The sequence below is a fragment of the Agelaius phoeniceus genome, chromosome 12 (assembly GCF_051311805.1).
Source record: "Agelaius phoeniceus isolate bAgePho1 chromosome 12, bAgePho1.hap1, whole genome shotgun sequence".
NCBI lineage: Eukaryota > Metazoa > Chordata > Aves > Passeriformes > Icteridae > Agelaius > Agelaius phoeniceus.
Genome location: NC_135276.1, coordinates 4,691,054 through 4,979,411, shown reverse-complemented (window position 1 = coordinate 4,979,411; position 288,358 = coordinate 4,691,054). Strand labels below are relative to the sequence as shown.

The following is a 288,358-nucleotide window of genomic DNA, read 5'->3' as shown; positions in this document are numbered from 1 at the left end:
ATGGGAAGTTCGCCCAAAGTTTGTGTATTTCAACAGCCATTCTGAAATTTGCCACAATGAGAGATCCCATTTTTGGGAAGACACAATGAATTTGTCTTGGGGGAATGAGGTAATGTCAAACCTGAAAGAGAGATTTACAACAACCAAACAAAATAAAAAAAAAAAAAAAAATAAAAAGAAAAAGAAACAAAAAGTGACCTCTCCCCAAAGCACACAACCAGCCCCAAATGGCACAGTAAATATTCCCCAAAAGACCCAAACACACAGCAGAAACACATGAACTCTTTGCCTCATGCACAAAGTTCATAATTACCACCCTGAGGGTTTTAGACATTCTGACAATATTGCACTGACCACCCTCAGAACCCAGTCTGCCCTGCCCAACAGAGAAAAGACAAAGCTGACATGAAAGACAGCCCTGTAGCCACTAATATTTTTTTTTCCATTGATTTCAATTTTTACTTGGTCTTTCCTCTTCATCACCTGTATCTCAACAGGCAATTCTGACATTGTTAATATTGTACTGAATAATATGTTGACCATGGAGACAAAGAAAAATACATATTCAAGAGGCACCAAACCTGCATGAAAGAACTGGTTGCAATGTTCTTTGAATGTTATTTTAGTGCTTACAGGGCATTACATGATGTTTAAGTAGCTGACTCAGTTTTTCTGCAAATTGGAGCATTAATATTTTTCAAGATAACAATTCAACCAGAAAGGAAGTGAATTTTCTCTACATGTGACATCTATATTCCTGTACTATATGGTAGTAACATAGGAAAATAAGGTTTCTTCATTCTGAGTTATGTCTTGAAAGTTGCATGCCTTACATATTGTATTGCTTTACATTCAGCTAAAACCACTCAGCATGAGAAAAAAAAAGACAGAGATTTTAATGTTATTTAGGATGAAAAAAAGTAAAATAAAATCCTAACCATGCACTGAAATGAAAGAATCAACCTTATTCTTGAAACCCATCTTTTTAGCACTTTCTCTGTATTACCCTGGCACGAGGAACAGATGAGCACTGCTAAAACAAAGTTAGGACCAGTGTCAATAAGGAGCAGAAATGAGATATCATGGCAAATGAACTGGATTATCTCCATGACTGAAGATAAAGGGTATGAAAGCCATAAGTATAAAAGCCAAGAGGATTCAGCTAACTAAGAAAAATCCTAGGCTGCACCAAAGATCTCATCAATCAGAAATGGCTGTGGAGAAAAGGGAGATGGATGCATTAGAAACCATCCCTGCAAAACACCCTTATTGCTGCAAACCATGTTTGCACGAGTCAAACACAAAGCTATAATGCTAAAAGCAAGTTATATGCACCAGAGGTATTGGAATCAATCCTATGGAAAAGTGCACTGCCAGAACATCATTTCAAATAGAAAGGGGCACACAGAAGGTGACCTGGCTTTGTTCCTGCCTCAGCAGAGATGTGAAATGTGAATGACCTGTGAGAGGTGTGCACACGTGGTGCCACTGCTCTGCCACACACAGACCATGTTTTATAGGCATGGTGGTTTTGGAGACTCCTTTTCCTGTTGTTGTATTGCTAGGACAGCCAATAAAACAGCTGAGCAGGCAGAGCTCAGCCTCTTGGAGCTATTTCCTGCTAGAGGCTCACATCTCCTGTTTGTGTCCCTTCTCTTGGGCCAGCCCCAGCACAGAGAGACCCCCCTGGCAGTGCCAGCTGAGGCTGTGGGTCCCCAGATCTCCCCTGGCAGTGCCAGCTGAGGCTGTGGGTCCCCAAATCTCCCCTGGCAGTGCAGGTGAGGCTGTGGGTCCCCAAGGGTCCCCTGGCAGTGCCAGGTGAGGCTGTGGGTCCCCAAAGCTCCGTGGGAACATCTGCAGAGGATGCTGTAAAACTCTGAGGTGTTACCAGCAAAGCCTTGATAAGTTATAGGAGAGAGATGAAGAAAGGGATTGAGCTAATTAAAGGATTGAAAAACTGTTTTCCTTAAAGAGCAAGGCAAATTAGGGCTCATGGATTTAAGATGGAAATCAACAGTTTTCTACAATCAGAGCTATCAGCATCTGGAACACCTTTAGGAACAATTTCAGATGAGAAACTGTCTTCTTAAATTTAAGAAAGGAATATTTCATTGTTGTACATCACTGGTGGCACCAGACCTAAAGATCATTTCAGATGCAAGGCTGGCACAGCTGGCATTGCTCACCTGCACAGGAGAAGCTTTGGCTGAGCTCAGGGTGGCCTTGCAGGGCCTGAAGGAGCCCCAGGAAGGATGGAGAGGTGTTGTCCTCTTATTGCAAATCTTCCATACCTTCTGGGTGATTTCTCATGGGCATCTCCTCACAGCACAGCCAACTAACTCCAGCTCTCCTCTCACCCAGCTCACCCACTCTTTTATAGCACTCATCCTTATTGGACACAGCTGGGGCCTATTCAGGGCAGAGCTGCTCCTAATCTTTGGTGATTGGTACAGCTGCAACTCCTGAGGGGTGAGATTGCCTTCTGCACTATCTTGATTTTCTTACATTCCATCCCTCCACAGAGAGAGACAATTGCCAAGGGCTGGAGGGACAGGAGCCAGGGAATGGCTGCCAGTGCCAGAGGGCAGGGCTGGGTGGGATCTTGGCAATGAGGAATTGTTCCCTGGCAGGGTGGGCAGGCCCTGGCACAGGGTGCCCAGAGCAGCTGGGGCTGCCCCTGCATCCCTGGCAGTGCCCAAGGCCAGGCTGGACACTGGGGCTGGGAGCAGCCTGGGACAGTGGAAGGTGTCCCTGCCATGGCTGGGGTGGCACTGGGTGGGTTTAAAGGGCCCCTCAACCCAAACCATTCCATGATTCAGTGATTGCTTCAAATCTGATAATCCCACCTCTCAAATCCAGTTCCTTCCATACAGAATTTCAACATGTTCTTCATTCCCTTAGCAACACACATTCAGGAAGTTCACTAGAAAATCATTATGTCAAAACTTTTTGTGTTCTAATGTGAAAGAAGAACATAGCAGCAAACATATAATCATTATATTGTCTGCAGAAGGTGGGTCAAAATCACCTGCAGCCCTGAGCTAGTTAATTATGAAGGACAATTTATATTGGAAGCACCTTTCATGCCTAGCCAGACACCATAGATTTATTAGCAGCTGATATGTACTTCACACAATTAAAAAGACACAAACAGGTCCTACCTTTATACTTAGGAACTATTAGGATGTTGTTACAACAGCTGCTGCAAATTAATCCACTGTAATCCTTCTACACTTTGCCATTAGTTACACAACAAAATCAGAGCCTCTTGAAAACAAAAAAAAAGTGTGAAATGGTTCTAATCACATACTTAACTTATGAAAAATGAGAGTATTCCATTTGCCACCATCCAAAGCTCCTAGAAAATTAAAAGATAAATTACTCTGAACCAGTTTACTTTTCATTACAAGATATCCATCTAGTGAGACCTTACCCTAAATTAAGATAATTAAGGTATGATACCTTAACATTCCTATGGCCAGGGAATTTGTTTTCTCTCTTCACCTTATATATCAAGAATTTATCCTCAAGTGAAAAAAGAAAAAAATCATAAACTCCAGAAGAGTAGTAGATTACATGGAAAAATCACAGTAAAATACTCAAGCACTATTTCATTTAATACTTAAACTTGGAGAGCCTTTTAATATGCATTTTCATTGCTATCCTCTTCATGAAATCTGACTGGGAAGACAGAAGTGTGGAAGGAATCAGGGAGGATTTAGGAATACTGAAAACCAAGAAAAAATACAAAGAAGAAAACCTGTTTGGAACATTTCAAAATTACATGTCACCAATGACATTCTGCTGTGAAATGATGGCATCCTAATGTCTTCATCTAAGGGACCTTGATTTGAAATATTTATATAACACATGAAACAGGACTCTTGGTAACAATGAGAACTGTCAAGTACTGAAAATAGTGAGCATTGCCATGCAATTTCTTCCTGTCAAGCTTAAACCCTTTCTTTCAGAGCTGGGGAGGAGGTATCAGCTCTCATGCTGAGTTCTTTATTCTTCCTTCCCAGGAGTGCCTCCCACACCATCACTCTGGTCACACGGTGTGCCAAGTCCCATCCCTACCCCAGTCCCTCTCACTCATTGGCAAGCACACTAAACCCAGATATTCTTCCTACCCCAGCACAGTGGGGACATTTCTTCTCTAGGAAAGCTTTATCTGCACGGTCTCTTTAGAGGGGGACCCCAAACTTTAAAAAATGAGTGCTAAATCCTTGCCATCCACTCTGCTCAGAAGTCTCCATCCGTGTGGGCTTGGTGCAGCTCTTTTGGCTTTTCAGAACAGAAGGGGATTGGAACATTTTTTTAACATAAACAAAGCACAATTCAGGGGAGCAGTAGCATGTTAGTAAAGACCAAGCAGAATTTGTGTCATCCACTTTTTCCCCCTTCCTCATCAACAGAAACCAGGAAATAGATCATTCTCAATATTTCTGTGCCCCATTGGAGTGCCAAGAGGTACATCTGAACTCAGCCCAAAGCATCCTCCTCAAAAAATGCAATGGAAAAGAGATTTCTGTGAAAGTGCCCACATTGTCAGAAGACCAATGTTTTGCCTTATTAGAACATCTTTTCTTCAACTATCAAAAGAGAAAATGGAAATTTCTTTCTCAACACAAAGAATTTGTGATGTGGGCTGCAATTTCAACCGGACTTGCAGTGCCCAATGATTCCCCCTGTCTACAGCAAATATCCCTGGACAGCCGTGTCTCAAAACATCTGCAGGGTGACTTCTCAATTTTCATTTGACATTAATCTTGCCAGAGGGGAGTGTGTGCGTGTTGTGTGCTTCTTTGTTGATGGGTTTTCCCCATTCACAGAGAAAAAAATCTGTAGCATTCTTTGTAATTTAACAAAAAATTATAAATATCCTAAATTAGAAGAACTGATTTTTCAGTCCTAGGGTTGCAACTTAAAATCAGGGATTAACCAAAACTCACCAGATGCACTGTTCCTCTCATAAGTAACTCATATGTGTATATATATACTTTTATATAGCTATAAAAGATATGTGTGTGTGTAGGTATAGAAATATATCCAGACATATATATTCTTAGCAGTGCCATGTTAACATCCAGATCTCAGGGGTCTTTTCCATCCTAAATGATTCTATGATATAGAATATATTTGCATCATTTAGTGGCAAAGACTACATAACAAAAGGGAAAAAACTTATCTGCTTTTATGAGTGAGTACATTCAGCTGAAACTAAAAACCACATAACTTTTATTCATGGTTTCTTATTTTTTAATGATTCATAAAAGAGAGCAAATGCTTGAGCAGTAATTAGTATTGAGGAGCCATCAGAATCAGTTGTTACAGGACTGAGATTGTCAAAGCCAGCAGTCAATCTCCTAATATTTTCCACTTGGCCAACAAAAAAACTGTGTCAAATATATAAATCAAATAAAAAAAATAAGAACATTGAAGCCCAAAAGTACAGCTACCAGCTTTTCCAGAATAATTTAATTAAGATGGTACAACTGAAGCTGGGTGCATATGCTGAACACCCCAGCACATAGCAGGAAGCACAGCCAAATAAAATAGAAACAGAAGTACATCTACTGTTTTCATTTAGAAAATCATACCACAGTCCCCACTTCCCAAGTACTTCTCTTGTTAATTAATACAACATTTCAATCAGCTCAGGCCCCTTGGAACATGATGGGAGTGGACACAGAACAAGAAATAAAAGTCAAAGTCCTGCTATAACTGAAAACTTTGGCAAGACTCTTAAAAATTGAATCTGAATGTTGGAAGTAAAATCAAGAAGCCCCAACATGCTCCAGTCTTTTTGAGATGGAAAGCAAAGAAAAGAGTAATCTTGAATATTAAACTACCTTCAAGTGAGCAATAGCTCCTTTTAGTAGATACTATCACTGTTATTAACAATTTCTGTTTTGAACTGGTGTAAAAAACCACTTCAGCTTGTGGTAAACATTATTGGAAAAAATCTGCACCATTTCAGAGAGGAATAAAGTCCAAGTACATAGATATCTATATAACAATGTTTCATAAAGCCTTTTTATTTGTTCCATTAATATCCACTCTGCTACTTTTATCCAAGAAAGATAAAAATATTTAATGATATTGACTATCACTGTTCTAGGCCATATTAATAAAAACAAATCAGTAGAGGGATGCTTCATTACACAGTATTCATTATAACTGCTGTACAGAGGGAGAGAACCATCCAGAAACTGTGATAAGGTTGCCCAGCAGCACCAGGTGTGTGTAACTCCAGGCAATTCAACTCCAGCACATTGTGAGGACACAAAGAAGTCAAATAACTTATTTAAAGTAGCTGCAGAGATTGCAAGCCCAAAACATCCCCTTCACAGAAATGTTGTAAACCCTTTTATGGTCCCTGCCCTAGAAGATCAGATGACACAGATATGCCTAAGTAAAAATGCTTGAATTGACACCTGGTGCTGTTTGAGCAATGTACAGATTGCTAAAAACAACTGTAAGTGACAGAAACAAAACAAACAAGAGGCACAGATAAGACCTAATCATATTTATTATCAAGAGACAGGCTTCAGACACCAATCACACAAACTGGATTCCTTCCAAGCAGTGCCTGAGAAAGCTTAAAAAACCCCCAAAACAACCAAAACCTAAATGATCAAACTAAGACATAAAGGATCATTTGGTCTCATTTGTGTAGCCTGCAGTTCACAAGAACAACAAGTAAAGATCATGTTTCAAACCTTAGGTCATTTCCAATTGCACACAACTTGCAGGGCTCCATCCAATTGCTTAGAAAAAAAATAAACCTAGTTAGATAAAAACCTCACATCTTGTTATACATGTCAACAGCCATGAGTCCACTTTGGTCAACAGTAAATGTGGACCAACAAAGAATTAACACAGTTAGAGTCACTGAATAAATGTAAAAATCCATCTTGCCCTGTGAGAACTGCGCAATAAATGTTACATTTTTTCATCAGTTCTGGGTACTTTGTTGTGGTTCATGTGATGACTTTTGTCAAAAAGTCAAACTAGACAAAATATTAATTTGAGTAGATATGTCTAATTAAGCAAGTTCACATCTTAAGAATTTTTTGATTGCTAGAGGAATGGCAAACTAAAATCTGCACCCTTTAAAATGTGTTTTATACTGAGCTTAATCTTCTTGCACTCTCTTTTTCCTTTCCAATTTAATTTCAACATTGAGACATGCAATGATTTGGTTACAAACATGACTGGCTGCCTTTATGATATTATATGAATTGTCATAAAGAATGCTTTCTAGTTGAATTAACGTGACAGGTATGTAACAGATTCTGTAAAAATAAAGTCACAATATGCCATAATATTTCACAATGCTCTAAAACTGACAAGCAGTTCCCTAATTACTGCTTACACAGAAATTCTAAACACCATTTTCCTCTGTTTACTTTGCTAAGCAATCTATTATTTCCGTGCATGCTATGCTGCAAATGCAATCGCAGTTAAAAAGAAAAAATGTGATAGATTTATCTTTCATACTTATCAGAAAAATGTCAAGACCTGACATGGTAAATTAAACATCTGGTTACACAAGGAAAACTCTGGATTTATAAACAGCACTAAGTTTACACAGAAGTATTTGGTTTTATTTCCCTATTTTATTCTTATTGGCTAAAAATATTTAGCCAATGCCTGCAGTGCTGCTTCAATTCCTAGAAGATTTTTACTCTTGCTGCTTATGCAGATCATGGCTCTACACTGCAAAGTGAAAGGAACTCTTTTGTAAAAACCCTTTTTGAGACCAAACAGTCCCTTTGTCTTCCCAAGGCACTGTTTTCATTACAAGGGGAAAGAATCTCCTCTCCAAGGAAATCTTGAAGGAGATTGAATTGATGCAGAGGTCTTTGTACTTAGGGCACCAGATATTTCAATAGAAATTCAATAGAATAGAATTGTTCAACAGAAAATATCCATTTACTCAAATTAAAACAGTTATTGATTTATTTCTATGACTAAAATATCTCTATTGAATGTGAAATTTCTGATAAATTCCTGACATTAGGAGCACAAAACAAGCTATAGGCCAAAAGCTGGGGCTGGGGCTGTGAAGCAGGGATTCTGACCCCTCATGGCTTGCTAAATTCCTTGAAAAAAAGGAAACAAGTAGGACCCTTTCTCAAGGCCCTTGCTAACCAGAGATCCTTATCCTAAAGTACTTCCAAGGACCCCAGTCCTGCAGGAACACAGTGCATTACTCCACCCTTGGGTGCACTGATTCATCACAGCCTATTGTGTGTTTTTAAGCTAAACAAGCCCACACAAAAGTAGAAACAGCAGCTTATGTTCAGCCTGTGATTTGCATATTGAAATTCAGTGTTTAAACATGTCTTAATCTGCATGCTGTGCTCCATCTCTTGAAGTGGCTATTATAGAAGTTATTTGTCTCTGAGAAAGTGTTAGATGCCAAACTAAGCAACATGTCTGGAACACAGCAATCATTTTACCCAGCCTCCTCAAGTGCTTTGCCATCCTTGGAGCCATTCTTCCAGCTTTCCACAGCTTTGCTTCAGTCTGCAGTTCTGCTAAGGACTGTCCTCACCATTAATCCAAATTCCAGTTCTCTGCACAATATTATCACAAACACAATATTTGCTCTTAAAACTCAATTGCAAGAAATAGATAAATCCCCCACTAGAGATGGATAAATACCATATGGGCTTCGGTGAGCTCCTAGGATCATAACTTTATGAATAAACAGCTCTTTTCAGTAACTGCACAGCCTGTTTCTTTCCATGCCTTAAACCAAATGAACATTAGCATGGTTTTTCTATTCCTTAAGAATATGGATTTATTTGTTTCCATTAAAAAAAATATTTCCAACTTCAAGTTGGTCACAGTGCCAACAATCACCTTAATGCAAACAGCTGAGCCTCAAGACAGATCTGGGAAATGTGTCTCAAATAATCAGTTTATAAGTGTTTTAAGACAACAAGGATTGTTGAAATGCTTCTTCTGAATATTTTCGATAGGTATTAAAATAGTTTTAATATAATAAAAAACCTGCTTATTTTTCTGAAATGAAACACCAAGGGCTGAGAAAACCACCCCAAAACATGAGTGAGACAGTGTTCAGAGAGTTTTTAAGAGAACAGCTGCAACATTTCCATTCAAAGCAAAAACAACTTCAATGAAAAAAATATAACTTTTACTTCAGTCTACATTTTTTAAGAACTTTTCAATCTTTACCTTGAAACACAAAGAACTCCCACTGAACAGGTCTCCTTTCCAAAAATGTGCAATTTAGAGTTAAGCTAACTGCTACTTACTGTAGCAGTTATACCACTCTGTTAAAATCAGTGGTGACTGGTGAAGTTGGTAATCATGTTTGCACTTCAAACCACAGAACAAACTTCATGTTTTTGTTTAATTCAAGCAGTTTCTTTTAGTGCACTCATGAGCAGACACCAAACTCGTAAATGTTTGATTCTGTGAAACAAATAACAGCAAAATAAGCCTGACCACAAATTTAATTAGGATGGTGAAATGGCTCCAAAGGAAGCACAGTGGTCTGCTGTGAGAAACCACAGACCAGGGGAATCCACAGGAGAATTTAACTCAGTGCAAATCACCCAGCTGAAAAGGGCAAAGCTGAGGATGTCTTCAAGGAATGCACAGCTAACAGCTACAGAAAGTTGATGGTTCATTTTTCAAGTGAATATGAGTATGTTTAACTGCTGCATAAAGAAAAAAAAAATATATGATCCAGCTGCAGTTTTATGGTTCTTCTCCAAGGCAGGATGGTACATTTGTGGAATCCAATGAAAATGGTTTGTTTTCCTTTGCCTACAGAAAGAACGTGGTTGGTTTGCTTGTCTGATGTTTGGTGGTTTCTGTAGTTTTCTTTTTCCTTCCTTCCCTACTCCCTCTCTTCTAAGTGGAGAGGTCAAATTTAGCTGGATGTTTTATTGGAACTCATAGGGCTTGGCTCAAACACCAACCAACCGCTGGCTCTCGCTCATTACTGAAATGGCTCATTATTCACTCAGTCTGATTCTATTCAAATCCTGGGAAGTTAATATTCCACTTTACAGTTTATCACCTGCTATCAGAGCTCTGGTGCCTCTTTAAAGCTCCCAGGGTCTCCTTCAGTCCTAGGGGACAATGCAGCACCTCCTCTCTCACTTCCTCTGTGCTGCCTTTAATTCTCAATACACAGAAATACAACTCACCTCTGCAATCACAGCTCTCTATACCTGTTTGCCTCAACCCTCCTGTTTATGATGAGGTGAGCAACATAAAATGTTAGCTTATAAAACAAATCCAGTCAAAGAGTCAGGTCTGTGACAGACAAGAAGGGGCTTTACTGACTTGTAGTGTCAGTCACACATGCTGAGTGTAAAATATTTCACAGAAAACGGCTAAAAGTTCTTTTACATGGTAGTTATCCTTGTTCTGGGTTTTCTGACAAGTAACTAAATTTCACCTTACCAGTATTATTTTAATAATCTGTGCTGTTGTTCTTTTGCACAATATATTTCTCAAATTCCCTCTGCATTATCTGTAGGAAGGTGAACACACACAGTGTTCCTACAAAAACCTTTGCTGAGATCTCTACTGTCCCCAAAGCTTTAGTGCCTCCAATGTTACTCTGGTAAGTAAGTGTGCACTTGTTTCCTTGGAACACCATTCCCAACCACATCCCAGGATAGCACAGCATAACCCTCTCCATCAAGGAAAAGCTAGGGCCCCTGTCAGGGAGCTTTTCTTTAGGGCACTGAAGCATATTTTCTCCACCAAACCTGTCAAATCGTGTTCTTTATACTCCAGCTTGTCCCAAGAATGGCAATCTGAAGGGGTGGAATGCAAAAAATGTGGTGGTTTGGCTAAAAAAATAGACACATTTTAACATGCCATCTAAAAAGGGCATACCTGATTTCTTCTCTACAGGAATGATGGTTTGTAAAATTGCTACAAATGTGATTTATTAGACAAATTATAGGCCTGTGTTTAGCATTATACTTCTTTTAGAGTGTGTTATCATTTAGACAGTTTTTTACATAACACATCCTGTCTTACCTCAAAATTAACATTATTAATTCTCAGAATCCAATGGCAAACAAGGGCAAGAAGTCCTAAACGTATCTAGAAATTCATACTTCAACAGAAATTTACATAAGAAAGATTTAATATTTGACATGCATATTTATATTACTTCTTTTTTATTTAAAATATAGATTGAAATGCCAGAACATTACACAATAAAATGGGAAGTACAGCTTGGGGAGTAAAATGCAGTCATGATGTGGCATTTTCCTGTGTGACAAGTACGTGTGGAGGCTGCTTTGTGTCAAGTCAACATACCTTGGAAAAACATGGGCAACTGTTGCAAAGCTCTCATTTTGTTTGTTTTTGCAAAGAATATTGCCATCACTTATTTCTGATACACCAAACTGTGAAAATAAATTCACTAAGCTGACTAAGAAGTCTCGTTTAAAAGGTCAAGATTTTGTCTTTTATCAACACTTGAGAAATGGAGATACCACTCATGATGGGATGAGTAACTCTGTGAAGAAAACACGTAATTTCTGCCTGCAGCTTTTTAAATAAATATGGAACACCTTCCCAAAAGCAATATCAAGCTCCTGCTCTGATTGCAGCATCCAGTGAGATACAGACTGCCACATTTCTATGTCCCTTGTTCCAAGTCCCATATGACAAGCCTAAACCCACCATGCATTAATGCACCCACTTCCTACCAACAGGTCATTTAGAGCACCTGCAGAGACACAGCACAAGAAAATTATTAAAACTTTTTAACTTTTTTATTAAAACTTTCTTCTTCAAGGAGAAACTACTGCATCTAAACTACCCTTCATATGCTACAAGATGCTAATTGGCATTTAGGTAATGCACTAATAAACCTAAATGCTCTAATTACACTAACAGCAGCAGAGTACTGTGTGGATGTCAGACACAACCACAGAATCACAGAAACTGGGTGGGAAAGGATTTCAAGAAGCTGTGTTTTTTCATTTTCTGTGCTTTAAAAATACCCAAGTAGATTTCTGAGCTGCTTTGCAATTGTTTCAGATCTATATGGGGTGGAAAAGCAATCCATGCTCCTATGGAACAGCGCTAATAAAGTGACCATTCTACACATTTCCTATCTAATACATAAAACTATTGTTTTGTCTGTTCCATATGTAAAATTTACCTCATGTCAGAGAGCCAATGACATTGGAAAATCCCTCCCAGCCCATGGAGTCCCAGCTGTGCCCGATGCCCACCTTGTCCCCAGCCCAGAGCCCTGAGTGCCACCTCCAGCCCTTGCTGGGACACCTGCAGGGATGGGCACTGCCAAGCTCCCTGGGCAGCCCCTGCCAAGGCCTGAGCAGCCTTTCCATGGGGAAATTCCTGCTGGTGCCCAGCCTGAGCCCAGCCTGAGGCCGTTCCCTCTGCTCCTGTCCCTGTCCCTGGGAGCACAGCCCGACCCCCCGGCTGTCCCCTCCTGGCAGGGAGTTGTGCAGAGCCACAAGGGCCCCCCTGAGCCTCCTTTGCTCCAGGCTCAGCCCCTGCCCAGCTCCCTCAGCCCCTTCCCCAGCTCTGTTGCCCAATCCTAAATACAGGTAATAAAATAGATTCAGATGTGCAGCCACATCCCAGACTTTTCCACTCTGGAAAAAGAGTTTGGAGCTCACTTCTAAGTTTGTTTGTGCACTGTATGTTGCTTATACTGTCCTGCCCAACTCAACTCAGCAGACCTGACTGGAATTCCCATGAACAGGAATCTCTTCAGCAGTTAATTAAGCAACTTGTATCTCTCTGAGAGGACCACTGTGATTTCAGTTCTCTCATTCTTTCTTTGGTCCCTGTTTTGTTGGTCAAAAGAAAAGATCATTACACACTGCTCAAGGGTGCTCCCCCTTTGCATCTTCAGATGCAAATGAAGACTTCAAATAGTGCAAACACATCTATTAAACATGAACAAAGGTAGCAAGACTCTGAGAGAAGGTGGCCTTTCATTAATATTAGATTAATGAAAAACCATGTTTCCCACTTACTGCTGTCATAATTTACAGCAATTCCACATGGGAAATTAACTTCACAGACCCTTTTTAACCCCTTATTTTTTAACAAGTGAAAGCAATTTAAAGTGAAAGAACAAACCCCTCATTTTGGTATACCTAGGACATTGATTGGCACATACAGACAAACAATGAACTGAATCATTGGGCTGTATTGGATTTCCTTTTGAAATGCAATATGAGTAAGACTCACTATTTTTGCCTACTTATTCTTTATTGCTGTTGGGCAGTGGATGCAACAGAGTATGAATGGCAGAACCAGCAGCTGTGATTCTACCACATGCTGGAAGAACAAAAAAAAACCCAAAAAAACAACCAAAAACCACCTCCAGCTGTGTTTTTAAACGTATCATTTCTTCCAAATGATCACAGGCCATGCATTTCTTTGACTTAGGTGAGAGCCAGGGCTCTCAGCCAGCTTGAGGCAGCTTTTACTAGCAACATGTAAGAATTAGGAGCTGTCAAAAAATATCATTAGAGCTTTTTAGTGCTTATTTTCCTTCAATAAGTCACTCCAAATTAGAATCTAACGCTTGCTTTCTTTGATGGCTTCTGGTTTTCTGGAGGTGAAAGAATACTAGCCACAAATGAAAAAATCCAACTTGGTTTGTCGTTAATTTTTAATTTGTTTTGAAACATTTTCTACATTTCTTCCTAGGATTCACAATTAATTTTAGAGACAGTACAGCACATATCTGTTCATAGCAGAGAGATGGAAATCTCAATGTCAGATCCCAGAAGTGAGGTTGCCACTGTTCTGGAAGCACCACTGCCTACATGGTGAAGGCCATTCCTGAAGTCCACAATGAAAAAAGCTCTCTGGCTGCTCAGGAATAATATATTAAACAAAAAGTTTGTTTCTAAAATTAGGTAAAGATTTATTCTTTTATTTGTTAATCACACACCACACCCTCAAAAAAAAAAAAAATCAAAGTTACTACTGGTTTGGCATTACTGATTAGGTACAATCTGAATTTAGACCAATATCTAAGCATGAGTGCACTTTATATCTATGTTTCTGACACAGCAAATGCTTTCACTTTATGATATGCACAAATCTGCCTGCATTGAGAACACACTTCTACTCACCCAGGGACCACAAAGCATCCCAGAGATGTGAAGTCAGCAGCACCACTCTGTATGGGGCCCCTGCTTTGGGTATTTATTATCCACCATGCCCTCCACATCCAGACCCCACATGGCCACACCTGCCCCTAGTTTCTGCCACACTAAATTCAGGAGGCAAAGGAAGGAGGATCTGCTCTACTACTCCATGTACCAGGAAAAAAGTGAAGCATCTGCCCCTCCTGGCTCTCATGTGCAAAGTCTGCAACAACACATGGGAGGAAACCCACAGAAACAAACTGAGTGCATGTTTGTTACTGCTCCTAAATTTAGGGATAAAGCTGATTCCTAACAAAGAGCATTTTCATTTGCATGTCTCCAGGCACATGTGCTGCTGCTCAGAAAGGCTGAATTTGTGACACACCCTATTTTATCATACATTCAAGCAGGGTTTTTTTCCAATCTGGTAATTTTCCAGTGCCTCCAGTAAATCTGTAACAAAATGATAAGTTTTGAGCACTGCATGATTACTTGCACAATAAGATGATTCTGTCTTCTTGCTTCTTACCTGTCTTATTTTCATTTATTGTGTTCTCAAAGAATACTGATCACGACAGATTGGAGAACACTATTTCCAGAAAGCACTCTGCAAAGTATATAAGGATAGCAAGCTCTTGGTTTCCCTGGTTACCTTGAATTTACATGGCACTGAATTAAGAACAAAAACCTGTTAGTCAGAATCCTTATTGGTTCCATCTAGAAAGAGATTTTTAGACAATGTTAACCCCTGCATATTTCAGGCTGACTAAAACAAGACACAAAGCAGCAGTAAATTCGTAAATATGATAACTAGAAACTGAATTAAGAAAAAATCATCAGCCATGCTCAGGGAGCTCTGGAGCTGATGTTAGGGTCAGATACCCAAGGCAGGAATGCACATGTTATATTCATGGCTTTAGAATGACCCAAGGTTCCCAGCTCCTGCATGCTCTAGAGGCAGAATTCCCACAAGATTGCCAAATGACTTCCAGACCTGGCTAGTTTTCACCTATCACAGTCCAGCATGCAGGATTAAACATAAAACACAGCACTTTTACAAAAGCTTACTATTTTTGGAGTGCCAGATTAGGTTACAGCCTTTTGTGTGAGAATTGGCATACACATCTCTAAGTACACATGGAAGGTGTTCTCTGCCTTTCACCAAATCCAGCATCAAGGCTTTGGTATTTACAGAGAGCACCACCCCTCTCTGCTCTGCAGATTTCACCAGATCTGTGTACAATGCAACCCACTGGAGCCAGGAAAAGCCACAGCACAACTGCTTCAGTATTTCCTGATTGAAAACAAGCCTTGACACCAGCACTTGTTTTATCATCAGCAGTGACATCACACCAAGCAGCAACAATTCTCTGTTTCTGCAGCTTTCACTGGTGCAATGTCATCAGCTCTTATCTGGTAATCATTAAATATTATTAATGTCTTAATTAATTTATTAATGTCTTTGTCTCCATCATTGCCTCTCTTATTTCAGTGTTGATACAACAGGAAGAACACAGGAGCATCCCAGCAGCTCAGGAAGTAGAGCTGAATACAACATGGAATACAGCTAACAAAAGAGGAGGGGTGTAAGGGAGGGTGGAACACAAAACTGGGAAGGGTAAAAAAATTTTCAACCTTTCAGAAAGGACAAAAGCAAGATTAACAAAAGTATAAAGGAAAATCTGTGTTCTCAGTGATTAAAGATATGTAAGGATGAGAACATAAATCAGCTCTCTACTGAAGTCTATAGAATGCAGTAGCAATTTTGGCTACTGAGACTTTAGTTTCCACAAAAAAATAAAAATCCTCAGCATTCCTAACTTACAAAAAAGTTCATATTCCCTTTCACTTAAAGTATTTAAGCATAATTTCATTTTATTATAAATGAAACCCAAAAGGAAGAAATACAATATTACTGCATGAACAATTCAGTCTTTAGCAGAAATTTTTTAACAACCTGGAATCCCACAAGTAAAAGGTTGGAGCACTGGTACTTAGTAATAACACACACTCTCAGTTATGCTAGAAAGAAACAAAAGTAAAATTCAGTAGATTTTCTACTAAAATCTAGTTAAAGTAAAATAGATTTTCATTTCAGGTTGGATGGGGCTTGTAGCAACCTGCTCTAGTGGAAGGCGTCCCTGCCCCTGGCAGGGCTTGGGATGAGCTTTAAAGTCTCTCCCACCCCAGCCTACCCCATGATTCTGTGTTTCTCCAAAATTAGGAAAACAAAAGAAAATGGCTGCATGCACACACACAAAAAGCTGTTGATGCTCTGATTTCTTCTGTCACCAGAAACAAAATTACTCAAGTGCAAGGAGCCACTGGCAATGCACTCCTTGCTCTGCTTCTTACTGCAGGAAAGTGGATCTCAAAGAGGGGGAGTCCAAGTCTCAGGTGCACCCAAGTACAAACCAACAACCACATCTACAGGGTAAGAAACCCCCCACAAAAACACAGAACAAATGTGTAACATTACAGCTGAAATCTGCTGTACACCAGGGCCCAGCACATATTGCTGTGCCACCTGAAGCTTCCTGAAATACCTGCAAAAGGAAAGAAGCTGTTCTAGGATGCCAAATCTCTCTCTCTTAAGAGAGATTTCCCAGGATGTGGCATGCAAACCACCAGGGAAAAAAAACAGAGAGCTGCGATTCTGCTTTACTGCCTGAGGCAGTAAATAAAAATAAAGGCATTTCACACACTGATATCCTTCCCTAGGCAAAGAAATCTCTCAAATTTTAGAAGTGTTTCATTACCAGGCTCATCTAAAAAAAGTCTGCAACAACTAAAGCCAAAGCACAGAGCTGCTGCACAGGTTAGGAAAAAAACAAAAATTTCTTGGGATATTATGCCTTGAATCTCTGCTAACATTGAGTTGCAACTGGATAATCTCCTGGCACTGAGAAGCTCTGGAATAGATTCCTGCTCTGGAAGACAGTGATGGAGCTCTCCTGACCAGGATCTCCAGTGATCTGTACAACAAAAGCCTCTCAAAAACCCTTTTAGCAACAGATTTAATGCAGGAGCACAGACAGATTGTCATCATCTGTGTTCTGCTGCTCAGCTGGCCATTTTATACAACTTTCTAATGAAAATTTAATTTTGCATTGTTTACCATGTTACTGTTTTCCCTTTAAACTTGCCTTGCATTTCTTCAAGAAGCTGACAGTAAGCTAAAAACCTGCACAGAGGCACCTCAGGCTGGAACCACACTCTCCACTCCTGAGATAAGGGCAAACAAAAAGATCTGGAGATTTTCAGACTAGGAAGTTAATACCCATGAAGCTGCAAAAGCAGGTAAGGAAGGTGCTATTGCCAACCATCAAGTAAAAAAGTTGGAAAGGGCAAAGAAGGAAAACACAATCTAGTGTTTCAAGAAAAAAATATTATCAAAAGAATCTGGCCCTTAAACCAAATCATGCATGGTCTGCCAGATCTTTTCCATTTATTCTTATGTTCCCTTTTCAAAAGGTTTGCTTTGTTGCTTTAATGAACTTTACTGCTCTGACACTATCCCAGGATGGGAAAACAGAGATGTTTCAATTAGCTAGATAATTGAGCTTCTTGACTGCTGCAGAAGTCAATATAGGATCTATAAATTGGATTTCTTGCTGGATAGGATATAATGAATCATGGAATATAATGTTTGCAACAAGTTATGAGGAAGGATGAGTGGGTTTAGTTCATCTTTGAACCAAAACATTTCAAGTTTAAGCCTTCTCTCTGACTAATTCTCAACTAAGACTTCAAATGAGGTTTCCCAGCCTTGCCAGGTGTGTCAGGCTGTACCACATCCTGGCATAATTGATCTCTGAGGCTCAAGCAATTCCACTTTGAATAACATTGATGTGTTATTAGTCAGGAATTGACTATATTAACAGCCAAGAAACCAAAGGCTGTGAGCCACTCATGCCAGGTTCAGCACAAACCTCACCAGGCTGTGTCAGGAGAACATTGCAGAGCAGGCACAAAGCACCTCACACCAACAGAAACCACCTCTGCCAGGGGACAGGGCACAGCTCAGCTGCTTCTGACAGAAACAACCCAGATCTTGCGTTTTGAACTGCCAATACTCGTGAACTTGCTCAATGTCTGTCCTAGTGATAGTAAAAGATGTTAAAATCACAAAATTCCAGGAGCTACAAAGAAAGTTAGGCTTAGTGGGCCCTGGGAAATGTTAGACCTTTTATTTGCTAGAGCATGTGAAACTGCACCTGTGAAGTCAGTATATGATAAATGATATGGTTGTTAGATGTGATTAGATATAATTATTGTTTAAAGAATCATGAGAAACTATGTTAGGGTTTGAGGGGGATCACGAGAAACCCACGCTTGGATGAAATTAATGTACACAATAGAACAATGTAAGTTAAATAATTAATATGTAAGTGATATAACCATAGAATATAGAACAAGTTCATCCCAAACCCACGGTGGGTCAGATTTGGGTCTGTACCCCTGACACCCAGAGCTCTTCAATAAAAGCCTCTGCATGTAACCATTCTGTGATTATGTGTTCCTGAACATGAACACTAGGAGCAATAAAACAATCCTACAAGAGACCCCTTCTCTTTTATTGTAAAAACAATGGTTCAACCTTCTCCTCCCTCCTCTTGCCATCCCCTTTAGCCCACAACTCTTTCACTTTGGGGTTATGCAGGCCATCAATTCTCAAAAAATGCTGAAAACACAAAAACCAAATTTTCAGACATGTGAACTAAATTTTAATAGCTAACAGTATTCCTTCATTGCATTTGAGTAACCTAGAGTTACATGACATTATACAACACTAAGCTTGCTCAACACTTGAACTTAAAAACTGATCAAAAGTCTTTAGGTATTTAATCATTATTTAACAAATATTTGCAACAAATTAATTACCCAGTTTAGTAGCTCATAGTTTTTAGATATGTGGTTAAATGCTAATTAAATGGTTAAATTAATTATCCTCAGAAATCTAATCTTACAATAGAAATGTGGTCAGGTACCTACCAGCTTTCTAGTTGGAATTAATTACATGCCAAGTAGATTTATCTTTATGTATTCTACCACAATAGGCACACGTTCAACCAACAATCAAATGAAGTTTCTTTGACATTACTCTTAATTAAATACATTTAATAACAGTAGAACAACAGCCTTGCAGATTCTTTTGTCACTGTTACTTTTGTTTCTGACACATTAACCCAGTTTTTACACTGAAAAGGGGCTGGGATTAGCACCAAAAAAATTATGCAAAAGATTTAACTTGTATACCAGAACATAATACTTCAGAAAATCCATTGTGAGAACCTCAGACTGCAGCTTTCAGTGTGCCCCTCTCTTTTAACATCCCCCTGTTCATCTCACCCCCCTCCACCTCTCTGCCTCCTCAAAATGCACCTCATTTCATGGGCAGGACAAATGGCACAGGCTCACCTCGATTTTACCTGGCTCCAAACTTGTATCCTCACAGGACAACCGATATCAATAAAGATACATGGTTGATATTTTGAATTTCTGTCCCCCTTCATAGGATATTTTAGATGATTTTCATGTGGCTTTGCATAGCATTTAATTCATTTGTTTATTTTTTTTTTTTTAATTTTACTTACAGGAAGTGTAAAGAATCAACAATTCACACCTACTTGTCCTTCTCATATCAATGTTTGTAGATGCATCTTTCATGTCTTGTCTCCAGGCCCCACCAAGTGCCTTTCACTCATCAGAAAAGAAAATGAAGGGGTAAAATACATTTATGACAACAGCCCTTCTCCACATCCCCTTGGCTAATTAGAATTAGTTCAGTAAATTCATTGACAGTTTTGTCCTGATAGTTAAAAAGAAAAAAGGAAGATGAGAATAGCAGAGTAAAACCGTGAACTTTCAGCAGCAAGTTAAAAAAGCATTTTAAATCTTATAAAATTAACCAGTGCACAACTTAACACCTACAACCAGAAAAAAGCATTCCAGGCTGTCTGGATGATTCCCTCAAAAACTGTCAGGAATTGCAGTAAAGAACTTAGTAAAAATGCCAACAAACCCCTAATGAATTGATCATGTTTTCTCTCTTTATTTTTTGGTATAACAAAGTTTGCTCCTGGGAGAGTCACCATTCGCCACCCCAAATGAGATTTCTTTACAGGTACACACCAGCACTACCTCAATTCAGTTAAGGGGAAGAAGAATTAAAATATTTAAGTCTGCTCACAGTGATGGCAAATTTTATAAGCTTAATCTGTATGTTACTGCAATTAACAGCAGCTTCACCATTAAATTCCACAAAAAGCAGTATTTGAGCATCTCTCTAGCCAGCTAGAAAAACAAGGACTTTGCTCAAGCACCATGTCCAAACTTAATGAAATGATCTTGCAGGAATGCAGATCCTGAGTTCCACAGGGTCCCAGGAGCCAGAGACCTTTCAGACCTTCAAGGGCATAAATGCAGCATCACATTTCCACTGGCACTACTCTGATAGAGGCAAAGAGACAGAGGAGCTCTCTCCTAAAGTCACTTCTAGGCCCCCTGGTCTTTGAACAGGAACCTCTTCCAGCTCCTACTGCTGGGGCTTCTCTTTCACCTTGTTACAAACACCAGGCACCAGAAAGACAATGCTACCTAGGATTTGCTTCAAATTTACAGAAATCTGAATTTATACAACTGTGACCAAGAAGACACTCTGAGCCAGCAGCCTAATCACCCAATTAGAGTAGCACAAATATGATCATTCCATTAACAGGTTTTACATTTCACCTACAAAACACCGATAACCAACACGCTGCTGCAAGGTGAAGAGCTGAAGTGGAATTATGTACCTAAAAGCCTTGATGCAGCAAAGGTTGGGCATTTTTCAGCTTATCCAACAGCACCTGGTTGCAGCTGAGCTGCTCTGTGGCCCAGAGCTCTGCAGGGGTTAAAGCCACTTGCTCATCCCAGTGGCCAAAGTGTCCAAAGACTGAGCAGCTGCTCAGAGAAAAGGGAAAAGAAAGCAAAACCCATCAGTGGAGGAGAATGAAGGTTTTCCAACCTGTCTCTCAGCATCTTATTTCAGTTATCCCATGGAAAAACAAACAAGATCAGGTCAGCATAAACAACTTTTCTGTGCTTTTTCTATTTTCTCCTAAACCTGCTCGTGGCATTGTCATGGTCCAGCATTGTACCAGTCTCGGTCAAGATTCCAGAGTTTCCTCCTTTCCCATGTGCAAGGCTCAGGAATGTTCATGTCCTTTTCATTTCAAATGCAGCATTATTGTTTTCCCCCCATTTGAAACAGACGTTTTATCTGAAAATCTTAAAGAAGCCTGAAAAAAAAGACAGCTCCCAGCAATAAAAATCCATGAGATTTAGATCCCAGGTGCAGGTTAAGGCCTTTCACCCCCTGCTCATAAACAGATGATAAATGTTATCACATAACTGAGTCTTGAAGCAGCTTTGTAAGAAGTTGAGGCTTTATGCAAATGCCTGCAGACTAAAGGGTCTGGATCTAGCATGATCAGAACAGCAAATTATGCTTTTGTGCCACTGCAGTTGCCTGCAAGTGTGTCACCACCAAATTCAGAAAGTGTATATTCCAGTAGGAGGCTTTCCCAGAGGTATGATTTCTCAAAGGTTAATATGCAATTAAAGCAGCAAATTTATTATACTGGATGGAATTTCTAAAAAGCAAACACACAATCTGTGTTCAAATTACTTTGGAATGGATATTTCTATTAAAACTCCAGTAAAGTCTGTTCAATAAATCACAGCATTTGTAATTAGTTATTTCAATGAAGCATGCTTGGCATATCAAATATTCATGAACTGATGATACGAGGCAGAAATCTATGAAATACAAGATATAATAGAGTTCCTATGTGATTAATCCACCATTGTTTTAGCAACAATAGGATTCTACATAATCTGTTCCACTTTATGTAATGTATGTTTTAACAGTTTAATAAGGAGCTTTAACAAGCTGGACATCCATTCAATGCAGGGTTTGAGTGCTCAGTGAACAGATAATCTGCTTAAATGTGCCCTCACTAACCAATGTTCATCCATAGATCATGGAATGGCTCAGGCTGGAAGAAACCTAGTTCCAATATTGTAAGGTTTCTTTTATAACCAACTGACAAATTTTGAAATACAAAGACAACCAACACATTATTTTCCTGTAAAAGTAAGTAAAATGTATGAAAGTCTCTACGATACATAATTAAGTATTGTCATTCCCAGGCTACTTTTACATATAGCTGAATACCAAATAAAATCAGTGCTAAAATGAACAGAATGCTTGCAGTTCTGAGCATCCTGAGTTTGTAAATCAATCTATAGCTAAAATCTTTTAAGCCAACTGGTGAAAGAAAGAACTCTAGGAGGAAAAAAAAAAGATCTTTGGCTTCCTGGGCATCTCTCAGGCAGCCACTGTAGAAGTAACAGACAGAAGCAGCCTCCTGGCTGCCACTTTTGGATTTCAGCCTTCACAGACACTTTCCAAGACTTTATAAAAGAACCCAAGCTATATTTTTCAGTATTGTCAGAGTCGAACCTAAAGTGATAAACCTAGTACAATTTCCCTTTGAAGACTTCTGCAATCTTCAAACAGAACAAAATAAATAAGAAATTAATTGGTAGCACATACAGAACCTTCTAGATGCTTAAGGAGTGCCACATACATTAGATAGCTTTGAAATACTTTGGTCATCTGTGGCCATATAGAAACTGAAAATCTTTCCCCATGTGCCCCTATCAATTATTCAATGATGGATTAAAGATGTCTGTGGCATCAGACCCTCTCAGTGCTGTGATCCAGGTTAAGTTTGCCTCCAGTTTCATCATAGAGATTGAGGGAAGACAGGAAAAGTGAATGAGAGGAGACAAAAGATAACATCAACTGGGTGATTCCAAAAATCAGGTCTGAGAACAGCAGGAATTTCATTCAAATAACATCAAGATGAAGAGAGTCAATACCAGCTTCTGCTCTGCCCAGGAAATACCATTTACAAGCCCCATGGAAGGCTTTGCTCTTCTCCTCCCCTCCTGCAGATTAAAAAAGTATCTCCAGGTTTTTATCTGGGAATAAAGTTCCCCAATCTTAATATCTTGGTTTTTCTGTGAAATTGCTTGATAGCAATAAGAGGAGAACATCAGCACTTTGCAATGACAGCAGTCAGGCACAAAGTAAATATTTCCATTTCCTCTGCTGTCCTACCCCCTGGTTCCACACTCTCTGAAGAACAGAGAGCTTTATCAACATATCACTATATTACCATTTTTACTATTTAATCATAATCATGGTTGGTTCCCATTGACTACTGGAAATTTTCCAGAGTAGATGAATTTGTTGAGTTTGTAGAATCTAAATTTTGATGGAGGTGATGGGTTTCCACCCATATAAACAGAACTATTTTTCACATGCACACTACTCATCATCACAAGTGAGCTGCTTCACGTGAGCATGAACAAAGATTCTGTGCAAACTCTTGCCTGGTCTCTTAGTTTAGAATCAACCCAGCTCCAGAATGCTGGAGAAAACTCCTGCTGTAGTTCCCAGGAACAATTTTGCAAATATTTTCTGGGACCTGTTTGAGGGAATTCCCACTAAAAGCCTCCAAGAAGCTGGAACTCACTACTGGGAAGTACTCACACTACTATATTTGTAAGTAGGCAACTTTAACTGAATAATTCTAATTTATTTTTAAAAGCAGAGTGACACCTCTAGTCTACAGTGGGCCCTTCCTACTTTTTCACATGCTTCCCACTCATCAAGTGGAATAGTTAAAGTAAAATTTGGAAGAGCAAGGCAGTTCATCCTTATGTAACTCTTGTGCTCCAGAGATGTTTGCTTTGATGAACAACTTAAACCAGCACAGTGTAAGGTTTTAAGGATTAAGCACGGAAGAAAATAAGATCAAAATGCACAATCTGCCAAGTTTAAGTGGAACCAACCGCAATCTCTGCACACAAAATAATTCAAGTTACATGAGTTGTTTTTATTAATTAGTGACTAGGGTCAATTATTGATTAAGGTTCCAGTTTGAATACTGTTTTCACCTTAGACAAGAAAAAATATAACCAGAAGGAGAACACCTCTTCTTATCTGTTCTGATACAGTAACTTATTTTATACAGCAAGTCAGTACTGAAAGTATCAATAATTTTTATAAAACAAACCTTCTACCTAAGTATTGCTGTTTGTGCTTATTAAAAGCATCACCATCCCTTGAGCTCAGTCATTTATTTAACTACAACTGCTAGGAAAAAATACCAAAAAAAAACCACCCAAACCAAAAACCCCACATATCTAAACCCAGCAACATTAAAACTAGAAGATGGAAAAAAAAAAATCAATGTTTTGAAATAAAGTGAAATAAAATCCACATCACTTTTGCCTGCTTATGGAGAGGCCCTTAGCTCTGTTCCCAGCACTGAGCACAATCAGTTTGCAATGTCACAATGTTCCAACAAAAAGGTTCATGTGAGCACCTTGTGAAAGGAATCACCACAGTGCATGCACAGGAGCTAAAGGAAACCTTCCATTCTTTGATTTTATGTATAATATTTGTCTTGATTAAAAATTTAATCACAAATCAATCCCTGAGCTTCAACCAGACTGAAAAACGACTGGCAAATGCCACAGGTCAACACTATCCTTGGTGAATATTTGGTTATGGTGAATTTGTTACTTGCAAGCAGTTGGGATATACCTAAATTACTGGAAATATTGAGATTCTTCTCAGAAGTCAAACACACTAAACCATAATTAGGAGGGGGATTCCTCCCCCTCTCATGGCACTCATTAATGCTCAGGTTGTGACTAAAATAAAAATGTATGTGGATTCTCCCTGTTGTCTAATTCGTACAACAGATCCTTCTGGTGACAATGGTGAAGTACACAGGTATTTATTAACCTAAGCATTACTCCATGGCTCTGTGCTGTGCTTAATACTATAAATATCTTTACAACCTGATTCCCACCTTACCGCTCCCAATTTCCCCAGATCCTTCCTCATAAGGTCAATTTTCAACTTCTGCTAACAATTCCTAGTAAAAATCTTTAAGTCTTGATTTTTGCCTGAAAGTCTCACTCTTTGTATTCTTCAAATCACCTCAGCACTTGAAAAAAAAAAAAAACAAAAAACCACAAACATCTCTTGAGTTACATCTCTTTCCTGTAGCAAGACTATTTAGTTCCCCATGTTATTTTACACAGGGCATCACTCCTTTGCTGTCCCTGAATCCCTCTGAAGAGGAGCTCAGCTGTGTGGCAGTCCTTGTTAGTTAGTGTCACCATGAATAATGCAGTTCAGTGTTTGAGAGCACATTTTTAACAGCTGCCTGTGTCCCAGCATTGCCATTTACTGCTGGCCACAAAGCTTCCCCTCCTTGGGAGAGCTTTGCTGTTTGCCTTTTCCAGCCTTAACACTGCCTGACAACGTGAGAAACACTGAGCTGCTTGCTATGGATTTATAAAGCCAATTTCTGCCTATGGAGACTAACTTGTTTTTATTATAGGTAGCATAACTGACTGTTCTTCATCACCAGCAGAAGCATTTACCTGGCTCAAAGTGAGTAGTGCTTTTAGTGCCATACAAGTACTTTAGTGCACAGTGATGCTCTTGGACAGTAAATGTGACATCTTCCCTCTGCCTGGCTTCTGGGGAAATTGATTGTGCTGCCCTGTGTCAAACCACACATTCAAAGGGGCAATATCTAAATACATTTTAATGACTGTACTCTCACCTGCTCACTTGGTCACTATAAATATTCCCAAATAATTTCTCTCTGAAGAAATGGGCCTCCTAGCATTTACTTCAACACACTATTCATGGTAACTTTCCCAGCCCTGAGCCAGTACCCAGTTTTGAGGCACTTACAAAACATTTCACACAATGTGAAAGGAAATTCCATGCACAGCACTTGGTCCCTGTTCAGTTCTACTTGCAGATCCATCAGAGGAAGACTTCATGACAAAACCACTGCAAGAGCAGCTTCAAGTTTTGAAAATATTGAGGTTTTTAACCCTCTTTTTAAAACCCAGTATTTAATCTGTTCAAGTATCGTAATCCAAGTTACTTACTGCCATCAAATTGGTTTTCTGAGTCATCTTTGCTCATGTTACTTCATGACTAGGGAAGACACCATCCCCCTGTGCCACTGGGGAGGCACCTCAAGATCCTTGAGGGTCCCTTCCAACACAGAATATTCTGTGATTCTGGGTGTTGGGTCCAGTTCTGGGCCTGTCATGGCCACCAGAGCCCTGCAGGGGCTGGAGCGTGTCCAGGGCAGGGAACGGAGCTGGGGAAGGGGCTGGAGCCCCAGCAGGGGCTGAGGGAGCTGGGCAGGGGCTGAGCCTGGAGCAAAGGAGGCTCAGGGGGGCCCTTGTGGCTCTGCACAACTCCCTGCCAGGAGGGGACAGCCGGGGGGTCGGGCTGTGCTCCCAGGGACAGGGACAGGAGCAGAGGGAACGGCCTCAGGCTGGGCTCAGGCTGGGCACCAGCAGGAATTTCCCCATGGAAAGGCTGCTCAGGCCTTGGCAGGGGCTGCCCAGGGAGCTTGGCAGTGCCCATCCCTGCAGGTGTCCCAGCAAGGGCTGGAGGTGGCACTCAGGGCTCTGGGCTGGGGACAAGGTGGGCATCGGGCACAGCTGGGGCTCCGTGGTCTCAGGGAGCTTTCCCAACCTTGATGATTTCATGAGTCTGTGATTCTATGAAGGGATGATTCAAAACAGATTTTATCTCCAAATATATCATACACAAATATTACAAAGGTCAAACTTCACATGAAAGAAATTTATGATTATTCTTTAAGATTGAAATAATCATATGTAAAGACAGCATTACATGAACTGCCCTTGGGTTTAACATCTTCAGTGAAAAGTTAAACTGGACCTCTCTATTAGGAAAGGATTATTGGTTCAAATTTCCTCATCCTTGAAGAGAATTCAAAAGTCTTTATAGATATATTACTGCTTATGTAAATACAAACACCTTCATGTTAACATGTAGAGATACATTCTGATTAACATTATTGACAGACCAATGGAAGAGGAAAAATAATCAGATTTTATAGGCTGACTTCTTCCCTCTAATACCTGGCCTTTCTGGCTGAGATGCCAGACTCATGACCATACTGCTTAATTCTTTTTCAGTTAAAGATGATGCAGAGTTGTGAGAAAAGCTGTGCCTCCAATGAGGCCTGGCCTTGTACACATCTAGTAAAAATGATATTTCTGTGTTTAAGTTTCTCAAAAGGCAGATCTTTGCCTCGGAAATGCAACTCTCAGTCAGTGACTTTGCTGGCAGAAGGTGAAATAAGATGCAGCTTGTGCTGCACTTAACGCAACAAAATGGCACAATACAAACCTGATGTACATAATAGATTGTAACATATATCAAATTACACATGCACAGGTAAATTTTTCAAAAGGGTGACCTTCTATAATTTCTTATGCAGTCTTGAGCAGTGTTAAAAATACATTTAACATTTGAAATTCTGATGGTCCAGTTCTAAAGCTGCTGACTCAATGTCTGAAAATGTAATAGCAAGTAGGTTCTTAACTTGATGCATGATTTACTGAACCTTTATGATTTATATGAATTATTAATCCTTTGCTACTTAGATGAACCAGTACAAAATTTCTCATAGATTTGAGAAATTATTATTACTTATATTTAGCCTACTGTTGTACTTCTTAATTCAACCATCATGTTTCATCAAAACTTCTCAAAGCTCCTCTATGATTCTAAAAGTCCTTGCCAGGGAGGAGGGGGCAAAACAATAAAGGCATCATTGAGTTTGTTTAGCAGATGCATGGACTATAACCCACTTTAATAAGGATTAACTATCCCAAATAGATGGCCAAACTCTGTAAAGCACAGCTCTGTGACCCTTGCTCAGCTTTGAAGCCTAAGACTGCTGCTGAACCAGCCCAAAGAAAACACATAAAATAAAGAGTTAGGAGATTTTTACAGCAGTAAGGAACAAATAACAAAATCTCTGGAGTCGGTAGTGGTTAAGAGAAAAACACAGACATGAAGAGATGTAAAATGAGTCGGAAAGTGGCAGTTCAGAAAGATCAAGAATCCTCACACTCCAGCAAGCAGCACAGGCTGTCACCTTTCCATCTGAGCGGTGACTCCCTGCCCAGCAGTGACTCAGCGGCCACTCCATCAAGGAGGTGAGACAAGACTTGGCCTGTGTTAGTTCCAGCCACTTGCTTTCTGTATTAGCAAATAAACAGCTCTTCCCTGTGCCATCAAAATCTTATCTGCTATTCATTATGGCCATTACTCACTATTCCTTGGCTTTTTTTGCCCCAAGCTAACAAAATTGAACTGATAATTCTTGGAGTTCCTACCTGACATTACCAGCACCTGGTGCTTTGTTATTCCCAAGGGTTCCCAGTGCCTCCCAAATTTCATCACCTAGTTCTTCACAAACAGCTCAGCTGTCTAGAAAATAGCTCCCTACTTATTTCACCACTAAGACTCACTACACAACCACCTCAAACATTCTATAATTATGCTTTATTTGGGAATCTCAGCTCGTTTATTCTGTCCTACACCCCCCATCTCCCCCTCACCTGTTCCCCAAGGGTTCAATCTCATCATCAATTACCACCCCAGTATTTTATACTCCTCTCAAAGAGAAGCTTTACTAACACCATTTACATTTGTAAGGTATACTTATCTAGCACTGCACAGAAATTAAACAGGAGGTCAATGTACTAAAGGTCCTTAGATTTCTGCACAGAATAACCAGCATGGATTCTATTTGATGCATCTGACCCTTGTTCACTACAGAGCAGCAATTTCCTGGTGGTCCAGTGAAACAACAGAATTGCTACCCAAGGAAACCCTCATCACCTGGGGAGAGTGTGATGTGCAATAGAAAAGGTTAGGGTGTGTTTTTTCAGGTTGGTTTTATAACTTAGGAATGTGGGGTGTTAACTTGTTGTTGTGTTTGTTTTTTTAAAGGGGGCCCAATAATCTCCAGGGGAGCATGGCTGGAGAGAGCTCTGAGCAACCTGGTCCATGGCAGGGGACTGGAATGAGATGGCCTGTGAGGTCCCTTCCAGCCCAACCATTCTATGATTCTCTGTAAAATTCCATTCTAAAATGAAATTAATAATCTTTTCAAAGAGGAAGAACATGGAAGAACACACAAATTTAACACAAACTTAAAATGTATAGCTTAAGCACAAACTGTAGTGCTGACACACAGTCCAAGCAGGAGCAAAGATGCTCTGGCCCATCCATTTTATACCTTCTGAACTTCTTTCCCCTGCAAGGACATTATGCATTCCCCGGTCACTTGTGTCACAAGGGTCTTTGGCAGCAATTTAAAACCCTGTTAATTCTGAATTTTCTTGCTCAGTACTTCTCCCTCATTTACTTCAGCCTGACTTTGATGAAAGATTTCTTCACAATACCCAGTTCTAATGCCATGAGAATGCTCCATTTCACAGGGGCTCCAGGAGCATTCATGCTTCACTACATTTTTACCAAATACCCCACAGGTGGCACCAATGCTATCTGAGACCTTGAAAAGGCCTTCCCACTTCAGGAAAAAGTTCAAGCATGTGCAAATGTAAAGATGAATATCCCTGCTTTTCATGGTCCCCAAAAACACCCTTCCATTGTACTTCTAACATCCTTCCTTTCCTTTATTAAACCACACAAATTTTTATTTTTGTTCTTCATGCAACTTTCAAGCCACTCTTTGTTATTTACACTTCAAGGTATTCTCACAGTCCCCCTGTGGTTCCCACTGGCATCTCTCTCAATGTTCTGCCATGAGCTATCAGCCAGCTCTGTAACCTGAACAGGCTAAGGCCTCCTTGCTGATGGACATTCCTATCAATAATTTAAATTCCTTACAGGTATCCATAACTGGGCATCTTCAGCAGTTTCTTTATTGTGCCATGGCTCCTTCTCACCCCCAGGCTCAACAGTTGGGGGGCTCTGTCACAATCTTATCTCCCTGTATTAATTTAATAAAGCTGCAGGGCACTGATCAACAGGGCAATGAGTCCATTTCATTGGACTGCTATTAACATCATTTCCTGTTAAGCAATTCCCAAACATTTTTTCCTTCCTATTGACTCAGATACAGATGAAAACCAAAAACAACAAAGTTCCTGGACAGAAGGCTGCATTTGGCTTACAGCAATCTAGAGACACTTGTATGAAGTGGTATCATTTTCCTCTGCTTAAACAGTTTCCACTGTATTTGGACAATCCCAAATCCTTCAGGCCAGTTGGAAATTGGCTTGAGAGGCAGCTTGGCCCATCAGCATATGGCAACGTGCAAGCCCTGCCCAGAAGCTGAAGCTCTACCAGCCCAAGCTCTTATTTTTTGCAGCAAACTGGATGTGAGCTGCAATTCCAACTCCCTCCAGCCTTCCACCAAATCTGCTCATTTGAGGCTGCCATTGCCCCTGGATACATGGGACACCCCAGCCAGACACGAGGCAGTGGTGTTAAGGAGATTCCCCTGTTCAGCCTTCCAGGGGCCACTCTGGCAGAACAGATCCATGTGGTCCTGGAGGTCCCTTCCACCCCAAACCTATTCCATAATTATATGAGACCTCCCTCTGTTGTTTTCAGCTCTCCACAAAACAACCTTCTACAGCTGTTCTGTCCCTCACTGGAGGACAGGAGGCTTTTCTCCAACAGTCAAAATGGGACCAGGAGCATAAGTTGGTTTTTGTTTAAGCCTGTTTTACAGCAAAGTATAAACATATTGCAAAGCTTAACTTCTGCTCCCCTGCTCCCTGGGACTTGGGCTTCCTTTGTGAGATGTTTCCTTTCCTGAAAAGACAAAACACTCTCGTACTTCAGCCTGGTGATTTGTATTATCATCTGCTATTTATAAACCTGATTTTAGTTCTCTAAATAATTCTGAAATTTTAATAAAAGAGGTACCCTGAAACAAAAATATAATGAAGGCAAACAAGCAAGGAAAGGATAATTGGATTTTTCTCAGGCTATGCTAATCTGTAGACTATAAATGCTGTGTGGTTACACTTGAATACTGTTAATTTGCATGTAGCTGGGAGCACTGGCATGAACCACCAACATATTAGATCTCAACACCTGACACTGGATGCTCTTTCAGACATCAAGCATTTCATCCTGGAATTAGTTGATTAAGCATATTTAGACACACAAACCTACATTTCTTTTCTCTAACTATAAATCAGAGGAGATTTTTTAAAGACCGTATTAGGCATAATCGAGTGTGCAAGTATTTGATCCAATGCTTCTAGCAAGCAGGAGCTAAGTACAAGCTATGGATGCAGAGGCTGTTTATGCCTTGCTGGGCAGAAACAATCATTCAAACATTGGTATTCAGACAGGAAAGAGCTTGTCAAGTTCAAAATGCTAATCACTGCTCGTGAGAAATGCAGTGGCTCCCAGCTGTAGGGAGAGCAACACGTAGCTGGCAGCAGCTGCAGCACGTTGTTCCCCCTATCCAGGGATGGAATTCCAGGTCACTAAGTGTGTCCTGGAAAATTTACAGGGCAAGAAACAACAATGCTTGCATTGAAGATCAAAATAAAATGAAAAATTCATATTAGAAGGTTTGTAATCCTTAAATCAGAACACCTTTTCAATCAGCAAAGCAAAATGTGTACTCTGGGGTTCTCAATAATGCTTCTTTGAACAAAGAGTTTGCTCATTGAATCCAGAGTAAGTCATAAGTGTTATTCAATTATATTAACATAATTAACTACTTAAATCACATATACATAAATTCTCATGTCTGTTTTCCATAACAGTAACACTTCCGTAAAAATAAAAACAAAAAAAAAAACTTGAAACCAAAAGAAAACCCAATCTACAACATTTTTTTTTAATTGCTGAATATTTTTTTTCTTGCTTATGTATTTAATAAAAACCCCAAGTTTTGGGACTAGCTGAGTAAGAAATATGATAAAAGGACAAGCCTGGACACAGCCCCTGTTCCAGATTTAGTCTGCAATCAGATATATGTGTAAGGATCCTTGCATCAACCCCACTGTGTTTAATCAATTTTGCATCTTTTTCCCCTAATCCTGGCAGCCCACTAGAAAATACTCACAATGCTAGGGTAATGGAATAAGTCTTAAAAAGCCAAAACCAAACAAACCATCAAACCTTTATGAGATATGCCCAATAAAACATTGAACTCAATACCCAGCCTCACATGCAGCTAGCCAGACCTGCCAAAGACAGAACCTCCAGCAGCCTTTCCTTCTCTGAGGAGCTCAGCAGTGAGAGCTGCCAGGGTTCTCCTCATTCTCCAAGCTGTCCTGGACTATCAAGCAAATTATATTCTATTTACCATCTGTATGGCAAGTGTCTTCTGTTCAGTGGGCAGTTTTCCTTATCTCTTCCACACCCACTCCTCCCTCTGGGGAGACACCTGCTGATAACAGCTACTGAATGTCCCTGCATGGATGATAAGAACTACAGCATCCCACTGGGAGATGGGAGCCCAGAGGGAGGAGCCAAGCATTCCTACCTGGATATAATCTGGAGATTCTGGAACACCAGCACAGCTTCTGCACTGGATTCCCCAGAGGAAGAGCAGCTGCCTCTTCTTTCACTGGCTCTTCAGAGGAAGAATCCATCCTTCTGTACAGGATCCCTGCTCCAGCAGAGCCACCCCTGGCACTGCAGGAGGGCTGAGCCATAATTCCAATGGTTCTGCTGCCAGCACCCTGAACCACAGGGCGTCAGGCTGGGTTCTGACTCTGGCAGTCTTGTTTTAGTTTACTGCATTGTTTATCTTTTAATTTTCTTCCCTAATAAAGAACTATTATTCCTGCTCCCATATTTTCTGCCTGAGAGCCCCTTAATTTAAAATTCATAGCAATTCAGAGGAGTGGGGAGAGTTTACATTTTCCATTTCAGGGGAGGCTCCTGCCTTCCTTAGCAGACTCCTGTCTTTCACCCAAGACACAAGCCCAGGGAAGAGCCTGTCCTTGCTTGGAAACACCTGACCACCAAGTGCATCCCAAACACACAATCCTGCATTGAGAAACAGCTTAAAAACCCAACCAAGCAAATAACTATATTGACCTAAAAGTGCTGTCTGCAAACTGCAGCTAAAGGGACCAGCATGACAAAAGAACTGTATAGGAAGGTTTCTCCCAGACCAAGCTCTGGTTTACTCTCAGGGATACAAGAGCAATGCTTAGTTTGATCCCAACATCTCAGGCACACAACTGTTGTCTTCACTCTGGACATTCTTGATCTTCACATTCAGTCTTCTTAATATTTGAGTATTTTGATCTACTTTTGTCTTCCTGTGTTATCCTTTTCCCTTGTGGTACATCTGACACTGTGTCCATCAAACTACAATCCCTTGCTCTGATGACTCAGCTCACTGAGGTTTCCATGATCCTTAAGTGAATTAGGAATAACACCAGGTATAACAAAAATGCTTCCAACATCCCATGGTCTGTATTGCTTCATATTTTGGGAGCTTCTATAACACTCTGTAGTTATGGCAATAATTGTTTTACATGGAAACTACTGATAGTTACAACAGAAAGCAAACATTTGTACTCCTCCAAGATGCAAACACCACTGCCATCAGAAAAACCTAACAGGCAGAGACACAGGACTTTGGAGACCAAAGTTCCATTTCAGGCTCTGGGTAACACCTCAGTGACATTGATATGTCACTCCACTCACATTTCTTACTAGTCTTTGTCAAATGTGGATAAACACAGCACTTTTAGGTCTAATTAAAAGCCTAGGGACAAAAGCTGGTTTTTGCTATTAATAGCACAGAAACCAGTATCAGCCTCTACCCAACTGCTGCTAAAACCCCAAACCAAAGCAATTGCTGCTAACAATTCAGTTCTTGTATTTCTAGACAGCCATTATCATTACATAATTAAAGTAACCAGGATCACATTTGCTGACTCATTCTACTGCCATTTTATCCTTACATGCTTTCCTGCCTACATTTTTCTTTTCCTTTTTTCCCCCCTCCTCACATTTGAAATATTCAATGTAGAAGCTTTATGTATGCAAACAGCTTAATTTCCAGAAACACTCAGTTCCTCTACCTGGCTGTTTAATATCAAGGACTGTTGCTTAAAATAAAGTAAAAGATGGCTTTAAGATGCCTTGTTATGCCAGCTGACAGATTTTATAACAGGAGGAAATGATGGGACTGAGATGAAGCAGCCTGGAGGTTCAGGCTGTTTATAATTCTTTGACATAACTCTTCAGGTACAGATATAAATAAAAACTGTACATCAGGGCCTCAAGAATTCAACTTTGTATCTGGAGAAGCACCTGATATGCAAGTCCCAGTGAACTCTGAGCAGTAACACTCAAAAGCTCTCCTCTGTCCCATTACTGCACACTTGGTGTATGAGCACCAGCTTATGCACCAAGTTCCACCAATCCCTTAAAATTTCTTTGCAAGGATGAAGTGTTTAAGGGGAAATCTGTGTACAAAAGCCTCTAAATATCAGGCTTTCCAGCTCATTAAAACCTGAACAGCATTATATTGCTATGAATTCTATCCATTATATTTGCCTGCATAAAAGTTTTCAATAGCAAATAATAATTTTGAATATGTTTCCAAACTCCTGTTGCAGAGGAAAATCCTATTTTTGCACATATCATAAGAAATTTCACTAAAACAGTTCACTATATGAGTTCATCAGTAAACCCTCATTAGTGTTTTGTATTTACCCCAGTGAGTTTCACTGGGGTAAATTTGCCCTTCAATTTCCTGAGCATTGTGGTTTTGGATCCCTGAGGGTAACAAATCATGACATCCCTAGGAAAGTCCAAATAATGCTATTACACACAAAATACATGTCCAGTATACGTGATTGAAATCAAGACCTTTCTAATGCAACTTCTGAGGTAAATACAAAGTATATTTTCAAAATCAGTGTTGCATTTTATTGGCTACTGCACATAAAATTCAAAGACTAAACCCAGCATGAAATTCTGGCAACAAGCAATTTTTTGAATAATCAGATCCTGAGCACCTTTCTGAGGTGCCTCAAGAGTAATAATTTACAGCAAAATTGCTGTGTCAACTGCTACAAAATTTTTAACTTGTCCTGTGAAGGTGAAATCAGTTGTTCTGCACCTCCTGTTTACCCACAGTTCCATCCATTTTGTTCTTAAGTTAACACAGTTATCCCACTGGTTTAGAGCAGTGAAACACTTCTGACAAAGCCACTTCTCAATTCTAACAAATATGCTTTAAACTAGACTTAAATGCAACTTCTGGCACAGGGTACAGCTTCAGACTCTGTGAGCCACCAGTGTCCAAACTCAGTTTTCCCAAATGCCAGAGCATTAAGAGATAATGAGCACAGGCAGCTCCTGCACTCAGGCCCTGCTCTGAATCAATGGTTTAAAGAAATTCAAAGAGCTAAAAGTTTAGCTAGGTTTAGTTAGGGGGGACAGAAACAATTAAGAGTATAGCAACAAGAGCAGAAATAATAAGGGATAGTTAATAATTAGTGGACAGAATAGTTAAGGCTAAGATATAAAATATATGTCTAAATATATAAAAAAATAAAAATATAAAAAAAAATATATTTGTCTTTACTGTGTTTAAAGAAGCAGGATAGGATGTGGATCTAATTGTGAAAAAGAAGAGGCCCATGCACCTGAGGCCTGAAGTTTGAGCTATGGCCAAGGGCTCCCAAGCCTGCCAAGAAGGCAAAAGCAAAGGGACACTGTGAGCTCAGAAGATGACTGAGCCATTTCAAACACACAGACCCATTTCAGAACCCACACCCCCGTCTGAAGTGACAGACTGGGCAGGCCTGGAGGACATTTTAATATGCAGCAGGTAGGCGGGGTTAGTAATGAATATGTATTAGGCATTTGGGAATTATATGAACATGTAAGACCTTTTTAGAGCAGTAAAGAGTTGGAGCCTGTGATTCTTTGCACATGCCTTTGGAAATTCCTCTGCTTGTGTCCAGTGCTGTAGTAAACATTCCACTTTTCACCTTTAACGAGTTAAGAGTCCTCTGTCCCTGCTTGGGCTCTGGTGCCATCACTGGGCCTGCTGTGCCCTCCCTGCACACAGAAACACCCGGGGCTGAGGGCCCCTCTCTCCGGATCCACAGCTGCCCTCTGCCCTGCAGGGCAACTGTGAAAAACACCAAACACTTGGTTTAAAATTTTAAAAGTTTCATAATAATAAAATGGTTCTAAAAATAGTAATATAATTAGAGTAATAATAATTTGGACAATTTGGATTAGGACAATATGAGACAATAGAAACAAAGAGTTACAGACAGTCCTGGTACCTTTTCTGGGTAAAACAAGCCTGAAAAAGGACCCAAGTTAACAGAGGATTAACCCTTAAAAACAACAGCTTGTTGCATACTAATACACCTCATCCATGATGCAGAAATTCCATTTAAACACAGGATTCTGTCTGGGCAGTGTCAGCTTCTTCCTCTTAATCCTAACAGCATCTACAGGGCTGAGCAAGGCGGGAAGGAATTAATTTCTTCTGATAGAACAATAAATTCTTTTTCTCTGAAAGATTTGGGTGTCCTGTAGCTGCTATCTTGCTGTGAGTCCGTTCTTTAAAAAAGTATCCTACACAGCATAGTTTCTATTTTAACATTTTGTTATAACCTAAAACTATATTTAACATACTGCTTAAGAAAATTAATACAGCATCACTTCCTAACATAACACATATAACATTCATTTTAATACTTGCAAAAATCCAATCATAAAATACACATTTTTTACAGCCACTGAACCCAAATGTAAGGAATAACACATCATATACAACCATTGCCTTGAAATTATAAAGGAGATTCTTCCCTTCACACCAGCTACTCGTGCCTAGAGCAAGGAAAGACAGCACTCAGAGGACAGGAAAACCTTCAGATGGCCAACACAATCCTTCTTTCCCTCAAATATTTTGGTGCTGAGACACCATTAACGTGGTAGTTATGGCTTTGTAAGCACTCAGAGTGTCCTTTATGTAGGATTGACTCACTTAATGCAAATTCTCCTCCAAAACATCACAAGGAGACAGGACCCTGCTCTGCAGAGCTGCATTAGATCAGCACAGAGGGGTGAACTGAAAGCAATCACATCCTTTGTAGGAAAAGACTTGGGTCCCATCTATTTGCCAGAATTAAACCCCACCTTCTGAAAGTTTTCCCTATACACAAAGTATCTGTAAGTGTATGGAAAAACTAAGGGGAAGTCTATCATCAGCCAGTGACCTCAACACAAATACACCTTTTCAGCTCACCCACAGAAAAGCACTTCAAGGAGGAAAGATGTATCTAAACAAAACAAAGGCAATGGTCGCAATTTTCAGAATTTGGGAATTTACAGCTTAAACAGACTTGTAACAAAGGCAAACACCATTTGCCTTTGTTGCAGGGTTACAAACTCAAGGAAAACTAAACACTTTTCTGCAGATAAAGTGCCACTAGATAGGAGAAATCACGTTTTCTATTATTCACACATTCATATCAACAGGTGATTAAAGTGCAGATGTTAAAAAAAAAAGGGGGAAAAGGTACATAACTTCCAACAAAATAGAAAAATGGCCAAATACTTAAGTGCAGACTTAACTTCACAAAAAAAAAAAAAAAAAAGGAAAAAGAAAAAAAGAGAAAAAAAGCCCAAGGTAGCAAACTGCAAAACTATTGAAGAACAGGGTGGGCAGGCCCTGGCACAGGGTGCCCAGAGCAGCTGGGGCTGCCCCTGCATCCCTGGCAGTGCCCAAGGCCAGGCTGGACACTGGGGCTGGAGCAGCCTGGGACAGTGGAAGGGGTCCCTGCCCACCCTGCCAGGGAACAATTCCTCATTGCCAAGATCCCACCCAGCCCTGCCCTCTGGCACTGGCAGCCATTCCCTGGCTCCTGTCCCTCCAGCCCTTGGCCATTGTCTCTCTCCATCTTTCCTGCAGCTCCTTCAGGCCCTGCAAGGCCACCCTGAGCTCAGCCCAAGCTTCTCCTGTGCAGGTGAGCAATGCCAGCTGTGCCAGCCTTTCCTCCCAGCAGAGCTGCTCCATCCCTCTGCCCATCCTGGAGCCTCCTCTGGGCTCTCTGAGCAGCTCCAGGTCCCTCCTGTGCTGGCCCATGGTGTGTCCCTATCTAGGGGACTCTGACAGCAGAGAGCACAAATATTTGGGTAAGATTTGAATTAAGTGACCCTACAAAGCCATTCAGGGCTATTCAGGGTTTGTGTGTGTGCACATATAACCAGAGTTGGTGTCAGCACAGCCACACTGAGGAGCCCATTGCACTGTCCAGGATTTTTAGCCCAAGCTCCCTTAGTGCCTTTCAGATTGCCAACAGCTTGAGGTAAATGCAGCTTGAAGGACAGTGAAACTGGTCCTTAGGTGAGTAGATTTACTGTGCTTACTCATCTTAGCTACAAGGACCTGATCCAAAGCTACAGGACAGTGAATTATCACCTTGAAGTATTTTACACCCAAAATATGAAAGGAAGCTATCCTACAAAACCTCAACTGAAGATACAATTTCAACATTTTTCTACTCTGTAATCCAGGTTTGCTTGTTATCAACACAGACACAGCTGTTTAACCTGCTTGGATGCAACTCCAGAGGAAGCCAGTTGGATGCACCTGTCAACAACACCCCAAAATATTCCTTAATTCAGAAAATACAGCATTCTGTACCACTGTCCCATTTACATCCCAGCATCACATATCCTGCAGTCACTGTTAAGTCTCCTCTTTATCAGAAACTCTGCCATTTGCCTCTGAGGCTTAAGCCATAGATTTAAACTCATGAGAATTACAAATATACCCATCAGATGAGGGGAGCTTTCTGAAAACCCATCTTTATTTGCAGTTCCTCACCTCTTAAAAGAGACAGGACTCTGCAAGAGAGTGGCTCTTACAGGGCAGGAATGTTCTGCACAGCTTCTGATTCTCCAGCAGAAAAATGAGGTTCCTGCATATAAAGAACTGCTGACAGTGTTTGGGGTTGTGACACACTTGCTGCTCCATGGCAGAAAAAGCAATAATTTTTTTTTTACAAATTAAAGTAAATAAAGATGACCGTAAAACATGTCCCACTGAAATATTGAACATGACTGAGTTCCTTCTGCAGTGCAATGATTTAAACTTATTAGCAATAAAACATAGGTGCATATTATAGTTCAGTATTAACTGCATTTTTATGCATTTGCAAGCACATATATTTAAAGAGAAGACAAACAGGGATACTGGACTAAATTCATGATTTTCCAACATGGCACATTTCTTCTCCTGCCTGAATACAGCAGGAATTAACTTATCCATTAATTTACATCTCATAAACATCATACTTTAAATTAGCAAATAATTTACAAGACACCTTCTGCAGATAGACAAACACTAGAGCAAAAATAATAAAATGGTCATATTTTGCATATTATGCCTCAGTATAGTATGTATACTATGCTCCAAGTCTGTATTTTTTTCCCTTATCTTTTTTTGTCTCCTATTTTTACCAAAACTTTTTCCTATTGCATGGAAAAAGAGTTTTTAACATATACAGATACACACACAGGTTTTTATATATATGTATATACACACACATATGTATGTGGGTGCATACATATACACAAACACAGGAAAATTTATTTCCTTTTCTCTTGAGAAAATGAGTAGAGTTTTTATATTTTTCCAACTGGCACTGGAGGGGAAAGCATAAAAAGAAAAATAGCTGGCAGAAGATCTGATAGATCCATGCCAAGCATGGCTTTGAGCAGGATGAACTCCATGTGCTTCTCACCTTATGACAACATTTATACCTCATTTTTTCAATAAGCTTTATTTTGTTCCCACCAGTCCACCTCAAAGCCACATTTGTTCCCCTGTTTGAAGAAACCCCTGCAGTAAAGGGAGTGTTTGAAAGGTGTGGGGAGGATCAGTGAGTGCATTGCTACTTGTTCCTGCTAGACTATGCCAATGTTATGGAACGCTGAATACATTCACTGTGACAAGTGATCTAACACAGCCCAGGCTCTGGGGAATCAGCATTCTGCCCATCTGTCCAGAGCAGAGAGTAGACTCTGTGCAGTATTTCATTCTCCATGTGTTGGGCTGAGCATGCTGGGGCTGGGTGCCTCTCCCATGGCACAGGGAAACAGCCCCAGACTGCTGGGAGAGGGGAAAAACCCAGCACAGGAACCAGCGGCAAAGCTGCAAGCATGGCACAGCATTCCCTGCAAGCATGGCACAGCTTCTGCCAGACAGCATTCCCTGCCAGCATGGCACAGCATTCCCTGCCAGACAGCATTCCCTGCAAGCATGGCACAGCATTCCCTGCCAGACAGCATTCCCTGCCAGCATGGCACAGCATTCCCTGCCAGGCAGCATTCCCTGCAAGCATGGCACAGCCCCTGCCAGACAGCATTCCCTGCAAGCATGGCACAGCTTCTGCCAGACAGCATTCCCTGCAAGCATGGCACAGCATTCCCTGCAAGCATGGCACAGCTTCTGCCAGACAGCATTCCCTGCCAGCATGGCACAGCATTCCCTGCCAGACAGCATTCCCTGCAAGCATGGCACAGCATTCCCTGCCAGACTGCATTCCCTGCAAGCATGGCACAGCATTCCCTGCAAGCATGGCACAGCATTCCCTGCCAGACAGCATTCCCTGCCAGCATGGCACAGCATTCCCTGCCAGACTGCATTCCCTGCAAGCATGGCACAGCATTCCCTGCAAGCATGGCACAGCATTCCCTGCAAGCATGGCACAGCATTCCCTGCCAGACAGCATTCCCTGCAAGCATGGCACAGCATTCCCTGCCAGCATGGCACAGCATTCCCTGCCAGCATGGCACAGCATTCCCTGCCAGACAGCATTCCCTGCAAGCATGGCACAGCATTCCCTGGCAGCATTCCCTGCAAGCATGGCACAGCATTCCCTGCCAGACAGCATTCCCTGCAAGCATGGCACAGCATTCCCTGCCAGCATGGCACAGCTCCTGCCAGACAGCATTCCCTGCCAGCATGGCACAGCCCCTGCCAGACAGCATTCCCTGCAAGCATGGCACAGGTCCTGGCAGGCAGCATTCCCTGCAAGCGTGGCACAGCTCCTGGCAGACAGCATTCCCTGAAAGCATGGCACAGCATTCCCTGCAAGCATTCCCTGCCAGCATGGCACAGCATTCCCTGCCAGACAGCATTCCCTGAAGCATGGCACAGCCCCTGCCAGCATTCCCTGCCAGGGAGGCTCAGCACACTGCCTGCTGCAAGTGAGGAAACCCAGGAGGAGCTGAGGGAAACGTTTCAGTGCAATTGCTTTACTGGTTTGGAAACCAAAACCAACCAAACACTGAGAAGTAGCTTTTTCGTTGCAATTAATATTTACAGATTTGTAATATGTTTCTGTGATAACTCAATTCAACCTGAGTCAAAGCTGCAGGAAATGAATTTGTAGAGAAATTTTCAAGTTTGATAGAAGGTTTATATAGTATGTATTTGTATATAAATTTTGAGATAAGGAATGCCATGTTTATTTCTTGTTGACATATTTAGGCCCCTCCCTCTTTTTTTTTTTTTAACCCAGCCCATTTAACCAATAATTGTCTAACTAACCAAAAACCTCATTTTTTACTTGCACTGGCTTCCCCTGGTTACATCAGGGAAACCATCAGGAAGGCAAAACTCCTTCCAGAAAACATCTGAACACCAATTCCAAACAAATAGTTAAACGAGAGCAGGTACTGCGAGCCAGGTTAAACCTTGACAGGATAATTAGCAGAACACACAAGAGCATTCTTGAGATAAGAAATCAAAAAATCAAGATTCCCTACAAGGAGCTATTGTATGCCTTGCACTTAACACATGTAACCTCAGAGTCACCACACACATTAATATTCAAACACTGGGGCTTGGAAAATATCTGAGGTCTCCAACATCCTGCAGCCTCCCTGGGGACCTGTCCCCTTGGTACTGAGGTTATGAACATTCTGCTGGGAGAACAAAGCAGGGTTCTTCTGCTCATTCCCTTTCCAAGGGACAAAAATACACACAGGCAGATCTGTAACCCTTGGAAAATTGTCTAGCTCCTCTACCAACTAATTGAACTTTCTCCCAGTCTCAAACATTACCCAGTAGCAAGGAAACTGATAGATTCATGGGCATTGTTGTGTTCATCTCTACTTTGAAAAAAAGTTTTCATACTTCTAAGCAAGAGGAAAAAATATTAATATTACTTCCCCAAACACAGGCCCATTAGTATTTTATTGTGAAGATAAATACTGAATCCTCCAACAGTCCAAAAGTGCTTCAAGTAATTCAATTTTGAAGAAGATCTTAATAATATATGCAGTAGCATTTTACCCATAGCAGCAGGAATATTGATCTGGCACCATTACGGTTTGCAGCATTTTTAAAACCCCTTATCTCTGTGCACATTACCTCTCACTGGCAGCAAGGGCATCACATTTGCTGTTAACTTCTGGCAGACATCAACACAAAAAGGTGATTCCACCTGCTGGAGTGTCTGCCTGGCTGCCTGATAATGTCAATCAATAAGCAAAATCACTTTCTCACAGTTCTCATAAAACAAGATGTCTGCCACACACGCGAACCCAGAAGCTGAATTTCTGTACTTAAAATATTAATGAGCCTTAAAATACTCACTCTTACATTTGCTAACACGTACCTCATAAATATCAGCAGATGCTTTAGAAAGCATCAAAAGGAGTGGATCAGTGTAACAGGGGCTGGATAACACCAGAACAGATTTAAAACACTGGCGGGCAGCGTGTACAGCAGGTCAGCACAGACACCACTGAATCATAAAAGAAAGACCTGTCAGCTTTCAGATAAAGCTGGCACTTGATGATGATAAATTATTTACCAAGTGCTCTTGCTGAACCATTAGGAAAATCCTTTCTTTTCCCTCCACCATCCATTCAAGTCAAGAGTACACCACATGCCCATTTTAAAACTGCACAGAGTGAAAGAAAGCACAATTTTAGAGCAACAACAATGGGAGTGAGTGTGAGGATATCAGCTAGGAACTACCCTTTGTTACAAACCTGAAAGTGTTTGGGTTTTCATCAGCAATGTCAAAATTGCCCAGAATAATGCACCCTGTGAAAGTGTACCATTAGCTTGGCAAGGAGACTGGGTTGGTGAAAAAATATCTAAAAGGCATTTATTAAAAAAAAAAAAAAATAAAGGCATTGCAGCACCTCTGGTATCAATGGTTTTCCTCTGATTCTTAGGATTTCCTAGGAATGGCAGAAGGAAAACAGTTCTGCCTTAGGCCCAGGCAAAATTATTCCATCCTAATAACCATCTAATCATTATTTCTTTTTTATACCATGGCATTTTATGCCCTGACACCTATCCTATAAGGAAGAGTCTCCTGCCACCCTTGCAGCTTGCTGTGAGGTCTGAGCTGTGCATGCAATTACCTACAGGTTTCAAAGCCCCCAAGAAATTCAGCTGCACTCAGTTTGCCTGGGTGTAGAGCTGAAACCCAGGCAATTCAACTGTGAAACAACTTCTTTCTAGGTTCACAACACATCTCCAGCAGCAGCCACGGGCCCCAGAGGATTCTGGACACGCTAAATCCAATCCCCTTATCTCAAGTGGGTATTAACAGAAATACTTAATCAGAAAGTTAGATAGGATTTGCAAAAAATATAGGAGATTATTTTGAAAGTGAATTAGTAATTTGTTACACATCAAAGGCATAAAAAAAAAACCCTACAAAAAAAAAAAACCCTAACACACCTCAAAAACACAGCAGCAAACTTTCAATCTACTGTGGGATTAGATGTACTCTGAGCCACTAAACCCTGAAATATCTTGAAAGCAGAGAGTTATATAACATACACTCAGTACATTGATACTGTAGGAATCCCCTGCATTGTTTCCACCTGCTCATATAATTGTTTATTTACCATTGGGTGCTGAGAAATCAAGAATCTTCAAATGTCCAAAAACCCGCAATACCCTTAATTTTCCAACAGAACTCAGAATTTAAAATAACTCAGTGATTCCATACATAGAATTTAAAATAACTCAGTGATTCCATAGATCCTGTGTTTAGCTTCCTAAACACTCCAATCTTAGATTAAACCAGGCAAGCCTTCAGTTTCACCAACCAGCTTTCCTATAAACCCCAAAAACATGCAAATGAAAAAAAGAGAAAAAACCAAAACATCCCCAAACAAACAAAATCAAACAAACAAAACCCCAAGCAAATAAAACTCAAACAAACCCCAAACCAAAACCACAGAGACATCATCAGCTGATCCCATGAGTCACTGAACCTATGGAAATTTACACCAATATAAGATTTTTCTCTGAAAAACTGCGTTCCTATAGTATCTATATACAGGTTGTTGTCTGGACTCTAAACTATGCACATTATTTACACTCTGTTTTTAGTAAATAATCCAGCTGAGTCGAAAAAAAATACAGCTTAAGGTGTAAATTCTAGTTATTAAAATCATATTACCCCCATTTACTCTGGGCTGTGAAGCCATGTAAGGAAGAGAGAAAGGTTTAAATATGTACTTGTTGACAGAGTCTAGGTAATTTGCCACAATAAATAACAATGCTCAGGATTCCTGTATAGGATAAGCTAAAGCAAGGCTTGAGATGACTTAAATCCCTTGAAAATAGACTTCCTAAAATAAACATGCATGTCCATCAACCTATTGTTAACAACCTACTCAAAAGGGGCAAAATTTGAAAGCTGATTTTGCCTATTTAGCAAGTTCCAGACAGGACTTTTGTTCCCACAAGTTTTCAGCACACTAAGGTTCTACCTAGGGCATAATGACCCCAGAAGAGACTTTCAGATCCTTGTCAAGGGCCTGATGTGGTTTGGAATGCCAGAATGCACAGAAAAAAATCATTTTTCACCTCATGCCCACCAAGACTTGGCAGTACCACGTAACAGTGATAATCTTGCCCAAAATAGATATTTTTTAAAATAGTAGAATTACTGATCATCTGTCAGTAAAGTGCCTGACTCTGCTGCAGGTACACCCTGGCAAAGATGGCCCAGGCAAATGCATCAGCTCCTACTGCAGCACTCACCCAAGCAATACAAGGTTTTCAAAGGAAATTAAAAAAAAAAATAAAGGCAAAAACCCCCACAAGGACTGTTTTTAAACCTCAGTCATAACCAAGTTCTTTATTAAAGGAATATAAGTAGTATAGATATTAGATGATCTTACTTTTCATCCATTATATTAATAGGAAAAAATATGTTCTATTTCTGGTGCTCCATATAACCACAATGAAAAAAGTGTGTTCTTTCACAAATGGAATAACAGCAGCTCAGGCCTTAACAGAAAACCTGATCCAAAGTCCTCTAAATGTTGATGAGTGTTTCTGAGGGCCTCAATGGCCTTTTTGTCATGTCAGCCCATAATTAATACCACCTTCTATGAAAAAGATTTAGGCTACTAGACATGGTTAAGTACAAAAATCAAAGCTCACTTGCACCAAAGGGATTACTGCTTCCATCCCCTCCGAGGTCAAAGACATTTCCAGCTTTAACAACAAGCTACTCTGGTTATCTAGTTCATTAAATGCCTGGGAGATTTATTTTTTTTCTTAAATAATTAACATACCTGAAGTTTGATATGATTCTAGCATCTAATTTACACAGTAAGATGTTTGTGTTTGGAATTTCTGAACTGCTTCTGCGTGAGAGGCAGGCTTTGATAAGTTTTTAATTAAACTGATAATATCACTTTAAAAGCTAAAACACCTAGAGTATAAAGGACACAAGAAATAACAGATTTTATAAGGCTTAGCAGCTTTATAAAGCTTGCTTGCTTTGTGGAAGAAACTGCTTTTGTGAAAATGTGTGTTTGCCATCTGATTGCTTCTGAAGAATATTTAAAGAAGGTTAGACACCTCTGGCTTTAAGAAGTATTGTGTATTACCATTCCAATAATACAGTTCTGTTCTGTATTTTAAAGTGGGAGGGTTGTAAACCTTTCCTACTGAATCAAACAGCTCTGCATTTCATGCTCTCTGCTCTTTTCAGAGAGCGAGCTTTGCCTCTGTGTTAAATTCTATGCTGTAAAGTGACATTTCTACTTAATTACATTGTACTTGCACTTTAACTACTACAATTATTTAGAAAATATTGCTAACATCCTAAGAGGGGGCCACCTTTTAAACAGGTGAGTTCCAGCCTAGCTCACAAACACTGAAATGAGGCACTACATCATCTGTGCAATGTTTTACATGCAGCTGAAGAAGGAAGAAGAGAGCCAAGCAGCTTTCAAAGACACAAAAAACCTTTAACTGAGGATAATGTATGGCCAACATTCTGAGCTGTTGAACACCTCAGGCAAAATGACCAAATAAGCACAGAGGTTAAAAACTGGCAAAACTCAGACAGGTCAAGCTACATGGAAATCTACTAAATTGAACAAAATGATTTCCTAGATGGGAATGGATATCAGCATAAGTCAGTAAAATCCACAAGCCAAGCTTTCAGCTGCCCCACTGATAATTTTTGAGAATTCTATCAATTTTCCTTCACTGAAGACAATATAGAATGATGCCTCAGGTTTGAGCTTTTCTATTTTTCACATTCTGTGCTGCTTTAGTGTGTGGGTCTGGGCTTCATATTAGGGGATAGTGAGCTCTGTGCACAGAGCAGAGAGACAAAACAATTCCTGCTCCAGCTGGGCACCAAGGACAAATGATCCAAATCTCAGCCCAGGAGCACAAACACCGTGGGCTGGAGAGAGAAAAACAAGCAGGGTGGGAGTGCAGGGGCTAAAGCTGGGATGGGACAATGAACTGCAAGGTGCAAATGGAGCAGAACTGATCCAAGGGAGAGACCCCGGGCCCGGCCGTGCATTTTGGGGCCATTTTGGTTCATCTTGGGTGCAGCCCTGGCTGGGCTCTGGTGCTGCCCAAGGTGGATCCATTGAGGCCTTTTAATAAATCCCTGCTTTATTCTTTAGCTCTGTCCAGCCTCTGTTCTGGGTCAGCCTCTCAAGGCATCAAGAAAACCTCAGGTGATGTACAAAACAGATCCATCAAAAGGTTCCTGCTGAACATTTTGCCCAAAGCTTCCACATCCTCACCTTTTTGAGATGAAATTTCAGATTCTTATCAGATGCACTCAACGTTAGGCTGCTATTCCAACAGAACTGGTGCTTCCAAAGGCAAATATCAGAGAGCAGGAGCCACAGGGCTCAGGTCAGAGCCAGATTCCTGCTCTAAATCCAGTCCCAACTCTGCAGGGCTTAGCACACACGGTCCACTGGCACCACCATGACTTTACACAAGGACAAAGTGCAAAATTCTTTGGCAAGCCACAGCACAGAAAAGGTAAATACTCTAATTCAGCCCTTGCTTGGATGAAATACTCAAGGCAACATTCCAATGTTCTCTTAGAGCATGATTTAAACCTTGCCAGGCTTGGGGCTGATCTCACTGTGTGTTCAACAGAGGGAGAACCTGACACACAGAAGGGCCAGACCTTGCTGATTGTTGGGTACTTAACTGCAAAATCACTGGGGTTTGGTTTTGTTGTTTGCTTCTTTTTTTAATTTTCCCTTAGATCTTTCTTATTTTTATTTTATATAAATTACCACTACCATTGCATTTCAGAGGAAGTAGCCTATGACTGAACAACTGAGAATTGTACTTTATAAGTAAACAAATTCATTTGTTTTAAGCACTGTCACTACCTAAGAAGCAATAAATTAATTGATTAAAAACCATGAAATAATAATTAATAACTCGTTTGAGACATGCTTCAACACAAACATTTATATGTTCCAAAAAAATCCTTCTGCAGTACAAATGTATTCATTCTGATCTTAAACAAAAAACAGTCACAAAAACAAAAGATGAAGCCCAAACACTAAACAGTTTTACAGGAACAGATTCAGTGCAAGTTATTTCAGTCTGAGTTATACAAACTCTCATGAGGAAAAACAGTGTAACATGACTATTAACTGAAGAGTCTGAAAAACATCCTTGCACATATTTTCGTGCTCCACATCAAAACAGAAATTAAACCTTTTTTAGTTTCTTTAGAGGAACAAATGTAACAGATACCAGCTCTGGAGTCAAATCTCCTGCTGTGCACTTGAGCGTCGCGGCTGCCATCCAGCAGGGATCCTACCCATGGAATATTTTCCATAAAGCTCAGGCAAACTCAGCAATCTCTCTCCACTTATATTTAGCTTTGAAACCCCCTGTTTCTATTTCAGACTCTGAGAAGGGCTCATGTGCTCTAAAACTCATCTTACCTTCACCAGCTGGGCCAGTAAAAGTTATTGCAAACCTTGGTCTCCTCTACTTCCTTACACCTCCGTGCCAAAAGCAACCTTCCCTCCTGTACAAGCCTTCAAAATACTTGAAATACTTGAAAATGCTTCTTCTCTGGAAGAATCAGTTCTGAGTTTCACTCATCATATCATTACCAGTAAGCAGAATGTAAAATATTTGGGAGTTTTCTTTATCTAGCACAGAAATAGGGAGATTCTCAGGAATTCTGATGTGAACACCAAATAGGGATAGAGGATACACACAGGAAGCCACCCAGAGCCTTTCATGGAAGAAGAAGAAGAAAAGTCAGCTTGGTTGGAGTTTGTTTGCATTGTCCTTAGGTTGGTTTGTTTTGGTTTTTATTTTCAGAAGGCTCCTAAGGATCCAAACACCTTTTTCACGTTGCTGTGCATAAAGCTCTTTCCTAAATCATTCAGTTCTGCCAATACCCCCCAGCCACTGATGGGATACCAGGAGCAGTGCAGTCAGAGCTCTCAGCTATTTTCCTGGCTGCTTCTTTCCCTACCAGCAGTGATTTTTCAATATACAACCCCACAGAGAGCACAGCACACTCTGACAGCCAATATTTGTGTCAGACTACATATTTATAACATTCACAGAGTACAGTTCATTAGGTTCTTAGCAGCACCAAACTACAGTAAAAATTATCTTATTAATGTATATTTCAACTTAAATTTTTTAATCAGTTTTATGCATAATTAATTCTCACTGTTCAGTAAATTATTACCTGAATGATTTATTTGTAGGCAACAAAAAAAAAAAAAAATTCTGACTGTCTAATAGCTGTTTGTAAGGCTGTGGAGCTCTTTTCATCTTTCAGTGTAGAAAACATTTAGCTCATAGACAGCATCACAAATTTAAGGAAAGATATTTTAGCCTAGTTTTATACAGAAATAAGGCTTAAAATAACCCCAGCCACTTCATGTACCTCTTCCTCCCAATCACTCCTTAATCTACAGGCCACTTTCTTTCCTTTTTATTTTTCTTTTTTTTTGATGTCTATTTCAAATAAATGACAGTAATTTACATTTCAGAGAAAATAGGATAGGCTGACAAATTATTAAAACCCTTCTTAAGGGATACAAGGAAATCTACCTAAGCAAGCCCACAAGAAAGGCTTTTGTACAAAGGTGCTCATGATTCAGTATTTTGCAATTCTGCAAGACAAATTCTCCCAGTTTTTCTAGTATTGGTGTTTGCAGGCTTAACTGCAAGTGTTCCTACTTTCATTATGAGAATGAAGTAACATAAGTGCAGAGTATATTAAAAATCATGATAATTTTGATATGTAGCTGGATCTAGAGTTATAAAAATATGCACTTAGTGGCAAGTAGAGCCTGGAAAAGGACAGATGTTTACACTGTTAATACTTCAGAAGTAAGTTTTTGAGGCTGAGGATTTAGATTTCAATAAAATCCTTTTTTTTTTTTCCTTTTCTCTAATTTATTGTCCTCCTCTGGGAAATTAGGTTCACTTTCATCCTTTACAAGCTTCAGCAACAATCAGCTAATGCAAACACCTAAAGCTGGATGAAGTGACTTTATCACTGGAGCTCCAGAACCCACCCAGACCCTGTTCCACCTCCACTGACAGCCCTGGGGACACACTCAGTGACATTCAGCTGCTCACCAAGCTAATTCCAGATATGGCAATAATATTGCTCAGTCACCACTTATTTATGACAATTTAATTCCTCAGACATAAGCCTTATACAGTTTGGAGTTACCCAGGACATCAATCACTTCTCCCATGCCAGACCTGAAGGATAGCTCTGCTTGAAAAGAAAATCCTACTTTTTTCCCCTCTGAATAAAAATAAAAGGGCAGGAAAAAGCCCAAGCAAAGCTCAGAGTGAAAGAGAAGAGTTGTCCCATTCCAACCTGCAAAAATTCCAGTGATTCCTTTGCAGAAAACTCTCTAATCATTGCACTGAAATTTAATCATCTGTAAGACCAGACTTGTCAGAAATCCATTGAACAAAGTTGAAAGCAAGAACCTGCCTCCATAATCCAAGCTGTGTTAGGCCTGTGCTGAGTCCCAGAGGGGATAATTAGGTTTGCAAGTGTAATAATCCACTGTAATAGAACAGCCTTTGTTCTCACCAAGCAGGCCTTGTTCCAGTTCCCCATCTGAGAGACAGGAATTTCTGATGTCAATAATCAATTGACCCAAAGAAAACGTCCTGCACTTCAAGAACTTCAGAGGTTCTGAAATAAAGAGTTCTCCTCCCCTCCCCCTGCACCAAATCCAGCTATTTGGCAAGAATAGTCACAACTTTGAACCCCAATAATTCTAATGCATCACACAATTAATTACAGATATAAAGTACAGATCACACAACCCCTCCCTATGGAATACATAAGCAGAACCTGAAGTCACCGGATCTGCTGTAACTTTTATTCCAAATTATATGTAAATTTTAGGCTGCAGCTCTTAGCTGCAAAAATTGACCAACACATTTATAAAAATTTCTGTCTCACAGTCTCATGCCCCCTCTCTCAGACACCCTCAAACAATGAGCCTAAAAACCAGCAACTTGGATGATACAAAAGCCACTGACACAACACAACAGAAAGGACAGCAAAGCTTCCAGACCAGCTTAATCAAATATTAAAGCAACTGTGACTGCACTCTTTTTTTCACTATTAAATTAATATGAATATCTCCTTACCTCCTGCATCCATCCAGGCCCCTCCTGCTGGTTTGGAGCTGCTCATTTTAAGGCTCCCTGGGCTGCAGCTTGCTCCTGACCCTCTGCATCCACCTGGGCTGGGCCTGGCCAGGCTGGCTGGCTTTCCCTCTCTCATGAGCAGCTCCAGTGGCACTGTTCCCACCACAGCTGCAGCCCCTTGGACCTTGCCTTGCTCAGAGTGCCTCACAGCAGCTCCCTGGGCAGCTGGTTCTCCCTTCCTCCAGGAGGTTTCCATCAGCCATCGCTCCAAACCGACGGAGTCTAACACAGAGAAAAAGGCAAATTAAGCAAAACTCAAATGTTTCTGTCCAAATTGTTCATTTCACAAAAAAATACATTTTCTTGTTAAAAAAAAAAGCAGAAAAAAAAAAGCAGAATTGTACTGTTGCTTACAGCACCTTACAAAAAATCTCATGTAAGAGTGAGTCCTTAAATCTGTATGGGTTCAGCCCAGCCACTCCCTGTCTGATGGAAGACAGGAATCCATTAAACAGAACAAATCTATTTCCTCAAAGCACCCATTCTGCATCATCTGTTTGACCCCACACCCATCCCATCCCTGCAGACACAAAGCACAGGGCAGCAGAGCAAATGCCACCCTTTGGAGCATCATTGCCTCAGCAGCTCCCAGGTGGGATCAGCCACATCTCCCACGGCTGGAGCAGGGCCTGAGCCATGGCTTGGAATCACTCTTGATGGAAAACATGGCTGGAGCAGGGCCTGAGCCATGGCTTGGAATCACTCTTGATGGAAAACATGGCTGGAGCAGGGCCTGAGCCATGGTTTGGAATCACTCTTCATGGAAAACATGGCTGGAGCAGGGCCTGAGCCATGGTTTGGAATCACTCTTCATGGAAAACATGGCTGGAGCAGGGCCTGAGCCATGGTTTGGAATCCCTCTTCATGGAAAACATGGCTGGAGCAGGGCCTGAGCCATGGCTTGGAATCACTCTTCATGGAAAACATGGCAAGGCTGATGGAAATTAAACCTCTGGGCCCAGCCTGGAGAGTGGTCACCAGGAAAGGCAGCTTGGAGCAGCTCTGTCATCCTGAGGGCACCGCTGCAGAACTTCAGAGGTTCTGAAATAAAGAGCTCTCCTCCCCTCCCCCTGAACCAAATGCAGCTGTTTGGGAAGAATAGTCACAACTGGCTCTTTGAACCCCAATAATTCTAATGCATCACACAAATAATTAAACCAGGTTATTCCCAGTCCATACACACCCCTGCAAGTGGTAATATAGAGACTACCACTAACTCTGTCTCTTCCATCTCCTGGTCTTTCTAAATTTGATGAAAATCCAATCTTACTCAAGGAGCATTGCTATGATTAATTCCATACTTTGTGTACTTGGGCCTACATGAAAAAGAACCTTGTTTTGTGCTTGACTGCAACAAGGTTTAATTAATTTTTCTAATATATGTATTCCTCTCTTTCCAACCCCCTACCCCCTCAAAAAAAACCCCAAACCAAACCTAAACCCAACCAAACAAAAGAAAACAAGCCCAAAACATGAAGCGTTCCTTTCCTTCCATAAAATGCATGCTAGGGCTGAAGCACTATTAGTTTCACCTCTTAAATGTGAAAAAGGTATATACAGAGCAGTCAATATCTGGGACATGTATCTCAGAGGGAAAAAATAATAAAAAAATAGAAAAAGCAGGATTTTATCAGCAGTTGGAAGCAAACCAAAGTTCACAACTGATTCTCTAAAAAGGAATAGGCCTCACTTCCCCAGCATAAAAAATAAATATACTGGGAGTCACATAGTAGTGAAATATTTAATGCTGTTGAACTGAAACGAGAAAGATACTGCTTTAAAGTATTTCATTTTCCATAATAATTTTTCTTTTTACTCTATTTTAAAAAGAAAGAACTACTTCAATGCTTTAATAAGCAGAATATATTTTGATATAAAACAAAGAGTCTTTGTTTCAATCATTTTTTTACAAGGGCTTAAAGAATTGCAAATTTTCTTTTTAATGAGTAATAAAAAAAATAGGAGTTGCCATGGATATGAAACAACTATATATTCCTCCCTACCCCCTCCAGCTAAAACACAAGTATTTCAGATTACATTTGTAAGTGTTTTAAAATAAAAACACAGACCCAATGTACATTAACAATGTAATTGCTCTGTAAGTGATCACTAACAAGAGGCAAAAATCTTGGTTCCACCACTTGGTGATTGCTTAAACACCCCCAGAAAGCTGAGAGGCTGCCTGGAGGTGTAGTCAAGGACCATTTCCTCCAAAACCTGAACTCCAAGGGGGTCAGTTTTGGCCAAGCTCTGCATTCCTTAAATTGCCATCTGTAACACTACCTAAAATAAGAAACAATCTGTTATCCTTTGGAAGGAAGGAGGGGGCAGAAAGGACTAGAAAGCAGAGGCTGGAGGCAGTTATGAAAACCTACTTGAATATTGAAGATATTGATTTCTTTCTTTTTTTTTTTCCACTGTGACCCCTCAATCTATGGTTTCATCAGCTGACTTTGCTTTAAATTAAACTGGCAGCACAGAACTGAAAATGAAGCATTGGAAGGGGTAAAACTTTGACCCCTCAAATCTCAAATGAGGATGAAAAGCTATATGCTTGGTAGAATCAAATATGGAAATTTTGGTATGGGCAGCATTTTAATTACAAGCTTATTGTCTAGGCAGAACCTCTTAATGTGTAAAAGCCTGTTTAGACCCTAAGGTATTTATCAGCATTTTTAATTTAGAAAATAGTCACACAAATATTAACATTCCAATAGTATCTCCTAACCAAGAAAGGAGAAAAATATCCAGTCCACATGTAAGAAACACAGCACTTCCAAAGGAAAAACTGCTCTTTGTCCCTCAACACAGGTAAAACCAAGAACCACTGTGGTAGCTGCTTCATAAACCTTTTGTCCTGTCTTGTCTGCCACTCTCAACCCCAAAAGCAGAAAAACACCCAAGCTGGAAACATTTTAACTTTTATAATTGAAACTTGCTGAAGTCAAAGCCAAATAGAAATAGTTTCTTGTAGAGAACAATGCCAGAAAACTTTAGTGAGAGGTGACTATGTCTTTCCCTGAGGTAGATTTCATCCTGCTGAAAGATCCAGCAGCAACAACAAATGGCCAATTCTGTCCAAGATTTAAAGCTTTTACTTGAATCCATGAAGAAAAATAGTCCAGAGGGGGGATAAAGAGAGAAGCCAGCTGAAAATCAGCAGCTGTTAGGGTTAAATTACAGACCACTTCAGGGGATTGTAACTACTTGACCTCTAAGTGAAACTAAGAGGGATTTCCAAGGCATCAGTCCCAGTTTATATTTGCCCATTAGACACAGGCTGTGAAGGAAGGGAGGCTGCCCAGCTGCTTTTTCCTTTAGAACAGCAAGAGTGGTGGTAAAATGTTGTCATCTTATGGCAGGGATTCCATAATGTTGTCTCCTTATCACAAAAGTTCCATACCTGCTTGGTGTTTCTCGTGGGCATCTCCTCACAGCACTGACTCTTTCCTCTTCACAAAGCACCCAACTGACTCCAGTTCCCTTCTCACCCACCCACCCCACTCTTTTATAGCATCTTCTGCTCATTGCTTACAGCTGTGGCTTGTTAAAGTCAGGCCTGTTCCTAATCTCTGCTAATTGGCCCAGCTGCAACTCCTTAGGGGTAAGATTACTTTCCACACTATCTTTATTTTCTCATATTCTATCCCACTCCAGCAGAAGATCAGTACAGCATTGGGTGGAATTATGGAACTGATGAAACCTGAGGAATTTCAAGCCTCAAGTGAAAGGAATGGTTTCTGTCCCATGTGCTGGAGGTGTTCCTGGTGTTGATCAGGCAGGGGTGGCTCAGGGCTGGGGAAATGTCTTGGCTGCTCCTCCATGTGCCAAGGAGCAGAGGTAGAGAGCTGCACGGAGCTGGGTCAGCTTTCAGCCAGCCAGGACACCACATTTCTGTCACTCTTTGTGTCACACAGCTCTGGGGCTCACCCTGGCAAGGCACCTCCTGCTCGTGTCCCTGCAGGTCAGGGCCAGAGAAGGGGGCTCAGGGTAGAACCACAAAAAGGGACTCAGTTTCACAGGTAGACTTTTCCTGAAAATCAGCAGGGCTTAAGCAGTACTAATAGATAGGCAATTGTGTAGTTACAATGAAATCAACTAATTAAAGGGAAGGCAAATGGGAAATATCCACTGTTCTCTTTTGGCAGGCAACACAGAAGAAAAAATTTCCCAATGCTTATCTGTATCCCTAAGCCGTTTATATCTCTAATTCCAGACCTTTTCTCTGTCAGAGTTAAGGATTAAAATTTCTTATGAAAACAGTGTTAACAGGAGAAAAGCAAACAGGAAAGCTTGGTTTTGAGGTGGTAGTTATTTTCTGAAATTTCAGTCTGGAAAGTCTTATCCTCCCATCCTGATAAAACTTGATCTTTACAGTTCCTCAGCATTTGGTAGTTTATGGCAAAGCCAAAGTCTGAAAAGAAACTGTGAAATTGGTTACCAAATTAGAATAAATTCATTTTTTAATTGCTTTTTATGATGTTAGCCTTCTAAAACAAGTATGAAGGAGTAAATTCTGTCCCATCCTCAGGCTCAGTATCAAACTTTTACTGAACTGAGGTTACACAAGCTGTTGAGGATTACTGATGACAAAAAAATATTATCTTATCTTTTCACTATTTAGGCAGTATTTGGGACAAGTATGGTGACATTCTACTTTCACAGAAAACCAGAAATTGTTTGTCTGAACAACAGTTCCAATCTCTGGGCTATGGCTCCTACTTTACCCTCAGGGGTGGGAAGGATGAAGCCAAAGCAGAAGAGGTGAGAAACAAAAGAAGTAAAGGCATTAATTCAGTAAGTTCACTCACTTTTATGAAGTGCTGTCATTTCCATGAAAACGTGGGGGGTTTTTTGTTACACAATAAATCTGAAGTGTGATTTTTTTCATCACTTGTATGAAGGGAAAAGGGAGCGATCACTCTTTTAACCTGGAGAGTCTTTAGCAGAACAAACCAGCAGTAGGATAATAATAGGATGAAACAATAACAAGAAAAAAGTATTTCTTGAAAGCAAAAGGTATAGGGATAATGTTAAAGAAATACTGGAAATCCATTTTCTCAAGCTTTTTAAAGGTAGCCAGACAAGCCATTAGTAAAACTAATGTAAGGCATAATTCTACAGTAGCAAAAATGACTACATGACTTAATGCATCCTTTCCATTTTTCTGTCTCCCACAGTCCTTTTGATAATCTTATCATTGTGTAACCATCACAGGCAGCATCACCAGAAGTAATGGTTAGCTATTCTCAGACCACTTTTAAATTATTTACAGCAGCTCTGTTTCCATTTCTCTGACTCACTCTTTTAGACATAACAGGAAGTAGAAAACATGGAAATGGAAGAGTTATGACATTACATTTTTAGAAAAAGTAGAAAGCTAAAAATTATCCAGTCTGTTATTTCTTTTTCTCAGCAATGCAAGAAAACATTGGCATCTTTCTGAACAATCACCCAGCAAAGCACTGAAGAAAAACCCCTCCAACACCAGGACTTGCTCAACGCCAAACAGATCCAGGTTCTGTTCTGCTATTTTTGCAGGAAAAAGGAAAGATGAGACATTGCTAGGAGAGAAATAACACTCCTTTCTTTTAATTAATATGAAGGAACCTCAGTGGTCAGACTAACCCCAAAAGGACAATCTTGTTTAGTGCACCTTCGTGGGAAGAATGCTCTGAAATGTCATAAATCCTCCCACTCTCCCCTTATGCTTCAGTACTAAATTCTGGGCTTTTTTTTTTTAAGCCTACCAAAAAAGAAAAAATAATCATTTCAGCTTGTGCTTTTTAGCAGACTGATAAAGTGATTTACAAAGGTCAGTTTCATTATTCATATTTTTGGGAAGAGAAGACTGAGGAAAGAGGAGAAAAGTCTTGGCAAAGAGTTCAGGCAAAGGAATAGAATTGAGGTCTGAACACCAAAAGGTTGCACACAGCTCTCAGTGCCAGAGCTGGGCAGGTTTAAAAGAAATCAAGTCCACCACAATGCATTCAATATTCTCATTAATTTTATAGTTTTGTCTTATGATAAATATCAAATGAGTAAAGTATTTCTAGAAGATGTAAGAAAGGGAGAAGACAACAAACTTAACAAGAGATGTGTATCCTATAGTCCCTGCCTGCCACAGGAGGATTTCCTCTTCCTCTTAGAAGAGCTCCTCTGAAGGTTTTCCAAATTGGCTTCAAGGCTGGTGCCCCTTACTGAAATATAGAAAAATACAGGGAAAAATGAAGTTTCTGAAAGGATGGTCTGGCTCAAGATCTCTGTAGTAATAAACCATTAGACAGAATGTCTTACACAATCTTCCAAAAGTAATTCAAAAAGCCTTGGAAAGGAGCCAGCTGGCCTGGGAGCTGGCTGCAGCACTGCTAGCAAACGGTGCAGCTCCACCCAGACACCAGGGACAGCAGTGCTCTGTCAGCTCTTGTTTCCAGCACTGCCCTGCTCTGCAAAGGGACAGGCTGGAATGGCACCTTCCTCCTCAACAAATCTCATCCAGAGATGGACCCACTCCTGCCTAATTAGTGACAAAAGGTTATTCCTATTGCCAAAATGGTCTGGAGTTAACTGAGGGCTGCTGCTGCCAGTACACGATGGAAATATTTTGGTGGGTTCCCAATACTTATAGAGAGCTCCAGACTGCACAAGGGGTGCCATCAGCAGTTTAATTCAGCAAACAGACTCATTATCATTGGGAATAATGCTTGAAATGGGAAAAAACCCCAAACCAACATTGGTCACACTTTCTGAACACAGGCAGGGTATCTTGGTTTGGAAAGAGAGGTGTCTGCTAAGGAAGGCAGGAGTCTCTCTTGAAATGGAAAATGTAAACCCCTCCCTAAAAATTGTTAGAATTCTGAAATTAAGGGGCTCTCAGGCAAAGATATGGGAGTAGGAATGACAGTTCTTGACTAGGAAAATTAAAAATACAAATGCAAGAGTACAAACAAACCCTGCCAGAGTCAGAGCCCTGTCCCCTGTGTGTCAGGGGGTGGCACAGCCCCATCCCATGGGGGCTCAGCCCTCCTGCAGTGCCAGCTGTGGCTCTGCTGGAGCAGGGATCCTGCACAAGGGGGGAGTTTTCCTCTGCAGCTCCAGGGCTGCTGGAGATGGGCCTGGGCTCCCTCTGGCAATGCAGGGCAGCAGAAGCTGCTCCTCTGGGAATGCACTGGGCAAAGGCTGCTGGGCTGTCCCAAAGCTCAGATTGGATCCAGGCAGGAATGCTTGGCTCCTCCCCTGGGCGGAGCATCTCCCCATGGGATGATGGAATTGGATCAGCCATGCAGGGACACTCACTGGCCATGGACAGAAGATAATTAATAATTAATGTCCCATTAACAGCAGAGATCTCCTGGAGGGAGGATTGGTTGTGGGAGAGATAAAGAAAACTGCCCCATGAACAGAGGAGAACTGCCCCAGCTCTGACAGATGGGAAATAGCAGACACACTTATCTTACATTCTAGGACCAAGGGTTTGGCAGACTGGTAGCCAGATCCCCCTTCCTGAGGGGCAAACATACTCAGGAAAGACCCAGCAAGGTGAAAGAGCCATGGATCCATACATGGATTTGTGATTTACAAGCGGCCAGACATGGGAGTTCATCCCCAGGACTAATGAACAAATGTGAAATGATCACCTAAGAGGAAAGTTAAAACACCTTGAAAAGTTTAATATGTAGTAGATAATTTGGCCTTTAAGCATGACTTCAGAATTTCAGTAATTCTGTCCTTGAATCCTCCTTAAATGCTTTAAACATTCTATTTCTTAAAGTGTGCATAACCTGCTTTCCTGGAATTATCTTAAGTGATAATAAGGAATATACATTGTGATTGGGCACTCATTTTCTTAGCCACAATGCTAGTAAGTGCCTTGGAAACTAAGAAATTCAAATTCAGCAGGTGTTGTTCATCTATCTTAAAATAAACTGAGCTAAACACAATATACTACAGCTTTAAATGCTACACCATACCATATATGTATATAAATAGATATATAAAAAATGTTTTTCTTGTGGTTCATGAGTGTCAAGTATTGACTGCTCATAATAAAAAAAGTGCTATCACAGTTCATCACACAAAAGGAACTCTGAATGCAAACTTCATTGTTTCTTACAGGAACGATCTGGTGCCAATTTCAGCATGTTCACATTACTCCAAACTTTGGACTTTTTCCATTTTTCATTGTGACTGGCAAAATGAGACTGAGACCTAAAGGCCACTACCATGCTGGATTACAAAAAGAGGCTCTGGAGCACTAACAGCAGTTTCATTAAAGATGTTTTTTCTCAAATAAAGACCCCTTGATTTTTTGCACCCTCTTATACCAAGTCTCAGTATCTCTCTACTGCACAGCTTTAAAGTTTTCCTTCTGCTTAGAGCAGCCATATGGCTGAATTTTGCACTTGATTTCACGTGACGTGTCTACTGCTATTACTACAAAATTAGTCTGAAAATACCAATATTATTTCAGGAATCTAAAAGACACTGTCAACTTACCCTAAAGAGCACCAATTTTCCCAATTTTAGCCAAAGCCCAGTAAACTTCACCTTTTTCTCTCCCTCTGTTACTTGTCAGTGCCCACGACAAGAACTGCACGGTATAAAACCAAGTTATTGTCACTTAAAATCAGTGAATGTGACTAAACAGACACAATGGGTAAAGAAACTGCAACTTTTATAACTCCTTGTCAAGTGAAATCACACTTTGGAGCAGCACAGAGCGGTGTTTGAAATATCTCTAAAAATAGCTACTTCCGCTGTGTCATTTTCTCGTTGTTAAAGATTCTTTTTCCTTAATGTTTGATTTAAGGGTCTCCTTTTATGTGGTCATTTCACACTATTGCTCTTTATGATGCCCTTTTCAACCACTGTCAATTCCACAACAGGGATTGCTGCAGCTCAGCTGTTTGCAGACATTGATGTCCCTGTCAGTGCCTGTGTGGCTCCTTGCCCTGCTGGGACATGGGTTTTGTCCTCCAGCATTTGCCTTTGTACCAAAACCATGCAAAATCTGCATGTCAAAAACTCCTCCAACTGCTTGAACAACAGCCTCAGTCTGGGCTCTGAAAGTCAAGCTGTGTTCCTTCTGCTTCATAAATCATCTTTCTAATAAAAGTTCTCAAGTGAGCCCCAGCTGCAATTCTGCTGCTGACGCACGTAACAAAACACCCCAGCTTGCTGTGCCATTGGCTGGGCAGGGGAGCACAAATAAAAACCCAAAGCCACTCGAGGGATTGTGAGGGACTTGAATTGGGCACGTGGGACAGAGTGATGTCAGCAGATGATACCCAGGATCTGGCAGAAGTCTTTCATTGAGATGCAGATTCTGGAGTTGAGCATGGACTACACAGTACTATCAGTGGAGAATGTGGAATGCCTAACTCCTAAAACATTTGCACATGTTTAAAGTAATGATGATTATTTTGCTCTTTTCTGCTGAGTTGTTTTCCAAAAGCTCTCAGCTGTCTTATATTTACAGGGTGCCCTGTGGCAGGAAGGAGTGATGAATCTGACTCCATGTTCTCAGAAGGCTAATTTATTATTTTATTATACTATATTATATTAAAGAATATTATACTAAACTATACTAAAGAATACAGAAAGGATACTTACAGAAGGCTAAAAGATAATATTGAAAGCTCCTGACTCTTTCCAGCTTGGCCCTGATTGGCCAAAGAGTGAAAACAACTCCCAGCAGAATGCAATGGAACAATCACCTGTGGGTAAACAATCTCCAAACACATTCCACATGAGCACAACACAGGAGAAGCAAATGAGATAATATTGGTTTCCTTTTTCCCTGAGGCTTCTCAGCTTCCCAGGAGAAGAATCCTGGGCAAGGGGATTTTCCCAGAAAATATGATGGCCACACAGCACTCCTTAAATATAGTTCCTTCTTAAAAATAAGCTCCAGCTGTGGGGTCTAGACAATGTTCTTCTGACATGTGAGAGGGAAAAAACCCATATAAATCTAATTGTGAGTTTTGGCTGAGTAACAGTTTGTTTAATTGAATCTGGTTTAGAGCTATTCAGAATTGATCACAGAACCATTGAATCACAGAATGGCCCAGTTTGGAAAGAACCTTAAAACTCATCCAGTGCCACCCCCTGCCACAGACAGGGACACCTTCTACTGCCCAGGGTGCTCCAAGCCCTACCCCACCTGCTCTTGGACTCTGTCAGGGATCCAGGGGCAGCCACAGCTTCTAAGATGGCAATTTGTTCAATTTTCTAGTCCATGATAAATGTATCAGAAGGTAGGCACAGACTATGCCTTTCTAGAGGTGAAAATTCCATATTCTCTTAGGCTTCTTACCAGTCTAAACTCAGATTCATCTTTTCATGGATACCTAGAAAAAAAGTCATAACCTTTATATAGCCACTACCCTGACAAAAGTTCTCTCTGCAAATAACTGGGTTTACATTCCTGCTGTGCAAGAAATTAGAATAGTTTTATGTCATGTTGTATGTCCTGCAGAGCATTTTTTGTATGTTTACCATGAATTTAAGCACAGGGTCAGCGTGCAGGCCTGCTGTAGGTGGTGTTATCTGTTAGAGAGCCACCAGACCTCTCAAAAATCATTGGCTTTGATTATATTTGGGAAGTCAGTCTGGCATTGATTCAGGTCATAGAGGAAGTGAATTATCAAGGACTGGCTGACTTGACTGGACTGTGGCACAGATTAAGGCAGATCTCACAAATTGCATTTGGTTCTTATGCAAAGTGAGCACTGTAATGCTTAAATTTCAGCATCAGGGATGAGTCTCCCCTACTCCACCTGCCAAATTCTAATACACCAAATAATAAAGTGTAGGAAAGTTTGAGATGGTTTTATTTTGTTTTGTTTTTAAGTACCTGACTGCCCTCTGTTTCTTTCTGTTTCTTTTCCAGAGCCAGTGGCCTGTAAGGAGCTCAGAAGCCCTGGATGCAGCTCTCCACTTCTCTGCCTATCCATGTGCAGCCTGAAGAGAGGTCAGGACAAGCACAGTGACTTACAGAGCAGCTTTTCTTTGGACCTGTCTTGATACCAGTGTTTCTCAGTCAAAAATGAAGTCTGGAAACAAGGGGAAATGATAGGTTAGGACTAGACCATCTTTGTTGGTTTTTTTTTAAAAAGGACAGTATTGAAAAAGAATGCACAAAAGTGAGGTAAGCTCAAACAAACAACAGCACAATGATTAAGACTTCTGAAAGTAATAATTAATTTCAATTAATAATAATTAATTTGCAATTTGATTGCAAACAGAGCAATTAATAGACTTTGCATGAGCAGATTAATATTTAGGACTGACATACCTGAAAGATTAAGGCAGAAACAGCAAAACATGCAAAATGAAGGGTCTTTGTGAGAGTAACTAAAGTCCTTGTACAGAAAAATGTGTCAGTGTAAAGCACCACCATCAGACACACCAGAAATCTGCCCTCCCTGATCTTCAAGAACATTGGATGTATGATGTCACAACATATTTCTTTATAATATCACATCATGCTCCAGCTGACAGCTTATTTGAAACAATACTACTATTTTCAAAATGCAAAGATGCAAGCCTTTCCTAAAGCTATCTTCTCAGATTATTGCTTTTTAAATATATTTAATAAAAAAAAAGTTAGTTAATGGAGACTGTAAATGCACTACTGAGCTGCTCTATATTTGTGGTATTTTAAATTTGATTGAAAACAATTAGCAGATGAGAGAGATGCCTGTGAGCATTCATTAAAATGAGGCTTGTGGTTTGTGACTGTTGAATTTCACTGTGCATCTGGAGCTGTTTGTACTGGTGGCACAGTTTTCTGTCATCATAAAAAAGGGACTGTTCCCTATAAAGGTTATGCTGGCAAAAAATAAATTGTATTAAATCTTTCCAAAACTTCCCATTGAGAGAGCAGCAGCCTATTACCCACGGGGAATTTCTCTATCAGATGATGATGGCTCATGGACAATTTAATTTGTTATTTAGCAACAGCTTGTAAATCCCTCTCATATAAATAACATGCAGTTGTAAAAGCTGACTGCTAATGAGATGATTGACCCTAAAGGTCACACTGGCAGAATCCCCCATTGTTTGCTTAAGGAAATAATTTTCATTTCATCGAACTGGAAACTGACATCCAAGCATAACATGACAAGACATTAAACAAAAAAAAATTCTGCATTACTGGAAGAACTCTGCCACTGTTTTGTGTTTGAGATAAACATTGTTAGCTTGGGCTGAGCTGCTACCAGGGCAGTCAGCTGATGGATATGGGACTCTCCAATGGACTGTGGGGAGAGATGAATACGCTGAAAAATATCTGGTGAGCAAGTACAATATCAAAGATGAGCGTGGTCTGAACGTGAACATTCAATTTTTCAGTTCATTAAAATCAAGTTCAATTCCAAACCTCATCTCAAGGTGAGGTGATTGGGGTAAGGAGGTTTTACAGATTTTTACAGAGGTTTTGCTTGTGCTATATTAGGATTTTTTTTTTTTTTTTTGCTACTGCCTGATTTTTAATACTGAGTTGCTAGAAGAATCTCAGGCAGCTTAGTGCACTACAGAACAAAATTGTATGGACAACAGTCCTGACCTAAAATTGGCCAGCACAGTAAAAATATTTAATTTTCAGAATCTGTGTACTCATTAGTCTGATAATAGCACAAAATTAAGTACAAGGCTGCTGTGTCACATTTTACTTTCTGCCACCTTCTGCTTTCTCAGTACCTACCACAGCACCTGTGCTCATATTTCTTTCTTTCTTCTGCAGTCATGCAAAAAGGCTCCAAATTAATCCAGCATTCTTCCCTGAGTAGGGATTATTTGGGACTTTTGTGCCAATGTCCATCCTGAATCATGTAGTACTTGGCTGATGTTGAACAGTGTACCCAACAGAGGAATATTTAACCAGTACAGGAGAGAACAAGCATTGCTGATCTGAGTTAATCCAGTAAGACTAAATAATGTAAATGAACTGTGCAATACATTCTCATTTTCAACACATTAATTTGGGATAATCATGGTGATTACATAACCAGCTATCTGATCAAGAAATCCATGGACAGATCTGTGAGAATACTTCAGATACATCAAATTTATTGACAGATACCTCAGTACCTTTGTAAACCCCTGATATCTACTAGGGGAAGCATCTCCACAAGACATAGCATTTGTGGCTATTTATTATTCTTATCAAAATATTGGTTACATATAAAACTCAAATAATGGTCCACTTGGCAGTCTACTGATTTTACACCAGATAACTTTGGGCATTGCTCCAGCTCCTGGGAACACATTTGAAAATCCAAGGTACTTTCAAAGGTCAGCCTCTGCTGTTTAGTTCATAGAAAACACAACACACTCTCTCAGAAAGACTTAATTAGCACTGATACCAATCAATCTGAAGGAAATTATAGGCTGCATGTAGGTAGATGATACCTCATCTTTATATGTGTGCATATGCAGACCTTAATAAGAGCTCTGTCCTCTGCATGTCCCATTTCCATCCCTAAGGGTTCAACAGGGAATTCAGGAATTCCAAGATCTCTTGATGTAGGTTGAGCATCTGTTCCCCCTGAATAAAAGAGGATAACCAAATTTTGAATCAACTTGGCATTGATTATCTTGGGGTATAGTCACAGGCTAGTTGTTTATGAGAACTTCACACTCCATCAGGTTTCCCTGTATTTTAGAGAAGTGGAGAGGTCCTGTTAATTGACAGGAAGAAAACCCAAAAGCTGCCTGCTTGAGCATAAAACAAAGTGAGGATGGCAAGAGTTTTCAGACCAGATGTGTGTCCTAGGGTGACTTTCTGATGCTTGTATCCCCAGTAATCTGTTCTGCTTGAAATTGATATATTGATATATAGATATTGAGTTCTGTGCTATACCCTCCTGTGTTATTATTGAACAAAAAATTAATGAAATATTCAAATACCCTGTAAGTTTCTTTTTACTTTGGAATCCTGCACTGACAGACAAAAAGCATCAACAAGAATGAGTCATTTGCTTAAAGTCCCATTCTTAAGCCCCCTTTTTTTCTGTTTTTCAATAAAAGCCAGCTCTGCCACTCTGCAAACATTAACCTGGTGTCCAGGGTAGGGTTTTCAGTGCATACCAGAGCATTTATACTTTAGCATCACCTGGATGTACCCTCTCATAAGATTCCTGTTCTTTTAGTCCACAGCACAGACTTGTACCATCTTAACACAGAACTAAACCACACCAATTTCTAGTGTGGGGAAGATGTCAAGAAATAATGAGGCAAATGTAATTAATCCACTGTAGAGACCATTATATATCAGTATAATGGAATGGAGAATTTTTCAAAGAAATCAAAGTAAACATCAGTTTTTTGATTTAAAATACCCCCAAAGAAGAAATTAACTGTAAAGTGTCAAACACCCAGCCCCACATAAAATTATATTACTTGCAATATTTTCCTTACTATCTTTATTATGCTGTCCAATGTGAATCTGAAATTTTTCTCATGTCAATTTTACCAGCCCCTTCCTAGGAGATGTCACCTGGATGGACAGGAGAACATCAACAGAAGTGTGACAGAAACCTCACTCACATCACAGCTGTGGGGATGGAATTTCCTCCTGTGAGCCAAGGCCATGTGAGGACGGGGCTCCTGTGGCAGATTTGGGAGCACACTGACAGTAGGTAGAAAACCCATCTAATAAACTGAGATTATTTAATCACTCCACTCCTAAATTTGGCTTACAGGAGCTCAGCAGAAGGAGCAATCTTAGATGTTGATGTGCAGTTTAGCTGGGCAAAACACAGCAAACAGTTCACAGGGTCCTCCTGGTCATAGGCTCTTGTCCTGAGAAGCCTTGAAGAACACAATAAAGGCACTTAAGGCCGAAGTGTTTTGTTTCAATGAGAAAATAAGTGCCTGTGGCCAGAATAATTGTATTTTATTCCTAGGCTGGAATGATATTCTGATATTCTGTCTGAAAGGGTGAAATTCTGTCTGAAAGAATTGCACAAAGGATTTTATTGGACTAATCAGGGCCCCTGGTGAATAGACCTAATTGTTAAACTGCCATGGAAACATCAGCACACTTCCAGGTGATTGATAACTTCTGTTATTTTCAAAACACAGAGAATGCAGAGAAGGAAATATTTAGATAACAAAGAATGCATAATCTGTCATACCTTTAAAGAATGTTGATCTTTTATGGAACTACTATTATCTCATCCTTTTATCCATAATCAACACAAAAAGCAAAGCAGAAGTCATTTGCATTCTCCTCAGGCCTACTGCTTTTCCCTAAAACTGGAGGAAAAAATAGCTAGGACCTTTTATCATACAGGACAAATAAAATAGCAAACAAGATGAAAGCAGAATTGCTAATGGGGGTTGTTGCACAGACATTACCAGGGTCAGTGTCCAGTGGAAATGGAGGAGGAGCAGGATGTTAGGCAAACCCAGTGACAGCTTCTTTCCCTGGCTCTGGATGACTCCACTGAAATTACTGCAGATTTGTGGAGGAAATGGTTGGGAATTGGGGTGGATTCTTTATGGAATATGGTTACCTAAAGCCTTCTGGATCATGACTGTTGGGAAAAAAGCTCATTGTCCAGAAAGCCCCCCTGATTTTTGGGTCCCAGCTGGCACACTGGAGCAGAGCAGTGGAGGGAAGGCTCTCACTTAGGCATGAGAAATGTGGAGGATTACAATCAGATTTATTGCTGATACAGTGAAGAAATATTGCCAATGCAGTCTGTAATAGAAGCAGGTCTGGAGAGTGGTAACAGAAATGGGATTGGGTGGGAATGCACAGGTTGGCAGAATGCACAGGCACAGAGCCCCTGTGGAGCTCCCTGTGTGACAATCTGGCCTTGACTCACCCATCCCAAAGGGAGAGTCCCCTGTGGTCAGGCTGTACCTGGACATACCCTGCAGGGCTCCCTGCCAAGGAGGGCATCCACCCTGAACCTGCCTGCAACCTTAGGACACCAGTTTGTCCAGTTGGCCCAACCTCCACTAACATTTTGTACCCTTTTGCAGTCTGATGTGCACCAAAGTCAATTAGCACAGCTCCCCATCTCTGGAATATATCCATTATTGCAGCACCCAGAGAGTTCTTCCTGCAATTCCCACATATGTTCTTACTTCAGGACAATTCACACTATCAGAGACAATTCCCAGGGGAGAGGGAACTACTCTGTGTGTTGAGGGGGGAGGTAGAAGGAACACACCTGATGACCCTCAGCACTGTCACACACATTGGGATGCCTTGAAAGGCTGCCCTTGAGCAGAGGCTGGACAGAGCTAGAGAATAAAGCAGGGATTTATTAAAAGGCCTCAATGGATGCACCTTGGGCAGCACCAGAGCCCAGCCAGGGCTGCACCCAAGATGAACCAAAATGGTCCCAAAATGCACAACGGCTCACGGAGTCTGTCACTTTGATCAGTTCTGCTCCATTTGCATCTTGCAGTTCATTGTCCCATTCCAGCTTTAGCCCCTGCAGTCCCACCCTGCTTGTTTTTCTCTCTCCAGCCCACAGGGTTTGTGCTCTTGGGGCTGAGATTTGGATCATTTGTCCTTGGTGCCCAGCTGGAGCAGGAATTGTTTTGTCTCCCTGCTCTGTGCACAGAGCTCACCATCCCCTAATATGAAGCTCAGAAATACACAACAAAGCAGCACAGAATATGAAAAAATATAAAATCTAAAACTTCAGGCATCATTTGTAATGAAAAGGAAGAGTAACAGGCTTGTGACCATACTGGGTATCAAGAATTTGAGTGAGAAACCTGAAGCTTTCCCCCAGCATCCCCCAGAACGTGTTATTTCCTCCCATAAGACACACCCTCCACCTTTCCAAGAGAAGGCCCTCTGTGTTTTCTCCTCACAGCCCAGCTGAGCACAGACAATCATGGCCATTTGCCCAAGACCTCCCCATGCCAGAGCAGCCCTTCAGACCAGCAGGGCCTTGCTGTGGGTTCCAGAGTGGGCTCCCAGCAGCTGCCCCCCACCCAGGGAGTCCCTGCTGTAGGAGTGTCAGGGGGTAGCACAGTCAGGATGGAGGGAGATGAGAGATGTCTGAAACCAGGTCAGGAACTTGGGGTTCATTGCAAAGGGCCTGGGGCAGGGCCCTGCTGGGAGCTGCCAAACACAGCTCAGAGCAGGACTGAGAGAAGAGAGGGGCAGAGAGGATGAGAGGGTGAAAGAGTAAGGGAGTAAAGGGGGTAAGAGAGCGAGGTTCCCGTTACAATACAATAAATCTTCTTCTGTGTTGAATATTCTAATTCTCACTAACCAATCTAGTACAAGATACAAATCCTATAGCATTTACATACAGCCTATAAGAACCATTACATTACCACACTGTGTTACATTTTAAACCCTAAAAACTTCTCTTTGGGCCCCTTCAGCCAAGCTGTGGGGTCTGCTCTGACCCTTGGGCCTGTCTGCAAGCAGAGGGTGTTGTTCCATCAAAAGGGGATCACCTTCAGCTGGCCACACCATTGTTTTCCAGTTGTTCAGTAACTGAGGTATCTCAGAGCTTGCCTTTATTTCAATCTCACTTATAGTTTCCATATTCTCCAAATCTTTTGCCAGGCAATCATATTTACAAGGCTTTCCTGCTTCATCTTCCCCAACACCCTGCACTGCCACTGAGCACAGGGCAGGGCTCAGCCCAGCAGCACTGACATCCAGAGCCCTCTCCTGCAGCCACAACTCCCTCTGGGACACCAACAACAAACCCTTGATGAGTGCATTTATTCCCTAACTCCAGGACAGCACATTCCAGATTCAGGGCATGCCCAAATCACTACTTATCTGCTTAGATCTAGGAATACAAACATATCATTGAAATGTAAAATTTCTGAGCAAGGGAACAGCAGCCTGTGCCACATGATCTCCACTGAGATTGCTGGAGAGTGAAAAAAAGCCAAATTCAAACTAATGTCAGAAGGAAATAATTTTAAACAGAGCAACCTTTATCTCCATTTCATCTCACTGATGTGTTGGAAAAAAGGCCTTTCATGAGGGAGGGATGAGTCTGAAATTTTTGAAGGTTCATTTCAAAGGCTTTTTAACTGATTATCGAGAGCATCCCTTTGGTACAAAAAGCAAACCAGAGTAATTTTTTCATCTCTTGAGACTACCATCCCCATTTGGAGTACTCAGAAAAACCTTTCCCACACAGTCCTTCCTTTGCACTCAGAAGAACCTCTCTGGAGTGCAGGGACATGTGAACTAATTTGCAGGCCAAAAAAATATCCAGATTTTGAACTGAGAAATTCCAGATCGGTTCACTTAAACTACTCCTAAGGAATGAGACAGCTCACTTATCTGAATATTGAGAAATCATAAATTATTAGTTGGTCACACTGGTAAGACTCAGTGAGAGGTTCTTGTTCACTTCAGCTAAACAAGATCCCAACTCTGTTAACACAAGCAATAGTAACCAAACAACAGGAACACAAAATCTGCTATTTTCTGTTACACTTTCTCCAGCTATAGTGTGTTCTGTTGGACTGTTCCAGCTCTTGTCTGCTTTAACAAAATAGGGAAGAAATGGCTCCTGGTCTTACAGGACATGCACAGGTTTGTGGTTGAGGTTCCTGCTTTATTACATTTTCTGTGGAGCCCTGCCCAGCTCCTTCAGTGTCTCAGTTTCAGGTGTTTAATTTGTGCAAGCTGTCAGAAAACACTTTGTTATAGCTCTGGGGTGTTGTGCAGGTAACTGAAAAAAATGATGCATCCAGCTACTACACAATGGAAATTTATACTAATGTACACTGGAGAGAAGTGCATTGCTCACCTTCAATTCACTTGGGCTCTTGATGGAACCAATTGCCAAGAAAAAAATGTTACAGGGCCTGGCAATACTGGAGCCTCTAAAGCCTGGCTATTAATTAACAATTAATGTGCTTTTTCTCTGCTCCAGTGGGGAGGTAAATAACCAGGTTAGTGCTTGAGGAACCTCTTGGGAAAAGCAGTGACTTTTTACCCTCCATCATTTTGTCTCACCAATTCAGTGTCATTTGCTCCTTCTTCCCTTCCTTTCTACCATTCACTAATCTCAGGCAATACCAGAGCAAATTGTCCTTATTCTTTCTTTACTGTTGAGATGGACTTCAGCATTTATCCAGCTTGAATGTCACATTCTAATTTTTTTTTCTTTCAGAGACTTTATCATTTAAACCAAGTTTATCTTCTGCTGTCCATGCACAGTTATCTGTTCACACAGTCCCAGTTCCTGAAAGGGACACTATTTTGGCATATAACATTTTCATTTAAATGGTTGGTGTATGTTTAAAAATCATTTATCACCCAGGACTCAAACATAACACAAAACACCTGATGAACACACAGTTCATCTCAGCATCAAGGGGGTGATAAGTAAAAGATAACTGACTAAATGGTATTTAGCTCAGGAAAGTACATCTGCCTTCTTGTCAGAAACCAGAGCAGAGATGGGAGAGGAGAATTGGCAGGAGGGTGAATTTTTTTTTGTTTCTGACCATTTAAAGGTTTGGCATGCAACACATTCCACAGGAACATCATCAGCAAAGCACACAGGCATCAGTCAGGAATATTTTTTGAGAGGATAGCACATAAAATGAGACATGCTCAGAGTAAAGGGTAATGAGGAATTGACCATTGTTCTGAAGTATCTGCTTGGGGACTATATAAATCCTCTTTATTGATCCATGTATTACAATGACAATTCCTACTCAAAAATTCAAGTTATTTATAGTCCCATAGATCAGCTTTAAGCTGAACACATTTTTTTTTTACAAAACAAGATCTGAAAGTCCTTTTCTCTAACTGTCAAGAGGGATTAATTTTGCAAGGGACTAGAAATTTTATTTCTAATCTTCACCTGCTGTGGCTTGGGTTCTAATGCCCTTCTTTATTTACACTTAAGAATGTGCTCTGTGTAACTGTGAGAGAGCAAAACTGTCCTGCTCTGGTCCCCTGAGGACCATTCTCACTGCTAATAATGAAGGGATGGGACTGCCATTGGGTTAAGAATGATTTCTTGCTCAGATAAATATTAGTTTCAGAGGCTGTGAGATTTTAGAGGAGTAAGCACTTGGCCATAGCTTAAAGTAGTTACAAGTTCTTTGCTACAAGATAATTTATTATAACTTTCTGGTCTAATAGATAGTTTTCACAAGGTGTATTGTGTTTTTCTAACTTATCACTTTTACTTACTTCTACTGTATTGTGGGTACTTTTGTCTAATAGGCTTCTGTCTCACATATATATGTATATATATGTACACATGTGCTTCTTTCTAACTTCTAAACTCTTAGTTTACTCTTTATAACTACACCCTTACATTACAAACTCTTTACCATCTTATTAGTACAGTTTTCACTTATTTAAGGCATATTCTTACAACTATAGAAACATTAGTTTCTATTTTTTCTGCTTAATTGTGTGTATTTTATTTTTATATTAATCTAATCAAATAGATTGATAGATCAAATCCTTCCGTGTCTGTGGAAGTTTCTGGATTTGTGATTCCTGAGGATACAGAACAACCTTTTCTGATAGAGCTGAACTCATTTAGGCTGCATCTGACTAAAGAGTTCCAGGAATGCATCCCAGGCCATGCACAGGCCTTGACTCTGCTTTTCCTGGAAAGACATTCCAGCCTCACAGAGGGAAGGGAGCCACTGCAAAGCCTGGAATTCCTTAGAGCTTGTACCAGCAGGGAAGCAAGACTCAGGAGCTTTGCTCCAAATGCACTTTTCCTCTGATTCTAAGGAAAATTTGAGAGTGTTCTCTGGCATCAGGAGCTGGGGATGCTCAGTGCCTGCAGACAGCTGTGCAGGGGATGCAATTCCCAGCTCAGTCTGTGCTGTCCACTGAAGGATTCATCTGCAATCAAATTCAGTCTTAAACTTCTGAATTCATGGAAAACTTGGAGTTATCCAGCTCTCTTTTAGCATCATAAGTTCGTTGTGGTTCTCTCCCTAATACATGTGCAAACCAGTGGTGATGCAGAAATCTATTTGTTCTATAAACAGTCAATAAGAAAAAAAAATATTATGTTCTTTGATGGTTGGGAAATTCTACCAAACTGGATGAAAATTATTTCTTCCCTTCTGAATTGGACCTGTCAGAGTGATTCCTTCTTTTTAAAAAAAGTCCATCTCACATATCATTCCTTCAGTGGGCAATAGACAAAGGATTTGTATAAATATCATCAAATCAGAGGGATAAAAACACTGCAACATCAGAAAGAGCTCCTGTGAGATGTTTGATTCTCTTTCACCCCCAGGTGAAAGGCAATCTGAAACAAAATTCTGTTTAAGGCATGGTCACATTCTCAGACATATATCATGGTTCAGACCATGTGACTGTGATGATGATTCCTTTATATCAAGAAAAAACAAAGTTGTTTGTGTTGCAGATAGGAGTAGTGAAGAAAAGAACTTGAGTAGATGTACAAATTTTTCAGGACTTATCCCATAAGACTAGAAATGCTTGAGAACTGTATAAACTGATCTATCAGTCCTTTTTATAAAGAGTGAATGTCAAGGATTTAAATGTTCATATTTGGAGAATCTTTCTCAAAATGTTGATAATTTCTTTGTCATTCCCTTTCATCCTACACACACATACTCATATTTATGAGTATGGCTCATTTACAGTGTATTTTCAAAAAAAAAAAAAAAAAAATCAGGGTTTTTCTTCTTGTTTATGCTGCTTTCTGCTCTGCTACTCATCCCACAAATCACTACATTCCCAATCTGATTTAAGGCTTACTGCATAGACACCAAAAGCAATTATACTCACCCCAGCCTGCAGCACAGAGATTGGATTACAAGTGGCACCTTCTGTTGTAGCTGCTCACTCCCTTTCAGCTCCTGTACAATATTTGAATTTTCATCAGCTGCCTGGTACAACTCTGAGCATTTCCAGAGCTTGAAGCCACTGGGTGCTGCAGGAAAGTTCCAGTGATGTATGAGACTGCCAGAGGAACAGCAAGAGCTGCAAGTTTGAAGTTTATTCTCCGTGCTCATGTCCTCAGAGAAAATCACTGCAGAGCAACAGGGCCATATTTTGTGGGTTTAAGTGTTAATTAAGTGCTGAATAGATCTCACTCTGGTTCCCTGCACAGGGAAGTTTCTACCCTCTGAGGCAGGTGAATACTCACAGCAATAATTTATTTTATTTTTTCCTTTTTTCAGCTGTAGCCCTTTTTCCTCATTAGCTCCTCATCACTTCTAGAAACTTGTTTGTATGTTTTATGTGTAACACCCAATGCATTGAACACAATATTTTATCAACACTTCCAAAATTTGATTTCCAGCTTTTAAGGGAAATTCTTTTAATAAATATGAAAATTGTTGATACACACTTACATGAATAGGAAGCAGGACAGACCAGGATGCATTGAATTATATCTGACTTTGTGTCTTGCTGAGTTCTCTGTGCTTCACCTACCACCTAAAAGCAATCAGAAACATCAAACAGAAATAGAGAATTTACCCCTCCCACCTGCACCTGGAGTGGGGTGGGACCAGGGCTGTCCCTGCCTTACCCAGCTTGGAACAAATGAATGCTCCCAAGTTCTCCACAAGGACTACAGTTCCAAAGTTCCTTGCCAAAAACTGAACTGGTGTCAGACCATCAAATTCCATGATGAAATGAACACTTGCAGTAATAATGTGCCTTCCCTTCATACAAATTATTTTCCTATGACTGATAGAATTTGACTGGCATTTGTTGTCAGAAAAAAAAATCCACAAAACACACTGACGATATGACTGGAAATGAACATTAAAACTAGATAGAATCATTCTGAAAATTTGGGAAAATATGTATTACTGGGGTTTTTTTTAATGTTTTTCTTTCTCTTTGCAACTATAAGTTGGTTTTTGTAATAAAAGTCAATATCTGCTCCTTTGCCCATCACAAAGCATAAGGGGAAATAAATTCTCAGAAATATTGTGGCACATTAGGATTGCAAAAAACCCCACTCAACTAATCCTTCCATACATTTTTAAGTGATAAAATAGTTTCAGAAACAGAAGCTGTGGGAAAACTTGAAAAATAGTTATTAAGGCAATCACAGGTTTGTAAGATAACACTTTCCTCCCTCTCTGACATTAGCAGGCTGCCTGAAAGGACAGGTTCTTACTAGATTCTGAATTAAAAAGCTCTCAAATGAATTGCCACATGGACAAGAGCAGACACAATGCTAAATTTAATTAATTAATTAGGCCAGAGCATTCATGAGGATGGGACAGAAAGAAGAGGGTAATGGAGAGTTCTGTTTTAGTCAAACATTGGACTGGGTCTGTATAATCATGGGCTGAAAATTCTCTGATTTTCAGGGTTTTTTTTGTAAATGATGAAAACAGAAGCAGCAGACATTTATGCCAGTCTAAATAAAGCCCCTTTGTCATCCACTGTTTGTTTTATTTATGGAAGAAGCATTATATGGAACAAAATGAATGGCTGCTGTTTCATGTAATGTAAGAGGCCTGGAAAATATCCATTAAAACCCTACAGCATTTGATGATTCATACTTGACCTTTTTTTTTTTGTTGTTTTTTTTCTTTTTTGTGAGGATTAATTGTATCTCCTGCTCGGTGTTGCAATGACGTTTTTGCCAACCTGCCTTTATTTGGTGTAACAGGTGATTCTGGGTGGCCAGAGCTGCAGCCAGCTCCCAGCTGGCACGGCAGGAGCTGGGAAATCTTGGCACAAGGACCAGGAGGTCCCTCTGTCCCTCTGGAGGTGACTGACAGGCTCCTGGCCACCTTCTCACCCTGGCCTGAGGGCTGCACAAGAGCCCTGGGCTGTGGGAAGGGGGAGCTCACACCAATTGCCAAATCATCAGGAGCTAAACTCTAACCAGCTGCCCTGTCTCATACCTGAGACACTTGGAATTCAGCTCTGAATCCTCCTTGTTCGTGTGATTTTAAGTGAAACACCTTATTTCTGTGTTCCTGGGTTAAAGTCATGATATTCTTCTTTTATAAAATATGGGAAATATTCCTCAGCAATGTCTAAAGGAGTAGAACAAATGAATGCTCCCAAGTTCTCCACAAGGACTACAGTTCCAAAATTCCTTGCCAAAAACTGGTGTCAGACCATCAGATTCCATGATGAAATGAACACTTGCAGTAATAATGTGCCTTCCCTTCATACAAATTATTTTCCTATGACTGATAGAATTTCCCTTACATAGAAAACTCCCAGAACTGATATATCAGTATCTGAAAATGAGTCCAAAAGCAATCCCATCTGTGGCAGGAAATGTGGAAGTGGAGTTTATTTTAAAGGTGATTCCATTGGCTTTATCTTGCACCTTGGCTTTATTTTGCTCCCAATCATATAAATAATATTTTAGTTTAAAAAATGCACATCTTTTGTTTTCATATTCATTGGTAAAACTGCCAGCTTGTGAAATTTGGCAGAATGAACTGTGTCAGTGTTGCCATCAGGGAACATTACACTAACAAAGGAAGAAATGACAAAAAGGCCCCCCAACCACAAGACCTGTTTTATAATTCAAAAACAAGCTGTTATGAAAGACAGGGAAATTACTTTCTTTGCTGTTAAATATTTTGAAGGTAAAAAAAAAAAAATCAAGGCTAGGCTTGGCCAACCCAAAAACCCAAGATACAAAATGAGAGCCCAGTCCAGATTCAGCCATCATTTTGCCACCACCACTTACCAGTGCTGCCTTTCTGGCTGTTTCTTCTGGACTTCACAAATCAGAGCATTTCCACAGGAGTAAAGGAAGAAACCTCTGTGTTCCTCAGCCCCATGGAATGAGTCTGTATTTAGACTGGGTGGGCATCCCTGGCTGTGTCCAAGGCCAGGTTGGCCAGGGCTTGGAGCACCCTGGGACAGTGGAAGGTGCCCAGCCCATGGCAGGGGGTGGAAAATGATGATTTGTTTGGTCCTTTCCAACCCCACCCCATGCCATGAGTCTACACAAGATGGTTGGCCTGGGGCCTCCTGATGAACAGAAATTTGAGCTGTCAGATTTAATTTGTATTTTGTGAGTGTCCAGAAAAACATCAGGGGAGGGTACTACTGTCCTCATTCTAGAAATGCTTTCTCCAGTTGTGGAATAAAACAGGCAACAACCCCTACTCATCCCCTCACTCTGTCTGTGGTCTCACAAACCTCCTTCAAACTGGCACCAGAAACAGTGGCAGGAGACAAAAGGGAATTTTGCAAGTTATTCCATATCTCCTCTGAAGAGAAGGCTGAGATTTTCACGTTGTTGATTTCAGTGGTTTAATGTTTGCAATGTGGGGGGGGGAGGAAGAACAAAAAAAGAAAAGATAGTTGTGTTGCAATGCTAATGAGCACATTTGCAAGGCTCTGCCAGCAATGCTGAGCTTCAGCTCGCTTTTATTAGCCATTTTGGAAGATGTCTTAGTTGCAGTTGCACAAAAAGCATTGTCAGGACTTTTATATTTTCTCATTTTGAATACTGTGACATTACTTGGAGAGGGTCTGGTTCTGCAGCACATAAGCCAGTATCAGTATTGTATAATACAGCAGCTAGACTCATTTTGCAGTGTGATTACAAAACCCATCACTGTGAATTATACAGCAAGTTAAATTGGTTTCCACCTTCTGCAAAGCCAGAGTATTATCTTGCACAAATAGTATACAAATGTAGAAATAATACAAGTCCAACTTATCTGAAAGCTTTCATTGCTCACTCCATCAGTACTTTCTATTTTCTGCTAATGACACGTGCTGTGGTCTGAAAGCAAATTCTAGCAACAGTGAATGCTCTCACTTTTTACTTTTTACATTTTTATTTTGACTAAGCTTCAATTTACTAGAACATCCTGCTGCTGCTAAAACTTTCCAAATCTGAAAAAGAATTTTTCGAGCAACTTTTTCCATAGAATCACAGAGTGGCCCAGTTTGGAAGGGGGCTTAGAGCTCATCCAGTGCCACCCCAGCCATGTCAGGGACACCTTCCACTGTCCCAGGCTGCTCCAGCCCCAGTGTCCAGCCTGGCCTTGGGCACTGCCAGGGATGCAGGGGCAGCCCCAGCTGCTCTGGGCACCCTGTGCCAGGGCCTGCCCACCCTGCCAGGGAACAATTCCTCATTGCCAGGATCCCACCCAGCCCTGCCCTCTGGCACTGGCAGCCATTCCCTGGGTGCTGGCACTGCAGTTCTGATGAACTTTTGATGAACTTTCCAGTTCTCTTGATCAGAAGCACATGTGAATGTCTGCCACTAATGAACTTTTTTTTTTCTATTATTTATATTTTTCTATTAATTAAACAGCACCATCATTAGCTTCAGATTTTTCAGCATAATTTAAATACTGGATGAGTATTTAAATTCATATGAGTAACTCAGACTGTTCAGTCTTCCCTGGAAGAGGAAGGGAGCTTGGTGAATCTCACTCTCCTGGGTGAGCTGCATTTTCTAGTCCCTGAACACTGACCAGCTGAAAAAGAGCTACATGGTCTTAATGAACTTCCTAACATTATATTCCCAGTATTCCAGCTCAGGATAGATGTGGTGAAGAGAGGAGCAGGCAGAGGAGGAGAAACAGCCAAACAGCTCCATCAGACTGAAATTATAGCCCAAGAAATCCAGATACAGGAAAAGGCTACCTGCCAAAAATTCCTCCTGCTAGACAGACCTTGGGGAAGCTTTCTAAATCCATTTTTCAGTTCTAGAATCCCATGACCATGCAGGTTGTTAAAAAAAATTGCCACACACATTTGTAGGTAGATGTAACTGCATGGATGTAGGTAGAGCTGATTTATTTTTCTCTTTCTATTAAAATCAGCAGCTCCATCTCTAGCAGAGCTGTACAAATAGAGTTATTCCAAGCAGACTATTTTGCAGATATCCTGTCTGTTCTCCAGACTGAGAATTGTCACTGCTGTGCTGCCACAGAGCTGATGGGATTTGGAGTTGCCATAGTGTTAAATGTTTCTCCTGTGATCAGCAACTGCTGATTTAAATGGAAGTCTTGAGCCATTTTCTCTCCTCTGTGTTTCACAGTCATTTCAAAGTCATCATAGACAAAAAGGTGTAATGATACCAGGTAAAAAATGTATTTAGATGAGCTTGCTGTGATCTGATTTCAAGGTCAGAGCACACAAACAGCCTCTGCTTTCAGCTGCTGTAAAGGACAGGACACGCTGAGGACCTCCAGCCATCCGAGTTATATTTAATCAACATGTGCACACATTCCCTTCACAGTGCTTTCATGTTGAAAAGCCTGAGCTGAATTTTGTGTCCTTAGAATGTGCACAGAATTCCAGCTCCCATGGGTGCCATGATTTACTTCAGTGGCTGTGACAAACGATGTGAGGCACAGCCAGGTGAAGGCAGGCCAGGATCGATGGGGCTCTAAGGCACTTGGCACTTGTAAAAGATTCTGAATATTTACTTCTCAAATTTATCAGTATTAATAATTCTAATTTAATGCATTTTCATTGTCACTTGCAATGAGTCAGCTGCTAATTAAATGTTGTTGAAAAAGATGAATTACACGTTTACGTGCTTAAAAGGAGGGTCGCTAATATGTCTAAATCTAGATGTGAAATGTAGAACAGTATGATCTAATCCCCCTAAATACTGTTGTTATCCACAATAATTCTATGCTGAGTTAATTGTCATAAAAGAAGTACTACTGGAAAACTGAATGATTGACATTTAACCCTCTAAGTTGTATTGGTATAAATGTTATATTCAGACTACATAGAATTAGTTTGCAGAATTAATCATTTCCCTTCGTGGGGAGGCAATGACACAAGAAACAGCACATCTCCATTGACAGGTCAGAAATTCATTAATTCTTTTCCTCCCCTTTGCATTGTAGCTATTCCTGTTTAAAAGCTGCAGAAATGTCCAATTTTGAGCTCTGCCCAGCAGTAGTGACTCCCAGTTCTTTCTGACTGACAATGATGGGATTTCTGTCATGCTTTGCCTCTCCTACAGGGCCAGTGATGGGATTTTTTTCCTGGAAATCTTATTACTGAATGCACTGTCCTGGTCTCAGATGGAACTTTCAATCAGAAAGGCAATCAGAGGGTTTTCCATTTGTGAGTTTTCCTGCAAAAGAGCTCAGCTAAACACTCTCAGAGTGCCTTGCCCTGAACGCTGGGGTGGCCCCAGCCACTGCCATGGTCCATGTTCACTGCACCTTCCCTGGCTCCCAGCACTGGGATGCACACAGAAACTGGCTCAGTTCCCAAGCCCTTTCCTGTTTAAGCTGCTGTTGGATCTGCCATGGCAGTTCAGAGCAGCCTGGCACCCAGAGCAAGGGATGAGTAAGAGTGAGTTTGGTTTTTCTTGCGGTGAGTTACAGAAATACATTTGATTTCATTGAAATCTCCAGGATATCTCTTTTCCTACCATCCTTTCCTACCCCTTCACTGTTTAGTTCAGTGTTTTACCAAAAGTTTTAGATTCAGTTATTCAAAAGTGTTTTTGTTTATTGCAGTGTAACTTAAATGTATTGGGTACATAATGAATTTCCATAAAATCTTTATAATATATATATCAAAGGGGTATTAATGTATTAATTGCTCACAGACTACAGTCATTAAACCAAGCTGTGCTGCAGCTAAAGCAAAGTCAGCGTTACCATCTGAAATAAAGACAAAATTGGGGGTGATGTGTTAGGAATTCTTTGTAGAATAAATGTTTTTGAGGAGCTTTAAGTCAGTGGGTTGTTTTAACCAGCAATGCTTAAACAAAAATCATGTGAGGTTATTTTTCTGCATGGTGCAGTGAATCAGACACTCATAACTCCTGTGCTCCCATCACTGTCAAAAATCTGCAATCACTGTCAAAAATTGTTTCAAATATTCTCCTTTTTTTCAGTTTTTATTTTGTCTGTATTCAACTAATAAATAAATGATTTTGAAGAAACTACATTCCTCAAAAAACTATGAAGTTATTCCAGCAGATTCATTTCTGCAGTGCCCAGGTAAACCTGAAAGAAAAGCAATAACAAGAAAAGTATTTATAAAAATATATTTCACAAAGTAGGAAACAATACAGGAGTTTCTCTGAATACAATACATGGAGTAAATAAACAAACAATAATATAGCTTCAAAACAAAGTAGAAAATTAAAATGATTTGCATGTAATACGTAGGTTTCTTATACAATTGCTACTTCTAAATGGCAAGTTTGCATTACAAATTGAGTATGCTTGCAGCTTCTAGTGTTCTTTCTCTGTGTGCAAGAGCCCTGGTGCATCACTATGAATATTATAGAAAAAAATGCTAATAACAGAAGCAGTAAAATTATGTACACACTGGTTCCTGCTCTAATACAGTGGAGAACTATAAGCATGTTTTTTTTACTGTACTGTGTTATGTGTGGATTTCTAAAAGTCTATAGTTTAAATATTCACATGAACCAGTTTACTTCCAGCTGTTTGTGCTTGTATTAAAAACACCAGGTACTAGATTTATGAAGAAGATATAAAACTGTCAAAAGTTTTCTCTGGCAATGTTTAATTCCTGCCAGCATTCTCTTAAAATTCAGCTACTGCAAATGGACAGGGAACTGCTTTAACCTGCAACAATTTGTCATTTTTCTTTTCAAAATGTACATGTATGAAACATTCATTATATATAGAAAAAAAAAATTCTAACTGATATAATTTAGTTTTCTTCATAATCTTACTCTATAGATTATCAGTCTTAATAAATAAAAGCAGTAATGGACATCAATAAAATATTTATTTCAAAGATTAAACAAATAAATTCGATCTTTAGCAATAAAATCAGCAATTCTTTCATTTATGTAAGTCCATCCCATTTCACAGTTTTTTCTTTCAGAAGACGAAGCACAGGGTTGATCCTTCTTCTAGAAAAAAAGATCCTTTTGTGAAGCAAGGTTTTGCAGCCCTGCCTCTGAATCTCTACACATTAGTAGTATTTATTACCCATCACTGGAATGGATTAAGAACATGTGAATATTTTAAGGCTTGACACAATATTTAAAGATGATATTCAGTCTGTGGTGGCGTGGCCAACAATTACTGTATGTACAATGGATGGTCACTGCACAGTAGGAGCCAGTAGGAATTGGCAATGCTATTTCTGCTCAGCATTGCTAAGAAGACCAAGATATTGCTTTGAACATTTCTGTGGCGGGATCTTTGTTGGCAATGCAGAAACAAACCTTTAGCTTTACACATACTGGGCAGGAGCTACTGTTCAACAGCAAATCCCTGCAAGTCCATTTCCTAAGAGAGCACCAATTTCTTTTTTGTTCTTTTCAATTCACTGAAGATAATCAAAGATCCAAATCTCCATCTTCAGAGTGGTCAAGTGAATATCAAATATCCAAAGACTTCTAGACACTCCACATACTTTACTTCACACTCCACAAGACTTAACCTCCTAACATATACTTTTTTTTTTTTGGTTCAACATTACAATGTAGTTGATTTTATAGATGACTGGCGCTAAACTTGCCTCTAAAACAAAAAGCCACATTAGTTTTAACTAACAGCAGTGGCCCTAGAATATTACATGATCATTAAGTCAACAGGGAAAAAGTTTGTAATCCACTGTCAAGTTTCTTTGTCACTTTCTCCAACTGAGTAAAGTTCTCCAAGTCTTTTAAAGCGAGGACCCCATTCACTGAGGTAGTCAAAATTCTGGTCTGAGTCTGATGTGGAGGACTCCAAGGAGCTAAGGGAACCAGCTGCTGACCCCTTTCCTTCATAGCCATAAATCTGGATAGAGTCATATGGCGGAGCTGTGGGATCATTATCAGCTTCATGAAGCCTTACATTAATAAATTCATCAACATCAACACCATTAGGAACAGGTGCAAGACCCTGCCTGGGCATAAATTGAAGATCAGGCTTAATATCCTTACGAGGCAAAAATCCATTAATTCCATCTGGATTTTGCAAAGTTGCAATGTCAAAGGCTTCTGTGTCTTCCTCTCCACCTCCTTCGTCATCGTAGCGAATGATATTTTCCCTCACATCTTCATCATCTTTGATGATCAGAGGCTCATTCTTGTGTCTTCTTAGTGTCACAAACAGCACCACAATGACTGCAAAGAGAGCACCACAAGCTGATTAGGCAAAACATTTCCAACCCAAACACCACATGGTGAGTGCAGCTGGGGAAGGTGAGAGGTTGCTTTTTGTGGGACTGGGAGTAATAAGGGTGAAAAGTTGAAAGACCTATGACTTCAACCCCCTTTATGTGAAGGGAATTGGATCAGAAGCTCTGATTACTCATCTAGTCTTTGATTATCAGCTCATATTTACATCTGAAGCTCAATTTTATAGAAGCAATAAGATTTCCCATACTTCTAATTTCGAGCCTTGACTTTTCCCTTTGGAAGTGAAGTCAGGCTATCATTATTCACATAGTCTATAAAGAGCTACATAAGGGATGGTGTTTTCAAATATTAGAGAGTGTTTTTCTGAAAACATAGCCCTAATGGGAGAAGGAAATCAGTGTTTTTCCTACCTTCTGCAAGAGACTCCTATTCTATAACTAAAAAGAGAGTGAGAAAATAAGTGAGATAGAAAGAGCTCAGCTCAATTTCAGAATTGTGGACGCATAAAAAACTCTAGATGGGTTATGCTTGGTTTTGCAGTTTAATGCTTAAACCTCAGCATTCACTGATATACTGATATAAATCTCAGTCACAAAGTGAAGCTGCAAAGTGCAGAAATAGAACTCTCCTTTCACTGTTCTCTCCTTCACTTGCTTGATGTTATATACAAATGTCGTATGTTTTATTAAAATATACCACAGTGCTTATCTTGTAAAGCTTTACTGTCTCTTGTGCCATTACAATCCAGAATAAACTCCTAACAGAAATATACAAATATAAATATATATATAATGGAAAGAAATAAAGCTATAAGAAGGCATCCAAAGGAGGGAGCCCGGGCTGGGGAAGGGCCTGCAGGGGGTGGCTGAGGGCGTTGGGCTGGGTCAGCTTCAGCAGAGGGGCTGAGGGCAGAGCTCCCTGGGGCTGTAGGAACCCTGTGCTGCTCTGGGCCACGGACAGCACCCAGGAATGGGTGGAGCTGGGCAGAGTAGGTTTAGGCTGAGATCAGGGAAAGGTTCTGCTTCCCCCAGAGGTGCTGGCACTGCCCAGGCTCCCAGGGAATGGGCACAGCCCCAAGGCTGCCAGGGATGCACAGGGGGGATTGCCGGGGTGTCTGCAGGGACAGGAGCTGGGTCAATCCCTGTGGATCCCTTCCAGCTCAGGACATTCTCTGATTCCACGATTCACACAAGTCTTAGAATATACCACAGATCCATTTCCCATCAGGTGTAGCCCACACTGAGTTCACCTTGCTGCTCAACACCCCCATGTGATTTTCAGTTTCCCATTCCACACCTGTTTATTCTGTAACTCTTGTGTGTGACTACTTCAGAACAGGACTTTGCTCTCTCTGCTTCTGTCCAGCTCTTAGGACATGAGAGTCCTACTGCCTGTGGCATTCACATTCTCTGAAAAAAATCCCTTTGCCCAGGATTTTTCTCCTGGAAAGCCAAGAGGCCTCAGAGAAAAGGAAAACAATTCTTCTCATTTGCTTCTCCTGTGTTGTGCTCATGTGGAATGTGTTTGGAGATTGTTTACCCACAGGTGATTGTTCCATTACATTCTGCTGTGAGTTGTTTTCACTTTTTGGCCAATCAGGGCCAAGCTGTCTCTGGAAAGAGTCAGGAGTTTTCATTATTATCTTTTTAGCATTTAGTGAGTATCCTTTCTGTATTCTTTAGTATAGTATAGTATTCTTTAATATAATATAGTATAATAAAGTAATAAATTAGCCTACTGAGAACATGGAGTCAGATTCATCATTCCTGCCTTTGTCGGGGCATTCCCTGCAAATCCAATAACTACTGCTGCTGCACGTAGTGTTGGACTGGACTGTCCCTCCTCCTCTCTGAACCCCACACCTCCTCAGAGCTGGCAGAACCAGGGAATTTGTGACATGGGCCGTACTGCAGGCCAGGCCATGCTGCGGGCCAGGCCATATGGCAGGCTGTGCCACAGGCCAGGCCATGCTGAGGGCTGTACTGCAGGCTGTGCCACGGGCCAGGCTATGCCACGGGCCAGGCTGTGCCATTGGCTGGGCCGTACCGCAGGCCGTGCCATGGGCCGGGTTGTACCACAGGCCAGGCCATGCTGAGGGCTGTACTGCAGGCCATGCTGCAGGCCAGGATGTGCTGCAGGCCATGCCGCAGGCTGTGCCATCGGCTGGGCCATACTGCAGGCCATGCCACAGGCCAGGCCATGCTGTGGGCTGAGTTATACTGCAGGCTGTGCCATGGGCCAGGCCATGCTGTGGGCCGGGCTGTATCGGAGGCCAGGCTGTGCCGCGGCCATGCTGAGGACTGTACTGCAGGCCATGCTGCAGGCCAGGCTGTGCTGTGGGCCATGCTGCAGGCCGTGCCATGCCATGGGTTGGATTGTACTGCAGGCCATGTCATGGGCTGGGTTGTACTGCAGGCCGTGCCACAGGCCAGGCAGGCCATGCCATGGGCCATACCACTGGCTGTGCCACAGGCCAGGCTGTGCCATTGGCTGGGCCGTACCACAGACCGTGCCGCGAGCACTCACCGAGCAGCAGGATGATGCAGGCCAGGATGGCAATGAGGGCGCCCATGCTGAGCCCGATGGGCAGCACGTAGGCCTCGGCGTTGCAGGACTGCACGGTGCCGTCGCTGCTGCAGCCGCACACGCGGATGGTCAGCGTGCCCGTGCTGCTCATGGGCGGCGTGCCGCTGTCGCTGATGACGATGGGCAGCAGGTACACCTCCTGCTTCTGCCGGCTGAAACCGCTGTGCTTGGCCAGGATGCTCAGGGTGTTATCTGCAAGGCAAAATCTCAAGCTGCATCAAGGGAAATCTAGGTTGGAAATTAGGAAAAAGCTTTTCACAGAAAGGGTGATAAAGTTCTGGAATGGCCTGCCTGGGAAGGTGGTGGAGTCACCATCCCTGGGTGTGTTAAAAAAAGCACTGGGTGCCATAGTTTAGTTGAGGTGTTGGGGCTGGGTTGGACTCGATGATCTTTAAGGTCTCTTCCAACTTAGTCATTCTGTGAAATCTGTGAAAATGGCAGCATCTCAGCACACAGCTCTTCCTCAATGCCCTCAGGAACCTCAGCACAAAGGTTCTGTGATCTCGTGCCAGCAGCACGTGGCACAGAAATGCCTCCCCTTTCTGTCCAGCTGCCTCCAGAAGGGCAATATATGCATTTTCTTGTGTGATAAGAAGATCATGATGCCTTATTTCTCCTCTGCATACAGCACTACAGATATCTTCCCATCATGATTCACCACTTTTGTTTCAAGTCACACAGTCATAAAAATCCAGCCAGTAAAACAAGAGAGAAACGAGATGTTAAAGAAACCCAGACTTAAAGCATATTCACCAATTAACACAAATCTTCCTTGCCTTACAACCACAAACTACACATTTTCCACTGCTATAAAAGATTTTTCCTTTTTATATAAAGACAAAAGAAAAGCTAAATGCATTAAAAGTTGTGGGCATAATTTTAAGAGATCTAAACATTTATTTGACCTCAATGAAGACAAGAGAGCAAACCAGGCTGTATCTCCCATGGAGGCAGACAGGAAATGAGTCTAGGACATCTTACCTCTGCACACATATGCAGAAAGTTAATTTTGGAAATATAAAGAGGCATCTGACTTCATGGCATCCTACACAGCCATAGAGTTACCCAGTCAAATCTCTCAGAGTCACTCAGTTCTCAGTTCACCAAATGAATGCAAGTTGATTTTTATAAAGGTAATCATACAGATTTTAATTTGCATAGTTATAAAAATCACAGATTCTAGACAGTTATAAACACACACATATCAGATATCAATAATCTTGTATGTGTGATAATGCTCAGGTATAAACCATGATTTGTGCCATGTCAAATTTACAGAAAATTCTGATTTCTTTATATACATAAATAATCTGTAACTTTTAACTCTTTTATTCTGTGGAATAAAATAATAGTTCAATATTAGGGATTATACTAACAGAGTGCATGTTGACTTGCACTAGTTTGCTGTTTGTGTTTTGTTTAAAAAAAGTGATTCAGAGGAACAGAGAAGAGTAATGTGTGTGTGTGTGTGTGTGTGTGTTGCTGTGGAATCCAATGACAATTTAAAAATAAAGCTGCACTTCTTGTTTGGAAGAAGGAGTTGAGGTTCATTTTCCTGATGCATCATGAACAAAAGAAAGCCTCCTGATATTTTATGCTCTAAAATAGACACGTGCAATGCTAAATGTCATTGCATGGAAGGAAGGAAAACACTGGGAGTGCTCATATGACAATAGGCTTCTCCTGAAGATCAGGTCCCTTCCCACACAAACATTCTGTGATTCTATCATTTTCTATCCCTTCCACAGCAGAATCACCTACCAATCACGTTTACTTGGCCTAGAGAGGTTCTTCCTATAATTTATATTGCAGATGATGTAAACATTTCAGCATTCTTCATAAATTTAGATTATGCAATACGTGAAGGTCAATCTGAAAATTAACTCCTTCATAAAACAGAATAAATATGGTCACTTTGCAGAACAAAAAGGATTCCCAATTTTTTTTTTCCACAGAAAACCTGAGGTTTTATCTATTCCAGTTGGAAACAGTCACATCAAAACTGATGGCACCCTGGAGCTAAATAAATAGTCTAGTTCTTCCTTGTGCCCTTTTTAAAATGAAAGGAAGCATATGTGTTTACTGAAGACAAATTTCAGGTATAAGCTCTTAAGAATTCTGACAACTCAAATAGGCCCAAAGTCCCTGATGACACCTGTGCCACATGTGCCAGAGTGCTGCAGTGGAAAATCACGTGTGTTTGAAGCCAATAATTAACACACATTTGGAAGTGAACAAACCCTGCACTCCTGCTTGGTTGGGTGTGCCAGAGGTGTTAACACATGTGTCCAAGTTAAACCACTTCCTTGTTCTCTGCAGGGAAAAAGGGAAAAGTTATTTTGGGAAAATGATCCTGTAGCTCAGTTTACCTGAATATGGGTGTGTAGAGCTTTACCAAAGTAAGAGTGACTACATGATGTGCAAAAGTTCCTTTTTTGATGTGATAGCCTTCTTTTCCCCCTCAGTGCCCCTCCCTGTTTTCAAATACTGGAAAATAAATTCACCTGTCTGCTGTCATTCTCCTGCAAAATTAAAAATATCCCAGCATAAGCAGCATCCTTAATCCTTTTGCTTTAACCTTTCAAAAGAGAAAATAACTATGTGGTGCTCCATTTCCAGCTCTTTCTTTGAGACAAATCCTACTCAGAGGTGTCACATCTGTAGTCATTTATTTGGAACTCCAGAGACTTTTACAGTTCTATAGCACAGTGCTCTAAAATCTGTACTGATACAGGCTGTTCCTTCCTGTGAACCTGCTGCAGTCCTTCTCTGCCCAAGCTGGAGCAAAGGATTGATTGCTGAGCCCAACAGCCCTGCACTTTACAGATATGCAAAAGAGGGAAGGCACCTGCTTTAGGAAGGAACTAAAAAAGAGAAGCTGCACTTGTTGGGAACAGCTTCAGATCCCTTCCGTCCTCCTGAGACACTCACTGCCATCCTGTCTGCTGCAGAAAATTCTAATAAGCCAAAAGCAGAGCATAACCAAGTAAAAAAAGGAAGCATGTACTCCAAAGAGAAGGGGGCAGAAAAAGCAAGAGGGGGGAGAGATGGAGAGAATAAAGTGTCCATCAGTGAAGCTTTTCTGAGTGTAAGAAACCAGCTGGTTTCTTGATTCCTGGTTGGAATTGATAACCACCATGGTTATCAATTTGAGTTCAGAAGTAATGAGAGACAGCAAAAGAGATGCAAGGTATTTGGGATATTAACTGGTAGTTAAGTGCAAAGTAAGTTGCAAAGGTTGGTCAGAACTATTCAGAAGAGATGTCAAACAAGGAGAAGAGAATAACTTTCTTTTCCTACAGATGACTTGTTTGGTTGGTTTTTGGTTTGGTTGGGGGTTTTTTTGTTTGTTTGTTTGCTTGATTTTTTTAAGAAACCATGTTTGACTAAAAGTGAACATGTTATGCCTGGAAAGAAAAGAAACTGACAAGCAGAACATAAAAAAAGCAAAATGAAATGACCAAATTGTTTTGCCAATGGGTGGCAAGTCCTCCAGTTGACTTAGGAATTTTGTTTAGCAATAAATTCTTTCCCCTTCATTGCTATGTCTTAAAATAAATATACCTTGGTGTTGCTGGAGATGTGGAAGAACAATGACTCCCTGGGTTGACATTTTAGTTGCTTCCTAGAACTTGAAGATAAATCCTGGCAGCTGATCAGCAATAAACTCAATTTGTCTGATTTGCTTTCTCCTTTCTGGACATTCCAGAAGGAGCCTCCTCCAGGAACAACCTGGATGAATGAATTTGGCAGTAGGTGCTCAGCAGGAGAGGGGACAATCACATTCCCTTATCTTCCCAATTAACCCACTGATCCTTCACTACAGCACTGCTCAGGCTGTTTATTTATCCATGGTACTTTCAGCAAAACAAGGAAAAGCACATGCAGAAAAGCCCCAAAGCTCCTTGCTCACAGAGCTCTGAGCTGTCTGCCATAGGCACAGAACCACTGAGAATGTTCCTCCAGCTAGAGAGGCACATCCAGGAGGGGCTCTGACATTCTCCATCAGAATGAATCTCCAGGAATTCTGTGCCCTTCTGTGGGGAAGGGGCTGGAGAAGTTCATGGGAATGCCTGAGCCCTGTGAAATCCCCTCTCCCTGGTGATGTGCCCACCACCCAGGATGGACCAGGAGCTGCATCCTGTCCTGCAGCCTTCAGGAACGGTGTAAAATCTTAATAACTCTCACAGCATCACTGTCAGGTCAGAGGAACACAGCTCTGGGCATGTACAACTACAGCTCAGAGCAGGAGCTCACTTCTACCTTTTTTACATATAAAAACCCTGGTGGCTCAGCTCCCTGGCTGACTCTCAGACTCTGAAATTTACCAGCAGATTTTCGAAATAACCATGAAAGGGACTGTTTTGGGAATATCCCTCCCAGCTGGAACAAAGGATGACAATGCAGAAGGTCTTTAAAAGATGTCCAGTGTGGTTTCCAGACAAAGGTAGTTTGCATAACCACAGCAATTACCCCAGGGCCCAGTGCTTTCTGCACATTCCCCAGCTGTTCTCAAATCTCCCAGATCTCTTTTGAGGCTCAGGGATGAACGATTTTGAAAAAAAATGTAAATGCAATCATTTTAATACAAAGCTACTTCTGGATTTTCTGGACACCATTGACTTTAACAGCATCGACAGCAATCAGGATGTGAAATTAGCAGGCAGGAGTCAACTCCTTCATCTCCCACTTTGTGCAAGAATGTATCTTGCAATTTTAAACCAGACAATAAAATAACAGAACAAAAGTAAAAATCAGAAGCAGTGAGTTTGCACTTAAGTGTCATTTTCTCTGCACACTTTATTGCAATTCTTTAATTCCCTTGCAGTCTCTCATATGCTGAGATCAGTGGAGTTCCCTGCTGTGCCACCTAACACCTACAGAATTCTGCCTTTCTTTTTTTATCCCTTTTATAATGTCCTCAGAAAGATCAAATAATTAATGGTATTAAGGACTTTGTGGTAGAAGTTGTTATCTATGCTGGATATATTACTTATGTGAAGAAAGAATTTTAATTGGAAACTCTGCAGCTGGAAACAGCAGAATGACAGAAATATACATCTCTTCCTGTTTATTAGACCTATCATTCTGTGTACATTTTAAAATCTGAGATTCTCTGTAAAATAGAGTCACAAGTAGAGGAGCAGCAGGAATATCCTTACTGTGATACTCCCTGCTTTTTCTGATAAGGAAAAGATAGGGACAGCGCATTCATCTCCAATCTCTCTTCAAAAGTAGCATCTATTCTTAAATAAAAACCCCAAACTTGAAATAACCAAGCAATTGAATTATTATCATCAAGGTTTCAGTGGAAACTAGCAAAATACAGGCAGAAAACCAGAGCACATGACATTTGAAGGAATGTGAGCTCTAGAACACTCAGCAACCAGCTGCAAAGGCACTAGAAAAGAACATTCAAGAGAGTGCTGATGCCATTTCAGCTTTGTATAACCATTAATAACCATAATTAAAATGCATGTGCATCTTCTAATAGTTAATATTCACTAGTGGAAACCTTACAATGTCAAACACAGATTTTAAAAAGCTCATTTCAAAATTTGGTATTTTTGTTTTTCTTCAGAATTCAAACTTAATTCCAGAGAAATGGTGGATGATAGGAAGATTCCAATCCCCTTTTTAGAGCCTGAGAATAAAACTGTCAAGAGATACAGAGGTGTCTCAAATAGGCATTGTATAAGACACCCTAATCATTATTCTTTTTGAATATTATTTCAGTCATACTTACTTTCTACGAAAAGATTTACAAACACCACCTTTTTAGATTGGTAGGATTTCACTGCAGGAAAAACCCAGTGACTGCAGCCCAGACAAGTCACTGCCCACAGTCCCACGTGTGCTAATTCTCTTGTTTTGAAATTCCTCTCTTTTCCTTTTGCAATCACAAAATCCCTGGGAAAGAATAGTCCTGATGTCTTTTCTGAATGACCACAAGAACAGAAGTGACAACTCCAAGCACACCCTCATCCATGCTCACCTTTTAAAAAGCCACTGCTCACAAACAGGCCCTGAGCTGAAAAACTGATTTATGTGTCTCAAGCTCCACTTTGGTACAAGTTGGAAGCATCAGTTTCCTGCTTCCAAAAGAATGAAATTAATATGCTTTATGAGAAACCCATGTAAGGCAGATTTTTTTTATTTTTCTGCCTTAGGCTGAAACACATTTTAAAGGAATATTTGATTAAAAGGGTACAATTATAAGTTTGTATGTTATAAATTTGGCAATAGTTAGTAGCTAAAAAAACCCCCTATTTTTACATTAGAACTGCTATCACAATTTTGTTTCATGATTAAACTTAGTGTTTTCAACATGGCTGTATTTATAAAAAATACATTTTTATGATAGCATATATATATTTATGTATATTAATATATCTATATATACAACTGTGTCATGTATTTTTACAGCTGTATCAGGCCTTCCTTGATGACTGTCTCAAACAAAATCCTGTTGAGCTCCAGTTTACAAGAAAAAGGACCCCACCCTCTTTGTGGTAAAGACATAAATATTCAAATATTCTATTCAAACAGAAGGCTTACAAAATCATCTGAACAAAAAGAGATTTTTTACAGTATATTTTTGCTGATTTTGGATGGCCAAACCATAAGGGCACTGAAGCCTCCACAGGTATTCCAAACTGACCTGCTTTTCACAAATGTCAATAATTCGTGATGTGTTCAAAAAAGCAAATTAATGATTGCTATCAAATTTGATAGCAGACATCAGGGTCAGAAGAAAAAACTTTTTGTCATAAAAATTCAGCTGATTGATCAAATTCTCTTTCCTGCCCCATAGCAAGTTGCATTCCATACTGGCATATTTAATGGCAATTCACAAAGCATTCCTATGACAAATTAACGAACACTTGAATGATTTTGGGTTTTTTATAGACCTGAACTTTCTGCAATCTCCCTTAAAACACCAATAAGAACATAGGGAAAGAAAAAGTATTTAGTGTGAGAAAATGTATTGGTAGAAGAATAATTGGAAAATGTCATATATTTTATATCTTTGATTATTTTCTCCTCTTTACCAGTTGGCTTAAATAATAACAGTTTATGCCAGAACTGAGCAGCTGAATCAACTAATGAATAAAAAAACCTAAACACATTTCCATGTAGTCCTTTGCAGAAATAAAAAGTACTGCTGGGAGTTTTGAATCATGAGCAAAGTAATATTTAATCGTGTATACATCATTCTCATATGTTAAAATTTCTTGGAAAGGGGAATAATTATGTTAGTGCTGCTGTGTAATACAGAACTTGTAGTAAATAAATTCTTGACAGAAGGGGAAAAAAAAAGCCAGACAAATTAACAGCAAAGTGATGATGAATAAGCATTTCCTCCTACCTTTTTCCTTTGAAAATGTGAACTTTAGATAATAGTCTGTATAATTTCTAGTTCTATTCCTTTGGAAAAGTCTGAACTTTAGATAATTGTCTCTTAAGTATTCTAAAACTTTCCTTTGACCTTTAGGCCAGCAGAGCTATAATCAAACATAACTATATGGTCCCTTGCAGTCTAGCAGCAACTCCTGTATTTTGTACCTTGGTTTTTTAACTCATTGAAGAAAGGACAGAAAATCCTGGCTGAGGAAATAATGATGTAGAACACATTGAGTCTGAAATAATACCAGGTTTTTTGTTACTGGAGTAGAGAAATAATTAGGAGATGGTACCTCTCTTTCTCTTTTCAATTTACAGACACACAGAGCAAGTCAAAGCAGGAAATTTTGGGTTCTGGATTTGTTTAAGTTCCACCTTGTCTGAACTGGACCCAGCATATCTGACTGAACCTCACTCACTCTGGTTTGTCTGTTCATCTCTCCCAAACCCCTTGAGAGGAATAGTGGATTTGTCTTTACAAACAAGCTGTGGGTCTGCTGGGATATAAAACCAGCACTGGGAGATAAAAGAAACAATGGGAAGGATTCCACTGATTGATGAATGGAAAAAGATATTTGCTTTTACAAATAAGCTTTAGGTTTGCTGATAAATGAAATTAGACGTTAAAAGATGAAAGAAACAATGGGGAAGAAAAACTCCTGAATTCCATAAGAATTAAAAATTAAAAGGGAGGGTTCTACATTAGAGGGAAATCTTTGGTATCAGGTGTATCAGGAAGTCTGAACCTCTCAAGTACCACAGACAAGAGGGAAAGAGAGAAGGGAAATGTGGCTGGAAATTGGGATATAAAGGGAGGCTGCATCCTCCAAAAATTGGAGAGACCCCAGGGGAATGCCCCATGGCCTCTCCCTCTATTCAAATAAAGAAAAAGGACTCCTCTGTCTCCTTTTTGGCCATAAACCTCTGGTGTTTGTGGATTAATTTTCCTAGCACCCTGCTGCCACTTGGGCTTGGCACTCCCATAAAGGGAAGCAAAGCCAGGCCAGTGAGGGTGTGAGATGAGCTGAACCAGGCCTGGTTTTGCCCCTCCTGTGTCTCTCCTGCATGCCAGCAGGCAGTCACCAAGCTGGTTACCAATAATGCCACTGCTGTGACATGTTTGCTCCATTCAGATCACACCACTGCATGGCACGTGCATTGAATGGCACATCTGTAAAGTGTAAGAATGAATGCAGGTTGCCAAGCTCTGGTTTAGAAAAAGAGATGAAATGGCTGTCAAATGTGCTCAGCATTAAAAATACATTATTAACACAGTAATTTGCATAAACTGATGGATCATTTTTGAAATCTACATACTCTAGTTCATTTTATTCTGTTGTTATTTTAACCAAAAAGTTTCAGAAAGTGATAGGGTGTTTTACAGCACTTTGATAAAATAATGCCTATATTTTGCATTTGAACCAAAAACTTTCCAGTACTATATTACCAGATTCCAACAAAAATACTGCAAGGATAAGTAAAAAAGCCAAGATATCCCAAGGCTGTGCCATCTGCTTTTCTTTGGAGGGATAATGGATTCTCAATCTTTCTATGAATACCTACTTAACAAATGCAGTGAGGGAGGAGAAGTTGGTGGCAGACAGGGATCTGAGCCCCTCAGGCCACAGTGACAGGTACAGCTTTAAACATTACCCTGACTGCTGTTCTCTTCTGTGTAGGGCTTAATCTCCACCAGGTTCAGTGAAATTCAGAAATCCAGTGCAATTCAGGTGATGGAAAAGTTCCAAGAATTCCCAGCCATGTTCTTCACCTTCCTCCAATTCTTACATCAGTGACTTCCAGGTCTGCCAAAGTTCACAGACCTGGGGACTATGAAGACAACCATGGATGTTTGAAGTGAATCTTTCTTTCTACAAAACTCTGAATATCACAGTAAAAACCATTAAACTTAAGTAGGGATCTTTTGGGTCTTAGATGTGATGTGTTCTTGCCATTTAAGTAATTTAATATCCACTTCTCCATGCCATGATTATCACCTTTTCCATTCCAATTCTGTGCTGAATGTACACAGGGGCTTGGTAGGAATTTAAAGCAATTTACCAGTAAATCATACACCAGCCCTTAAAAACTAAATCTGTAATCACACCTATCAAACATATTGAAGTTTTGTTGCAAAGGTAAAAGCCAAATTCCAGCCTTACTAGTTTACTTCTATTATGCCACTTACTTTTTACATAATGTCCACTTTGAAATACAGCAGCAGAAAGCAACCAGCAGACTATAAAACCAGCAACCAGTATTTATTGGAATGCTGCCTTTTTGTACTGGTGTAATAAAGGTCTTGTCAGCACTTCCATTACAAAATGCCAATTTTCAGAGGTTTATAACTCTGACATAACAACTTCCTATGAAAAGAAATTTAGAATGTGGACTCTCTGCCAAAGAGCATTGAAAGTTAAATACAGCTTACGTTGGTCAGGGCATTTTAAGTCAGAAAATAAATTAAAAACAATTCTGACTTAACATTTTCTTGAGCTGGTGCCACTGAAGGAAAAAAATGTGGCTTTGATAGTAAAAAGTGCCAGATCCTGCAGTTCTTATACACGCAGAACTCCCTTGAAGTTCCCTGAGAACAATTTCTGTGAGAGCCCTGAAAGGAGTGCCATTATACATTTTTGTAAATGTCATCAAGAGTTATATTAGCTTTTTGTAATTTGAAAGACTGAAATGTTATGGTGTAACATTGCCCCTGGGCACACAGGCAGCATGATAATGACTTTGGGAAGACATTCTGATATGCAGATTACATATAACAATAACAATTTGTTATCATCAGACCATTAATGGCAGTAATTCAGGCTTCTGCCTCACACCCAAAGGATTCACACATGCCCTATTACAGGCACACCTCTAAGAGAGGATGTCATTCCCATGGGGAAAACTCATGGCCTTTTGAAATGCAGGGAAGAGCAAAAGGCATCCAGAGAAGGGATTCCAGTGAGTGAAAAAAAACATTTATAGAGTGGAATAGTTTGAAAAAAAATTCAAATGAAACATCCCAGATACTCTTTGGAATGTTTCTGGACAGCATGCAAACATTACAAGGAAAAAACCTGGAATAGCCACAAGTTCCAGACTGGGATACACAGCTGGATCATGGAGAAGCACAGCAGGAGCACACACACATCTGAATTTAGATTCCAAGGCCTGGACATACTGCAAGACCCTGCCTTTGCTCTGTACAGGGTGGGACACAACACAGAACTTGGAAAGAAGCAGCCAGGGAAAGATGTCAGCACTTGAATTCTGCCTCACCACAGAGATGTTACAAAGTCAGTGCTAATATAGGTGAATATTATGACTATATATGTTAATATATTAGAATATAATGAATATGTATGTTCATATATTATGAATATATGAAACCACAGCACCAGTTCAGAAGTTGTTCAGAGTTCTCATGGAATCACAGGTTGAGTGAGGTTGGAAGGGACCTCCAGAGGTCACCTGATCCAACCCTGCTCACCACAGCTGCCCAGAGCCCAGGACCTTGTCCAGCTGCCTTCTGAATATCTCCAAAGATGAGAGTTCTAAAAATGGTAAAACATTTGTGTTCACAATTGAAATATAACTGTGACAAAAGAAAAGGCATCTTATTCAGTGTTTCTTTTCATCCCATGAAGAGAAGTTATGGGGTATAAATATATAAAGAATCTGTAAGCCAAGAGAACAACTTGCAAATGGTTCCTTGTTATCTTCTAATTGTCATGAAGAGTCTGAAAAAGTACAAGTGAAGTGTTTAGGCAGAAGCTGCAGTAAAAATACAAAGCATGATCACATAAAAATATTAGAAGAGATGGGGATTCTACTGGCAGAGGAAAATACATCTCATTATGCCAAAAAAACCTCTGTGATCACGCAGAAAAAACATATAAAGTTTAAAAAATATAAAAAGGTGAGCAGAAAAAAACCCAGTAGATACTTTGAGAAAGTTATGTTTCCTTACCAGGGGAAAAAATTATGAAAAATAATTTGAGTTTAGAAAAAGCTATGGTCTATATATGAATTTTTGAAGCAAGTGGTTCTGCTAGACAGACTGTATTAGAACTCTATAAAGTTTTTAGCAAACACATCTTTTGATCTTGCCTGTTAGCACAAAAAAGGCACAAAACAAGAAAAAGTTGATTTGTCAGGATTCTTTTTCCTCTTTAAAAATAGAAAATATTAGTGTAAAGAAGCCATAAAGATGATACAGAAGGAGATGTCAGGGGTAGAACTGAGTCTCAACTACCTCCCATTGTAGTCAGTATTGCAGCTTATATCAAAGCTGCCAGCTGCCATCAGACTGGGCTCCACCATCTCCTCCCCTGACAATTCCTCATATTTCCTGTCTGGGACTTCCAGAAGAATCCAAAATGCCCCTCCCTTAGAGCACTCCTGAAACTCTCAGCCTTTACCAGCCCCACTGCTCACAGCTCTGCAGTGTTTGCACAGCACAATGGCAGCACAGTGATTAAATGCTTTATCCAAATTCATAGAGGAAAGCCACAGCCAAGCTAAACAGAAATGTTCCAAACTCCTGAACAATTCCTCAATCAAAAATCCATCACTCCTGTAGAGTGCTCTGAGATCACAAGGTCTTAATCTCTGTTGGGGGAGCACTGTATGGTTTACAGGAGGGTCACAGGTAATGGATGAAAAGGTTATAGAAAGTGACAGGACCCAGCTAAGCAAGGTTAGGGAGCAACAAGTTGGAAAAGCGTACATGAATCAGTTTTATTTTGTATTATTTCCAACAAGCTCTCTTTTAGCTTCAGTTTTAGGTTAGACTGAATGTGAGTTTCATAAAGCAAGAAAGCCAGAAAGTTTTATGAAAGTGATGCGAAATTGTTATGTCATTAAAGAGAAGAAAAAATTCAGTGTTCATGTTCAAACAGCCCAATATTCTTAGAACAGAGCAGAAAACTTTTATCAGCATTCAGAGATTACTGTTGGTGCTCCTTTTAAGGTTTATGATGTCAACACCAAACTCTACTCAAAACTCAATCACAAGGACTTCATTTTTGATTCAGCTCTTAAGAGTCAGATTACTAAAAACCCCAACCCTCCAAAGTTACAATTACTGTTGAGGCATGAGCCCAGTGCTGAGGCTACAGCCAGAGTGGAGTTTGCTATTCTGAGCCCAGGGTTAGTCAGGCCAGGCTGGGGGCTCAGCCTTTGCTCTCTGAACACGGGCACAGAGCTCCCACTGCTCCCCTGATTCCCACATCCCTCAGTTACCTTTGGAGGACCCCACGAGCTCCTCCTCTCCAGTGCCATCAAGCAGACATCTGGTCCTTTTCTTCAAGTTCTATTTATCTCTCCCTAACAAGCTGCCTTATTATCTCACTTCAAACAGGGGCCCATCTTCACTCCCTCTCTAATCAGTGCTGATTACCAAGTGTGCACATCCTATCATTTTAGGATATGCAAACTCTCTCCCCAGACTAGACAGGTCAACTGATGCATTTCATTTCTTCGCTGTGTTTGGCTCAGTGTGTAAGATCTTTCTGTTCAGTCAAATCATGTATTCTACCTCTTCCCTGCCCTCTGAATGCATTGCCTTCTAGGCAGATTTATTATATAAATATTACATGCTAATAATTACATAAATATGTAGCTAATTACTGGCTGCTTGCCAAATAAAGTACGTCCTAATTAGACAGAATTAAATGTAGACCAACAAAGTGACATATTTTACAACAAGATCACCCATAAAAAATTACAAAATCAGAGGTTGATGGGAAAATAACCTAAGTGGTACAAAGCCCCCCCCCTCCAAAAGAAAAGAAAGTTTTGTCTCCCTTATTCTCTAAAGGCCAATGTTGGAAGCTGTAGCAAAAAAATCATTTAAAAAATCTCCTGTTTCCTTCAGTGTGTCGCTGCTGTACTTGCTGTGACAGAGAAATACAACCAGTTCTTAAACAGTCACCTCCTCAAAATGAGTAAGGAGGAGATAAAAGGGTATGTAAAATATAAAATATAAACTTATTTGAGCACCCCAGACAGGTTCAGGAAAATGCAGAGACATAGAATTCACATAATAATCAATGCTGTGGTCACCCTGCAGGAGCAATGGCTGTGATTCCAACAGTAACTCCTTCCCTGTGTAAAACACTTGTTGTTGGTTCAAAACAAGATACAAATTAGAACATGATCTGAGCCTTTTAAACTCACATTATAATGTCAGCTGTGTAATAATTAATCAGATAAGCCTTAAGGCTAAGTGTGAAAAATCAACACCTTCTATTTCTAATGGAGCATCCACGGGCAAATAGTCTGATATAATGGCAAAAGGAGATTTTTATTAATCAAAGGAAAAAGTGACAGTTAAGAGGTGATGATTCCTGCTTAATTTTTTTTCACTTTTAGCCTGTTTATTCTTCCTCTAGTAGAACAGTGTTGGTGATCTTTTAATCTTTACTGCAACTGAAAGTTTAAAATGAGACTCCTATCTCGTTTCTCATTAATTGACAAAAGTGCAATTAGAGCAACTACTAAAGTAATTCCTCCTCAAGAGTCTGCATTTAGGATACGATAAAACAAAGAGCTATTCCATAATGAGAGCAACCAATAAATTTACAAAGAGGGAGGGAGAGAAGGGAAAAAGAAAGAAGGAAAAGAAAGGGAAGGGGAAGGGGAAGGAATCAGGTACTTAGGGATAAAATCCAAATAGTCAAACCAAAACAAAAGGTTACCATGAGGTGAACACACAAGAACTTCTTAGATGCAATATGACTCTGCTAGATAATATATTGAGGTGATGATGGGGCAGAGGTTCTACCAGAACCTTTAGCCTCAGTACATCATTCCTCCTACTGAGAATTAAACCCATTTCCAGGAAATCAAACACAGTCAGTGCAAATGTCCATGAACATTTCCACCACAGAAATTGTTTTTTGCAGAAAACTTAGAGGAATCAGATGTACCCATCAAGCCAGAAGTGGTACTTGGAAATCTCTGAACTCTTTCAGAAGGTAGCTGATTAAAAACCTGGAAATTTATCTCCAAATATTATATATTCACTTAGCTATAAATACTACTATGAAATACTTCTAAAGTCCTAGAATATCATAATCATGGGTGCTGTGAGTTTTTAAGGAGTCATGTTAGGGCACTTAGGGAAGCTTTGATCCAAGGCTGGTGGAGCAATGTTTCACAAATCCCAGGATGGGTGAGGCTGGAGGGGCTGCTCTGGTGGCACCTCCCTGCTCCAGCAGGGCCATCCCAGAGCCCAGGGCACAGCAGTGTGTCCGTGTGGCTCTGCAATGTCCCCAGGGAGGAGCCTGCACAGCCTCTGTGCACCATCTGCTCAGGGCTGGCACTGCCCAGGGCAGGAGCTCTGGGCATGGGCAGGGGCAGCTCCTGGGCTCAGGCCCTGCCCGTTGCTGGATTCCAAGGTACTGCAGATCTTACTGCTGTTGGTGCAGAAGTTCTGCACTCAGTAAGAACACCACCCTACTGCCTAAGCAGTTCAGTCTTGAGACCTTGATTTAATGTCTATTTTCCCATTATGTGTCTGAAATTAAGTAACACTTAATTTGTTCTTCTCTGCTGTTTCTTTCATCCATGTTCCATGTTATTACTAAACCAGACAGATTTTCAAGCTAACTTACTGACCAAATTCTTTTGCTCTCTTGGTTTGTTTTCACAACCTTTTATCCCTTACTCACTCTTCTTTAGATTCATTATGAAATTAATGCAATAAGCTGGAAAAGAGAGCTAAGGACGTTACACTACTGAGCTTGATGAAACTCCTACAGCAGGAAAATTCACAGCTGTCCAATCCATTCCCTCATCATGAGTAAGCACTGTCGTGCATATGGTGCACAACACTGACCTCAGATCTTTTTCACTCAGATTGCATCTGGTTCTCAATTAGTTTGATTTATAAAATGAAACATAATTGACGTCTTGGCAACATTCTGTTGCTAGCAGCACAAATAATAAATTAAGAACGAGTGAAGTAAAAGTCTCTTTAGTCATGTATGCATAATGGCAGGCTGCATGTATTTGGGATTAGCTGGGTCTCATCACCCCCATTGGAAGCTGTTTGGAGCTGGGTCATGTTTGCACTAATGCTCTGCAATAACTCTGTAATTGTGGTTGATTCAAATGACCAAAAAAAGGCAGTCTCTGAAAGGATGGGATGCTGTGGGAATCAGTCTGATTTTCCAATGTGCATATACAACTCCTCTGTAGCTGTCTGAAAGTTTGCATTTGGGAGGCTTGGAAAGAAGTTGTTACCACAGAGCTCAACTGAACCAGGAGGGAAAGGTTAAACAGCATTTGGAACAGCAGCTCCCAGGAAACACTTTGCCAGGGCAAAACTGTGAGAAGTACAGAGGTGCTGGGGAGCACAGCAGGGCTGAAGAGGAGCTGGAGATGCCTGCAAGAGGACAATCAGCTTACCAGATGGCCCCCTCCTTGCTGGTTCATCCATCAGCTTGGCCTGTCCAGTCCAGTGAAGACTTGATGGATCACCTCTGGCTTAGGGCGAGGAGAGAGGGAATCTGTCTGGAGTCCTGCATCCTGAATACAGGAGAGGAGTGAATAAGGATTCAGGTGGACAGAACAGACAGAAGGGTCACAGGGTGGAGGAGCTGGCAGCTGAGTTAGCCTCTGAAGAGTTGATCCTAGTCCTCTGTTTCTGCTGTGTGCACCAAGAAGGAGTCACCTCTTTAGCCTATTGAAGTGGTGAAAAGCACATAACCATTGTAAGAAGCTTAAATCACCCAGACAGGGATGAAAAGTGTTTGCAGAAGAACTGCACTGACTCTTCACCTGGTTTGTGGTTCTAATCAGAAAGGAGTCTGGAAAGAGCAGTGATCTGCATGCAAGAAGAAAGCTGGGAAAGACAGCAGAAGCAGGTGTCAGTGAAGGACAAAGGATTGGAGTGGAAAAATGCTGGCTTCCCATCTACAGTAATGCAATCACTTCAGAAAACAACACCACAGCCATCCCTGCCAGGGAAGTTGTTTCAAATCTCACTCAACTGATAGTCAACATCAAGGAAAAACAGAACTTGAGGGAATAACAGAACACAGCTGATAGTGATTATAGTAAAGAAATGAAGGGGGAAAGGAAGCAGAAAGTTATCAGCAGAAAGACACTGAGAATATTGGCACCAGCATTCTCAACTAGGTGGGACTAACACTGCAGTACCAGGGAAAAGTGCAGCCTTGCTAGGAATAGTAGACAGGAGTCAGATATATCACTTCAACTGCAATGTAAAATCAGTGAAAATGGAAATTCATCCACTGCCTGGCAAGACAGAACCTCTGAGCACTACTGGAATGTATTGGGGTCCCTTGGGAATATTATCATTACCTTGGAATTCTACCAAGTCCTCTAGAATTTGAGAATAATCTAAAGATGTATAACACTGATTTCCTCCTCACCTAGCTCATCACTTGTCACTGAGAAAGGGCTCCTCTCTTTCAGTTCTTAGGCACAGTCCTACTTCACAGGATGACATTACATCTTAGAATTGTCAGATATGCAAATAAGAAAACTGATTACTTTTCTCACAAAGGATGAGCTAGCATGTTTTCTGATCCAAAGCACTTTCAGGCAGGTGAATTGTCTTAGGACCAAGGGTAAAGGAACCTGAGTATAATAAATAAAGAACTGCATGAATTATTTCAGGGACTTGCCATTTGCCCCCCAGTGCACAAACACTCACTCCAGCAAAGCTGTTTGCACTGGCTGAACGTCACTTTTTGCATATTAACAGAGTGGAAGCTTGAATCAGTCCTGTCCTTTCCATGTGAGGGAGTGTGGCACCTCAGTGTCCCCAGGTCCCCTCCCAGCCCCACTGTGATCCTGACACAATTTCCAGCAGCAGAGCAAAGCACACCAGACATATAATTCATGAAAGGGGGCTCAGCAGTTTAGGATAACTTGCAGGCCATCAGTAGACTGTGTTACTTCAGGCCTGTAAATCACATTTTGTTTTTAGCTGAGAAAGGCAAGTATGCATCCAAAATATAGTTAAGTATTTTTAGGAAAAAAAAATAATGCCAAATTATTCTTAATTCACAGAATTACAGTGTTTCTTAAAACTTAGTTACCTTAACTGCCACATGATTTGTTTTGGTAATATTTAGACCTTCCTACTCAGCAAAATAACATTTTTATGCTTTGTTTTAATTTCTTTAACTTAAAATTTCTAATAGAAGCAAAAAAGGAACATATTGAAAAAAATCTTTCAACCACGCTACAAAGGAAACGTTTCAATAATTTTGTATTAGCAATTTCATTATTAACTCTATTATTCATTAAAAAAATCAATAAACTGAGCTTCTTCTGGCATGTACAGGTTATAAAAATGTTGAACTTTGCTATTTAACAACTCCAGTTTAAATGCCATGCTGAGAATAAGATTGATAGTATGATATTTATAATACATTTTTCACACCATGAACACTCCTGGAGAAACATGATGTGTGCCTGTGGATGGCAGATCCTGACACACCAGTGCCAGATAATAGGGTACTTTGTGTTTGTTATTTTTTAATACATTGCAATGCTTTATTTTTAACTCTGCTCCTTTCACACTGCTTGCACCTTGTTATGCAAGTATTCCTCATGATTTCTGGTGACAAAAACCACATCTATTAAAAGAGATGTTGATCAATGCTTTTCCTTAGATTATGCCTCATTATTCCTTTACATCCTCTGGATGTTATTCCATACCGCTAATATTGACAGATGGTAGAAAAATAATAACTTATAAGATGCAAGACTGAGCACATCACTTAATTTGAAGAAAACCACTAACAAGGATGTGATTTGGAATGTTTTGGAGTTTGAAAGTCTAATTACTGATATAGAAAAGAAATGAGGATGATAATTAAACCCATTAGAAATACATAAGCATGTGCTTTCCCTCGAGCAGTGCCATTGTGGAACACCCTCTGGCACGTGGCAGCTGGGCCACAAAGCTTCCCAAAATTGCCTGAAACTGCAGCAATGTGTGAGGATGTGCTGCTCACATCCAAGGCACTGTTTGGGTGCTGTGATTCTGGATGTTCACTGCACATCCACCCAGAAATGATGGGCTTAATGATGTCCTCGCTCTGGCAATTTGTACCTGGGGTCAGGGGGTTAACTTTGAAATTGGGCAAAGTGAAAGGAGGGCAGTGAAACAGAGGAGTCACCTCAGAGCTCTCAGAGGGATACATTTGGAGAGAAAAGTCAATCAAAAACACAGAAGGAGCTTCAGCTGGCAGCTGAGACAATGGCAGAGAGACTTATCCAGAAATGCCAAAAGGAACTGTTTCAGGGAAAGACTTATTTTAACACATGAGAGTTACTCTGGTGGGAACAAAAGACTCACCCTCCAGGAATGTATTTGACAGATGCTGCTAAAAATACTTTGATGAAAAAAGCTGGGGAAAAAATCCAGGTTTTATTGTATTAAAATCACAGTGACAGAGAAGTACTTTAACAAAAAAAGTGATAATAATTTGTCTTATTATTTGGGATATCTAAAAGTGCTTGCATGTCATTGTTTTCCTCAACTATTGTGAAAGTTTAGAAATATTTGGTTTCTAATGGTAAAGAGGTGATGAAATATAAAATAATCCATAGTATACAAAGGCATGCAAGGCAGTGATTTATTATACCAGGCCATTTCCTTTAAAACACCTGACTCAGTGCCTGTACTTTCAAAGCACCACAAGGAGGACATGAGCAAGATTAAACTTGAAGGAAAGAATGAAAGAAATGGACATTCAAACATGATCACTCTTGGAGCTATTATATGTATCATAGAAGTAACACACTAAGTGTGGCTAAGTATAAATATTAAGCTTCTTAGACAGAACCAACAGAACAGTTCATTTAGGCAGATATATAATTCTTCAATTAGGAAAAAAAAAATAAGTTTACTGTGCACTCACTAGAATCAGGACCAAACTCAGAGCTCCACTTGCCAGATGGACATTGAATACTTGAGGAGAGAGAAGGCTGATCACTGATAATCAGCCTATTACAAGCCAAATCAGGCTATGGGATTTCTGCAGGAATATGAGCTCATGCCAGTAAGGTTCTTAACCCAAAGGTAAGCCCTGCCCATGGGCCAGGCAACTCCAGGACTGCTGTGCTGCATAAGCCCTACAAGAATTATGGAATATCCCATTTATCCAGGAAAGGTTTCTCCTGTCAGAAGAATTACTGCATCCAAAGGCACTCTGGAATGTCCAGTTTGGGGTTTTTTCCATTAGGAAACAGATTCTGGCATCATAAAAATGGAATAGCAATGGCAAGTTCTCATGGGAAAAACTTTGGGTCTCTTTATGGCAAAAACGTGTTTGGTAGTTTTTGACAGTAAAAATTGCACTGGCAGCATATCAAAATGTTTGCATGTGTGAAAATGCTTCTATCACAGAGTTCTGTTCTCACTTGAACAATCTAAAGGAACCTGAAGGATTCAATGCTGAAAACAGGTACTGCTGTGAGAGGGTTGTTGGGATGCAGCAGAAGATTTTAGGAAATGCTCTGTGAAGCACATTCACCTGAAAAAAAAAAAGCTGTCAACAAATCCTAATTCCATTTCCAGAGGTCTCATTTCCGTTTTCTGATGCCATGGCAGTACAAAATCCTCATCAGTTGTCTAGATTCCTGTCATTTTTTTTGTCATTTATTGTGAGCCTACAGTTTTTTTGGAAGGGTTAATTCTAGTCAGTCTACAACACATTGCTAGAGTGTATCAACACTTGTCTAAATATGAGATATTTTCATCTGAAATTTGAGGTTTTTCTGGTTCAAGGTTTCTCAGACACACCACACAAAACATGGATTTTCACTTTTTTCCCTGCTTCTGTTCCTATGCAGAAAACCCAGCACAAAAGCACGTGAAAAGTGCCCAGAGATTCAGTCAGGAGTTTGTGCAATCAGGGACTTGTTATGTCACAGAGTCACAGGTTTAGTCACAGGTCTAACACAGCAAACATGACATGATTTTTATCTGGCTTTAACTTCTTATATATATATTTTTTATATAACTCTATTATTTCTCTTGAGAGGGGATAAAGGTTTTTGCACCTGGCAATCCAAGTGCTCAGCATGCCTTGATTACAGCTTGAGAGGGCATGATTGCCTGGATTTGGATTATCACTCCCTGCCCAGGAACCCAAGGCACTAAACCTACAAACCCCACCAGAAATGGACATCTGAGCTCAGAAAAGGACAAGAAAAGCATCAGTAGATATGGAAAATAAAGATGGCTAAGAGATGATCTACAGATATTCAGTGAGATGCATGATGGCATTTAAATTTACATTTTTTACATTATTTACATCAGAAAGGTACCACAGTCTCTACAGTTTTGGGTATCTTGTCTACAGAAGGAATATGGAAATTTATAATATGGAAATTTATAATATGGAAATTAATATGGAAAAGTAATATGGAAAAATTAATATGGGAATTAAAATGGAAATTAAACAAACCAAGCAAATGAGGAACACCAGTGCATCATTTCAAGGCACAGATTCTGCTGTGAGCACAGCATAACTTCTATATATGTAATAAAATATTCTGAGAAGTGTTTTGGGTTTTTTTTTTTTTTGGTTCCTGATGAAGATACCTATTGTGTCACTTAGTTAAACACATTTCTCAACAACATGGCCAATCATAATATTTGCAGTGCATGTCAGCAGCACAGTTAATTACTGACTATCAGGGGAAGTTGCCTTAGGGTGATCTGGAAGGTTTGAACAACAGAATCAGCCTGTGTGCAAGAAGCTAAATTGATTAATGGTTATGCTTATGTTCCACACAGGAAGGCAACATTCCAAATCACAGACATCTTATGTATTGTTTGGCAGGAGGGACAGAAAGAGGGCACTGCAGCTTTTTTCTCTGGCAGATGCCAAACTGCACTGTTGGCACAGCAATGTCACCACGTTCAATGTCACTGCTACATGGTGACAAATGCCACCAGTTACCTAAAGCACAAGAGAATCCAAAAGGGCAATATCATTTCTTGAGGAGCAGTACTTCTGGTTATCTCAACCCTCAAGAGAATTTTGAATTTTGAAGAAAGGCAAAGTACTAAACAATTATTTAAATAAAGAGATGTGCTAATTCTAGCAAGTAAAAATTGGGTTTCTACAGGAGGCTTCCTGAGAAAATGCAGTCCCTGTGTGGTATTCACAAGGAGACAGCATTTCTTCAGCAGCCATAAAGTTTCTGCTGCCTTGAAGAATTAGTTTGGCAGGAATTCATTAATCTGAGAGGAAATTGAGGCTGAGGACACAGTCAGGAAGATGTCAAGGATTTTGGCCACCAGTGTGAGGGAATGTTTTTTCTGTTTCAAGCTTTACTGTGTTGAGCATTGATGTGATCTCCAGAAAGGAAAGGAAGTTTGTTACAGACATTTCCTTACAGTTCCACATCACACCAGCTTGGTCATGGACAGCTCAGACACTAAGTAATACAAAAAAAGGGAGAAATTTGACTTGTGAATTCAGGGGTTTTTCGGGATATTGCTGTCTTTCAACAGGAATAATCACTCATGCTTATCTGGCAGATACATTCAAGACAAAGTCATGGTCAAGTTCATTGTTTAAGTGGCATAACCAAATAAAGACTTACTGAAGAGCTATGATGTTTAAAGGACATAAAACTCACCTCAGCCAATGATACCCTGATTTTGGCTCTGACAGGAGTATTTGCTTCCTGTGGGAGATCATGTTCTAACACCAACCATGCACAGCACCCCTGACTGAGCAACCTTGATAGACAAGGGTGGCATGCATAGTTGGAATTTTATTATTGGATACTGGAGGATTGAATCAGAAAAGTCTCTTCAAGCAGATTTTTAATTTCAAGAGATTTCAGGTGGTTGTTTTAAGAGGATTTTCACCTTTAACTGATTCAAACACATTAAAAACTGCATAAAACTGAGTGGCAATGATGTAAATTTGACTTATTTTTCTAAACCTTGTTACAGAGAAAGTTTCCTCACTCCCACTCAGCTCAGGACTCATTTTGCCATTGTCTGTGAGTAGGAGCAGGAGTGGGTCTTAAATAGGTAACAGATTGGAAAGACAAGGGTAATTAGCAACGTGAGCTCAGTATTTAAACATGAAGAGAAATGCTAAGATCTTTTACTTTGTCATGCTGTGCCAAGCAAACCACCTCACATTTAGGATGCTTAATTCAATTTGTGTTACACTGCTGATGATTATGAAATGCATTTTGAAGAGATTTGTTTTATCTTCTCCAGAAAACACACAGAGACTCATTTACTACAAGAAAATAGAGATATAAGTAGAGACACACTTTGTGAATGCTAGAAGAGAAAAACACATCTTAAGAAAAGCAAAATATAGGATATATTTAAGCAGATTAAAGAATATAGGTGCAGTGTCATTTAGCAAAAGAGTGTCATCATGATTCTAGGTTGGAACAGATAGAATAAAAAAGTGCAAACAGCATTTCCTCTTTAATTGACATTTCATGTATTGCTTTTACACCCCTGCACATACAGCACACTCATTCCTTTTCCTATTAGTAATGGACTAAACAGGGCTTTACTTTCTTACAATTTCAAATAAGAAACTGAATTTGACCAGAATTCCTGGCAGGGTGTGCTTTATTAGAAAGAGCCAAGATAGAACAACTTTGCTGAATATTCAACTACAAACACATGGAGCACTCTTTACAGCATTCTTGGGATCAGTCCTAGCTCCTCCTCTCAGCTGACCTTCAAGCTGATCTGTGTGCCAAAGAATAGGATCAGTATAAATTTATTGCCCAACAATATTAAATGGGTCTTTTTTCCCATCACACGTGAATGGTCCCTTGTACAGCCCTGCAAAATGACATTTTGCCCTTCCAGAAGTGCTCCAAAGCACAGGGACTCAAAGTGCCCTTCTGGGCTTTGCTGACCTAAGGGATTTCTCTTCCTAGCAAAAGCTCCTCACCAAAATACTTTGGAACCTTTATACACACAAAACAGGCTGAAAAGGTGCTTTCTTTGAGAGATTTAGTAGATACTTAATTTTATGTTCCCATCCATAAACAGTCAATGTAGGAATAAACATTTATTTACCAACATAATTTCATATTTTCATCTTACACCATATCTCTGGAATTTCAAATTAATAGGAATAATACAGGCAGTAAATCCATCCTTTCATTTTTTATTTAAGCCAGTGAGCTGCCTTCTGGATCTAAATTCCACATTCATTTTACTTGCTTCTTATCTACTTTAAACTTATTGGAAATAGCTTAAGTGATATAATGAAGTTATCATTCAGCAAATTATTTACATTTTAATTGCACAAAGGACACACTGGTAAAGTAACTGGAAATCAAAAAAACAATTTGAAAGTAACTTGTTGAAATACACATTTTATATTTGTTCTACTTACCTTCATTTTTCTTGATGGTGAAATTTGGGTTGTTGACCATTTCAGGAAGAAGGCTGTACAGGAAATAATGCCCATTTTTAGGATCATCCTTGTCAACAGCACTGACAATCTGAATTACCTGTAACATAAATGGGCTCATTAAGTTTTCACACTCCTGATAAACAGACAGTGCTGAACAAAATTGTATTTATTGGACACATTTCATTTCTCTCCATGCCAGATTTAAAAAGATAATTTATAACTTTACAAGGCTTTTATAGACCTTAGACTGAAAACCTTGGGAAGAGGAACTGTATCTGCCCCTTTTAAAATGGTTCCAGAACAAAGAGCCAGCAAATAAGGAGAGACAGGTAAGAGAGGCCAGCAGAAACTGCTGGTGATTTAGACAAGTAATAAATTATTATTCAACAAAAAAAGGAAAATTGTGCTTCAGAAAGACTCATATTGCCCATGGCAAGCTTTCATTTACACGACCACGCTTCTCACTGGACTTGGATTTATAATATACCTTTAATCCTTACTCCTTCCTCTACCCCTCATTTCACTTCATAGAATAATTATTATTTTTAAAATTAATTTGGAAGTGAAATTTTAGATGAGAAAAAAATCAAAATTGAATAAAGAAAAAAAAAAGAAAATATCAAGGGCTGTATTTTTTCCCCTTAATTCTAATAAAACCTCAGTTACTCCTGTACTAGGAAGATATGGTTGTTTGTTTTTTAATAACATCATTATTAATTAATGATTCCCAGAATAATGCAAGATAATTAAGTGAGAAGAGTGCTTTGGGTAGTTTGGATAACTTTGAATAATCAAGTAACTTTGTATGAATAACTTCATATGATTTACATGACCAACTGCAGTGTCTGAAGTGGATTTACCTCCATTTACAATTTTTACCTTTTACATTACTCAGGTAATGCAGCTGATCATCTTCAGACAAAGTTGCACAGGACTATGAAATGAATAAACACTATTTTAAAATAACCAGGAGGTTTGGGGTTTTTTGCTTGATATTTTTGGGTTTCTTTGTGATTTGTTTTGTTTTGTTGGGAATTTTAACATATTTGGTGCACTTGCTTTTGATGCCAAAGGTTTTCCAGAGAAACAGAAACAAAACCAGCCATGGATCCAGATCCCACCCTCAGATCTGGCTTTCAGGTCTAGTTAGCTCATGCTAGATGATGTTCATAAGAAATTTAATTAGAATTATTGACCTTTTCCATGTCCATTGAATCCAATAACAATTGTTATATATTTATTTGCAATGTCTAAAGCAATGCACCTATAATTTCTTGCACAATTAAATTCAAATTAGGAATCTTTAAAAATTTTAAAGTATAGAGTGAAAAATGGAAGCAGGGTTTGATGCTGTCCAAATTCATAGACTTTTATTTTAAAATTTCCACTAAGAAAATGCCAATAACTAAGATTTTATTCTGGTTTAACAATAAAGACTATCACTCTGTATGTGTTATATATATGACAATCATCAAAATCATATTTATGTTGTTCAAGAGTCAAAGAAAGAACAGACTCTTACTAGATAACCATAGGGATCAACACCAAAACATAAATATTTGAAATTATGTATGTAAAAAAATGTTTTAGCCAGCAGTGATATTTGTAGGACAACCCAATTTAGGAAGGAATGTGAGACAATTAATTCCTAGCCTAATCATATTCTGGATAGGTCAGCTTTATCATTATTATTGTCAAAAATCTAATGAAAAAAATTAGATTTATTAAATATCATATGAATAGGATGTTGGGTTTTTTTTTATAACTGCATATATCAAGGTGGAAACCTTGACAGGATTTCAAGCAAATGTATTAGAAGAGATGGACAAAAAAATAGGCCTAATTCAGCTTTTACTTTTTTAATTTAAGAAGTAGGTCTCCAATTTAATAGCTGAATAATGGATCCTAAAGTAAGAAAAATAAAAACAGTGGAAAAATATCAAAGTAGCCTCTGACTGTCCCAGTGCAGAGCTGGAGCCATTTGCAGATGGTTGGGAAGGATTTTCAGCTTTGTCTTTGCAGAGGTGTCAGGCACTGGAGCACCCACTGTGATGTGCCCAGGGCTGGAGCAGGTACCAGTAATTCATCTCCATGGGAAGTGCACTTGGGGCTGGGATACTGAACAAGGCAGATATGTTTAGATAGATATATTTTATAACTGTTCAATTTTTCAAACACTGATAGAATGGGAAAGCAATAGGGAAAAAGGATAATGGCACAGTGAAATCTGGAAGGGCAAGTGCACATAACAGGTGCAGTTTATCAGATTGTTATAATATTTTGTAGGTACTGGTATTCCATCCATTCCCTACATTGTTTATAAAATGCTTCTTTCTCTAAAAATGCACCAAAAATTATATGCAAAAGACAGGCTTAGTGCAATACCACATTTGTTGTGTTACACGCACACATCACAGAATTAAGAGTTGGAGTTCCCATAGCAACCTTATTTCTTTGTGTGTTTGCATTAAGATAAGGTCTTAAAAAAAAAACCACAACAGAAAACATAATATATATGCAGTGATATTAAACTGTGCTATCTTTTACTCGACAGGGGTCAGAAAAGTCCAGTAATTCTCATTTCCAAGTTTTTATTAGTGTGCTGATAGGCATATTTTACTACTCAGTGGTGTGTGCTCAGGCAATGGAATATTACTGAGGTAATTCTCCAACTCTTAATTTGTGCTTCACAACATGGCTGAGAATCCCAAAATCACAGAGGCACAAAATCACTGAGGTTGGGAAATCCCTCCCAGCCCATGGAGCCCCAGCTGTGCCCGATGCCCACCTTGTCCCCAGCCCAGAGCCCTGAGTGCCACCTCCAACCCTTCCTGGGACACCTGCAGGGATGGGCACTGCCAAGCTCCCTGGGCAGCCCCTGCCAAGGCCTGAGCAGCCTTTCCATGGGGAAATTCCTGCTGGTGCCCAGCCTGAGCCCAGCCTGAGGCCGTTCCCTCTGCTCCTGTCCCTGTCCCTGGGAGCACAGCCCGACCCCCCGGCTGTCCCCTCCTGGCAGGGAGTTGTGCAGAGCCACAAGGGCCCCCCTGAGCCTCCTTTGCTCCAGGCTCAGCCCCTGCCCAGCTCCCTCAGGCCCTGCTGGGGCTCCAGCCCCTTCCCCAGCTCCGTTCCCTGCCCTGGACACGCTCCAGCCCCTGCAGGGCTCCCAAAACTTCCCCCAGTGCTGGAGGTCCCTCAGCAGGGCCAGCACAAGGGACAGGCACTGCCTTGGTCCTGTGACCACCCCAGGGCTGGCCTCTTGCCCACTACAGATGTCTTTTCTTTCCTGGTAACAACACCCACCCCAAAGATGTTCCACTATAGAGAAATTGATCAATAAAGAAAACAAGAACTGATTTTTTTTTTCTTTTTCACTACATATCCAGTAAAAGTTAATAACCCTTTGGCTGTTCAGTCTTGAAATTTCTGAAATTCTTACATGTAAAATTCCAACTTTGATGTTGTATTAATACTTCATGCATGCATTTGATTCTGTACATACATTTAGCAGAAACTTAGCAAATCAGCATATTTTGTTTAGCAGACAGCACTGGATTGTAATGAATAGTTAAATGGTCCCCTAGGACAGCTTGACTTTCTAATTTGTAGGTTTGTATTGCAGTTCTACAAAGCTACATGTGCCTGAAATAATATATACAAGGATAAATAGAAAACAAAGTTATTTTCAAGACATCATAACTATCTATGTGCAATTTTAGTCCATGGTACTGTTTAAAAGACTCTTCCTGTGATGCAACCCATTAACCTCACTAAGAATGGTTCCTTATCACTAATAAGCACTTTTCTAGTTTTAACAAGACTGATGTTCCAACTCTGGAAAAGCCTTTGCAGTCCCATTGCTGTTGATGGTTATTTCTGCATTATTTTGCAGACTCAAAGCACCATAAGAGTAGAGTCACCACAGAGCAATTTTAACTTTGTCTGAAGAGTCAAATACAGGTTCTGGCAGTAAAGGGATGGCTCTAGCTGGAAAGACAAAGATCTACCTGAAGATTTCACCCATTAGAAAGAAAAACAATCTAGTAGGAAAAGTGAATAAAATAGAGACAAACTGTGGGAGGCTGGAGGAGCAGTGTGCCCAGTTTTATATTGCTCCAGTTTAAAGCTGCCTTCAGCTCTCATATATTGCTGTCTGCACTAACAAGTGAAGATTTTGTAGCTTTGTTTCCAGCAAACAGCACTTCCCTGGAAAAGTCTGAGTATGGACTGGGGAAATAGCGATTGAGGCACTTTTCTTACTCAGCATTACACAAGTTCTGTCGTAGGTCTACAGGAAAATAATTTTATTGTGCTGGAGAGCAATCAACAGCACCGCTATAGTCAGCAAACCATGAATGTTCTGGTTTTAGTAATTGGAATTATGCAGAAAAAAAGGAATAATAGGAAAAGGCAAGAGGTGATTTGTGGCTAACTTAGAGGTACTGTAACAGTATATTCAAATTTTTGGAGTTTGTTGTTTTTTCCCCCCTATAACTGACAAAAAACATTTCTGGCAACTCTCTGTTGTGTGTAAAAATGTGAGAGGAGCACAGAAATACATGCATAAAAACCAGATTTCCTTCTCCCTCCCTTTCCTCTCCAATCAGCCTGTGGTACCTTTACTCAGAGGTAGGTCAAGGCAGGGAAAATGCATCTGGCAGCGTTACACATCAAGAGTTTTTAATCCACTGTGTCACCTCACTAGCAGCTGTACTTGCTACTGCAATTATATCAGAACCCAAAACAGAACACTTAGAAAGTGCACTGGAATAGATGGTGCAATGTATTTAGTGGCTGCACATAAGGTTTTACCAATAGTTCAAATATAATCACCTTTATGGTAAATCAAAATTGATTTAAACTTAGATTTAAATGGAACTGCAAATGTCAACAGACAGGAATACCTTAAGACAACTGCACCTTTCCTGCATGTGTAACATTTGAGTTTAAGCTTTGGACAGCCATCCAAATTAGTCTTTTGCTACTAGTAGTATCTTTCTCATATCACCCATTTCATAACTGAGATATATGTAGTTCCTTGAATTCTATATTTTAACTTATAAATAGGACTTCTTCCAAAACTTGAATATAGAAATAAGCATAAGAAAATACAATAAGGCAGTGGAGTTACTAAAATCTTTACAGGAGCTGATGATTTTTGAATGACACCTTCAATTCAGAACCTAACCTTGGAGATTATTCTGGACTGGTTACTGTTCCAGTAGTGCTATTTGTTTAAACACAGAATAAATTACAGGATCAGTGCCACCTCATCCATGCTGGCAGCCAAATATTTAATAACCATCTGTAAAGTTCACACGACGACTCATGCTCAAGAGTGACATCTGCCATCAGAGCAAGAGTGTAAGAGGCAATGGTAGATATAGAATATCAAGCTTTAATGAAAGTTTTCTGTAAGTGCTAAAACAAAAGCCTCTTTTACCTGCTGACTCTTAATCATCTCATTTATTGTTTTATTCCAAAACTAAATGTGAACATTTTTCACCATCTCTTAAACCACCTGAAATTGATAGGAATATCAGATAAATACAGTCAGAAAACACTGTACAACAGAACTTTCTGATTTTAGGGAAGCTCACTGAATCCTGAATAAAACCATAGTCATTAGGATTTGATCTATCCTGGAAAATGCAACTACTCAGCATCAGAAATCCACCCTGAGCTGAACAGAAATCCACTCTGAGCTAGAAGAACTGAATTGCCAACTGTAACATCACTGTTTGCCCATGAGGGCACATCTCCTCTTCAGTGGATAGGGAGAATTCTCATTCCTTAAGTAGCACATTTTTGACACCATTTTACTAAACAAAAAGGGGTGCTAGAAGTCAAATCATCCTCTGGAACAATACAATCCTGTATGCAGAGCTGGGTTGTCAGACACTGTGCTATATAGGTTGTCATTTTAAACTACTAAAAAGAAAATAACTTCTAACTCTATTGTCAGGTAACCTTCTTTGGAGAACAGTGAATTTCATGTCTAACACCCACATGAGACACAGGAATAGTTGGATTAACAAGCCATGTCGTGCTGTCAGCTGCTGTTTATTTACATAAAATGTCACAATCTAGAAATAAATTGCAAAGTTTAAAAACATCGAATTGTGTTAACACCCAGTGTTTCTCTTGCTGGACAAAAGTTACATCTCATTTACACTGCATTACTTTCTAAATGTCTGTGCATATTCTTGAATCTTCACCTTCTTATTTAGGTGGCATATGAGATATTCTTCCCTATTTCTGTACATTTGTCCTTCAAAGTGAATACCTTTGAACAAATCTGCTTCATTTCTTTGAAAAAGACTAAACAGTTTGAATCCTGCTTCTGACATGTTGCTGTTGACCTCACCTTGGAGAGTGTTGTGTGAGTTTCTTCACCAAGCTTTTTTCATTAAATGAAGAAGACAATAACATTTTTTATATTTTTTTTAATATAACGAAAATTTGAACTTCCCTTTTCCAACACCATCTTCAAACACAATTACAATTTACTTCCCTTTCCATCAAGTTCTGGTTTGCTGTTTAATTTTTTTTCCCAACTGTCATAGAAAAGCAAGAACTGAATAGAGATTATAATGAGATAAGGTCAAGGGGAAACGGGCTTATTGTTTTAACTGTTTATTCTAAATTATACCTGGGAGCAGCTGCAATGTAGGTCAATAACTGAACTGGAATTCAGGTTGGATTATACTTTCACCAACTAACACACATGAACTTACAAAGTGCTGAGCTCCATTACACAGAGTGTGATGTTGGGAGCTCAGAGACACTCAGGATTTTTTCAGGATATTGTCCCAAAGTACTCACCTTGAATTTAAAATTAAATTCACCTTTAATTTAAAACTTAAGGGAAAAAGTTTATTTAATTATGGGAGACATCCCATGAAAGTGAAATTACAAAAGACATCCCATGAAAGTGATCATGGGTTTATCTTGAGTTAATGCTAAGAGCTGTTAGCATGAACACATGGGCACCCATTTTGGGAGTAAAGATGACACAAAGGGACAGGGAGAAACTCCATCCCAATCTCACATCACATAAAACCTGGGATACTCACCTGTCCAGGCTTGCCATTCTCACACAGGAAGGCCTCATGCTCTGATGCAAACTCAGGGGCGTTGTCGTTCACATCCAGAACTTTGATAGCAACAGGCACCCGGGACACCTGGCTGTGGTTCCCTGAGGAAAGAGACCAAAGAACCCAAGGTAAGCATATTTAATTGGGAATTAAATACAGCAGTGCTGGCACTGTCACCATGCTCTTCCTGTCTGCTGCCCTTGCTTAATTGGGCTGCCTCATCTGCAGCGGATCGTGGAGTTGCAGTGCCAGCTGAAGAAGGATGGCCAGGGCTTGGTGGCTGAAAAGAATAAATAGATCCCTGCTGCAAACTGCATTTGTTGGAGATTAGCTCAATGAAGACCTTTCCTGGTCTAAATTGGTAAGATTTTTCTTTGATGAAGTTTGTATTGTTTTATTGATAAAGTCCATTATATATGGAAAGGGGAAGGCTGCAAACAGCAGAGATTTATTTCTTTGTTTATCTTTGGCAGAGAACAGCACATTTTACTTCATTAATTGTTCTGACTGCACATCTATTATTTCTTCGTTGCAAACACAGTTAAAGTACTGACCCACATTGGGAAAAAGATGGATGGGAGACTGACAGGCAGGAAACTAGACAGTAATTTGGACAATTAAAGCACTTTGATCATCTACCACTGACCAAAACCGTGACCTGTGAACTTTTTTCACTGAAGTAACAACTCATTATTTATAATATAGAGCTATTTTGCATAAAATTGCTTATCACTGTGAAGAGTAGAATGAGCTGTAAGGCAAGAAAAGCTAAACCAACAGTTTTTATCTACTTTGAATAGCTTTCAGAGGCAGCTGCCTGTGTCTTTCCCTCAATTCAGCATCGTTAATTTGCTCAGAGACTACTTATAAATATTTTAAATTATTTTTCCCCAAGGAGCAAGCCCATGAATTCAGTTTAAACTGAGGTCACCAGCTGATTTGGAGAGTTTGATAAACTGTTCCACAGCACATGCACACCCCCACAGGTACCTCCAGCCCAGTGTCAAAGTCCAGCTCCTGGTGAATATCATTTTCCAGTGATGCTAATCTACATCATTTGTATCATCAGCAATGACAAATCTCAATATTCAGTGCACTTCTCAGTACAAATAACTACAAAGTCCAAGAAGATCAGGCCCCACCAGTGCTCAGGGACCAACTGGTGGCAGCTCTACAAATGGCAGAGATGAATAAAGGCAGAATCACCACATACACTGAGGGTTTTGTGGTTTCCATCAGGATTAATTCTGTCATGACCTGATCAAATCTGATGTCTTACAGCCTTGTTTACTCCTTGTGTGCTAAAGACATCCACAAGATGGGAAGCTCCACTCATAAATCTAAATGTGCAAATTTCAATTGCACTACTGACATTGAAATGGCATAAAAATAGCAATTTAAAAAATGCAAACTCAAATATACCAGTGCTATAAAAGGCTTTTTATCTCTGGGATTTTCTGAAATATCAAAATTCCTCCTGGAGAGGACATGGAAGATCACCACACATCAAGATTTCAACGTTTTCCATCTCAAGGACCCAAAAGTTTTAATATGGAAAGAATATTAAAGAGGAAAAGGAAGCATCCACCAAAATATTATATGAGCAATATTTATTTTTTGCATCTTATGATCTTACTTACTAACAGGTGAGGGGAGCACTTATGGCATGAAATAATGATGTATTTGAAACCAAATAAAACCTAATATGCAAATCATATTCCAAACATTTTAAACACTTTTTTTATCTTCACTTAATAAAAATACAGACAATGAATCTCAAGCTTATCAGAATTCTCAGCACTAGTGTCATATTTAAACACTAAAGATTTACTTTTATCTAAATTAATGAAATGATGGCAGTTCAAATTTTAAAGACATTACAGAGAAATGTAATTAATTAGATAAGCTTCTAAAGAAATTATTCATGTCCCTTGTGACTGCCCCCAAAATGTTTGTCTTTCATCAGAAATACAAACATTAAATTTAAAGATATTATAATTAGAAATTTGATGAGAATTCATTTAAAAAATTAATTTACTAAACACAAGAGAGACCCAGCTGGTTTGGAAATCTCCAAACAAGGGGATATCCACTGCTTTTTAGGGTTCCTGTGACTGTGGTGAAATTTGTTGTTGAGAAAAAGAGATGAGAGAGGGAAATGTATCTCCAGCTTTTAGTGCCCACCACCCTGAATACACTGCATTATTTTGCCATCCCAAACTTCCCAGGGTGTAGGAGTGATGGGGGTAGGATGGTTGGGACAGACAGAGATGAGAGATCTCTGAAGCCAGGTCGTGGAATTTGGGGTTTATTGCAAAGGCCTGGGTGCAGGGCCCTGCTGGGAACTGCCAGCCACAGAGAACTAAAGAGAGTGGGAAAGAGAGAGAAGGCAAGAGCGTGGTAAAGAGGATGAGAGAGAGAGAGAGAGGATGAAAGGATGAGAGCATAAGAGAAAGACAGAGTGAGAGAGCGAGGTTCCTGTTACAATTCAATAAATCTTCTTCTGTGTTGAATATTCTGATTCTCACTAACCAATCTAGTACAAGATACAAATCCTACAGCATTTAGATACAGCCTATAAGAATCATTACATTACCATACTCTGTTACATTTTAAACCCTAAAAACTCCTCTTTGGGCCCCTTCAGCCAAGCTGTAGGGTCTGCTCTGACCCTTGGACCTGTCTGCAAGCAGAGGGTCCAAAGGGGATCACCTTCAGCTGGCCATGCCATTGTTTTCAGTTGTTCAGTAACTGAGGTATCTCAAAGCCTGCTTTCATTTCAATCTCACTTACAGTTTCCATATTCTCAAAATCTTTTGCCAGGTAATCATATTTATAAGGCTTTCCTTTTTCATCTTCCCCAACACCAGGGAAATTCCACTTTGTGCTAAGTTTTCCTCCACTCTGAGCACACCTATTCAGACACATTGCTGAGTCCTCACTAAGCAAACCCAGGTTGAAAACACCATCAGGATGGAACAGTTCCATCTGTTCCCCTCCATACGTTTCATGTCTGCAGACTCTCGGTGCTGAAACATGAACAGAGGATGTCCAAGCTTAAACCCAGACCTGCTGGCAATGCCCCAAATGCTTGACCTGGGAGTAGAAAGGGATTGGAGTGGATCCAGGCTGGTCACAACCTGCCCCATCTGCATGGTCACTGCCCTTCAGGCCCTTGGGTGTCTCACTCATTAGTATTCAACATTCAGAACTTTTCCTCATTTGTATGAATGGACAGTCAGTTCTTTCTAACTAGGAACAAAACTGAGTTTAATTGCTGTGTGGGTTTTTGTTTAGTTTGGGTTTCTGCCCAATAAACCCCTCAGTCAGTAGATTTAAGGGAGACTGAATCTTCTTGCATGCACCAGGTGGACAGCTAGACTGACTGCTTAACTTCCAATCTGTTATTTTATGTAAAATCATAAAAAAGGGTAAAGTTAGAGATTCTATAATGAACTAACCAGATTTTTAAAGCTTTAGCACCTGTATTTATTGTGATGCACAGTTTGAAAAGTCCTACCTTGAATTTTGCAATATAAAAGTATCATTAGGGCTGTCACTTGAGAAACATCGGCTTTGTTTGAAAATTTAATGCTCTGAGATGCAAGATTGAAAAATATTGACAAAATTTCCACTAGACTAATTACATAAAAGTCTTTTCAAGCTAGGGCTGCCCAGAAGGACTGAGTAATCTGAGGACACCTCTCTGTGTCTAGATGAGCACAGAACACACTAGACAGATCCAAAGAAAGGAAGACTCAATGCAAAAATAACTAGTGGAACTTGGTTTGGGTGATAAATAAACTTCCAAAAATTATGGACAATCCACCTGGGTTTAGAAATGCATATTGAAAGGTTTCCAAGGGTTATAAGGACCTAAAAAGCTCTTCTGTTTTCTCCCCAGTTCACAAGACTCAACTGGAATATTAAATGCTTGAAATACCCAACTTGCTGGTACTCCTCTGAGCAACCCACTGAAAGCAGCTCAGGGTTTAAAAATGCTGCAGAGTTTGATACCAAAATGATGAGGCAGATCAAATAAGCAAAGTCAAATTAAAGCAAACAAACAAAAAAACCCAAACAAATGTTATCAAGCAACTTATTGTCTCCAAACCGAACTTTTGGAGGCTACAACCCCATTTTTTACCACTTGTTATTGGGATCAACAGTTTTTGTCCTTCCTGGAAAAAATCCTACATAACTGAAATGTGTGCCTGTATTGTAGGAAATTTCTATTAAAAAGCACTGAGTGTTGTCAACATTGTTGCTGCACACAGCAAAATTTTCTAGGAGTAACTAGAGTTTATAAATATAATTTTTGTCTTGTACCACAACTAAAAAAATAAAATACAGCTTTTCAACTCCCATAAACACTTAAAGACTTCATAAACTTGCTTAAAGCACTTCCCTCTGTCTTTCCTTGACTGATAAAATGCTTTTTGAGATAAAGAGAATTATTGTAGCCCAAAATTAAGTTTGTAATTTTTTTAACCCAAAGGAATCCAGTTTAGTTCAGTTTTATTTTAGGTCATTAAATAATCCAAAATCACTTCAACATTCTCTATAAAAAAATCATTAGCTGTCTTGCATTTTACCTCAAATTTACCTGAATAGAAAGTAAATTCCTAGAAAATAACTCATTTTTCATTATTATTATTATTATTATTATTATTATTATTATTATTATTATTATTATTATTAATCACCACCACATGGTTTGGAAATGGTTATTTCATGCTTCTCTGATTCAATGAAATGTCTACAAAAATAATATTTTAAATTAGAAGTAGAGGAAGACCTAGTTCTAGCAAAGAAATCAAAACAAAATCTGAATCACTGACTTAGTAAAAACAACAGTGCTTGGTTTACATCCCTTATGTTTCAAACTTATTAAGTCGTATTTTAACAGATCCAATTCCCATGACTTTATCAAAGTTTTATCTGATGACTTTATTAAGATAATCCACAGGACAAGTTTATTTCTCCTGTTAGAGTTTATGTTGTTGTTTTCTTTAGGCAATCCTTTACTTCTAGAATGCCACAGCTTATAACAATCTTTCTGTCATATAAAACTGACAAATCTGACTTCAAGAATCCTTAGATACACAGATGCTATTGTGAAACTGAGGTTTTATTTATGTTGAAGCTTAACTCCAGAAATCACATAGTGCAGCAAATACCGGGCTCCTTTGTCTGCAGCGTTGGGTAATGATCTGATTCAAGAAAGGCTGAGTGCCTGAAATCCACTCCAAAATTGTCAGAAAGACAGCAGTAATTGCCAGCATTTCTCTTAAAAATACCAGAACACAAGCTATTTCTGAGCTAGGACAAAATTCAAACAACAAACTAAAAGCCCAGACAGAGCTGCTCACCAGGAAGATTTTGGTTCCCCATTGAAATGATTGTCTTTTTAGAGGATGAGAAGTCATGGATTATTGAAATGGCAGCATAAACTTATCAGTACATATCAGCAGGAAGGTTCCTGTACGAGGTGCTAAGACAAGAAACAAACACAACCTCCTAATTATTATTCAATTTGAATTTCTTTAGCACATGGAACTCACCCGAGCAGCACAGATTGTGGCGAGTGTCTGTGTGTACATGTGTGTGGGAGGGGCGCGGAAAGGAAAGGATGTGGAACATATTTCTCAGGTTTGTTCCTTCAGTCATTCTTTGGGAGAAAAATAATAGCAGAGTTGAGAAGTTTTATCTCCTTTCTCCAACTCCCTGGATGTATTTTGTTGTGGGCCCCAGAAAGATGAATGAGGCAAGAGCAAAGCTTTGTCACACTCTGTTTCTATCTCCTCACCAAGAGACTGTCACAAGTCTAACCAAGAAGTGGCTTAATATCATCCACCTCTTCAAAGCTGGGTTTGCAGTTAGGAGGTTCCCAAAGCTCAGCAAGCAACTCCATCTGTAAAGAGGTGACTCAGGAAGGCCACACTCACCTATCTTTATTCAATATATGAGATGTATCACTTGGGACTAAAGGACTGATTTTACTTTCAGGTTGCTGACAATATCAAAACAAAAAATAAAGATTAAAATTTCTTTGATACATGCACACACCAGGCCAGAAAGTGCTAATTAAATACACCATATCCTTCAGGTCCTGTTTTCATTCACTTTCTTTTTCTGTGGGATTTTTTTTTTTTGGTAAATAAGTACACATAAGACATTAACATTATTTCATATAACCCAGCACCAATCAGGTGAATCAATTACCTAAATTACACAGAAAATGGAGACATGCCTGCAAAAAGACCAAATTTTTTTATAAGTGATATTCCACCTAGCCCTGCACTCAGCTCTTTGCTTGCCACTGTAAGTAGCAATACTGAATTATTTACTACATTTGAAATCATTTAGGATTCCAAATAAAAATATACTTTCAATGAAACCAGGGATTTCAACCAGGTACTTTGCTAACTTCAAAGGATCAACATTGATTTATAAAACTTGATAATAAATTTAAAAGGGAGCCTATTCCTTTCTTACAGGTACAATGCATTCTGATAGAATTAGTTAGCCCTCATTTTGTTTATCTGAGGTCAGGCTATAATTTGACATTCCAATGCAACCTCTCTGCTATTTTTCATGCCATGAAGAAGTGCAGTTATTCAGCAGCTTCACAAATAGTTACTCTGTAATTACCTCTGATACTCTGTGAATTGTAAGATCCATTTGCAAAACCGGGAAAGGTTTGTAATTTTCTGCAGAAGTATCTTATTTCACATGGTGTATTTGCATGATATTGCCTTGTCTCAGTGCACAGACAGATCAAAAGGGCTTGAAAAGGAGAGACTAGATCAGAAAAGCAAAACATCCCCTCAAATGTAGTTCACAAGTGTGAAAAGGGTCTCTTCTACCACAAGCCTGGCTATAAGGGAAAAAATCAAAAGATTCTGTTCTATTTAGATTTAGCTGAGCATGATAAGAGAGGAGAAGTTATCCTCTGCTGCAATGAAAATGAGAACATGGGCCACACTGAGTGAGCTCTAAGTTCGTCCTGGAGGGAGCAGAGGATGCTGAAAGAAATTCATATCCACCTTGGGGCTGGAGGAGATTGGGAAGCAAAGACAACCCCCACCCCATTGTAAAGCAGGTGTCCCCTGACGTGCAGGAGAAACGATGCCTCTGACTCCATTGATATCAGAAGGCTAATTAATTACTTTATACTATATTATTCTATACTATATTACACTACATCTGAACAAACTGCACAAGCACTCAACCAAATCTTGTGACTGTCAGCCAACAGTCCTGACATACACACGTGGATTCAATTGGTCAGTGAATCAAAACAGTCACACCAGAATCCAATTATCAATTCCCTTCAGGTAAACAATCTTCCACAATGCACTCCACTTGTGAACAAACACAGGAGCAGCAATTGAGATAAGAATGTTTTTTTCTTTCTCTGAGGTTCCTCACTGTGATTCCCAGAAAGTATCCTTGGGAAGCTGTGCCTTGCTTTTCTCTGTGAAGAGAAATGCAGCCACACCATCCCTCATGCCATCCTTCCAAAAACTCAGCAACCCCAAAACTCAAGGCTTTCTGATTATTCCAAATGACTCTGAATGGTGGTTTGTCTTTAATCCCAACATGTACATTTTGAAAACTCCACCTTCTTGTCACCACTTCCTATTCAGTGGCATTAGCTCCAAAGAACAAATGCTAGCAAAGACAGGAGATGCTCAATATACTGGATAACAGGAATGCTCATTACATGGAACACTCCTATGGCATCAGAGAGGGATTTGGAGGCTGCCATGGCATTCTCCTGGAGATGCTGCAGCACATGGCATGGACAGGTGTACCTTCTCTGGATGAGAAACTGGCTGATGGCCTGACCCAGAAACAGGGAATGGTGCCACATCCAGCTGGTGCCAGGCACCAGGGGTGTCCCCCAGAGCTCAGTGTTGGGCCCAGTCCTGTTCAGGGTCTTTATGGATGATCTGGGTGAGGGAACTGGGGGCATCCTCAGGCAGTTTGCAGATAATATCAGGTTGGGTGGGAGTGTGGATCTGCTGGAGGGCAGGAAGGCTCTGCAGAGGGATCTGGCCAGGCTGGATCCATGGGCTGAGGGACAGCAGGGCCAAGTGCCAGCTCCTGCCCTGGGCTCACCCCAACCCCATGGAGCTGGGCTGGCAAAGAGGGGCTGGAAAGCTGCTGGTGGCAAAGGCCCTGGGGGTGCTGGGGACAGGGCTGGGCACAAAGGCAGCAGTGCCAGAGGCCAGTGGCACCTGGGCTGTGCCAGCCCTGGGGTGGCAGCAGGCCCAGGGCAGGGCCCGGCCCCTGGGCTGGCCCCGCTGAGGGACCTCGAGGCCTGCGGCCACTGCTGGGCCTGTCATGGCCACCAGAGCCCTGCAGGGGCTGGAGCGTGTCCAGGGCAGGGAACGGAGCTGGGGAAGGGGCTGGAGCCCCAGCAGGGCCTGAGGGAGCTGGGCAGGGGCTGAGCCTGGAGCAAAGGAGGCTCAGGGGGGCCCTTGTGGCTCTGCACAACTCCCTGCCAGGAGGGGACAGCCGGGGGGTCGGGCTGTGCTCCCAGGGACAGGGACAGGAGCAGAGGGAACGGCCTCAGGCTGGGCTCAGGCTGGGCACCAGCAGGAATTTCCCCATGGAAAGGCTGCTCAGGCCTTGGCAGGGGCTGCCCAGGGAGCTTGGCAGTGCCCATCCCTGCAGGTGTCCCAGCAAGGGCTGGAGGTGGCACTCAGGGCTCTGGGCTGGGGACAAGGTGGGCATTGGGCACAGCTGGGCTGGGAGGGATTTTCCAACCCCAGTGATCCTGGGATTCTGTGAATGCATGGAATATGCAGGAGGAGAGGAAAGTGGGCTATGAAAACAATGGGAACAAATGGATGGGATGGGACTTGGAAAGAGTTGGAATGAGTATCCTAATTAGAAATTGTAACATCTTTGCAATATTTGAGTAAGAATTATGGGTCCTTGTCTCTTGGCAGACGCTCTGGATGCAAACAGCATGTTCTTAGAGGCTGCTCTGCATATCTAATTCTGACCACAGTGAGGTTTATATTCACAGTGACACATAATAAAGATATATGTGACACATCAATATGAGTAAACAAATACATAATTCAAAATAAAGTATTAGTAGAGCTGCTTGAGAGGGCTGTATTGGAAGCTGCTGAAGTCATATCAGGTTTATGACAATGAAGCAATTCCAGATTGTTCACTGATCCTAAGTAAATCCTTAAGGGAAAACAATAAAAAACCCAACACTGCTGATATCCTTCCACCCACACATCTATCCAGAGACCAAACTGAAACAACTTCTGGCAGAAAACAACCTGTATTTGTGATAAAGCACTGTCTAATTGAGCCTTATTTATCTCTAACGAGGACACAAGTCAGGAGGAAGTTTGCAGTTATGTCACACTCAGTAAATTAGCTGTGCTATGTACTGAAGTGGGGAATCATTACAAGTGCAAAATTAAAAATACAGCTAAAGTTTTAGCACTTACTAGCAGTGCACTGATTAACAACTACAAGAAATGGCAACCTAGAAATATTTGAAGTTTTACAGTTAGATTTTTGTGCAAAAGGCAAATGTAAATCAAACAAACAAACAAACAAACATGAAGCAAGTGGAAAAATGATATCTAATGACAAGACTAAGCACTAGAAAAACAACATTTGTGATCTCTGGAAGAATCTCCAAGGAAGAATGCTCTGCAGACCCAGCATTTCAGCAAAAGAGGCTACTAAAAGATTTTGAGTGAAGGATTTCCATTCCCTTGTGGCATGCACCACTATGAAGGAAAAAAGTTAGGAAAACAAAGAACCTTAGAATAATTTTTCTGAACCTCAGAATAATTTTTCTGATACTTTCATTATACACTCTAGAATAATAACAGTGTGATGAAATGCCACTGGATCTGGACTTTTGTGGTTCAAAGCACCACAAGCCTAATTAGGATTCCAGATTTTCTGAGGCACTGTAATGCCTTAAATTGCTGTGAGGTAGTAACAGGTTTTAATTTCTAAATATAACAATGAGGGAAAAAAAATTCCAGAAAATAATATGATGTCCTTGAATGACAGAAAAGAATTTGACTTAAAAATAAGGCAGTAGACAAGAAAGAAAAGAATTTGACTGAAAAAAAATTAAAGACACAACAAATGTACCAGGACATGATTTGCTGCTGTGTGTCTCAATTCCAGCTTTACCAAGGGAATTGTGCTGCCATAAAACAGTCAGGAATCTGTCCCACACTTTAGAGCAATTATATTATTAATACGCTAATACCTCATGCATATTAAAATCTTATAAAAATATTGACTTAGATATGCAAGGTCTTATTGTCAATTATAATTAGCTATGACATTTTCTAATGACTAGCAGCAATAATAATAACAATAAGCAGACTGATTGAGGATGAGTTGTCTGGAATATTTGGGGCTTTTTATTTGAAATGATTTCATGATTGAAGTAAAATAATTTATAGCTCAAATGAAATGCCTCCCTTACTCATAGACAAAACATCAAAATGCTTTAATAAAGATTTTTATTAAAGCAGAATTTATTATAGAAGCATTTAAATGTCATTACTTTTACAGCTCATATTGCTTTCTGAAACTGATTTTCTTAACAGTACCATTTAATTTATCTTATGTTTCCTTCACAGATAAAATAGTGCTGGATATCCTGGATATGAATCAGGTTCTAGGAGTTCAGCACCAAACCTTCTCACTTGCATACCTTCAGCAATAAGCAAAAAACACCTCTCCAGCACACCAGAATGCACCTTTAAAAATGCCATCTCCTTTGTTTTTCAAAATAGTTCCTTTCTTCCCTGCCCTGCACCTTTGCCAGAAGCTCAGAGCATGCTGCTGAGTCTTTATTCCAGACAGAAATGTGCCTCAAGAAGATTGACTGAAATTATACTGAGTTACAAACCCCTACTCTCACCTGCCCTCATGCAGAAAAACCAGTGGAGATCTCAGATAGTCCCAACCTGCTCAGAACTGATCAACTCAGGTTCTCAAATGAGGTCAATTCCACACAGCATTTCTAAGATTAATCTTATTTCCTTTAGAACTTCTAATTCTAATGCTCATAGTGAGGATGGCCAGTTGGTAGCTGGTCAGAGTAAAGATGCACTTTGCTAATATAACATATATCAGCTATGTATCTAAATGCTCAGCCTCTAAATTCCCTCAAAGTAACTAATAAATATTCTGTGCACTAAATAGTTATGTACATTTCTGCTTGCATTCCTTACTTGAATCCTTCCCTGCTTTGTGCCCCAGGAAACCTTATTTCCTTCTAAAATACCACCCAATGTCCCAGCCTTTTGTGTTTTAAGCTTTGAACAGTGTTCCCACTCCTGTACAATTTGTACAAAATTATATTTGCCAATCTAGAACTCAGTTGTCTAGCCTGGATTTATAATGCCCAGAAAACAGAAGTATAATTTAGACTGTTCCTGCAAATCTCTCTCCTTTTCCTTGTCATAATGATGTTCACTACTTAGTTTGACCTTTTTTTGGTGTTTTGTTTTGGTTTTTTTTACTGAATTATTCAGATGCTTTATTCACAGCTGGAATCAGGTCTCCAGCTTCTACTCAGCACCCAATACCTGGATTTTAGTGCTTGCTCCTGAACTACTGAGGCCACTTCACACAGAGATTTTTTCACAAGCACACTCCTTTCCCATTTGTATTTCCTCATAATATGGCCCCTCCCATACTATTATCCACGTGGATCACCTCTCCTGCTACTAATGGGAAAATCTGTGCTATGTTTGAGCACACTTTCCCAGCTGAGAGCTGCAAACTGCAAGGTGCACCAGCCCTCCACTGCCCAATGGCAAACTTTCTGTGACCCCTTAGGTTCTGAGGAGCTCTGTGTAACCTTCTAGTTATGTGCAAAAGGATAAAAAACACCTTAGCAAATTCTGTGTTTTAGTGCAAAAATGATGGATTATATAGTTTGATTTCCACTAAAGCAGAGCAAAAAGGGTCAAGCAGCAAAGGTTAATATTCCTGAGCTTCACTTGTTTAAACTTCCATAAAGGCTTATTTCCTTCTATTTCTCCAACTTACTGAAATTTACTCAGCCCTAAGTTAGAGATAGTTATATGATGTACCAAAGCAACTCTCTAAAATGTTAGAATTATTGCTAATAATGCCTATAGTTATTTTTACCATAAAAGGCTAAATAAAATTAAATAAATGAAAGCATAATGAAAGCAAAGGTATTCGTGGCATTAAAAAGTACATTGTAGCTGAAGGCTTGTTCTGAAGAAATATGTCTCTCTTCCTTTTTAATTAGTGTCCTTGCATTTTTTAAAGGAATACACACTCTAGATAACTTTAGCAGTACCTGTGCCGGGTGATGATTCAATTACTCTATTTATGTTCTTAGTAAACCATATAGAGCCTTTCTGGCTTTATGCCCTTTCCCATTAGGTGACAAAATTGCCTCATACTTCTTCATTTCCAAAGAATGCTGTTGGTGTGGGTAATTACCTGTGTCAGAGCCCACAGCTTTGTCCTTGAGATGCCTCTGCTCTGGGCCTGGAAAGTATTTATTGTGGTCAAATACCATTTACATTTCAAGATCTTGTCTAGATTTTCACCTCTTGCTTTAAATAATTATGCAGGATCATTTCTACTTGTTGTGGCAGCTCTGGTGCTTTGCCCAGCCCTTGGGCAGGGGGCTGAGGCTGCCATAGGAGTGATGCTTGCTTGGCACATGGGGCTGAGTGCCAAGAACCCTTTGATCAAGCATTCAATCCCACTGAAAATAACATCTCTGTGACTGCAGTGCCTGCAGAATAAGGATGGCAGACATTCCATTAAAACTCTTCATTCAGAGATTTAAACCTTGGCTGAAAGCACAGCTCCAGGCTACAAGAATTATCCTGCCCCACTGGCTTTGGGACTCCCTGGTGGATGCTCTGTTGTGTGTCTGTGGGTGTGATGTGCAGAGTGTGAGGATCACAGGAAACCAGAGTGGTTTGGGTTGGAAGGGACCTAAAAATAATCTTCTTTACCCCCTGCCATGGCAGGGACACCTTCCACTGTCCCAGGCTGCTCCCAGCCCCAATGTCCAACCTGGCCTTGGGCACTGCCAGGGATGCAGGGGCAGCCTCAGCTGCTCTGGGCACCCTGTGCCAGGGAACAATTCCTTCTAATATCCAGCATAAGAGGGAGAAGAAGCCAGTGCTGCAAATAATCATAACACAGCTCAGAGGAAAATATAAACCTTGAGTAGTCCACTCAGTGCTCCATGGAGTGAAAGGCAGCTTGGGGACTTTAAAGGGATCATCATTTAGCTGTCTTTATAGATAATGAGCCAGGCTTTCTGTTATTTATTGATGTGTTTGTCACAAATCTGAGCTGGCCAAGTGAAATATATTTAGAAGTCTTTACTTGTTGAAATCTATGGTATCATTCAAGGAAGCTAAACTATATAATACACATATTCTGGGGAAAAAGATTGCCTCACTTTTTAAAAAGAGAATTTCAGATAAGCATTGCTAATAATGAAGGCATTGCAGTATATTTTGTTTCCAAAGAATTCACTAGAATCCTTTATCTCAAGCAGATCTCAGCTTCAGTTTTGGAGGGATGAATATGCAAATATCAGGATATTCATATTTAAATCAGAAGAATGTTGTGCAGTCAAATTCTGTTGCTAATAAATTTCTTTCTAGGCTAAGTTAAACCAGCTTCTCTTACATAAGTCTTTGCTTTCAAACTACACTAGTTCTCCATTTCTTACTGCTGTTGTTATATCAATTAACCAGCAATGAAGGGCATTTCCCTGATATTAATGGCCCACACTGTGAGTGTACTTGGAAGTATGTGCAAGGTGGCTGTTCCAGCCATTAAAAAATGGAAATGGAAATCCATGGAGCTGAAGGCAGAAAGAGGACAGGGTTTAATTATTACATGCCTTATCCACGTCTTGCAATCTGATCTCTTGAATGATCAGTGATTCTGAACTCCATTCAGAATCTGTAGGAAAAAATGGTCTAATAAATAAGTCATGGCTATTTGATTTTCTTTTCCTCTGACTAGCATTGACAACACGTAACGTGGTAAGTGCTGCAAAAACCTGTGCAAGAAACTGGGAGAATACTGAGGAGGTTAAGCCCAGCCTGAACCCTGCTCTGCTTCACTGCCCAGCAAAATTGGCAGCCAGTTAATGCCAGCAACACAAGCATGTCAATGGGAGCAGGAGTTATAGCTATAATTGTAATCTACACAGAAAAAAAAATGTATTTGTGGGTTCAGGAGAATGGGATTGCATCTGACTGTTAGGATCCTGACTTCACCAGATTTTACTGAATGGTAGAAAATTCATTTCAAGCAAGTAGCAAAGAACCAAAGATGTGATGAGCCTTTGTACACACAAAAAAGATGCACCAAAAGAGACGTCTGTAATTTAATCATTCATTCTTACTGCACTGCAATTCAGGCTGTCAAAAAACCCTTGCACATGCCCCCAGATTCCTCTCCTGTTCAGGATACAGCTCCAGAGAGCTCAAACACATGAGCAGCACTATCAACCCTGACTTACAGAGCAAGTCTACATTCACCCCTCCCTCAAGCATTTAAATTTAAAATAAACCTCCCAACCTCAGCTACGACTTTAGGCTCATGTAAGTCTCAGCTACACCAAAAACTAATGAGAAATCTCATTAGGTCAGTGTTTAAAGTCCAGAATCAGTGACAATGTTCACCCTTTATATCCACAGAGCACAAAGGCCCATTCTCAGGAAATCATTTTGCCAGTGGACTGCTTCCTCCAGCCTGTCATCACCTTGATATTCCTGCTCCTTTCCATTCAGCAGGGTAAACTTGGTGAATGGCAATGTAGAAAGGAAAGTTAAGAATCAATTCACAGGTTCAATAGCTTTGAGTCTTGCCCTTGGCATGAGTGTATTTCTTCTGCACAGCCTAAGCCTGTACTTCAGAGGCATCTTTCAAAGATGTCAAGGCTCTTTCTAATATTATCTTCTCTTGAAAATCCATATGGCAGAATTCATCAGCACAGAGGATACGAGCGAGGAAAAAAGTTAAGCAACAAAGAAGCAAAAATTAATTTGATCCCATAAGAGAGAGATGTAAGAAATCACACAATAGGAAAAATGTGCAGAAGACATTTAGGAGTAGACAAATTTAAGGGGAGAAGTTGAGGGGACCAAAACTGCAGAAAGAGTTTAAAGGAAAGTGTGTAACTAAATCTGAAATATTGAAACCAGCACCTAAATATCCCCTGTATCACCTAAACATCACCTGTGCTGTGATAATCTCATTCAGTTCATTCTTTTACACAGATGGCTCTTTGCTTGGTTTAATCTCCATAACCACAAAAAGATAAGATTAAAGATTGTGGGCATGCAACTATTAAGCTCCCAGTGTGACCATTCATGGGACTCTCTGTCAGGGACACCCCCAGCACCCCACACTGGCACTGCTGGGACTCAGCAGCAGCTCCAGGGCCCCTCCTGGCTCCCCACACCCCACTCACAGCCAGACCACGTTTCCTCACTGGTTCCAGCCCAGGTTTCCCCAGCAGAGTCTCAGATCTCTCATTCCATAAAGCCATTTATTCACAGTAAAACAGCCACAGCCTGTGCCTCTGAGGAAGGACCCCACAAAGACTTCTATCCCTGGGCTTTTATCCCTTCACAGCCTGAGCACAGGGAAGTTTTGGCTCTTCTTCCTGAGCCCTGGGCTCCTGCCCTGACTCTGAGTGTCCCTCACCCAGCTGTGCCACAGGTCCTCAGATCCCTTGGCAAAGGGTCTCAGGTCACACCCTCCTGTCCCTCTGAGCTCCCAGAGCTCTTTTGCAGCTTGCAAACCAAGCTACCTGCACCAGGTGTGTCCCTCAACACGAGAGGAAGGCACTGTGCTTGCTGGGATTTTAGCAGGAGGCAAACCCTGTGCACTGGCCACGCATTTTGGGAACCAGAACGTAAAGGAAATACAAAATTCCAAACCCTGTGCACTGGCCACGCATTTCGGGAACCAGAATGTAAAGGAAATACAAAATTCCAAACCCTGTGCACTGGCCACACATTTCAGGAACCAGAACATAAAGGAAATACAAAATTCCAAACCCTGTGCACTGGCCACACATTTCGGGAACCAGAATGCAAAGGAAATACAAAATTCCAAACTCTGTGCACTGGCCACGCATTTTGGGAACCAGAATGCAAAGGAAATACAAAATTCTGGGCAAGGTTTGAGGGACAACCACTCAAGGCAGCTGTTCTTCAGTCTGGCTGGCCACTTTAACTCCCTGAAAACAAAGGCTGCAGAAAACTAGAAACTCCTCTAAAGAGTCTGTCAGCAGTGGGAAAGTAAAGGAGGGAACAGCACCATTCAAAATGTCTCACTTTGCACAAGTTTCAGGATACAATGGTAATGCTATTTGTCACCAATAGTATGAATTTTGTCTGAACAAGTACTGGCCAGACACTTGCCTATGAATGAGAACAGAAAATGTCTTTCTTCTAAATAAAAGCCCAACCAAATGAAAAACCCCACAAAAACCCCACAAAACAGCCCCAAACTGGTCTTTTGCCTGTCAAGCACACATAGAAGAATCACATTCCCCACTGGCTCACACTTTCCTCCTCCTTGTTTTGCTAGACATGAAAGGGTTAAATTCATATTTTGGAGCATTAAGATTTAAAATGTTTAAAATTATCCACACACATTTTAAATCTGAGCACTTTTAAAAATATCAGCCAGTGTGAGCCTGAGGATCTTCACCCCCATTTCCAGAAAATGCAGAAGCAGTAATGCTCCATTCAGCCACACCAATCCTGCCTTGGAAAACTCCTACCTGAGACAGAGGCTGAGGGATGACACAAATAAATAACTTTGTCATGATGACAAGCAGGAAACTGCCAAAAATTAAATCAGCTTAGAGCACAAATTTAGATGCAGGTACCTTACCATCACAAAGCTGAAATAGTGAATTATTGTTCGTCAAAATTGGGTGTTTATCTGTGAAAGTGTGGCTAAATTAGGGCATATTCATATAATCTAGCATCTACCATGCTGGGAATAAAGAAATAAAAATCCAGCATGATGGCTTATGAGTAGTAAGCAAATTTAATGGCAGTTAAATGGCCTGGTCATTGCCCTGCAGATGGAGAGGAGAGCCTTGCACAAGCCCTGGGAAGCAGCCAGCCCAGGAAGAGGAAATGTTCCTGCACGAACAATTCCCACATATTTATTTTCCTGTGAGAGATCAGCAGTCCATTAATAGGGCTGTCAGTGAAGGCATGGTAATGACACACTTTGTATTTGCATTTGCTGCTTGTGTCTGCCTCCAACAGATTTCTGTTATTTTACAACAGAGATTTTGTCTATTATTGTCTTGAAAAAAAAAATCTAAAAATGCCCATTTTCCTCTGTTTGACAGTTCTATAAGCAAATTTAACTTCTGCTTGAGGAGCTTAAAAATAATTTCACTTAAATAAGCAAAGACAGTAGTCTATGAAATTAGGCCCTTGTTTTATGTAAATGTCAAATAATTATATTAGGAATGCAAAACTAAGCCATCAGCAGGAACACAAATGCTTAGAACAAGATTGGCATTATTATTTTCATAGCCACTCTGATAAGAGGCAATTTTACAATAGCAGTGGATGCTGAGGCTCCCATGAAGTCTAATGACAAGGCTGATTTCTTACCAAATTCTCAAGTATAATTATGTTTCAAAAAACTGAAAATGCAACAGGCAGACTTCATGCTAGTGTGGCTCAGTAAAGTGCACTTCTGGCAGCTTTGCTCTGGCACACACATGTAAAGGAGATATAAAAATGAACTGGAGAAGTGTCTTGCAAAGTTATTCCTTTTATCTCGTGTTCCTTTATAACTTTTTGGAGAAAACAAACTTTTCATTGTAAAATTACTTCACTTTGCATCTTATTATTCCAATGTCTGAGAGTGTTGGATCACAAACTAATACTTCTGCTTTCCATGCTGTTGGTAAATATGATGTGAGAAAATTAGTATGGACATTTTATATATTTTCCTTTAAAAATATTAAAATTATTAACTGGTTAGATATTAAGTGGAAAAAGTATGCCTGATGAAACCACACCTTTCCTTTCTTTCCTCATGTTTTTCCCTGTGGCTTGGCTTCCCTGCAAGCAGAAAGCATTTCTGCTAATTTATCAAAGCATTGTTTGGCTGCAAGGTGGCTCAGACAGGGCACTGCTGGCAATGGAACCCCCAAATTGCTGAGGTGGCTCAGAGCAACACAGGGTACAAGGATTGGAAGTTGGGAGCTCAGTTCACACCCACACCCACCTCTCCCATGTGTCATGGATTCCTAAGAGGTTTGGTTTTGAAATCACAATAATGTGATATTGGGACACAAGACAGATGATGGACTCTGGACCTGGCTGGCATAAGAGATTTGATAGCAAGATGCCTTGGCAAGAGCAAAGAGAACTTTGAGGATTAAAAGAAGATTCAATCAGACTGGTTTACCAAAAAAAGAAAATTTCATTAAACTCTGCAAGCAAGAGATGTTGCAATATGCATAAATTTGTGTATGTGATTTTAACCTCATCATTATTGTAAACATTACTAGTCTTCCTAAACCAGTATATAAGCATTGGTAGTCCACAATAAATTGGGCTTCTGATCACCAAATCAGTCTTCCCCATCTCTCTTCATTGCTGACAAGTGCCACAGGAAAGGTATTAGACAACAAAAACGGGCCAAATAAGCATATTTTTCCCCAATTTATTATGTTCATGCCTACAGTACCATGAAACTGAGCTTCAAATGCTCTGTTCCATAATGCTGTATCCTTCAAAGCAGAGATCTGGGGAAAAGCAAGCAGTACCTCAGGCAGGATGTGAGCAGCCCTGGTCACCAGGCTCTGCAGACAGATATTCCTGCAGTGCTGGCTCCAGTGTGTGCACAAATGGGTTCTGCTGCACACTGAGTGCAGAACAGAGAGGATTCCAGGGGCTGTGCTCCAGTTCAGGGACACCACATGGGGTGGCAGCCCCAGCTTCCCCACCTGCTCCTTTGCCTCAATACCCTTGTGTCACAGGCATTGTCTAAAATACGGTGCTGACATGAATAATAAATCACACTGTTGTGTGTGATCCTGTCAGCAGCTCCAAATTAATTAAGAATTCTCCTTGATTAAAATCTCTGACCCGTATTGCCAGGCAGGGCAGCTCTCCTGACTCAGGTGTGCAGAGCAGCCACCAGGGCTCTGTGGACCTGAACAATGCAGGTTCTTGTTGAGAGCTGGGTGTGAGTAAACTCATCCATATGTATCCAACAGCACTACTTTCATGCAACATTACCCCTGTGCTTAATCATTTATGGCTCTGAAACATAATAGCACTCAGAATTAAGAACGTCTGGGTTGAGCCTTCAATTTACTTCTACATAGCAAAGCTTTAATTCTTTCTGTCTTAATAGAGCTAATTATAAGGCTTAGGTGTGGGTTTTTTAAACCACTTTTAAATGTTTACCCTGCATACCTTGTACATATGTATTCATCTATCACTTCAGAATATCTATTGCCATTTTCACTGAAAAAAAATGTTGTTGTAAAAACTAAAAGAAATGGAGCTTGCACAAAAATTAAGCTTTCTTTCCAAAATTCTCTAACTCAAACGCCCAATACATTTTATTTTACTGAATTATGTAAAGTTTGCACTGTTAAAATCAATTATAAACCCAACAGAACAGTCAGAGTACACAACCACTTACTGGTTTCAGTGGCTACAATAGTGATGTTGTGCCATGTGCTGGTTTCTCTGTCCAGGGGTGTTGCCAGAGTTATTTTCCCATCCTCTGCGTTGATGTTGAACTGTCTCTCAAGGTCAGTGTGGCGATCAATGGAAAACCTGCAAAACAGACATCCCTGTAATCTACTTAATGAAGTTGCTGTAATCCATACAGTCACAGAGACAATTTAGGGAGCCCTCTGAGAGCTGCAGCTTTATAGCCAAATGGATTGAGAAGCTCAATAGCATAATAATTTAGAAGACAAAATGACAAACTGATGCTAAAAAAACTTAATAATCATTGCCCAAGGAGTAATTAGCTGTATGCCCAGTGTGAAGGTCATAAAGTGCCCTCAGGTTCACCGGGTAGCATCTCTGAAAAACGGTGCTGATCAAGAGTTAATTACACAATCCATCACATTTATTGGACAGCTTCTATGGTATTTCACAGTAACTGATGATAATTTCAACAGTAATGTATTAAGCCACAAAAGTGGTGGGCTTTGTGGTTATTTTAAAAAAGGGCTGAATAATATTATTTTACCAATAAATTTCAGATTAACGAAGCATGAACGATTCACCAAGCACATTATTTGCTTATGGTTCAAGCAGTTCCATGGACAGAGCACAGTGAATCACCATTTTTTCCTATAAAACACTGCAAATGCTGGAGGCTTGATTCTTCTCTGAGTTGACATCGCTGATTTTTAACCAAACAAGTTCCATCTGACACGTAGTCAGAGTTTGCAAATGTGAATGTCCAGGTAAATTCTGCAGCCCAAGCAGGGAGCCAGAGCTGCAGTGGATTGCTCCAATGGTGCATTAAGCAGGAGGATGATTTAAAGCTCAGGTCCAGATCCCCAGAAAGCTTTTATGTTTGTCCATTTGCACAGAGTTATTTTATTAATGAATTCTTCGTGAAAAGAAACTAAATGACAAAATTGAGCCTTCAGTTTCTTGACAGGAAAGGTAGGGAAAGAGGGAGTTGAGTGATAAACTATTGATATGGTTTAACAGCAATTGACTTCAAGGGGTTTTACTGAATCCTGATTGTGGATTTATACAAAAGCCTTTTAAGCCTTTGTGTCTGTGTATTACAGAAGCTACCAGCATGCACTGGCAGTTTTTACATCTGTTCTGCATTACAGACAGTACATTACATTACTCACAATAGTTAGGAGAGTTAGGATAAGGTATCACACTCAATTACCTTATGGAGTGGCCAGAAAAGTGACTCCAGACTGTCACTTTCTCATCACTTTTCTACCTTTTGCGAACACATTGTTAAAATTCCCCAATAAAAGTAAAAGAACGTATTTTACTACAGTGAGAATGGCATAGTTATCTGAAAATCAGCTATTCCATTCTGGTTCATGCTTTAGCAGAAGCAATTTCCAAAAAATATTCTGATTTGGAGGTCCCTTTATACACTACAATAAATATATTCCAATGAACTCAAACTCATTCCAGCCTAACACAATCGATTTTAATAGACACAGCATTAGCATCTGATTTCAAAGCTCAAGATTATTGTGTTCATCTTTTTTTTATTTATTTCAGTATCAGATATTTTCATATTTAGAATGAAAGTTGCATTGCAATTAGATTATTTGTGCAATGCATTCTGGAAGATACAGCTCACTTTCAAAAAGAGCTCTAAATGATGAAAACTTATCAAAACCTCAAAGTTTAAGTGTTTAAATACTGCATTGCCAGAGTTCAAGGCTAACCTGATCACATTGGTAAAGGTACTTCACAAGTAATGGATTTAAGAGGGAAACCCCCAGCTTAACTATGAAATGGGATTTGTTAGATATTTACTTGTTTTGTTTGAAACTCTCAGAAGAACTAGTTCTACTCATTGAAAATTACTAGTTTGGTAAGAAGAGTATCAGAAAAACATGAAGTCAAATATGAAGGCAAAAATATGAAGTCAAATTCCAAATATCTGTGCCTCAAGCTGGACACATGCACGTGTATTTGGACATTGAAGTAAACTGATTTTATTGTGAGCTCCACATACTCAGTTCTCAATGGTTCAATGGGAACTGCACTAAACTCAGCATTTCTGAAAAGCAGGTCACTTGTGTGGAAGAATAAAGCTGCAGGTATTTAACTTCAGGCAATCATTTTTGAAAATGGATCTTAACTGTATTTTGATGTCTACCTAGTTCCAATTAAAGTATTAGAAGTAAAATTCTGGGACTAGTGAAGTTAGTAAAAAATACCTTACAGCTTTCACAGGTTTAAAATTTCACTCAAGAAAATACAAGAAAAGACAGCAATCAGCTCTTTTTAAGAAGCCATCACTTAAAACTGTCTTTTCATTTCTGAGTTTTATGTAATGATGCTGAAAGGACTCTACTGATACCAAAGATATAAGAATTTTTCCCAGTCCACAAACAAAATAAAATGTGAAATGTTCATATGGTATTCAGTGTTTAGTGGACCTGGGCTTGACATAAATTCCACTGAGGAAAGACAGTTTTTCTCTAAGGATCAATCCTTCCTTAAACTTCCACTCACGGCCTTCCTGCCATGCAGGTTTTGACGTTATAGAGGAGGGAGTGACACATTTGTGAGTTTATTATATCACACTTCATCTCATCCCAGCAGTATTTACTCACAGCACAAACCCAGCAATTCAAGAGGAAACATTTTTAACACAAGTTGTGTGTCTTTGCAAGACTACAAAGAGGTAAAACCCTCTCCTGATTTTAATGTGATAAATATTTGTTACAAAACCAAAAAATAAAATCTACAGTGTCATAAACCTGGGAAAACTAACAATACATTTGCAGTTTCCTTTTCATGATAATGATACTGTAACTCTTTTTAATGGGAATGCATTGTCAGATCCATAAAACATACATAAAACATATATTTCTCTAAAAATGAGAAAATAATATCTTGGGAAATAATATCTTTTGAAATTGCCGTAAAGCCAGCACAGGTTATTGGGAAGTTTGGGTTAGTTTATGAGTCTGCTATGGCAATTATAGGAACAACCCCACAGTGGTTTAACAGAAGCCTGGAAAGGATTCTCAGTTCTGCTCTTGCACTGTTGCTGTTATGACTTTATTTGATCTACTCATTATTTGCACTAATGTAAATAGGAGCAGAAACTCTTTTTTTGCTGCTCCTTCTGAGATTTGAACCCCAGCACTGACACCCCAGGAGTAGTAAATCTCCATTTTTATGAATGCCAGGCAGATTGGACAGGGTACTTAGTGACAGATAAACAACTGCACCATTGGGGAGCCACAAAATGTCAGATCTGGTTTTTTAAGGCCTGCTGTGAATTAAGAAAATGATCAACTGCTGCCAAAGATGAAATCTGTGCTCAAAGGAATGGGGAAAACCAGCTCCAGTGTATCTTATCTCTGCACAGAGAAAGCACTGAAGGGCAGTGATTTATGGGAGGGCACTGGCTGGATAGGAGGGAGCATTATTGCTCATGCTTGTTGCTGTGTGCCTGGATCATGCTTTAGCCAAGATAACTCACTGCACATGAACAGAGCATCCTTGGAAAGTAACACCAGGGGCCTGGGCTGGGCACTGCTGGAGCCTGAGCTGGGTGCCAGCCCTGAGCTCTGTGCCAGCCCCGGAGCCCAGAGCTGGGTGCCAGCCCTGCAACCCACAGCTGGGTGCCAGGCCTGGAGCCACATCTGGGTGCCAGCCCTGGAGCCCACCCACAGCTCTGTCCCAGCCCTGGAGCCAAAGCTGGGTGCCAGCCCTGGAGATCACAGCTGTGTGCCAGCCCTGCAACCCACAGCTGGGTGCCAGCCCTGGAGCCCTGAGCTGTGTGCCAACCCTGGAGCCCACCCACAGCTGTTTGCCAGCCCTGGAGATCACAGCTCTGTGCCAGCCCTGGAGCCACAGCTGTGTGCCAACCCTGGAGCCCACCCACAGCTGTTTGCCAGCCCTGGAGCCACAGCTGGGTGCCAGCCCTGGAGATCACAGCTGGGTGCCAGCCCTGCAACCCACAGCTGGGTGCCAGCCCTGGAGCTCACCCACAGCTGGGTGCCAGCCCTGGAGCTGGGTGCCAGCCCTGGAGCCCTGAGCTCTGTGCCAGCCCTGCAACCCACAGCTGGGTGCCAGCCCTGGAGTCACAGCTGTGTACCCAGCCCTGGAGACCACAGCTCTGTGCCAGCCCTGGAGCTCACCCACAGCTGTGTGCCAACCCTGGAGCCCAGAGCTGTGTGCCAGCCCTGGAGATCACAGCTCTGTGCCAACCCTGGAGATCACAGCTGTGTGCCAGCCCTGGAGCCACAACTCTGTGCCAACCCTGGAGATCACAGCTGGGTGCCAGCCCTGGAGATCACAGCTCTGTGCCAGCCCTACAACCCACAGCTGGGTGCCAGCCCTGGAGCCTGAGCTGGGTGCCAGCCCTGGAGCCACAGCTGTGTGCCAACCCTGGAGACCACAGCTGGGTGCCAGGCCTGGAGCTGGGTCCCAGCCCTGGAGCCCTGAGCTGTGTGCCAGCCCTGGAGCCCACCCACAGCTCTGTGCCAGCCCTGGAGCCACAGCTCTGTGCCAGTCCTGGAGCCCTGAGCTCTGTGCCAGCCCTGGAGCCCACCCACAGCTGGGTGCCAGCCCTGGAGACCACAGCTGGGTGCCAGCCCTGCAACCCACAGCTGGGTGCCAGCCCTGGAGCCCACCCACATCTCTGTGCCAGCCCTGGAGCCCACCCACAGCTGTGTGCCAGCCCTGGAGCCCAGAGCTCTGTGCCAGCCCTGGAGATCACAGCTTTGTGCCAGCCCTGGAGCCACAGCTGTGTGCCAGCCCTGGAGCTGTGTGCCAACCCTGCAACCCACAGCTGTGTGCCAGCTCTGGAGATCACAGCTGGGTGCCAACCCTGGAGATCACAGCTGTGTGCCAGCCCTGAAGCCTGAGCTGGGTGCCAGACCTGGAGCCCCGAGCTTTGTGCCAGCCCTGGAGCCCACAGCTGGGTGCCAGCTCTGGAGATCACAGCTGGGTGCCAGCCCTGGAGCCCACCCACAGCTGGGTGCCAGCCCTGGAGATCACAGCTCTGTGCCAGCCCTGCAACCCACAGCTCTGTGCCAGCCCTGGAGCCACAGCTGGGTGCCAGCCCTGGAGCCCACCCACAGCTGTTTGCCAGCCCTGGAGCCCTGAGCTGGGTGCCAGCCCTGGGGCCCACCCAGAGCTGGGTGCCAGCAGGGGATGACATTCCCAGGCTGGAGCTGCTCCCAGGAGGTGCCACCCTGCCCACACCAGAGCCTCACAGCACAGCTGGACTCACTGAGCCCCTTCCCCAAAGGAGAGGCCTGCATCCAGATGTGGCCCTGACACAAAACCCTGGAATTACTGGGCTGGAACACAACAAGCTACAATTATTTGTAATTATTACCCAACTCTGTAAAGACTTTTCACCATTAGCCTTAAAAATAGGAGGCCCTTAAGCAGCATGCACTGCACAATGGCAACTAAGGATCAAAAAGAGCTTGTGTTGCTTATTTTAAAGCTGATTTAAAAAACATTAGAAAAAATACCACAGAATTACAGAATATCCTAAGCCACAAGGATCATTGAATTCCAGCTCCTGGATCTGCACAGGACTGTCATGGACATATTTTATGAAAAATCCTTTTGCTAGGATTTTTTTCTTCTGAGAAGCTGAGAAGCCTCAGAGGAAAAGAAAAACAATGGTTATCTGCTGCTGTGGAATGCAACAGGTGCATCAGTGATTGGTCCACGTTGGTTGTTTCTAATTAATGGCCAATCACAGTCAGCTGGCTCAGACTCTCTGAGAATCACAAGCTTTTGTTACTCATTCCTTTCCTTTCCTTGCTAGCCTTCTGATGAAATCCTTTCTCCTATTCTTTTAGTTTTAATATATAATTTTCTTTTAATATAATATATATCATAAAATAATAAATCAACTTTCTGAAACATGGAGTCAAGATTCTCATCTCTTCCCTCATCCTGGGACCCCTGTGAACAGCACCACACAGGACAGCCCCAAAAATCCATTTATTTACCCGCTTGTAAACCTACAAGAGGTTTTGCACCTTTAAATTAAGTAAAAGAAAGTTCAGGCAATGCTTTATATTTTCTAAGCAAGCATTAAAAGCAAACTACTGGTGAATTGGTTAGAAATGAGGATAAACATCTTTTTTTTTCCTAAAAAAAAGAAAAAAAAGATAGCAATAGAATAGTCTGGGTTGGAAAGGACCCTAAAAATCATCTCATTCCAACCTCTGCCTTGGGAGGGACACCTTCCCCTAAGACCACAAGCTTCTTTCCAGGCTGCATTTGATAATAACTTTTCTAAATTCTTTAACATTTTATTCTTTGACTCAATTATCAGACTCTTCCCACGTTCAGAGAGATCCAAGTTTGCTTTCATTTGTGGCACTGCAATGCTCTGAATGTGTGGAGCCTCTGTGCATCAGACTAATGCAAAGCAGACGTGGTATTGGGAGCACAGAAGGTGATTCATATTTTGTTTGTGCTGCCTGGGTTTTTATAACAAATGTACACAGTGGCTCTGTCTAAGCTAAATATTGATAGAACAGATATCTATTGAAAAAATGTCATTTCCTTGAAATACAAGTCGTTGTTACTTGCTAAAATTCTGGTTTGAAGGGAAAAAAGGGATTTAAAAAAGGCCAGGGAAGACTAACATTAAAACAGTCCACCAGTTTTAGAACAGCTTGTTGTAATTTTTCAGATTTTTAACTAAAGTTGGATATTTTTGGTATCATAGAAAATATGCATAAAATCTGCATCATATATACATGATATAATAACAGAATTAACACCTGAAATGTACATTCCAATCAATAAAACCAGTGCTTGATTATGTTTCTGTTAGAACCTGCCAGGTTCCTATTTTGTTCCAAATTGTAAAGAAAGGAATTGTATTTCTGCTCCCTACTTGTCTCCAACTAATATTTTCCCTCTTTTAATGGTTGAACTACTAACTTGGATTTTTTTCTGTCCTTAAAATATTTTTTATGCAAAAAATGAAAAAAGAAAAAAAAAGAAAAAAAAGAAAAAGAGAAGAATTTGAGCTTTCTAGAGCTCTCCCAGATAAATCAAATTAATCAGGTAAGCAGCAAGAGCACAAAATTTGCACAGAAAATTGGGCTCTGTATATTCCTTAATTAGTATTAAGCCAATATTTTAGAAAATATTAAATCTTATAAAGTACTGTATCTATTATTTAAAGAAAATATATAAATCATACTAATAAATTACCTTTTTAAAAAAATGTAATTAATTTCGTCCAGTTCTGTTTCATGTATGTTGTGTTTTTATATGACCTAATGAGCAATAACATTCTAATTCAGTTCCCAAACACAAAATACTTTTGTTTTTAAAAGTCTGAAGGTCTCTTGATTTATAAAATGATGAAGAAGGGGAAACTAGATAAATCTTTTACTCAGATTCATTTTTTGGGCTTGCACAGAATAAAAGGCTAAGTTTTAGAACAGAGCTAGGTTTGTAAAAGGTCTGAATTATGAAGAATTTGAGGCAGGTGAGAAAAAAAATCCCAGGGCAGCAGCAGAAGAGTGGCAAAGCAGCCAAGGTAAGAGTGAAGCAGGGGTGGAGGCAGGCTGGGATGAGGCAGAGGAAGAGGAGCCAGGGCCAAGCCAGGAGCAAACAGAGCAGGGTAGGGGGAAGAAGCTGAGGTTCCATTGAAGGGGAGCCCTGTGGAGCTGGAACACAGGGAGGAGATTTGCTGTCACCATGGCTGGTCTCACTCTCCTCTCAGAGGATCTTTTTTGTGTTTTTCACAGACACCAGTGGGCAGCAGCAAGAAAATCAGGGATGGAGCCTCTGCTTCAGTTGTGACAGATCAAACCCTGCCATTCTGTGGTATTTTTGTTTAGGAATCTATGGTGGCTGATGCTGCGGTTATCTGCTTTTGAAAGTCTGATTTACAAATGAGAATTACAGAATCAGAGTATATCCTGAGTGGGAAGGGACCACAAGGAGTGTTGGAATCTGAAATGCAGGGAATTCTCAGAACTTTGGGCCTGTAAGGCAAAGCTTAGAATTAAACACAGGATTTGATCTGAGACCTTGGAAAAGGCTTCCAAACTTAGGTGACAGAAGCAAGAATGTGGATTTATAGTTAAAAGCAGAGCCACATTAAGCTAAGTAAAAGTAAAGTTTAGAGTTTTAGACTTTGAGATACAGAAAACATAAAAGCAGTTACAAAGGTAAACACAGAGTTTAGAATGCAGCACTGTAGGTTTGTGTGTCAGAACATGATTGGCTAAGAAAGCTTACCCTGTAGCATGAGTCCATAAGATGAAATATTTAAGGATTGGGTCAAAAACATAAATATCCTTGTTGGCCCTGGCCACTGGGCTCCAGTGCTGTTTTATTGGTCAATAACTCCTTAAAAGGTCCTGTAACTAAAGGTCTTGTGACCTTCTGAACCATGTGGTGAAGATGTGAGCCTAACTTACCCTTTCTGCCTGAGTAGAAGATAAGAAAATAAATTGCAGAATCTAAAAACCTCAGAGGTCCCATCTCTAACTCAATCAAAACTCCTTCAAAAATCCCCATAATTGAGTCTGACTCCTGTCCTTGCAGAGCCCCCAGCAATCCCCCCTGGGCATCCTCAGGGCTGTGCCCATTCCCTGGAGCCTGGGCAGTGCCAGCACCTCTGAGGGATCAGAACCTTTCCCCATCTCCAGCTGTTCCCTGGGTGCTGCCCCTGGCCCAGAGCAGAGATCAGAGCTGCCCCTCAGCAGGAGGTTGTGTACAACTCAAACATTCTCTCCAACATCTTTAAGACACACAAGTCCCAAAGCATCCAAACATGTTGGCAAATCTGAATTTCTAATTCTGAAGATACTAGACTATGATATGCATCATGCAGGACCTCTACATAAAGGTTTAAAGTCCAGCTCTGCAACAAACCTGATGGAAGTGACAGTGATTAGAAAATGATAGTGATAGAAAATGATGGATTATAACAGCTAACATCATCCTCCTGATGCTGCCTGCCCAAAATTCCCTGAGGCAGCAATGCACAGTGATGATTACTATTAAATAGACTCTCTCCACATATACTTTTGCTATGAATTTCACATTTTGGTGTTGGTTTTCCTAATGCCTTTAGCAGGCAGTACTACACAGAGCAGAATGTGCTTTGGAACCCTCATGCAATCACTACCAAGGGGGAGGGGAACATGTGTGCTCATCAAATTAGATAAAACCCACTGATCTGATCCAACTGGAATAAAAGATTTTGTTCAAATTAGATCAAAAAGGGAAAATATTATAAACTGAAGATGCAGAAATCATATGGGCATAATCATCTCTGACTTTGTATCTTCAAACCAGGAATGGGTTTAGACAAAGGAATACAAAATATGTTTTGACAACCTTACAACTGCATGGCACAAACTGAGTATTGTTAGTGCAGACACTACTGGATTATTTAAATTCACTGCAGAGATACACTCTGATGATTCAACCCCATCCAACCTCATTTCTCATAAGAACCACTCACATTTCTCATTTTCACTGCATTCCTCTGTTTCATAAGACTACTCCTATGGCAAGGAGCGTTTTGGGGACTTTGAAAATGATCTGAACTGATAAATCTAACATCATAAACCAAACCCTACCCTGGCATTTTCACAGAAACAGAACAGCATGACAACAGCCACACAGTGAATGGGGAATACACTTGGGATCAGCCAGCAGCATTCCCAAAGAACCCTTTAAAGCAGCCCTACCTTATAGGGCTGGAAGACACGTCGGGATCATGGGCTGTCACCTGCCCCAGCACAGAGTTGAGAGCAGCATTTTCATGTACTTCCAGAAGGTAGGTGGGTGAGGAGAAGACTGGGGGCTCATCAGCGTCCTCCACCACGATCTTGACGGTGGCCATGTCCTTGAAGGGGCCCCCGCTGAGGAAGCGAGGGTCGATGTGGATGTTGGCTGCCTCCACCTTCAGGGTGTAGGACTTTTTGGTCTCAAAGTCCAGTGGCTGTTGAGAAGGACAAAGATAAATGTCATTTACTGGTGGCCACAGAGAACAAGTGATTGCAATGCTGATGGATGGGAATTATGTGCATTTTTAAGCACACGGAATCGTTTTAATGCAGGCACTTCCCTCTCCCAGAAACCCAACCTCCAGATTTTCTATAAAATCTGTTTATTTACCAACCTCAGAGAAAACAGCACTGTTTCCTTGTTTCTCACAAGAAATTTACTGAAATAGTCCCTCTCATGAATTATACCATTACAATTACATATCAGACAAATACTACAAATTTGTTTGAGATGACACAAGTTGCATCCCAATAATGCACTTCATCAGTGTTTTACTGGCTGGAGATAAGAAAATAAATTCAACTGGCTCCACAAAGAATGAATATTTTATTACTTCCAGAACAATGTGAGAAATGCAAAGAACTAGAAATTATTATTTGTTGGACAGGAGAGGCAAAATGTAGAGCTAATCATATGAGGAGGTACTTCAATATTCTTGCACTACAAGTACCTCTGTATTTCAGTTTATAGGAGTAAATGAGCTAGACATCTCTCAGGAATTTCTTAAAACTGTAGCAATTTCTACTTCTGTATCATTTCTCTTTTTTTTTTCCCCCACAGACAGAGTCACAAAACAAATTACTTTATTCTATCAATATACCTGCCATGTTACCACTGTTTTTACTATTTTACAGTCCTATATTAACTCATAAAAGATGAAAACTCAGTGGATTTAAGGGACTGAAACACCAAATAAACCCCAAATCTGTGACACTTTTGAGTGTTAGACTTTTTCATTATGGGAGATTCAAGTTTGTGTCTTGAAGCACATCAGTATATTCACTTCATAATTCTCTTGTGTCTCACAACGATTCAAATTTCAAAGATGCAAATTGCCAAGCATTGGAAAGATATTAAGATTTGCATTATAATGTCTGAGAGATAAAAAGAAGAGGACATAGACACTCTGAATCTGTAATGCAAATACCAGCAAGAGCACAAACAGGAATCTTCAGGAAGTCTGTCAAAGCCTTCAATATGTATATCTTCAAATTCTGGGGATTTTTTTTCAGGTATGAATCAAGCTCTAATGGGATTTGCTCTTTCTCACAAATTCTAGTAAACACAAGAAAATCTTGCTTCTTTTGCAGCTCTTAAATTAGTACGCTTTTGAAATTATGAATGGGGATTTATAAATCAGCATATTCACAATTTGCCAATCATGGCTCCTGTAGCACTTTTTCAATTGCTTTTCATATGCTTTACAGAAATGACAGCACCCCAATACATTTAGTCATGCCTAATCAGAATATCATATTGAAAATTTACTCAGCATTGTCTAAAGCCCGTGATTTTATGCTGAAGAAAATCTGTTGGTGAGCAGTACCCTCCATACATCATCTACTGGAGTAGAACCAAAATTATTATTGCTGTCAAAATAAAAATATGAAACAACATTATGGTTGAGATTCAGTTATGAAATAAAGCCAAGGGAACTGGGGCAAAAGGCTAATTGCCTCAGCTTACAGGAGAGGCCACAGCACACAATAAATAACAGTAAGGAAGAGCTGGGATGTATATCATAATTTTCTCTTTAGAAAAACAAATATAAATTTAGATAAATATACATCACTTTATTATAAAGCTACAGTGCTGACCTACTCACTGAGAAAGAGAAAACACAAAGTTTTGACAGGCAATCTGCCTGACCTCTTTAATGATAGGTACAAGTGGAATATTAATTACCTGTGCTCATTGGATTCACCTTTTCTCACTGGAATATCATGGTTTGGGTTTTGTTTACTTTTGTTTTCATAAAGATTCATTTAGAGTGATCTGTGCAATGCAGTTAAAACCCTCTGCCACTGCTATAAATCATATTAATATCCTCTTTCAGAACACAGCACGAGGAACAACTTTTTCTCCTTCCCCAGAAAATACTGACAATTAAATCTGCAATTAATATTTCCTTGGCTTTATTAGAGGAGTTTTCTTCTATGCTGCCTCTCCCCATATTTCTGTAGATAATTGGGTGGTGTTCTTGTTGTGTACATGCAAATACCTCACCTTGCACATTTCAAGAGTGTAAAAGCATAGAAAAGGTAACATGGTTTTCTTTAGGGCCCAAATTTGACACTTCTCATGTGAAACTACCAATCTCCTTAATAAAAGTCACTGAAATCCCTGTTCATTGAGTGAAGACAGTTCAACATGAGGAAAAGGTAAAAGACTAAGCTCTCACATATCGGGTAATTTAATTAATGCACCGTGATTTATTTTTCTCTGAACAGCTGCACAGGAAATCAAATAATTGAAAGAAATTATTTGATGAATACTCAGCCAAGATTTTACAGAAGTTTAAACCACCACCAAAGTGGAATTTAATCTATTCTTTTCTTTTTGAGCCAAGGAAGCAAAATTTTGGTGGTGGTCATGATGTGATTACATGGGAGCCTGGATAGGATTAACATTTCCAGCACCCATGGATGTCTCCCCAGTGAATTTTCTCAATGAAAATTCAGGGAAACATGGCCAGGACTCCCCTTTTAATCACTCCACTGGCTTGACACCTCATCCATAGATGAAGGAATCTCTGGAAATGCAGCATCTTCGCACAGAGGTGAGTCTGGCTGGGTAGTTACATGTACAATAAACATTTATATTTTTAACAGAGATGTGATTTACCTTTCTCACTCTAATGATGCCATCCTGAGTTTGGGCATCCGTAGTGATCTCAAATACATCCATTCCATCTCCTTCAATAATATCATAGGATGATTTGGCATTTTCTCCAATATCCAGGTCATTTGCTCTCACCCTTCCTATTGGTTCACCAAGAGCAACATCTTCCATTACTGAGAAGTGATAGAGACCTTACAAATAACAGGAAAAGACTGAACATTACAGCTGTTCCAGTGTCCCCTGGGTGCTCTTCAATGCTTACACATCCCCAACACCAACTCTTGAGATCTGCAGCTGACCCAAGCCCCATTTACCCCAATTATTGACTGAAGGCAGCACAGTGTGGTCCTCACACAAGAATATTCACTTTACTGTAGCTGAGTGTCCTTTCCATTCCAGGAGTCTCCTCCTTCTGCCTTGCAGGGATGTTTTGTGTTGGCAAATGCAAATATTGAGCTCCTTTCAACACTACAGAACTTACCTTTTTATACAGATATTTTATTGACAAGGAATTACAATTCAACCAAGAAACTTTGGCTTTTACTCCATTAAAAAATTGGTCGAATTCTTTAAAAATCAATTGTATAAATACTTACATAACTTCAAATATTTTCTGCATAACTTTAAATATTTACTACTTTTTAAAATGTAGTTTCATTTTGTTTGTTTGAACCCTTCCACCTCTCTTTTGTGGTAAGAAACTAATCAGAAAACATTAAAGGAAACTCCCAATTTTGATTTCTTTTTACTGGAAACAATAACTTTTCACAGTAATCATTACTGTGCTTACTATTTGTTGCAGTTACACTAAAATCCATTAGAAATTGCTATTCAAGTTGTCAACATTTTATTTTTTGTTACACCTGCTTCAAACCTTTTAAGCTAAAAAGCATCAAAAAACTACTTAGATATATTATTTTAGGCAGAAATTTGTTTATGGCAAAACCCAAAATACTCATTTTGTTTTGTATCTCCCTGCTCTTAACAGTACTCTAAAATGAGAAGATAAACATTTCATATCCAAAATTCCTTCTAGAGTCCTTTTATTTCTACCTCTTTATAATTGACTCTTATTGAAGTTTAGATTAACAGATGAGCTAATCACACAAAATGCTGGTGAGGAGTTAAAAAAGGGAAAAGTAATCCAAGGATAATAGAAGAGACCACTAAAACAGTTTTTGACACAGGATTCTGGCCATGTTCTTCTCTGTCCTCCCTGTTGTTCTAAGACAATCTATTAAGTGCAGGTCATAATTTTCCAAAAACCATGTTCTGGAGCTGTTGCTTTACCTGTTGTAGGTGATTGCAGTAGCAACAGTTGAAAACAGAAGGAAACTGAGGAATTCATAAATACATGTACTAGCTGCACAATGAAATCCCAAAGTGACTTGTTTCTAATGTTCCTAGGTTAAATTATTAGAGATAATTTGGTGATCATCAAGATTCTTCAAAATATCCATAATGGCTCAAAAACAATGAGCAGCCAAAGCAATGAAGTGCCTTGGGAGATTAAATTATGCATTCATCATTTACTCTGCTGTCCACACTTTGTGGTTTGAATCTCCAGGCACAGCTGATTGCATTGTTAAGTCGAAATTTTGCTCTCAGATTTATTAAAACAGTTTACGAAATACTAAGAAAAATTTAAAAGTTATGATGCAGCTTATTCTTTTACACAAATTCCTCTCCAGAATTATGAATTGTGTCGTAGTACTGAGCTGACCAAAATATCCACACTGGGCATCTTTGAAAGCCCTGGGTTTCCACAGCAGTGCTCAGTTCCTCTCGTTACAATTCTGTGGTAAACTGCCAGGTTAAAAACTTCAGTGACTTATAAAACGCCTCTAAAATTATTTCAGAGAGATCACAGAAGTAGTGAAAGTTCATCTTTTTCATTTCTAAAACCCAGGAGGCTAACTCTCTGAAATCAAACCATAAATATACATTTCTGTCCTGCCTGGAAACAATAACCTGATAGAACACCCTGTTTCCCGAGCTCATTACCATTTATTGTGCAAGCAGCATGTATTACATCTTATGAATTTCTATTTCATTCTGGCTGGGCTTATTGTAAGTTTGATCCTTTCTTATTTTCCTTTCCAGGCAAATGCAAACTGTGCTTCAACAGTGTAAAAAAAACTAAAGTCGGATTTGCTCAGCTCTTGTCCAAGGGCAGAGTTGTGGCTAATCTCTGGTGTTGGGCACCTTTTAAAAGGACAAATTTGTAATAACAACCAGATCCAATGTTAATATGGCTAATCATTAAAGCAATAAATACACAATACCCAGCAATAATTACAAAATACATAATAATATTATATTTTATTTATATAATAAATATATAATAAATATATTTAGATATATATTTGTTATACTTTCAATATTTATTATGTATTTATTATATGTTTCAACATTTAGATTTATATTCCTAAAATACTTATGTTCTTTAAAATAAAAACCTTGCCTCTAACCTAATTCTGCCTTTATAAAACTATTTTTAATTATATATTATTTAAAATTATATACATACATAATACATATATATACACATATATAATACATATATATACACACACATATATATATAAAAATAACCCAATATATATATATGAAATATATATAAAATAACCATATAAAAATATATAGGTATATATATAGGTGTATATATATATATATATATATATATATAAAATGCATATATATAATGCATATATATAATGCATATATATAATACATATATATTTAAAATACATATATATATAAAATACATATATATAAAAATACATATATAAATATATATATTTTATATATATACATATATATAAAAAATGCATATATATAATGCATATATATAATATATATATAAAATACATATATATAATGTGTATATATATTATATATATATATAAATACATATATATAAAATACATATATATTTAAAATACATATATATATATAAAATACATATATATATAAATACATATATATATAAAATATATATATATATATATATATATATATATAATAAATTAAAAAAAAAAAAACAGTGATAAAACAAGCAGGGGATTTTTTTCCCTAAAGAATTTTCATAATGGTCAGTGGTTATTCCTAGGAAGAAGCCCAAATCCTGCAGGGGCTGTAACAGCTTCAGAGGCAGCACCTTCCTGGATGCTGCAGGAAAACTCATCCAGGAGTTTGTATCCCAGAGATAGGGATGCAGCCTTGCTGGTGCCCCAGCAATGTGGAAAGGGCACTTTCACCCCCACATGCTGCTCCCCTGGGCTGCCCAGTTTGGACCAGCTGTGCTGCTGCTTTTGGGGTCAGATTTTTGCCCTGTTGGCAGCCAAGGCTCCTGAGGCAGTGCTGTAGAATGTAAAAGCCAGGTAAGCTGGCAAAGGCAGGGCTGTGCCCCCTGAGTGGGAGGCACAGGACACTGCAGGTGTAAAGGAGACATCCCTCTGCAGGCTGGTGATAGAGTTCAGCTGTGGACATGGCATTGTTAGGGAAATTCTTGGAAAACACTAACACAGGGAAAGGCAGTGCAACGGGACACAAAGTCAAAAATTTATGCATTTCCTGCTTTATGAGAGAAAACCTTTTATTGTGCACAGTGCTTATCTGTTAAAAACCACTAAGAGGAGGTAATAAAATATATATTTTGAAAATAAGCTTTTGCCTCTGCTTATTTGTATTAGATTTCTCTCTCTCTCTCCATCTCTATGTACATTTTCTACAGGCTACAGAAGCAGATTTATCATATGCTGAGCAGTAGGACAAACCCATTTTACTCTGTGTCCTCAGAACAGGGTAAAAGTGGAGTTGAAGTCATCCATAGATGGAAAAAATTAACTTTACATTGCTCCCTGAGCACCTTGTTAGAAAAACATACTTCTAGGAAAACAAAAATGATGCAAAATCTAGATGCAGCCTCCAAAAACTTTTAACTTTAATTTTCCAGAACAAGCTGGATAAAATGCTAAGTTTCTAATAGTGCATTAGGTTGCACCAGCTCCAAATAAAATCAACCCAGTCATTATGCTTTTCTTCCTCTTTTTTTTCTTTTTTGTCTTCATCTTGGAAATAGACTACAAAGCTTGCAGAGAATCTCAGCAGGATGCCAAATCATTTTAACCTAACTCAGCAAGATACCCATTGGAACCACAGCAGAAAATATGGATTTTGAATTAAAGATCAACAATTATCTAGATTCAGACTTATCTTCTTTGTTTTCTTCAGTATTGCCTAATTAGTCAAGGCTTTTATTCCTTTTATCTGTTATATGTGTCTTTTACTGGTGGTGTCACTTTTCTGCATGAGATGGAAGCAACAAAGCACACAGAAACAACTGCACTGAGAGGAAATAAATCTGTTTTCAGCAGTGTCCAAATAAATCTGTTTTCAGCAGTGTCCAGGCCCTTTTAGGTGGATGTAAGAGGGGTAACAAAGAAGGCAGAGATCTGTACACTGTTGTGGACATAACTCTCTCTTTCCTAAGCTCTTAATCAGGCAGAGGATGATTAAACCTCTCTCACAGTTGTGATGTAGTCACAACTACATCTTTTAAATGACATTAAAAACCCAGGCAATATGAAGATAAAAAAAATACTTGGAAAAAAAAAAAAGGAAAGAAAAACACAATAGTTTCTCAAATAGGAGCACACACACATATAATGGCACTTACTCTGTGCAAACTTGGGAGGATTGTCATTGACATCACTGAGGGTAATTGTCACTGTTGTAGTTCCAGAGAGTCCACCCATATGTCCTCCCATGTCCTTTGCTTGGATGACCACAAAATATTCTTCTTTGGCTTCTCTGTCCATGTTGGGAAGAGCTGTTTTAATTATAGCTACAATAATGGGGGGAGGAAACAATCAGGTACAGACACAAATTCAGTTTGCAGCTGTTTTTATGGATATATGCAAATATTGGTATACAAAAAATGCCAAAGGTCCAGTTAGGTTGCCTCTTAATTCAAAGGATGAAAAAGAATTTGAGATTTTGAAAAAATTGTATTAGAGGTCACCTACCTTGATTTAATTAGAAGTGCCCTGAAACTGTGGTTCAAACCCCAAGAATTAATCCTAGCTGTGATACACATTTCTTTTTCATTTTATTCCTGACAAACTTCTTGGATTCTGCTCTACCTCCCACAGAAATCCATCTTTTCCCCACAGAATTCCCAAACAGAAGACAAGCACATAGAAAGCTGACTCTGTGAACACTGTTAATCACATCTGTTCAGATTGTTTTAAAATAATTAAAACCCAAACCCATTATTTAATCTGCTCCTGTGTGTATTGCAGGCCACAGTTCTTCTCTTAAGTCTTAAACTGAGTGCCTAAAATTGAACAGGAGAAAAACTCCACTCACTGCTCAAGGGGGGTCACCTGTGGAGCAATGACCTCAGCAAGCTGCCATCACCTGCTTTATCAGGTGAGAAGCTTTTAAACCCACAGAAATTCAATTATCTGCTATATACCAGACCATAAAATGTCAGTGGGCTGAAGGAAATATCAACAATGAAGAGTTTGGTTAATTCTGGGGCCAGATCCACTCCTAGAGATTTCATGGACATATAGGAGAAGAAATAATCAAATCCTTTTTTTCTTTCCAAAGTCATTCCAGCTGTAATGTGCTAATACATTCACAATATGTATTGAAAGTGTAATACCAAGTGTTTAAAGGTAAATTTAAATAGTCTCATTGCAATTTAGTAAAGCCCACCATAATCATAAGATCATCACAGACTAAAGAAGCCCCACTAAACCTAGGGAAAGCAATTCAAAATGTGCCATTGAAATGTGGCTTTTTTTAACCCATTTTTTAAAATTCCATTAAAAAAGAAATAATGTTTCCTTGCAGACACTGACAGTAACTCAACAAATCTTTGTTTTAGTTTTGTTTTCTGTGTTGGGACTGAAATAGCTGTGGAGGCTTCATCCACCTCTTACTCTTTTGTCTGGCACAGGTTCTACTAACCAAGCATTTTAGAAATGGCACTGGCTGCAATGCTGAAATTACCTATTCATGTAGAATAAAGAAATAGTCTTTTTGCATTAATAGAGATGCCTTTTAGTAAATGCTAACATTTATAAATTATAAAGAACATGCTTATATTTATGAAATATCCATTTTTCTTTAACAATCTAATACTAAGAACCTGATCAGACCTTCTTTTCATGGCTGGGGACCACACTAAGAGCAAGGGGGTGTAAGGCATTTATAAAAAAGCAATACACTTCCTCCATAAACCACCAAATATAACATGAGAGCAGGCTTGGAACCTACACTCTTGTAATTTTTTCTCCATAAAATATTTTTGGTTGTTGCTTCACATATTTTATAATTCTGCAGGAAAATGAAACCTCTGCAGCAGCCAAGGCAGAGAAATCTCTTCTTCCCAAGGAATTTAGAGCCACAGGAGGGCTGGGGTTGGAAGGGACCTCTGGAGATCAGCAAGTCCAGCCCCTCTGCCAAGGAAGGGTCACCTGCAGCAGGTGACACAGGAACAGGAGCACAGGGACAGGAAAACTCTCAATTAATAAGTTTTTACTCCAGCACAGGCAATAAAAAGCCCAGAGCAAGAGGAGTTTGGAGCCTCAAGGCCAATGGCCCAGCAGGTGAAAGTGCCTCAGGAGGGAGCCCACATTATTCTGCCACACGCTGAAGAAAATGCTTGTGTTAAGTTTTCTGAGTGAAAGCAGGGGAGCAACAAACCCCATTTATCAGATTTGATAGGTGCAAAATACAGTCAGTGAAAGAGTAGGGTCATTTCCTCCGTGGCAGCCTGGATAAGGAAAGTAAATGATGCTGAATTCTAAAAGCATCTGACAGTTGTGGCTGGTTTGGGCTGACTGGGTTACTACTGATGAATAATAATGATGCATTCTGCAAATAAGTCTATTGTTATAAGTGAAATGACTCATAAAATGCATTCTAATGCAAAGCTAGGCTATCAGAATTTGGTCCACATTCATTTTTTTCACTAATATAGCAGATCCAAACATCAATGAACCTTTATTTCAATAGGGCTTGCATTAAGCATACTGTACTTTATCTCCATTATTTTTTTAGGCAGAGTTTCTATGTTTGTTTGGGTTTTTTAACCTAATTTACATAGTTAACTCTAGCCTACAGATGAGTTGTATGAGATGCCACATTTTGTATTCTGCAGTTTCCACTGAGAAAAGTCAATTATTTCACTAAATTGACATTTTTTTCCCAGACAGGTATTTTAATTTGTCTCTTGATGTATTGAACAGTTTAGCCCTTGCCTATGGTTTGAAATATATCAGGCAGATTGAATACCTTTAGAAGTGCCAAAATAAAAATTAAAACTTTGACTTTTAAGGCATAACAAGTTTGGGGTTTTTTTTCTGTATAAAGGTACTAACACAAGCTGCTGCTTCAACAGTTTTATACATATCCACTGTTACAGACCATAAACCACCTGCCAGAAGCTGAGTCAAAGTCAAGTTTCCATTTCAAACCCAATAAAAGGCTAAAAAGAAGTTTACTGTTTAAATTACTATAAGAGGAACTGCAGGATTTTTAGAACCAAACCTATCCAAATTACAGAGGCTGATTGTTACCACTAAATCCAGAATCTATAGAACTGAGGTTAGCAACAGGGAAGTGTGGATACCTCTTAGGAGGCAAATTTATAAACACCAAAAAGCTCCATCCTCATCTTTCATGATCAAGACAAATGCAGGCTAAGAGAGTTGTTCATGGAGAATCTCAAGGATATTTATTTGTTCTTTTGCTTTATTCTCCAGTCCTCAGGCCAGGCTTGCAGGAAGCACTGGAACCATCTGTTTGTTTTTAGAACAAAATCCAGGCTCACCAAACACCAACACACACCCAGCACACAGAACATGAACTCACTGAGCATTCACCCTGCTCTGCTTCAGCTCAACCCAGAAACAAACAGAGAATAAAATCATAATCACTTTCAGCATGCAGTGATGGATGAGAAGGAGATGTGGCAAACAGGAGCAGTTCAAAAGCAGGAGAATTACCATAAACTAATGTAAGGCAGGTGGAGGCCTGCTGAAAGATTGTATTCAGAACAGTTATCAATGGCTCACTGTCAAGTGGAGAGATGGATGATGTGGTTCATGGGGTTTGTTCTGCTTCTAGAATCATTCAATATTTCCTGAAAGCCAGAAGGCAGGGAGAACTTATCAAGCCTTTCAGATGACACAAAGTTGGGAGCCATTGCAAGTACAGGAAGAACAGGATTAGCGTTCAAAACAATTTTCACAATTTTGAGAGTCTAAAATAGCAGGATGCAACTCAATTTGGCAAGCAAAAAGCATTTTGTGTGAGGGAAACAATTAACTTGCCAATTACAATAGAGCAGATGACTCACAAGACAGAAGAGAATGTGGAGTCAAAATGAGCTGAATGTGAGACAACAGCAACTTGCTGATAAAAGTGCTCAAGCATTTCCTGGTATATTAGTTAGTATGTTCTGTGGAAGAAGTGTGGAATAATCTTTCCAGTGCACTCACACAGGTAAGGCTGCAGCTGGAACAGTGGGTCCAGTTTTGAAAATTATTGTTTATATAGTCAGAAAAGTATAAGGAAGCTTTCACAGCCAAATACGTAAAAATCACTGGGAACTACTCTACTTTTCCAGTGGGGATAAGAGATAATAAATATAACCTAAATATATAACCCCAAAATGGGTTTCAGCTGCACCAAGAGAGATTTCAGTTGAACATTAGGGGGGTACTCACAGAGGCTGCCTGTAGAATTCTGCAGTATTCCCATTCCTGCAAGTTTTTAAGAATCTATCAGTCAACCATCTGCCAAGAATGGGAAGGGAAAATCTGATCCTTTTTGGGGACCAATGGCACTCACTGCATTCTCACCTGAGGTTCCTTCCCTCCATAATGTCCAAGTCAAGGCTTTGTCTCCTTGTAGCCTGAAATAATTCCCAAACCTTGCTGCCATGAGAACATTCACAGACAGACATGTGGTACAACCACTGAACCCAGAATTTCCCTACAGATCCACTCCCTCAGGCTGGAAAGATCTGGAAACAGCTTGGAAGGTAAAGAAGTCAAGAAGCAAACCACTCCTTCCAAGGATGAAACCTCCAAATATTGCAGTGCCTTTTTCTTTTGGCTGGGTTGCTTTTCCTGAACAGCCATCAGTGTCCCACTGCAAATAAAGCAGCTGCAGAAGGGGATTTACTTCTGCAGTGGTCCTGACTGCACAATTTGCACAATCTGCCTCACAACTTGAATCAGTTAGAATGCACCCCTGGGGACTACATTCAAAAACCCATTTGGAAGAATATCCACTGTGTCACTGAGAAAGTCCAGGGGAAAGGAAGCAAAGTGGCAGGGGCTGCAGCTCATGGAAAGAAAGAAGCAAAAAAACCAACAGAAAGAAGGACCTGACTTTCACTTTTATCTCCATTTTTTTTAAGGATCCCTTTATGATAATGCTATAAAACTATGCATAACATTAATTGAGCACATGGAACAAAACCAAGCAAGCACTATGCAAAATTGGAACCTGGCCCTGAGAAGCCTTTCTCAAGCATCCCATTCATCCCCCAGGTTTTGTTGAAGACTTCCTGCTATTTCAACTTGCATGCTTTGATACTTTGGAACTTTCCCTACTTCATTTTGCAAGATCTAAGTAATTGCTTTGATCTTCCTTCCGTGCTAGAATCTTGGTGGAGATTCTTATTAAATATAACAGTCATTTAGGACCCAAACTCCTGAAAATCAATCCTGCAATTTCTTCAGAGCCATGAGTGCCATTCTTTGTATTCCTATGAAGCACAGCAACTTCAGTGATGTTTTAGCAGTCCATAAAAAAGCTTTACTTGGACAGCTGTGGAAAACCTGTGCCACGTTTTTTTAAAAAATGAGTAGATCATAACCACCTTTACTCAAAGTTTAAAATAATGTTGTTTGATGTTGTGATACAGGAATACTGATCCACTATTTTTAATTTTATTTACCTTTATCATAATCTCCTTAATAAGAATTATCATCAAATCTTCTAAATTCTTGTTTCATTTCTAAGCAAAACAGGAAAGATATCTGCAATCACTAGCAAGGCTGCCTAACTTTCTATAAAAGTTATTAATTACAGGAGTTGGATGAACTACATTCAGATCTAGATACATTTCAAATCAAAGACATTAAACACAGTAAAAGTAATGACTAAAGAATAAATAGTAATGACTAAAGAATCAAATGTTATATTACATTTTCTATTTCTGTGCCATTTTTGCATTTTCAATAGAGAATATAATAGTGCATGTATTTTATTCTAATGCTTATTTTTACAAAGTGTATAGGGAAGATGGTGCTTTTTTGGTAAACAGAGAGCTCAAGGTTGAATATGGTTTTATTAATTTGGGGGTTTTAACCTAGGATTCATTGTCTTTTCTCTTCTAGCCCATAGGAGTACAATTTTTGCAGTTTCTGCCCCTGTTTTCATTCTGAAATAGACCCTGCAAGTTTCTTGCTGCATGTGGCATTACCTGCTTTTCTCTGAGCATTCTGCTGGAAGTGTATCCTAAACTACCTGACTGGATAACACCTATTATAATGCTGCCTTTTTAATTCAGGTGAACTTGTTCCTGGGTTTTAGAGAATGGGTTCAAAGCTTTCAGCTCTACTTACCAGCTGTTCCCTTTTCCCTGGGACCCTTTCACTGGCATGGTGAAAGGATCACTCTCCCCCCAGCTGAGAACAAATTCAGTAAATAAACATTTGGCCCTGCATTTACCACCTCGTTTCCTTAGGATTTTATTTGTAGCAATCTAATAGCTGTGATTACACCAGACACTTTACAGAAAGTAGCCTTGGATTCTTTTTCAGGTGCTTTCTAGCTCCAGCTGTGTAGTTCAAATTCCTCTCTCTAATTCAGGCCCTTGAAGCACATTATTTAGATATGTTGCCCGTTTTCCTACTCAGCGTGAGGAACAGTCAAGTTCAAAGTACCTCACAAGCTTTCTGAAATGATAGAGCTATTGCTCTGAAATGCAAGAAATATATGTGGGATCAGCTTTTTTTGTTACTGCTATTATTTGATAAACTCAAGAAGCAGAAATCGCTTCTTTCCAAATGCCAATCTGCCTTGATCTTAAGCCACTCAGCTCTACCAGCTGCAGACCAGCAGAACTGTTCTCAAAGGTCTCTGCAGTGATTTTACCCTTATTTTATTAATCACAAGGACAGCTCTTGGTGCTTGCAAGGGCCCAATCCTAAATCCCTGATCCATAATAGCTGCACTTTGTACTTGTAGCTAACGAGGGAGAGCTGCAGGACTGAGCCCAGCTCTGGCTGTGTCAGCCCAGCCCTCTCCTAATGGGCTGTCACCAAGACAACTCACAGGGCCACCAAACGCCTCACACAAACACCTTGACACCTCTGCTCGGGTTGCACGGGCTGTTTAGTACACAAGGACATGAAAAGGCTCCAGCAGGGTGAGAACAGACTCTGGCTCCAGCACTGCAATGGCAGCGAGCAGTGGGGTGCTCCAGGAACCCCTGAGAGTGCTGGGGAACCACACTGCTGCCTTGGGAATGGTTCTGGAACCACACTGCTGCCCTGGGAATGGTTCTGGAACCACACTGCTGCCTTGGGAATGGTTCTGGAACCACACTGCTGCCCTGGGAATGCTGCTGGAACCACACTGCTGCCTTGGGAATGCTCCTGGAGCCACACTGCTGCCTTGGGAATGCTGCTGGAACCACACTGCTGCCCTGGGAATGCTGCTGGAACCACACTGCTGCCTTGGGAATGCTGCTGGAACCACACTGCTGCCCTGGGAATGCTCCTGGAACCACACTGCTGCCTTGGGAATGCTGCTGGAACCACACTGCTGCCCTGGGAATGCTGCTGGAGCCACACTGCTGCCTTGGGAATGGTTCTGGAACCACACTGCTGCCTTGGGAATGCTGCTGGAACCACACTGCTGCCTTGGGAATGCTCCTGGAACCACACTGCTGCCCTGGGAATGCTGCTGGAACCACACTGCTGCCCTGGGAATGGTCCTGAGCCTCAGTGCTGCCCTGGGAATGGTCCTGAGCCTCAATGCTGCCCTGGGAATGCTCCTGGAGCCACACTGCTATAGTGCCCCTTGTTGACAGAGTGACAAAACAATCCTTTGTCTCCTAAAAACTGAAAGAAGCCCAGAAGTTTCTCTCCTCAATTAGGTGGAAAAGGCATCTCATAGGCTTGGAGGACTTCACCTCAAACTTAAGGATGGCCAATTGGACAGGAACCAAAAAGTCCCACCTGGGCAATTTACTAGAAAAAGAAGAGAACAAAGAAACCAATGGCTTTTGTGAGGTGTTTTACCAGGAGCAAGAACCTCTTGCATCCAGATCGGTTTTTCTCTGCAAAGAGTTTTGTTATTTTGCCTTTAATTAAAACTTTTTGTTTCTAACACTGCAACAGAAGCCATCCTGCTGATTTTATGCCTCCAAAGGTAGCTGAGCTATCTTGGGTGTGTTATAGATCTCCAAGAACTTGTGAGACCTGGCTCAAGGAGGCTCCTATTTCACACTGCAGCCCTGGGAATGCTCCTAAGCCCCACTGCTGCCCTGGGAGTGCTGCTCTTGCTGCTCTCTGGGCTCCATGGAGCTGGATGCTGCTGGACACAGCTGCCTTCTTCTAGGGGAAGGTGTCCCTGCCATGGCAGGGGTGGAATGACACGAGCTTTAAGGTCTCTTCCATCCCAAATCACTCTGATTCTGTGATACCACAGTTCTATGAGAAGGAGTTTCTACACCCCTCTTGCTAAAGCTGAGCACCCACCCATCCCCAGTTCATGGCTCTTTTTATTATTTCAGTTAGGAGTTTACTTCACTTGAAATCTGCAGCAGCTGGCACAGCCATGGCAGCAGCAGCAGTCAATAAAATGAGCTGGAAAGCAGCAGCAGCTCAATCCACACTCTGACTCATGTCTAACAAGTACTTTCTCTCCACTAGTCCCATGAGGGTTTAGATCTAAAGTATTTAGAAGCTGAACTATTTAGGAAGGCTCTGTTGAACACAAGTGAGTTCTGCTCCTAGCAGCTCATTACTTTCCCCTTACAGTAGCAGATTCCTTCCTGGACCAAAACTCTTTCCCCATTTCTCTCCAGCTTGAAGTGCTTCCTTCCTTGTCATTGTATCATGAGGAATTACAAAACCAGTCCCCCTGTCTCTCTTTTATTAACACCTCTCAAATATTTGTGCAGTGATTTCATATCCTTCTTTAATCACCTCTGATCCAGTTTATACAAATTTAGTTCAATCAATCTTTCATTATAAGTAATATTCTCCTGACCTTAGCTACCCTGCTTTGAACTTTGTCAGTATCTCAGCAGGTTTGATTTGTTGGTTCTTTTTTGTTTTATGATGACAGCTCTTATCAGCCCTACACACAATATTCTGAGAGCACCCTGTACCACTGGGAATGAACTGGACATGAACAACCAGACAGAAGAAATAGCCTGAGCATCACAGCCATATCTGTAACTGAGAATAAACTGCTGGTTTATTCCTCTTGCTCCCTTACCTGTTTCATTCTGCTGGACTCTACTACAAGGTCTAAATGGAGGCAAGACTGCAAATTAAAATAAAAGATTCAAACCTGGCTTCTGCTGAGTGAAGTTTTCATTCCTCCTAGGCTTATTTATTTATTTATGGTCAGATTTCAGGGATTCAACACTGTGGACGAGAGAGGGCCATACACTAAATTAAAAACTCTGCTGTTTAAAGCATGTGCTCTTCCAGCTGAAAGTTAAACCAGGTATAGGGGAAAACCCCAAAATTATCCACTCTCCAGAGATATCCACATTCTATTAGGAGAGTCTTCATCTTCCTGGGTCTGCTGACTCTTCCACCCATCTCAGTTTTACCTCCTTGAGCCTTGGCTTTGTACCAATGCCCATATCCAAGATGGCAGTGCTTAAAATATGTTATTTTCCAGCCAAATGAAGTGTTTGTGCTCCACTAATCCCACGTGCTTTCCAGTGCAGTAGGGCTTTGCTGTACTTTGCCTTCTTTGAGTAACTATATTTCAGGTATGTGTAGGAGTGACATTATTTAAGTTCATGTGAAATGTAAATAAGTCAGACACAGCTGAAAATGTATTTCCTCTGCCATCCCTATATTGTAGAACACAGTGTCACTTCATATTACTTTTCATTATGATAATCTTATTTTAAAGCTGACAGTCATGATTTAATATCCTTGAAAAAGCTTAAAAGTGAGAAGTGTACTCCAGCTACTTTTAGCAGTCTTAAGGAACCCCCTTTCCCAGCATTTGTATTGTCATAATTCAGATTATGAGAGAATCCATACAGCTCCTGTGCCTTTATAAATAAAACACACTAGGCAGGGAGCCTGGCATCACTTACTGAGATGGAACCATAATGATATAAGGAATATATTTCAGCCCACCATGAGTTTTGTTACTAATCTGATGCCATCACACTGCAAGTTTTGGTGCTCACAGAAAAAAATCTAAACCTGTATCTTTGTCATGTATTAATTATATCCACCCTCTATCCAACAAACCAGTGGTCATAATAAAATTCACCTACAAAAAGTGAAAAATATTCAGAAGAAGCCATCAAAACAGCATTTACCCTAAGCCACATTCAGAGCACTCAGTGCAAAATAACTTCCAAATTACCTCCTTTCATGTGTCTATAACTCTTACAGAAGAGCTTGCAAACTAGAACCGCAGCAATATATGCATTTTTCATCTCAGGTAATGGAAAATTATTGTTTTATGGGTCACTCACCAGCACTTGTTTCTTTGTGGCCAGCATTATGGAATTGTTTCAGTGAGGAGGAGGTTGAGTAATGTGAGTTCCAGCTGAGAGTGATTCAGATAGGGGCACATCCAGCCCCTGGCAAGGCAGGAGGAGCCAAAATGCAGGAGGGTAAACACCTGCTTCCCTCCCATGTACCCTCAGGTGTGGCAGCCCCTGCCTAGCATAGGCACACAGCCACACCCTGGAATCAGGGGGCATGGTTGGGATAATTCCCATGGTTCACTCTCCATGTGCCATTTAAACCAAGCAGGAAGGTCAGACAATCCTTACTGTGAGCCAGGAAAATCAGAAATTACAGAGAGTCCTGCCCTGGTGTTGGTAGCTGCACAGATCTGCATTTACTCTTGGTTTCTAAGAAACATGATAAAAGGCCAGTAATCTGGAATAACTGTAAACAGATCAGCTCTCACTAGCTGTTCTTTTGATAACACTTGATACATTCCTATGAATGACAGAAAATATTTACATTCTCAAGTGGATTGCTCTCACACAGCCCATTTCTTGAAATGCTGATTCCATTTCGGGGAAGATACAATATCTGTGTGCAGAAACAATTCTGTTTCAAATTAACTGAAAAGGCTTTCAACTTATCAGGGCACTAATGAAGTGCGACCACAGAGAAAATGCAGCTGTACACACATCCACATTCCCTCTCACACCCCCAAAAAATCCCAAACAATGCTCAGACCCTAAAATGTGCACCACCCTTGGAGGATCATGCTCAGGTTTGATTTGTTTGGGGTGATACACTACCATACCTGCTCTGCTGTAATTTGTACACTGTCACAAGAGTATCCAAACACTTCCCACTCCAAAACCTGCCCTGAGGCTCCTGAGGACTACAAGATAATGTGTTTTCCTCAAGACAATGGGTTTTTCTCAAGATAATATGTTTTCTTGGTTTAGCTACTGAGACTTGTGATGGTTCACAGTGCAAACATTGGACAAATAGAAAGAAACAAACATCTGCACACTTTGCTTTGGACATTTTGGTTTAGAACAATCTTTTTCAGCCTGTATATGTGGCTGCAGTTTCCACATAACTACCTGCATCTGGTTGGATTAATGATTAAACTTTCATGCAGATTTATATTTTATATACCCTAAACAAAGCAAAGTGTGCTGTTTGGTGAGAGCAGGATGGTGATTGCACTACAGATGAAGGGCAAAGGAACAGGAACAGCCTCAGCACAGGAACTCGGGCAGCAGCAGTGAATTAAAGAACATAATTAAGGTCCTCCACAGATTTAGAAAAATGAGGGATCTGAAACCATTTATTAACTCAGAAGCAGCTCCATGAGATGGAGCCACTTAGGGGCTGTGGCCACAGTTGAATTCTTTGTCAATGAGCTCCCCTTAGACACCAACATGTCATTTTCATGGGAACTGAGCTGCTCTGCAAAGGAATATTTGTAGCTGGAAATGAAGGGAGGAGGGGGGAATTAATGCCAGTGAAACAGGAGGAAAACCCTGATTTTCAGGTTCACAAAACCTTTGGAGCTCTCTCTGGCTTTCATGGTAACAGGAATTACTTTCCTAGGTGAGGAATAATTACTTCTTTGGATTGAGCATTAGGGATTAATACAATACAAATAAGAAAACTAAGGAAAATGAAGTTTTTTTAACATTTAGAGTATTTCTTTCAGGCCATTTTTCTGTGAAAGAAAATCTTCTGTGTAGGTGGAGAATGCACTTTTCAGCTCCTTTAGGAAAGCTGACGTGTTCCCATGCTAAGGCACTAACTTTCCCAAGATGAAACTGAGAAAAACCTTACAGTCAATTCCCCTCTAATTAAGACATCTCACAAAAGTCATTACTGCATGCAATAATTTCTAATATTTAAGAAACCAAACAGTATATTTAGATATTTGAGGGTCAGAGTCTGTTCAGAGGTTTATTTCCATTTGATTGTGACAAATGAGCCACAGGAAATGGGGGCCTTCACTAATAAACACTCTCTTAACACACTTATTTTTGGAACAAGCTGCTCTTTTTCCATTGTACTCTGCTAGAATTTTTCTCTGTAAAACTCTATTTTACATGCAGTGTAAAAATAAAAGGCTGAATCACATTCCAGAGATCCCTTTCCCATTTAGGATAGCTGTCCTTCAACCAGAAAAACCTGCTTTGGACTAATCCATTAATATTTATTGATGCACAGTATTTGCATAAAGTCCCATAAAGTTAGGGCATTTCTAGGAATGAGAAATAATTTTTCCATACAATATCATCAGAAATATTTTAAGAAATTCCAGCTTTTAAAGCTAACAGGAGCACTGTGTTTAATGTTGATGAGAAAACTTAGTTCACCTAATCTATCAAAACCATCCTTTAATAATTCCTCTGAGTATTAATTTTATAGTTTTGTTACTCTGCACAAGGACAAGAATTTGTACTCCTGTTTTACTGCTTTACAGCTGTATAAATTCAGGTGGATATGTTTTAAAAAGAGTTCTATTTTTCTTCTCCTTAGGAGATCACAGCTGCTTCACTCACTATGATTAAAAAGGACTTCTAGTAACAGATGACAGAATATTAGAAATATGATCAAATTACCTTAAAACTTGCTTTTTAGACATAACTAAATTAATCTGCTGTTTGGACAACCTATGCACAGAAAACAAGAGTGAATGGATTTATTGGCACTTCTTTCAGATGACTTTCAAGACTACAAAACCACAGAGAAATAAAGTCAGTCTAAATGCATGCTAATAAAACTTCACACCAACACTCATGATTGATGCTCTTTCTCTCCCCAAATTGATCCAACAAATCAAGAAAGAAAAAGAATTTTCAATGAAAACATAAAATATATTCACTGAAATTCCCAAGCTAAACTGTATGCTGTAGACTCATGTTGAACATTGCATTATGCTCCTCAATCCCCCCAGGCCAAGCCCTGCATTCCCTGAGCAGTTTTGTCACACAGCTCCTCCTCTGCCTTCAGTGCTCCTGTGACCTCTGTGACATTGCCACCACCATCACCCCACCACCATTAATCCCAGGTGTCCCTGTGCTTCTCCCTGAGATCAGATCTGAGGAACACAAGTGAGACCTGAGTTACATCTGGGTGAGGAGATTCACAGAATTCACAGAATCACTGGGTTGGAAGAGACCTTAAAGACCATGGACTCCAACCCAGCCCCAACACCTCAACCCTGGAACCCAGAGCCACATCCAGGCTTTGTTAAACACACCCAGGCATGGGGACTCCACCACCTCCCTGGGCAGCCATTCCAGAACTTTATCACCCTGTCTGTAAAAAACTTTTCCCTAATATCCAACCTGTATTTCCCTGGTGCAGCTTGAGGCTGTGTGCTCTGGGTGTGTCAGTGCTGCTGGAGAAAGAGCCCAGCCCCAGCTGAGCACAGGCACCTTTCAGGAGCTGTGCAGAGTGAGGAGGGCAGCCCTGAGTCTCCTTTTCTCCAGGCTGAGCACCCCCAGCTCCCTCAGGGCTTCCTCACAGGGTTTGTGTTCCCAGCCCCTCTCCAGCCCTGTTCCCTCCTCTGGAGGTGTTCAAGCATCCCAACATCCTTCCCAAACTGGGGCCAGACTGGACACAGCACTCCAGGTGTGGCCTCAGCAGTGCCAGTGCAGGGCCAGAGTGACCTCCCTGCTCCTGCTGGCCTCACCATTCCTGAGCCACGAGGCAGGGGTGGTCCCCTCTGCAATTACAACCAGGATAAAGCCCCTGCAGCATCAATCCCAAGCACTCCCCAGCAGTGCCAAGCCCACCCTGTCCATGTCCCCAGGTGTCACATCCACACAGCTCTAAATCCCTCCAGGATGGGCACTCCCCACCCTGCCTGGACAGCTGTGCCAGTGCTGCAGAACCCTTCCCATGAAGAAATGCTCCCCAATTCCCAATCTGAGCCTCCCCTGGAGCAAGCTGAGGTGGTTTGCTAAGCCAGGGGTTGCTGTGCAGTCACCTACCTGTATGGGGCTCAATAGAAAAGTAAGGCTGTCCTTCCAGAATGCTATAAACCAGCTTGGCACTATTTCCATACACTGGATCATCTGCATCTGTAGCTGTTACTTTAGTAACAAAGGTGCCTAAATAGAAAGAATACACACAATCAATGTTTACACTCACTAGAAATTTGCATATCTTATCCAAATACTAATTTGAAACAAAAATTCATTTCCTTGGGAGCTGTGTAACAATAATAAAAGAAGGAAAAAATATCAGTAACAAGTTTAAATATTACTTGTGGAACAGAAACAAAACATTTTCCTTCAAGCTGATGTGTGCCAGCAGCCTGAATTTCTGGGTAAAATAAAAGCCCTGTTAGTATCTGTATTATTTAAAGTTTCTTCATAGAATGCATTTAAAGCTACCCAATAGATCTGTGTAGACTTCAAGCATTTGCAAAGGAATCATATCAAAGGGAAACAAAACACAAGGTTAATAATACAGTATAATATAATACAGTATAATATGTTGCATTTAAGACTTGCAAATTCACATTCGAAAGAACTTTGCCAAGTTACAGAGACCAGATAGAAAAACAATAATAAAAAGGGTTCTTTTTTCTTCCCTTGGCTTGCAGCCATGATAATGATTTGATGTGGCCACAGTGACAGAGTTGGGACAACAACAATTGTCTCTGAAATGAGTCTCTGCCACTCAGGGGGCCATTGTTCAGCCAGAGTTATAAATTCCATACTCTGACAAAAATAAATAGAGAAAAAAAAACAAAAAAAGAAATTACCCTTTTTATTTCTTAGACAACATAGCACTTGCCATTTCTGTAAGAAGCAAAATGGAATGAAATTTGGTTGGTTGCATTAAGGTTGCTGCAGAGAGGGTTTTTTTTGGCTGACATTAAAGTATGATGGCGTTAATTAGGCTGACAATAAAGACAATATCTACAGAGGGAGAGAAAGCAAGAGAAGGAGAAAGGTTAAGGGCTGAATTATGTTCAGAAAGGAGAATAATTACAGCATCCACCAAAAAAATCACCCTTTCTGGATATACTAATAAAAATAGCCTCCTGTTCCTTCTCTGTGTGTGCTGTGAATCCTGATCCCATGGCCCTTCAGGACAGCAGAGCAGAGGGAAGGGATCCCTTTGGCACAGCCTTGGTCCTTGCCCTGTGCTCCCTTTTCCTTCCCCTGCCTGGCAGTTCTGTGGCTTACAGCACATGTAAATTATTTGGAGAAATGTTTGCATATCCAGATACAATTTGCATACGACCCAAGAGCTGCCATTCCACTCTTTCTGGGCACCTCAAACACCAGGGCAAGCTGTGGGGCTGCTTTGGGAGGGCAGGATTTGGGAGGATGGAGAGCAGCTCTCCCAGGAGCTCAGCTTCTGCAGGGACTGAAGCTGTGGCAGGATTGCCATGTGGAACTAACGAGATAATTCTCAGTGAAGGGAATGTGGGTGGCAGAAATACATCTCACTAGAGAAAAAATGGCTTTTGGCCAGTTTTGGTCATTTATTTTTTGTGTAAATTTACCCATTCTTACAGGGGAGAACATCAGCAAAGGGGTGCAGAGGATAAGTGTTTCCCCAGCATCTCTCCTGGGCTCAGCAGGGGCCAGAGGAGTCCTGCAGCTGTGCACATCCCATGGAAAAGGAACATTAGGTCACATCTCTCTTGGACAGATGCTTGCTGAACCTGTTTTATAAATATGCAAACTGTTCATGTTTGAAGCTTAACTTGATTTGATGCTGAAAGGTGATCTTACACCTAACCTTTAACAGAATAGTTTTTAACCTGTCATGGGGCCTGAAAAATGGAGTTTATCCTCAGCTTGGTGCTTAGTTTGTGAGGAATTAACATCAGAAATGTATTGTCTGCCCAGTGACAGCAACCAGACAGTAACAGACAACTCCTGACAGCTGTGAGTGGAAATGATAAAGGGGACAGGTGACACTTGTGGTGCCCACCCCTGTGGCAAGTCCAGCAGCCTCAGCCTACAGGAGATCCCCTCAATGTTCTCCTTCAATGGAGAGAGGAAGGGGGAAGCAGCCCTGGGCACTCAGAGGCCATGGCATAGGCTGCAGGAAGCAGGGAACAACAGTGAGGGAGTTTGCAGGAAGAGAGGGACAAAAGGCCCCGTGGTGGCTTGGCCAAGGAGTGACAAGGCCTGAGGAGCTGTGGCTGATGGGGTTGGCTCACATGTTTGATGCCTTGGGAAGGCTGGCCTAGAACAGAGGCTGGACAGAGCTACAGAATAAAGCAGGGATTTATTAAAAGGATCTCCTCAATGGATCCACCTTGGGCAGCACCAGAGCCCAGCCAGGCCTGCACCCAAGATGAACCAAAATGGTCCCAAAATGCACGAGCGCTCCCAGGGTCTCTCCCTGGGATCAGTTCTGCTCCATTTGCATCTTGCAGTTCATTGTCCCATCCCAGCTTTAGCCCCTGCAGTCCCATCCTTGTTTTTCTCTCTCCAGCCCACGGGGTTTGTGCTCTTGGGCTGAGATTTGGATCATTTGTCCTTGGTGCCCAGCTGGAGCAGGAATTGTTTTGTGTCCCTGCTCTGTGCACAGAGCTCAGCATCCCCTGATGTGAACCCAGACCCACACACTAAAGCAGCACAGAACCTGAAAAATAGAAAAGCTCAAACCTGAGGCATCATTCCCCCCTGAAGTTCTGTTGGCTCACCTTTTGTACCCACACCCATTAGCAGGGCTCTCTCTGCTGTTCCCACACAGCCACCCCTCAGCCCAGCTGATCTCCCTGGGCTCTCTGGAGCTGAGCCCCACCATCCCAGCACATCCCAGCACATCCCAGCACATCCCAGGCTCCCTGCAGCCCAGGGCTGCTGTCCCAGGGTGACACCAGCCATGAATGCAGGCTCAGAGCTTCCTCCAGCTGGATTCAGGCTGATGTAGCAAGTGGTGGGCTCATTTCTGTGGCTGCTATCATAGAACTGGTGGTTTGTAATCTCCTAAGACAGAAGAGGTTTGTGCAGAACATCATACAATGGGACAGGGCTGGGAAAAGATAAGGCTCATCGCAAAGTGAAAATTTTAGTTGGAGTATTTTATCAAGACTGTTTCATTTTGTTTCCATTATATATTTTATATACAAAGGAAAATAAAGAAATAAAACTGTTGACTTCTTGGAGATTGTGTTTGATTTTCCTAGCTGGCTCTCATTTCAAAGGCCTTCAGAAATAATTACATTGCTTGTTTAGAAAGATTCAATATATAATTTCTATTCTTATCTTACTTCACTTGAGAATTCCTGAAGACTTTCTATAGATATTTATTTCAAGATTCCCAGACTTGAATGGATGTGCTGATTCTTTGATAAGCACTAAGAGCTCATTAGATACTAAAGTTGAATACACCCTAATAAAGAGTTAATCAGTGTCTAACAGTGCTTCAAATCCTGATGCTAAGCTACCAAGGTTTTCTTCTTGTGATATAAAATAATTCAATCACTTATTGAGATCCCAAGTTCAACTGAAGTTTGTAAATGTATTAAAAATACATAGGCAATATGTGTGTCAGTATTTCCAGTCACAGTACACATGAGGCAGGGGGAAAGGCATAATCTTCTTTTTCTTTCCCTTACAGGAAAGTGAAGTGTGACTATAATCTCACCTAATAAAATTAATTAAGGGAATGGACAACTGAAATATTCTCCTGCCTCCTAGAAACCCATTTCTTCCCCAGCCAGTTTGTGCCTCTCAGCACTTCATTTCAGACCCTCACACACTTCTGAGGCCTGTCAAATCCAGTCATTTGCTCCCAACCATCTTACTGATGAAAATTGTTTAGGGAAGATGTGAGCGATCATGAAACAGAAATTAAAGAAATTGCTTCCACTACTGAAATTACCTAAGCTTTGGCATAGTTTAAATTTTATCACCTTTAATTTGATTTTTTTTTCTTTATGCCTTGAATCAAATTTTCTGCAGGTGTGAAACACGCCACATTATGTTGTTCACACTGGCAATAATCAGTATATTTAGGAGCAAACCCTGTCCCCTCTGCAGCTGCAGGTGATGTTGCTAAGTCAGTGCTGCCCTGGCTCCCCTGCAATGTGCTCAGAGTTCACCAATTCCACTCCCACAGGTGACAGAACTTGGGCAAAAATAAGGTTTGGAGAACTGAGAGGTTCCTGATGGTGAAAAGCAATGCAGAAAAAAAGGAACTCACAGTCACCATGGCTGTTCCTTAGCCAACCTCCACACCAGAACTCTCCAAGCTTTGGATTACCAATATTTAAGCAGGATTTTAGTCCATTACTGATACTGCAGTTATAAACTATATGTACATAAATATTTTTTACAAGAATAATGCACTTAAAGTTTTAAAGATAAAAATTTCACATTGAAAAAGCTGTAAGAATGCAGGGAAGGGCATTTATTAAGTAAATGCTCTTGGAAAAACAACCTTCTGGGTTCTGCTCAGCAAATAAACTGCTAAGGTTTCTGTTTGTGTTTAATTTTCACTGCATTTGGCTTGTGTTTGTTGCTTTGTCAATGCTACAACAAACTCATTTAGCCAGAGACTATAATTTTGAAACGGTGCCATTTTTATAAGAAAGTCACTATTGTAGTCCAAGTCACTGTTGTCCTAATTACAATAATATTGCAGTTTTATATAATCTGGCCCAACAACATAATCACTGTTTCTTTTTGCTTTATGTACCTAATGTTGCCTTATGTAAACCAAACTCTTTTTTTCTTGAGAGATGAGGCAAATTTTCAGATGTTCTGTTAAAAAGCTTTGTGGGTTTTTTTTCCTCAGGTACACTTTTGCAATGCTAATGACTCTTAAATATGGATTTACCCACCATAAATATAGACTGCACAGAGATTCAACAGATGTTAATTAATGAACACTTCTCATGTGCTTTAACCATTAGCCATTGCTGATTGTTTTACTCTGTCAATGTCAGATTGTTTTACTCTGTCTTTACAACAGGCCAGCAATCAGAGACACAATTAACAACAGGAATATTTTTATATGGCCAGGTGAGAAAGCCTGTGTTTGCTGGCAAACTAAGATTAAAAACCATCATAAAAAATAAGATGTGTGTGCTCAGCTTGTGCTTTTCTGTTGTTTTGGCTGTGGTTTTATGTGCAAGTCAGGGTACAGATTCTGCACATTAGTCAGAAAGAAAAATGCATATGCTGCCACAGGGAGTAGGAAAGCAAATTCTTTTGGTGTGGCAGTGAAATGTGCCTACTGGGAGAAAAAAAAAATTCCAAAAAATCAAATTTGAATGTTCTAGAGGAGGTAATGCATAGTTGGTGCCAAGAATTTACATGAATCCATATTCAGTGAACAACCATTTTGTTGAAAGATTGTAATGGCTGGTAAAATAAATAACGTGACCATAATGAAACCTGGTGGGACCATGTTGTCTCACCTTCCCAGGGACTTCTGGGGATTGGTTTTTTTTTTTTTGCTTTCCTGATGCCCTTTCTGGTCTCACTCACTCTTTCACAGAATCACAGAATTTCTAGGTTGGAAGAGACCTTTAAGATCATCGAGTCCAACCCATGTTCTAACACCTCAGCTGGTTCATGGCACCAAGTGCCACATCCAGTCTTTTTTTAAACACATCGAGGGATGGTGACTCCACCACCTCCCTGGGTAGATGATTCCAGTATTTGACCACTCTTTCTGTGAAAAACTTCCTCCTTAATTCTAGCCTGTATCTCCCTTGGCACAGCTTGAGACTGTGTCCTCTTGTTCTGTCTGTTGTTGCCCAGAGAAAGAGACCAACCCCAGCTCAGCACAGTCACCCTTCAGGACGCTGAAGAGAGTGATGAGGTCACCTCTGAGTCTCCTTTTCTCCAGGCTGAACAACCCCAGCTCCCTCAGTCGTTCTTCATACGGCTTGTGTTCCAAGCCCCTCCCCAGCCTCGTTGCTCTCCTTTGGACACGCTCAAGCATCTCAATGTCCCTCCTAAACTGAGGGGCCCAGAACTGAATGCAATACTCAAGGTGTGGCCTCACCAGTGCCGAGTACAGGGGAAGAATGACCTCCCTGCTCCTGCTGGCCACACTATTCCTGATACTAGCCAGGATGCCATTGGCCTTCTTGGCCAGCAGGGCACACTGCTGGCTCATGTTCAGCCGGCTGTCACCAGCACACCCAGGTCCCTTTCCTCCTGAGCACTGTCCAGCCACACCGTCCCCAGCCTATAACATTGCAGGGGTTATTGTGGCCAAAGTGCAGGACTCAGCACTTGGACTTAGTGAACTTCATCCCATTTCTCTCCTAATCTTCCCAAATCTTGACAGGGTGAATTCTCCATTTCTTTCTGAAGATCTGATGGGTATTAGGAGGGGATTTGCATGACAGAGCCTCACCATTATTTGCCAACTCTGTTGTTTCCCTAAGAACATCCTCTGCTGAATCCTTCAGCTGGCTTTGGAGTTGGGCTGATGGAAGCCCCGCAGCCAGGGGTGGTCACACAAAGCATTGTTTGTAGCCAGCAGGTCAGATAAGCATTCTTTCCAAAATGAAGCCTTTTCTTCACTGTCCTTCTTTGCTATAATCTCACAGGTAGCATGACAGTTGTTGTCATGGTAACAATTTTTTATTGAATAAAACTGCAATAATCTCATAAAAACCTGCATAACTTCTTGACATGTAAATTATGACTGCCTCGAAGCTGAAGGAACTTATTCTTATTTGTTTTCCATTGTTGCTCATTTTTTTAAATGCAAAAACATTGTTTTAAGCCTTATCATCCTGCTTTATTGCATGAGACCATTTCTAAGCACAAAACCTATGAATTAGAGGTTTCACTAACCAAATAAAGAAAATGTATATGAAATAGGAATCTGCTTAAAGCTCTACAGAACTTGTTAACATATGCAAATTACCCACATAAAATATCATTGCATATCTTGGTGTTCATGCAGATACATAAATACATACACACACAAATTGTGGGAATGTTGCACAAGTGTTTAAGGGTTCTTGTGCAGATCATATGTTATTATTTCAGCCCTACCTTCTGCACCCATATTTGAATTTATTATTATTATTATTATTATTATTATTATTATTATTATTATTATTATTATTATTATTATTATTAGCTACTTCATTGCCAAAGCTCCACGAGTATAATGTGTGGATCAGATCCCACAGGGCAGGAAAGCTCTCTCCCAAAGACCCCAAGAGCCAGGAAACACAAACACAAACAGAAGAGAGACAAGGAGCTTATAGGACTCAACGATCCTTGAGGCTCCTTCCCAACCCAGGAATTCCATGATTTCATGATTCTGTGAGGGGAGGATGTAAATCCCCCTGGAAGCAATGCTGCCAGCACATGGTGCTGCTGCTGCCTGACCTACAGAGCCTCAGAACCACAAAAATGTCAAGGACTGCTTTGGGAACAGATGACAGAGGCTTGGGGAAGTGTTTCACATCTTCCCACACTTGGAGGAAAGCATGAAAAAATAAAAAATTCTGCTTTTTAAGTGTCCAGTGGACCCTTAATGAATGAGGCAATAGATGACACCCTAAGCAGAGGTAAAGCATAGAGATACAGGTCAGAACACTCCACATTGAGGGAAAAATGGGCAACTTGTGCTTGCCATGCTGGAGAAACAGGAAGGCCAGCATGCATTCTGCTGTTTCCATAGCAGAATCCAATATGCAATCCTTTCTAGAGGCAGAAATGAGAAAGAAAATTTGTGTATGGTACAGGTGTAATACTGGTATGTTGGTGATGAGAACCACATAAATACACAGATACAAGACTTTTCTTGATCTTCTGCAAAGAGAAAAACAACAACAAAAGCTTCCTTGCAATGAGAAATTGCACAAGGAGGAATAACTTCCCAAGGGAAATAACAGAATCCTCCTCAGTGAAGAGTTCACTCTCTTGCACAGGATGCTGGAATAACATATTCCAAGGGAAAACCCAAGAAAGACAGGAAGATTAACTAATAGGGTAATTTGTCTTTCCCAGCTGTAATTTATTTGACTCTAAGTAGTGAAATAGTGTGATGCTGTCATGATCTTGTTTATGATGATTAAGGTAAGGAAGAAGGAAAAGAGGGTTATTCACACAACTCAGTTTTAGGCTTGACTGGCTAAATTAGATACCTTGCTGCACCAGCTGCCTGCTCTACCTCAGGGAGGAAGACAGAATCATCTTCTCCTGGAATCCTACTTATTTGGCTGACCAGAGAGGAACAGAAATGAAATTGGCCAGCTAATGTGAATGACTAAACTGCAGCCCTCCTCTCTTTTGTGGCTGTACCCAACAAAAGTCTCAGTCCCTAATTCCAGCCCTCCAGGAATGGCAGGCATGTGAAGCTGACACTCCACCAAACAGGACAAGGAGAACCCTGCAACAATTTCTGGTTTGTTTACATTAAATTCCATCATAGAACCCCAGAATGATAGAACTATTAATGTTGGAAAATCCCTCCCAGCCCACGGAGCCCCAGCTGTGCCCGATGCCCACCTTGTCCCCAGCCCAGAGCCCTGAGTGCCACCTCCAGCCCTTGCTGGGACACCTGCAGGGATGGGCACTGCCAAGCTCCCTGGGCAGCCCCTGCCAAGGCCTGAGCAGCCTTTCCATGGGGAAATTCCTGCTGGTGCCCAGCCTGAGCCTGCCCTGGTACACTTTAAGGCCATTTCCTCTTGTATACATCTCTGTCTAAACACCTGTGTGCACTTATATTCTCATACAGACACCTGCCAACACTTTCTGAAATAAACTGCTACTCATACAGTGCATATTTTGTTTTTGATATTAAACTTGAGTGACAAAACATTACTTGCTAGTTTTGCCACTTTGTTTTATATAAGTAGTTGACTGCAATCTCACTGAAATGCACAGAAAGAGAGACTTTCAGTACCTTACAGACCAATAGGAAATGGCAGATGCTGCCCTAAAGAATTGGTAATCTAAACCAAATGTTTTAGCACCCAAAAATCTGGCTCAATGAAAGAACCTGGAAGAATCTAACAGCTTGGTCTATAATAAATTATCTAGGACCATGCAGGAAAATGCAAGAAGCTGTTTCTTGGTTCCGACAGAAAAATAATCCTTTCATACCTTTGAAACACTAAATGATGTTTATCTCCATAAGCAGAAGAGGTATCCAGGCTGCTTCTCCCAAATGTTACCCATTTCTCAATGCTGGAGTAGATCCTTTAGGAGGCTAATGAAACCTTGAAAGAATGTCAATGTCATGCAGTACATGCTTGAGTCAAAACCTCTGCACAAATGCACTACCTGCCTCATGTAACACAACAGTGTTTGTGCAGATTGCTCATGTGCCGTTTTAAGGGCTTCTTATCATGTGAGGGAAATGGGAAAAACATATTGTATGCAAATGTGTGGCTGCAGAAGTATGAGAGGAGCTGGCAATGCCTGGAGAAAGAGGCTGTGTGAGCAGGCAGGAGCAGAGCGGGCTGGCAGCCCCGCTCCTCACAGCTGGATAATGAGGCTGGGGCAAGCGTGCCTGGGAAACCTAATCAACTGCATATTTTACCATTTCTTGTCTGCATAAACTAATTGTTTTGGAACTCTGATGCTGCCTCTTTAACACAGCACTTTGGAATCAGAAATAGTTTACAATGGAAATACATATTCGGATTTAGGGATGTGGATTCCTCCCTGGCAATTATCCTGGCTGATGTTACCTGGGTTTACCTGTGTGGATCTAACAAGAAGGGACCTTCTTCTTCCTTTTCAGCTTTAAGGCTGGCAGTTCTTTCTTGCTACAACTCATGAGATGGTGCCATTAGAGACCCTGCAGGCATTCCTTTGCAAATTCCCCTGGGTGGCTGTTTGTTAGGATTAGTACACGGTTTGAAACATCACAGGCAACAGCAGAAGGGTAAAACATATTTTATGTTTGGCTTAAAGAATTATGTTTTCCTTTCATGCTTTTTTTAATTCTCCCTTTAGATATCACCCTCGCTATAGAATATTAATTGATATTTGTGAGAGAAGTGGGAAATAGCTCCTCTTCTGTTCAGGACTTTTTGAAAGACTGCTTGTCTCTAATCAATTGACTATTTCATCAGCATTCATTCTGCAAGGTCCCCAGGCAAAAGCAGTAAAATTGGATGATCACTGTACACTGTATTACCAAGCAGAAAAAAAGGTACTGTAAGTCTTGTTGATTCCAATGGCAGTTTCAGGTTATGCTCAGGTGTATTGTAAAAAAAATAGAAATAAATAATAAACCAGCCTAGGCTGTTTACTGCAGAAATTCTTTCATTTATGACTTTGTGTGGTGAGAACAGAAAGTGGCTGATATCATCTCTCAGCTTTGATGCTCTGCTGGCTTTGTTTGGCAGAGTGAAGCCTGGAGTGCCAGCAGCTGTAACCCAGGGTGCAAAAGCAGCCTCTGAAATATTGTCCCCCCCCAGGCCACTGCAGGGCCAGCAAATGGCAGCAGAGCCCTTCTGGGCCCCAGGGAGGGGCACAGCTGAATCAGCTGCCCAGCAGCTCCAGGGCTGGCTCCAGAGGAAGCCCTGCTGACAGCAGCTCCACAGGCAGCTGTGAGCTGTTCTCACTGGAAAACAAGAGCTGCAGATTCAGCACTTAACCAAAGACAGAGGTGTCAGCTCAGGACAGGGTGGGGAATGACCAGTGCCAGAGAAAAAGAATGGATTCTGAATTGCATCTCATTTTGGCAAATATCAAATGTGTCCATCAGAGAGATGTCTGACACAGGTCACTTAATGAACAATTTCAGGAGTATTGGTCCCTGATGTTCCAAAGCCAAGTCTTCATGCTAGCAGAGGAATAGAAATTACAGTAATCAAAGTTTCTGTGAAAATATTACCACACTGAACTTAATTTTCTCACCTAGAACTTTCTACCTTCTGTGGTGAAACCTTGTCTATATTTTCTGTGATTGAGAAAGGTGAGGTTATGCTCCAGACCAGTTCTGTGGCATTTCACAGAGCATCAGTCTGGCAGGAACCTGTGCTGCTCCACTTCCTCTCATCCCTCTGTTTGCCATTTAGGCATCATCTCCCAGGCAGCAACGGGCTGATGTCACCAGCCAAGCTGCTTAGAAAAATGAGATAACACAACTTCAAAGCCTGCAAAACCAAACCATACCACTCTTTGAAATGACTTTTTTCCCCTTCAAAATTTTACATTTGGGGAAATTATGAAAAATCCATGCTGAGAATAGATTTAAACTTTTAACCAGAAGAGAATGCATCAGAAACCTGAGTCAGAGGCTTATTTTCACACAGTCACAGAACACAAACACGGTGACACATTTGATATCTACAAATGGAGGCGACCACAAAGGATTTCAGAAGCAGAATATCTGCAACAAGCACGAGATGTTTGTGACTAGAAGTCAAGAGGAATAACCACAGTAGGACAGATTCTTGTAGGTACACAGAACATTCACCTGAGACTGCCAAAATTTCATCTGCTCTGCCATCAGATGATCAACATGTGACAGCTCTGTCTGTCTGTCCTCATCCCAAGACTGGAACATCATGGAAAGATGAATTTCTCTATTTGGAAGAACTCCATAAGGAACTATGTCCTCAGTTCTGATCCCAGCAGACTTCTCCTGCAGAGTTCACTATATGTCATCTGCACAACTTCCCTTCATGCCAAGGGAATGCACGTGTGCAAAAAATGGACAATTTGTGACAAATTACTGCCAGTGAATGGAGAGGAAGAAAAGCAGTGTTTGTCTCAGGAACCAGCACACATCAGTAGCTCCTCACCTTGCACCCTGGGGGAAAGTCAGGCCTTGCTCCTAAGGACCAAAAAGTGCCTTCAGAACCTCAACACTCAAGTATTCCTGCCATTGGCACAAACTACTTGGAGCAATCCCACAGATTTCAGTAATTCTGTACTGTCAATTAACTGCTTTAGTACAATAGAACAATATAGAGGGGGATAACTAAAGGATCAGCCTATAAACCCCTAAAGAATATTCATTTCATCATGGTCCTCGAGCTCATAATGAGCATGTAAGAGCAGTAAGAAAGATAATGACATTTTTGATCGGACCTCATGAGAAATAAAAGTACAGAAATAGCAGCAGGTGCTCAGAACTGTGCTTTCTCAAGGCTCAACAGCCAGTCAGCTTAAGGAACAGCCAGCCAGGCCTGATGTTGAATGTCCTGAGCCTTCCTGAAGGTTGTGTGTGACCATTTTAAACACACACACACAAAATCACCAAAGAAATCTCACATAAAACTCCTTAGTGCCACAGCTCCTGTGTGTGATTATGCACAACAGGAATATGTGGAGGAGCAAGACAAGATGAAAATACACTTTCTTTTTAACAGCTGTTATCCTGTTGCCATATTTTACAAGATCTGCTGGTTTTTCTCTTAGCTTTTGCACTGCCTTTGCATTTACCCTTTGGGCTAATGTGCACTTGACCCCTTACTCCACAATTCTGTGACAAACTATCATTGATTTAACAGTCATGCTCAGTGCCTTAAAAATCAATGATAAAAACCCCAGCAAGACAGTGTGGTTGATCTTGATGACATTTCAGGTCAGCTTTTTATCACAACTTTCTGATTTGTCAAGTTTTTTTATCACTATTCATGTCAGACATTGCTGATTGTGTTGATTTCATATGGAGCAGATTTTGTCCTTCTGCAAACAATTTGTAAGTGGAAGAGAATAAATATCTTTGGGAGAACTGGAAAACAAAGTTGCACTATGTAGAATGGTCCTAATACACTTGGCTGGACTAAAGAACTCTGCTCTGCTTTTAAAAAAAAAAAAAAGATGATAGAATTTCTTATCTGCAGTGGTGTAATCAAGGGCAAACCTTGATTCAAGGAAAAACATTCCTAAGTAGATGTGCTTGTGCCAAAACTGAAAATTGATATTCTGACTCAACTGAAAGCCTAAGCCCTTTCCAGTAAAGACCTTTCATGGAAGCATTTAAGGACAAAAAAATATTATTAATCTAAGCTTTTCCATATTGTTGCTATTTTCAAGTGGCAAAGGCAAAAGCATTTCTAGAGCAATGTCACACCGAATGCCACTGTGTCTATTTTTTTTATGACTGTCAGGAGAAGCCTTAATATTTGGAAATTATTACAGTTTTCCTGTTTACCTTAATTCAGGCAAACTATGAGAGAATTCTCTTCCCTTCTGGCTTTTGTTCTTTTTCCATCTGTGTCCTTTTTGATTTCACTAACACGTTTGTCACTCTGCTTCAGTCGTCTCCTGTCTTTCAACACGACACTCTCTGTCTAAACACTCCCGGCTTCGCCGAGAGCGAAATCAAGAGATTTCACTCCTCATTCCTCTCCTGAAAAAAGGGTTCCCAAAACTCTGCTGTCAGGAGACAATAGCCACTCTGGCTCCCATTACCACCCCTGCACGTGTGTTGGGAAATTCGTGAATCTGTGTCTAGCTGAGAAGGTAACACAGAAACAGAACATGCTCAAGGGACGGTGTGGGTTTTCTCTTTTCCTCTTTTCTTTCTTTTTTTTCCTTTTTTCTTGAAATAAGCTACAGAACTCGTTCCAATTACCCTTATGGATCTTCTAAGTTTGCTCATTCATTTACATAATATTCTGTCTTCGTTGCAGGCATAGATACAGAGCTCACAGAAAAATGGGAAGGGAAAAAAATAGAGTCTTGGGGTTCTTACTCCCAGAAGTACAGATAAATCCTTTTTTTTTTTAAGGTTTTAACTGAGTTTCTACCCTAGTGTGCTCTTTTAAGCTTAAAAGTGATTAAACAAGATTTACAGAAAAAATTAAATTATTTTCTATTTGTAATACTTGCCATAACGAAGTAATTCCACAGATTTCACTTTTTGATCTTTAATTCTTTAAGAAAATTAATATCATAATTAAAAGATTAAAGTGCACAGTTTCACCAAAGAACATATTCTCCATATACACTATTAGCCTTCACAAGCGAATTCATCATTTTTGGAGGTGGGGAGCAGGGCTTACTATGGTAGATTATGTGGGAATTGCAGTAAAAAAATTCAGTTTAGTTCTTAAAACTTTTTTTTTTTTCTGGAATGTGCTGGTGTCTTTGCTCAGAGAGAGAAAGAAATGATTTCAGAATAACTCTGAGCGCAGTGGCGCGGCCAGCAGCGAGCGCGAGTGTGGGAGTGTGCTCTGCACAGACAGCTGAGAAGTGAGCAGCACTCCTCCCAGAGAGAGCTCTGGGTAATACTGATCCTCTGTGCACCAGGAGTGGGAGGAGAGCCGTGCAAATCCTTTTGTTTCAGCAGGGAAGCAGGATTTTCCAGAGAGCACCAAAACACAGAGTAAAAACCAAGCAGGGGACGAAGCCATGGCGGCTCTTGGACACTGGCACACACACAGAGCCCCACAATGGCTGGCACACAGTGCAGGTAGGGACAGAATCCCAGAACTGGGGTGGAAGGGGCCCTAAAGCTCATCCAGTGCCACCCCTGCCATGGCAGGGACACCTTCCACTGTCCCAGGCTGTTCCAGCCCCAGTGTCCAACCTGGCCTTGGGATCCAGGGGCAGCCCCAGCTGCTCTGGGCACCCTGTGCCAGGGCCTGCCCACCCTGCCAGGGAACAATTCCTTCCTCATCTCTAATCTAAACCTGCTCTCTGTCAGTTTGAAGCCAGTTTCACATCCCCATAGTGTTTCATTCCCGTTCTAGATAGTCAAAATAGCACCTGACATTCCTATAATACATCTCCTCTAGCCAGGAGCATGAGACCAGGTCTAAGGCACCTATTAGAAAAACTGCATCATGTTAGAACTTTAGAACAATGAAAGGTTAAAGCCTTCATCTGTATTTCATGCATTGCCTTCCCCTGAGGCCCAAAAATAAAATGCCTTGTACTGCATCTTCATTACATAAGCACTATATATAGAGAGCATATGAGTTCCTCTTCTGTTTCAGAGGAGAAAATTGATATAAGCATTTTGAGGAAAGAAAAGGTTCAGCAGAACTTTGTTTTATCCTGCATAAGAATACTGCCTAGTGATGTCTGTGTTGTACAAAAGTCAAGGCAAGAAATTGGCAGTGGGTGGAGATCTCTTTAAGGGAATTAAGTAAGTGGATAATGGAAGTGAAATACTCTTAGCAGGGGGAAAGTAAAAATTCCTTGAACTCTGCAAGGAGACAATTTTTTTTTGGTAAACATTACAGAAGAACTAATCTAATTTTAAGAGGACTAAAAAAAACTTCAAAAAACCTGGAATAATTTACAGAGAATCTTTTCCTTCATCTTTTGATGTTGCTACCTGTGGGTGAAGGGAAGAAAGCAGAAGGAAATAGTAACAGCAACATTAATGAAGGGTAACACTCTCATATTCCACTTCCCAGCCTTGACATTTGGTTCCATCAGAGTTTAAGACAGACTCCACTGCCTCTGCTTCAGAGCCTTCCCACTCACTCATGTCCCATTAATGCAATCAGGAACATTCTCTGAGTTTTGAAGCAACAGCAGAGAAATAGGTTTTGTTGCTCAACAAAAGAGCAGGAGTGCACATGGGTGCTTCTGTAGAGCAGCAGCTTGGAAACCTGCACCCCTAGGAATGTCCTGTAAAACACCTGGAAGGGCCAGGGGTCCTAAGGGATAAATGTGCCAAACTCTCAGTTACAGTAATAAACCCCAGACCTGTCAGACAATCTATTGCAAATCTCTACCTCACAGATTGTTTTAATCATGGTAACGATCATTTTTGTTGTTAGAACACACTTGTTTCTGGACAAAACTCTTTCATGCAGCCTAACAAACCATAAGAACCTGGAACTTCATCATTTCAGAGGCAGTTCAGTGTCTCTTTTTCCCAAAATGCTTGGGGAAGAGATGAAACATTTTCCTGTGGAGCCAGCTCCTTTTGCTATTCCCTAAACTACAGCCATTGGTCATTTCTGCTACAATGACCTCTATAATCCTCTATAATTGTTTTCCTAGATGAAGTTTTAACTTATAATTCATCTCTCATTACCTTTCTTCACACTTTTCCCTCCTCTTTCACTCTTTCTCCATTCTTACTTTACCTCTCTTTCACTAAGATTTCATCTTTTGTTCTCTTTTATTCCCTTACTCTCATTGCATTTACCATCTTTTAAACCTCATGTTAACAATTTATTAGATTTTTCCTCATCTCCTGATTAGTTTCCTCTCAAAGTTTTCAGTTTTGGGGTTTTTTTTCCTCCTCTTTACAGTGAATATTGCTTGGATAAAGGCCATGTCTTTATCAGAGAATATAAATATGCACAGAAATAAATATTTTTATATATGCTTTGTGATCAGAAACCATCTTTTCTTTTCTCACACATATCTTTCTCCTTTTTCTCCTAGAATACTACATAAATCCTATTTACATAAGGAGTGACAGTATTCAATTTTCCTTCCTCCTTCTCCCATACTGTTTTGTTTTGGTTTTCTCATTTTATTTAATTAAGTCATTTGCTCACCTAGAGCTTGGCTGAAATATCTTCTGAAAGCAGGTCGATATTATGTTTGTGCTGCTCTATAATTAAAAGTAACTCAACGTATAAAAGCTATGGTTTGATAAAAGAATTGAAATTCAGGCTCAAAAATTCACATATCATTTTTGGCACAATGAAGATTTGAAAATCTGTTGGAGCAGAGTTGATTTAAAAGGTGAAGCCTCAGGTATGACCATGCACTCACACTTGTATTTGCCATTGACTTGATGGAACTCTCTGTGCTGTGAGTGAGAGGATGGTTCTGGCTCCTCACATTTCTCCTCTTTTTAGCTAAATAAACTCTCCAAACCAGAGAGAGTGATGTTTTTGAAACTCTGTGATAGGATGTTGCTTTATTCCACAAAGTGCCTTGGCACTCCTTCAATTACCTTGCTTTGACAGATGTAGACAAATCACTCAAAAGCACATTATCCTCAACCTAACACTAAAATGCATTAGAATTTCCTCTGCATTTCATGGCCAGATTTTGATGCCTTTGCTCATGCTCAATTTTTGTATTGCCCTAAAATGGGTTCTCTCATTTTGGTGGGTTTGCTTCCCTTTGGTTTCAGTGACAGCTGATCACGAGCTGCACTCTCTCTGTGTCCTGGGGAGAGTCAATATCTGCCTCTGTAAGGATCTTCACTTGCACACACAGGGCCAAACTATGCAGAAAAGATTCTAATATATTAATCCATGAAGAAATAGATTCACACTAATCCGACAAAATGAATAAATATAAGTAAAATATATTAAGAAGATTATGTTCTTCTCCTTTCTCTTTTCTGCTTTCACACAGTAATTTCCCTTTTCACCATCTTTTTCCACAGCTTTCTCTGCTTTTCCCTTCCATCATCCATGCAAATCCTGTGGCTAATTGGTTAAGTCCACTCTACAGCCTAACCATCAATTCCCAGACCCAGCATCTTTCATTTCAGTGTTTTTCCCTGATTACAGTTGCACTTAGAGGAAAACAAATAAGTATGTATCAATGCCCTGCAAGTGTAGGAAAACAACAAACAGATAATTAAACATCAACAAAATATCAATAGGATTAAAGCATCATGCTGGAGCAAATCTTGATAAATCCTTCTCAATAACAATTCTCTAACTGCAGTGTCAGAAGGGAAATATAAATTTAGCCCATTAAAGTGTTGTTGGACAGAGACATTAATACAGCTGTTAATCATTTCCTTACTACTGAGGGACTCGACTATTGTGCTGCAGATGAAAGCTCCGGCCAAGAAAAGATTTGAAAATATGCAAATGAATGCTAACAACATAATAAATACCTTATTATTCATCACCAACTCAACAGCCTCCTGGCACAGCCCAGGCTGTGAGCAGGGAGAGCTCACACATACATACCCACAACAGACATTTCTGGCACCGTGGCGTGGTAGGGGCCCTCCACAAACTCAGGAGCGTTGTCATTGATGTCCTGCACCTTGATGATGAATTCTGAGGGGGGCTCCAGGGGCTGGTTTGTGTCCCTGTCCACGGCCTGGGCTGTCAGGGTGTACTCAGCCTTCTCCTCCCTGTCCAGTCTCTTCATGGCGTGGATGTCTCCAGTCTTGTCGTTGATCACAAAGATGGTTCCAGCTCCATCTCCTGACAGGATATATTTGATTTTGCTGCTGCCAGGGTCCAGGTCTGTGTGTAGCTAAAAAGGAGAATAAGGGAAAAAAAAAAAAAAAAAGGCATTTTAGAGACAAAAAACATACACACAGATTTTTGGGTTTTGGTTTTTTTTGTTTTTTTTTTTTTTTTTGCTTTGGTCTAACTATACATTTTGTCAGCTGATCCTTTGTGCTTCAATCCCAGCACCACTGATCCACAGCTCAGCTTGAATACACATGGAGAGCAGGGATTTGTATGCATACTAATCAAAAATTGATGCAATCATAGGCATAATTAGACTTTCTATTTAAAAAGCAGCTGTTATATATACTTTAAATCCCCATTCTAAAATGTAAATGCCTTCAGAACCATTATCAGCCCAAATGAACAAGTACAAAATGTCCTTAACCTAGTAGATCAAAGGGTGAGGGAAGGGTTAACCATAACATATGTTTTAATCTAACCTCTTATTTTTAGTTATAACTTTCAACTTATTTCCAGGTGACTGGAAATGGTTGAACACTGGCATCTATGGAATCTTGTCACAGACAGCAGTCAGAGAAATTAAAAACGCTATCACAACTCAGATCTTTGCAGAACTTAAAAGGTTCTAAGATCTTTATTCCAAAAGTACATGCCCTGGTAGAAGAACCCTTGCACACATCTTCCCATTCTCCTCAAAGCCTCTCAGGAAAAAAAAATTGTATTAAATTTGTATTCGGCTTTTCAAAAAACAAGAGAGAATTATAATAAACAGAAGCAGTATGAGAAATACATTATTTATTTTTAATGTTTCTATTAATTAAAAACCAGGGGACAGAGGACTTTCATTGATTTTTGGTAGGCTCAGAGCCAAATACTGCATATCAGATTATCTCCAATAATTTTTAAGTTGTGAGAATGGGAATTGCTTGGATCATATGTAACACTATCAACACATTCAAAAATACAGGACAATAACTTGAATACCCAGCAATAGGGGCTTAAATTCTGTTTACTGTTAGGTCCAACACACTCAATATGATCAATAAGAAGTGAATAACGTCATTAAAAATGTAACTTGCATCTATTATTATTTATCTCTGCCTCACAAAAGACAGTCTGAAGGAAATATGTACAACTTGCTTAGGTTGCAGCATGAGTTACAACCAGCACTAAAGGCTTTTACCTGTTTGCTCATTCTGTGCAGACAGCTCAACAGAAGTTGCTGCTGGTTATGCATTTTACTCTCAATTGATAGCAGGGGTTGCCAGGGCCAAGCAGCAGCATCATTTAGAATAAGAGCTGGCATTAGGATATTAAAATAAGTGTGGAGAAAAGCCTTGTAACACTAGCTACAGCCAAACCACAGGAGATTCTTATGGCACAAGTGGCTCTGCAGGTCCTTCTGTCCACAATTGGTCACGAGCAGTTGTATCTGCAGCTCACCTGTTCAGGAATTCAGCTGTTCAAGGGCTCAGCAAGCACAAAGCTCTGTCTGTTCAATGAGCACAGTGGACAGCAGCAGCCAGGCCTGATTTGTCTGGTTTGTTACAGACACAAAATCCTGGCCACCAGTGCATCCCCAGTGCAATCCTGGCCACCAGTGCATTCCCTGCTCTGCAATAATGGCACAACTCCCACGAACCACACGAGCTGTAAACTCATCCTCTCTGTTTTGCTGGGCAGCATTTTATTACCCCACCATTGTTTTAACAACTTCTTCAGAGCACTTTAGCTGTGAATATGGATGACTCAATCCAGTTCACTCTTCCTACCCAGCCCACAGGAACGTACACAGAGATGTCAAGTGACAGCTGAGTCCCTTTTCCAAAAGTTCAATCTGCTTTTCTTTTTGCACCTGCCATCAGCTCCTGCTTGAGAACAATCAGCCCCATTTACTGAGCCACTGCCCTCTCCTCTTGGTTGCTGTCACACTTTGCTCTGCTCAGAAAGTTAACACAACTCCTTTTGCCTTTAAGATTATTGTCCTTATGACCCTTAGTTTCAGGGCCCCAGAGCCTGTAAAGATCAATCCAGAATCTGTGTTTTAAACAGATTGTTTATAATTTAAGCATCTGTTTGCTCCCTGAATAAAATCTATATGGCATTAACATTGCATATGAAGGTTTTGGCAGCATGTTCAGAGCTGAGTTAGAGTGATGTAATATCACAGCATTGTCTGGACACCCACAGCTCAGCAGAGGAACTGGGAACATCTCAGCTCACCCAGCCACACAACAAAAAGCTAAAATCTGAACTTTTAAGAATAAACCATATATCCCACATAGATATTTGAGAAGGCTTAAACATTCTAGAATTTGCTATTTGCTAATAACTAAGAGAGGCTGTCTGTGTAATCTCAGGTTTTACCCATAATATCCAAGAGCAGTTGTGGTTCATAAATCAGTTCTGGTAGATATTAATGCAGAGCTATAAAACCTTTGTAGTTCCAGTGATATACCAACAGTTAAAATGATAAAAATGTCTATGATTACCATTAATAAGATTTCCTCTAATAAGTTAAATTCCATTGTATCAAAAGCAAGAATTGCTATTTGTTATTCAAGTATTGCTATTTGAAACACTAAAAGGTAAAGGGCTAAACATAAAGTACAATAGATAGGAACATTTTATAATAATAAAGTTGAAACTAAATCTGATGAGTGGAAGATCAGTTTTTTTACCCAAAGATTTATAGGTGGGATATATAGATTTATATAAGTGGGATTTTTTTTTTTTTAGTTTGTTTGGTTTTTTTTAGTTTTTTAATTAAAAAACCCAAGACACAAATGTGCATTTACTACAATCTATGGGGAGCATCCAAACTGACTTAAATAATTAAGATAACTTTTCTAGGTTTTGAAGTCCTTGCATTCTAATATCAAAATATAATAACAAATTTCTTATGGAAGAGCCACTTCTCCAAAATCACTTTATTGTTTAGATTTAAGATTAGGTCATCATCACCTACTACAAAGTTATATCACAGACTGAAATCTTCAGTCAGATAGCACAGCATTTTTCCCCAGTAATATTTCCTCTCTCCTACCAGACATGAATGATAATTTACTGCAAGAGTCAAGCTTCAGCAAGCTGTGTTCGTGTGAAGGGTGAAGATCATTAAACACATAATTATATAGGATCTAGGTGAATGATAGAAGGGCATAATGAGTATGAGAAATGAATAGTGCTTTCTGCTCAAAAAGCCTCACAAATGTAAATATGAAACTGCTTTCCACATCTGCAGCTTTATTTGCTGCACCTATACTTGAAAGCTGACCTTTTTCAGAGCAACATCCAGATGCAACAAGAATTTCTGCTTGAAACAGAAAATGTCTGTATCTGCCCCAGTGTCCCACTGCCAGAGAGCACCCCAAAACAAACAAACAAACACATTTACTGGAGAACCTCATCTTGTTCAGAGAGAGGTAAAATCACTTCCATTATGTGAGATTCACTTCATTAGACTTCAAAGGAAGTGAAATCATCTTCCTCCATCACTGCCCTGCCTGGGGGACTATAAATCCACACACCTCTCTCTCTTAAAGCAGCAGATGCAAGCCCATCACTAAATTCATGCCTGGATTTATGGAGACAGGAGTGACTTTGGAGCAGCTCTGAGTTTTAATGGTGATGCAGATGCCCTGTATTAATACCATACTAATAGCTCCCCTGTAGCCTCAGCACAGATCATTTTTTTCCCTAAAAAATTACCTTCATTCCAAATGAACCCTCAGACTAGAGCAATTTCTAGTCTTTATTAATTCCTTTGCTGTTCTATCTGATAATACAGATGGTAGTCAATGAAGCCAGGACTAACAGGAACAGCACACACTGGGTGCTGCCACAAAATTAACATTGTTTTCACTAATGCACATCTAAAATCTTGCCAACACACTATCCAAGGGCATAAAATGCATTTATAGTCTTTCATGTATATACATTGCAAACATGTATAATTAAAATCCATGCCAGAGAAACTGCAGAGATGAAACTGATTCTAAGAGCCTCTGTATTCTGCAGATGCAAAAGTGTTATTCTGCAGTAGAACACAACTCCAGGAGCGTGGGACTCTTATTAAATTTTCCTATTCCATAATTCTTTGTTCAGCATATTTCAAACGAGGTTTTTTTAGCAAGTCCTTGGCTCCAAACTGCATTAGCAGCCAGGGGTTTAATGCATGGACAAAGGCTGGGAGCGAGGTTGGTGAAGCTGCTTTGCAATTCTGAGCAGACTCAGAGCCTCCTGTGCAGATGGGAGCTGTCTCACCTGCTCTCACTCAGCTACCTGGCAAACCCATGGCAGCCAAAACAACAGGTTGCTCAGCACAAAGAATTCCATGTGTTCACCATCAGGAGAGTGCACCCTGCACTTGGGGCTGGGCCATGCCCAGATGAGCAGAAAGCTGTTGGTTTTCCTCTGCAGGAGGATTGGGCACTTCCAGCCCTCTCAGGTGTGTGGTGCTGATGCACAACTTGATACACAACAGCCCATAATAGATCCCTCATCAGTGGGAGGAGCTGTAATCCCAATTTCCTTGTATCAGTAAAAAAAAGCATAAATATAAAGATATTTCGTGTGGGGAAGCATCTACGCATTATGAAAATGCTCCTGGACATTTTTAATTAAGGCAAGAGAAGGCGGTATTATGTCGTCAAGTTTTTATTTGAGTTTGTTAGAAAGTAATTAATTCATCCTCATGTAATTACAAGGGAATTACCCCGTACTTGTTTCAAGGGAAAAAGAATCGTCTGCCCTCAAAACTTCATTTGAAAATTTGCATCACCCTTCCCTGTCCTAACTCTGGAATCTTTTCTTTTAAGGGTGCCTCACTGATTTTCACCTGATGTTTCACAGACACCAGCACTGTCCTAATGCTTCAGGTTCTTCTTCTATTTTTTACCTTTGCCTTGCAATAAAATTCCTCATTTACGAGGCAGACCCCATTTAATGGACTTTGAGATGGAATTTTCAGCTTTTTATGACTCTTTTCTGAAACTGCTGGCTTCTAAGAAGCTCTCACTCATTCTGTGAAAGTATGGAAGGGTTTTAGTGACTTTTACAACCATTTTATATATATATATCAAAAACTGTATGCTGGGCTCCAAAATGCTTTCAAAAACTGTAATGCACCTTACTCTTCAGGTGTTGCTTTCTGTACATGGCTTTGCAGGGATGGTTTTTTCTTAAAAACATGAACCACTTTAGGAGTTACAGAAAGTTTTTCTGTGTATTGATGTGCTCTGACACATCATGGACAATGAACATGTTTATTGTTGACCCACAGTTTAAAGGGTCATTCCTAATTAAACTATTATAAATAGATTTGATTCGCTTGCCCACAACACAGGATTAATAAAGTGAATTTAATTTCAATTTAATATTTCAGTCTTTTATTTTCTCAGCGAATAGGTTGGTCCCTTCTTTAGTAATGGGAATTATAAGTGCACAGTGGGGAAGAGCAGAATCAAATATTCTGCATTATTATTCAGGGCAATGACAAATTGGGGCACAGAGCTGATGCCCTTGCCATAACGCCAGTCCTTGGAACACTTTCAGAAGGGAAACAGACATGTCTGTGGATGACAAAGGTTCCATTTAAGATCCAGGAATCATGTAAGTTGAAGCCTCTGGAGTAACTGTCAAAGAACATTACTGCTCACACTTCTCAGCTGCAGTTTTATAACCAGATTCAAACGGAATTAAAGCAATAATATCCCTAACAATTTCATTTTAGAGTGTAATCTCTGCTTTTGTCTGCCTCAGTTTCCTACCATGTCATTTAAGTATCTTTGATTCCAGATGGCTTCTTTTATGTTTCTGTTTATTCTTTACTACTGCTTTTTTATTCTATTTGATTTGCTAATTTTGTCTCTGTTTATATTTGTGCTGCAACTGTGCACAAATGACTTTTCATTGCTTACCTTTTGGTACCATCCCACAGTATGCTGGAGTGAACTGCTGTTTGAAAACTGCAGACAAGCCTGGGTTCCAACAGTAAGGTTATTTTAATCCACTGATTATGACCAGCTGATGTAAGGAAAGAGCTCAGGAACCTGCCTGAATCTTCATCTAAATCCTTCCTGGTCACAGCGGCATTGGTCCTTTCTGTATCATTTATTGCATTCTTCACCAGGCTGATTTAACAATCTTTAATATCTAATTTTGCTTAATGTCTTGGTAGAAAAAAAAATACAGCTCTACTTGTTTTTACAGATGGGAAGAGACAAACCCACATTCAGTCTCACAAAGACTCACATTAGGAAAAAACATCCAGACCGTGGGACTACTCAAGCCATTCTTAGACAGCTTCATGCATTTATCTCCAGTTAATCTCCATATGAATTTGCAATTAGAATTTTTAGGTATTTCTGGTGCTGTTTCACTGTTAACAGCCTAGGAAGGAGGAAACCACGTCCCCAGATGCAAAGCCTCCCCCAGCTCCACCTGTGGTTGTGATGGTGACAAGGTGCTTTGTTCCCACCCAAACCCTGCTCTCAGCCTTATTTTTCCTGCACACATTCCTCACATACCTTGCTGTTTCTGAGTCCTTATGTTAAGCCAGATGATAGCTAAAGCTTTCTGTTTGCCTAGCTCTGGCCTTGGCCCTTTCCATTTGGGAATACCATCTGTCCTCCCTTCTGTCCTGAGAACGCCGTGCCACACCTGACCCTGTCCCACCGCAGCTTGGCCTGACGCCTCCGGTCCCCACGGCTCCTTAACGCCCAAATGTCCCGTGGCAAGTGGCCTCAGATGGCTGGCACCTTTTTGTAGCTGGCTCTCTGCCCAGCTGGGAGTTCATGCAACTATTTCTGAAGCCAGACTGCTGTTCCTTTCCCCTGTTCCAGCACACACCGCTCCTGGAAGCCGCTCTGGATTTTTTTAACCCAACTGTTCCTAACGCTCGGAAGCATGAGATGAAGTTGTGTCATGCTGCCGAAGAGGAATCCTTTCCCATCTCATTTACTTCCCTATTATTTCATCTACAGTGAACAGTGGTTCACCACAGGAGATCTGAGAGCTGGGCACAGAGAGCCTCAAAAATTGCATGCAGCTTTAGTCTTGTAAAACACATTCCCTCTTTTGTGTCTTTATGGGGGGAAAAAAGTCTCTGTCATCTCCCACTGTTTGGGGTCAAGCTCTTACATTAACAATTCCAGTGCTTCAGGCATTATAATTAACAGTGCCTCCTCCTGCACTTGTCACTCTTTTCCCAACTCAGAGAAAGAGCAGCAAAGCCATTTGCTCCCTCCTCCAGCTTGTCAGTCTTGGACACAAACTATGCTGCAGTTTTTGCTACATGTAAGGCTTGTGAAGCCTCCAGGAATGACTTCAGAGGGCTCTTCCCTTTGGGCTGTCAATTTTATTGCCAGCAGAAGCTAACCTGTGATCCATCCTCAACACAGACAAAATATGGAGTTGGCTGTACAAAACCATAAGCTATAGGAACTCCCATTCCACAGGTGAGCCAGAAGCTCAGCAGTTCCCACACCCCAAATCCTACTCTGCTGTCCATTTAATTATCATCATCATCTTATTCACCATGTTCTGAGCTTTTCTGCCTTGCTGTTTGAGCTGTATTTTTCCTTTCCTCCTTAAAAGCCCATTAGAACTTGCCAGGCTTCATTCTCAGGCCCAGAGTTCACTGCAGTTGAGCACCAAGACCTCTTTGTGTTGTTGAAATTATTTCCTCGAGTGAATGTCAAAGCCATAGCTCAGAACACAGTCTTTGGGTTGCAGAAGAGGAGTAAAAAAGTGAATCACTATGTAGGCACAGCAGTGATTTGAAGGCTGCTTACAAAATCTGCCAAACTAGACAAGCTTAGACCCTAGATCAGCTGAGGCACAGAAAAGTACAACAGGCCAGAGTAGTCAAAGCAGAGAAGATATTTCTATTTATTTAAGCATATTTAGCTGTCATGACTTTAAAATCCTTCAAGGCCCTGCTTTCAGCTGCTTTCACCAGCCTGGCTTCTGCTCATGTTTTGCTCAAAATGATTGGGAGGGTCCCATAGATAATATATTTAACCTGTCTTCCTTTTTAATAAAAGAATTTCAAATCCATGCAGGATGTCTCCTGCTAATAATATTTAATAAAACCAGCCTGAAAGCAGTAAAATACCTTTTTTTTTTTGGAAGGTAATTTTTCAAATTTAAGATTACTGCTTAACATCCTTCAGTGTCTGAACAAGGAAGTAAGTACTGCCTAAAACCACATAATGTGTAAAGCTGGCAGTGCAAATAGAAAGCTCTTCTCTAGCAATTGGCTGTCAAACACAGCTACAGTGCAGAAATATAAACATCAGCTCTGCAGCCAGCTCGAGCTAAAATTGAAAGCTGTTGAGAAGGTAACAGTGAAATAAAGAGAGCTGAAAAATTAAATTGTGGGTACTTACATATTGCTTCTCTTATAAACTATCTGCTTACAGGTGACAATATGACTGATTTCTAGTGCACTTACACTAACCTGTGAACTGTTCACAGGGGTGCAGTAGCAATTTTTTCTTACTTGAAATATCTTTCAAATTACTTAGAATGTGAAAATAAACACAACTAGGAAATGCTACAAAACAAACTCCTTATGAGATGTCAAACAAACCAGAACCAGCTCTTCAGAGCTGCTCTGTTTGCAATTACATTGCAACATCAGTGTCATACATCAGAATGAATAGATGTAACATGAGGATAATTTGATTATTTTTCCCTCTTTTCTTGCAGTTAGATGTTTATTAGGGATAACTCATCCAGAATTGTAAGTTATTTGGAGGAACCTGGTTGAAACTAGTTATTATCATTTCATGCAGTTTCACAAGGAGTTATTTGCCTCATCACTCGTGTGGTTTCCAAAGCTTCCTAATGTAATTTCCCATGCATTTCCACTAAGTCATGCATTCCTGTGAATTTCTTACAAACTCTCTTGCAAAGGTTATGTCTCTCATAATGCGATCAATTTGCAACACCATTAAATTTGAAATATTCCTTAAACCACTAGAGAAAGATCATTGCTTCTGCCTTTGTTAATGCTTTTCTGGAAGAATTGAGCAGGGAGAGGATGCATAAACCATTACACATCAACAGTATTAAATATGCAGAAATGAAGCACTGCTCCTGCTCCAGCAGGGTTTCACCCCTAGTGATGTATTACCTCTGATCCTCTAGCAACTTGTATTGAGCCCTGCAGTCCCTTGCCTAGGACATTTGGAGGCTCAAGTCTCAGGGACAATTATCACCTTTTTTTCACACATCAGATAACCTAATTTGTTTCAAAGGAAGAAAAATTAGCAGTGCTATAAGGGTGGGAACTGTTCAGAATATTTATGTCATTTACTATAAGTACTGAGCTACCTGTGATTCCAAACACCCAAAATCTGAGGTTAGCATCCCATCAAAAAAAGCAGCTCTTGTTCAGCATGGATACAGCCAACGTGTGTACAAATCAGTATTCCAGGAGCTGGAAGTGTGTAACACATGTCAATCTCAAACCAGCCAGAATCCATATAAACTTAGCAATGATTTAGTCTAGACCTTTTTCCAAATTGTCTGAGCTCATGGAAAGACTCCTGTGGGAGGCTGCAGGAGACATCTGCACTAATTTAATGATGGCTGAATCACTGTTGGTTTGTTCTGCCCACACAGGCTGGGGGGAGCTCGTAGCACTCTGTGAGCAGGAACAGCCCAAACCCCATATGGCCCTGTCCCCATTCAGCTGTTCCTGCTGTCCCTAATGCTCCTTGCAGGAAGGGTGGGTGAGCAGCTGTCCTGCATTCCCCTGGAAGGAGAGCATACTCACTATGGTGAAGACAGCAGGCAAAGAATCACAGAATGGGTGGGACCATAAAGCTCATCCAGTGCCATCACAGGGACAGCTTCCACCATCCCAGGTCACTCCAAGCCCCAGTGCCCAACCTGGCCTTGGGCACTGCCAAGGATCCAGGGGCAGCCCCAGCTGCTCTGGGCTGTCATCATCTTATTGTAAAAGCTCCCATACCTGCTTGGTGATTGCTCACAGGCAGCTCCTCACAGCACTGACTCCTTCATCTTCACAGCTCAGCCAACAAACTCCATCTCTCCCCTCACCCAGCTCACCCACTCTTTTGTAGCATTGATCTTCTTATTGGACACAGCTGTAGCCTATTAAGGGCAGGCCTGTTCCTAATCTTTGGTGATTGGTACAGCTGCAACTCCTGAGGGGTGAGAACCTTCTGCACAATCTTGATTTTCTTACATTCCACCCTTCCACAGGCACCCTGTGCCAGGGCCTGCCCACCCTGCCAGGGAACAATTCCTCATTGCCAAGATCCCACCCAGCCCTGCCCTCTGGCACTGGCAGCCATTCCCTGGCTCCTGTCCCTCCAGCCCTTGGCCATTGTCTCTCTCCATCTTTCCTGCAGCTCCTTCAGGCCCTGCAAGGCCACCCTGAGCTCAGCCCAAGCTTCTCCTGTGCAGGTGAGCAATGCCAGCTGTGCCAGCCTTTCCTCCCAGCAGAGCTGCTCCATCCCTCTGCCCATCCTGGAGCCTGCTCTGGGCTCTCTGAGCAGCTCCAGGTTCCTCCTGTGCTGGCCCAGGCTGGGGCAGCACTTGAGGTATATAAGGCTAAATAATGATTTCTGAGGACCTTTCAAGTACATAGGACGTGTGTTCCCCCTCCTTCAAAGAACTGATCCTCAGGTTATTTATGGAATTTATGTTCTCCCCACTGGAGAACATAAATTCCATAAAAGGAACAACAAAAGAGAGAAACAGCTGCATGAGGGAGAACTTCGAAGATCTCCAAGGACTTGGCCAAGGTTTCTCTAATAAAATGTGTGTTCAGGATAAAAAGCCCACAAAAAGCAACCTTTAAAAAGATGAAGAAGAGGTACAATACTGAGAAGTGAAGTCGAGTTCTTAAATGATCCAAATAATACCCTGGATACAAGAATGGAACAAAATCCAAATATCTTATGAAGGTTCCTGCTATTTCTGCTGAAGTTCCTGAGGGAAATCTGCTGAGAGCTCCAAATGGCAGCCAGGCAGGGGACAAGTGCAGTCAGTACTGAGCTGTAAATAAGGGTTATTAATGACCTGTACTGCAATAACACATAGAGGTCCTTGCTGCCACAAGGACTCTTACATTGTGTGCTACAGCCTTCCCCAGCTTACCTCACTCTCCTCTGTTTATGGGGAAATAGCAAATGGGTTTTCTTTACCTTCCCTGCTTCTAAACCAGAGCCAAGGAAGAATGAACCCAAAATACATCATTTGGGGAAAAAAAACAAAACAACTTTCTAAGACATTGGCTAATTTCTACAATTGCCACCTATAGATTCAGTATGAGTCAAACTCATCAGAAAAATAGAGCTGAATTCCTTCACAAATTTCTAGTCCTGATATTACTTTTTCTTTTGAATTTGAATGGTTTTAGGGCCTGATCTGAGAACCTCAATAGGAGTCTCTGTCCCAAATTTGAGGGGACAAAACTCAATGAGAAGCACACTTATAAGAATGATACAGAAGCAAAGACACTGCATCAAAAAAACCCTCACAACTAACATCTAGTAATTAATTCAAACTGTGACTCCACAATTTATAGCCCAATTACAGTCAGAGTTTACCACTGGCCTACAAGTTTATTTTTTATATTTTTTCTGATAACTAATAGAGGTGTAACTGACTTCCATACAAATGAGATAAATAATGAGATTAACAATTATCTGACTGGTAGATAATAAAGTGTTGAAAATAGCACGACCCTGAAATTAAGTAAAATGTTTGAGATTATTTATCAAGTCAGTAAAGCTGCCTTTTTACATTTACTCAGGATATAGGAGATGGAATGTTTTGTTTGCCTATGGAGATGGGGTTATTGGGTATGTAAATGGACATTGATGGCAAAGTTAACTGAAAGATCATCTGCTGCATGAAGTTCTTCAACAAAATATCAGCAGTGTCAAATGCACTGTTGGTCAGTCTTGTCAGGAATATTCTGTCAGAAAAAATGATTGATTTAACAAATATATCTTGGCTCATCAAAGGTTAACTGTGTTTGGAGACATGCTGAAACCATGGCCAGTCAGAAATCACAACCACAGCAGCATTAAACCAAATTCTTTTTCCACCCACACTAAAAATGCCAGGCTATTTAAATATCTCACCAGTGCTCTGTGGCTTGGTGTGTGTTTACCAGCTGGCCCAGAGCTGCCTGGCTCAGCTGTGCCAACTGCACTCACTCCCTGGTAGCTGCTCTCAGGAAAAGGCAGGAGGACAGGAATGCTTGGAGCCATCATTTTCTCCAGCCTGGTGCATAAGTGCTGCTGATTATACAGCAGCAGTGCTGGCAAGGGGGCTGAGCAGGGAAACCCCCTGGGTTCCCCAGTCTCCTTTCCTTTCCTGTCTGTGTGCTGAGGAAGAGTGAATGCAGTGCTACAACGAGCTCAAGAATTCTTTCCAAGACAAAATAATTAGGTTGAATGAAACCCTGCACTTCTAACCAGCACAAAACCCAAGAGAAAACACACAGCAATTCTGTGGGAGTGCAGCACTGACATTCCCAATAATAGGGGAGAAATCCATAAGAAAAGCAGAGTTCCTGGATCAGTTAGATATTCTGCTTTGGTTTCATATATAATTGATAGGCAGGTTTAACAAACAGGTCCAGGCCTGTGAAAGAATCCAGAAAGATCAGATGTGGCATTTTCTGGGTCTCCAGGACAAAGGAGGAATTGAGAATCCGATTCTGTGTTCTTAGAAGGCTAATTTATTATTTTATTATATGATATTATATTATGCTATACTAAAACTATACTACAGAATAGAGAGAGGATACTTACAGAGGGTTAACAAGATACTAATGAAAAACTCCTGACTCCTTCCAGAGTCCTGACACGCCTGACTGTGATTGGTCATTAAGTCAAAACAACTCACATGTTGGATAAACAATCTCCAAACCACATTCCAAAGCAGCAAAACACAGGAGAAGCAAATGAGATAATATTGTTTTCCTTTTTTATCTGAGGCTTCTCAGCTTCCCAGGAGAAGAAATCCTGGGCAAAGGGATTTTTCCAGAAAACATGACAGTGACAACCAGAAAATTCTTAGGTTTCAGTTGTTACATGAGCAGTCCCTTACAGATGGACCCCATTTGTGAAGACTTGGGTATCCACAAGGATGGATGGAAATCCCCATTTAAAGATCCAGTGCCACCAGATCCATGAATATCTGGGATTTCTTACAGCTGACCTAGAACTTTTTAAACCTCACTTGCTGTTTGCCACTCTGGTCTCAATTCAATCTAGTTCTAACAGTTTAGAGGAACATCACATTAATTCTAACCACTCTCTAGATCTAAAAATAATCTATATTTTTAAGGCAAAATGAAAAATTATAGTGAAATTGTATTCCATGCAGTGTACTTACTTTTCATCCCTCAAAAATAACTTTTATATAAGAGCTAAGTAGTTACAAGTCTAACATCTGTCCCTTACTAATAAAAAGGAATGAGGTTATGCAGATTAGGTAAGGGATAATAGAGAAAAATGTAAAAAGCCTCCAGCTAAATTATGCTATATTGTCACAAGAAAAAAATAATCCTCATATCTCAGCTTTCTTCTATCTGCTGAAATGTAGTTCCAAAGGGACACTGGTAGTGAAACTCAAAGGCCAAATATCAGCCAGTTTGGATGCTGAAAACAACTAAGAAATAGATATATCTGGGGTAAATACGTGGGAAAACAGGAAGAAACAAAAGGAAATAAATACCAAGCATATGGCTCCTAAAACACATGGAGAAAAAATGTTACAGGAATGTAAGGCAATTTAAATCTTGCCACAGAAAATGAAGCTGAGAATATTTAACTCCCAGATGCCAGTTTATTGATTACAAGATGGTTGGAGCTTTTCTTTTTCCTTTTTCAATAAAAACCAAACAAACCACAGTCTTCAGCAAAGAGGAAAAATGCCCCAATAATCCAGGAATGCTTATGACAATACTCACTCTAAGGGTTACCTGGAGAGTTTTACATTTGATAATTACATTTCTTTCCCTTTCCTGCTCTTGTCTACAAGAGATTTGATAAGTACTGAATTTTTAGGCCTGTAGGGAAGCACTGGAGATGCAATCCCTCACCATCAGAGGGATGGGGGAGTTGCTAGATGAGAAGAAGCTTTTCCAGAAAATCTGCATGAAAGGAAATCAGGATAGCAGCTGGTTGAAACCAAGGAGAACACAAAGAGTTACATTCTGTGAGGCCATGAGTTTGCAGAGGTAACATGGATTTCAATTCCTTCTCTGACTGCAGAAGAGATGGATATGGAGCCTCTGAGTTGTTTTTTTTTTCCCCAGAAATAATACCTGACTTGGACAACATTCTATTCAATAATGACTCTATTTTTTTGCTAAGAATACTCCCAGACTTTATTTATTCTGCCTTGAATCTTACTGCCAATCTAGTTTCTTCTCCCTGCCTATGGCTAAAGCTCTCTTCTGGCTTGATTCTCTTCTAGAAGTGACACTTTATATTGATATCCAAGCAAAGAGAGTCATCATCAGAGTGGCCATGTCATCCAGCCCTGGGGTGCAGAGTGAGTGATCACACATCCTGAGCAGCAGCAATTCACTCCCAGCTTCCCAGAGACCAGAACAACCCTTTCATTTGTCTTCCTGCAGTCAAGGGGACATTATCAACACCCAGATCTGAATACAGGGACATCACACTTGCCAAATGTGTCACCACAGTAACCAAAAGAGCAGCTCCAGTGCTAAGCAAAAATCATCTGCCTGTTCCACTGCTGAGGAAACTCTCACAGAAATGGAGGCCCAGCACAGAACAAACTGAGCACTTAAAGCTCCTGAGGATGGCTGCTAAGACCACCAAGAAGACACCCCCAAAATACCAGCCTTACCCTTGATTTTTTCACCTATATATTTTTTCACCTATGTATTTTTTCACCTATATATATATTTTTTTTTTTTTCAGAACAAGAATAATGATTCAGTGACACCAACCAGTCATACGGCTAAGGAGTTGATTTAGGGAAAAAAGAGTTTGGAGAAAGACCAAGGCAGTATTTTTTCTCAACGTGTCATTTTCTTCAATGTTATTTTTCATTGAGAAGCAATGTTATTTTCATTGAGATTTTTATACCTGTAAATGCATGAATTTTATTCTTCTAAAGTGTTTCTCTTTTTTAGGATGTTTAAAATGTAAACAGAATGTTTCCTTTTAAATGGATTTTATTTGTTATTGTGTAAGGGGTCTCATTTTCATCTAATTAAAATGCTATGCCTACCCCAAAACATTTTTTGGTATTTTAAGACTTTGTATTTTGAGTGACAAAAAAGTATCTTTTCTCCTCAACTTTTCAACTGCACATGAAATGAAAATCTGTCATTCATCTCAGAAACAGCTCTCAAATTCTAGGAGAATTAAATTCTTATTTCCTTTAAAAGCAAAGCCATCCCTACTGCCTACACAAATCCTCCAATTAAACCTTTCCTTCCAACAAAAATAAAGCAATTTCATTTCATTTGTTTATCATAATTTAATTATTTTCCTTATTAGAACCAGCTTTATTTTAATGTTTTAGTCCTTTTAGGTGATGACTCATTCTGTAGATATTAGAGCAGCTTTCTGCCATGCCTTTACTTCTACACATAATTAAAACACATTTGCTGTGATTATATTTCAGCACATACAGATCAACATGTATTTTGCTCTTAGGTGGAGAATCCCCATTGTTCATGTAATTACTAGGAGGAAATAATGCAAATGAGTCTGCTGGAGACAATTATTGGACTTTCTTTTTAACTTTATAATGTCATAAACAAGAATTGGCATTCGACTCAGGAGTGGACAGCAAGTATTCATTTTATTGAGTGCTTTAAACTCTTCATGGAATCACAGAACAGCAGGATGGAAGGGACCTCAAAGATCATCTGGTTCAACCTTTATTGGCCAGAGCCAATATGGTTTAGACAAGATGGCCCAGCAGCCTGAGCAGCTGAATCTGAGAAATGCACCATGGTGGGGAATCCACCCCTTCCCTGGGGAGATTATTCCAGTGGCTGGTTGCTCACATTGTGAAAATTATCCTTCTCATGGATAATTTCACTTGGATCGTTCACTTGGATCGTTCACTTGGATCGACCCAGAAGGAACTTTTACCCATTGCCCCTCATCTTTCCCGTGTGACTCCTGAAGAAAAAGGGGAATGGCTCCAAGCTAACAGGTGTGGGTTAGAGATTAGGGAGGAATTGTTCCCTGGCAGGGTGGGCAGGCCCTGGCACAGGGTGCCCAGAGCAGCTGGGGCTGCCCCTGCATCCCTGGCAGTGCCCAAGGCCAGGCTGGACACTGGGGCTGGAGCAGCCTGGGACAGTGGAAGGTGTCCCTGCCATGGCTGGGGTGGCACTGGATGATCTTTATGGTCCCTTCCAACTCAGTTTGATCCATGGTACTAAGATCTTCCTTGCAGCTGCCATTTAAATACTGAAACACAGTGGAGTTCTCCCCTAACCCTTCCTCTCTGAAGGCTGAAGTCAGTCATCCCAGCCTTTCCCTGTATGGCAGCTTCCCAGCCCTTGCATTACCTTTGTAGCCCCTCTCTGGGCTCTCTCCAGCCTCTCCACCTCTTTTTTTGCATAGCAGGGACCAAAACTGAGCCCAAGACTCCCAACATTATCCAGGAGAGGGATAATGACTCTGTCTCTGCTGGTGATGCCCTTGCTGGTGTGACCCAGCAGCCTGTTGGCTTTCTGTGCTGCAGCACCACAGGTCACTCACATTGAGCCTCTTGTCACCTGGCTTCAAATTAACAGAAGCTAAGTAACCAAATCCTAATTATTTATCTAGTACATACTAATTTATCTCTAAAATAACAGGTTATGCTCCTGAGTTGTACAGATCATGATATTTCCTATTAGTATATCTTAACAAACAAATTGTGCATTGTGGTCTGTGATAAAGGATGTCACAACTATGACTCGGCATCTTTCTACACAATTTGAATAAATAATCCCAGCAGGAAGAGTTAAGATTGGAGTAAATTCCATATGCAGAATACCTACTGAAACTCCTTCTTGTGTAGGATTTAGAAAGACCTTTAAATTATTAATTTTCTTTTTGTAGTTTGTAATGAAAATCTTTGAGCTGCATCACAGGATGACAACCATCCCCATATTGTCTCCTCCTAAATTACATTACATCATTCCCAGTGACAGCAGTTCCTTCCAGTTCCTCAGCAACCCACGATGAGCACAGAGAAATCTCACCTGTGAAGGCAATAATTCTCCCCCAGAAAACATCTCTGGAAATCAATAGACACATTGTCAGGTGCCACGGAATATGGAGCAAGGTGCAGGAGGCTCAGGGAAGGATGGGCACAATTGATCCCTGTGCTCAGAGACTGCCAAGTGACAGGGTCACCCCACAGTGGCAAGGCCTCACATGCTCAAACAATCTCTCAAGTTGTGTTTTCTCCCTTTTTTTTCCCTTTATTTTTCCCAGTGTGCCTTTTTTTCCCCCATCATTCGGGGCACTGTGCATAAGGGTAGGATGGGCACAATTGATCCCTGTGCTCAGAGACCGCCAAGTGACAGGGTCACCCCACGGTGGCAAGGCCTCACATGCTCAAACAATCTCTCAAGTTGTGTTTTCTCCCTTTTTTTTCCCTTTATTTTTCCCAGTGTGCCTTTTTTTCCCCCATCATTTGGGGCACTGTGCATAAGGGAACATCCTGCTGCTTTCCCTGAGACCCATCAGGGATTTGTGACGAGGACAGTGCTACCATGGATGAAGGATCCCTTCCTCAGGGTCAAGCACTGAGCTCCTGGCCATAATCCCTTGGCTCTCATCACCCCAGGCTGAGTGCACAAAAACTACAGGGGATCCAACTGCTTGTTTTTTTCCAGAGATGGGAATATTACATTTTCAAAACATATTCTCACCTTATATAGGATATCATTAAGGGTCAAGTCAAGCTTTCATAAATTGCAAATACCACACAGGACTGTGAAAGCTCATGGATTGAGTTTTGGGAAGGGAAAAGAAATTATTAGACCTGAGATCTCCTTAGTTCTTTAACAGTCTCTTCCTAATAATTTCTTCCTGCGTATCTTTCACAGACCCTACCTTGGCCTAAGGATTTTGGATTACAAGTCTTGATGCACAAACCCAGCCCTTGCTGTGCTTGCAGCCCTTTCTGGGATTGCTTTGCATATATTTCACTAGCAAATGAATTAGGCTGAATTTGCTCTCGCTGTGGAAATCTCCAGCCATAAATTTGATGCTCTTTTAGAAGGGATCTATTTGTGATCCATATCTGGCCCATATTTCAGCCCTTTGAGAAAAATGCAATCAAAGGATTCAGCTCTGCTCTGAACGTGCCACGATGTCCAGCTGAAGTAAAAACTATCAAAATTGGGGATGCAAACAAACCAAAACCCAAGGAAAAAGAAAAAAAAGCCATTTTAATCCTGCTGCACTCATAGGCTCTGCCATCATTTCAAAAGCAGAAATGCACACAGATATCTCAGTATGCTCTGGAGTAGCAAATTTTTGTCTATCCCTAAGCTGAACAGAAATCCAACGTTATAATTATTCCAACATTCTAAGAATCTCCCCAAAAGCCGGTATTGACAAAATTGCTCTTTGATGCTATATCTTGATTTATATTTTAGTGATTTTTTTTTTTTTATTTTAAGCAAGGGAATGGGGAAAGAACTCAATTACATTTGTTCACATGGAAAGACGACACATTTTTTGAGAAAACTAAAATTAAACTTCAAGAGCTTTGATATGTTTCCTTTTTTTTGTGCCTCCTTATATTATAAAAACGGAAAGGAATTTTTAATTGATGCATATCTAAACTCCTCCAAGTTCTGTAGTACATATGTTTGAATTAAAATTAGAATTATTTTTGAAAGGCTAAGAAGTGCTACCATAGTTTAGCTCTGTTCAACCAAGCAGTGCCTGTGCTTTGAACTGACTGAAGCCTTTAAGTGCAGAAGCTTAGATAAGCTGATAAAGATGAAACCAGCCACATCTGCAGTTACTTAGATCCAATTCAATTCAATTCAGCCCTATCATACTACAAATCTCAAATATTCTTGCACATTTTACAACAGCACTACTCTGGGGTAGTAAATAATAAACGTGCACAGATAATGAGACTGCAGACAGAAAAAGAGAACCCAATAGATTATTCCTGCTTTCCAGTATATAAATTACTGTGCTACCACCACAATAAATTAATTATTGCAAATTAAAAATCCCCACAAATTTACTGAGTTAATAATTAGGAATTTTCCCTTTAACATGGAAAGAACTTTCCATTTCCAACATAAAATTAACCAGAACAGCAAGATATTTTATACATTTATATGTTTGTATAAGATCAAGCATTGTAAATACAGGAAAAAGCAAAAGTGGCAGGGACACCTTCCACTGCACAGCCCCAGTGTTCAACCCTGCCTTGGGCACTGCCAGGGATCCAGGGGCAGCCCCAGGCCAGGGCCTGCCCGCCCTCACTTCTTCCTAATCTCTGATCTAATCCACCCATTCCATCCATTCACCTATGTCCTTAACGAAGATATTAAATAAGACTGGCCCCACGTTTGTCCCTGAGGAACTTGTCACTTACAACAGCTTGCACAGTTCACTTTCCAGGAAACAAAACAGGTTTTGGGTCCTGTTCCCCCAGCCCTGCATCTGAAGGTCATTGGTGTTAAATACACTGGCCAAGCACCTTCTTTTAGAGAACTAAACAGCTCTCTGTGCAAAATAGCAGAGAAATAATAATAGGAAATATAACAATAGGAAATGCTACATCCATGCTGCCCGAGCATTCCCAAACACCAGGGTAATCAGGACAGAAATGAGCCCACACCACCACACAGGCCCATGGTGCCAAGCCAGTTGAGTAAAAGTCCTTTAGCAATGTCTGGCCTAACACACTCAAGCTGCATTTTACCCTCCTTGGACACAAGAGAACAATATCAACTCCAGATGTAATCGGCCCCACTGTGCCCTTACCAAAGTCACTGCAACTCCACAGTGCCAATAACTTTTGTGATGGCTTTTAATTAAAGCAAATGAACAATGAGATTAAAATGTAAATTACCAAAAAAGCACCATTCAGATAATTCCACGCTGCTTAAACTTTTTTTCTATGTGGTCGCCAAAAGCACACAGGTAATTTAGTATTTCAAACTGATTTTGCAAATAGATTAGCTGTTAATGTAAAATTGTTAAGCAAATCATTTCAGGAGAGAACCATTCTGGGATACAGTCACAGGAAGAGGTCGCATATGCAAAACTAGGCTTTGCCCAATTGATTTCCAATTATAAAATCAGAGGCTCTAGAGTTTGTGGTTAATAGTCCTTCCCTTTAGCCTGAAAAAACAAACTTGCAGCTTGTGCTCCCAACAAATGCACATCCACAAATCCTCACTGCAGTAAGAACCGAGTGTGTCCTGGCACAGAGCAGCACGAGGGAAGCACAACACCCCACTGAGGGCCAGCCATGGAATTAGGGCTACAATGCCTCACTGATGACCAGCTGTGATATGGCAAATTGCTTCTCAGAATAAAGCTGCAATAATGTCTGTCTGGGGGGAAAAAGACACCACAGGCAGATCCTACAAGGGTTGAATAAATTTAAATGCCCACACTATGTAATTGCATAATGTTATGTTTTCCTTTGCAGAAAGATACTAGCTAAGAACTTCATCTATTTAATTTCATTCTTCAGCACCAATTGTAGACTGCCAGGACATCTGAGTCTCTTGTCTCATTTAATCTTTGTATGAAACTGGACAATTCTGAGGATAAAAAAAAACTAAGCATGCTCAACATAAGGACATTTTTCTGAGTACCTGCTGCACCTTCATCATGGATTAAAGTGGCACAAACATGAGTATTCTTTGTCTACAGCAAACACAAATCAGGAAAATCTTTAACATATGATGTGCAGGAGCATTTGATTCACAGGCCTGCCAGTCTGGTTTATGTTATAGCTTTATTCAGTGTACAAGCATCACATTTTAGAGACTAATAATTTTTTTTCTGAGTTCATAATTTTCTAATGACATACTAATACATCGATACATTCATAAACATTGTAAATCTTTTTCTTGGGGAATCTAAATCCTGTGTTGTGCTGCATGATTACTCAAATAATAAATCACTACTCCTCATGACAAGAGGAGAATTGTGATCTATACAGCTTGTCATCTCCATCACTGATGTTTACAAATGAGTGCATTTAATGATTTAGCTGTTAGAAATTTCACCTTGTAATACTTGCTAAAACTTACTCATCTTCATTATTTTTCTCTCTAAAACTGCAAAAAGAAAACTTTTTATAAAGAAAAATATTTTCTGGATAAATCATTACTTTCAGATCTGGGCTTGATTTTCTGCTGCATTATTCTGCTTGCACATCTATGAGAGTCAGCAGAGATGACATTTTTTGGAGAAGCAGGTTTTTCCTTGCTCTGCTCCAGCCCCTTTATCACCCATTTAAAGCTAGACAAAGCAATCTGAAAAACAGTGCCACAAATCCAGTTCATATACCTGAGCAACAGGTTTTTAATCACATATTGATAGTAGACCAGCTTGCGAGCCAGCAGTCAAATTTTGTGGTGGCATCACCCACAGATGTTTCACAGAAAGTCAGACACAGGGAGTTGTCAACCCACTGTGAATCAATTTATTCATTCTCACCAACTCTCCAGCCAGTTTCCTCCTTCAAGGTGCAAATTAGCAATACAGATGTATTCTCTGAAAAGATCTCCAGCTCCAGGTTTTAAAGAGCAAGTTCAGAGCTTGTTGGCTTTCATCCAGTGTAGTATCAGTTTAACACTGGAGGAATTCTTCTGCAGGGAGCCACATCCCCAACCTTGAAGCAACCTTTATAAACACGTATTTTTATCAGTTATTATCTCTCTGCAGACCTGTCTTAAGACTTCATAGCCACAGTCAAGACCTGGGAAAAGGCTGTTGGATTTTCAGTCACTTCCACCACAAGTAAAGCTCAAAGAATTTGCCAGTGTCTTAAACTATGTTTGACACTGTTAAAACTGGGGACCAGAATTTGGAGGAGACCAACTATGCAGAAGTACTGCACAAAGGAGGAGCTTTAGTAATTTTAAGCTACATAGAACAGTAAGATACCTTGTGCCAATTCAAGATGTTTTCTGACCTTGGATGGAAGGAAAAAGGAAACTGGAAGCTGAGTCGATAAACTACCCAATAAAGTCATTAAAGGTCTGTAAAGAGATGAGATGAGCAGAAAAAAAGGATAAACAATGGAGTGTTACATCTACTGCACACAGTCTAAGGCCTGTGGAGTAGAACTGTGAGAACTTTCAGAGATCAAGAGAGAAATAAAACACAACCCCAGGATGGGTGAGGCTGGAGGGGCTGCTCTGGTGGCACCTCCCTGCTCCAGCAGGGCCATCCCAGAGCCCAGGGCACAGCAGTGTGTCCGTGTGGCTCTGCAATGTCCCCAGGGAGGAGCCTGCACAGCCTCTGTGCACCATCTGCTCAGGGCTGGCACTGCCCAGGGAAGGAGCTCTGGGCATGGGCAGGGGCAGCTCCTGGGCTCAGGCCCTGCCCGTGGCTCTGGGGCCATGGCTGGGCCTGGAGCAGAGCCTGGGCCTGCTCTGCCCCTCCCTGCACACAGGGACAGACAGGGGGACACAGGGACAGACAGACAGGGACAGACTGGGGGACACAGGGACAGACAGATAGGGACAGACAGGGGGACACAGGGACAGACAGACAGGGACAGACTGGGCTGGGCTCAGGCCCTGCCCGTGGCTCTGGGGCCATGGCTGGGCCTGGAGCAGAGCCTGGGCTTGCTCTGCCCCTCTGCACACAGGGACAGACAGGGGGACACAGGGACAGACGGGATGACACAGGGCTGAGGGCCACTCTCACTGGGGCTCCTCTCCAGGCTGAGCAGCCCCAGCTCCCTCAGCCTTCCCTGGGCACCGAGATGCTCCAGTCAAAAGAAACAATAAAAGTCTGTCAGATTCTCTACTCCCACTAATATTTAAAGATTTTTTTTTTTCACTACCATTGCAGGGTGATATTAATAATGGTATAAATCAGTTTGGCTGATAGAAAGTAGATTGAATTTACCTGCCTAATTATGCCTCACTTTGGCTTAACTGTGAGCACTGTGGAGAACAGACAACTAACCCCAGTAGGCTGCTCTGCTGTTCTGCCTTAGCACTTGCAACATTGGTTTCTCTTGATAAAATATTTCAGAGGATCAAAGAAGAAGACCATGTAGGTAAAAATCAGCACTGAAAATGTTTCATTCACAATATACTTGCTACCCTTTTTTATTTACCTAAGACAGCTTGGAACAAAATATTTCATTCGCACTCAGAGATGCTGTAATATTTGTATTAATATGCATTGTTCTTGTGGTTTTTAAACCCCCACAAAACTGAATCTAAATGATATTACCCTGGGCCCTGAGAAAGTATTTTGTACCTGTCACAATGGCACTGCTCTTTTTTTTCATACTCACCCCTTCTTCTGATATGCAGATAATAACAATCTGTGGCTATATACACATAAGCACCAAAGAATCTATTTTAACCAGGGCACATAAAACAAATATACAGAGGTGTAGAGACAAAGCAGTGCCTCACAGATGTAGGGAGCCATACAAATACACAGTTTACATGTTTATTACTACCAGTGTATTCTTGACTCACTCTTGCAAACAGCCTCAGGGTAGTAACTCCAGCAGGGTGAGCATCAGCTAAATCCAACAAAAGGGAGAAAAACAAAACATACATTTTTCATTTTTCTCATGGCACAAGACTGAGTATTCTACTCTGGGCAAGAGTCCCTCAAGAGTATGAAGAATATGTGCTACAAATGGCTTTAGGGTGCTCATGAGTGACTGTTTCCTTTCCAGCTACAGGGAAAGCTTGTAATGGATTCTTCTGTCTCTAGGGAAACTTTTAAAACCGAACCAAAATTTCAATATTCTTTTGCAGATAGAATAAATTTGTTGCTGTAAACCTAACTGCAGATGCACAGATTTTATTTAAGCCATATTTTTAGAACAAAGAAGTCAAAAAATCACTTTTGAAGGGGTAAGCTTTTATTGAAATTAATAGGGCAGGACTTGCAGCTGGCTGACGTATGGCTAATGTGGTACTTCTCCGAGCTTTTAACACACTTTGCTGATTGTTTGCTCAAGGCATATGGTTTGAATGAGCTGGGCAGTGCACAGTGCAGCTGGCAGACTGGATATCCAAATCTGTCAATAAGATTCACAGTTATGTGGCACTGGGTATCAAATTTGCCTGAATTTTATGTTATGAATTCTGCCATAGCCATGGAAATTTGAAGCTACTTCAGACTGTACTACAATAGATGTCAATGCTTCAAATCTTGCAGCAATAACTGCAACTGACCCATGTGGTGGAGGAATAATCCAAAAAGGGCAAAAGCTTTTTTATAGAGCAAAAAAATTACAGAAAGCTTTCATTAAACAAACCCAGAAATTTCAAAATGGGCAAGCCCCATTTTCTCTAGTGCACAGATTGGGAAACTGTGACAGGTGCTGTTCCAAATACACATTCATTTCAATCAAGCAAAGAATAGGAAGTTTTTGGCAGCTTGTCCTGTTTTCCATTACCTCCCATAACCCAAGTCAATGGTTTCAGCCTGAGCTCTCATATTCAGGAAGGTCTTCAAAACTCTCCAACACTTTCTGAATACCATTTTTGTGTTAATTTAATAAATGAAGCATCATTTTTGGACTCTCAGCATAATAAACTCTCATTTGCACTTAGTAGATTCATAAATTCATGCTGTTAAAACTGTTTTCATCAGAAATGGGCAAACCTCCTGTGGTGCCCATTCATATTCCAGTTCTGAGCTGCAGGAGTGTGTTTGCCAGTCACAAGTGCTCAGTTATTATTGCTGCTTGAAAAGCCAATATAGCTACTAAAAGTGACTCTCTCATCTCAGGGTACACACAACTGCATATTTCTGAGGATAAATTCACATATTTTCAGTGAAGTGCATCCCATTTTTATGCCACATGAACCCAGTGTGATGAATTAAGATGAATACTAAGAGGAACAGAGAAGCAAGTTCCCCGCTCCAGACCTGCCCAGCTGTGTCAAAATCTTGGTAATAAAAGGTGTGTTTGTTGTAATGCAAATGTTCACTGAGCTCCAAGAGAATTCCAAGAACAATGGATGTCTCAAACAAACAGATACAACAGCACAGAGTCTCTATTCAGCTATTAATCTCCTGAGTTCAGAAAGAAACTAATTTTCTGAAATTCTTATTTCCAACAGAGAAAGTCTCATTCATTTGTGAGGCTGACCAGTATCTTAAATAACAATGAACAGCTAGACATATTTTTTAAAGTAAAAATAAAGATTAATTCCTTTGAAATCTTCCTTTTTGCTATTCCCACAATCCTTTCTCCCCACTCCCTAAGTTGTCCTAATAATAATACTGAACATGGAGTCAGCACAGATATGCTGCACTTGGACATATTGAAAGTAAATGGCAAAGGATTTTTTTTAAATTTTTCTCTCTCTCAAACTTCAGTCTCCTTATCAGCATAAAGCAATGCAGAGAAGGAGAAAAATAAGTATGAGGAGCAAAGGTTTCCTCATCTTACAACAGAAGTGCTCCACTAAGTTCTTGAACCTTTTGAAGCTGACCCTGAGCAAGGAATTGAATGTGCAAAGGACACTGTTTTACAGGACAAAAGGATCCAAAACACAGCAAAAATGTCAAATGCACTCAAGTGAAGTTGTGGAAGCTCATTTCAGTAGCAGGGAGGCACAATGCAGGTGGGAAAAGTGCATGGTGCTGTTTCTAGTTCAGCAAATAATGCAGAACTTGGACAAGCTCACCCAGTAGCTCTTTCGAGAGATGTCACCACATAATTTCTGACTGGTCCCAGGGAATGTGCCACCTCTCTGACCTCCCTGCTGTGGCCTTTGCACTGTCTGCACTCTAAGGGGGATCTTTTCATTCTTTTAAATTTGTATTTTAAAAACTGAACATATTATCCAGCCCTAAGACTTGACAAAATGTGCAAATGCACATTTTGTAGGTAATCTGCAAGGCCTGATTTGCAGACAGGCTCAAAGCCTGTGCAAGCTTCACAGGAAATACTGACTAATGTTGAGACCACCTATATATAAAATAGTCTGAGGTATAGATCAAAGAATATTGAGAGAAAATAAGGACTGTTAGAGGTCACCTCACCTACAAAGAAGAAGTGCCAGCAGAGGATGACAAAATCTGATTTCCTAAGCAGCACCTAGGTCATTGAGCTCGTGGGTCCAGGTGAGGTCAGCTCTAGCACTAATCTGGACATTGGCACATGGCTCCTGAGAGTCACAAAGACCCAGAAATCCACCAGCAGCTTCAGCAACTCCACCTGAATTGTCCCTAGCTCTGAAACAATGAAATGCCTTTGTCCAGGCTGGAAAAGAGCTGCCAATCATCACTTTTCACCAACGTGAGCCTTCCACATCCCAGGGGTGTAAAACCAGGCACCCCCTCTCACAAAGAGCCTGATGGACAGAGTTCCACAGCCAACCTTCAGAGGAATAAAAAATGTGCTGACAGTGTCCTCACCCTGTGTTTTACCCATATGATTAGTGTGGAAAATGTGTAGTATATCACTGGCTTTTCACAAATATTAAAATGAATTCTATATGTGTTATGTTAGAAAGTTATACTGTATTTATCCTTTTCAGTAATGTGTTAAATATAGTTTTAGGCTATAACATAATATTAAAATAGAAACTATGTGATGTAAAATACCTCCTACCTTTCATAGTCTTTCTGCAGTGAGTTGTCCCCACTGGTGCATCTACAGCTAATTACATATTTTTTTTATTCAATTAGAGTTAATTCTTGCCTGTGAAGAAAGTTTCCTTCTAGCATGCACTGCATCCAAAAGAAAATAAGCTGCTTTTCTTCAGGTGTTATTAGTATAGAACCTATATTTTCCACTGTGAAAAGGCTTTATTTACAATTCCCTGATACATTGAATGTCCTGATGATTGATCAATAAAAGGATGCCCTCCTGCACCTGATTGTTTCTATTTTGATGACAATGACTATATTTTACTTCTCTGCACTTGGAAAAGCATTGTTTGCATTCATGATCTTACAGGTATATTCAATAGCTGCCTGATAGTTCCATAGGCCTATGCTAAAATATTATATTCTTTCTTTTTGAACTTAAAACCTTGTCCTTTTTATTCTGTCATTTTCAATAAACCACCAAAATTCCCAAGAGAAGAATTGTTGCCTCCTTATTGGGCAGGACCAGACTTGGTGGGGACTGAGATGACTGATTTACAAGATGAAGAGGGGAAGTTGACAATAACCAGAAAACACCCTTTGTTTGAAAATAATTTCTGAATCATGTATGAGATGTATGAATATGCAACAGGCTGTTGCTTTCAAGAGTTAATCCTTTGTTAGTGAGCCATGCTTTCAAGAGGAAAGCAACCAAACATTCAAAATTCTTTGCTTTTGTTGTCCTTTGTTGCCCTAACTCTGATTATCCAAATTCTTATTGCTCTAATTTGTAGAGCAAATTACTATTTTTTTTCCCATTTTATTACTATTAAATTTTTAAAATTTTAAAACAAGAGATTGGTGTTTTTCACAATTAGGCAGGTATTTAAATTCCTCTCCCCAGGACAGAAAGCTGAACAGCAGCTCCCACCCTTCTCAATTCCCTTCCCCAGTTACACCTTTCTCTTTATTCCTGGTCCTCATTGTGCTCGTGATGTTCAATTTTGCTGTGCAAAGGGAAGGACTTTCAGAACAGAGCCACCTCAGACAGTCAGGAGCCCTTGGAGGAAGGTCCTTGCTGCTCTGGAGAGGGAATACTGGCCTGAGCCTGACTCAGGAGAGGCTCAAAACCAAAGCTGTGTCACACCTGCCTTCTACCTTCACCTTAATTCCAGCCAGAGACAGGGGATCTGAGCTTGTTCCAGCAGCAAATAAACCCAGCAGAGTATCAAAACTATTACCAAGTCACCTCATCTCCACTGCTGGTTTAACTCAGACTAAAAATATAACTTCTGTATGAGGGCTTTTGTTCTTTCTTGGGTTTTTTGTGGTTTTTTTTTTTTTTTAATCGTACTTGCACCAGATTTAAAAAGCCAGTTACTGAATATCCTGTTTTTACCAATGTTTTCACAGTGAATTAAGGCAATAATTAACAAAAGGCTCACTAAGTATATTATCCTAGAATTCAAGTGTTAGAACTGGAAGAACTCAGTGGATATCTTCATGGTAAAGCAAAATAGAAGAATCTTGACCCAAGCACATAAAAAACCAAATTCTGACCTCAATCATCAGACTTTACAGAGGACAGCCATGGAATAAACTAGCTAACTGAAAATGGAATTTTAAATGATCCAAAAAGCTGGTTTTGAAGAATGAGCATATTCACACCATAAAATTCTGAGTTACCAACTGCTGCATTCAAATATGCAACTAAAGCCAAGCAGAACTTTTAAGTTAGAACAGAAAAAAAATCTTCCCTGAGTCTCCTTTTAGCTTAAGCACAGTGAACATGGCAGCTATCTTGCTGGGTTATACACTACACTACAGAGTCCTGGTGAATTATTTACAGCTGGGGACTCAAATGCTCTCTCAGTATCATCTTTCCCTGGGTTCTGTACTCACCAGAGCCCTTGATACTGAAATGAGTGAGAATAGAAATGAGAATGTTCAATTCCACAACAAAAATGGAGGCTGAAAGGTTTCATTGTAGGTCCAGCACAGATTAAAGTGTCTGCTCAGCCTGAAACCAGTCCTGAGCTTTGTATCTGCAGTCTCTTAGGGCTTTCATGTCTCCCCTTCAGCATGATTTATGTCAGAAAGTTTGGAATAAATTAACTGTTCTGCTGGGTATTGCCACTGAGAGGAATCTAAAGACATGCTGATTTCTTTCTTTATTTCCCTCCCCCTCACATTTATTTTGCTCAGCACAGTAAGATAAAACCTGCATCAAAATGTGGCTTGGAGTTTTAAGTGGGCAAAAATAGAACTATTTAAAAAGGCTGTAAACTCCTGCTATAAGCCAGTGTTTAAATAATGTATTAGACATATCTATATATACACAAAGAGACAACACATGCACTTAGACTAATATATAGTGTGTGTTTGTATATGTTCCCTTGCAGTTCTGTACTAATCAAATGGAATATTCTGTAGTGGAAATACAGTACTAATAACTCAAAATAGCACTTCTGTTCAAGCTGCCCTGGACAAGCTTGTTTGAGTTCTAATTGTGTGCTGAAATTCTCCCCTTTAAAGCCTAGGTCTATTTGAAGGTTAGCTTTTGGTCCCATGGAGATAAAGGAAAATGTGCCAACATTTGAGAGATTTGATTACCTGTACAAAATTATGCTTGCTCATTTTTCCTTGGCAAAAAAATACTCTTGGGGAAAGTTTTATTAAAGAGAGGATAGAAATAGTGTACATCCAAAGAAAATATTTTCCAATTATGCTTCACAAGATGCAGAAAGTATTACTTGTTATGGAGGATTATGAATGAGATAATTACTGAGAGCCTAATGTACCTAAAGCTACAATAAAGGACAGAGAAAATCATTAATAAGTGGTTATTGACTGTTCTTCCTGCTCTTTGTAATAAAAGGCCAGAACAGTAGCAAGGAGAAACCTTTCCCCAGTTTGGCTGTGACAGGTTATACACAACAATACCTTTCCTACTTACACGGGCCATCATTAATTCCTATAAGTGAAACCATAGCAGCTTTGATTTAGCACACAATACACTTTACACCTCTCCAAACATCCTGAACAAGAAATGTTTCATATGAAGAGTCAATTGAAAATAGTGGAGATTTGGAAATACACAGGATGAACGTTCCCTCTCTTAAATGATTTCATTGCACGCATTCCTAATGAGCAATCTGCACTTCCAAAGGATCCACACCAGTGCTCTGTTGGTAAGGCACAGAATGACAAAACACTTTTAAAGATTAAAGGATGTCTCATTACCCCTTTTTTGATACTCTGATGAAATAAATGATAACCCAATTATTTCTGAGAAGCCCAGCAAAGAATGTTTGAGCTCCCACATTCAGGATTTCAATACAGGTGTGATCAATAGGGGAGATTATAAAATAAAGGATTTCTGAGTGGCTGCAAATCTTTTCTTATTGCAAAGCAGAACATGGTACCACGTGCAAAATTACCTTCAGTGCATTCTTTTTTTATTTTTCCTCTTTCCCTTTCAGCTCCCTATCCTGCTGCATTGAGGATGAAGGCACAGACACTAGAGACAAGTTCAGCAGCATTTCTAAAAGAATGGGAAAGGTCATGAACATTACAGGGGTCAGTCTATGTGGACTTGCAGTGCCTGAAGGAAGCCCACAAAAAGGATGGGGAGAGACTATTTACAGGAGCCTGGAGAGACAGGACAAGGGGGAATGGCTTCAAACTGGTAGATTTAGGTTTAAATTGCATTTTAGGAAAAAATTTATTCCCTGTGAGGGTGGGCAGGCCCTGGCACAGGGTGCCCAGAGCAGCTGGGGCTGCCCCTGGATCCCTGGCAGTGTCCAAGGCCAGGGTGGACACTGGGGCTGGAGCAGCCTGGGACAGTGGGAGGTGTCCCTGCCATGGCAGGGATGGCACTGGATGGGCTTTGAGGTTCCTTCCAATCCAACCATTCTGTGAAACTTCACCCTGGGCTGATGTCCCTGTGTGGGCAGCAGGGGAGGGGATTCTGCCCCTCTGCCCCTCAGTGATTCCCCACCTGCAGAGCTGCCCCAGCCTGGGCCAGCTCAGGAGGGACCTGGAGCTGCTCAGAGAGCCCAGAGGAGGCTCCAGGATGGGCAGAGGGATGGAGCAGCTCTGCTGGGAGGAAAGGCTGGCACAGCTGGCATTGCTCACCTGCACAGGAGAAGCTTTGGCTGAGCTCAGGGTGGCCACCCAAGTGCTGTGGTTTTCTTGTGCTCCTACACTTACTTCATGCCAGAAAGAGCAACAGTTTCCCTAATTAACCCCCTGCCCTACTGGTTATTGTGGTCCTTCTTAAGAAAAATCCCTTCAGTGTTCCCTTACACACATATCAACCTATCCACACATCACACACACACCAGTTTTTATCTCAGTGTAGTCATTGATCTTTGTTTCACCTCCCTGGCTCCACCAGACCCTGCATAAACTGCATTTTAGACTTTACAATAAATACATTAGGATGGACTGGATGCCTAGTGAAACTGGAAAGCAGAGCCTGGTTTAGAGTTGGAAAAGTATCTCCTGTCTTATCCAGTTATTCAGCAAGAATTAGAGATGTATCCCTGATTCTGAATAGATGTTGTCTGTAGCATAAATACTGCCTCAGCCATGCCATGGTTTTTCTCACTCTGTGAGTATAAAACACATGCATTTCATCCCCCATTCAAAGCACTGCAATGAACCTACTCTCTCAGGGGTGACCTCCAGCCTGACAGAGCAAAGTTTTGCTTTACTATCCATCAGTCTGTCCCCCACAGAGAATTGTCTGCTATAGGATTTGTGCAGAATGCATTTAGATAGAAACATTTACTGAAAAATTCCCTTAAAAACCCAAATATTTGGGTTTGCACACAGACTGCTCAGTTCCATGCAGTCCTTGGCTTATCAGTGATAGGAACAAGCAGGTGGTCTTTTAGAAGGGCAGAATTTAGATCAATTGCAAAATAATTATTTAATGGAATGATCAGTGCCATTGCTTTCTACACATAAAAAGAAGCCTAATGTTGCCTGACAATTTCGTGTTGGCCATTTTCTTTCTTTATTTTTGACTTATGATAATTACATGAGGCCAGTATGTTCAACATATTGAAGTATACACATATTTCCTATTATATCTCATTTCAGTTTTTAATAAATTACATATCTTAATTAGACAGCAAAAGCCTCGAGGCAGGAATTGTCTCCTACTCAACAAAATGGATCAAAATTTTAGCCAAGGCTTCTTGGTATAAATGGCAGCATTAACAGCTTTCACATTTCCTACTATGTCATGCACCAGTCCTCATGGTGAGGGTGCTTTGAGGATATGTACAATATTTTTAAAATTTGCCCAAGAAACAATTTTACATCGGCATTCCTTTAAAAAAAAACCCCATAATTTAAATATCAATTTGGTCTTACAGACCAAGTAAAATCTCAGTGTATAATTTAAATGATTAAAATAACTTCCATTTGTTCATATGAAAACTCAATAAAAAGTCCTTGTACATTTAGAGGACTTGATCTCAGTTCATGTGGGATAGCCAACAGCATAATCAAGCCCATTAATTAGCAGAAATAAATGAACAAGTTGGAAATACTGTCTTGGCACTAAGACTTGTTTCAGATGATTTTATGTGAAGAAAGAAGTACAGGCATTTTCCCTTTGCCTTTGGACGTTGTGTTTTCTTGTCAGTATGGCAGGACAACACCAGGAATTGCAAAGTGTGCCAGTGGTCTATGTGAAATGCCTTAGACTGCATAATAATTAGAGAACAGGTGGCCTGAAAAACAGGCAATTTAAAATTAAAAAAAGAAAAGAAATGTGACTGAAAAGGGAATAGCAAGATAGCAAGTACATCAGTAATTCCATTTAGATCTTTATTCTGCGTTCTGTATTCTTTAACTACTTTATTCTGCAAAAATATGGCAGATTTTTAATAAGCTCTCTGAGGTGAGCACTAGGAGGTTCTGAGCCTTTTGCATCTTGCTTTAATACACAGGTTCATGCTGCACCAATTCTGCTGCCAATTATTCCAAACTAATTGAAAAAAATCATACTGTGGTTTTGCCCATTTGCTTTAAAATCCTGACAGCTTGGGTTGGGTGTACAAGATGTCAAAATAAAATCTTGAACAGATCCTGATGATGCTTGTGGCCTGAGGACCTTAGAAAACATGGGGATGGAAGAGGTGTGGTGTCACTGTCGCATTTTCTGGAAAAATCCCTTTGCCAGGATTTTTCTCCTGGGAAGCTGAGAAGCCTCAGGGAAAAAGGAAAACAATATTCTCATTTGCTTCTCCAGTGCTTTGCTGCTTTGGAATGTGGTTTGGAGATTGTTTATCCAACATGTGAATTGTTTTTAATTAATGACCAATCACGGTCAGGCTGTGTTGGACTCTGGAGAGAGTCACAGGTTTTTCATTAGGATCCTTACAGAAAGCTTAACAAGATACTTCCTCTATTCTTTAGTATAGTTTAGTATAGCATTCTTTAATATAATATAATATCATAAAATATTAAATTAGCCTTCTAAGAACATGGGATCAGATTCATCATTTCCTTCCTGCCACAGGGGACCCCAGAAAATACCAGAGCGTGGTTTGGTTCTGCTCCTCTGTGCTGCACAGCTGGGCGCCCACCACTGGTTCTGCCCACACCAAAATCCCCTTTTCTCCCTGGCAGCAGTACCCCACTGCACACATGCAGTTTCCTCAGCCAGGGAAAGGAGAATTAGCTAATGTGGCTTCTGGATGGGAACCAGCAAACGCCCGGGGCCCCTGAACCGCTCTGAAATCCCCTTTGCCGCTGTGCCCGCAGCGCTGCCGCTCACCTCCAGTGATGCTCTGTGAGCCAGCCTTTATTCCAGCACATTCCCAGGCTGGAACAAACCTCAGCTTTGCCTCTGCTCACCAGGGGCTGGGTGGGAAGCAGTTACTGAGCTCAGAGCCTGGAGCAAGGAAGGGGATGTCTTCTGTGGCTCCTAATGATTCCTGCGGTTAATTCAGGAATGCCACTGACAGTCTCCAGGGAGAGCTACACTTACTTTTGCTTAGCTGCTGGCATGACTGCTGTAAAATAAAGGCTTTAAAAGAAATCCTTGCAGGGGAATTTTTACACTGACAGGGAGTCCTCAGGAAAAAGGAAAGTTATGAAGTACTCTGTATCACTACAGGTGTTCCTCAGGGATCACCGAGAGGCTATTCAAACATATTAATATTTGCTTAAATATCTTTAGGAAAATTATCTGCATTTATTTTACAATTCTACATGCCTCACACATTGCTTGCAAATAATAGTTACCTTTAAACACTGCCTAAAATATTTATTGCAGCAAATTATTTCTGTCATTAAACTGACACTGTAAATTGCCCAACATTAACATCCCTAGCTTTGTCAAAAAAACCCCACAACCAAAACCAAAAGCCAAATACGAAACAAAAGACCCTCAGCTGTGAATTCCTTGGTCTGTTGCACCACACACTCTATGGCTCCCTTTTTCTTCTTTGACTTTATCAGAATAGGAAGAAAACCTAACTTTTAAAACAGAACTTTCAAGAAATGTAATTTATGCATATTCATTCTCATTATTTTCACTTGAAAACTTATTTTTCTTGTGATTCCTGTGATTGTCTATTTATTACATCCTAAAAATACAGTGCTGCCCAGCAGCTACAAAGCCTTTCTCAGGTGTGGCTCAGCTCATGAGGTATCACCCACATCCCTTACTGGAAACCTACAGCCACCAAAGGAATTGGTCCCAAAGCATTTCTCATTTTAATACAAATTAAGGTTTTTGTCACACAAATCCATGGCACATTGAGGAATATCCTGTCTGGACCTAAGAACAATAAAACTTCCCTTTCACTTTACTGGTTGAAAGACACATCCTGGCACTTTTGGGAAATCACAGCTACCTGAGAGCTCATGGATGGATGGGAAATGTGCTTGTCAAGTTCAGCAAGGACAAACTTTTAGCAAAAAACTCCCCTCACAATTGGCACTAATTGGTAGTTAAATTGACAACTGGAACTGAAGCATCCTGACAGCACGAGGGGTGGGCCCTACAGGTAGAAATTGAAAACCATTTACTGAAGCAATGTTGGAAAGACTAAACAATCATAGGGCATCTCAGAACATCATGGGGAAAGCTCAACTCAATTTTTCATAGTGTCACTTCAGCATTTTGCATGCATACTTGGACAACATTTCACTGAGAGGAAGATAAAGTTTTCAGATCAATATATTGAAAAGCACACAAGCTTCTAATTCTTTACACACAAACAAAATGCTCAATATTAGCTGCTCTTTTTTCAGAATATCAGATTTTTGTGGCCCTAGAAAAACATGACTGAGAAATTTAAGTGAATAATGTTAAAATAACATATACCATCCCTTTTTATTTTAAAAAAGGATATTAAAAAACCAAACAGAAAAACCAAAACAAACAAACAAACAAACCAAACAGCAAAATCCCTGCCCAACTTTTAAGTTATTCTTCACATCACAGACATTTTCCTACTCCATGAAAGAAAATAAAGGCAGCTGAGGAGGTACCTGGTGTTTTGCAGTTTGACCCTTTAAGATGCTGGATTCATAAGTAACTGATAAAATGCCTCTTTGAAGTTATTACCAGTCCTGTTCTACAGCTGATGTTCAAGGGGTTTAAGTTGTGTCTCTGCTTAAATTGTGGTTCTATCATGCCCCAGGCTGGAGATGAAGGAGCATGAAAGTGTTCAACTGCATTCAGTAATACTCCCAGAAATATACAGAAATGAGATTTTCAGTGTCTGGAGTTATGCCTTCTTTCTTAAATCTTAGAGAAATCAGTAAAATGTTTTTTACACTGTAGTAGAAAATGTAGACATTGTTGGGTCAGTTAAACTGTTCTTGCTTAAATTTATGCTTTACATTGAAATTTCTTCTTAGAACTTGTTCTCAATTAAAAAAGAAACAAATGAAATTTGTGCAGGCTCAGGAATACTTTTTTTAAAAAACAATACTTTTATCAGACTTCTATAAAATGTTACCTGATATATTTATTTTCTTTGCAGTAACATTTAATTACAGAGAGTTTTTTCTTAGCTAGTTATACTCCTGCTTACTAAGCTGATTCAGACTATGCAATCTGGAGCATTCTGTGCAGTACACAGTCACCTCTTCCCTTTCAAGCACACAAAAGGCAGGGGGAATTCATATTTTTCATAAAGAATGCAGTAACAAAATAATTGATACATTTCAGCTTCTGGGAATTTAATAAGCAGGAAAATTAGTGTGTAATTATGGTCGCAAAATAACAACAAAAATCTAAGGCTAAGAAGGCAATGTTGACTTTGCAACATTTCAGATACTGAATATTTTATGGCATGTATTTAAATCATAGAAAAACATACAAGTGTGTATTAGGAAAAAAAGAGTAGAAACTATTTAATATGGTGTTGTGATTGCTGTTTTGTGAGAACTTTACCAATGTAGGATTATGCTATAATGTAATTAATGAAATTAATGTAGGATTATGCTGTATCCTATGAAACTTATGCTAGGACTTTGCTACTGCTACGTGTCCCAAGGACTTTTTCCACTCAGGGAAACTGTAATTCACCCTTCAAAATGCTGCTAGCCTTAGTTATACACATTTCTGGTTTGCATCACTTGAGTACAACAGTGTTTTCAGGCAGCCATCATAATCACAAGCTCAGGGCAGGAATGAAAAGCAAAATATGAGGAAGGAACTTGTTTAATTAAAACCTTATTTATTTTGCCTGTTTGCACCACTTGTGCTTCAAACAGAACTAGTCATGATTTTAAACAAGCAACATTTTACCATTTCCTGGTGAAGATAGAAAATGCACATTGCCAAAGAAATCAAGGATTGTACAGAGCATGGATAATGTAGAACATACAGCTCCAAGCTATTTATAAGTGCTCTCTGCATTTCCAGGTTTGGGTTTTACAGTAGCTCAGCCTGAAGCACTTGATGTGAAAACAGGATGCCTCTCCACTGCTCCTCCTACAGGAAAAATTGTTTCTCCTCTACAGCCCTGCACCCAAACCCCAAAGATCAAGGGAAAAATCTCTGTTGCTCCAAACAGCAAAAGTGGCCCAGCTCCCTCATCCCACAAGTCATACAAGAAAATCTGCATTGGATGGAAAAAAAAGACACAAACCAGGGAATTCAGAAGCAGCCACAGATGGAAAACCTCCCTGAGCTCACCACAACCTGGCCATGCTGGTTCTGAGCCTCACCAACACTTCTCACAGGTTTGCTCCCATCCAGGGTTTTCAGAGCACCTTCTCCAGAGCCCTGGAGCAGACAGAGATATGCCACAGGGCTGCTCTTCCCTGCCACAGATAAAACAGGGAATCTCTCCCCACAGATAAAACAGGGAATCTATTTTTTGGGGACTGGAAACAGGGAAACGCAAAAAGTCTGGGGAAGGTTCTAGGACAACCTGGAGAGTATTGCCAGTGAAGTGGTGGGACACAGCATCAACCTAAGTGACTGCTAGGGGATTTTTGTGCCTGGACCCAAATTTGGATACATTTATTAGTAAGCCAGAGAACATAAACACAAACAAACAACTTTTGTGGCCTTCATTGCCTCGTTCGTTCTCTCCATGCTTGGTGAGGTTTAACAAAGACAAACAAGTGCCAGACTCTGCACCATGGATGGAGCACCCTGGGTGTACAGGCAGGCTGGAACAAGGAGCTGGAGAGATGACACAGGGAGGGTGCTGGCCCTGCCCAGGCTCCAGGGATGGGCACTGGAGGCTGCCAGAGCTCCAGAAGGGTTTGGACACCAGGGATGCACAGGGGGGATTGCTGGGGGTCTGCAGGGACAGGAGCTGGACTGGATGGTCCTTATAGAATGTCTTCAAGTAGAAGGGATGCACAATTCTAATTACAAACAACTGCTATTACAGTAACTACCCCAGATTTTTGCTTAAAAACATCTCTTAAACCACGTCCTAACCCGTTTAAAGCATCACGAACAACACATGCTCCATAAAACAGGAGCTGCAGTACCCCAAATGCAGCTTCCTAATGCTTTTTCACTTTATTACCTATGTCATTGTGGATTCAGAGGCTGTCTCCTGTGAAAGAACAGTGGCATTTGCTAGAGCCCAGATTTCACAGCACATCTGCCGTGGTGCTGGAAGAGCATGCAGAGGAGATGGAGAAGATGCAGCAGTGTATAGCAAGTGGAAGATCTACCCAACTAATCAAGTCCTCAGGGACAGCATGCAGTGTCACCAGACATATCACTCTACACTTGAATGAGGTTGTCAGCCACGGGGAGGCTGCAAGCTGCTGACAGCACTGTGCAGGATGGGGAGGCTTCTAAAGGAGACACAGAACCTTTGTAAAGTGTGTACCTGCTTCTAAAAGTGGGTGAAGGGGGGGAAAAAAGAAATGAAGTACAAAAGGGTATTTGCAAATCTGTCACTCGGTGTTCTACTGCTGGGAATAAACCCAAACTCATTTGACATGTGTTGCATGAACACAGAAAAGGTTATTTTGCAGGTTTCTCAAAATGCATATATACATTTTTATATGTGCAGATCAAAATAATGAGACTCATTTTAATAAGAATTATATAAATCAGAATGATATAGAATGAATCAGAAGAGATAGAATTTAATAAGGATGATATAAATCACAAAGAGACGGTCCAAAGGAGGGACACAGAGCATGAAGCTGTACCAGGGGATGGTTGTGCTGAAAATCAGGGAAAGATTCTTCCCCCAGAGGTGCTGGCACTGCCCAGGCTCCCAGGGAATGGGCACTGGAGGCTGCCAGAGCCCCAGGAGGGTCTCAACACCAGGGATGCCCAGGGGGGATTGTTGGGGGTCTGGGCAGGGACAGGAGCTGGACTGGATGATCCTTGTGAATCCCTTCCAACACAGGATATTCTATTCCATGATTCTATGAAAATACCATGTGGCAAAATAAATGCCATATGAATATAGCCCAAAAAAGTAAGTTAAAAACTAGAATATTTGTTGCTTTTTATAGGAAATCTCATAAATTCAGAAAGCACTTCTTTATAGATGTGTGAACTCGAGTAGAGTTGCTCATTTTGAGCCTGATCCTACCAAACATAATGACAAAAATTGGCATTAAAAGTGCATATTACTCAAATTCATTTTAAGAGGTTCAAGAATGAAAGCAAAAGATTTGCTCCGGTCCTTTACTCGAGTCATTGAAGAAAGACACCACACTTTAAAAGGTGTTCACATTAATTCCTCCTATTAGTCTCACCCCAGTTTACTTCATTTATTAGAGCAAATACACTGAGAATGCATTTATTACTCTATATCCATGCAGAACAGCAATGAAAAAGCACCTTTGAAGTGTGTGCAGTTGCATTGCAACACTTAAAACTCCAGAGAAGAGTCTTTATGTCTGGGAGCTGTTTCCCCTGGAAAAACTGAGCAGTTTAATAAAATATACTACAGACCTCTGTAATCTTGTCTTGCTAAATTTCCCTGCACTTCACAAACTTTGGTATGAGACCTTTTTAACCAACAGGAGGAACTCACAGTCTCTGCATTCAGGCTTTGACTTGCAAAGTGATTTGTGTTCTGTTTGTATCCTATAAAATTAATCTCAGTTTTCAGTTTTATTTTGCTGATAAATTCCACCAATTCCTTTAGGACCAAATGCTTCTATTCAGTGCCTTTCCACCCACTAACATGAAAACCATTATTTAAATATCAGTTCTATTCTGAGAAGCTCCAGAGCTGAATTTTCAGTGAGTTTTAAAGGTACCTCTGAGAACATAAAACAAATCCTGCTTGCCTGTGTATTGTTTCTGTTTGTGCAAAACTTATTTTTGTATTTATTCTCCAAAAGCACCTGATTAAATGTTTGTATAAAACATACATGACTATGAAAAGCACCAGGTACACTCTACAACACTGCAAAGACAAAAACTGCAACAAAGATCTGCATAATTAGATTTGTTTCTAGAATGTTTTCTTTGAAGCAATTAACCACCAAATAAAAGATTTGTTTGAAGATTATACTAGAACTTTCAACATGTAAAAAGCACATAGCAAGCAATACTGACTCTTTAACAGGACAAAAGCACATTTATATCCAGAAAATGCAGCAAAAATGGGGCAGACATTTGATATCGCTCTCTCCACGATGTTAAGCCTCTCTGCACTCACTATATCCTGTTTTACTGAGTGTCCTTCATTCAAAGTCTGGCCAAAAAAAAGAAAAAAGAAAATCAAGGTGATAGGGCAGAAAAAATAATTAATAACGTCCTGGGACAAAGGAAATACCCCAGGTGTGCAAATGGTTTGGCAGGGGAAAGCTCAGAGGGCTGGAGGAAGAGTGGAAGTGGAAAAGCCGGGAGGAGGAACCAGGTAAGTGCAAATCCACTGCAAGTTCTGACAATGAGGTTATTTTTAAATTGCAGTGGATAAGAAACCAATGAGGGTGACAGAGGACAAACCACAGCCTAACTTCACAGAGAAGCAAAGTATTTTGCTTGTGACATTCTGTACACCCTCAAGTTTTGGGAAGGATTGCCAAGAAGTATAATTGAGGGAGTCTCTGCTTTCCAGTCAGGAAGGATTAAGAGCAGCTCTGAAAGCTGTGGTACCTCTGCTCCCACCAGCCTGAAAGCACTCTCAATACTCACAAGCCTTAGGAAAGAAAAATAAGTCAGAAACATGGATGATTTTTCCGGAGAGGGAGGAAAAAATAGAGAGAAGAATTCCAAAAATATTCTATGTCTATGTTCTAATGAATAAACCAAAAATTCCTCCCTATGGGAACAAACTTTGCTTCTTGCTCATTTCCGTCTATAACATGCAGTGTTTTAATTATGCAGCAGTCTCAACAAATAGAGTGTCACAGCATTTTAGCTAATTCCATTTAAACTGCCAGCAGAAGAGGGGATAATGTCTTCCTTGGTTTGGCTTAGTTTAACCTACCCACTTCTATTCACCAATGACTCAAACAATTCAGGATATTATAATGACCAAAAAAAAACCCCTTAAAACAGTAGAAATATTTAGACCTGGATATATCCTGAAAATCAAAATACCACAAAGTACAAACCCAGGATTCTCCCCAGCTACTCCAAATAATTTTAAAAGCACGACTAAAATATTCCAGAAAGAACAGGTTGAATAAAACATTTTAAGATGTGAAATATGCACTTTGCTGTCTCTGTGAAATTGAGCTACCTTACTAACCCCAGAGAAACAAATGAGAACAGATAACAAATAGCTGATATAAATGTAAATTGACACAGCACCAAAAGCCACTGCATAGAAAGCTCATTACACCTTCTAACCCTGTCTCACCTGGAAAGTGGCTACACTAGGGAAGATTTGGGAATGCACTTGATCTCTGTTCTCTTCAATAGAATAGAGCTATTGACAGTCCCTATATTATACTATATGCTATTCATTTATCCATGGAAATTCCAAGATTACCATGAAATTAACTGTTATCCATCATTTTGTCTAGGTTTTTTTTACTCAACCTCAGTAGCCAGCTAGTAAGACAATAATACACTTTGTTGTTCAGAGAGAATTGAACTTTAGTGATAAACAATTAAGGTATTTATACCTGCTCACTGCTAAACATGCATTTATGAACAGATCATTCTTTTCTAAGAATAATTCTGAGGATAATTCATCCCTGATGGATACAGATGGCTCATACAAGTGCAAGGCTGATTCACTGACTGGAGGTAACACCCTGAGCTACACAATAAACTAATGCATGGCAACAAGCAAAGCTTTAGGGCAGCAGAAAAGCTGTAACACTGAAAAATGTGATATTTTGCCCTGTGTTATTTTCCTAACATTGACAATAAATTAAAATATCCATGGCAATAACGTTATTCCATATGTGTGCATAGACCTCCATATAAACTAGGACCTCATAATTTGCTGTACAGTCCACACTTTCCTTTCTGGTTCTTATTTTTTAAAAATTCTCAGAGCATAAACAACTTGATTCATCAGACTGAAGATAGAACATGACCTATAGGTGTAACAACCTTTAGGAATGCACAGGAACATATTGCAAAGAGCTGCTTTGGTAAAAAATCTTCAGCTGACAGAGGTGAGGAGTGGTGACTAATGATACAAAAGAAAGGATATAAACATGCTTGTGGGCTTTTTTGACAAATGGAATATGCATATTTTTGTTGAAAATAGCAGGTTACCTAACTAGGAAATCATGTCCTTACAGTCAGGTACATTTAAAGCACAGATCTATGGATATCAAAGCACCTCAGTCTGAAATTCCTTAGAAATGCCTGAATGACTGAGAACCTTCTCACGTCACACATTTATACACTCAGAGAAAAAAACCAAATCTTGCCTTACCCGGCCAACTAGGATTGGTTCAGGTCCAGAAAATTCTTCCAATACAAACATTTGATTCCAAACCCAGCCTCTCTTGGAACGGTGCAAAACTCTTTGTTCTTCATTTAGCCTTTTTAGTCCTGTACTGGATCCACTTGGTAGTACTTGAGATTGATTCATTGGAGCCATATAAATGGAAGGAAGGACAGTAATCCATAATATTATTAATGGAGTCCATGTATCCATGAGCATTTCCGTTAGTCTTTCTGGCATTGTACCACACGCTACGCAAATCACCACAAAAATGAAATTATTATTATTTTGCTTTCCTCCAGACTGTAGCAATCCAATTCATCACGCAGTACAGAACATTTACTTACAGCTCCTCCATGTGTTTACAGCACAGTCAATGTAAAAATAGCTTAGATGAGAAAAACATGATCCATTGAGTTTTCCAGTCATTAAAGATTCCTGGTGGGGGAAAGAAGAAAAGAAACTTCAAATCAGTGACTAAAGAGCTTAGGAAAGCATTCTGAAACATCTTATTTACTTTTACATCATAAATAAGCCATGTTAGCTTTTAAATTTGTAGTTCAGAATGTTATTGCATAGTTAAATTGATTCTGTGTATTCTTTCATTGCCTCAAACACCAAGAGAAGACCCAGATAAATGATTACACACACTTAGGAAAATATTCAGGCCTAAGAATTGGACAGGGTTTGCAGCAACCTGGGCTAGTGGAAGGTGTCCCTGTCCATTGAAGGGAGGTGGAAATGGAGGATCTTGAAGGTCCCTCCCAACCCAGACCATTCTGGGATCTTGCAGTTCATCTGAGGGTCTGAAGAAGCTGCCAACCTTCTCACTACCCTGCACTGTTAATGTGGTCAATTACAAACACATATTCCATCATAACAGCAAATAAAAATCATGTTCTTGCATTCTTATTCTCCTTTCCTCCACAAGAAAAAAAAACCCAAACTTCTCCTGAGTGTACAAGGCTCCAGCAGCCCATTGTCAGTTTAGCCATCACCTCTCTGCAGCAGCACCACTGCCCAGCAAACCCTGCACAGCCCAGCAGAAACAGCACTGCTAAATCCTCGGTGAAATCCATGATTCCCAAACCAGACCACTAAGGAAACTCATTTATGCACATCTGCACTACAGGTCTCAGTGTCTCTCCTTCACTTTCAGAGAAAGCACACAGTCATGTTTCATTTCAAAGACATTTTCCTAGATGGACACTTGGGAGCATTTTGTCTTTCTTTCCTTGCCCATCCTTTGATGTACTAAAAGGTCACACCACGTTTCATCTCAGAGTAAATATTCCTTGAAATGGAAAGGCAAGTTAACATAGCAGGGCTGATGCCAGAGGGATGGGCAAACCCAGAAATGGAAAACTAGATGGGGTGTGGCTCAGAGAGCAGGGGTGCGTCACAGGGATATGGAGTTACCTGAAAAGGGTCTTGATCCATTTCCTTTGATTCATGCCCAAACAATCTCAGGAGAAACCACTACATACAAGAGAGTAGCAATGCCTATTCAGCTTACACTGTGATTTAAGCTGGTTTTCTTTTACTTTCAGATTAATTCCTACTATTGCATGTTTAGGAAAATCCTGAGAGCTGAAATAGGGTTTTGGGTTTTTTTTTTTTTGGGGGGGGGATGGTTTGTTGTTCTTTTTTAAGGTTCATACACACTTAGAGCATAAAACTGTCATAATCTAATTGCAGAGGTTCCATAATGCTGTCTCCTTACCACAAAGGTTCCATACCTTCTTGGTGTTTCTCGTGGGCATCTCCTCAGAGCACTGACTCTTCCTTCTCCTCACAGCACCCAACTCACTCCAGTTCCCTTCTCACCCACCCACCCCACTCTTTTATAGCATCTTCTTCTCATTGCTTACAGCTGGGGCCTGTTAAAGTCAGGCCTGTTCCTAATCTTTGATAATTGGCCCAGCTGCAACTCCTTAGGGGTAAGATTACTTTCCACACTATCTTTATTTTCTTATATTCTATCCCCCTACATAAAACATGCAGAACACCTTTTACATGACCAGTAAAAGTCAGCTGTTCTTTTAAAAGCAAACAATGTAGAAAGTATTTTTTTTAAACTTCAGTAATTGCCAAAGCAACTGTGAAATCTGTTGCATGAAAACCTGAAACTGTGAGAAACTTGTCTTGTTAGAAGGGGAGAGGAGCTGCTACCAAAGTGAAACTCAATCTCTCAAGCAGCATGGAAGAATGGTGAGCTAATAGTGCAGTGCTTTGACAATGCATCCAGAATGAGGGAATATCCATTACAGCAGAACCTGGAGCTTTATAGGCCTCACTGCCAACTGGGGTGGAAATAAAGGAATCAGAGAATACAGCAAGCTCTTGAGAGCAAGTTTTGGAGAAAATGTGAGAGAAGTGAGAGGTTTTAAATGTCTTGACATTCTCTTAATCCCAGAAAAGGAAGAGGAACAAACAGTCTAATGATGGGATGCATCATTCACCCTCTGAAAAGCCTCTTCAGTCCAGGGAATTAAATGGAGTTTACTACTGCTGCTTTCTGGCACATGTTAAACAGAGATTTCCAGGGCATGTTTGGGGGTAGAAGGTATTGAAAGAGAGAAACAGCCAAATTTCAGTCAAAGTGATTGGTTTTGCTCAGATGGGATCCTCTTTATATCTGACTGGATGAGTGGGTGCCTGTGCCTGCCAGGAGACAGATTTTTCTGGTTTCTCCAATGATGCAAGAATCAAAACACAGGAGAAATAAAAGCACTGTAAAACACAGCAAGAGACAGCATCTTCAACCAACACCCAGGATTGAATTCAAAATGGAGGGCAGAAACTGAAAACACAATTTAAGGGTCCTTTTTAGAGGTTGAACAGAGCAAGATGTAATGTACTGTTCTCTTTTTAGAGTGACTGTTTCTGGGTGAAAAACCACTTGGTATCTAAACCTCAAAAACCCCTCAGAGAAAAGGACAAGTGGGCAGGACTGACTTCCTTACACTTCCAGCACAAGTTGATATAGTTCTTTTTATCAACAGGACCAAATAATAATAAAGCACTTCCCTTCATATTCAAGAAGCTTTTTGAAAACAATTCTAATTAATCTCCATAGCCTGCCTTCTAAAAGAAATGAAATAAATGCGATAAAACAATATGAAGCTTCCAGAACTATTTTTGGTTGAAGAAAGAACAGGATATTTGGTTTTCACACTGCCACTCTCAATCCTTAGAAAGCATTAAGTTCATTTCAGTGCATCCCTCCTCGGTTCCTCCCCCAGACTTCCTGCTTGTTACTCTTCATTTACTCCAATCAAATTTAGGTCCTATCCACTCACACTAATAGAGAAGATTCACTGTGACTGGGCTGTCCTCACGGTAGCTGTGTGTTCAGCAATACCTTAAGGCAAACGAGTCCAAAGCACATCAGGAACATCAGCAATGCACACCCTGTGCCATTAAACCCCCTGAGTGAAACAGCCCTGTGAGCAGCACACTTACACAGAGCACACAAAGCTGGGAGATTCTGAGCACTGGCAGCAAAGCTGGGCAGTGCAGGGCAAAGGAAAAAAACCCAATGGGGCTTTGGCACATCCCAGTCCTGCAGAGGGATGTGACCAGTGTGGAAATATTGAGCTGGATAAAGTTATCCACTATAGTACTCACATTCTCTGAACAGAGACAGAATTCTCCCTCCCAGGGTTTTTCCTGGAGAAGCACAGAGAGAGGAAGAGAAAACAATTCTTATCTCTACTTGCTGCTCCTGTTGTTTCTGCACATGTGGAATGTGTTATGGAGATTGTTTACCTGAAGGGATTTGGCAATTGGATTCTGCTGAGGATTGCTTTGTTTCCTTGGCCAGTTGGGTCAAAGCAGTGTCCTGGCTGTCTCAGACAGTCACAAGTTTTTCTTTAGTATTCTTTGAAGTATGGTATCTCTTTAGTATAGTCATAATATAGTATTAATGTAATATAATATAGTTTAATAAAGCAATTATTCAGCTTTCTGAATCATGGAGTCAGATGCCAATCATTCCCTGCGTCAGGGGCTCCCTGAATTCTGTACTCCACAGCTCAACCTGGACTGCAGGAGCCTTGTAAGAGTTATTTGAGAAACAGACTCTCATTCAGGCTCTGTCAGTGAATCAGGGCACACACTTTATGCAATGCATGGACGTGGGATTGTCCCCAGATTTCTTTACCAAATCTGGAAATTACTTTTCTGCCCCATTCCTGGGAACAGAACACCCTGCATGTGGCTGGGAGCTGATGGGAGGCATTTTTAATATGTGGCCCAGCAATTTACACATTGGCTAATAGGAAAACTGAGAAGTGCCAAACATTTCCATTGTAATCCTCTAGATTGGATGTGTAGGAGGGGACCACAGGGTTCTTGAACCAGTCTATATAACATATTAAAAAGCAATATATAAAGGCAGACTTGGAAATCAAGGAAGACCAGTAGGTGAGGCACAGTAGCACTTTCCCTTCTTATGTTATGCCACGGTCTAAAGCAGTGCTGAGTGTGGAATGACAGCAAAATTATTCCAGTGAAGCCAGAATTACTTTTTTTCTTAGCAACAAAAAGAAGAGAAGCACGTGGCCCTTCAAGAGTGTATTTCACAGAATCATAGAATGAGTTGGGATGGGAGGGACCTTAAATCCCACCCAGTGCCACCCCAGCCATGGCAGGGACCCCTTCCACTGTCCCAGGCTGCTCCAGCCCCAGTGTCCAGCCTGGCCTTGGGCACTGCCAGGGATGCAGGGGCAGCCCCAGCTGCTCTGGGCACCCTGTGCCAGGGCCTGCCCACCCTGCCAGGGAACAATTCCTCATTGCCAAGATCCCACCCAGCCCTGCCCTCTGGCACTGGCAGCCATTCCCTGGCTCCTGTCCCTCCAGCCCTTGGCCATTGTCTCTCTCCATCTCTCCTGCAGCTCCTTCAGGCCCTGCAAGGCCACCCTGAGCTCAGCCCAAGCTTCTCCTGTGCAGGTGAGCAATGCCAGCTGTGCCAGCCTTTCCTCCCAGCAGAGCTGCTCCATCCCTCTGCCCATCCTGGAGCCTCCTCTGGGCTCTCTGAGCAGCTCCAGGTCCCCCCTGTGCTGGCCCCAAAGCTGGAGGCAGTGCTCCACCTTCATCAAGATTTTGCTTGTGTTGATGAAAGTATAATTTTTGCTTTTAATCTCCACATGTTCAGATGGCCTTGGGCTGTTGCCTTAAACAAAACTTCAGTGATGTTCTGAGTGGTTTCCCTGCACACTGGTGGGTGTATACAACTCCAGATCAACTCTAATCCAGCAAAGCTGTTTACAAAACAGCTTGAGTTCTCCATTCATGCCTGAGAGGGGAAAGTGATATTTAAAATATAAAGAATTTCTTTAATGTAGCAAATAGATGAAAGAAAATGCTCCACTATGTCATGGAGCACAGATTCAAACAACTGCCTTATGTCCTCAAAAAACTTAAAACTGTATTCATAAATGCTGTTCTCCATGCACAGGCTATAGAGAAGTACAGATAAAGCTGAGTGGTTTGTTTTCCACTCTGTGTGCTGATGGAGTTTTAGAAAAATATTATTCTGTTCACAGGAACTTGCATCTTGGAACTGTACTCATAAAACTCAGCCATGGAGTGTGTGAGTCTCGTGCAAGTACAACCCAAAGTGATTACCAAGAGGTTTATAAGCTGACAGGAGGACAGAACCAGCACATAGCTCCAGAAAGCACTGTCATACACACTGGGACCTCTCTGCAACTCAGACCCATGCAGGTCACAGCTGGGAGCTCAGCCCTTGCACACAGTTAGAGCCACGTGTGGCAGTGGACACTTACACAGATATAAAGCTCATTTTGTGCATGAGTGGAGGGAAGCACTTCTTTAATAAAGAGAGTTTATTTCACTACAATCATTTTAAAATCGTCTTGTAGCTTTAAAAGGTGACCACTGGCATGCAGTAATTTGTTAAAAAGATTAATAAAGTTAATAAAAGTAGTTGAAGGTATAAACTTTGCATTAAAAAAGAAGCAAAGTAAGACCATAAAAAACAACAAAAATTTTTTTTTCATTTTCAAAGCACAGAATATTCACCTGGTTAAATAAACCACTTTATTACAATGCCAGTGCATTGATTTACACCATGATCTCAGTTTAAAATATTTTAGAGCCACTCTAGTGGTTCTTCACACAACAGACATGGAGGTTTGTCTTAAGAACTGCAGCAACATTTTTTCATTATTTCATTTGCAGTGATGATATGCAGCATCTCAGCCCTTTGACCTCACTATTTCATTGTGATGGATTTTATGAGTTACTAAATAACTGTTATTGAGGTAAAATAAAACCCTTGGGTACTGCTTTCTTTAAATAACTTACACCAGAGATCCAAAAAGAAAACCTGATGATTTTTGCCCAAAAGGGGTTTTTTTGTAGAATTTTCAGGATCCACTATATTTTGTACATTAAATACCTAATTTCTATCTTAGATGCTAATTTATTATAAGCAAATCCTCATTACAATACAAGCAACTTCAAATAATTGATGAGATGCCTTCATTTAATGACCACCTAGGGAGTGCCAGACAGTGCTATTTCTTACCCTTTTTTTTTTTTTTTGTCCCCACAGGTGTGGAACATCTGTTGATTTTTTATTTTTTCTACACACTGTTCTTCTTTCTTAAACTTTTTAGGTTTGTTCTAACCTCTCTAGGTATTGGCTACACTGCAACTTTTGCTTCCTTTTCCCCTTTCTCAAGGACTCAGAGAAGGTTCTTTCCTACCAAAAACAGCAAAATGATGCAAAGCCTTCCCACATTGGGCAGAGTGATCATCTTTGCCTCTCTCATCCCTGCTTGGCAGCACAACAGAGCCTTACATTTCACTAACAGAAATAAGTCCTTAATGCTCCAGTCACACTTGTAGGAACTCTTCTTACTCTCCTTCATAGAATCCCAGAGTGGGTTGGGTTGGACCTTTAAACCCATCCAGTGCCACCCCTTGTTGCCCTGATTTTTTAAGATTTTCTAAGCCTTCTGATGTTGACATTCTTGTAATGAACTTTCTGTAAATAACTCATTGTTTTGCATTCTTTTATGGAGGAGGAGAAATTTGATGGATTGTTGGTTTGTCCAGTGTCATTGGAGAGGTGCCACTGTCACCCCCCAACCCACTGTCACTTTTAGAACACTATGAATGTTGGAGTGAGAAAATAAACTTCCCTTTTCCTCACCTTGAGAGCAGTGGTGTGCACTTGTGTTCTTTCATGTCCTATAGTGCCACCCCAGCCATGGCAGGGACCCCTTCCACTGTCCCAGGCTGCTCCAGCCCCAGTGTCCAGCCTGGCCTTGGGCACTGCCAGGGATGCAGGGGCAGCCCCAGCTGCTCTGGGCACCCTGTGCCAGGGCCTGCCCACCCTGCCAGGGAACAATTCCTCATTGCCAAGATCCCACCCAGCCCTGCCCTCTGGCACTGGCAGCCATTCCCTGGCTCCTGTCCCTCCAGCCCTTGGCCATTGTCTCTCCCCATCTTTCCTGCAGCTCCTTCAGGCCCTGCAAGGCCACCCTGAGCTCAGCCCAAGCTTCTCCTGTGCAGGTGAGCAATGCCAGCTGTGCCAGCCTTTCCTCCCAGCAGAGCTGCTCCATCCCTCTCACTTACAAGAGAACTGTGGTTTTTAATTTGCCATTAAAGCAGAACAAACCTAAATTGCATCAGAAAGAGCTATCAAAACACCATATCCAACAAAAAGGGTGTCATCCTTGCCTGCATAACTTATCTCCATACCCATCCTGTTTCCAGTACATATCTATTAAATTGTACCTGAACCTGATTGAAATCACCTTGGATAAGGCAGCAGGATCATGTTTTCCTCTGCAAAGGAATGAATACTTCTTGCCATAAATAATAAGGCTTATTCCTCAGAGGATTATTCGTTTGTGTAAAGATCACTCACTTACTCACCAGACAGTCAAATTAAGAGGCAGTTCTCCACCCAAGAGCAAGATGAAGAGGGATGAGGCTGTAATCAGCCCTGCTGCCATGGCAGTGGCTCAGATGCTGCTCACAGTGCCCACTGCAAAGTGCCACTTGCCTGCCCTGCCTTGGCTCTCCTGCCTCTATGTGCCAGCAGAGCTGTGTGCAGGCCCTCCCTAACCCAGTTCTGTCAGAATGATCTTGTTAACTTAAACGCCTTTAATAGTAAGGTGTTTTTAAAACCAAATCATTCTGACAGAGCTGGGCTAGCCCATTGCTCATGCTATAATTCCACCAAGAGCAATTTTCATTTAAGAGGCTCTTCCCCCCCCTCAGCCCCCACGACATGCAATACACATTCCCAATAACTGGTCCCCATTCCCATTCCTTCTCCACTGCAGTTCACTGTCCCTGTAGTTGTGCTATCTGCAATCAGCACTGTAAGACAGGCTACTGAAATGTGGGTTAACAAACACAATTTGCAACGAAATCTTGTTCCAAAAAGTCTTTTCCTTCAAGACTCTAACCCAGATCATTGCAGAACTAAAGAATCCATCAACTATAGGACAACAAGAAGAAGTTTTGAGAACAACTGTGCTGACAAAAAGCATATGAGGTTTCACTGTATACTTCAGAGAGCAGAAAAATAGTTGAATCAACAAAATTGAGTGGAGGAAAACTTCTGGAGAAGAGGAGAAACAGGCAATTAGGGACAGAAAACTACTTAAATAAATGCCTGGTGGACTCCTGCTATTCAATCATAGTAACCTGCAGTGGTTTTATTCACTGGTGCTGGCAGGTTTTAGGGACAGAAACCTCTGTCCCAGATGTGCTGGTGTGAGAGCAGGCTCCACCAGGAGGGAACTGCTGTGGGCCAGCACAGCCCAGTGCCCTGGGCACAGCACAGAGCCAGCAGCCACCCTCCAGCCAGGCATGGCCCAGGCACTGCTGCAAAGCAGAATTACCCCAGGTAGCTGCAGCAGATTTCACTAACAGTGATTTTAAGGGACTGGTACGTCACCTGGAGTTAGCTGTAACACAGAAAAGCATTAAAGCATTATCCACACATCCTTTCCCTCAGCCACACACCTGAAATTGCACAGGGAGGGAAATGAGCTGGGAAATGTTACAGGAAATCCTTGGTGCTGTCAGAGCTCCCTGCCAATCCAAGTGCAAATCCACTGTCCGAGTTCATTTTGATGTACAACTCGTGGCAATTTGCTTATGGCTGCCTGGGAAATCAAAAGCAGCTTCCTAAAGCATTATTTATTGCAGCAGCAATGGCAACAGGCACCACCTTTCTCCTGCTTTTGTCTTAGGTGTTCTGCCCTACCCACACGGAGTAATTCAGTGAGCAAAGATATGTCATTTTATCTTTTTAAGCTTAGTCATGCTCTGCTACTCTTTAAAGACTTCTGCACAGTTCTGTAGGTTATTAAGTGACTTCCTGAGCTTGTGTCAAATGCTAAAGGACTGGTTTAGGCACAGTGTTAACCTCTGCAGCAGATGTAGCTGAGGGAATCCATGCACTGGGAAAATATGGACATGCAGCTGCAGAAATGCAACAGTTTCTTCAACATTTGAGGCTCTAATAATTACTGAAGAATTTATTAATCTATCTATAAGATTAGCATTACCAAAAGCAGGTTACTTCAGTTTTAGGGGTCTGTTTCACAGGAAGACAGAAGGAAGGTTTAGAAAATCCTTCCTAAGATAAATTCCTCTGCCTTCTTTCCCTTACTTTGGTGCTTTAACTGGAAAATATCATAACCTGGTGTTCTGGAGTGGAGAAAAGGCTGGTTTAGGATATAGGTGTTTATCTGTCACAGCTTCACTGAGGCTTTGGGATAGAGAGAAAATTACAACATCCATCACACTGAAATATATCTCAATATTATAATAACAAATTATTTGTTATTATGTGTGCTTAACATGGTACTTTATCATATCTACAAGATCTGCTTTATATGACTAGCTAAATCTCTTTTTATAATTTTTGACAAATACTTACTATCAGAAAACTCTTTCTTAAAAAAAAACCAAACCACATAAGAGTATCTTGACCCAGCGATATGTTTTTTGTACAACTTCTCTTGGTATCAATAGAATTTCTTATTTTTGTTACTCTTCGACAGTAAAATCAATATGGGACAACTTTAAAGCTGTCAAGACTCAGACTTTTTGTATATAAAGCTGTCAAGTCTTTCCAGAAGCAGCCACTACTTTATGGAACCAGAATGCTTTTAAAGAAACCCACCAAGGGTGTCGTCAGAACCTTCAAACTATTTTTATTCTTTATTATTCCTTGCTCTGTGCAGTGCTCTGGACTTCAGTGTGCTACACATGCTCAGGTGCAGGACAAAGAGACAGCAAGTGCTACCAAGTATGCAGATGAAGGTGAAATTTCCTCCCTAATGAAATATGAATTTAAAATATTTTAAGTCATTTTGGTTGTGGTTGGTTGGGTGGGTTTTCTTGTTTGATTGGGTTGGGGTTTTTTTTTGGTGTGGATTTATTTTTCCATAACAGCTGAGGCTAAAGCCATGGGTATTAAAATGGCAATACAGCTGGTTCAGCTCTACAGAGGAACAAAAGGAAATTTTGTTTCCTTTTCAATTTCTTATACTTAGGCAAAAAAGAAAGGTTTGTGTCTCTGGGAGGCAGACACTCCACTGATGTGTGTCAGAACATCATCTCAGGATGCAGGTTCAAAACGGAGACCAGAGACAAACAAGGCTTCCAGAGCGGTCCAAAAACTTGAAGAGAAGAAAAACAGTTGCACCAGCATTGTTTTCCTGCTACAGCAAGAGGAAGAAGCGATCTGAAGTAATTTTTATTCTCTCTAACCCAGTAATTAAAGCGGTTTTCCCGTGCCCGAAGCAGAAGCGCATTGCACCCCTGGGCCGGGGGCTGGCAGAGCCTCGCTCCCTCCTCGGAAGGTGAATTCCAGAATTCCAGAATTCCAGAATTCCAGCACTGGGCACCTCTGGCACTGCCACGACAGAAGGGAAAAAGGCAACTTGTGCTCGACAAGAAGAGCTCAGAGAAAGGCAAACAGATTGGCCTGCGACTGAGAATGAGGTGTTAACCGTGCTCTGCCTGGGGCATTGTTTATCAGGAGACTTTCAGCAGCTGGGATGTGCTTATCCTGCACTTCCTGAAAAAAAAAAGCTTTAAATATTAATGGGGGACATAAATATCTTGCTTTCTTGTCTTCTTTTTCAGCCTTTTTTTTATATATATAAATATGTACAACAGAACTGTCATATCCTTGTTTAACGAATATTGTGTATTCTCTACAGAGTTTATTTGTTTATTTTTAAACAAAATATCATACTTAAGGAAAAACCCACATGATTTCCTGACATGTATTCCGATTAAACTAAGATTATAAATTATGACTGGACATCATGACTTAGTGAAAGCTACATCCACTTTCCAGCCATATGCATGAGCATGCGTGTGCATTAAAAACACCTTTAAAGAGGAAAATTCTGAACATATCTGGACTTTTCTAACTGTATACAGTATGGCTTCAGGAAACCTCAAATCTCTGCTGAGATATGTGAAATTAGAAGTGAAGGTTTCTAATTTTGCATCACTGAATTTGATGGCAGTTTTACCACCAATTTAGATGAGTTGTTTGGAAAGAATCAGGACTCTCCAATGTTAAACTTATTTCTTCTGGAGCTGCCAAGCTGAGATTTTGTGGAGGTTTTCCCCCCATTCATTTGTTTTCATCTAACTTTGGGAAACACACAAAAACAAAGGTCAGAGACCAAAACACGGGACACAACCTAAACTTCAGTGACATTAAGTTTTCATACTGTGTTACTTAAAGGGCAATCATAGCTGTTACATTTAATCCCTAAGAGAGATTCACATCTGAAGTGTTGCAAAATTCAATTAGAGAATTGCACTTCCTCTTGAGTGCCAGCTCTCTCTTTGCTGCAGTATTTAGGGCTTTGAAATAATGTAAATGTATAAAATATATAAGTTTTATATTTATATTTTTATAAAACATAAAATATGTGCATATGGTTCTGATCATCAACGACTGCAAAGGAAATGGGTGGAAATGGGAGCTGTCAAACGAGGCTGAGCATTGCTTCCCTGGAAAAGCCACTTTGGGTGAATGTACATGAGAGCTGAAACTGTGAACTAGGGACTGCCAAGACTGTTTTCATAATGTTTTGAACTTCCATATCTGCTGCAAAGACACACTGAGAAACGCCTCCGTGAGCTTGTCTAGGGCTTGGGCACCACAGGATACAGGAGACACTTCCCGTGGGAGCTTCCCCTCCTCAGATCTGGGACTGGGAGACATTTCTAATCTCAAACCTGAGCCAGGGTGCTCATCATTCTCAATTTCAAATGATTTCCACAAGACACATCACAATCAACACCTTGGCAAATCAATTCTGTGAGTGCTATCACTGCAACCAACCCATGGATAAAGGCTGCTCTCATGGCTAAGGCAGGTGGAAATCAGATTTTATAGCATCTGACTCCAGGTAAAACACTATCTGTTGGTAACTGAACTGGTTTACAGATTCATTTATTTTTTTCTTTTCAGCTTGTGCTTACTACTCCAGCTACCATCAGTACCCAATGTATTTTGGGAACAAAATTTTATTAATGCAGTTGAAATGCCACTGAGTTGATGTTATTTACGTGGTTGGCAAAATGAGAAACATGCTGGACAGATTCTAGAACAAAGGAGAGGGAAAATAAATGTGTGTGTATATATATAGACACACATTTGTAATCTCAAATTGGACTTTGTTTTGTTCTCTGTCTGTCTACTGCTCAAATAGTTATGTTCAAAAAGCTCTGAAGTGAGCCACCTTTTCTATGGCAACAACACTAAGAAAAATGTTGAGTTTCCATGATCTAATTTAATTCTATTGATGTGATCTTATGGTAGCAATGATGCTTAAAATGCTCCAAGCTCAAATTGCCGTAGCATTTGCCTCGCACTGAGAGAATTTAGGTTTTATTATTTTATACTCATAGATGAAAGACTCTTATGATACCACTTTAGTGTATGCTACAAGCATACAATTGTATTAATAGTAGGTCAGGCTTTCATAATATTGAGATGGAAGGGGAATATTGCTGAGATATGGGGTATCTGATAGGTATGAGGGATTTATAAAAATACCTGCATGAGCAGTCGCTTTCTGACACAAAACATGCACAATCATCACTTGGAAATACACAGCTCCAAGAAATTACAGGGCACGTTCCCATCCCTACTTGTCCATAATCTCAGAGATCAGTATTTCTCTCTCTTTAACACACCTCAGGTTTTGGAAATTAAATCATCTATGTGTACCAAGAGTCAAGCGGGAGGGCTCCAGGCCCCTATTTTCAATAAACGTCCAAAAAAGTCCCAGCTAAAGTCTGTGGGAATGGTCTTCCTAAGCCAAGATTTAAAAAGATGCAATCTGCAACTCTATGAGAAGAAATAGAAAGAAAATTCAAGAAGAGCTTCAGGGGCTAACAGACCTAAATTTATGTCCATGGCTGACTGTGAGTTCTCACTTGAAATGGTTCTACATCCTGAAGGAGGGAGAAGGATATTTTTTTCAGAGAAGACAATGACTCATATGTTAAGAGTGATGCAAATAAAATGCCCAGGGATCGATTAAATTGATTTGATAAAGGTGCAATGTTATTGGAAAAATCCTGAAGATCACAAATGACAAAAATTCAAAAGACAACAAATTTCACAAAAAAGTGAATTTGAATCTGATTGTGGGACTACTTCCCCCTTTACCAACTCTTTTTTCGACATCAGTAACAGGAGCTGAAGGAATGACTAAACATTCAAAAAGCACCGAGGGACTCCATCTAAGGAGGATTCTACCTCACCTCACATAGATTAAAACTTGGTTTATTTTTAAGGAAAGGCATAAAAGGAGTAGCTGTCATATACAGCCATACTTCTTATTAAAACCAGCTGCATTTGTTAAGCAGGCGCACGGCGTGTTATTGATTTTTTAATATTGAAGAAAATGTCCAAAGTTAGTTTCTTGGCTAGCAGCCTACCCAGTTAACAAATTGCTCACCTGGATAATTTAAGAACCAACTTACATGAAATGCTTCAACCTGCAAGGGCACTGAAGGCCCTCAGCTTACAACTAAGCATGGAAATCAAAGTCCTCCACAGCCAGGATGCAAGTTTGGTAAAATAAGGGAGTTAATAAATAGCTTAGGAGGAAGCCACCAGAAAGCTGTGCTCGTTCTGTAAGCAGTGAGGTGGAACAACAAGATGAAAATATCATGTACTAATCACTTCCCTTCCTAAGATTCTTCTGTCACAACCATCCTTACAATTAGGCTGGGAAGTAACACCACAGAGAGCTTTTGGGTTCTGATGGTAGCAGATTTTATGGGCGTGAAATTTGCTAATTTCGCGGGTATGGCAAATACTAACTTCCTCCAGAAGATTCATCATCTTGTTTAAGACAGGGAAAATGTACACGAGAGTAATTTCCCACTCTTCTGAATTTATTTATTATTTAGTTATATATACTGAGAAGCCTATTGTGAAGTCTCTAGTTGTTCACAGCAGTCTAGTATTGAACACAGAGGGGAAATATCACTCATGCAAGAGCACTGCATATTTCTCCTTATCCTTGTTGCAGAGAAACTCTGCAAGAATTTCCAAAAGGGGATGAGTGAAGTTAAGAGGATTCTTTATCTATAGCTTTGGTTGTTATCAGCTCTATTCTTTAATTGAAACTGAAGTGAGCAGCTGTTAACTTCCCTGCCATTAGGAGCTAACATGTTGCATTTTTGGAACAATAAACAGTTGTCGCTATTTGAGTTCTTGCCATCAGCACCTCCCAAAAAACACCTGTGCGAGCCGTCTATGTGCTCAAGTTGGCTGTTGCGAGGTGCCAGCCTTTATAAAAGTTGCATGAGCGTTTCCTCCCCTCTCAGAGGGAAGAGACAGACTCGTTTGCGTGGAACAGAGAGTGTTTGTGCCTGTGTGAAAGGGAGGAGAGCCAGGGTGCAGTTTGATACCTGTTGGCAACGCCAGCGGGTCCGTGTAGCGCCGTTCAACGCCAGCTTGGATTGATTCCACTCTATTTAGTCTGCTACTAAAGGCAAACCGCTTGAATCGAGACAAATTCAAGGCACGACCGAACGGCAGCGAACCGCAAAGGAATTCCTGCCCGTGTTAAGTAGTGTCACCTTCATGGCGGTAGGCAGAGCCTAAATAAGGATTGGAATTAATCTCTTTTCTATTAGCCAGCCAGGAGCTGCCAGAGGCTCTGTGCTGGAGCCTGGCGGTGCCTCCCAGGCTGGTGCTGCCGAGCAGGGATGCTGCTGCTGCTGCCCAGCAGAATAGAAGGATGTGCTCCTCCTCTGCCTTCCTCAAAGAGAGCACGAAGCGTTTGGTGGCACAGCAGCTCCAGGGGGCTGCAGGCTCCTGCGTTTCTGCTCTGGGAGCCTCGGCAGCGAACGAGAGGCTGAGGCTAAGAGGATTTCTCCCTCTCCCAAGTTTCAGCTGGGTGCATCCTCTGTTTAGTCAGCCAAAGGATGGGAAGGAAAACAACTTGTGGGACAGGGATGACTCCTGGCTAGTTATGGCTAGAGATGCATTGCCATCGCAGCTTTCAAGAGCAGTATTTCTGCGATGCTTTCCTCTCTCAAAGTAGGAAAGGAAGCTATGAAGCCATTCCTATTTATTTACTTACTTAGGGGGTGCAAAGCTTTGCGGTGAGGGAAGGTGATGATAAATCGGGGGGATTTTCCCCCCTCAAGGTTCTTCCAGCCTCCTCCTCCCTCATTTACATATCTGGCTGGTGGGTGATTTTTATTCTCAGCACGAAAACTGCAATCTATTTCAATGCATGAATGCAGCCCTGCATCTATTCAACACAGTGAAATAGCCCAGAGACTTATTGTACTAAATAAGAAAACAAGGAGAAGAAACGGGTTCGCCAGCCTTAGAAGCAACCCTCTGTGATCCAAAGTCCTCCCGATTCTTTAAAGGAGGGTTGTAGAACGGAAGGAAAAATAAACCTCCCGAAAAAACCACCAACAAGCGGGAAGACAAATACAATTACCAGCACTTCTTCTCCCGAGAGAATAATAATGATAATAAAAAAATACTAACAAGCATCCCACGACATTTTCATTATCGGTTATTTGAAAACATCCGACTTAATGAGGGACCCCAGTTCTGTCTAATACCGCACCTACGGACGAGGAAGGCGCTCGCCCAGCGCACCTTGCACGCACACAGAGCCCAAGTCAGCCAGAAACCCACGGGGCGAGAGCCCTCTGCCAGCCAGCCACAAATTGTCTGAATAAAATGAATACTCACTCTTTCAAGGAGCAAGGGAGCCGCTCGCCCACAGCCACTTCACGCACGGATGGAAAGGGTGAGGTAAAAAGCCATCAGCCAGTCCCTGGGAACAGGCAGGGCGCTCCAGATTTTCTTCTCATGCTTTCCGAGGCTGCCGATGCTGGCGGAGCCGCTGCTTGCCGGGCTTCCCGGGTCTCTGTGCCTGCATGCTGGAGCGCAGTTATTAATTTCTCCCTTCGCACGAGCCAGCGGCAGCCGCACGTCTCCAGGAAAGCAGGGATATTCCAAATAAATCCGCTAATTCCGGGGCTGAGCGCGCTACCGTGCCCGCCTGCCTGCCAAACGTAACTGTGAAGCGATGTGGAAAAGTGAGCCGGGAGCCTCCCCTGACAGCTCTTATTGGGCTGATCTCGGAGGCAGGTCTAGCGCTGGGAAATTCGTGTAAGCACTTTGGGGTGGTGGTTTTCCCCCTCCCTCCGCTGCCCGCCTTCCCCCCGGCAGGCACACAACTTTTCCAGGGGCGGCGGCGCCGCTCGCTCCCCGCGCTCCTGCCGGGCGCCCGGGCCGCCAACTCCGCGCCGGGGCATCTCCTCCGGCCGCCCGGAGAGACGGAGAGAGGGAGGGACGGAGGGAGGGACGGAGGGATGAGGGCGAGCGGGGGTGGGCACCGGGCGGGCCCGGGGCGGGGGGGCCGGGCCCGGAGCGGGGCCACCGGGGACGCGCCCGCCGGGGCTGGGACGTGCCCGGAGCGGCGGCGAGGAGGAGCCCCCCCCGTTCTCCCGTTGCCGTCCTTTGGGGTGATGCCCGCAGGGAGAGGGATGCGGAGGGGATGCGGCAGCACCCGATGGGCCGCGGGCAGCCGCTCGTCTCCGTGCGACAGCGCTGCGGGCGGGCGCCCTGGGGACAGGGAGGGCATCCTTGAAAAACGCTTTTCCCAACACGCCCCCGGGAGCTGCGGGCGGCTCGGGGCTCTCGCAGCCTCGGTGGCCCCGGGGCAGCGGCAGGCGAGGATGGAGGCGGCAGCGCGCAGTAAGTCCTTGACCCTGGGCCCGTCCCCAAATGCTCTTTGTGACCGACAGCGCCGGGATCCCGCACGGCCCCGCTGCTGGAGCACCGGGCATCGCCACCTGCCTTGGGCTTTGCGGAGCTGGAGCGGGCTCGTCCCGTCCGGGGCAGGCAAACAGCACGGCCAGCACCCCGCGGGGGACAGGCCACTGCCAGCCCCTGCCCACCTTCCTCATCCATCGAGCTTTTCTCCTTGTCGTGTTGCATGGATTATCTGTTAGCAGATTAAATGTATTATTTTTTATAATACATCCTAGCTCTGAATCCTCCCCAAGTCTGATGTTTGCTGGAAGGGAAGGGGTAAGAGCACAAGGTCAGGTGCAGGCAGGGACTCTAAAAATAGAGGGCTGGTTCCACACTGAGCTGGTGCTGTTGGGGAAGTTTAATCGCCATCAATTCCATCCTTCTCCAGCTCTCCATGACCAGTACGATGGTGTGGTAGAAATGACCGTGCTGTGTGGTTCTATATTAACAAACCAGGTTCATTGCTCAACTTTATTTTTAAAGGGCTGGTCACCTGAACCTCCTTCAGATCACCTGCAAACCTCTCCACCTTAACCAAAAGATAAGATGACTACTCTGTTGAAGATCTACCTAGGATTGCAGAAAGTGGACCCTAATATTCTTCTGTACAGTAAGAATACCATATAATTTAGTTCCATGATTGTTAATCTTATTTTCCATGCTGATCCTATGAGTGCATGACAGCGCATGAGACCCTCCCTGTGTAGCTCTTACCTGCTCGGCTTTATCTTGACTAAATGCAAGCTAGTGGAGACAACAGGTGCATTTCTGCTTGCACAAATCCTCCTTCTGAAAAGTCTCAGCCTCATGGGAATGTAGCAAAATGCACCCAGAATGTGCCATTTTTCAAGGTCAATGAGGAAACATCTAACTATGGCTTTGTTTCCCTCAGCCCAAGCGCTTACCTTCAGAGCTGTGAGCCTGGGAGGATTGCTTGGAGGAGGATGGATATGAAAATACCCAATACTTGAAGCAGGCAGAGAGCCTTGAGGGAAATACAAAACACTTGGCAGTGCAATAGATAAGATCAGAAATGTGGTTTCCTTTTACCTGGGGTTCTGTTGAGGCAAGGAGCGTTTTTCTCCCCCATCGTTCCACCAACCGAACAACGCAGTGAAAATACAGATCTTGTCACAAGGGAAGTGTGAGGATGCTCAACCTGGCTTTACTCCAGGGAATTATTGCCAGTTTTGAAACTTCTTTTAGATTTCAGTAAGAGTGGTAGCACACCTTGTTTTAATTTCCATTTAAAACACCTAAAGGAAGCAACCAAGAATAAAAGTTCTTCCTAAAAAGAGCCCTCATGTCCTTGCTTTAAATAGGCAGCACAGCAGTGTGTGGGAAGAAAGCTAATGGTAGAGGTTGTACCTCCAAGTGCAGCTTAAAAGTTGAGTTTTTTGTTTTGATTTCAACCTTTGACTTGTGCCATTTGTTCTACGTGACCTTTCTTGCAATTGGAAATTATCAGGGCAAAAGCTGCACTCTTTCATCTTCAGGTTGTGGGAGAAGATGGTAAGTGTCTTGTTAAAATGGATTATGCCATCCATGGATTCCCCTGCTGGAAAGCCTTGCAGATGATGGAGTAAATCTTGACAGGAAGAAGTGTATAGATTAAAATTAATGTAAAAATAAGCTTGGAATAGCAAAGGAACATTTGCAGCTTTCTGCATCCTATCCAGATGAAATGATTTAATGATATTTATCATAGTGAGAGATCTATATATACACACACTACTGCATTACACTGATGAATATGCTGGCTAGAAATTGTTTCCTCTTAAATAAATATTATAAGGAAGATTATTCCTCTATCTTCTAAATGGCCATTTCATTTTTTAAGCAAAAAAGCAGCTCTGACTCCAGTTGCAATGGGATGAAGATTTTTAGTTTAATGACTGTACTGAAGAAAGAAGTCATCTGCAAAATGCATATGATTAAATCTCACCCTGGATCAAACTGGAATGCAATTTTTCATATTAAATTTTGGGATCAGGGGAAAAAAACAACCAACCAAACAAGATTATTTACAAAATGTATTGGCTTGTGGTATGGGTTGGTTGTTGGTTTTGTTGTTGTGGGGTTATTTTTCATCTTGGATTTATGGTATCTCTTGGTCACTTTTTTTTGCTTGGTTGGTTTTTTTTTGGGGGGGGGGGGAGTTGTGTATTTGGTTTTTTTCTTTTAGATGGGTTTTAGTTTTTTGGGGTTGCTTTTGTTTGGTTTTTTGACTGGTTGTGATGGAGAATTGGGAAAAAATTCACCTCAGCTTGGAAGAGAACTGGGAAATTTACTTCTATATTGCTTTGCTTTTATGAGTAAGAAGGATTAAAACCCCTGTGTGAGTTCCCATGCATATACAGACAGGAAGTATCTGTCACCTAAAACATGTGGCATAATGGAATTCCACCATCTTCTCTCACTTTCTCGGTTATGTGAAAACAGTTGTTGATTATCATTTAATTCTTTGTTCCTCAGCAGTGCAATCAGCTGTTTCCTGAAGACAGAGACTTTAGACCTTACTGCTCAAAAATATCCAGCAGAAGTGGCTTGAAATGAACTCTTCAGGGGCAACTCAGCCACAGCACAGCCTTGCCAGGGTTACTGCTGGAGTCACTGTTTGGGGTCATCTCATTTAAATGACAATGCCAAAGTCGGGGCTTGAGAGGGGAAAAGAAACTACCGTGCTAATTCCTGATATTCACATTTTATTCCCATCAGATCACCTACCAGTGAGATATTTCCCTCAAAGCATCAGTAGCTGATTTCAGTTTTTAATATGTAAAATGGAGCCTGATCCAAAATTACATGCAATTAATGAGTCCAGAGTGAATTGCTTGATCAAGATAAATGACTTTACTGCAAGCTACTTTTGCTTACAGGGATTGCCACTAAAATGCCACTTCAAAGTAATAAGAAATTAATAACTGATTTGAAAGTTACTAAAGCAAGTTTATGGACTAGTGGCATCACCTGCCATTGTTGCAATAAAGCTTTTTACACATTAAATGCTGTTTTCTTAGGCAATACCCACTCTACATCATTGGCACCTTTTGCTCAAATTGCATGAAGGATTATTCCTTAATTTAATTTGCTTTGTATGCTAGAATTGATATTTGCTTTGTATGCTAGAATTGACATTTCATGACATGAAATAAGAAGAAACAAGAAGTTACCTTAAGTCCAGCACATTTCTGTATAAAATATGCACTTTTATCAGCTCCCTGTGCCAGCACACAAACATAATTACCTTTAGAACATAGGTTCTTATCACTGTCTTGTAACCTTTAAAGCCTGCTTGCATACAGTTATCACAAGTTGGTTATCAGGAAAAATAATGATCTCCTGTGTTTGGGAAGTCACTGAAGACATCTGTAACTTGAAAAAAAAATCCATTATATAATGCTTACAAGTGATCCTATAGATTAAAACAAGGGAAATGATACAAGCAGCCTCTGAGATAAAGGTACAGGGTTGGGATAGGTTTGGTTTCAATTTTTTTTCCCTCTGAAAGAAATTTGTGTTTACATTTGAACAGGCAAGGCTAGAAACCCTGAGAGACTGAAGTGAGGGATATGCAAAGGAATGCCAGACTCCTTCAGGGATCACACATGGTTAAAATTCAATATCCAGCACTGGAACAGAAAGCTTGGAAAGCCCCACTGAAGAAAGAGCAGCAGAAGCTGTAAGTGACAGAAGTGATTCTCAACCACCCAAAACCCTTTGCTTTTGACTCTGGGCCTTCTGAGAATCTGATCCAACTCTATTCCCTTGTTAGTTGAGATGTGAGGAGAAACATGCATTGATTTTGAAGTTAGTTATGCTTTGACTGGACAAACAAATTCCTATAACCATTCAAATTCCTCCTCCAGCCCAAGGAAAAGTGTGTTCTGTCAGACAGAAACAAAAGTTGAACCCAGCAGCAGCCCTGGGCTCGTGGGCCCTTAGCACATCCTTTGCCATCCCCAACACTTCATTTAGCACTATAAAACACAACTAACCCTGAGCCACTTCCACTCTCCAGAGATTATAAAATACAACCCCCCCAACTACTAATTTGTGTACCTTTTGCACCAGTGATATTAGGGAGTGCATAAAAATAACACTGCATTATCAGGTTTTATTATTCCTCGGGCACTGTTTGCAATTTTGACTAGTTGCTGTCAGGTTGGCTGTTAGAAAAACAATTATTCCTTTAGTACATCAAACACTAGGAGAAAGACAAAAGGAAATTATATCCAGCAAGGCGTTCAACCATTATTTTTCTGTTGTACATTAGTGCAAGTTGTACAGGATGCAATTTGGGGAGTTCATCTTTCGCTGTGGGTTTTCACTCTGCCTTGTGAGCGTCAGGAGCTGGCTCAGTCACAGGAGCTGTGCAAATATTGTTTGCTCTACCTCAAGTGCCCTCTAGTGTGCAGTAATTAAGCAGGTTAAAATAAGTTTTTTTCTCCTTTTTTTTCCTAACAGTTACTCTCCTAAATCCCAAAGTAATATGTAACACTGCTTTTCTTCGAGAGGAAAGAGAAATTCAATGTTCACTGCATTAATTGTGTGGCTATAAATGAATTATCTCCTCCATGCAAAATCAAATCACTCCTGTTGCTGTCAGATTTTTATTCTCAGAGGTTTAAGTTAAATAAAGCCCAATAATTCTTTTGGGTGTTGTGAAAATGTCAAAGTACAAACAGTTTTTGGTGTTATCAGATCCAAAACAACAGTTTTCTCTTTGCAAAAGGAAATTACCACATTCATCAACAAAACATGACCCTAGAACAAGATTAACAAAAAAAAAAAACCTAATTATGCTTTTAGGGTCTTTTAAAAGTACTCATTGTCTGCAGTTTAGAGAACAGGCTAGCCTACATGAATATAAACAGAATAATGGCTGGGGCACACGTGTAACAAGTTCTGTGTGTTCTCACCTGTCCTGTGATGCTGAGGTTCTCCCTCAAAATTCTGCCATCACCTGGCTGGACAAAGCCAGGGGTGTCTGTCAGTGAGAGCAGGTTCTGTGCAGCAGCTCCTGACTCCAAAGAACAGTGACAGGAGGAGAAGTGAGGAGATGCTGGGAGAGAAAAGTGTGGAGAGGTAAAATTACCAGCTGCAGCTCCAAGAACAAAGAATTGAAACCTCTGAAGAAGCAAGAGCTATTTAACTTATAAATAAATTTAAATAATAACTTTAAATAAGTTTAACTTATTTAGGCTTATTTCTAAGGGCTCCCCTGCATTTAAAAAGCAGACTTGAGTTCCCCACATAACTTTCTCCACTGCACAAATGAGTTCATTTTGGCAAAACCATTGAAGAGATTTTCCCCATTCCTCATTTCACTGTGCCCTGACCTCAAAGCCAAGGATTCACTTTCAGGCAGGATTTACCATAAAATTCCAAGATAATAGCAAGCCTAAGCATACTCTAAACAAAACAGATTTTTAATGGACTTCTGAAAGCTGAGGTAAGAGGGATGGGTAGATCCCAGGAGAGATGAAATGGTTGCCTATAATAGGGATATGCTACACAGGGTGAGAGAATTGAATCTTTTATGAGTTGTAAAATCAGTAGGACTTCCTATAAGTGGAAAGAGTCATCATCACTACCTCTGAGCTGGGCTGTGGTGGCAGAGTTGTGGTTTCCAAGTGAGGTGCTGAGAGAAGCCCACAGGATTGTTTCCCGTTTGCCAGCTTGGCTCTGCTGAAGGTTACTCTCTGTACCTTGAGTGTTGCATTCTGCAGAGAACACACAGTTCTGGTGCAGTCTAGCATCCATGGGAGGCAGACAGGACAGAGCAGAGCACCACACTTTGCCAATACATGGTTTTCTAACATAAACTGCCCTGTTTTAACAGCCACACTACACCCAGGCACTGTGCTGCCAGCAACACAACCACAGGAGTTATTCCAGAAACAATGCTGGAATAGATGCTCTCATAACTGAAAGCTAAAGTACAGCAGGGTTAGACAGCTCTTGGCAGGGATCTGGGCAAATAAACTGCCTTCATTTCCATCAGATTTGAGTCCCCAGGTGTGTTCAGCCCTCATCACTGCAGGGATAAGAGTGAACAGCAGCAGCAAATACACCTGGAGGGCAGCAGGGAGGGGAAAAGCCAGCCAGTGGCAAGGGAAGCTTTCTAAAATGGATACCTTCAAAATGGACAGCAGTCTGCCACCCCTGTCCTGAAGACAATAAATCCCTTGAGCTCAGTTCTCCATGAAGTGCTTCCCTATCTGGGGGAGAGCAGCAGATCCTGGGTCCCTGAGAGGGGACAATTACAGCAGGCAAGCCACCCAAAGGGAGCTGGGGGAGCTAACACAAGGGAAAGCAGCACAAGCACAAACACTAAAGTAGCTCAAGGCCAGGTTTCAGCACGGGACACCTGAAGAAACTCACCAAAAGGTACTTTTGCACACCTCACAACCCAAATCTAATAGCAGCACAAACTGAAATTTGGCTGCTAGCTCAAATGGTGTTTTTCCATTCTGAATGCAGTGACAGATTAGGAGTATATGCTTATTTCAAAGTACTTCTCTCCAGAGAGTTCTGCTTTGGTTTTTTTATTTAATTAAGAAGGTAAGTCGACATATTGCCCATAAAGTGATTTTTTCAGCAGCTGCTGACATTGTAGTTTGGCAGACTGATCTTAAAAAAATCATAATGCTGTGGTAAAATAAAGCATCCATTTCCCCTAAAAATATTTCTGGTGCATATGGAAGAAATACTGCTAATGAAGGAGAGTATCAATCATTTAAATGCACAGGACTCCATGCTGAAGGACCTTCCTTCTTCATAAGGAGCTAAACAGGCAGAGCATATAGAGACTCAAAACAACTGGTTTTACTGCCAGTAATTTAATGAATCAAGTAAATATCTCCTGAAATATATTCTAAATTTATTTACCAATGCTGACAGGTGGTTTTTATTGTCAAATGCAGTAAAATCAAGTGAATAAGTAGCTGAGACTGAGATGATGCAAATGATGTCCCCCAGAGGAGACAACATGGGAATGATGTGACTGATCCACAGCTTGGTGTCCCTCAGCTTCTTTGCAAGCCTTTAGAAGTGCAGAAAGAGTACAACATGTGTTTTCCATGGATCACTCCAGTCAGAGAAGCCAACTCTGCAATAACTGGAGGAATAGCAAGGCCTGACTCACTCCTCTGCTAATTTCACTAATTCCAGCTTAACACCAGAATAACACTGTGGTAAAACATGACCTATATTTTTATTTAAATTAAAATCTCTAATATTCATCAAATATTTATAAGAATATATAACAAATAATTGTGGCAAACATTGCATAATAAAGATGAAAGGGAAATTAACCTTGTGAATTTTTAAACTGAAGAATAAAGACCATTACATTAATAAGACTTAATTATATCATTAAATATTTAAAATTATGTCCTCTAATAAATGTTTTTATTTAACATATTTCTTTTCTATCTATTACATTAGTAAAATGCCTTTAAGATACAGAAAAAAAAAAAAAAAGAAGGGCTTTTTTTTTCTTTATAGCCATGCAAATACAGAGAAAGTGAGAAAGGAGCCATGTTACCTCTCCAGCTCAAGGTCAGCTCTCAGGAGAGAACAAGAGAACTTCCACAAGCCTCAGCTCCCTGCTTGAATGGGCTGGTAAGAGGCTGTGTCTTTGTTAACCATTTTTCTTCAATTATTCTCTTCTTTTTTAGGTCTAGCTTGGCTCTCTCTATGCTGATGAACTCGAGTTAGTCCAGCACAAATAAACCTTGTCTCTGTCCATGTCTGTTCCATTGAGCATCCAACTCATCCCTGATAGGACACAGGGGTGAGAGCAGCACCTGGGAAGTCCCAGGGAATCCTCAGGAAATCCACACCTTGCAAAGAGAAAGGGTCAACTGGATAGCAAAGGATTGGGGGCACGAGGGGTAAAATCCCCCTTCATCCCTCGGGAGATGTCACAGATTCTTTTCTCAACATTAATTCAGCTCACCTCATGTCTCTAGCGTTTTCCAATTATTCTACAAGCAGCAGAAGAGTTAAAGCAAAAATTTTCTGAATAAACCCAAATTGAGCCCACAATGTTACACTCCTACCAGAAAGAAATTTCTTTTCCTAGCACACCTCCAAAACTTTTAACATTCCCTTCTAGATATGGCACTTCAAAGCAGCATTTCTGTTTCTTCAGTGTGTTCCAGTCGTATTTCTGCCTTGGCTGTGCACACAAACCCCACAGCCAGGGAGTCTGCCTGTCTCAGCTTTCCCCTGAAAATCCAGGTTTTGCATGCACTCGCAGAAACACTGATTAAAATAAAATGGCAAACAGTGACAAATCAAATCTCACTCATCAGCATTTCAGATTTATCAGAGGCTACAGTTTAATGATGCTTTAGAGGAAATTCTCTTCATTTGCAAGCACACAAAATCCTGAGGCCCTCTCTGTTTAGTTACTGTGCTTTTTGCAGTTAAACCATTTTTTCTGTTTACCACAGTAATACTTGCTCTGATCTAATTCCCACAAGTTTTTGTTTATTTTTGCCATATTCCTCTGACTTCTGTAGATTGTGTGGTTTGTTGCTATGTTTGTCTTCCTGCTGTCCCTCAGCATTTCCCTCCCCTGTACCCATCATCACCCATCCTGTAATTACAGAAATGTTATTTTTTGATAGACAGATGCATTGGGTTGCTGGCAGGAGTACTGCCATTATGCAGTCCAAATACTGTGCAGAATATTAAAGAATCATACAAATCAAGTCCTAGTGAAAGAATAATCTTGTGAGTTATCAAAAAGTTTGAACTAAGTCTGGTTTGCTTGTTTACACATGGGATAACTCACCTCAAACTAGGTAACATTTATTTACATATGGCAGCTAGGACTGCACAGGAAATAGAGTCTTCTAATTAACACTCCTGATGCTGCAAACATAAACAGGGATAAACACATATTCCATTATGTGTAGCTGCCACTCACTTTGCCACAGTATTTTTTCTTTTCTCTGCACAAGTAAAACAATGCTACAAAGCAAACAAGCACTGAGCTTTCACTTCAGTACCTGCCTAATAATGTCATACCTTATTTCCAGGAAATTTATTTGGAAAAGTTACCAAAAAAAACAACCAACCAACCAAACAAAAAGCAGTGTCATATCCTATCACTTCACTTAACTCAGGCTCAAGAGGCTGTAGGAATAACATGAGAGCTTCCACTAGTGTTATGTATTACTGTGCTTTAAAGTTTCCACAAATAAGGCACCTGTTTCTGCCTGGCAGGCAGGGTATACAGAATAGTGAAAAGTGACACTATGCTCACAAACAAAAAGCTTAATCTGCAGAACAAATGAGGAATAAAATACATACTGTGGGTCCAAATGGCTCACCACTGGAAATGTGGAGTAAAGCAGCCTGAGCAGGCAGAACAAGGGGAAGGGAATGTGGAAAATTCTGTGGCAACCACTTCCAGCTGTGCCCCCACCAAGATTTCACCTGGGTGTGCTTCAGGGATCTACCTCAGGCAGGTCTGAAGGGCCCCTGCCTTATCCTGTGTGTTTGGGCTGACAGGGAAAATGTGGAGATGCTGCCAGCAGAGACAGGAGAGGGCTGGAGCCACCAGCTGAGGGAGCTTGCCCAGGGCAGCTCTGCCTTTCCTTCCCACTTCAGGGGGCTCCCAGCACCAGCCCAGGCTCTGTCCTCCCACACCACACCCTCAGAGAGCTCAGGGGGAGGCTTGCACACCTTCCTTGTGCTGTCCCTGGGACTAAGGCAGGGTTTATCATTTCCTCTGTGCTTGAGCCCAGCCATGCTCAGCCAGGGGTAGGGCCTTCACACAGAGCTCTCTGAAAGGGCCTTCACACAGACTTGCAGTCTCCACACCACAGCTCACTGCACACCCTTACCCTGAGCTGGCTCATTTATAATTTAAATGTTTAATGCAAAGTGAAGCTCATGTTAACAATACATATTTTTGAAGACTGACAGTATAGTGCTTTATTTCCTAAAGGAATAACTGGAGTGATCCATAAGCAAATAGAAAGCCAAGTAACACTGTCTGAACAGACATAATTTGTGCTCATCCTTGAGAAACCTTAGAGAGCATACATCCCTTCCTCCTTCTCAGCTAGGCAAGGTGGGATTGACTGTGGTTTTCTTTCAGATGAGGTATGAAAAGCTGCAGTGCACTTTGTTCTGCACTGGTATTAATGATACCTTCAGAAGTGGGATGTCTTTGATATCTATTGTGTGCTGCTGACTGATGGCTCTTTCTAGCCTGGAAAAGTACCTTGTCTTAGCAGCTTTGTGTGGGCTGAGAGTGGAGGCCACAAGAATATTTTGAAGTTGAGAAATTTTAAATTAATATAAAGTATTGTATCATTAAAGCTGAGATAGTAATACCCTTCTAAATTCACCCTAAAACTTTCTTTGTCCATTCAGGAAATGATTAGATATTATCCCATCTTGGTTCTGGATATTCTTTATTGCTGTTCATCCTCAGAGGCAGTGGATGAGGATCCCCACCAGCAAGAGCAGGGACAGCAGAAGCACTCTCCTTGTGCACAATCTCTTGCTGCAAGCCCCCCTCCCTGACACTTCTTCTATTATAAAACACTCAGAAGCAGCAATCCTGGGAATTGTCTGACTAATATCTTCATTATCAGGGAGTGTTATCTTTCACATACAACAAATGGAAATGGTGGTAGCATCAGCACTGAAAATAAGGATTAGAGAAGGGGAGCTACTGATCAAAGAGAAAAATAAACTCCAAAGGTTAACTTATGGCACATCTTTTTCTTAACCTGTGTTATAACCTGCTGTCTATGTTAAGGAAACATTAAATAAACAACGACTTGTAAAATGATATTTTCTTATTTCTTTGACTCTACTACTTAAAACAATTTTGCATAAGAGAAGACCCACATTCTGCTCCTAGATTTTAATCATGCTATCTGAAGCGAGCAGTGGTTAAGAGCATGAGAGAATGGAGACAGAATGAAAAAGATTGGCTGGGGCAGGAATTCAGATGGTTGGTTGGAGGTGCAAGCTCAGAGCAGCTCAATGCAACGTCTGGGAGGAGCTGTTGGCTCTGCAGAGCCACTTGTGCCCTGGCACTGACATCAGTCACCTGGGCAGGCTCGGCAGGAGAAGGGCTCTGGAAGGGCTGCAGCTCCCGAGGTCAGGGCTGACACCAGCAGGACAGCGTGGGGAACAACTGGGGCTGTGCCCACGCCAAACCTGCTCTAAGAATAGACAGCCTCATCCTCTAGGTTTGTCAATCTGTCACCCAGAAAAAAAAATAGAAAGGAAAATTAAAAGGTTATGATGTTATCGTCTCCAAAAATAGGATTTCAGTCATCCTGGAGAAGTGCTGTGCTGGGATATTTTCACTCAGGTTCTGCTGACATCTCCCAACTGTCACCAGCACCGAGCCTCCTTTTGGGACTGCTAAAGGTCACCGAGCACCAGGGAGGTGGAGGGAGACCTCCACTTGGGTGGCCACAGGAAAATGTTTTCAGGATTAATCTGAAGTAGAAAGAAATTAATCATTTTGTCTGTGTTTCTCTTTCCTGGTGCTGACAACACCCAGAACAGCAGTGCCTTCTGCTCTTCAGCACTGCCTCAAGTCCACCAAAGACCAAAGGTTAGTTCCTAAAAAAGGAGCTGCTGCCTGAACCAGCAGCCTGGTTTTCTTATATTTCAGAGCTAACATAGAAAACAAAGGATCACAGCATGCAAGAGCAGAACAGACTAGTGGAAAACAGTCTAAGAATAAAAGAAAAACAACCAGCAAATCTCAAACATTACCTTTGAGAATGAAGAGAAACTCGCGAATGCCACTCTCCATTTTACTTGGAAAGACAGGATTCAACTGAGTGCATTGGAAGAAAATCCTCTGCTCTGAAAGCAAAGTGAGAGACTAATTCAGTTCCCAGGGCACAGCAGAGGGTGGCAGGGGCAGGAGTGACCCCGAGGTGCCACACGAGAGCCCACGAGCTCCGAGTGCTCAGCGTTGTGAGGGTCAAGCCTCTGGCACTGTGGCATTTGAGATTCAGTCTCTCTATAGGTTAGGATTGATCTCCCCTGTCTCTGGATAAAAAAATAAACAAACTGTAACCTTGAAATTGTCATCCAAACCTGGAGTCCAGCCAAAAAAGCAGAGACAAAATCCCCTTGAGAAGCAGAACAGCAACCCCAGAGGTCACTATCGATGTGTCAAACAGAAACAGTGGATTTTGATACTGCAAGGACTTGAGTAATTTCATTTTTATTCAAAAACTAAAAGTGTAATCATTTTTTCCCCCTGAAATGCAGAATTGCATCCATTTCCATGTAAACACAGATACTCAGAGGATACCTTAAATATTCTCTTGGAATTGAACATGCACATTTGAAAGCAGTGCAGTTATAGAACAAAACATTCTCCTCCATGCAAGAGGATGGTGTTGTACTGCCCTCTTTGTTGTTTTGGAGAACAGAGGGAGTTACCAGCAGCTTCAAAGCTGTAAGGAGGCAGCAAAGCCAAGCCAAGCTAGGAATGGCTCCAGTTAACTCTCCAGAAGGAGGGATTGCACAGGGCAAGCTTTTTATGGGCCACTGCAAAACAAAGGGATTTGTTGTGTTGTTTGGGGATTTTTTTGCTTTAGGTGAGGCCATCTTCAAATGAATAAAGAACTCAGGCATGCTGTAGGCTCTGTTTCCACAACAGCCTCAAACTCTGCTTCAGATTCTCTGAGAGTGAGGAGAGCAAAGCCCACAGAATGGCATTTCAAGTGGTTGTGCTTAAATGTAGCTCATGGCAATGTGTGCATCCAATTTCACTACTTTTAATGGGGCAACACCCAACAGGCCCTAAGCAAATGTGCAGCTGCACAGAAAAACACACCCTCAGCTCCCAGTGGTTACCCCAATCTGAAACTCCAGACATTTGAACTTTGTTCCTGCAGAATATCAGTCTAAAAACAACAAAAACAAACAAACACACAAAAAACCCACATGGAAAATTCCCCCCAAAACCCCCCAGGAAAGCACATGAGGAAACCATGCAATAGTACGTGTTATATATAAAATAGCTGCAAAAAAGATTCAAAGATTCAGCACTATGTATACAGGAATAAACAGAGGCAAGCCAGTGTTTTGAAGGGAGGTGGAGGAAATGTGATTGCTCTGTCCCTGACTGTGTTGGTTACACTGTGCACAACCAGGAATGCCTTTTATTATCTAATATTTATCGCTTTTGACGGTCACAGGTGTTCCTACTTCAAAAAGATTTGAGCAAATGCCCCTAACTGTGTGACATCTGGATACTGTCATCACTGTAACAAGAGGTAACTTTTGCCACTAGGCTCTGCTCTGGCAGATGTGGTTTTAGTGCCACTGTTCATTTCCTTCCCTGTTAAAATGCAAAACATTAGCTTTTACTTACAAACAAACATAGCCTGTTCAAGTCTACAGCGTGAAGTCAGATCCTTTTATACTCTTAGTCCACCAAAAAACACATTAAATAGAAAAATGTTTCACTTGCTAGGATACTGTGCTGGATTCTTGAGTAATATAAGTCAAAGACAATGAAATTGTTAAGAGAATGGAATCCCTCCCCACCTTCACAGGGAGGAATTCCTTCCCAAAATCCAACATATCCCTGCCCTCTGGCAGTGGGAGCCATTCCCCCTTGTCCTGGCTCTCCAGCCCTTGTCAATTGTCTCTCTCCATCTTTCCTGTAGGTTCACAATTAAGAAACCACCTCTTCTCCAGGATGAATTGACACTTTTTGTTAAATATTTTTCATATGTTCTCCATGTTGTGAAGAATATTTAATAAAAATAATGAATTTTAAAAAGAGAAAAAACACACAGGAAGGAAATAGAATTTTTTCTGTAAACCTGCAGAGGGAAAAAGCTGCTTTGAAGTAAGCTGCTAAGCTTAAAACAATTTGCATGAAATATTTTTCACAAAAGCCTTCAAAAAAATTAAAACCTTTGGAAACCTATTGTTCTCAGAGCCCCATATGTAGCTGAGTAAAATTAACCTATTGGTAAATGCCAAAGATTATCAGTTCCATTCAGCTGCTCAGGCACTCAGCAGGGCCAGGGGAGCCATGCCCTGGGGACCAAGTGTCTTTTTATCTCTTGCAAAAGAAGACAAAACTGCACAAACAGAATCTAAAATCCTATAGCAAAAAAACCAATTATCTGTGCTGGATGAGTGTCACATTGGGAGCAGTGCTGTGGGTTACTTCTAACTGCAGAAAGAGACAAGAGAATCAACAAGTTCATGATTGGTGCAACTCATCACAGATCTCAACAACCCAGCTTGAGTAAAGAACAAGAGTATTTTGAATGCAGAGGAAAATTATAGGGTATTTAATGAAGCAAATTACTACAGTTTGTATAATAGTGAAGATGGACATGAACTTGCACATTTTTGGAAAGTGTGAACATCAAGAATGCAAAGAAATACCAGAGGTCTAGGAAAATTCCAGTTTGATGCAGTATATTAATACCAATCTGTGTCAGATTAGACAACCTGTAGTGACACAGACAGAAATTCCATTCTCTGATCTGAGGGGCTTTTTGCATATTAAATGATATAAAGCATTCTACACCTATGCCCAATTCTGCAGGAAATTAAAGCCTATGATTATCACTTGTCTAACAGCATCAATGTAATAAATTAAAGGCTTTGAATAATGGCCAGCAGGCTTCTCAGCCATATTTCAAACTTTTAGAAAATAATCCATTTTTGGCAGATCATCTGACAAGTTCACAACTTTAGATCAAGGCTTATATTATGTGTTATCAGTATTCTTTTGTTCATCTCATACCTATCAATTTTTGTTCATCAAAACCCAGGGCTGTTTAAAACGTGGAAGAAATTTGGCATGTTATGTGGGTCATTTATGGAAATCAAGAATATGATTTAACATTAATATACATAAAAATGACGAGAAATTATGCACCACAAATCTAAATTGGTTTGTGGCTTTTTAAACTCCATTGTATAATACAAAGCATTTTCTCTGTGAGGGACAGAAAAATTCAGGTGGGAAAAAAATAATTACCAGATAGAAATCTTGGCTTAGTTAAAGCTATGTCATATATTAATGTTATTCTCAACACAGGACATTGGTAAATAAGATTTACAGCTCTGAATGTTAATTTTTAAAAGGAAAAACTAGCACCTCTCCTTCAAATGCAAACTAACTCCCATGGGTTTGTGAATTCAGGTAAAATTTACTGCAGAGCAATAGCACCACCACATATGGGATGATCCTTGCTTTTAAAAAGGAGGAAGCAAAGAATAGGAGAGACAGTTGCTTTCATTATCAGTGATCAGGCAGTGATCAGCATGGATCACAGTTCCTCATTACCACAGAGGAAAACCTGGATTACCTTGATGGTGTACATACAGAATTTGGAGAAGAGACAGAAGTCATGGAAGTACTGAAGACAATTAATGAAACCTTTGTAGATAAGGATTTTATCCCATATCAAGATATCAGGATAAATCATACAGTGATTTTAGATGATCCTTTTGGTGATCCACCTGCCTTGTGTGTTCCTGATCGCTCACCAGATCCTACAAAGGAACAGCTTGACAGTGGCAGAATAGGAGCAGATGAAGAAATTGGTGACACGAAAGGACAGTCTGCAGATGAAATAGAAGTTCAGGCAGAAAAAGAAGCAAAAACCTGTGTCATTCTTCTAGAAATGGGAGACTTACCAGAGGCAGACATCAAGCCACCAGAAAATGTGCTGTTTGTTTGTAAACTGAATCCTGTGACCACAGGTGAAGACCTGGAAATGATACTTTCACAATTTGGTCCCATTAAAAGTTGTGAAGTGATCCAAGACTGGTGAATTTCTTTGTTATGCTTTCATTGAATTTGAAAAGGAGGAAGACTGTGAGAAAACCTACCTCAAAATGGGCAACGTGCTGGTAGATGACAGATGATACATGTGGATTTTAGCCAGTCTGTTGCAAAGATTAAACAGAAGGGAAAAGGTGGATGGAAGGAAATCTTCCAAGGAAGGTTTCAAGGACTATGAGAAGGAACGTGACAAACCTTCAAAATTTACTCTGAAAAGAAAGGTAAAACCAAAGCGAGATACCAAGTACAACCTTGTGCTGGATGAGGATGGAGAAGAGTCTCACACAAGTCAGTCACACTTGGCTAAAAAACAGAAGAAGAAAAAGAACCACTACTCTGAAGATGATGACAAAAGGACTAAAAAAATCTAAGGATTCTGACCAAAAGCATGAAGAATGCTGTAGGGAGAGCACCAAGGGTGAGGAGAAAGACACAGAGCCACAGCTGTTCTCAGGAGAGAGATTACACTTACAGCAGGCAAAAAGAGAAGTACAGATGAAGGACAAGGAAACGACAGAGGGGAGCTAAAATGATAAATTTAACTTTCTTTAATAACTCTTTTACCTGTCTGCGACACCCAAGTTTATGATTCACAATCAAGAGATGGTACCGTGTCTTTGCAAAATCTACAAAGTTTATTCTGAATCCACTAGTGGTCTTTAAACATCTGATTTTCTGCTGCAATACATAAAGCCCATTTCCTTCAACATGTGCCATATAAAAGATGGAGGAAAACCATAAATAATAAAACTACAGCTCTGTTTTTTATCTTGCTCTGTAAAAGCAAAATGTGTTAGCAAGAACTAATCCTCCAGTCTGCTGCTCTGGCTCTCTTTTATCTAGTTTTTTGTTTAGGTTTTGTTGAAATCAACACCTTCTATCAGGGTAAGAATTCCTGTTTCATTTGTTTGCTCATTAGGAACAAGAAAGTGCATATTCCAGAAAGGCTTGATGTACAGATGAAGCTGTCAAGAGCAATGTGAATTCTAACAGAGTCGTTTCTCAAATGTGATAATTACTGTTTATTTTATAGGCTTACACATGACATCCCATTATTAAAGTAACTCCCACTTCAGCTTTTATTATTACCCACACTTTTCAATCTCTTATCGACCCCAAGCAAAACTGTATTTTTCTGCACAGCAACAACAAAAAGCTAACACTCAACATTTACTTTCCTAGGAATTATTCTCCAAGCTATTTCCACATTTTAAAAGGTGCCTCATTTGAAAATACTGATGGCTTCCATTAGGGATTGAAATTGCCCTTTAGAATAGACTGGATAAATCAAAGTGTGGGGAGAACCAGGAGGACTTTCAAAGGCATTTTGGAGCTAGTCCAGCTGAGCTCCCACACAGATCAATGAGGAGTTTAACATCACTTTGCAGGACAGGAGCAACGGGAAGGGAAAAGCCATGATTTACTTTATGCAGAATTCCATGCCATGACCTTGGATAATTATGTGGAAACCACAGACCTCCTAAAAATCTGTACCTGCTACATCTGGGCCACCCCACACAGTGTGGAACTTCACAGGAGCTGATGGCAGGTGGTCACAGACCACCTCAGAAGGGTCACAAACCCTCCTCAGAAGGGTTTGGCAGCACATCCTCTCCCCAGACATCGTTACTATCTCCTTTTGTCCATGAGTGTGAAGTGATGGCCTGTCACAATTTGGTTTAAACCATGTTTCTCCTGAATGAAATGTTACTCCAAGTGGAGAAAACACAGCTGTCCCACCACCTACACACAGGAAACATCAAAGCTCTGCAAACCCCCAGGGGTGCAGCTCCCTCTTCCCTATGCTGTGTCACTATGGCAGGAGAGCAGGGGGGAAAAAAAGGTATCCAAAAGTTAAAATTGGCAAATGCAGAGTAAATTAAAAACCCAATAACCACAACACTAGGATGAATCTCTAGCAGGAAGGTGGGGAAAAGGGGGGAAAAAAGTGGAAATCCTGTAGATTAGTTGAGAAAGGAAGAATAATGAGGTGTCCTGTGCAGGGCCAGGAGTTGTACTCGATGATTTTTGTGGGTCCCTTCTGACTCAGGACACTCTGTGAGTTTATGACAATCTGAAAGGACCAGCAGTGGTTAATAACAGGAGCAGGTGACATGCTGGACTGTGTCCAGTGGGAAGCAAGCAAGGAAAGAGTTAAAAAGAGCAGAAAAGTCAAAGGAATCAGTGCAGAGACCACACCTGAACTTTGCCAAAAGGGAGAGGAGATCAGAGGGTCTTACAGACCTCAAGATCTCAGCTGGCCTGTAAAATAGGTGTTCTTTTCTCTTCCATGCATGGTAGCTTTTTGATTAGATATGCTTTCAGAGATGCAGTGTCATAGCAAAGTACATGAGAAATCATCACAATACACTGAGTTTGGCAGCAAATGTAGGATTTTAGGAGATTTTCATTGAAAAACCTCAGAAAGCAGAGCTGACCAAAAACTTTTGAGACCTGTTGGAGATCATAACAGTGAAAGCTGCACATATAAAACAAACAACTGACCCTAGGATTTACCTGAAGGAGCCACAGGAAAGATGGTCAGAAGCAGTTTGCAAGGGATGGAGTGCCAGGACAAAGGGGAATGGCTCCCCACTGCCAGAGAGCAGGGTTAGATGGGATATTGGGAAGGAATTTGAATCCTTATCACACTCTACAACTCCCTTATCACTCTGTACGACTTCCTGAAAAGTGATTGGAGCAGGGTGGTGTTGGTCTCTTTCTCCAGGAACTGATAGAACCAGAGGACACAGCCTCAAGCTGTATCAAGGGAAATATAGGTTGGATATTAGGAAAAAGTTTTTCATTGAAAGGGTGATAAAGTTCTGGAATGTTCTGCCCGGGGAGGTGGTGGAGTCCCCATCCCTGGGTGTGTTTAACAAAGCCTGGATGTGGCACTGGGTGCCAGGGTTTAGTTGAGGGGTTGGGGCTGGGTTGGACTCCATGGTCCTGAAGGTCTCTCCCAACCCAGTGATTCTGTGTGAATTGTTCCTGGCAGGGTAGGCAGGCCCTGGCACAGGGTGCCCAGAGCAGCTGGGGCTGCCCCTGCATCCCTGGCAGTGCCCAAGGCCAGGCTGGACACTGGAGCAGCCTGGGACAGGGGAAGGTGTCCCTGCCATGGCAGGGGGTGGCACTGGATGGGTTTTTAAGGTCCCTTCCAACCCAAAGCATTCTGAGATTCCACAATTCTATGATTTAGTCAGGCTTTGTCCTGATAAACACTTCACTTCCTCGTTGGTAGGACACCACCACTCCTGAGGATCCAAGGGCTTTCCCCATCCAGCCACACCTACAAACACATTCCCACACCACACTGCTGCCATGCTCCTTCACACCAGCTCTGATAAATGTTCCATTGTTTGGGGATGTTCAGATTTTCTCACTCTCCTGAAGAGAGGAACACTAATGCATATTAAAGATCTATGTGTGATTTATTAAAATAAATCCTGTCAAATTTTGCTGCATGGACATGTTCAGTTACTGCCAGGACCAGGGAGATGCCCAGCATTCAGCACTGATGTGTATCTGACTTCTCTGCTCCACTTGTTATTCTTACAGTCAGTTGTGCTGCTTTCCTTTTTCAGAAACTAAAAGTTTCAAGATTTTTTTTCTAGTATACTAGAATTTTTAACAATTTTTTTTCCTTTTTTTGGGTCTGAATTACTATAATTATACTCAAGGTCTTTATTGCCATCTACCTTCCAGATGGCTCTGATGAAAAAACAGAAAAGCTAATAGAATATAGAATAATATAAATTACCAATAGATCTCTTACTCTTTAAGTGATTGAAGGCTTCCACCCCCAAAATAATACACAGCATACTCCAAAGTAGCCAGCACATTCTGTGATATAGAAGAATGCAGAGATTTGTAAACCCTTAAAAAGCACTTTTGATGTTTAGGTTTTTATATTCCTTTGATCAGAGATTAGTTGCTAAAAATGCAGCAAAAAGGATCACTTGATAATACACAAGAAAATTTAAGAACTAAAGTGGAAAAAAGCTTCTAAAACACCAAATTTGTAGGCCACCACAGCTGAAATTGAACCCAACTTTTAGCATGAACACATGGAAAACTAATCTATAATTTCACCTAAAACATTTCTTAAGTGATCTCTTTTATTCAACTGACTGGAATATGATAAACAGGCCTCAAATGAGCATTGGCATGTTCTATTCTGAATTTCATTATATCATTGAATTCTAATGTTTCAGGAGAGGTGTCACATAGAACTACATTAATATTCACCAAAAATGGCAACTGTAACAAAATTCAGGATAGGATATAACACCCATCTCCTGCTGCATTTTTTCTATTACATCGTCAGACACCCTGAAGTCTTCATAGTAACACAGAAATGGAGAGAATATACCACTTTCAGTCTTGATATTCATATCAAGGCCTTATAAATCCAGTGATTGAAGGGCATTATAAAGTCCAATGATTGTACTGGTTGCATTGATTTTTCCAAATTATTTTACCCCTATTTTATATGTTTATCCTACTCATTAAGTAAGGATACATAAACATCTCACAGAAAAGTATTTTATATAATCATTTAGAGCTTCATAGTATATATTTTGGTAAGGAAACAGACTGCCTGTAATTGCAGGTCTGGAAATTCCTTAAATAGAGAACTCAGGCTGGAACTCAGAGCAAAAAAAGGAGGGTCTATCATCTTTGGAGGAGGGACAAGTAGCTTGGAGGGATGAAAAGAATCTTGAGAGGTTATGGAGGGAAAAAACTGAAAGGGTCAAAGCTAAATTGGAACTAAATTTGGCCACTGCAGGTAAAGACAATGAACAAAAGTTTGTATAAAGGCATTGGCCACAAAAGGAAGGCTCTGAAGAGACTCCATCCTCTGCTGGATGCAGAGGACAGGACAGTCATGGGATGAGGAAAGGCTGAGCTCCTTCATGCCTTGCTTGCCTCACCAAAGCTCAGGATACTCAGACCCCAGAGCTGGAACTTGGTGATGAGTGAAGCCCTCATGGAATCACAGAACACCCTGGATTGGAAGGGACCTTAAAAATCATCTTGGTTCCAGCCCCCATCACACAGGGGACAATAGTTAATGACCAGTTATGTAGCCATGATATTTTCTGAAAAATCATTTCCTTAGGATTTTTTCTCCTGAGAAGCTGAGAGGCCTCAGGAACAAAATGTAACCAATGGTTATCTGCTGCTGTGGAATGCAACAGGTGCATCTGGGATTGGTCTCATGTGGTTGTTTCTAATTAATGGCCAATCACAGCCCAGCTGGCTCAGACTCTCTGTCTGAGACACAAGCCTTTGTTATCATTCCTTCTCTTTCTATTCTTAGCCGGCCTTCTGATGAAATCCTTTCTTCTATTCTTTTAGTATATTTTTAATATAATATATATCATAAAATATTAAATCAAGCCTTCTAAAACATAGAGTCAGATCCTGATCTCTTCCCTCATCCTCACACCCCTGTGAACACCAGCACACAGTCAGACACCCTCCAGGCCAGATGGGATTCACCTGGCAGTGTCCATCCTGCAGGGAGGGCAGAGCAGGGCCAGGCTCTGCTCCAGGCCCAGCCACGGCCCCAGAGCCACAGGCAGGGCCTGAGCCCAGCCCAGTCTGTCCCTGTCTGTCTGTCCCTGTGTCCCCCAGTCTGTCCCTGTCTGTCTGTCCCTGTGTCCCCCATCTGTCCCTGTGTGCAGAGAGGCAGAGCAGGCCCAGGCTCTGCTCCAGGCCCAGCCATGGCCCCAGAGCCACGGGCAGGGCCTGAGCCCAGGAGCTGCCCCTGCCCATGCCCAGAGCTCCTGCCCTGGGCAGTGCCAGCCCTGAGCAGGTGGTGCACAGAGGCTGGGCAGGCTCCTCCCTGGGGACATTGCAGAGCCACACGGACACACTGCTGTGCCCTGGGCTCTGGGATGGCCCTGCTGGAGCAGGGAGGTGCCACCAGAGCAGCCCCTCCAGCCTCACCCATCCTGGGATTTGTGATTCAGCCTCTCCTTTTAAATGTGAGGTGCCTCAGTCCCCAGCCCACGCTGTGGCTTCCTCCTGGACTTGCTGCAATGTCCTCTCTTGTCCATGGGCTGCAAGAGCAGACAGGGTTCTGCTGTGATGCCTCATTTGTGCCCAGCAGAAAAGCATCAGCTCCTCCCTGGCTGTGCTCTCCACAGCAGCCCTGTGGGGATCTCACTGAAGGGTTTGGGTTGGAAGGGGCCTCCTTAAAGCCCTCCCCATTGCAGCCCCTGCCATGTTCAGGGACACCTTCCACTAGCTCAGGTCACTCAGAGCCCATCCAGCCTGGCCTCAGGCACTCCCAGCATGGGGCAGCCACAGGGAAGCCTGTGCAGGAGTCCAAACCAACAGCCAGAGAAAAATTAAGAAAAAATGTAACGTTTTGATCTTTGGCGTGGGTCTGTAAATGTTAGGCACCACGTTTACATCCACTAATGATGGTGTTTTCTCATATGGATCATCCAGTCTGAACTGAGGGATGCTACCCCCCACATCCTCTTGCTAGCTTGAGGTGCAACGTCACAAAGCATGACAAGGCAACATTTTTATGAACAAGCCTAGTGTCTGTGATCTGCCTTCCTATGAAATTAGTTTCTTCCCAAATGCCTGTTATTCCAGTTGTTAAATTACTCTAAGTCATGCTCCAAGGCATGTATAGTATACTACAATAAAACAGGAACAACACTTTGCATATCATTAAATGCCAAATTCTTTCTGCCACTCTAGAAGCAGAACTGCAGCCAGAAATGTTTGCTTTCCCTGCTTCTTTGCAATTCCAATTGCCAAGTGAACACAGGCTGGAGAGGCAGTGCTGCCAAGTGTCAGTGCTGCGTTAATATTGTTATTATTCTCTGGGACTGAAGTATATAATGCTATTTTCTCCAAAGGCATTATTGATACCACGGATTAGCATTACAATTTGTATAATTATTGCAGCGCCCACAGGAGTTCATGTCATCAAATATTTATACAACTCAGAATAGTTGAGTGCAAATGATTTCAGATGCCTTGCTGGACCCTTTGGAAGGAAAAAGTGGTTGGATCAAGAAACTAATTCAAAGGAAAAGCATCATACAGAATTGTCACAGGATATTCAAGAGATATTTGTCTTGGAATAATCTTGAAATCTCTTCACACTGCTTGTTTTTAATCAAGGGCCTTTAGCTTCAGAGTTTATTTCTCCTAAAAGCCCACCTAATTTTAAGTGTCCAGTGTCCCCTTCTCACTTCCCATGCCACGACCCGTTCCTTGAGTACCCAGTGTTTGTTTTTTCTGCTTCAGGCCTCCATCCCACATATACCTGCAGCAGAACACAGCAGCACTGTGTTGTCCAGCTGATCCAATCTGATGGGTGTGGATTATCAAAGTGTCCCCCAGTGACAAAAGAAAAGCTTGCAGGATTGCTTATCAAAACCCAGAGTAATTAAAAAATGTGGTACAAAATATTTCTAAATTAGGAAGATATCAAGGCAGTTTGTTCAAAACTCTGTAACATTGGAAGTCAAAAGCAAATGTCCCATTTTTGTTTTTTAAAGAGACACGAGGCAGTGCCTTTAACCTTGCCAAGGCTGCAAGAACCAGAAAGATTTTCAAATGAAGATATATGAAGGCTGAAAAAAAAAAAAATCCATACTTTATTGAGTCAGCTGTTGGATGAATGGGCCTTTTTATGAGCCCCTTGCTCCAGGCCAGATCACCCCAAATTCAAAGGAAGTGCTCTGTGCTTGCTCCATACTTGAAAAATGTCCAAGGCCAGGTTAGACAGGGTTTGGAGCAACCTGGGATAGTGGAAGGTGTCCCTGCCTAAGGGAATGAAACTTGATGATTTTAAGGATCCTTCCAACCCAAATCCTCCTATGATTCCATGATTCTGTGATTTTTGAAGCAATGAATGATTATTCAGCTAAGTCTGATATCAAACTATCTACTATATGATTGATTTTTATCAAACCAAAACCTCTGGAAATCCTAAAGGCAGGATGACTATCACAGAACAGAGTTCTATATCAGAAACAGTCAGAATTCCTTAATTCTTATAGGCATGAGCCCTTTTACACAAATAACACTGCTTCATCTGTTACCTCACATTAGACTATGGCTTCAATTAAAAAAAAAAAAAGCAGAAATAAAGAAAAGAAGCAGCCTCACAATGCTGAGTATCAGCAAGTTGGAGGTGGTGACAGGGAGAACAAGACATTCAGAGAGAGTGAGGAGTCATTCCCACTAGATAATGCACGATGTTTAATCAGCCGTGTCACCAACTGGAGGTAGTGCACAAGAGTTAAGCATTAATGGGATAAATCTGTCCTCTTCTATTTCAGTCTTGAAAAGAACTGCATTTGAGATGGTTTAAACAGATAATTTTGAAAAGATCAAGAGCAAGACCTAATAAGTAACACTCCATTAAAGATACAGCAATTAGAAGTTAGTGAGATACCACACAACTCTAAGTTTAATATCAGCATTGTAGAAGAAACTGTATAATCATGGGTAAGGACATCAGCAAGACCTTGCAGTTAGATTGAAAAAAACTTCTATTTTTGTCTCCAACAACTCCAGAGAGCTGTTTCTCTCTGGTTTTCCATCACAGTAAGTGGAGACAACATTACTGCTACAAATATCCACAGCGTGCTGAAACCCTGTCATTTCATTTTGTAGCCAGAAAGAGTCTGAATATTAAAAAAATGCAAATATAACATATGCTGCCTTGTATTTTCACCTTTACCCCCCTTCAAAGTATAGACTATTCATAACAAAAATTTTGAAATACTGCAATAGAAGCAGTGTTATGATCTTCAAAAGCAAAATTAAGAAAACATGAGGGAAAGGGTGGCACATGATCTTTCTTCTGCCAAGTGGGTTTCTATTCCAAACAGATCAGGACATGGATGAATATTTCCATGGAAGATAATGGGACTTGAAGTCACTTTGAAGCAGCAGAACTAATGGACTCCAGTGAGGTCAAATCAAGTTAAGTGAAGCAGAGAGCCTGGCCCACAGTTTTACCACTCTGAAATATTGTCTGTGTCAGAAAGTTCAGATGATTGATTAATTTTAGGTAAACATCCAAACTTACTACCCCAAGTCATTCATAAATACCCTGCATCTAAATTAGTTAATAAAAGCAACCACTGAATAAGGAGAGGATCACCAGTTTCTAGTTCAATTCTCCTTTTAGCTTGTCTTAACCAAAGTTGTATCACAGTAATTGCAAATGACTTTACTATCATTAACATCATTAAACTTCATGGAGAAAGCAGTCTGCAGGGACATTAAAATAAAATCAACTATGCAAAATTAAAAGACTCAACAACTCTTCTTTAAGGCAGTGTGATACTAATTAACAACAATGCTTTCTGGTTGAGGGTTTCTCCTGGCTGTGTAAATCAGGGGAAATGCTGTGTTGTAGCTTACAGCAGACAAATCTGGAAAAGAAGGGAAAAAACCCAACCACACCTACATTCCAACAAAAACAGGTAAACAATGCAGTTCAGGGAGAAGGTATTGGAATGCAAACCCTTCTCAGCCAGGATACAGGATTTACACAAAAGCCTTGGGGTCACAAGATACCCATTAAGGAAAGAAGCAAAATTTCAGAATAGTCTTGTGGGTGGCTCCAGGAGTTGCCAGTGTAGGTCAGGATGAAGGCTTTCCTCACTCATCTCAGTTTTAGCTGCTCCTTACACCACATGTCAGGATGTCTGTCCTTTCTGTAACTGGTGCTCTGCTGCGTGTGGAATGAATGCAGAGAGCTTGGAAATGATCAACACTAAGGAGAATAATATGGGCTGCAGTTTTCCTATCTTAACTCCTTCAGTTGTCCTCCTGAGATAAAAGCAATAACGGTTCTGTAATTTTTATGAGAAAATATACTGCCATTATTTGATAGGATTAAATATGGGATCGTGTTTAAACTTATTTTTCATAATTGCAAACCAAACTTTTACCCTGTTTTAGAAACAGTTGAAACTTTTAAGCTCTCCTGAATTTTTTCTTGTATCTTCTGCCTATTGAGAAAGAATAGTGACTGTGCAGAAAAGAAAGGGACATCTCTGGCAATCCCAAGGACCAAACCTCAGAGGCAGCAGGGAGAATGATCTGTCAGAAATTCTGAACCAGAATTCAGACAGAATTCAGTGCAGAAGGGTCTTACTCCAGATGAACAACAGCTACGGAAGGAGGCTTAGAGTTAATATTAGCTAAACCAATCTTAGGATGAATTATGATCATTATAATGATCAAGTTGTTATTTAAATTGCTTCCTTAAATACAGAAACAAATATGGGATTTGTTTAAAAGTAAAGAGTTGTGTTTATTTGTGGGGAGTACATTTTTAGCAACTGAGTAGAGTTCTTCAGCTCACAGCAAAGCACTTCTTATTTGGACTATATTATCACTGCAAGATTCATCTCTTTCAGGCTAATCTGTCATGACTTTAACAGGAGGGGTTTCTTTGGTTTTAGCTCTTAATGTAAATAAACAATTAAGAAGTGAAAGATATGAAGGCAACAATTTCTAATAAGTACTTTCAGCTACACAGCTGGGTTATAGAGATTTTTTTTAAATTTAGAGCACCAAACACAGATCTCACTTGCATTAAAGAGAAAAAGAAGGGAAAATATTTATGTAATCGTGCATTGTCAAAGAAAAGATATTTAGACACTTTCAGTCCTTAATTGCAGCACTTAATATCACCAATAGAAGGTTATTTTAGTAAAACAAGTATTTCTTGTTTTACTAGAAATAACAGTGAAGCAGCAGACCTGCTTATGTGGCTGAGGCTGTACAATCTCTGGGAGACTGACTCAGATTAAATTCTGATATCTTTTCTCAGCTTCCTGACAATCCCAGCACCTTCAGTGGGATGCTGAACCCAGCGCTGGAGCCTGGGCTGCTGCTCCTTCCAGAGCAGATGCCACAAGCTCATCCTTTAGAGAGCCATCTTTCATTGTTGACACAAAACCCTTGAGAAGATAAACCAAAGCCTAACAGACACCCACCTAAATCTGGAGACAGCCTTCAAGAGGAGTCAGCTCTGATATCCCCCAGGGTGGCAGCTGGACAGAGCCACCCCCATAGCACAGAAGACAGCACCCTCAAAAACACAAAGCAACTTTTGCTAGGAAAGGTTGGACCAGATGCTCCTTGAAGTCCCTTCTAAGTTGGTCTTCTAGGATTTTCATTGTACCAGTGTGAAATGGGCTCATTAGAAAAAGGGAGATTTATCTTTTGAGTGGGTGCCTAGAAGGTGGTCTCCCAAAACAATGCTCAGGAAGGTACTTAGAGCTGACTCAAAGGATCCTCCCTTCCACTGTTGGGATGGCCAGAGGACAGGGTCACTCATACCTTTGAGTCAGCTCTAAGCACCTTCCCAAAACAATGCTCAGGAAGGTACTAAGAGCTGACTCAAAGAGGTATGAGTGACCCTGTCCTCTGCCCATCCCAACAGTGGAAGGGAGGATCCTTCTCCCTCCAAGGACTCTGGGTCCTGTCTGCATCACCTCACACTGAACAGAGGCAGAGACACCTCAAGGTGTCTCACCTCTTGCTCAGTCCACTTGACTCCTGAAATTCCCCTCCCTGATCACAAACTCCTCTGACACCCTCAATGTCCCCTGTCCTATGACTGTGCACTCTTCAACCAATACTCTCTGCAAAAGAAACAGCTTTGCTTTCTTTCCTCCATGCTGTGTACCCTTCCCAGCTACTGGGAAAAAAAAAAAACCAAAAAAGTGTAAAGAGCTGTGGTCTTCTCCTGCCTCAGGAAACACAAGAGCTAAAAAGAAAGATGTTGGACTAGAACAGCAGTTCCACAAGACTGGAGTTTTCCAATTCATATCCATGGTAAATGCAACAACTGAAGCTTGAAAGAGCTGCAGGAGTAGCACAAGAGCTGAGCTGAAAGCAGCCAACTCCAGGCTCCTCAGCCATCAGTTTGATTCGTCCTCCCATCCTAGATTACAGCTTTGCTCCAGCCTGCTCTGTGCAACTCTGAGCTTCATTTGTTCTGTGCCAAGCAATATCATTTCTTGAGATTCTACTGGTTCCTAATGATGTGGAATATAACATGTCACTGCTGAATGCAGTTAAGAAATATGCAAAAGAGAAAATGCCAAACTTTGAAAGAAAATCCCGTCTTAGAACACTATTAGACTAATCATGTGAAAATGTTTATTTGCCATGAAGTCAGAGCTATTAAACAAATTGGTCCATTCTGCAGTGCCAGAGTATTCTCACATGGGTTGCGAGATTTCTTTAAAATTATGTTGAAAAAGATACATTCAGCTAATGAAATTAATGAGCTTTAATACTCCCTTGAAGTACAGGTTTTCAGCACAAATTTGCTTCATTATCACAGCTCTGTAAACCTTGTAATGCATAATGGTCACTGATCCTGCCCAGAACACAGTGAAACATGGCAAAAGTTTAATTGTACATGTACCTACATTTTAAAGCAAATAAGGCAGTCTCCAAGGCTATTAATATAACAGATGCCTTTTATAATTAAAGGGATAATGTCCAAAGATTAGCTAGGAAGTATTTTAATTAAAGTTAGTAAATTACTGTTGAAGTCATCATTACATGGAAACTCAATTAAAATTAGATCCTTAATTCTGCAGCAGCACAGCAACAACAGTAAGTTTCCCCACATTTGTGTCACATATAGACCCCCATCTCACGTGCTGAAGCACCTGATTTGGTACAAGTTTTCCTCATTGTTGTAATGCTTTATTTTACAGAAAAGAGCCAAATCTAGTGCATTGTTAAATGGTCTTAATTCTTCTCCCTGCTGTTCACAAGCAGAAGACTTCAAATCTCATCACCAAAGAGGAGCACTCTTTACATAAAAAGTAATTTTAATGAGTTTATAAAAAATTATTCCCAGAAAATAGAGCATTAGCCCTGGAAAACCCTTTCTATGGCACCGTTTGAGTGAATGGGTAAAGAGGCAGAGAAGGACTCAATATCTTCCCTTGAATACATCAGCAGTACAAATACAAATCCATTACAGGAAGTCTATCTAAAAGTGCATTTCAATAGCTCAGTTTAGAAGAGGTTTACAAGGTCTTTGGATGGTACAAAGTGACTCTGGAAGTAGTTAACATAACTAACTATAAGAACACATTTTTCTTCTAGACAGAGGAAGGATTAAGGTCATTTTTTTTTTTTTTTTAATAATGAGCTAAGGGAGAGCATCTGCTTTTTGCCTACTTTGTCAGTTTTATGAGACATCAGATTGCACTCCTGCAGTTTGCTTTCTGTGTCACTAAGTTATCTCTTCAACACTCTCCAGACCATCCACAGGCTGAAAAAGGTCAGTGAAACCCAGAGTTTAAGCAAACAATTGCATGGATGCAACCTGTCAAGCACTAAAGTGAAATCCTTGAAGGAACAGGAGCAGGAACAGTCCCTTGTTCACCAGAATCCTGCAATTAGATTTGCAGGTGGTACCATTCAGGAAGCATCAAATACCCAAGTTTTCAGGCTATAAGTCAGAATAAGTGACAGGAAGGGGTTTAGGGCACTGATCACATGAACATGGAACAGTGGCAGAGGAGCTGGGGAACTAGAAATGAAGATATTTTACTTTCCTGAACAGAAACTCCCAAAGTAAAAGGTAAATTTAAAAGCACATACCAACATACCATACTAATCACTATAGCATGGAGAGCAACTTGAAATGGTGATCAGAGAGATGGAGCAGCTCTGCTGGGAGGAAAGGCTGGCACAGCTGGCATTGCTCACCTGCACAGGAGAAGCTTGGGCTGAGCTCAGGGTGGCCTTGCAGGGCCTGAAGGAGCTGCAGGAGAGATGGAGAGAGACAATTGCCAAGGGCTGGAGGGACAGGAGCCAGGGAATGGCTGCCAGTGCCAGAGGGCAGGGCTGGGTGGGATCTTGGCAATGAGGAATTGTTCCCTGGCAGGGTGGGCAGGCCCTGGCACAGGGTGCCCAGAGCAGCTGGGGCTGCCCCTGCATCCCTGGCAGTGCCCAAGGCCAGGCTGGACACTGGGGCTGGAGCAGCCTGGGACAGTGGAAGGGGTCCCTGCCATGGCTGGGGTGGGATGAGCTTATTTTAAGATCTCTTTCAAACCAAACCATTCTATGGTTCTGTGAAACATGTCCTTCAAGAATAAATTGATGCACTACTGATCCCTTCACCTGCTAAATTAGAATTACTGCTTCTGCAATGGGGAGAGAGCACAGATTTGGGAGAGCACAGTTTAGGCTGACAAAGCTGCCTGACAAACATAATCCACTTCAGGACACCAGAGTTTACTGCATGACCTGCACATCCATGGCAGAAATCCCTCCCATTGAGCCAAAACCTGAGATATACCACAGAGATAAGCATATATCTAAATGCACTGTCTGAAGTGCTATTGATTTCATAGCCTCAGAATATGTCCAAAAAAATGACTCTCTTTTCTCTGGTTTTGACCAGCTCTGTGGACTGCACTTACAAGAGTGTCTTTGCATTTCAAAACAAGGGTTTAGTGGGGATATAGGCAGGAAACAGCATACATTAAACTGCTGCAATCAAGAAAGCTGTGTTAATAGCACTGGCAATGCTGAAACTACCTTTCATGTTTGTTTGCTGCAATCTTAAAATATATATTGAAAATGTAAAACCATCCTTTCTCCATCTTTCTCTCAGCACTAGATACATTTTGTAACTAGACTTGCTTGAAAAATTCTTGCAAGCATTTTTAACCTTTTTGCTACTGAAGCTTCTGCCAAGACCTTCATTATACCATTCCCCATTACCCAGAAACTTAATAATTTCTACCAGTTTGAACTTATCTCTTGTGATATATTTCTTGCTTTTTCAATAGCAGGATACTAATTAGCACTTAACATTTACTTAATACATTCTGTTAGAGGAAAATGAATTACGATCTTTATTAACCTGAACTGAGAAATTATGAAATTGTCTATTCAATCCCTGGGTACATTCACTGCATTTCTATTGTGTTGGTTTTCTTAGGATTCTACTATATTTTCCTCACACTGGGATAATGAGTCTACTAAATTGCTATCTGCAATAAATTTCTTGTGAAATGGTTCAGTTTCCTTTTTTCCACTCTTTCATTTTATGCTTTGAATAGAGAACCCTAGAGCGAGATAGAGATTGCAAAGAAAAAACAATTCAGAGAAGGGAAATCACTAGAGTTTGGAAGAAGATAAACCCAAAAGGTTCAGAGGGATTATAAATGCACCAGCTGGTCATTTCAGCTGTATTCACATCAAGTCCTATGCTGAAATACATTTGGTAACTGCCAATAGTATCATTAGCTTTCATAGAATTGTTTTGCCTCTCTCCAGGTGTGACTCTGACCACTCTGCCCAGAAGCACATCCCCCATTTACAATGACCTGACTCTCCTCTCTCCAGACCCCTCATTCTCTTGTGTACTCCCCAGCTCTTTTTTTCCTCTTTATTTTTTAGGAGAATGCAATATAATGACAACAGTAGAGGCTGATTCCATATTGTTGTTTCCTTATCACAAAAGTTCCATACCTCCTTGATGTTTCTTATGGGCAACTCCTCCAAGCACTGACTCTTCCTTCTTCTCACAGCACCCAACTGACTCCAGTTCTCTTCTCACCCACCCATCCCACTCTTTTATAGCATCTTCTGCTCATTGGTTACAGCTGGGGCTTGTTAAAGTCAGGCCTGCTCCTAATCTCTGATAATTGGCCCAGCTGCAACTCCTTAGGGGTAAGATTACTTTCTATACTACCTTTATTTTCTCATATTCTATCCCCCTACACTCTACACCTCCTGGCTGCTTTTATTCTTGTCCTTCAGAGCAGGACTAGCTGGTCTATGGCAGTTAGCCCCTCCTCAGAGCCACGAAACAAACTAATGTGAGGGTTACTTCAGGAACTTTGGGGGTTTTTACTCTCTGAGTGTAATCCTAATGATTATAAATTACAGTGCAGAGCTCCTTTAGAGGAAGACACAATAAGCCTTCTAAAGCATTGTCTTCCACACTTGGATGCTGAGAAGATCAAGAAGAGAGTCAGTGGGGACAGAGAGTGAGTAGGACACCTAAGCAGCTGACTAAGTGCAAAACCTGATGGCTATTTAATGGCTATTTAACATACATTGAGTAAAATAATATTCTGACAAAGACTAAACAAAAAAAGGGGTGCTATGACCTTTGTTTTTCTCCTGTTCACCCAACAGGACCAGCACTTTGACCAAATGCCCTGGGTTTATTGGTTTGTTTAGTCCTTATTAGTTTCAAACTAAGTTCCATTCAAGTCAGCATTGTAGCACCACCACTGGCCTTAGCTGCAGTGGGATACACAAAATACACCTTTTGTAAAAGGGTTCCCCTCAAACACACACTGCTTTGTCCTTTTCTTTATCTGAACAACAAACTAGGGGGTCCAGCTGAACTGCTGATCACATCCATGTTACCTTCATGAGGAAAATGTTCCCAAATGAGCATTTGAGTCAGTGTTTGGGCTCTCAGACATGCTAGAGCTTAAGAGCAATAGCAGGATAAAGCATGCCACAAAGAACTGCTTTTAGAGCTTAATTTAATATATTTCAGTGTTTCTTATTGCTGCAAGAAAAACAAACAGATATAACTCCCCCTGGTGAGGATGGCTATGTACTTTTCCTTGAAATCATCACCTAGTTAATGACAGCTCTTTAGATATAATTCAATTTATCCACCAAGAATTGCTGCTATGTAGAACAAGTTACCCAAACAGTATTGTTGGGTTTGGCTTTCTTTCCAGAAGGTTCAGCTAATAAAAGATGTTAAGCTTTTTTCTCATAATCAAATAGAATTGAATACTAAATAATTTGTGATAAAAGGCAAAAGATATTGATTCCTAATAATCTTTCTCACCTGATTATATTTTTGTTAAGATAGTGACCAATAATAACTTGCTTGGTATTTTGGTAACAATGCCTACTCTTCAACTAATAAAAACTTTCTACTAAAAATTCTAATTTTTTGGGTTTGTTTTGGGGATATTTTGGGGGTTTTGTCTCAAGAAAGCTTTTTAAATTCATGGTTTCCGACAGTTTTGGTAATAAAACCCAATACACAACAGGTAGTAGAATAGCCAGTATCAGTATATGCTGCTTTTCCAGTAACATTTTGATACAGAAGATTCAGGGCATGAAACTCCATCTTTTCCTCACAAGGAGTTGAAACAGAACACAAGAAAATCTCTGAAGATATGGAGATTCAGATGCATTTTTTGTATGTAAAAGAGAATCCATTTAATGAAGCATCTGTGAATTTCCCCAATGGTAATCAATTTTACCATCCTTAGGTATTACTTTTGCAGGATAAAAAACAATAGTAAAAAGTTAAGAAATTGGATAAAATCCAAATAAGACCAATTTTGAGAACTCCAGGATCTCATCAATGGAAAGGCTGATCATGGAAACACTGCAGCCTGATTTTGGAACAAGATACCTAAGCCTGACTTACATTACCTTTTAAGCTTCTAGACTTTTTCCTCACTCCTATATGATTTATAATGATAAGTAATTTTAAGCTTTACAGCTCAGACTGTGCCTGCTCTTCCCTCTCAGGGCAGAATTTCCTGAGGATCCAACAGCCTCCATCATAAAACCCTCCTATAACCTTACCTAGCTCATTTATTGTCACAGAGTTGGGCAGTGTCAGGGTACAGAGGGAGCAGGATGAGGATCTGACAGATTTAGGAAAATATTAAAATATATCTGATGCAGATGCATTCAAGCAAGTCCTTCCCTATTCACCCCAGGGGAAAAAAAGACATTGTTGAAGGAGAACAGTTCTGAGAAGACACCAAGAACCACTCTTATACACAAGTATTATTTCAGTGATTGATTTCTGCTTATTCTGCCTCACAAAGTCATTTAGAGAGTGGCTCTGACTTAAAATATTGCACTAATAAAGGTAAGACATTAAGTTTCAACAGAATTTAATTTTAAGTAAAATGACTAAAATTTATCTTGTCTTACTTTCTTAAAGGTAGAGCAGAGCTACATATGATTACACTTTTTAGTACTAAGCTGATCTTCCTCTCCCTCTGAAAAAATAATTAAGATTCTGTAAAATCTGAGTCAGCATTCCAGCTCATTAAAAGAACTCAGCACATCAGGCCCTGTTTCTTATTCCACATTACTTTTTACTTGCTTGTTATAACGTGCTGTGCTAGAATATTCCCCCCCAAGACCTGTCATTATTTCACTCTTGACATTGTTCTTGCTTTTGCTGAGTTAAAGAATCAATATCTGTATAAGCCAATTTTTAATTAAGCAAGGTGGTTCTATACAGATATTATTCTGGCTTTAATATTTATATACATGCACAAAAAATAAATGTGTAATTATCTTCCCTATGCCATGTTCAAAGCTTTCTGAAGCAAATGGGAAGACTTTTGATTTTCCTGAACTTTTGAATTATGTCCTAGAAACAAACATCACCAGAGATTTTACTCAGCCAAGTGGAAGAAGAGATCAATGCTCTTCTATTCTCCCTTGGTTGGTCCATCCCTGACTGCAACAGAAAGAAAATCAAATGCTAAAGAAACAGGTGCTTTGATTTATTCAATGAGGACTGTGGAAAATTATCTGTCCAAAATTTTAGATAAAGACTTAGTTAAGATTTAAGATGAAGAAAAATACACCATTTTGCAGCAGTTTTGGAAGAGTTTCAAGGAGATTTAAAATATTACAGTTTAAGAGGTGGTCTCTGATAGAAGGCAAAAGACAGAGTAAAGAAAAAGTGAGACAAGATCACCAAACTCAGTTAAAAATATGTCTTGTCTCCCTCAAATATCCTTTGCTCTTATCTTTTAATACCACACTGAATTAATTGATTCAGGACTTGGGGTGCAACCGTACGAGTGGGTAAGACTTGATAAATTGTGAAATTTAGTTTAAGGGGTGTCTCTGCAAGAGCACTGCTTGAAGAATAATTACATTTTCAAGTTAGAGACCACCAGGTCCTTCTCTGGTATGAAACAGAGGCACAGAGATATAAATATTCCTGCAGAATATTAACAACCAGCTGGGGATCAGACTGGGGCAGCAGAACAGAAGTGCAGAGTTAGAACCAGAGGACACAGTCTCAAGCTATGTCAGGAAGGTGTAGGTTGGATATTAGGAAGAAATTTTTCACTGAAAGAATAATAAAGCACTGGGATGCTGTTCCCAGGGAGGTGGTGGAATCACCATCTCTGGATGTGTTTAAAGACTGGCCATGGCACTGGGTGCTACAGTCTAGGTGAGGTGTTAGGGCATAGGTTGGACTCAATGATCTTAGAGGTCTCTTCCAACCTCATCATTCTGTGGTTCTGGGTGACTTATCCAAGGTGCAGTCATTGCACTCTCCACCAGTGTGGAAAGGGCAACTACAGCCAAAGGAGCTGGAGTTTCACTGGGAGTCACTGCTGTGGGGAACTCCACAATGGCTGGTGGTGCAGGAGCCACAAAAAGGATTTCCATCAAAATATTCTCCTCACATGGTCCTGCAGGCTTGAAGGCAGGAAAAGGTGATGGGATCAAGGGCACCTTTAGCAGGTCTGCAGGTGACACAGAGCTGAGGGACAGGGACACTCCAGAGGGACCTGGCCAAGCTGCAGAAGTGGGAATTCCCTGGCAATCTGCTGAGGTCGGACAAGGCCGAGTGCTGGGGCTGCACCTGGGCCGGGGCAGCCCCGGGATCTGCCCAGGCTGGGCCGAGCAGCCGGAACAGCCCCGGGGGAGCTCTGGGGGAGCTGCTCAGAGAGCCCAGAGGAGGCTCCAGGATGGGCAGAGGGATGGAGCAGCTCTGCTGGGAGGAAAGGCTGGCACAGCTGGCATTGCTCACCTGCACAGGAGAAGCTTGGGCTGAGCTCAGGGTGGCCTTGCAGGGCCTGAAGGAGCTGCATATTGTATTTGCAGGGAATGCCCTGAAAAGGAGGGAACCATGCATCTGACTCCATCTTCTCAGAAGGCTGATTTATTATTTTTGATACTATATTATATTAAAGAATACTATACTAAAGAATACAGAAAGGATTCTGTAAAAAGATAATAATGAAAACTCAGGAGTGTTTCCAGAGTGCCGACACAGCTCGGCCCTGATTGGCCAAAGAGTGAAAACAACTCCCAGCAGAATGCAATGAAACAATCACTTGTGGGTAAACAACCTCCAAACACATTCCACATGAGCACAACACAGGAGAAGCAAATGAGATCAGAATTGTTTTCCTTTTCTCTGAGGCCTCTCAGCTTCCCAGGAGAAAAACCCTGGGTGAAGGGAGTTTTTCAGAGAAGGTGAATGCCACAGCTGCAGGAAAGATGGAGAGAGACAATTGCCAGGGGCTGGAGGGACAGGACCAGGGAATGGCTGCCAGTGCCAGAGGGCAGGGCTGGGTGGGATCTTGGCAATGAGGAATTGTTCCCTGGCAGGGTGGGCAGGCCCTGGCACAGGGTGCCCAGAGCAGCTGGGGCTGCCCCTGCATCCCTGGCAGTGCCCAAGGCCAGGCTGGACACTGGGGCTGGAGCAGCCTGGGACAGTGGAAGGTGTCCCTGCCATGGCAGGGGATTGGAAGTTGATTTATACACTCCCTTCCAAGCCAGGCCATTCTATGATTTTATGATATTTGTCAGGAAAATGAGTGATGCTGTAGAAAAGCCTCTACAATCTCCTTTGCCTCTTGCAGTTCCTGCTGTCACACTGGACTCAGAACTCTCTCCTTATCTCAGGTCTGTTCTCTGCCACAGGGGATTTAAATCCACCAGCTCTCACTCTCAGCCTCCTGGTGCATTGCTCAGGCTGTGGAGAGGGACACACTGATAACAAACATCTAAAATTCCACCTCTGTGCAAAAGGCTGAAGGTCAAAATTTGAACTGTATGGGCAGCTCTGGTGTCTACATGGTAAAGCAACAAGTGATTCTTCAGCATTACAAGTTTTGACTTGAGCAGAAATACTCAACCAGCTTCTGATTTCAGATGCTGCATTATCTTCCTGCAGAGAAATCCAGTGGCTGGGCACAGCTCCCTGGGACATTCTGCAAAGGTGCTTAAAGTAGGACTATGCAGAACTTAAAACTGTCTCTTTTATCAAATTTTCTCCTTAAGAAATACTGTGCAATGGGAGGGAAATAGTTTTGTGTCAATTTACACAGGATTCAATAAAAGCAAATTAAAAAGTTGTTTCCTATTAAAATCGACACAAGTTTTCTATTATCATGAGTATTATTAACTGGAGATATATGTGCTAGATCTTCTTTTAATTACAGACATATAACTTACACAAAGAGAAGTCATATCTTCCAAGTAATTACAGGCAGCTCTAAAGCATATTATTGTATTATTAAATTAAAAAATCTTCTAGTAGAAAGATCAGAAATTAAATATAGAATCATCCAACATTCAAAGAAAAAGTGTGCATAGACAGACATGAAATAGGCTAAATTATTCAGATTTAAAACAATTTTCACACAGGAAGAATTATATACAGCAGCAGTGTTTTTCTGCAGTTTTCTAAATCAGATGTTGCTACCAGCAAACTATTCAGCTGTTATTAAAACAAAGAAATAAACCCAGCCTGTCCTGAGAGCAGGCAAAGCACATTTATCCCCCAGTGAAGCCATTTCCAGAAAGATCCCCATGCCTAGCAATAGGAGGAAAATGAACAACAGCATCATAAAATGAGAGCACAGTGCATTAAGCAATATTGTCTCTGCTCAGTTTTTCAGAACTTGCACACATGTGTGGTTTAACCTTCCTTTTCCAGCTCAGGACTCAGAATTCCTGATCCTGCCCAGTGCTAGTGAGACAAGGGTGAAGAGGGAGGCACAGGCCCCACTCCAGGTGGATTCCACAGACCTCTGAGTCCTCATTAGTAAGATTGATAAAATATTCAGCTTTGGATTTTTCCTATGTCTTTCTTCAGCCCTTGGAAGAGGCAAATCTGGCTGTACAGCGACCACAGAGGATGTGGACTCCCTGAAGTTGTGCTTCTCCATTCCCCTCAGCCCAAACTGCCCCACAAGTTGTGCAACCCCACCAAAAACCAGTTCAGCTTCTGTTCTACTCCCTAAGTCTGCAGGGTTCACTCTGAATTAATGCTGAGCTTTAATAAGATGGAAAATAGTACAGATTAAAAGGGATCATAATGCATAAAACTGCATTTTGAGGTTGAGCTGGATGTAGATTTTTAGCTGGCTGTTACATATTTTACTATCACTTTAGAGAAGGATTTCCAGGAAGCATTTTCAAAAGTAGTTCCAAGAGCCTTTTCTATATGACCATGGAGAGACAAATATGTGCATGTGCTAGATACATATTCAAAGTGTACATCTATTTTTATACCAGTGTCTAATGTTTAAAATAGTTAAATATTTTATCCCTTTCCCCCCCACTAATAGTTTCCAGTAATGGACAGATCCATAACCTTGCAAGAATGATTCCTTTAATCAGATTTCCCTTTTAATTTTGTAAGGTTAGTGGGTTTTGAAATTTGGGATAAGTTCTGAACTTATGGATATATCTAAGCTGAACTCAAAGCAAGCCCTTCTAAAATTTTAAATTTCCCTGCTATAATTTTAGTGCTAAAGATCTACCTTAAGGTTCTGCAGCTTGCACGTAAATCTCAATTTGTATTGTTATAAATGATAGCCACAGGTGTGTTTTCTTGTGATATTGCAGTTATTGCCTTTTTTTAGATTCTCTTTCTTCTTAATGTAAAGAGAAGTCCTCTAACATAAAGCAAAATATTTTTCTCTTCCTACAGAGAAGAGAACTTTTTTTAAACAAGTACCAACTACATTCATAGCAAGATGAAAAACCAGTTTTACCAGTTACCTTGGCAGATACTCTGCAAATATAAAGGCTGTTAAATTTGATAAGGCATTACCACCCTAGTAAGCTCTTGGAACATCCATCCCCCCTCACAATGGTCTTTGGGCACACATCAGAAATGAAAGACACCACAAGTTCTTGTTGGATGACACAAGACAAAGGACATGCTGGTTTCAACACTTACTGCACAAACCTGTTTTTCTTCTGGCTAATTCAAAGTGTCATCAGAATGGATTAAAGAGCAAAGGAAAGAGAAAGAATGAGGGAGAGGAGGTAAATTAATTCCTCCATACCAGAAAGCCAACTTTCAGTCAGCTTTTCCCTGGATGTTTGTATCTGCAAGCCTACTGAGGATTCCAGCAGAAGGAAGTCTATTAATTTTCCATGTACTTGTTGACGAAAAAGCTATCAGGATTATGGGTTGAATATTTCTAGAGTAGGGAAAGTAAGGGATGCAATTAATCTCTGTGAACTAAAATATACCTCTTTTCATTAATCTTTTATTGTAAATGAGCAAAGTAATTGAACCAGTACCACACTGTCAGAATAAATGCAATGCCAGTGGGATATGCATGAGAGAGCACATACTGATTGAGTATTAAATATCTAACGGCAATAATTTATGGTTCATTACCTCTTTTTGGAGTTCCTTAGTTGCAGAGTGCTTGAATTTTAAGTAGCCAGACTTTCAGCAGAAACTGTTCTCAAAAGCTGAACATACCAAATGTGCAAAACCCTCTTAAAATTAAGAGTTTGGTACTTAGTTGAGGCAACCTCTGCACCACCAGAAATGTGCATCTATTTGCAACTTGGATTAATGCAATTAAAGGTGCAGTGATGAATACTCCAAGGATCATGTGCCAAGGGAAAATCAGAGAAATGAACAGAACATTGTACACAGGCAGATAGGTAAAAATGGCCAAATGCCTTCTTACTTGTGTTGCTATAAGGAGACTTCATGTAGGAGACACAGCCTTGTGCTGTTCCCTTGGATCCTGTCACTGGAAACAGGACCAGAGGGAGCAGCTGGAGCTGGGCAGAGCAGGGTGAGGCTGCAGATCAGGAAAGGTTCTGCTTCCCCCAGAGGTGCTGGCACTGCCCAGGCTCCAGGGAATGGGCACAGCCCTGAGGCTGCCAGGGATGCACAGCAGGGATTGCTGGGGGCTCTGCAGGGACAGGAGCTGGGTCAATGATCCCTGTGGTGCCTCCAAATTGAGGATATTCTATGATTCTATGACTTCCAAAAGGCTAAATTTTAGAAAGGGGAGCAGAGCATGACCACTTAAAACACTGTGTCACATGGCATCATTTAATTATCACATAACACTGCACCTGTTCAAGGGAAAAATATTCATACATCTTCTTGTACAATTTGAAGTGTAAGTAATGTTATCTCTTTACTATGACTTGAGCATTCCTGACAGCACCAGGCTTACAGGGAGTTGTGGCAACAGCGAGAGCTGCAATGAGTTTGGCCTCTTCCCTTGGCACCTCTTTCCCAGGCTGTGAGCAGAACCATCTTTTGCAGGGGAGAGATGTCACCTTTGCTAAATTGACACACCACGACCTCCTTCACCAATAGGTCTCCTGACAGATTCCAGCTGTCCTGCTTTGACAGAATCTTTCAAGGATCAAAGAAAAGATCAAACTGGAAGTGGGAAATAAATGCTTCAGAGTTTTTATGCCCCCTTCATCTTGACTTCACAGGAGTGTAAGTGATGAAATCTGAGGGAAACCAGACAGGAGTCAGCCCAAACCCACAGATTTTAATCCTTTCTGAATTTGACTCTGTTTCCTACTGGAATTGGTCCTGGAATGTGTACCAGGCTCCTGAGCCTGTCTGCTCCTGGTGAATTCTGCTCATCTGTTGAAAATTAAACTGTCCTATTCAGACACTGCTCACTTGGCAACAGACTGCTTTATGTTTACTGTTTATTGATTGTTGTTAACTGGGACTATAGAGAAGAAGCATTTCAGTTTCAAAGTCGTCCCAGAGGACACTGGCAGGTTACAATCACTTATACTGTAAAAAAGCTTCATATTAATTGACTCTATATTTACATATTATGAATGCATATTTTAATCTGTTTTACATGAATAAGTCCTCCACAATGACGGTTTCATTTCCTTTTTTAAAACAACATAACTACTTGCCTTATTTGAAGAGACAAATCTCTTCTAAATTGTTTTGACCTTTCCTTGTGTCCTTTCTTAAAGTGGAAGTTGTATCTGCCTTCTCAGTTCAGGAATTTCTTATCTTAAAGCAAAGGGATGAACTCAACTTCAAACTGAAACCATTTCATTGTGCTCCCTCCAGTTTGGCAAGTCACCCTCTCTGTCTGTATTTGAAACAGCCAAACTCCAGACTAGCTCAACTCAACTATTTTTAGCCACAATAGACAAAAGGCTGAGAATAGATCAACTACAGCACTGTGCTGGAAAAGGTCTCTGGTCAAGCCCAGAAAGATATGGAGATAGCCCAGACTAATAAAATACAAAGGTCAGGACATTAATCTGGAACAGAGCAGAACCATCTGAACATGGCATTCCTGTTGCTGTTTAATATTTTGCCCTCAACCTTAGCAAAGTTTGTTCTCCTCCTGTAAAGACCTTTTGTTTGGAGTTTCCAAAGCCAACCCAGATTAGGATGAAACATTTTCTTACCCATCTCTAATTTCATCACCATCAGAGCAAGTCTCGGTCAAGAGGCTTCAATAAAATATTACCCACTTATCCAACACACTCTGTGGCCTCAATGCTTCCATTTTAGGCACAGAAAGTTTACAGCCATCATTATCCCTACCCAAACCCCAAATCCTTATCAATGTTCTGCTGTTTTCCAGGCCCACAGGAGCTATTACAAGCCAGCTCTGCCAGGTTCTGAAAGCAGAGCCAGACAAAGCTTTCCTCCCAAAGTACCTCCCTTGCCTCCCTTAGCAATTTCCAGGGCTTTCCATAAATGATTGGCTCACCCAGGACACTCCTGCTAGCAAACAGAAACCCCTCCATCCTAAGGCCTCAGGATGAGGAGGCATCTCACAGTCCTATTTGTCAGGCACCACATTTAAAGTGCTGCAATAAAACAATTAAGGATATTCCCAGATGTGAACACTGCAGCCCTGAGTGTTACTATTCCATTTCTTCATTCTCAAATCACTCTAATATTCCTCTAGTAAATGTGTACTCTGGGGGCTTATCTGTTACTGCTGTGTGTCTTCACAGCACCTTTGTAGCAATGTTCTTTTGTGTTTGGAATTATACCCTGCAGAAATTGCTTCCTGCCACGGAGACAGACCAATTCATTTTATGACTACAAATCTATATTAATGTCTTTTCTACAGTATTTAATGATGCAAGTCCTTCCACTTGTTACTCTTAAGCATATCAAGGCCTGTATTTCTGGAGACAGTAGTGCATGCAAAAGAGCACAGTGGTTTTTATTGCAGCTAGAAAATACCTGATGTTGCCATGATCAATACAGTGAGACCATGTGTGAGTTACATTAAAATGTTAAAATATGGACAAATAAAAAATCAGATAAAAATCAGGGCCAAGTGACTGCAATGGAATAGTTATAAAGAAACAGTTCCCATTTATATTTTTTCTAAAATCCGTTCTAGCATCATAGCAGCAGAACAGAAGAACAGTAGCAGAGTGCATATGGAGTTTAATTTTGAATGATATTGAAAGGTCAGTACAGAATTGCTCAGCTCATATTTTTGTGAAGATAACATGTGTGAACTAGTTATTTCCTCCTTTTAACATATAATGACCTTGTCCTTTGATTTAATGAGAAAATTATACCTGCTGCACTCAGATTTAACAAACTCTCCAGAATTAAAGATGTACCAAAGTAGGGAAAAAAAAATAAAAGAAGAATGAGAAATGAGAGCTCACACTTCCAACCCAACCATCTGGCAGAAGAAAGCCCAGAGATACCAGCACAGAGACCTGTGGAGCCTTTGCTGTGACATGGGCAGCAGCAGAGTGGGGAAAGCTGTGCAAGAGCTCCTTCCACCTCAGGTGCACGGACCTCATTAATGTGATATAATGTGAACAATGCACATGGTTAAATGGCAACTCACACATGTGCTGCTGGTAGCAGGGAATGCAAAAAAATAAAAAAAAATAAAAAAAACAGTGCCTGAAACACTGCACTGTAATTATAACTTGAGAAGGCTTCTATAATCTCAGTTCTAAGCAGGTTGCCTAACCTGTGTTAAGGCCATATATGTCAGTTCTGAAGGCTGCAGTAGTAACCCATGGCACAAAGGAACATTGATTTATTCATTAAAAATCTTTTTTAAAATTTCAATGAATTTAAATAGTTCTCCTCAACTCATGGAAAAATATTGAGGCCTGATACCATTAAAGAAATCTCTTTTCATGTGTAGGGGTGGAAGAGTGAACTCTTAATTCTCTTTCAAGCTCTGCTTTGGCCACTGTATACTCCTGACTATGTTTCTTTTACTTTCTACCTTTTAGAACTCTGCAAACTGCCATAAACCAACAGATTTGAAATTTGTGTGTCCAGCATCCAAGGACCTGCTGCACAAACAACATAAAATGCAAGTGGCTGCATTTGCTTTCCCCTGCTCTCTACTTGCAGCTGAAGAAATCAGACTGGAGATACAGAAGTTCAAATAGATGGATAATTGCTTTATTATGACTTCTCTTGCTTTTTCCAGGGTGAGCCCTGGGCTGTTTCAGGGGCACACACAAGGAAAGCAGAAGCTTTAAGGGAGTGGTTTGTCCTTCCCTCCCTGCTTATTTCTTTGGTTTTGTGCAGGGTTTTAATTTCACGAGCACATTGAGTGGAGGGACAGAGGAGATCAGAAAGGGATTTCTGAGGATGAACATTTCCACAGGGATCACCTAGGAGAATCCATCTGATGCCCTAAGGACAGACACATTTTTGAGCAATCAACCTGAAGAGTTGTTTAATGAATATTAGATTATATTTAATATACAGGTTACATCTAAAGCCTGACTAAAGCAACTGGATACTGACTTTTATTTTTCTTTAGTAAAAAATGAAAACAAAACCAAACTGAAGACTCATGAATTTATGTTGTTTCTCCTGATATTCCCCTCTGCTGACTTCAGAGCAAGTTACTCACAAGGAAATAAAAACCTCCCAAAGCCAAGAGCTGGTTTCAGTGAAATGCAGAAGAAAAGCAGGAGGCAAAGAGCCATGCTGGCAAAATTCCCAGGCATCAGCCCTGTGCAGGGAGCTGTCACAGCAGCGATTAGCGAGGTGCAGAGCCCTGGCCCTGCTTTTAGGGGTCCTCAGCTGAGTTTCCTGCCTGTGCTCGATCTTGCAAACCACCACAGCGTGGCACTGTGACATTCCAGCTGCAGACATGGGCTTTTTTCCCTGCAGCCAGGCTCCTGCACAGCCCCAAGCAGCACCAGGGCTGGGGGA

General features: G+C 40.8%; 2 protein-coding genes and 1 pseudogene across 3 annotated transcripts; 2 read left to right on the top strand and 1 right to left on the bottom strand.

Moving 5' to 3' along the window:
• Positions 1 to 80,064: 80,064 nt before the first annotated feature.
• On the bottom strand, positions 80,065 to 243,612 carry CDH8 (cadherin 8). 2 transcript variants are annotated; one of them, XM_077185236.1, is made up of 12 exons: positions 243,219 to 243,612; positions 226,937 to 227,386; positions 184,591 to 184,885; positions 166,805 to 166,924; positions 152,741 to 152,908; positions 148,063 to 148,250; positions 145,119 to 145,372; positions 135,377 to 135,513; positions 115,616 to 115,737; positions 108,522 to 108,639; positions 84,670 to 84,921; positions 80,065 to 82,128 (listed from the first exon to the last, which is right to left on the bottom strand). In XM_077185236.1, the coding sequence occupies exons 2-12, from the start codon at positions 227,186 to 227,188 to the stop codon at positions 81,635 to 81,637; spliced, it is 2,400 nt and encodes a 799-aa protein (XP_077041351.1). In that variant the 5' UTR covers positions 227,189 to 227,386; positions 243,219 to 243,612; the 3' UTR covers positions 80,065 to 81,634. The 2 variants fall into 2 exon arrangements, with proteins under 2 accessions (XP_077041351.1, XP_077041352.1); XM_077185237.1 differs by lacking the exons at positions 108,522 to 108,639; positions 115,616 to 115,737; positions 135,377 to 135,513; ... (5 more) ...; positions 226,937 to 227,386; positions 243,219 to 243,612 and adding an exon at positions 100,546 to 100,702.
• On the top strand, positions 243,437 to 255,114 carry LOC129125369 (uncharacterized). The gene is made up of 3 exons (XM_077185238.1): positions 243,437 to 244,899; positions 247,825 to 247,971; positions 251,802 to 255,114. Exon 1 carries the CDS (start codon positions 243,845 to 243,847, stop codon positions 244,484 to 244,486), a length of 642 nt encoding a protein of 213 aa, XP_077041353.1. The 5' UTR covers positions 243,437 to 243,844; the 3' UTR covers positions 244,487 to 244,899; positions 247,825 to 247,971; positions 251,802 to 255,114.
• A 4,570-nt stretch (positions 255,115 to 259,684) lies between these two features.
• On the top strand, positions 259,685 to 260,864 carry LOC129125580 (peptidyl-prolyl cis-trans isomerase-like 4 pseudogene; annotated as a pseudogene).
• Positions 260,865 to 288,358: the final 27,494 nt, after the last annotated feature.

Bases quoted from the DNA above. Each gene is read 5' to 3' on its own strand.
- CDH8 (XM_077185236.1), bottom strand. From the start codon at position 227,188: ATGCCAGAAAGACTAACGGAAATGCTCATGGATACATGGACTCCATTA. The intron at 148,251-152,740 runs GTAAGTGCCATT...GTTATTTGTAAG, and splicing joins TCCTCCCAAGTTTGCACAGA to GTCTCTATCACTTCTCAGTA. The intron at 115,738-135,376 runs GTAAGTGGTTGT...CTCTTTCCTCAG, and splicing joins TATTGTAGCCACTGAAACCA to GGAACCACAGCCAGGTGTCC.
- LOC129125369 (XM_077185238.1), top strand. From the start codon at position 243,845: ATGAGGGCGAGCGGGGGTGGGCACCGGGCGGGCCCGGGGCGGGGGGGC.